The sequence below is a fragment of the Lissotriton helveticus genome, chromosome 7, assembly GCF_964261635.1.
Source record: "Lissotriton helveticus chromosome 7, aLisHel1.1, whole genome shotgun sequence".
NCBI lineage: Eukaryota > Metazoa > Chordata > Amphibia > Caudata > Salamandridae > Lissotriton > Lissotriton helveticus.
Genome location: NC_136068.1, coordinates 22,878,201 through 23,166,558, shown reverse-complemented (window position 1 = coordinate 23,166,558; position 288,358 = coordinate 22,878,201). Strand labels below are relative to the sequence as shown.

Sequence of the window (288,358 nt, the reverse complement as noted above, 5' to 3'; positions counted from 1 at the left end):
ATTCTGCTTAAAGTATCTATTCGAATAGAAGTAATTTTCAAGTTAGGCCATGCCCTTGCCTCCCTGTCTGGAAAGGAGCTGGGGAACAATGAGTGTCCACAGCACATGACCTTCGCAGTCGTAGTTACGAGATAAGGAGTCCCGGGCATAAGACTACAACATCTGCGATCCACAATTAGAATGTAACTCCCGTTATAGAGTCTTTTAAGGAATGGTTCTATCTCTGTTGCAGGTGCGCCTAGCTGGTGACATGAAAGGTTATTTGAGTTCCCTTCACAGGCTCCATGCAAACTAATTCCATTACACAGAAGTGTACCGCTTAGTGACATCGCACAATTATTGCCACTAAGAAACACTTTCTGTCCTTTATTACTGACACATGCATGTGAATAGGGCAAGTTCCATGTTGTCTTAATGTACCCTTTTCCCAATTTTTCGTACATGCCAGCCTGTATATATTTTTGGCAGTATTGAAACCTGAAGGTTGATATTGAAATATTAATTATCCCATGTATTATCCATTCACTGACAGGTCGTTCTGACATTTTCACTGGTAATCTCTCGAGTTTCTCAATGCTCAGGATTGTATAATCAGCACCCTTTTGTGCCATACTGATTTGTTTATCAGTAAGGTTAAAGATATTGAATAGTGACGTTGTGTTGATTAAACGCCAAGGCACATAGCCTGAACGCAGATTTTGTAACGTCCAGCCAAGCTGTACAATAGAACGCAATTGAGACTGACCGTGTTGTAACAACAGTAAGTCTTGCGATATTATGTCGATTGCTGAAGACACAATGCTGTCCAAAGAAAAAATTCTGGCGGACAGAGTCATTAACCCATTGTCCACTACAGAAAGTGATTTTTCCAAATTGATACGGTCAATTTCCCGTATACTTTCTGCTGTCTCAATTTGAGTTACCTTCCAGGCCTCATTGTAAGCTGCATATACAGAGGCTGCTATGAAGCGTTTTTGACGCTGTTTGCGCGGTCCCATAATGAAATCACGCAAGTCAGCACCATCAGTAAGTAAAGTTAGGTGTTGCTTAATTTCTGTCAGTGTGGAAGTTTGTAGCCATTGAAGGCATAATTTGCCCACACTGTAGGTGGTTATTATCCCTGGGTGTTGTCTTTGGGAATATCTAGGGTCTGGCCTGGTCAATTTGAACCCCTGTTTTTTGTTCAGGAATCTGTCTTGACAGTTATTAGTATCTGTGGGCCAGATCAACCACTGTTTCCAATCAGGATGTGTTCTGTTTTGGTTTAATATATAGTTTACGTCTATCTCTTCATCTGTAGAGCTATTGCTGTCCATTGTTGGCTTTGGAATAGACGGTTTATTTAAGTCTTTGATTTTGGCTAAGCCAAGACAGGTGGTTTGTTGAACAGTGTCATTTAAAAATATAATTTGTTCTGGGATCATGCAGGCTCTAAACAATGATTCTATACCCTGTACTTGCCATTCTTTTGTACCCCAAACACTTTTAACTTCAACATTTTTGTCCCAATAATCAAAACCAAAAGTATTCATTTGTTCAAAAAATGAGTCTGAATATATCAATTTCGTGTTTGTTAGCATGGTCTTTGTCCCTGTCTTATTTGACAATTTGAAATAAAATGTTTCAGCATTACTTGTGTTGAACCCTGAAAAGTACGAATATTTGTCGTAAAAGGTTCTTGAGCTTCCTTTTGGAGGGGTTGCACAATGTTCCCATTGATTATAATTTAAAACATTTCTAGGTTGTGCAGATTTATGTAGAAAATGGTTACCATAGTGGTTGTAACAGTACATACTATCATAATTAGTCGAACCCTGCAAATAATCATGTTTGGTAAATTTAGCAGACATCACTAAGTCAGACATCATATTATTTATACTTTCAAAGTCCCAATCATCAGCAAATGAGCTTGTTTTTACAAAGTCACTCAACGAGATCTTAATTTGGTGTGGATATTTCAGGATCTCAACCGGACCATAAATTTCGTAGTCAGTATTGTCCCATGCTACCCCACCCGGTATAGGATTGGCTGTGAAGTTGACCGAAGAAAGTTCTCTTTTCTCGACGTGTGAAGATGTGTGTGGCTTGAGGATCAAGTTGATTTTCTGACTTGCTGTGTCCATTTTAGCATATTTTCCCTCAATGAAGCGTCCCAAAGTTAGTACCATGATGAGCCAAAGTATGAGGATAAATGCACCAAAGCCCACCCAAAATTCAATCCATGGAGAAATCAGATATGTTTCTTTCAGCTGTTTCAAAAGTTCTTTAGCTTTATCTTTAAAGGTTTTTGTTGATGGCTGTGTTTTTGATTTACTTAGGTCTTCAGAGGAATCATCGAAGTTTATGAAGTAGCCGGATGCAGTTCTGTCAATTGTTCCAATTGCTTCAGGATTACTGTTTCTTGCATATTCGTTTGTTACTTCATTGTAGGTTGGTGTGTCTCTACTAAATCTTTTTATTTGGGTTTTCAGAGGTTTAAGTTCCAATGCAGTGTTGCATAGTCCTTGTTGTTCTTCTGTAGGCGTTTCGAATGTGATTAGCCTCTTAGTTTGGACCTCTGTATTGGTAGCAAATCTTGGTGTTCTACTACTTATCGGGAGTCCACTTGGCCTACTGTTTGTTATCGGCCACATGATTGTGGTTTTACCAGGTCGATGAATACAACTCGGTTCTCCTTTTTACCAGCAAGCGGCGGTAGTACAACTGATCTTGTCCCGTTGATAGACAAGACAGGAACTGCTTTTCTGTAAGAAGGCCCAAATTCCTTCTTTACCGCGATCTTTTCTCTGACTAGATCCCCGACTTTTGGAATCCAGACAGGTCTTGCTGGGACAGGTGGTGGTTCTTCAGTGGTTGTTGGCTGCTGTTTCAACTTTATGTTGCTCAGGTCTTTTCTTGTTTTGTTTAAGTCCTGCAAAATAGCCAAACGATCTTTGATATCAAAGCTTTTTTCCTTTACCACTGAAGTCTGACTGTCAAGATCTAAGACTAACATCCTAGTTCCAAACAATAATTCGTACGGACTGAATCCCCTCAGAGAATTTCTTGGCAGGTTATTTAGACTACGTTGGACACTTATTAGATGTTTGACCCACCCAGCTCCCGAACCTAAGATCATTTCTGTTATAGATAGCTTTATGCCTTGGTTTTTTCTTTACATCATCCCGTATCTGTGGAAAAGTAAATTTTGCCATGTTATATGTGCCTACGTGTTCCCCATGTTACGTTATATGTGCATGATCGATATACATGTATTCCCTTTCTGATCGATTAAAGACGCAATTATAGTTGTGTCCATCTCTAGTATGCCAGTTTCCAGTTTTCGTGAATACAACGAATATCAGGCCTATGTAAAGCTACGTTGCCACGTTTTACAGTGTGCACGTTAATTCATTGAAAAGTCCCCGTTTCTAGGCCTCAAAAGGGCCCAGACTCAGATTCAGCTCCTGTTTCCTGAAACCTCTCCGAGGAGCGATACAGCCCCCCACCTGTATCCCTGACCCTTAGCTTACTTTCATGCCTCGCAGTGCCCGGCTCGGCCTGGCTCTGCCTCTCAGTCTGCCAAGAGTATGTTATGATTCTAGTTATCAGTCCAGCCCTCCTTCTCTGCATTCCTAAGCTACTGAATCGTATCAATAGTTTCCGTCATGGTCTAGCCTTTATGTCTCCATGTAAGAGAAATACTGTATTAATATTCATAGAATATTCCTCGCACACACACTACATGTAGAATAATGCATGCCCCAGTCTTAGTGTCTGTTAGCCTTTGCCCTGATAACTTTTAGTTTCTATCAACATGTTCTCTAAACACTAGATACTAGATATGCTTAGGTACATGTCGCTCTGACACTCCAGACTTTAGTCTCCTCTTCTAGCGCAGAAGTCATAGCCCCCCAGTTCTCCCTAGTAACACGTCATTGTCAGTTTACGCGCACCACTAGGTTAGAGGTCCCAGCTGCTCAGGTAGCCCCCTCCATGTTTCCGCCCCGTTTATGACATATTCTGTTATGTTTGCATCACATGTCTATGTATACGCCCTGTACACGCCTTCTTGTTACCTCATTCTGCTCTTATCTTTCGCGACTGCTACAAACTCCGCCTACTGCTACGCCTACTGTATTGACTGTAATGTAAATGTTTTAACTATACATACTTGTGCACTGTTATTAAAAGTTAGAGAGCGCTCCTTTGTCCCTGCCCCAGGCAGCTGCCATCCCATCCCCGTACAGGCTGTCCTGTTCCAGTCCTTTATGCTTAATTAAAGCCTGTCAACTCTAGCTACCTCGTATCTTGACTCTTATTTATTGAGCTATCTATTTGTATGAGTATCCTGAAAAATAGTACCGGTAATTAATTATTTATTTACCACATAATGGCGCCCGAATAGGGACTTGCCCTTTCCCCACGCGCCGGAGAAGCCACGCAGGCCCCCTGATCCTCTGCAGCCGTGACGGAACCATCCTGCGCAGCGGCAGATATTTCTGCCTCAAGTATCCCTCAGGTCCACGGAGGAGACGGAGGTTGCGGTCCAGCATCCAGACGAGGCGGTGGAGGAACGCGGCGAGTCCCGACCAGAGCCCAAGCCGAGAGTCCAAGGTCCGAGGTATCCGGAGGCCCACCTGTAACTGAAGTCCGAAGTTCGTCCGTCCGTCGTCGTAGCAGTCCAGTCCAGTCCGAGGCCTTCCGTTCTTGCTGCCCGGTGAGTACCGTTGCTGGGGTAGTATCTAGACAGGGTCAATTAATTTGTCTCTGGTCCGTGGGTTTGGGTACGCAGATCCAACACGAAGTGTCCACTTAGGTGGATGCGGGTCCTGACGTGTCTCTTTATGGGACCAGTAAGTTTCGTACTGTTTTAGCAGTGCATCTAGTCTGTTCTAGTAAGTTTTGTTCTCGAGAAATTCATGTGTTCTGTTTTCAGTATTTCAGGTAGTATTTTGTCCGAACTGTTATTCTAAATGTTATTTCCATGTGTTTTCAATGTCGTGGTATGAATGATTCGTATTACAGTTATTATTGTGTTTATTGTGTATTGTATTGTATCTAGACTCCAGTTCAGTCATGCCTCTGTTCTCCAAGTTACGTCAGTTAAAAACTAGAAAAGGTCTGCTCGAAGAAGCAGTTCCTGTCCCGCCTAGGGACAGTCCAGGTCATTTTATGTATCATAAGCATGGCATAAGTGCCATATTATATCTAGACTTATGGGTGGAGTACACCAAACAATTAGAGGAAAAGTATAGATGGCCCGTATCGGGTACGTGGGATGCCGAGTGCATCATGCGAGTAGAAGAAGCATTATGGAAAAAGAAAGCCAGACAGTCCCAGAAAGACGCCATCGAGTTATGGCGCAAAGAATCTCACAGGAGAACAGAAAAAGAAATCAGAAAGTCAGAATTAAGTAGAGAATCCTCTGAAAGAGTCCAAGAAAGGGAATTAATCGAAGTAGGTGAACGAGTTAAAGCCGAACAGTCAGACAGACAGAGAAATGCCCTGATTAAGGGTATGTATCCTCTTCTTGCCGAGGGCTTGCCAAAAGCAACCCCGGAAGCACCATGTAATTTTCCGCCGCCATTAGTTCCGATTAAGCTACGTCACAAACCGACCGCAGCTGATATTTTTCTCTCGTCCTATTTGGACGACACAGTCCCAGAATATGCGAATCCTGCTCCGCCAGCTCCTGTAAATAATGTAGTTCCTGTTCTTCCAGCCACCGGGGCACCTGTTACAGCACCTGTTACGGTACCCCCGGTCCAGCCCATAATACAAGTTCCCGCTACATCGGTCACTCTGCCAGCACGAAGAGTATCAGTCGACGATTCCAGTTTAGGGGCCGCGGGAGGAGGTCCTCCTGGTACCCCGCCGCCACACAAACGTGTAACATTAGTCGAGTTACATGAACGTGCGTTACAGCGTACGCCCAAATATCAGTCCGTTGCAGATATCAGGCGAGCTCTTACCGAATGCCGTTATGATCCAGTCCCAGGCGATGATAATATGGTTATATATTCATTGCGCGTAAGACGGGTGACCGAGTATTTGGACACCCTACCGAATATGAAAGAAGATCTAGACAGAATATATCGTTTCATCCGTACAGGAGACGATTCAGAAAGTATTGGCGAAATCATGTCTCTAAGGAAAGCTGAGACCCAGCTCATGCTATTAAAGTTTCTAATTAATTGTTTAGTAAGGGAACAAGATTCTCCGACTAAAGATCCGACCGAAATGAAAGTTCTGACAAGGTGGAGTGATAATATAGCCGAGGGTAGACACAGGACCCTCAGTAGTATAGAGAGTATGTACAAGAAAATACGTAAAGAAATAATAAGGTTACACGAACAACGCAAAGAAGCACTAGTAAGCGAGAAAGAAAATGAATCTGATACTGAAGAAGTAGAAGACGAGAATACCGCCAGAATAGCGTATGTAGGTAAATCTAGATTTCCAGACCGACATTTACGCCTAGAACACAAGAAAGTCTTTCATCTTCCAGCACCAGAACAAGGTTCTCTAGAACAAGTATTTCAAGCTACCGATCACATTTTGAAATCACGAATCGGTTATAGTGAACTTAGTACCATGCATGAACAAGAACTAGCCCGATCAGCAGTCCGATGGATTACTGATTCTACCACTTTTCCAGACGAAATAGTGGCACAAATGTTTCTGAAACTGCCCCCAGCCGAGCAGCGACTGGTGGGTATGTATATGATCCAGCACCTCATTACACTGTATGAGGGTCAACATTCTGATCCAGGTCCGTTACATGATGTCCTGAACGAGTTACTCCAGTATAGATGGAAAGGTTTAGGTACCGAGTTAATTAGTGTCATTTTAGAACAGCGCCACAAATATAGAACGTTTCTGAACCCGCATTTTGTTCACGTCTCACCCCCAGAAAGTAAACCATTTTACATAGATAGACAGCATCCGTTACGAGAAGTAGATCCAGTTAGGACAACGGATGGTGAAATGCAACGAGTATTTGTTTACACCCCTATTACAAAGATGGAGCTCTTAGAGATGAAGAAATTAATTCCCTGTCATGACAAAGATCCAGCACGGTTCCATCGAGAATTAAAAGACATGCTCCGTATGGGAGAATACACATATCCAGATATTATTAAAATGTTAAAGGTCCTGTTGCCCGCAGGGGTATATGAGAAACTCAAGGAAAAAGAATGGGAGGTGGGAGAGAAAAAGATTGATTGGACAGCTCTAGAAGCTGAAGATAAAATACGAGTACCAGGTACCGGTCTTGGGGACAAATGTAAAGAATTGCCAGAGTTATTGATTCAGGTTTTGCCAAGATTATTAGCCACGAAAAAGGAAGATTGGGATGCAATCTCAGCATGCAAACAGAAACAGGATGAAGATACTAGTGATTTTTATTCTAGATTTGAGAAATGCTTTATCATCAACAGTGGTTTGAAGACGAGTAGCGAGTCATACCCTCATCTTTTTGTTACTAAATTAGTCGAGAATTCAAGTCCACAAGTTAAAAATCGAGTTTTGAAAGTCGAAAGTACTTGGCAAGCTAGTACCCCGTCCCAGATGTTACAGATGCTCCAGTATCACCAGAATAGAATCAGGGAAGAGCAAGAACACGAAAGGAGACGTATGAAAGACACGAAAATGAAAGTACTAGTTGCACAATCTGTTCCACAAGACAGTCAGAAGAGGGGTCCGAATCAAGCCAGTCATCCTGCAGCTCCCGTTAAAGGGACATGCAATTATTGTAAACAGCCAGGTCATTTTATAAACGAGTGTGCAGTTCTGAAACACAATATAGCCACTGGTAAGACTAAAGAAAGACCACGTCCGCCTAGACAAGAGCAAGTTTCACAGATTTCTCAGCCACAGAATGCACAACAGACAGCTCCAGCACCGCAGCCTATTGCCGCAACACAGCATGTTACACAGCAGATGTACCAGTATGCTCAGACAGAGTATCCAGAGTATCAACCGTATTCATGAAACAGCCTAGAGAGGGAGGTAGGCTTGCCTCTCATCGAGATACCTGTAGATCAAGAGGGTCCCTATGTTCATAGTCAAGTATTAGGGAAAGACAAAAAGTTTTTGATTGATACAGGGGTAAGTAGGACTACTATCAGTCATGACGAGGTTCCAGGGGCTCCGCTCTCAGGCTCTAGAAATGTTTCCCTTGGATTTTCAGGAAAGCCTATTGTAAACGAGATATCAAAGCCAGTTACTCTAGAAGTTGGTCCATTGTCCCGAACTACTGATTTATTACTTACGAAATCATGTCCAGAAAATTTGTTAGGCATCAAAACATTGAAAGAATTAGGTGCAGTTATTTGCTGTTCCCCAGAGGGAATACGTATGTTTTTAAGGGATTTTAAAGGTCACTATGTATTACGCGATTTTGATCCAAGATTGTCAAATGTACCGCAGCATTTATGGGCGCAAGGTCCAACTGATGTAGGTTTTATGCAAATCACACCCCATCGTGTGACTCTCAAGCAAGGAATAGTCCTGCCACGAATCAGACAGTACAGATTGCCACCTGAGGCTGTAGCAGCCTTATCCAAAATTATTGACGAGCTCATTGCTCAAGGAGTGGTTGTAGAAACTGACTCCAATGTATGTAATTCTCCTATCATTCCAGTCATGAAACGTACTGATCCAAATGCACCTCCAGTATATCGATTAGTGATTGACCTTCGAGAACTTAATAAATGTATCATACCTCAGTATCCAGTAGTCCCAGATATTTCATCCCTATTGACAGCTATTGATTCTGAAGCTGTATTTTTTACTGTAATCGACCTCAAGAATGCATTTTTCAGTGTTCCAATTCATCCAGACAGCCAGTACCTTTTCGGTTTTTGTTTAAATGGAAGGAGCTATAAATTCACACGAGCTCCTCAAGGTTTCACAGAGAGTCCTAGTATTTACAGTCAAGCACTTAAGCGACAACTTGACAATATTCACATGCCAACTGACACTGCCCTGCTCCAGTATGTCGATGATCTACTGATCACAGCCCGTTCTGAACGTGACTGCGAGCGAGCGTCACTTACAGTTCTGTATTTCCTAGCCGAGATGGGGCACAAGGTGTCCCCTTCGAAGCTTCAATTCTGTGTCCAGCAAGTGATCTACTTAGGCCACTTACTGTCCAAGTGGGGTAGGCAGTTGACACCAGACCGTATCCAGTTAATAGCGAGTCTTCCACAGCCCAAGACACAGAAGGAGGTACGTGCTTTTATCGGCCTCACTTCCTATTGCAGACAATGGATTCCTCAGTATGCATTTCTAGCTAAGCCACTGATACAGTTAACGACACAGGAGGCAGCCGTATCGACTGTCCTCTCTTGGACATCTGAACATACACTTAGTTTTAATGAATTAAAGAAAGCCTTATGCCAAGCACCTGTTCTAGCTACACCGAACTACAGTAAGCCTTTTACACTTTTTGCCACAGAACGTAATGGTACTGCATTATCTGTTCTCACACAAGATCAAGCAGGACAATACAAGCCTTGTGCTTATTTTTCGAGCACACTAGATCCAGTAGCCCAGGCTCTGCCTGCGTGCCTCAAGTCACTTGCAGCCACAGCTCTAGCTATCAGACAAAGTGATTCCATAGTATTAGGACACTCCCTGACAGTACAAGTTCCACATTCCGTGGAAGTTCTTTTAAACCGAACACAACCTCAGCATTTGACCATTGCACGTTTAACAGGTTATGAACTGACCCTGTTCCAGCCACACATAGAAATCAGACGCTGCAACGTTTTAAATCCTGCTACACTGTTACCGTCAGTTACTTCAAATCCCGCCACACATGACTGTGTGGAAGTCATTAACACTATGACTAAGCCAAGACAAGACCTGACAGACATTCCATTACCTAATCCCGACCTGACACTTTATGTGGATGGTTCATGTATGAGAACTAGTACAGGAGAACTAGTAGCCGCGTATGCAGTGACTACTGAAACAGAAGTTATTGAGACACACCATATGGACACCCTGTCTGCTCAAGCAGCAGAGCTAGTTGCTCTGACCCAAGCCTGCATACGTGCCAAGAACTTGAAAGTAAACATATATACAGATTCACGCTACGCATTCGGAGTTGTACACAACTTCGGAGTGCTCTGGCAGGAGAGAGGTTTCATGACTTCTCATGGAACCAAGATTCAGCATGGTCTCCTCATTCAAGCTCTGTTAGATGCAATACATTTACCGACAGCTATCGCTATCATGAAGTGCAAGGCACACACGAAAGTTACTGATATTATTTCCCAAGGTAATGATCTAGCAGATCGAACAGCCAAGCTTACAGCTCAGACACCAGACATTCCAGTTAACAAGACACCGACATTCACTCCAGAGCAGACTACTTGCATGACAGTTAAGGACCCTACACAAGATGTCATAGACATACAGTTACATGCTACTCCTGAAGAAATCAAGAAATGGTCCGAACAAGGAGGGGTCCAGACAGATCAGGGATGGGTGACGAAGGGAAAAGCCACATGGTTTCTCCCCGACTCTATGGTTCAAGTCATTATCAATACCGCACATAGTCCAGCACATTTAGGAGAAAAAGCTATGTTAGACAGTATCCAGAACCTTTGGTTCAACAAGCATTTACGAGCTGCAGCCAAGCAGAAAGTCCGCACTAGTATGATATGTTGCCAGTTCAATCCAGGTAAAAGTGTCCCGGTGGAACAAGGTGGATTCCAGCCCCCTGACCACCCTTTTGAAGTCCTTCAGATGGATTATATTCAGATGGAGCGATGTCGAGGTTTCAAGTATGTCCTTGTAGTTGTATGCGCTTTGTCCAGGTGGACAGAAGCATATCCAGTTCCAGATTACACAGCCGCGACCACTGCCAAGCAGCTGGTTCGTGAATTCTTCCCCCGCTATGGACTCCCTAGGGTCGTGTATTCAGATAACGGCCAGCCATTCTCATCTGAGTTAATGAAGCATGTTTCCCTTTTGTTAGGGTACCAGTGGAAGTTCCATTGTGTGCGCCATCCTGAAGCAGCCGGTCTCGTAGAGAGACATAATCAAACCCTGAAAATCCGTATTGCTAAGACATGTAAAGAGAAAGGTGTAGACTGGCTAGTTGCCCTGCCAGTTGCTCTATTCTTCATGCGAATGGTTGCACACTCCAGATCAGGTCTGTCTCCTTATGAGGTCGTATTCGGCCGCCCCCCAAACATGTGGGGAACACCTAGACCCCGCAGTATTACAGATGTTTCAAGTAATATGCTGACAGATTACCTAGCTTCCTTGATGTCTGCCCTACACTCTTGTCGTTCACAGGTTGCCGCCGCATTTCCAGACAACACTGAAGTGAAACCGCATGAGGTCATCCCCGGGGATCTCGTTTTGGTCCGGAATTTTGATCGTTCAAGTCCGCTGGAGCCCCGCTGGAAGCAACCTCAACTAGTCCTCTTGACCACCCGTACGGCCGTGAAGTTGGAAGGCCGTAAGGGTTGGGTCCACCTGTCTCATGTCAAGAAATTAAATGGACTCCGTAATAAAACTTTTGCCAAGAACATTTCCAAGGATTGTTCCTTTTCTAAAGACTGCCTGAAACCAGACTCTAAACCAGACACTGATTCAAATCCAGAATTGACAGTTCCTCTGTTAGAGAAAACTCCGCAGCAGGAGTATAAATCCAAGCTCCGGTCTAGTAAAATAAGTCAGCCAGTTTAATTGTCTAAGTCCCCCTCGGGTGAAACAGTTAGACAGGTATCTGACATGTATGAGATAGACCCCCATAGTGAGAGAGTTAGTCAAAACTCTATCCGATGTATCGTTTTTCTAAGTTTTCTATTGTTTCTAAGTTTGATGGTTACCTGCACAAGTTATGCATTGCATTTATGTTTTCCAATTTCTCATGTAAATAAGTTTCCTAATGCTACAGTAGAGCACACGTTTAGTGATCTGCCTCCTCACGAGTTATCCTATCGTCTTGCTATTAGAAATAATACATTCATCAGAATGTTACACTATTCACACCAGACCAGCAATGCCACTAATTGTTGGGTGTGTGGTTGACTCCCCCCTTTCCAGACACCGAAGGGAGTTCTGCCACTCTTTCCTTATCCGTTTTCACATAATGGTTCGTGTGGAGCATGGTCCATGTTAACGTCATCCTCAAATGATATGTCCCTTCTGAATAGAACATGTTTTCCAGACAAGCAAGGTCTCCCCCATAGAACAGGGTTAGATCTAGAAAATGAAGTTTATAATTTAGGTAATTATTCTTCGAATTTTATGGTCCTGAATGTTCAGTCTGATACTACTCCAGACTTACCTGCTATTTCAGTACTACCAGTCAAAGGCGAATTATGTGTCAGAAATAATGGTTCCGCACATGTAGGACATAGTGATTGTACTACTACTGTCGAGTATAGTGACAGTGGGAAATCTATTTTCAAAGCTTCACGTCATTCTTATTTTGTTTGTGGTCAGACCGCATATGTTCGTCTGCCCCTCGATTGGGATGGAACATGTTACATTGCCTTCCTACTGCCACCAGTTTTTCTAGCCCCATCTGATTATCACAGAAACACACATCTAGTACACGTCAGACATAGAAGGGAGATCGAGTCCCCAATTGTCGATCAAACTGAAACTGCTCTAGAACAGTATACAGATTTCAATAAAGGTTTCTTCTTCTTTATAGGCCCCGTCCAGAATAGTAAGTTAATACGTAGATTAACCAGAACCCTTGAAGCAGTAGTGAATGAGACTACTTCTGCTCTAGGTAACTTAACCGAAGAGCAATCTGCTATGAGATTTGTCGTGCTCCAAAATCGTCTCATTCTTGACGTCATACTGGCCGATAGAGGAGGAGCATGTAGAGTCATCGGATCTAGTTGCTGCATTTTCATTCCTAATAACGCGCCGTCTGTTTATTTAGCTATAACCAGACTTCATAAAATTGCCCATCAGTTACACCAGAATCCAGGCACCTGGACATGGTCCGGTTGGCTATGGAGTATCATATCTGCCTGGGGATGGAAAGTATTGTCATTCCTAGGTATTGCAGTAATGATCATATTCAGTTGCTGCCTCTGTATACAATGTGGCCCTGCGATTTGCGGCATGTGCGCTACCTCTTGTGTTCCTAGTCCTAAGTCCCGTTCCAAGACAATTCGAGACGAGCAAATGATGCTGTATGAAATAATAGATGGTATCATGAATATAGATGTTTCCTGATGGAAACGTAGGGCACAAGGAAGGAATGTGGAAAAGTAAATTTTGCCATGTTATATGTGCCTACGTGTTCCCCATGTTACGTTATATGTGCATGATCGATATACATGTATTCCCTTTCTGATCGATTAAAGACGCAATTATAGTTGTGTCCATCTCTAGTATGCCAGTTTCCAGTTTTCGTGAATACAACGAATATCAGGCCTATGTAAAGCTACGTTGCCACGTTTTACAGTGTGCACGTTAATTCATTGAAAAGTCCCCGTTTCTAGGCCTCAAAAGGGCCCGGACTCAGATTCAGCTCCTGTTTCCTGAAACCTCTCCGAGGAGCGATACAGCCCCCCACCTGTATCCCTGACCCTTAGCTTACTTTCATGCCTCGCAGTGCCCGGCTCGGCCTGGCTCTGCCTCTCAGTCTGCCAAGAGTATGTTATGATTCTAGTTATCAGTCCAGCCCTCCTTCTCTGCATTCCTAAGCTACTGAATCGTATCAATAGTTTCCGTCATGGTCTAGCCTTTATGTCTCTATGTAAGAGAAATACTGTATTAATATTCATAGAATATTCCTCGCACACACACTACATGTAGAATAATGCATGCCCCAGTCTTAGTGTCTGTTAGCCTTTGCCCTGATAACTTTTAGTTTCTATCAACATGTTCTCTAAACACTAGATACTAGATATGCTTAGGTACATGTCGCTCTGACACTCCAGACTTTAGTCTCCTCTTCTAGCGCAGAAGTCATAGCCCCCCAGTTCTCCCTAGTAACACGTCATTGTCAGTTTACGCGCACCACTAGGTTAGAGGTCCCAGCTGCTCAGGTAGCCCCCTCCATGTTTCCGCCCCGTTTATGACATATTCTGTTATGTTTGCATCACATGTCTATGTATACGCCCTGTACACGCCTTCTTGTTACCTCATTCTGCTCTTATCTTTCGCGACTGCTACAAACTCCGCCTACTGCTACGCCTACTGTATTGACTGTAATGTAAATGTTTTAACTATATATACTTGTGCACTGTTATTAAAAGTTAGAGAGCGCTCCTTTGTCCCTGCCCCAGGCAGCTGCCATCCCATCCCCGTACAGGCTGTCCTGTTCCAGTCCTTTATGCTTAATTAAAGCCTGTCAACTCTAGCTACCTCGTATCTTGACTCTTATTTATTGAGCTATCTATTTGTATGAGTATCCTGAAAAATAGTACCGGTAATTAATTATTAATTTACCACATATCCCTCAGGAAGGAAGTGAGAAGAATCCCGCATTGCTATGCTCATTTGGCCGTGCTTCCCCACAAGCTTGAGGGCTAAAGTGAAAACATTGGTCAAACGTAGCATGCTCCTAGCGTATATGCCATTTAGACTCGCAAATCTTTGTATAACAGTCCAGACGTCAGCCGAGTGCTGGGGATCTACATTATAAGTGGAAACTAGCCTGTATATGTTAATCGGACGCTTTGCTTTTTACTGCTGATCCTTTCTGGAGTGAAACGCCACGGTAGTATACCGTTTCTCTCGCCACTGCGATCTCTGTTGCAGTCCGGGCATTTTTTTACAAAAATGTGATGCTGCAGGCTCATGCCTGGCCACCAGTACACTGATTGTACAAATGGGGGTGGGGTCGCACACTACTCACACACCGGCGGTGTCGCCCCTAAGGACTCTGGTCAATGTAGTAAAGTGTTCGCGATGCATCATCTTTCGATCTTCTGCTATCTTCGCTGTCTTCGCCATCCCTGGACACGTGTTTCGGGGTATTACCCCTCATCAGCAGGGATAGGCCGTGTACTGGGGTTGCCGATGGCTGCCAATATCTGCCAGGTATAGTATCACTCAGGCGCGTAGGTGCGGGATCCCAGGCTCGTCAGCCCGCTGCTCAAGGGAGCTTTAAAGTTACAAATGGGGGTGGGGTCGCACACTACTCACACACCGGCGGTGTCGCCCCTAAGGACTCTGGTCAATGTAGTAAAGTGTTTGCGATGCATCATCTTTCGATCTTCTGCTATCTTCGCTGTCTTCGCCATCCCTGGACACGTGTTTCGGGGTATTACCCCTCATCAGCAGGGATAGGCCGTGTACTGGGGTTGCCGATGGCTGCCAATATCTGCCAGGTATAGTACCACTCAGGCGCGTAGGTGCGGGATCCCAGGCTCGTCAGCCCGCTGCTCAAGGGAGCTTTAAAGTTACAAATGGGGGTGGGGTCGCACACTACTCACACACCGGCGGTGTCGCCCCTAAGGACTCTGGTCAATGTAGTAAAGTGTTCGCGATGCATCATCTTTCGATCTTCTGCTATCTTCGCTGTCTTCGCCATCCCTGGACACGTGTTTCGGGGTATTACCCCTCATCAGCAGGGATAGGCCGTGTACTGGGGTTGCCGATGGCTGCCAATATCGTCCAGGTATAGTACCACTCAGGCGCGTAGGTGCGGGATCCCAGGCGCGTCAGCCCGCTGCTCAAGGGAGCTTTAAAGTTACAAATGGGGGTGGGGTCGCACACTACTCACACACCGGCGGTGTCGCCCCTAAGGACTCTGGTCAATGTAGTAAAGTGTTCGCGATGCATCATCTTTCGATCTTCTGCTATCTTCGCTGTCTTCGCCATCCCTGGACACATGTTTCGGGGTATTACCCCTCATCAGCAGGGATAGGCCGTGTACTGGGGTTGCCGATGGCTGCCAATAACTGTCAGGTATAGTACCACTCAGGCGCGTAGGTGCGGGATCCCAGGCTTGTCAGCCAGCTGCTCAAGGGAGCTTTAAAGTTACAAATGAGGGTGGGGTCGCACACTACTCACACACCAGCGGTGTCGCCCCTAAGGACTCTGGTCAATGTAGTAAAGTGTTCGCGATGCATCATCTTTCGATCTTCTGCTATCTTCGCTGTCTTCGCCATCCCTGGACACGTGTTTCGGGGTATTACCCCTCATCAGCAGGGATAGGCCGTGTACTGGGGTTGCCGATGGCTGCCAATATCTGCCAGGTATAGTACCACTCAGGCGCGTAGGTGCGGGATCCCAGGCTCGTCAGCCCGCTGCTCAAGGGAGCTTTAAAGTTACAAATGGGGGTGGGGTCGCACACTACTCACACACCGGCGGTGTCGCCCCTAAGGACTCTGGTCAATGTAGTAAAGTGTTCGCGATGCATCATCTTTCGATCTTCTGCTATCTTCGCTGTCTTCGCCATCACTGGACACGTGTTTCGGGGTATTACCCCTCATCAGCAGGGATAGGCCGTGTACTGGGGTTGCCGATGGCTGCCAATATCTGCCAGGTATACCGCCGGTGTGAGAGTAGTGTGCGACCCCACCCCCATTTGTAACTTTAAAGCTCCCTTGAGCAGCGGGCTGACGAGCCTGGGATCCCGCACCTACGCGCCTGAGTGGTACTATACCTGGCAGATATTGGCAGCCATCAGCAACCCCAGTACACGGCCTATCCCTGCTGATGAGGGGTAATACCCCAAAACACGTGTCCAGGGATGGCGAAGACAGCGAAGATAGCAGAAGATCGAAAGATGATGCATCGCGAACACTTTACTACATTGACCAGAGTCCTTAGGGGCGACACCGCCGGTGTGAGAGTAGTGTGCGACCCCACCACCATTTGTAACTTTAAAGCTCCCTTGAGCAGCGGGCTGACGAGCCTGGGATCCCGCACCTACGCGCCTGAGTGGTACTATACCTGGCAGATATTGGCAGCCATCAGCAACCCCAGTACACGGCCTATCCCTGCTGATGAGGGGTAATACCCCGAAACACGTGTCCAGGGATGGCGAAGACAGCGAAGATAGCAGAAGATCGAAAGATGATGCATCGCGAACACTTTACTACATTGACCAGAGTCCTTAGGGGCGACACCGCCGGTGTGAGAGTAGTGTGCGACCCCACCCCCATTTGTAACTTTAAAGCTCCCTTGAGCAGCGGGCTGACGAGCCTGGGATCCCGCACCTATGCGCCTGAGTGGTACTATACCTGGCAGATATTGGCAGCCATCAGCAACCCCAGTACACGGCCTATCCCTGCTGATGAGGGGTAATACCCCGAAACACGTGTCCAGGGATGGCGAAGACAGCGAAGATAGCAGAAGATCGAAAGATGATGCATCGCGAACACTTTACTACATTGACCAGAGTCCTTAGGGGCGACAACGCCGGTGTGAGAGTAGTGTGCGACCCCACCCCCATTTGTAACTTTAAAGCTCCCTTGAGCAGCGGGCTGACGAGCCTGGGATCCCGCACCTACGCGCCTGAGTGGTACTATACCTGGCAGATATTGGCAGCCATCAGCAACCCCAGTACACGGCCTATCCCTGCTGATGAGGGGTAATACCCCGAAACACGTGTCCAGGGATGGCGAAGACAGCGAAGATAGCAGAAGATCGAAAGATGATGCATCGCGAACACTTTACTACATTGACCAGAGTCCTTAGGGGCGACACCGCCGGTGTGAGAGTAGTATGCGACCACACCCCCATTTGTAACTTTAAAGCTCCCTTGAGCAGCGGGCTGACGAGCCTGGGATCCCGCACCTACGCGCCTGAGTGGTACTATACCTGGCAGATATTGGCAGCCATCAGCAACCCCAGTACACGGCCTATCCCTGCTGATGAGGGGTAATACCCCGAAACACGTGTCCAGGGATGGCGAAGACAGCGAAGATAGCAGAAGATCGAAAGATGATGCATCGCGAACACTTTACTACATTGACCAGAGTCCTTAGGGGCGACACCGCCGGTGTGAGAGTAGTGTGCAACCCCACCCCCATTTGTAACTTTAAAGCTCCCTTGAGCAGCGGGCTGACGAGCCTGGGATCCCGCACCTACGCGCCTGAGTGGTACTATACCTGGCAGATATTGGCAGCCATCAGCAACCCCAGTACACGGCCTATCCCTGCTGATGAGGGGTATTACCCCGAAACACGTGTCCAGGGATGGCGAAGACAGCGAAGATAGCAGAAGATCGAAAGATGATGCATCGCGAACACTTTACTACATTGACCAGAGTCCTTAGGGGCGACACCGCCGGTGTGAGAGTAGAGTGCAACCCCACCCCCATTTGTAACTTCAAAGCTCCCTTGAGCAGCGGGCTGACGAGCCTGGGATCCCGCACCTACGCGCCTGAGTGGTACTATACCTGGCAGATATTGGCAGCCATCAGCAACCCCAGTACACGGCCTATCCCTGCTGATGAGGGGTAATACCCCGAAACACGTGTCCAGGGATGGCGAAGACAGCGAAGATAGCAGAAGATCGAAAGATGATGCATCGCGAACACTTTACTACATTGACCAGAGTCCTTAGGGGCGACACCGCCGGTGTGAGAGTAGTGTGCGACCCCACCCCCATTTGTAACTTTAAAGCTCCCTTGAGCAGCGGGCTGACGAGCCTGGGATCCCGCACCTACGCGCCTGAGTGGTACTATACCTGGCAGATATTGGCAGCCATCAGCAACCCCAGTACACGGCCTATCCCTGCTGATGAGGGGTAATACCCCGAAACACGTGTCCAGGGATGGCGAAGACAGCGAAGATAGCAGAAGATCGAAAGATGATGCATCGCAAACACTTAACTACATTGACCAGAGTCCTTAGGGGCGACAACGCCGGTGTGAGAGTAGTGTGCGACCCCACCCCCATTTGTAACTTTAAAGCTCCCTTGAGCAGCGGGCTGACGAGCCTGGGATCTCGCACCTACGCGCCTGAGTGGTACTATACCTGGCAGATATTGGCAGCCATCAGCAACCCCAGTACACGGCCTATCCCTGCTGATGAGGGGTAATACCCCGAAACACGTGTCCAGGGATGGCGAAGACAGCGAAGATAGCAGAAGATCGAAAGATGATGCATCGCGAACACTTTACTACATTGACCAGAGTCCTTAGGGGCGACACCGCCGGTGTGAGAGTAGTGTGCGACCCCACCCCCATTTGTAACTTTAAAGCTCCCTTGAGCAGCGGGCTGACGAGCCTGGGATCCCGCACCTACGCGCCTGAGTGGTACTATACCTGGCAGATATTGGCAGCCATCAGCAACCCCAGTACACGGCCTATCCCTGCTGATGAGGGGTAATACCCCGAAACACGTGTCCAGGGATGGCGAAGACAGCGAAGATAGCAGAAGATCGAAAGATGATGCATCGCGAACACTTTACTACATTGACCAGAGTCCTTAGGGGCGACACCGCCGGTGTGAGAGTAGTGTGCAACCCCACCCCCATTTGTAACTTTAAAGCTCCCTTGAGCAGCGGGCTGACGAGCCTGGGATCCCGCACCTACGTGCCTGAGTGGTACTATACCTGGCAGATATTGGCAGCCATCAGCAACCCCAGTACACGGCCTATCCCTGCTGATGAGGGGTAATACCCCGAAACACGTGTCCAGGGATGGCGAAGACAGCGAAGATAGCAGAAGATCGAAAGATGATGCATCGCGAACACTTTACTGCATTGACCAGAGTCCTTAGGGGCGACACCGCCGGTGTGAGAGTAGTGTGCGACCCCACCACCATTTGTAACTTTAAAGCTCCCTTGAGCAGCGGGCTGACGAGCCTGGGATCCCGCACCTACGCGCCTGAGTGGTACTATACCTGGCAGATATTGGCAGCCATCAGCAACCCCAGTACACGGCCTATCCCTGCTGATGAGGGGTAATACCCCGAAACACGTGTCCAGGGATGGCGAAGACAGCGAAGATAGCAGAAGATCGAAAGATGATGCATCGCGAACACTTTACTACATTGACCAGAGTCCTTAGGGGCGACACCGCCGGTGTGAGAGTAGTGTGCGAACCCACCCCCATTTGTAACTTTAAAGCTCCCTTGAGCAGCGGGCTGACGAGCCTGGGATCCCGCACCTACGCGCCTGAGTGGTACTATACCTGGCAGATATTGGCAGCCATCAGCAACCCCAGTACACGGCCTATCCCTGCTGATGAGGGGTAATACCCCGAAACACGTGTCCAGGGATGGCGAAGACAGCGAAGATAGCAGAAGATCGAAAGATGATGCATCGCGAACACTTTACTACATTGACCAGAGTCCTTAGGGGCGACACCGCCGGTGTGAGAGTAGTGTGCGACCCCACCCCCATTTGTAACTTTAAAGCTCCCTTGAGCAGCGGGCTGACGAGCCTGGGATCCCGCACCTACGCGCCTGAGTGGTACTATACCTGGCAGATATTGGCAGCCATCAGCAACCCCAGTACACGGCCTATCCCTGCTGATGAGGGGTAATACCCCGAAACACGTGTCCAGGGATGGCGAAGACAGCGAAGATAGCAGAAGATCGAAAGATGATGCATCGCGAACACTTTACTACATTGACCAGAGTCCTTAGGGGCGACACCGCCGGTGTGAGAGTAGTGTGCAACCCCACCCCCATTTGTAACTTTAAAGCTCCCTTGAGCAGCGGGCTGACGAGCCTGGGATCCCGCACCTACGCGCCTGAGTGGTACTATACCTGGCAGATATTGGCAGCCATCAGCAACCCCAGTACACGGCCTATCCCTGCTGATGAGGGGTAATACCCCGAAACACGTGTCCAGGGATGGCGAAGACAGCGAAGATAGCAGAAGATCGAAAGATGATGCATCGCAAACACTTTACTACATTAACCAGAGTCCTTAGGGGCGACAATGCCGGTGTGAGAGTAGTGTGCGACCCCACCCCCATTTGTAACTTTAAAGCTCCCTTGAGCAGCGGGCTGACGAGCCTGGGATCCCGCACCTACGCGCCTGAGTGGTACTATACCTGGCAGATATTGGCAGCCATCAGCAACCCCAGTACACGGCCTATCCCTGCTGATGAGGGGTAATACCCCGAAACACGTGTCCAGGGATGGCGAAGACAGCGAAGATAGCAGAAGATCGAAAGATGATGCATCGCGAACACTTTACTACATTGACCAGAGTCCTTAGGGGCGACACCGCCGGTGTGAGAGTAGTGTGCGACCCCACCCCCATTTGTAACTTTAAAGCTCCCTTGAGCAGCGGGCTGACGAGCCTGGGATCCCGCACCTACGCGACTGAGTGGTACTATACCTGGCAGATATTGGCAGCCATCAGCAACCCCAGTACACGGCCTATCCCTGCTGATGAGGGGTAATACCCCGAAACACGTGTCCAGGGATGGCGAAGACAGCGAAGATAGCAGAAGATCGAAAGATGATGCATCGCGAACACTTTACTACATTGACCAGAGTCCTTAGGGGCGACACTGCCGGTGTGAGAGTAGTGTGCGACCCCACCCCCATTTGTAACTTTAAAGCTCCCTTGAGCAGCGGGCTGACGAGCCTGGGATCCCGCACCTACGCGCCTGAGTGGTACTATACCTGGCAGATATTGGCAGCCATCAGCAACCCCAGTACACGGCCTATCTCTGCTGATGAGGGGTAATACCCCGAAACACGTGTCCAGGGATGGCGAAGACAGCGAAGATAGCAGAAGATCGAAAGATGATGCATCGCGAACACTTTACTACATTGACCAGAGTCCTTAGGGGCGACACCGCCGGTGTGAGAGTAGTGTGCAACCCCACCCCCATTTGTAACTTTAAAGCTCCCATGAGCAGCGGGCTGACGAGCCTGGGATCCCGCACCTACGCGCCTAAGTGGTACTATACCTGGCAGATATTGGCAGCCATCAGCAACCCCAGTACACGGCCTATCCCTGCTGATGAGGGGTAATACCCCGAAACACGTGTCCAGGGATGGCGAAGACAGCGAAGATAGCAGAAGATCGAAAGATGATGCATCGCGAACACTTTACTGCATTGACCAGAGTCCTTAGGGGTGACACCGCCGGTGTGAGAGTAGTGTGCGACCCCACCCCCATTTGTAACTTTAAAGCTCCCTTGAGCAGCGGGCTGACGAGCCTGGGATCCCGCACCTACGCGCCTGAGTGGTACTATACCTGGCAGATATTGGCAGCCATCAGCAACCCCAGTACACGGCCTATCCCTGCTGATGATGGGTAATATCCCGAAACACGTGTCCAGGGATGGCGAAGACAGCGAAGATAGCAGAAGATCAAAAGATGATGCATCGCGAACACTTTACTACATTGACCAGAGTCCTTAGGGGCGACACCGCCGGTGTGAGAGTAGTGTGCGACCCCACCCCCATTTTTAACTTTAAAGCTCCCTTGAGCAGCGGGCTGACCAGCCTGGGATCCCGCACCTACGCGCCTGAGTGGTACTATACCTGGCAGATATTGGCAGCCATCAGCAACCCCAGTACACGGCCTATCCCTGCTGATGAGGGGTAATACCCCGAAACACGTGTCCAGGGATGGCGAAGACAGCGAAGATAGCAGAAGATCGAAAGATGATGCATCGCGAACACTTTACTACATTGACCAGAGTCCTTAGGGGCGACAACGCCGGTGTGAGAGTAGTGTGCGACCCCACCCCCATTTGTAACTTTAAAGCTCCCTTGAGCAGCGGGCTGACGAGCCTGGGATCCCGCACCTACGCGCCTGAGTGGTACTATACCTGGCAAATATTGGCAGCCATCAGCAACCCCAGTACACGGCCTATCCCTGCTGATGAGGGGTAATACCCCGAAACACGTGTCCAGGGATGGCGAAGACAGCGAAGATAGCAGAAGATCGAAAGATGATGCATCGCAAACACTTTACTACATTGACCAGAGTCCTTAGGGGCGACACCGCCGGTGTGAGAGTAGTGTGCGACCCCACCCCCATTTGTAACTTTAAAGCTCCCTTGAGCAGCGGGCTGACGAGCCTGGGATCCCGCACCTACACGCCTGAGTGGTACTAGACCTGGCAGATATTGGCAGCCATCAGCAACCCCAGTACACGGCCTATCCCTGCTGATGAGGGGTAATACCCCGAAACACGTGTCCAGGGATAGCGAAGACAGCGAAGATAGCAGAAGATCGAAAGATGATGCATCGAGAACACTTTACTACATTGACCAGAGTCCTTAGGGGCGACACCGCCGGTGTGAGAGTAGTGTGCGACCCCACCCCCATTAGTACACTGATTGTAGTTCTTCCAGAGAATCTTTTAGTTTGAGGTGTCTGAGACCCTCGCCCATATGCGCGTCTGCAATTAACAAAGTTCTCCTGTCCATGTTTGGAATTACTCTATCCCCCACTCCAGGGATTCGAGCAAAAGGGACGGAGTTTGCATCGATTATGTATGTATAATTGAGTGGATAGTTGATCGGTAGCGCTGAGCAGTCGCCAGCACTGTTTCACCGTCAATGTATTTCATTGTACGCTTTTTTCTAGCTACGGAAGCCGATTTAGTTGCTACCGCTGTGGCTGTCTTAGCCAATGAATTCCCTGCAACGTGAACGCCATCACGCTGATGACTCAGTGAGTGTGTCACGTGAGTCTTTGGTAGTTCTTTCTGTAAAAGAACTATTTGTTCCCAAAGCAGTTTTTGCTTTATTGTTTGTAACCGTTTTGAATCCATTTCTGCAAATCGCTGTTATATGATTTGACGCAGTAATACGAATCGGACACTATAAGTGTCGGGAATTCGCGATCTGCATTATCTAGCGCCATTTTCAATGCTATTATTTCAGTCTGTTGTTCTGAATTGGTTTCTACTGAGTGTGTTTTTGTTAATAGAGGTCTTAGTTTATCTCCGCGCCACACTTCTTTTGTAATCTCACATGTGGGGTTGCATGCTTGTTCTCCCCAAACGGTGGGTTGAGCATGTCCGTCTGTATAGATTACACAAGCGTACTGTCGTAAGGGCAGAATGTCGATTGGCAGAGGGAATGTTCTTTCATATTCTAGATTTTTCAATTTTTTAAATTCTGGATCAAAGTAGTATTTTACTTTGTCCGTTGTAATTGAATTCACCCATTGTATCCATTCCGGATTCAATGCTGTTGTTGGTAAATTACACGGTGTTGTTAATGCCTCAAAGGCTGATTCTGCTGTTCTGACTGTGATGTGTCTACCGTCAGCTTTATCTTTTTCTCTAGCTATTGCGGTTTGAACTGCATGAACAATGTTTTCTTTAATGCTGAATTTCTTTTCAGCTTCTGTGTACAAGTGTGATTTGAATGCAATTGGTACCTTTTCTCCCTCGTTAGAGGTCAGGTATGTGAATCCGCATCTTCCTGGGATGACTCGAATCTCAAGATTGCGTGTGTTATCACGTGTTTCTAATTTTGTTTTTATTAACATGTCACTTTGTAAGGATCTCAGAATTTCTGTGTGTTTTTGAGTCCAATTTGTTCTTTTAAAATCTGGTTTTATTAGATCATAAAGGGGCTTGACCCTTTCTGCGTAATTTGCAATGTATGTTCTTCCGAAATTTAGGAAGCCTAGAATTGACTGTAGGTTTTTTAGTGTTCTAGGTGCTTGGAGTACGGCACATTTCTCTAGGAAATTGTCAGCCAGGCTTTTGCCTTCACTTGATAATTCATATCCTAAGAACAGGACTGTTAGATGGGCAATTCTAGATTTTTTAAAGTTGAATTTGTAACCCTCTGCTGCGAACCCAAGTATTATGGTGTTCACTCTCTTCAAGTGAGTATCCAAGTCATCATCTGTTAGGTATATGTCGTCGACATACGATAATGCTTCGTCATCATATGTTTGTAGTAACTCTGTTTCTCTCGCTGAGAATAATCCTGGGCTGTTCTTGAACCCTTGGGGTAACCGACAGAATTGTTTTTGAGCGCCATTTATTGAGAACGCGGACAAATATCTGCTCTCTGGTGCTATATTTTGACAAAAGAATCCATTAGAGATGTCTAATGTTGTTTTGTATTTTTTGCGCACTATGTTATTCATTAGCGCTGCACTATGCGAGTTTTGCACTGCAAAAGTTTTGCAACATGAGTTAAGGTGTCTGTAATCCAAAACTAGACGATATGAATTGTCTGGTTTGGAGACAGGAAACAAAGGGTTGTTCATTTGTGAGGTGCAAGTTTCAAGCACCCCCTGGTATTCTAATTGATCTAGGATTTCTTTTACCTGTTTTTTAGCTTCTTGCTTAATTGGGTACTGTCTTTGTGCAGTAGGTTGTGATTTTAACTGGATTTTGTGAGGAGGAGAGTCCTCATCCCATCCTACGTGATTTTTATATAAAGCAGGAGCTTGAGCTACTGCCCACTTTCTAGCAAGTGTGTATTTTTTATGAATTGGGATATGATTTGAGAAGGCAGGCATAATTATTTCTTCGCCATGAGGGCAGTCGCTGACAAACTCTGGTGGCCAGTCTTTTTCAGCTAGAAGGATGTCATAGCCCTTGGAGAGATTATCCCAAAATAGTCCCCTTATTTTTCTAGTCTTATCCCCTTCTATACGTAAAGTTATTTCATATATTTTGTGAGGTTTGCTAACTCTGGTGTCTGCAGTTTCCACTTGAAGATATTCATTCGTGTCCACTGTCTCCAGATGATTCATAAGGACTTTGCGAGCTATGCTCACTTCTGCTGCGCTGTCTAGCATTGTCTGAGCCCATTCTCCGTTTTTCAGTTGTGTCCTCAGTATTCTCTGCATTGTTAACTACTTTAATACTGGCTACCTTCTTTTTTGGAAATTGTAATTTCTTATTTGGATGAGCAGGTTCCTTGTCTTTGGACTTGACGTGCCCTTCCCTGGGTTCCGATCATCCTCTTCTTTCCGATTTCTGCGAGGAAGTCTGAAAAGATTGAGAGGGACGTGTATCAAAATCTTGATATCTATCCGGTTTCTTTATATTATCCCTATTTCTAAGGTTGTATTTTTTCACAGAGGGCTCACTTTGGGGAGACTTGGGTCCTTGGTCCGGAGATCTTTCTCTCCGCCGAGGAGACCTTCCTCTGGACTGGAATCTCTTTTCTTTTGGATTGGATTGTTTGTTTCCATCCCAGTTCTTCTTTTGACTGTTTAGATGATTTTTAATAAATATTTTTTCAGGACTTTCAATCAGTTGGGGTTTTACTGGTATTCCACCTAAACTATCTCTACCTAGTTCCTCATAGGATTTTTCTATAATTCTGGCAATTTCAGCTGGTTGGTCTGCTATATCTGTTTCTTTTAACCTTTGGCGGATCGCCACGTTTGCTGCTTCTCCCTTTATATTGGCTAGTAATATAGCCGAGACCTGCTTGAAGTCTTTCAGTAATTTCATACCAAGAGTTAAAGCGGGTTCTGGACCGTATTCGTCTTGAATTTGTTTTAGCACATCTGGTATTACCGAGATGGATGGAACACCATGCGTTTTTGTGTAGATGGAAGCAAAGACTGTACCCCAAGTGTCACAGTCCTCCACGTGTGGTGCGATTCCCATTGGAAGACAGATAGTCAGAATCCTGTGTTTATCCACAGAGGTGGTGTCTGGAAACACCGCCTCTATTTGGGTGATTTTTTGTGCTAACCAGAATGGTATTTGTTCCCTTTTAGCTGGTACTTTACCTAGGCAGGACTGTATGTTCTGTGGTGTAATTTTATTTGTGTTCCCCTGATGAGGGGTCAGCTGTGGAATTTTAATTGCTGGTTGGATTGTTGAAGTCCGCATTACATATTGGACTAATTGTCTATGTACTTTTATTAATTGTTTTAGTTGTATTAGAATATCTGCTGCAGACATTCTTTCGATGTCTGGATGTGGTGTGTATCCGGCTAGGACCGGCCACGTTGCTCCTGGTCTACCTAATGGACCGAGCCTGGTGATGTGATTGTTGTGTTTTAGGGCGCCATTAAACAAGAGCAGGTGCTCTTGAAATTTAAGAGGTTCCTCTGTTTTGTAATGGTGGAAGTGCTTTGTTACAGCGTTTGCTGCTGGAAAGTTTATCCATGAATAGAATACCTCTGTCTGCCGATATTCGTGTGCCTCTATTACGAATATGACTGTGCCACCTCTAGGTGTCAGTCCATTTTCTATAAGTTTTAAAGTTATAGATTTTCTTATGTTGACGGGATGAGTATTAAATCCGGGTCTGCTTCTTGCATAGTATTATCAGCTGCTACGAGTTCAGCTGCTACTCTAGCTATCTCTCTTTCTTCTTCAGTGTCTGACATTCTACTGTCAGGAAGGTTATTTTGTTTGTTTGCAGATCAGGTTTCTTATGGAAACAAATATTAGATGCACAATATTTTGGAACAGTGTATCCTTCAACGTTGACTAAACCAAGAACCATACATAGGAGTTTCCTCCTGCAAGGTTTGGCGGATATGACCTTTCACCCACTCCAGACGTCTTTGGAGTATTATGGGAAAAAAGGGGTCTGAGTGAAAAAGCACGACTGAGTTACTCTAATGTCTTGCGTTAGTTTTATCGCCTTTCCAAACGTTTTGAGGAAAATTTAATTTTGCCTTGTCATATGTGCCTACGTGTTCCCCATCCTATGATATATGTGCATGATCGATATGCATATATCCCCCTATGATCGATTAAAGACGCAATTATAGTTGTGTCCAACGTTAGTATGCCAGTTTCCAGTTCTCGTGAAAGCAACGAGTATTAGGCCTATGTTGCCCACGTTTTACATTATGCACGTTAATTTATTGAATTGTCCCCGTTTCTAGGCCTCAAAAGGGCCCGGACACCAGATTCAAGCTCCAGTCTCCTGAATCCACTCCGAGGAGCGATGCAGCCCCCACCTGCATCCCTGACCCTTCACTTACTTCCTGCCGTGCAGCGCGGTGCCCGGCCTGGTTCTGCCTGCCTGTCTGCCAAGAATATGTTATGCCTCTAGTTATCAGTTCAGCTCTCCGTCTTCACATTCCTAAGCTAACGAACCGCATAAACAGCTTCAGCTATAGTCTAGTCTTTCTGTCTCCATGTAAGAGAATTAATTAATATCCATAGAAGATTCATAGCACACACAATACATGTAGAATATATGCATGCACCAGCCTTAGTGTCAAGTAGCCTTTGCCCTGATAACTTTTAGATTCTATCAACATGTACTCCAAACACCAGATACCAGATATGCTATAGGTACATGTCGTCCTGACATCGCAGACTTTCGTCTCCTCTTCTAGTGCAGAAGTCATAGCCCCCAGTTCTCCCCGGTAACACGTCATGGCCCGTTTGCGCGCACCATTAGGTTAAAGGTTCCAGCTGCTCAGGTAGCCCCCTCCATGTTTCCACCCACTTTCATGACACTTCTGTGACGTTCTCATCACATGTCCACGTGCACGCCCTGTGCACGCCTTCTTTTCACGCCCATGTGTTCTTATCTTACGCTTGTCACTTGTTACGCCTACTGTATGTAATGCAATTGTAACGTTTTACTATATATACCTTGTACTGTTAATGAAACATTGCAGCTGCCTTCCTTGCCATTCTATTTCAGGCTGTTCCGATCCTGTCCCTTCCCTTATGCCTGATTAAAGCCTGTTAGACTCAGATACATCGGATCTTGCCTCTTATTTATTGAGCTATCTGTTTTATTAATGTATTCAAAAATAGTACCGGTAATTAATTATTTATTTACCACATAAATGGTGCCCGAACAGGGACGAGCCCCTTCCCCACGCGCCGGCGATGTAACGCAGGCCCCCTGACCCTTCTACAGCCGTGACGGAACTCTACCGTGCACGTGCAGATATTTCTGCTTCATCAAGTCTCCCTCAGGCTCACGGAGGAGACGGAGACTGCGGTCCGGCATCCAGACGAGGCGGTGAGGAATGCGGTTCGTCCCGACCAGAGCCCAAGCCGAGAGAGCAAGGTCCGAGGTATCCGGAGGCCCACCTGTAACCGACGCCCGAGGTCCGAAGCGCATGCGTAGTAACCAGACGTCGTAGCAGTCCAGTCCAGTCCGAGGCCTTCAGTTTCTGCTTCCCGGTGAGTACCGTTGCGGGGGAAGTATCTAGACAGGTTCATTAGTTTGTTCCTGGTCCGATGGGTTTGGGTACACAGATCCAGTCCGACGTGTCCATCTAGGTGGATACGGTATGACGTGTCTCTTCATGAGACCGGTATGTTCTGTACTGTTTTAGCAGTGCATCCAGTAATTCTAGTAAGTCCGTTCACGAGAAATTCAAGTGTTATGTTTTCAGTGTATCAGGTAGTATTCTGTTCGAACTGTTATTAATGTATTTCTATGTCGTGGTATGAGTGATTTGTTTGCCATTTCATTACTGTGATTATTGTGTATTGTGTTTAGTTTAAGTACGACCCGATTATGCCTCTGTTCTCGAAATTACGTCAGATCAAAACCAGAAAAGGGTTACTCGAAGAATCAGTTCCTGTCCCTCCTAGGGACAGTCCTGGACATTTTATGTATCACAAGCATGGCTTAGATGCCATATTGTATCTAGACTTATGGGTGGATTACACCAAGGATCTTGAAGAGAAATATAGATGGCCTGTATCAGGTACATGGGATGCCGAGTGCATCATGCGAGTAGAAGAAGCATTATGGAAAAAGAAAGCTAGACAGTCTCAGAAAGATGCCATCGAGTTATGGCGCAAAGAATCTCATAAAAGAACCGAAAAAGAATTCAGAAAAGCAGAGTTAAGTAGGGAATCCACAGAGAAAGCCCAAGAAAGGGAATTAATCGAAGAAGGTGAACGAGTTAGAGCAGAACAGTCGGACAGACAGAGAAATGCCCTTATTAAAGGTATGTATCTTCTTCTTGCCGAGGGCTTGCCGAAAGCAACCCCGGAAGCACCCTGTAATTTACCGCCACCATTGGTCCCGATTAAGCTACGTCATAAACCGACTGCAGCTGAAATTTTTCTTTCGTCCTACTTGGACGATACAGTCCCAGCATATGCAAATCCTATTCCGCCTGCTCACCCGCAGCACCCTGTCAATAATGTAATTCCTGCTCATCCAGCCACTGGTCCCGGGGACCAAGTTAATGTGCCAGTGACCCCGGACCAGCCCACATTAGGTGTGCCCGTTTTGCTAGCCACTCTACCAGCACGTACAGTATTAACTGACGATTCCAGTTCAGGAGGTGCGGGGGGAGGTGCTCCTATCACCCCGCCTCAAGTAAGACGACTGACGCCGCGAGACGCAGCGTTACAGCGTACGCCAAAAGTGGCTACATACGCAGACCTCAAGCGACTTCTTACTGACTGTATATATGATCCAGTTCCAGGCGAAGATCACATGGTATTATATTCAGTACGTTTAAGACGGGTTGCCAACTTTTTGGTCACCCTGCCTGACATGAAGGAACATCTAGACAGAATATATTGTTTTGTCCGTACAGGAGAGAATCCAGGAAGTATTCACGAAGCTATGGCACACAGGAAAGCCGAGATTCAACATATGATTTTACAGTTCTTGATTAACTGTTTAATAAGAGAGCAAGATTATCCTGATAAAGACCAAGACGAGATGAAAGGCCTGACTAGGTGGAGTGACAATATAGCCGAGGGAAAACACAAGACACTAGGTAGGATAGAAAGTATGTACAAGAAAATTCGTAAGGAAATTATAAGTATACACCAGAAGGAAGAAGCAAAACGAGCAAAGGAGAAAGAGAATGACTCTTCCAGTGAAGAGGTAGACAGCGAGAATCCCTCCAGAATAGCGTATGTAGGTAGAACTAGACTTTCCGACCGACATTCACGTCTAGATTACAAGAAAGTTTTTCCTCCTCCCGTACCAGAACAGTGTTCTCTTGAACAAGTATTCCAGGCCACCGATAAAATTCTGAAATCACGAATAGGTTATAGCGAGCTTAGTACCATGCATGAACAAGAACTAGTCCGATCAGCAGTCAGATGGACTAGTGATTCTACCACGTTTCCAGATGAAATAGTGGCCCAAACGTTTCTGAAACTGCCCCCAGCCGAGCAACGTCTGGTGGGTACGTATATGATCCAGCACCTCATTACACTGTATGAGGATCAGCATTCTGATCCAGGTCCTCTACATGATGTGCTGAACGAGTTACTCTTAAACAGATGGAAAGGTCTAGGTACCGATTTAATTAGTGTCATACTAGAACAGCGCCATAAATACAGAACGTTCCTGAATCCGCATTTTGTTCCTGTTCCACCCCCAGAAAGAAAATCATTCTACATAGACAGACAGAATCCGTTACGAGAAGTACATCCAGTTAAGGGAGAGGGGGGTGATCTAGAACGAGTATTTGTTTACACCCCTATCACGAAAATAGAACTTCTGGAAATGAAAAATGTAATACCCTGTCACGATAAAGATCCAGCAGGGTTCCACCGTGAATTAAAGGACATGCTCCGTATGGGAGAATACACGTATCCTGATATCATTAAAATGTTAAAGGTCCTGTTGCCTGCGGGCATATATGAAAAACTCAAAGAAAAAGAATGGGAGGTGGGAGAGAAAAAGATAGATTGGGCCGCATTAGAGACTGAAGATAATACACGAGTTCCAGGTACCGGTCTTGGGGATAAAGCTAAAGCATTGCCCGAATTATTAATACAAGTCTTGCCAACATTACTAGCCACGAAAAAGGAAGACTGGGATGCCATCTCAGCCTGTAAGCAGAAACAAGATGAAGACACTAGTGATTTCTATTCTAGATTTGAGAAATGTTTCATTATTAATAGTGGTCTGAAAACAAGTAGTGAATCGTATCCACATCTTTTTGTTACCAAACTAGTCGAGAATTCTTTACCACAAGTTAAAAATCGAGTACTGAAAGTCGAAAGTACCTGGCAAGCAAATACTCCGTCACAAATGCTCCAGATGCTCCAGTATCACCAGAACAGAATTACGGAGGATCAGGAACATGAAAGGAGACGTATGAAAGACACGAAAATGAAAGTACTAGTTGCCCAGTCTGTTCCACAAGACAGTCAGAAGAGGGGTCCGAATCAAACTAGTCATCCTGCAACTCCCGTTAAAGGGACCTGCAATTACTGTAAACAGCCAGGTCATTATATAAACGAATGTGCAGTTCTGAAACACAACATAGCTACTGGTAAAACGAAAGAGAGACCACGTCCGTCTAGACAAGAACAAGTTTCACAGACTTCCCAGCTACCGCAGAACGCACAGCAGACAGTTACAGTACCGCAGCCTATAGCTGCCACACAGCACGTTACACAGCAGATGTACCAGTATGCACAGTCAGAGTATCCAGATTATCAGCCGTATTCATGAAACGCCCTAGAGAGGGAGGTTGGCTTGCCTCTCATCGAGATTCCTGTAGATCAAGAGGGTCCCTATGTGCATAGTCAAGTATTAGGGAAAGACAGAAAGTTTCTGATTGATACAGGGGCAAGTAGGACTACCATCAGTCATGACGAGGTTCCAGGGGCTCCGCTCTCAGGCTCTAGAAATGTTTCCCTTGGATTTTCAGGAAAGCCTATTGTTAATGAAATATCGAAACCAGTTACTCTAGAAGTTGGTCCATAGTCCCGAATTACAGACTTGTTACTTACGAAATCATGTCCAGAAAATTTACTAGGCATCAAGACCCTGAAAGAATTAGGAGCAGTTATATGCTGTTCCCCAGAAGGAGTACGATTGTTTTTGCGCGATTTTAAAGGTCATTATGTATTACGTGATTTTGATCCAAGATTATTGAATGTACCACAGCATTTATGGGCGCAAGGTCCAACTGATGTAGGTTGTATGCACATCACACCCCATCGTGTCACTCTGAAGAAAGGTGTTGTATTACCACGAATCCGACAGTACAAATTGCCACCTGAGGCTGTAGCAGCCTTATCCAAAATTATTGACGAGCTTATTGCTCAAGGAGTAGTTGTAGAAACTGACTCCAATGTATGTAATTCTCCTATCATTCCGATCCTGAAACGTACTGATCCCAATGCACCTCCAGTTTATCGATTAGTGATTGACCTTCGAGAACTTAATAAATGTATCATACCCCAGTACCCAGTTGTTCCAGATATTTCTTCCCTATTAACTGCCATTGATTCCGAAGCTACGTTCTTCACTGTTATTGATCTCAAGAACGCATTCTTTAGTGTCCCCATTCATCCAGAAAGCCAGTTTCTTTTCGGATTCTGTTTAAATGGTAGGAGCTATAAATTCACACGAGCTCCTCAAGGTTTCACAGAAAGTCCTAGCATTTACAGTCAAGCACTTAAAAGACAACTAGACAATATTCACATGCCAACTGACACTGCCCTGCTCCAGTATGTCGATGATCTATTGATCACAGCCCGTTCTGAACGTGACTGCGAACGTGCGTCACTTACAGTCTTGTATTTCCTGGCCGAGATGGGGCACAAGGTGTCCCCTTCCAAATTGCAATTCTGTGTCCAGCAAGTGGTCTACCTAGGACACTTACTGTCCAAGAGGGGTAGGCAGTTGACACCTGACCGTATCCAGTTAATAGCACATCTTCCACAGCCCAAGACACAAAAGGAGGTACGAGCTTTTATCGGCCTCACTTCTTACTGCAGACAATGGATTCCTCAGTACGCATATCTAGCCAAGCCACTGATACAGTTAACGACACAGGAGGCAGCCGTATCGACTGTCCTCCCTTGGACCCAGGAACATACACTTGTTTTCAATGAGTTAAAGAAAGCTTTATGCCAAGCACCTGTTCTAGCAACACCAAACTATAGTAAGCCTTTTACACTTTTTGTCACTGAACGTGATGGTACTGCATTATCTGTTCTCACACAAGATCAAGCAGGACAATACAAGCCCTGTGCTTATTTTTCTAGCACATTAGATCCGGTAGCCCAGGCTCTGCCTGCGTGCCTCAAGTCAGTTGCAGCCACAGCTCTAGCTATCAGACAAAGTGATTCCATAGTGTTAGGACACTCCCTGACAGTACAAGTTCCACACTCTGTGGAAGTTCTTTTAAATCGAACACAGACTCAGCACTTGACAATTGCACGTTTAACAGGTTATGAACTGACATTGTTTCAGCCACACATAGAAATCAGACGCTGCAACATTTTAAATCCAGCTACACTGTTACCTTCAGTTACTCCAAATCCTGCCACACATGACTGTGTGGAAGTTGTTAACACCATGACAAAGCCAAGACAAGACTTGACAGACATTACATTACCTGATCCCGACCTGACACTTTATGTGGATGGTTCATGTATGAGAACAAGTACAGGAGAACTAGTAGCCGCGTATGCAGTGACTACTGAAACTGAAGTTATAGAAACACATCGTATTGACACCCTGTCTGCTCAAGCAGCAGAGCTCGTCGCTCTGACCCAAGCCTGCATACGAGCGAAGAACCTGAAAGTAAACATATACACAGATTCACGTTATGCATTCGGAGTCGTACACGACTTTGGAGTGCTCTGGCAAGAAAGAGGTTTTATGACTTCTCATGGAACCAAGATTCAGCATGGCCCCCTCATTCAAGCTCTGTTAGATGCAATACATTTACCGACAGCTATCGCTATCATGAAGTGCAAGGCACATACGAAAGTCACTGACATCATTTCCCAGGGTAACGACCTGGCAGATCGAACAGCCAAGCTTACAGCTCAGACTCCAGATATTCCAGTTAACACGACACAGACAGACATTCCAGATCAGACTACTTGTATGACAGTTAAGGACCCTACACAAGATGTACTAGACATACAGTTACATGCTACCCCAGAGGAAATCAAGAAATGGTCTGAACAAGGAGGGGTCCAGACAGATCAAGGATGGTTGACGAAGGGAAAAGCCACATGGTTTCTCCCCGACTCTATGGTTCAAGTCATTATTAACACCGCACATAGTCCAGCACACTTAGGAGAAAAAGCCATGATAGACAGTATTCAGAATCTCTGGTTTAACAAGCATTTACGAGCAGCAGCCAAGCAGAAAGTGCGTACCTGCATGATCTGTTGTCAGTTCAATCCAGGTAAAGGTGTCCCGGTGGAACAAGGTGGATTCCATCCTCCTGACCACCCTTTTGAAGTCCTCCAGATGGATTACATTCAGATGGAGCGATGTCGAGGTTTCAAGTATGTCCTCGTAGTTGTATGCGCTTTGTCCAGGTGGACAGAAGCCTATCCAGTCCCAGATTACACTGCTGCGACCACTGCCAGGCAGTTGGTTCGTGAGTTTTTCCCACGCTATGGATTACCGAGGGTCGTGTATTCAGATAACGGCCAGCCATTCTCATCCGAGCTTATGAAACAAGTATCCCTTCTGTTGGGGTACCAGTGGAAGTTCCACTGTGTACGACATCCTGAAGCAGCCGGTCTCGTAGAGAGACATAATCAGACTCTGAAAATCCGCATTGCCAAAGTATGCGCAGAAAAAGGCGTAGATTGGATGGTAGCCCTGCCAGTCGCCCTTTTCTATATGAGAATGGTCGCTCACTCCCGTTCAGGTCTGTCCCCTTATGAGGTAGTGTTCGGTCGTCACCCAAACATGTGGGGTACACCTAGATCACGTACAATTACAGATGTTGACAGTAATATGCTGACAGATTACCTGGCTTCCTTGATGTCTGCACTACTCTCTTGTCGTTCACAGGTTGCCGCAGCTTTTCCAGACAACACTCAAGTGAAACCGCATGAGGTCATACCAGGCGACCTCGTCCTCGTGAGAAATTTTGATCGTTCAAGTCCGCTGGAGCCCCGCTGGAAGGAGCCAAGACTTGTATTGCTAACAACCAGGACTGCCGTCAAGGTGGAAGGCAGGAAGGGGTGGTTGCACTCCAGTCACGTGAAGAGATTCCATGGACTTCGACCAAAAACTGTTTTCAAAGACTGCCCCGTTCTCAAGGACTGCCCAGACACTGAATCTAAACTTCCCCTGTTAGAGAAAACTCCGCAGCAGGAGTATAAAGAAAAGTTAAGGTCTAGTAAGTCAGCCAGTTTAATTGTCTAAGTCCCTCTCGGGTGAAACGGTTAGACAGGTTCCTGACATGTATGAGATAGACCCACACAGTGAGAGAGTTAGTCAAAACTCTAAGAGAATACGATACTGTAAGAATCTTCGAAGTCGATGTGTTGTTACTCTGTTTTTCATGTTATTTCTGAGTCTTATGGTTACCTGTATAAGTTATGCCTTACATTTATGTTTTCCAATTAATTCGCATGTACATTTTTCCCGTTTTCACACAATGGTTCGTGTGGAGCATTGTCCACGTTAACGTCATCCTCAAATGATATGTCCCTTCTGAATAGAACATGTTTCCCAGACAAGGAAGGTCCTTCCCATAGAACAGGGTTAGATCTAGAAAATGAAGTATATGATCTAGGTAATTATTCCTCGAATTTCATGGTTTTGAATGTTCAGTCCGAAACTACTCCAGATTTGCCTGCTATTTCAGTCCTACCCGTAAAAGGTGAATTCTGTGTCAGAAAGAATGGTTCCGCATATGTAGGTCATAGTGATTGTACTACTGTGGTCGAGTATAGTGACAGTGGGAAATCTACTTTCAAAGCCTCACGTCATTCTTATTTTGTATGTGGTCAGACCGCATATGTACGCCTGCCCCTAGATTGGGATGGAACATGTTACATTGCCTTCCTACTGCCACCAGTTTTTCTAGCCCCATCCGATTATCACAGAAATACACATCTAGTACACGTTAGACATAGAAGGGAGATCGAGTCCCCAATTGTCGATCAAACTGAAACTGCCTTAGATCAGTATCAAGACTTCAATAAAGGTTTCTTTTTCTTCATAGGTCCTGTCCAGAATAGTAAACTAATACGTAGGCTAACCTGAACCCTTGAAGCAGTAGTGAATGAGACTACTTCCGCTCTAGGTAACTTAACTGAAGAACAATCTGCTATGAGATTTGTTGTGCTCCAAAATCGTCTCGTCCTTGACGTCATACTGGCCGATAGGGGAGGAGCTTGTAGAGTCATCGGATCTAGTTGCTGCATTTTCATTCCGCACCGTCTGTTTATTCAGCTATAACCAGACTTCATAAAATAGCCCATCAGCTACACCAGAATCCAGGCACCTGGACATGGTCCGGTTGGCTCTGGAATATAATATCTGCCTGGGGGTGGAAAGTATTGTCATTCCTAGGTATAGCAGTAATGATCATATTCAGTTGCTGCCTCTGTTTACAATGTGGCCCTGCGATTTGCGGCTTGTGTGCTACATCTTGTATTCCTAGTCCTAAGTCCCGTTCCAAGACAATTCGAGACGAGCAAATGATGCTATATGAACAGATAGATGGTATCATGAATATTGATGTTTCCTGATGGAAACGTAGGGCACAAGGAGGGAATGAGGAAAATTGAATTTTGCCTTGTCATATGTGCCTACGTGTTCCCCATCCTATGATATATGTGCATGATCGATATGCATATATCCCCCTATGATCGATTAAAGACGCAATTATAGTTGTGTCCAACGTTAGTATGCCAGTTTCCAGTTCTCGTGAAAGCAACGAGTATTAGGCCTATGTTGCCCACGTTTTACATTATGCACGTTAATTTATTGAATTGTCCCCGTTTCTAGGCCTCAAAAGGGCCCGGACACCAGATTCAAGCTCCAGTCTCCTGAATCCACTCCGAGGAGCGATGCAGCCCCCACCTGCATCCCTGACCCTTCACTTACTTCCTGCCGCGCAGCGCGGTGCCCGGCCTGGTTCTGCCTGCCTGTCTGCAAAGAATATGTTATGCCTCTAGTTATCAGTTCAGCTCTCCGTCTTCACATTCCTAAGCTAACGAACCGCATAAACAGCTTCAGCTATAGTCTAGTCTTTCTGTCTCCATGTAAGAGAATTAATTAATATCCATAGAAGATTCATAGCACACACAATACATGTAGAATATATGCATGCACCAGCCTTAGTGTCAAGTAGCCTTTGCCCTGATAACTTTTAGATTCTATCAACATGTACTCCAAACACCAGATACCAGATATGCTATAGGTACATGTCGTCCTGACATCGCAGACTTTCGTCTCCTCTTCTAGTGCAGAAGTCATAGCCCCCAGTTCTCCCCGGTAACACGTCATGGCCCGTTTGCGCGCACCATTAGGTTAAAGGTTCCAGCTGCTCAGGTAGCCCCCTCCATGTTTCCACCCACTTTCATGACACTTCTGTGACGTTCTCATCACATGTCCACGTGCACGCCCTGTGCACGCCTTCTTTTCACGCCCATGTGTTCTTATCTTACGCTTGTCACTTGTTACGCCTACTGTATGTAATGCAATTGTAACGTTTTACTATATATACCTTGTACTGTTAATGAAACGTTGCAGCTGCCTTCCTTGCCATTCTATTTCAGGCTGTTCCGATCCTGTCCCTTCCCTTATGCCTGATTAAAGCCTGTTAGACTCAGATACATCGGATCTTGCCTCTTATTTATTGAGCTATCTGTTTTATTAATGTATTCAAAAATAGTACCGGTAATTAATTATTTATTTACCACATAAATGGTGCCCGAACAGGGACGAGCCCCTTCCCCACGCGCCGGCGATGTAACGCAGGCCCCCTGACCCTTCTACAGCCGTGACGGAACTCTACCGTGCACGTGCAGATATTTCTGCTTCATCAAGTCTCCCTCAGGCTCACGGAGGAGACGGAGACTGCGGTCCGGCATCCAGACGAGGCGGTGAGGAATGCGGTTCGTCCCGACCAGAGCCCAAGCCGAGAGAGCAAGGTCCGAGGTATCCGGAGGCCCACCTGTAACCGACGCCCGAGGTCCGAAGCGCATGCGTAGTAACCAGACGTCGTAGCAGTCCAGTCCAGTCCGAGGCCTTCAGTTTCTGCTTCCCGGTGAGTACCGTTGCGGGGGAAGTATCTAGACAGGTTCATTAGTTTGTTCCTGGTCCGATGGGTTTGGGTACACAGATCCAGTCCGACGTGTCCATCTAGGTGGATACGGTATGACGTGTCTCTTCATGAGACCGGTATGTTCTGTACTGTTTTAGCAGTGCATCCAGTAATTCTAGTAAGTCCGTTCACGAGAAATTCAAGTGTTATGTTTTCAGTGTATCAGGTAGTATTCTGTTCGAACTGTTATTAATGTATTTCTATGTCGTGGTATGAGTGATTTGTTTGCCATTTCATTACTGTGATTATTGTGTATTGTGTTTAGTTTAAGTACGACCCGATTATGCCTCTGTTCTCGAAATTACGTCAGATCAAAACCAGAAAAGGGTTACTCGAACAATCAGTTCCTGTCCCTCCTAGGGACAGTCCTGGACATTTTATGTATCACAAGCATGGCTTAGATGCCATATTATATCTAGACTTATGGGTGGATTACACCAAGGATCTTGAAGAGAAATATAGATGGCCTGTATCAGGTACATGGGATGCCGAGTGCATCATGCGAGTAGAAGAAGCATTATGGAAAAAGAAAGCTAGACAGTCTCAGAAAGATGCCATCGAGTTATGGCGCAAAGAATCTCATAAAAGAACCGAAAAAGAATTCAGAAAAGCAGAGTTAAGTAGGGAATCCGCAGAGAAAGCCCAAGAAAGGGAATTAATCGAAGAAGGTGAACGAGTTAGAGCAGAACAGTCGGACAGACAGAGAAATGCCCTTATTAAAGGTATGTATCCTCTTCTTGCCGAGGGCTTGCCGAAAGCAACCCCGGAAGCACCCTGTAATTTACCGCCACCATTGGTCCCGATTAAGCTACGTCATAAACCGACTGCAGCTGAAATTTTTCTTTCGTCCTACTTGGACGATACAGTCCCAGCATATGCAAATCCTATTCCGCCTGCTCACCCGCAGCACCCTGTCAATAATGTAATTCCTGCTCCTCCAGCCACTGGTCCCGGGGACCAAGTTAATGTGCCAGTGCCCCCGGACCAGCCCACATTAGGTGTGCCCGTTTTGCTAGCCACTCTACCAGCACGTACAGTATTAACTGACGATTCCAGTTCAGGAGGTGCGGGGGGAGGTGCTCCTATCACCCCGCCTCAAGTAAGACGACTGACGCCGCGAGACGCAGCGTTACAGCGTACGCCAAAAGTGGCTACATACGCAGACCTCAAGCGAATTCTTACTGACTGTATATATGATCCAGTTCCAGGCGAAGATCACATGGTATTATATTCAGTACGTTTAAGACGGGTTGCCAACTTTTTGGTCACCCTGCCTGACATGAAGGAACATCTAGACAGAATATATCGTTTTGTCCGTACAGGAGAGAATCCAGGAAGTATTCACGAAGCTATGGCACACAGGAAAGCCGAGATTCAACATATGATTTTACAGTTCTTGATTAACTGTTTAATAAGAGAGCAAGATTATCCTGATAAAGACCAAGACGAGATGAAAGGCCTGACTAGGTGGAGTGACAATATAGCCGAGGGAAAACACAAGACACTAGGTAGTATAGAAAGTATGTACAAGAAAATTCGTAAGGAAATTATAAGTATACACCAGAAGGAAGAAGCAAAACGAGCAACCGAGAAAGAGAATGACTCTTCCAGTGAAGAGGTAGACAGCGAGAATCCCTCCAGAATAGCGTATGTAGGTAGAACTAGACTTTCCGACCGACATTCACGTCTAGATTACAAGAAAGTTTTTCCTCCTCCCGTACCAGAACAGTGTTCTCTTGAACAAGTATTCCAGGCCACCGATAAAATTCTGAAATCACGAATAGGTTATAGCGAGCTTAGTACCATGCATGAACAAGAACTAGTCCGATCAGCAGTCAGATGGACTAGTGATTCTACCACGTTTCCAGATGAAATAGTGGCCCAAACGTTTCTGAAACTGCCCCCAGCCGAGCAACGTCTGGTGGGTACGTATATGATCCAGCACCTCATTACACTGTATGAGGATCAGCATTCTGATCCAGGTCCTCTACATGATGTGCTGAACGAGTTACTCTTAAACAGATGGAAAGGTCTAGGTACCGATTTAATTAGTGTCATACTAGAACAGCGCCATAAATACAGAACGTTCCTGAATCCGCATTTTGTTCCTGTTCCACCCCCAGAAAGAAAATCATTCTACATAGACAGACAGAATCCGTTACGAGAAGTACATCCAGTTAAGGGAGAGGGGGGTGATCTAGAACGAGTATTTGTTTACACCCCTATCACGAAAATAGAACTTCTGGAAATGAAAAAGTTAATACCCTGTCACGATAAAGATCCAGCAGGGTTCCACCGTGAATTAAAGGACATGCTCCGTATGGGAGAATACACGTATCCTGATATCATTAAAATGTTAAAGGTCCTGTTGCCTGCGGGCATATATGAAAAACTCAAAGAAAAAGAATGGGAGGTGGGAGAGAAAAAGATAGATTGGGCCGCATTAGAGACTGAAGTTAATACACGAGTTCCAGGTACCGGTCTTGGGGATAAAGCTAAAGCATTGCCCGAATTATTAATACAAGTCTTGCCAAGATTACTAGCCACGAAAAAGGAAGACTGGGATGCCATCTCAGCCTGTAAGCAGAAACAAGATGAAGACACTAGTGATTTCTATTCTAGATTTGTTGTAAATTATCATTATTAATAGTGGTCTGAAAACAAGTAGTGAATCGTATCCACATCTTTTTGTTACCAAACTAGTCGAGAATTCTTTACCACAAGTTAAAAATCGAGTACTGAAAGTCGAAAGTACCTGGCAAGCAAATACTCCGTCACAAATGCTCCAGATGCTCCAGTATCACCAGAACAGAATTAGGGAGGATCAGGAACATGAAAGGAGACGTATGAAAGACACGAAAAGGAAAGTACTAGTTGCCCAGTCTGTTCCACAAGACAGTCAGAAGAGGGGTCCGAATCAAACTAGTCATCCTGCAACTCCCGTTAAAGGGACCTGCAATTACTGTAAACAGCCAGGTCATTATATAAACGAATGTGCAGTTCTGAAACACAACATAGCTACTGGTAAAACGAAAGAGAGACCGCGTCCGTCTAGACAAGAACAAGTTTCACAGACTTCCCAGCTACCGCAGAACGCACAGCAGACAGTTACAGTACCGCAGCCTATAGCTGCCACACAGCACGTTACACAGCAGATGTACCAGTATGCACAGTCAGAGTATCCAGATTATCAGCCGTATTCATGAAACGCCCTAGAGAGGAAGGTTGGCTTGCCTCTCATCGAGATTCCTGTAGATCAAGAGGGTCCCTATGTGCATAGTCAAGTATTAGGGAAAGACAGAAAGTTTCTGATTGATACAGGGGCAAGTAGGACTACCATCAGTCATGAAGAGGTTCCAGGGGCTCCGCTCTCAGGCTCTAGAAATGTTTCCCTTGGATTTTCAGGAAAGCCTATTGTTAATGAAATATCGAAACCAGTTACTCTAGAAGTTGGTCCATAGTCCCGAATTACAGACTTGTTACTTACGAAATCATGTCCAGAAAATGTACTAGGCATCAAGACCCTGAAAGAATTAGGAGCAGTTATATGCTGTTCCCCAGAAGGAGTACGATTGTTTTTGCGCGATTTTAAAGGTCATTATGTATTACGTGATTTTGATCCAAGATTATTGAATGTACCACAGCATTTATGGGCGCAAGGTCCAACTGATGTAGGTTGTATGCACATCACACCCCATCGTGTCACTCTGAAGAAAGGTGTTGTATTACCACGAATCCGACAGTACAAATTGCCACCTGAGGCTGTAGCAGCCTTATCCAAAATTATTGACGAGCTTATTGCTCAAGGAGTAGTTGTAGAAACTGACTCCAATGTATGTAATTCTCCTATCATTCCGATCCTGAAACGTACTGATCCCAATGCACCTCCAGTTTATCGATTAGTGATTGACCTTCGAGAACTTAATAAATGTATCATACCCCAGTACCCAGTGGTTCCAGATATTTCTTCCCTATTAACTGCCATTGATTCCGAAGCTACGTTCTTCACTGTTGTTGATCTCAAGAACGCATTCTTTAGTGTCCCCATTCATCCAGACAGCCAGTTTCTTTTCGGATTCTGTTTAAATGGTAGGAGCTATAAATTCACACGAGCTCCTCAAGGTTTCACAGAAAGTCCTAGCATTTACAGTCAAGCACTTAAAAGACAACTAGACAATATTCACATGCCAACTGACACTGCCCTGCTCCAGTATGTCGATGATCTATTGATCACAGCCCGTTCTGAACGTGACTGCGAACGTGCGTCACTTACAGTCTTGTATTTCCTGGCCGAGATGGGGCACAAGGTGTCCCCTTCCAAATTGCAATTCTGTGTCCAGCAAGTGGTCTACCTAGGACACTTACTGTCCAAGAGGGGTAGGCAGTTGACACCTGACCGTATCCAGTTAATAGCACATCTTCTACAGCCCAAGACACAAAAGGAGGTACGAGCTTTTATCGGCCTCACTTCTTACTGCAGACAATGGATTCCTCAGTACGCATATCTAGCCAAGCCACTGATACAGTTAACGACACAGGAGGCAGCCGTATCGACTGTCCTCCCTTGGACCCAGGAACATACACTTGTTTTCAATGAGTTAAAGAAAGCTTTATGCCAAGCACCTGTTCTAGCAACACCAAACTATAGTAAGCCTTTTACACTTTTTGTCACTGAACGTGATGGTACTGCATTATCTGTTCTCACACAAGATCAAGCAGGACAATACAAGCCCTGTGCTTATTTTTCTAGCACATTAGATCCGGTAGCCCAGGCTCTGCCTGCGTGCCTCAAGTCAGTTGCAGCCACAGCTCTAGCTATCAGACAAAGTGATTCCATAGTGTTAGGACACTCCCTGACAGTACAAGTTCCACACTCTGTGGAAGTTCTTTTAAACCGAACACAGACTCAGCACTTGACAATTGCACGTTTAACAGGTTATGAACTGACATTGTTTCAGCCACACATAGAAATCAGACGCTGCAACATTTTAAATCCAGCTACACTGTTACCTTCAGTTACTCCAAATCCTGCCACACATGACTGTGTGGAAGTTGTTAACACCATGACAAAGCCAAGACAAGACTTGACAGACATTACATTACCTGATCCCGACCTGACACTTTATGTGGATGGTTCATGTATGAGAACAAGTACAGGAGAACTAGTAGCCGCGTATGCAGTGACTACTGAAACTGAAGTTATAGAAACACATCGTATTGACACCCTGTCTGCTCAAGCAGCAGAGCTCGTCGCTCTGACCCAACCCTGCATACGAGCGAAGAACCTGAAAGTAAACATATACACAGATTCACGTTATGCATTCGGAGTCGTACACGACTTTGGAGTGCTCTGGCAAGAAAGAGGTTTTATGACTTCTCATGGAACCAAGATTCAGCATGGCCCCCTCATTCAAGCTCTGTTAGATGCAATACATTTACCGACAGCTATCGCTATCATGAAGTGCAAGGCACATACGAAAGTCACTGACATCATTTCCCAGGGTAACGACCTGGCAGATCGAACAGCCAAGCTTACAGCTCAGACTCCAGATATTCCAGTTAACACGACACAGACAGACATTCCAGATCAGACTACTTGTATGACAGTTAAGGACCCTACACAAGATGTACTAGACATACAGTTACATGCTACCCCAGAGGAAATCAAGAAATGGTCTGAACAAGGAGGGGTCCAGACAGATCAAGGATGGTTGACGAAGGGAAAAGCCACATGGTTTCTCCCCGACTCTATGGTTCAAGTCATTATTAACACCGCACATAGTCCAGCACACTTAGGAGAAAAAGCCATGATAGACAGTATTCAGAATCTCTGGTTTAACAAGCATTTACGAGCAGCAGCCAAGCAGAAAGTGCGTACCTGCATGATCTGTTGTCAGTTCAATCCAGGTAAAGGTGTCCCGGTGGAACAAGGTGGATTCCATCCTCCTGACCACCCTTTTGAAGTCCTCCAGATGGATTACATTCAGATGGAGCGATGTCGAGGTTTCAAGTATGTCCTCGTAGTTGTATGCGCTTTGTCCAGGTGGACAGAAGCCTATCCAGTCCCAGATTACACTGCTGCGACCACTGCCAGGCAGTTGGTTCGGGAGTTTTTCCCACGCTATGGATTACCGAGGGTCGTGTATTCAGATAACGGCCAGCCATTCTCATCCGAGCTTATGAAACAAGTATCCCTTCTGTTGGGGTACCAGTGGAAGTTCCACTGTGTACGACATCCTGAAGCAGCCGGTCTCGTAGAGAGACATAATCAGACTCTGAAAATCCGCATTGCCAAAGTATGCGCAGAAAAAGCCGTAGATTGGATGGTAGCCCTGCCAGTCGCCCTTTTCTATATGAGAATGGTCGCTCACTCCCGTTCAGGTCTGTCCCCTTATGAGGTAGTGTTCGGTCGTCCCCCAAACATGTGGGGTACACCTAGATCACGTACAATTACAGATGTTGACAGTAATATGCTGACAGATTACCTGGCTTCCTTGATGTCTGCACTACTCTCTTGTCGTTCACAGGTTGCCACAGCTTTTCCAGACAACACTCAAGTGAAACCGCATGAGGTCATACCAGGCGACCTCGTCCTCGTGAGAAATTTTGATCGTTCAAGTCCGCTGGAGCCCCGCTGGAAGGAGCCAAGACCTGTATTGCTAACAACCAGGACTGCCGTCAAGGTGGAAGGCAGGAAGGGGTGGTTGCACTCCAGTCACGTGAAGAGATTCCATGGACTTCGACCAAAAACTGTTTTCAAAGACTGCCCCGTTCTCAAGGACTGCCCAGACACTGAATCTAAACTTCCCCTGTTAGAGAAAACTCCGCAGCAGGAGTATAAAGAAAAGTTAAGGTCTAGTAAGTCAGCCAGTTTAATTGTCTAAGTCCCTCTCGGGTGAAACGGTTAGACAGGTTCCTGACATGTATGAGATAGACCCACACAGTGAGAGAGTTAGTCAAAACTCTAAGAGAATACGATACTGTAAGAATCTTCGAAGTCGATGTGTTGTTACTCTGTTTTTCATGTTATTTCTGAGTCTTATGGTTACCTGTATAAGTTATGCCTTACATTTATGTTTTCCAATTAATTCGCATGTACATTTTTCCCGTTTTCACACAATGGTTCGTGTGGAGCATGGTCCACGTTAACGTCATCCTCAAATGATATGTCCCTTCTGAATAGAACATGTTTCCCAGACAAGGAAGGTCCTTCCCATAGAACAGGGTTAGATCTAGAAAATGAAGTATATGATCTAGGTAATTATTCCTCGAATTTCATGGTTTTGAATGTTCAGTCCGAAACTACTCCAGATTTGCCTGCTATTTCAGTCCTACCCGTAAAAGGTGAATTCTGTGTCAGAAAGAATGGTTCCGCACATGTAGGTCATAGTGATTGTACTACTGTGGTCGAGTATAGTGACAGTGGGAAATCTACTTTCAAAGCCTCACGTCATTCTTATTTTGTATGTGGTCAGACCGCATATGTACGCCTGCCCCTAGATTGGGATGGAACATGTTACATTGCCTTCCTACTGCCACCACTTTTTCTAGCCCCATCCGATTATCACAGAAATACACATCTAGTACACTTTAGACATAGAAGGGAGATCGAGTCCCCAATTGTCGATCAAACTGAAACTGCCTTAGAACAGTATCAAGACTTCAATAAAGGTTTCTTTTTCTTCATAGGTCCTGTCCAGAATAGTAAACTAATAAGTAGGCTAACCAGAACCCTTGAAGCAGTAGTGAATGAGACTACTTCCGCTCTAGGTAACTTAACTGAAGAACAATCTGCTATGAGATTTGTTGTGCTCCAAAATCGTCTCGTCCTTGACGTCATACTGGCCGATAGGGGAGGAGCTTGTAGAGTCATCGGATCTAGTTGCTGCATTTTCATTCCTAATAACGCACCGTCTGTTTATTCAGCTATAACCAGACTTCATAAAATAGCCCATCAGCTACACCAGAATCCAGGCACCTGGACAAGGTCCGGTTGGCTCTGGAATATAATATCTGCCTGGGGGTGGAAAGTATTGTCATTCCTAGGTATAGCAGTAATGATCATATTCAGTTGCTGCCTCTGTTTACAATGTGGCCCTGCGATTTGCGGCTTGTGTGCTACATCTTGTATTCCTAGTCCTAAGTCCCGTTCCAAGACAATTCGAGACGAGCAAATGATGCTATATGAACAGATAGATGGTATCATGAATATTGATGTTTCCTGATGGAAACGTAGGGCACAAGGAGGGAATGAGGAAAATTGAATTTTGCCTTGTCATATGTGCCTACGTGTTCCCCATCCTATGATATATGTGCATGATCGATATGCATATATCCCCCTATGATCGATTAAAGACGCAATTATAGTTGTGTCCAACGTTAGTATGCCAGTTTCCAGTTCTCGTGAAAGCAACGAGTATTAGGCCTATGTTGCCCACGTTTTACATTATGCACGTTAATTTATTGAATTGTCCCCGTTTCTAGGCCTCAAAAGGGCCCGGACACCAGATTCAAGCTCCAGTCTCCTGAATCCACTCCGAGGAGCGATGCAGCCCCCACCTGCATCCCTGACCCTTCACTTACTTCCTGCCGCGCAGCGCGGTGCCCGGCCTGGTTCTGCCTGCCTGTCTGCCAAGAATATGTTATGCCTCTAGTTATCAGTTCAGCTCTCCGTCTTCACATTCCTAAGCTAACGAACCGCATAAACAGCTTCAGCTATAGTCTAGTCTTTCTGTCTCCATGTAAGAGAATTAATTAATATCCATAGAAGATTCATAGCACGCACAATACATGTAGAATATATGCATGCACCAGCCTTAGTGTCAAGTAGCCTTTGCCCTGATAACTTTTAGATTCTATCAACATGTACTCCAAACACCAGATACCAGATATGCTATAGGTACATGTCGTCCTGACATCGCAGACTTTCGTCTCCTCTTCTAGTGCAGAAGTCATAGCCCCCAGTTCTCCCCGGTAACACGTCATGGCCCGTTTGCGCGCACCATTAGGTTAAAGGTTCCAGCTGCTCAGGTAGCCCCCTCCATGTTTCCACCCACTTTCATGACACTTCTGTGACGTTCTCATCACATGTCCACGTGCACGCCCTGTGCACGCCTTCTTTTCACGCCCATGTGTTCTTATCTTACGCTTGTCACTTGTTACGCCTACTGTATGTAATGCAATTGTAACGTTTTACTATATATACCTTGTACTGTTAATGAAACGTTGCAGCTGCCTTCCTTGCCATTCTATTTCAGGCTGTTCCGATCCTGTCCCTTCCCTTATGCCTGATTAAAGCCTGTTAGACTCAGATACATCGGATCTTGCCTCTTATTTATTGAGCTATCTGTTTTATTAATGTATTCAAAAATAGTACCGGTAATTAATTAATTATTTACCACAGTTTGGGCGCCATGTAGTGTAGTTCCTATTATCCCAATAGGCTCTGCGCATTGGAATAATACCTTCAATAGTATAGGCCCAGACCAGACGTTAACTAGGTCTTCTATTGTCGATATTAGACTTAAAGTTTTGGGTTTGCCAGCTAGCTCAGAGTTCACTAGAAACTTTCTCGAATAGGCAAGGAGGAGTTGAACCTCCCTGTATAGACAAGAAGGGATTTCGTTTCTGACAACCATAGAACATGACAACTTTGCTCTCCCCTAATCAAGAGTGTATCTCTAGAGTCGTGTGAAAACAAAAGACAACGTATTTTACTCAGTCAGTACGTGCATTCTTAGTCTCACCAGATTGTAGAGAAAAGGAAGAGACGGGAGTGTTCAATAAAAGATGTTATTTATTGATCAGTCTCTTTTCTCATACAAGAGAAATGGATCGATATTATCGCAATACTTATGGTTAAGTAAAGTGCATACAATAAAAGCAGAAGTATAAAATAATACTGTAAAAACATTTATATGGTTTCTAAGCCATAAGGTGGTTTAAAATGGATAAAATAGATACATACACATGTACATTTTACTAATCGTACTCAACTGGTGTTTCTAACTACTCCTACCCCGGTGTACCTGACCTAAGCCTAATACGTGGGCGGGAATAGAAAGTAGCAGTTTAAGTTAAGTTTGTTTTGCCAAGTGACTGACTCAAGAATTCTCTGCAAGGGGTTATTCAGTTCCGTACCTTGAATCTAGGATGAATGAGGGATGGTATCTCTCGTCTCTGGTCTCGATATTCCAGGCTGCCTGCGAGGGCTACCCGCGAGGGCTACCCGGAAGCGCCGGAGCTGGATTTCTCGGCAGGAGAAAGCAGCGTCTCGTTCTCAGCGCGTCAGGAAGGCGGGGCTGCGCCAGCGGGGTCTGCTCTGCTCTGGGCTTCGGCAAGTCTGGCTGCTCCGATCTCGTCACCACCGCGTGTGTTTGCTTAAGGCAATACCGGTAATATTTATACCTTTAAGGTGCCGAGATTGACGTAAGGATGGACATAGATACGTCAATAAGGATGTCATACGACTTGGTCGTTAGCACATTCTTTTGCTGAAGTTCTCGATGAAATCAAAACAATGGCCGCAGGGTTTTTCCCAGGTTGTCATAGGTTTGATTTGTTTTGAGAACTCCGTATGCCTTATCAGGGGCTGGAGGAATATCGCTTGTCTAATTAGATGGCAAGCGTTATGACCTAATCAGATAACACGTTCCTGTGCCGTAGTGTGGCTTAATCAGATAACGGTTTCTGCATCATGGGATGGCTGCTAGTTAACTTGTTAACCAGAACAGGGTCAGGAATAGGGGGATCGATACAGAACCTATAAGAATACATCACAGTATATGATGGAAGTATGCACACTTGGTTACTGGGTTCTGCATATTGACAGCAGAGCTTGATAGAATTACAAAAACTTGTCAATCACCCTATTGCTCTGGCCTGCACCACATTCAGAGACTGGCTACAGTCTCTGTAGCCAGTCTGGTAGGGTAACTGGTGAGAACCAGGCCAAAAGACACAACAGGACACATTCAGTTCTTCTCTCTATGACTTATTTTGTGCTCCTGGCAGGCTGATTTGTATAATTAAAGTGCACACGAACATAGTGCATTTGTGCCGGTCAGTAATATTTTCAGGAGAGACCAGTTGTTTCTATCCAGGTTACGATAGAGCTGTTGAAGCAGCTTACCCAAAATAACTCAGTAGATAGCGGGCAAGGGGCTTTGAGCCCTGTGAACGTTTAGCCAGCAACATTGCATGCTGACATTTTTTAGCCTATGCCAGCAACTTTAATAGTGAAACTGCACCAGCTAGCTAGAGTGCATTGTGATATTGCTTAAAATGCAAAGAATGCCTGGCGATATTACAAATACTGTGGGTCTCTTCGCAGTGGCGTAACGAAACTTGAGGGGGCCCCCCTGCAAAATACATGGAGGGGGCCCCCCTCCCATCCTCCGTGCCAGTCTAGAGATCTCAGGCCAGCGACCCGCCATACTGCAGGGGATGCTGGGGCTATTGTTACGCCTCTGTCACCAATACAGCTGTTATAAGTAGCACTGGATGGTGGAGTCAAAGGTTGGGCTTAGTCTGCCAGCAGGCTATCATAGGTGGTGGTCCATTCATTACAGGGTCCCTGTCATCGGTAGACCGGGGAAGTTTGCCCAATTTTAGGTGGGTTTCCTGATGCAGACTCCTGTCATGATATACAACATCGGGCCCACTCATCGTTCAGTTTTGACAAAAGTGCATTCACTGCTCCTTCTCGTTTCCATTTTAAAACATTAGACAATGCAGTATTTCAAAAGCAGATGTAACTACGAAGAGCAAATTTTGATAAAACATTTTTATTAGTAGACAATAGCAATCTTAAGAGGCATTGCATAGCTTCATACACATTGTGACCCCAATTTCAACAGTCTCTCTCTCTCTCTCTCTCTCTCTCTCTCTCTCTCTCTCTCTCTCTCTCTCTCTCTCTCTCTCTGTGAGTCAGTCTCTCTCTCAGTCAGTCAGTCAGTCTCTCTCTCAGTCAGTCAGTCAGTCTCTCTCTCTGTCATTCAGTCTCTCTCAGTCAGTCAGTCTCTCTCTTTCTGTCATTCAGTCTCTCTCTCTCTCTGTCAGTCTGTCAGTCTGTCAGTCAGTCGGTCTCTCTCTCTCTGTCAGTCTCTCTATCTCTCTCTTTCTGTCAGTCTGTCAATCAGTCAGTCTCTCTCTTTCAGTCAGTCAGTCTCTCTCTCAGTCAGTTTCTCAGCCAGTCAGTCTCTCGGTCAGTCAGTATTCAGTCTCTGAGTCAGTCAATCTCTACTCTCTCTCCACTCTCTCTCTAGCTCTCTCCGTTCTCTTTCTCAACTCTGTCAACTCTATCTCCACAGTCTCTCTCTCTACTGTCCCTCCACTGTCTCTCTCTCCACTGTCTCTCCACTGTCTCTCTCTCCGCTTGCTCTCTCTCTACTCTATCCTCTCTCTCTACTCTCTCCACTCTCTTTACTCTCTCACTCTTCACTCTCTCACTCTCCACTCTCTCACTCTCCACTCTCTCACTCTCCACTCTCTCACACTTTCACTCTCCACTCTCCACTCTCTCACTCCACTCTCTCTCTCCACACTCTCTCTCCACTCTCCCTCCACTCTCTCCCTACTGTTTCTCCCTCCGCTCTCTCTCTACTCTCTCCACTGTTTCTCTCTCCTCTCTCTCTCCACTCTCTCCACTCTCTCTCCACTGTCTCCCTCCACTCTCTCTCTCCACTCTCTCTCCACTGTCTCTCTCTCAACTCTCTCTCTCCACCCTCTCTCTCCACCCTCTCTCTCCACCCTCTCTCTCTACTCTGAGCTTCTTTGATTGGATGTGAAACAACAATTGGGTGACTATGCAGACTGTAATGGCCTTGTCTAGTAGCTGTTAAGGGCATCATGCTCAAGTGATTGTTTTTAGGATTGAAGTGATTTGCCAAATTTGTATATGATCTAGGACCCGTGCCATACTCAAGGTTCCCTTAGATCTGACAGATCTCTGATTGGACATGCTGTTCGAAGATTTAGGGGCTTGAACCAAGAATGATCTACCTCCAACGCTGACATTCTGGCACTCTGGCACTGGTCCAATGGGATTGGAAATAGGGTGGCCTTAGCAGATAAGATTCTGAATCACCTTGGGAACAATGCACTCAGATACTGATGAGTAGAGAGGCTATCTATTCACAGCGGTGACACACTCACAGAAAGGTTCTTAACACGGAGCTGCAATTTGCGGGTTCTACAAAATTGGTGCATAAGCATGCGAGGAAAATGCCCCTCCAACTGGAAAAATACAGCCATAATGGGGGTGCAGAGAGACTCCTCCCAGTGCCATCGCTGAATTATTCATCGATGTGCTGCTGCTTTGTATCCTTTCATAAGGTGTTTAGGAATATCTAGGTATGAACCGTCCGCACAGTGCACTCTAGCTAATACCAGTGTCATGGCCTGTGAACTCCATGGGGAAAGGTAATATATCAAAAGAGTTGGACAACCACCACTACATGAAATAAACCAGTCTCGACCACAGCCATACCATGTGACACGAGTGACAGAAAAGAGTTGATGTACACCCCGGATTGTCTTTTACTTCAATTGGGGAGGGGCAGGTGAGCCATATATTTTGCTTAAATGCCTGAACGCATGTATTCAGACTATGATTTTGTTTGTTTGAAACAATGTATTAACATATAAAAATATTCACATTTTTCATTTTACATCACTTTCTAATACAGCGGACTCTTGACCCTACTCTGTCCCCAACCTTCTGCCAAAAGCATCTGATTCGGCCATCTCCAGATAACATGGTATTGTATATATAGCCGATTCCAATAGGCAGAAAGACATAGTGGTGTAATTTCATGCTACTGATACACCCTCTCCTTTGCATCAGACCTTCCAAATATCTGAAGTGCATGCACTGTATACCAGACCTCAGTTACCCGTAGCCATATATTACATAAAAAGCCCCCAACAACAGATAGATGATGAGCTCCAAAGGCAGCATACTCTATTTTACAACTATCCGCATGAAAATGCTCTCAAGTGGCTTGCCTCTTAGCTCAGAGACAGACAAAGTGTAGCCTATCTACCATATTTCACAACAGTTCCTCATACCCAAAACTGTGGTGTCCTTCAGCTTCCATCCTAACATCTCTGTTAATCAACATCTATATAACCATCTAACTGGTCCTGATTAGATTCAACCTTACCCATTGCAACTATGCAGATGTTACTCAAATTATTCTAACATGGATGGCCTAGACAATCTCTACAGCACCATACATGCATGAATGATGAGTAACTACCTAAAGCTCAACACTGAAAAGATATTGATCATGACTGATGTACAATGGCAAAAATATCATCCTACCACTATGTGACCTAAGGAACTTGGGGCCCCTCCAATGACATCAAGAGAAGAAAGAAACTTAGGAATAACCATTGAGTCTGAACTATTCTTGAGAGCACATGTCAACAATGTCAGGAAGAGCACCTTCAACACATTGAAAACACTGCAGCACATTATTGTATATCTTGAATACCAACACAACCTACAAGCTATCCTTTCACTTTTAATTTCCAAACTTGCCTACAACCTATACTGTGGCACTCCTACTTCCATTATGTGCAAAATGCAACTAATCCAAAACACAGCCGAAGAAGTCCTTATCTGCCTCCACCAACATAATGCACGACTCCAGTCATACAAGCACTCCACTGGCTATAGCAATAACAGCAATTTTCAAGGCACTCTGCATTGTCCACTCACTGACCATAGTACCTAAAATGAAATTCAAATAATGTAAACATAATAGGACACTGCACACCAGGAATCACCACTTTCTTTGTACATGTCACCAAGTTCTGGTACTCGTTACCAGCCAAGATTTGAATCATTGAGCAACATATGCACTTCAGATGAAAGGTGAAAAGATGGCTGCTTTCTAAGATAACTATACCATCCCACAAACTTGGGATTAAACCCAGATTAATAAGCACGCCTTCAAGTACAATCTACAGTACACAGATATGGAACAGTCCAACCAGCTCACAGCTGTACATGTCCAGGTAATTTTGAAAGACTGACCGTCTACTGTGGGTATTATATAGTAATGTCAATTCATATATAGCCTTCCTATCCGGCACTAATATTAATACCATAACATTCAGCGGCCAAGCAGTATTTTGTAGTTCAGACAGACTAATATACTGCTCATTACACTAACATAAGTCAGATCTTCTTTACGTCATGTCTGTTGCCCAGAACTGTACCGGTCAACAGCAACAAACCACCCATCACCAACTGAGCAGTCATTGAATACATGAAGAGATCTGCACATATTGCTGGCTAGTGGAGGACTTGGTCCATCACTGCAGGTCTAAACTAGCTACATACTAGACCATTTAAAAAAAAAATAATCTCGCAATGATAATCATTATCGGATCATAGTAACAAAGTCTATCACAGCAAATCTTCCCGCCAACTCTTCTTGCAATCTCTACGTGCTTTGGAACATATTTGTTACCTAAATATCTCAGAATGGACACCTAAGCGGACAGAAGGAAATACCATAATAAGTACTTGTAGAAATGTTCACCCGGCAGGAAGTAGCATGCTACAGATGAAGCCAAGTGCTTTACTGCCCCACATAAAGGTTGTGAGTACTATATAAGTGTTTCATTACAATTCACAAAAGCAGGACTTGAACAATAGCTATCCTGCAGGGACATGCATGTGTCGACCAAGCACTAGCGTATGTAATTAGGAGGGCAAAAAAGGCACAAGTGTAAAGCATGTCCAAATCCCCACAACATGCATGCAGAGTGAAAGACCATGTTTACACTCACATACCATGTACACACAAATAAATCCTTGATACCTGAGCGCCCTTCAGAGACACAAGCATGCACGGATCCAACAGTTCGAGGAGTTGCTTATCTGAAATGGTCACGAGATGAAACACTGACTTTAACAGGATGTCCCTATCATTACTGTTTTTCTACTAATTTCACCCACAAACCACTTATTATTGCTTATAATGTGCTTGCAGTTCACCTCACTTCTAGTCGCCAACCACAGCAAGGTTGGGATTGCCACAGTTGACCGAACATCCAGTGGAAGTGTCTTCTTTCTTCCTGCAGGTTGTCCCTGTGGCCTTTGGAGGCTTCAGCTGCTGGCATTCCCCTCAGTCTGCTGCTCGATGAAGCAGCAGCTCTTTTCTTGTAATGATCTGCCCTGACCCACGTCTTCGGCATACTCACTTAGGTGATAGGTGTCATATGTTGGATCTCGCTGTGGTGATTGTCACCTCTTTACTAGTTACATTTGATACGTCAGGTGTATTGAAATCACACCTCTTCTCTATCCCTGGTAGAAATCCCACCCTACCTCGTTGTGCAGGATTCTTCTGGTCCACACTGCTTTCCGGCACTTTTGGATAGCTGTTTGTCTTTGGTGGGTGCTCTTTTTCACTGTGGGGTGGAAATATAGGCACAGGTCACCATTATTCCTGACAGCTGCACACACATGCCTCCCCAGTGATGGCATCCTCCAGTGCCAGCTAGAACAGGGCCAGGCATGGGCTAGTAGTAGTAGTACTCTTTTAGTACCACGGCGGCCGCACCCTTCTTTTGGCTTCTTTTAAAGTCACGCGCACTTTTTACAATGCGCCTGACAAAATTGGCACGCATTAGTCACGAGCCCCGCCCACACCCTAAAGACCGCGGCACCGCGGCGCGCAGATGCATAGACAACAACTGCACACTGCCACGGCCACGCGCAGGACCATTTTAAATTATGTGAAGAAGACTATAGAGCTGTCCTACGCAGTGCGCTGTGCGCGCCAACTATTTAATTAATTTAAAGGCTTCCCCATTGGTTTGGTCCCCTCCTACGTCAGAGGGGAGCTTACAAATACAGATTGAAGCGCATGCACTGCACCATAATTAGTGTTTAAAAAAATACAGGCCTGGCTTGCCGTGCTTCTGCGTCTTCCTTTGCTGAGAGTGAGGGGGCCCTGGCTGGAGCGTGGGGGCCCCCTGCAGGGGCCTGTGTTAATATGCCCCCCCCCCTGTAATTTAATGTTTATAGAGGCCGGCACCATCCTGGTATGCAGTCTTCTGCCTAGAGACGTGAGGGGGCCCTTGGAGCGTGGGGGCCCTCTCCTGGGGGGGGAGGGGGGAAGGAGGCTGTGTTAATATGTCCCCCCTGTAATTGAATGTTTATAGAGGCCAGCATCTGTGGGGTGCTGCGTCTTCTGCCGAGAGACATGAGGGGGCCCTTGAATTTAATGTTTATAGAGGCGTCTGTGGCGTGCGCACTGTTTAATTTAGGCTTGCTGCCTTGCTTGAAGCCATCTTCCTCTGCTGAGAGTGAGGGGGCTGGGGGCCCCTGGTCCCTGGAACGTGGGGCCGGGCCCCCCCCACACTGCGGGGGCTGCGGGGGCCTGTGTTACGCCCCTGTCTCTTCGTGGCTGTGTATTATAGTTAGTGAATAAACTAACAGTGTGCCACAGCGACGCATGGGAAATTAGTTTTCATCTTCAAAGTAAACTTTGAGTTTATTCTTTTTTCTAAATAAATGAAGATGAGTGATACCAAAGGGATGCTCGGACCATGTCTGGGATTGATTTAAAACTGGCAACACTGCTCCAATTTAATATACTACATCCTGAACTACCTATGTATAAATAGGCATTTCTCTTAGTCTCGTTTTGCCTCTTGTTACAACATTCACACAGTGCAACGTAGCAACCACCCTTTCAAAACTCCTATTGTGCTAGTGTAGGAAGCTGGCTTTCTATATACTATGCCAAACTGGGGTATAGTGTGCAGAGTCCAGTAGATCCTCAAAGCCTTTACAGAGGCTAAAGTAGATAATACTAATGTTCTTTTTTAGGTCGAGGACCTAAAGGCTGCGCTTGCACAGTCTGGGGTCGGAGATTTAACGTTTCTTAGTAGTGTGGTTTAACCCGCCTCCTTGCCCCGTCTCTCTCCTCCATTGGCTGGCTTCCTAAATGGAGGCCAGCCATTGGAGGAGAGATGCGTCACTCTAATTTAGCCCCGTCTCTTTCGGATTCGGGGGCGTGAGTTTTGCTAGATAGTTGGAGATTAAGTGATTTGTCCAGAATCACATATGTTGTGCAGACGCCGAGCTGGTTCCACAGCTCCAAAGTCGCGAGCTCTGGCCGTTGCGCCACACCCTCCTCTCTTCTGCCTTTCGCCTCGCCCTTGCCCTTACTTCCCTCATCATTTCTCTCCTCTTTTCCCCCTCACGTATCTCTCCCTCTCCACGCGCTCTCCTTTCTCCGTGCACAGCCCTCCCTCCCACTGTTTATTCTCCCTGCTCCTAGGCCCGCTCCCCCTGGTTCCACCCTGCTCGGCCACATCTGCCTCCAGGGTTGTGCGAGGGGGTCATCAATCTTAGGGCGGACATTTGTGGGGGGCGCTTTCTGGATCTTGAGCCTGAAATACTCGCTATAAGGTACGGATCATCCAGGATGGAACAGTAATGCGAATCCTAAAATGTGCCCGATATTTGATGAGCCCCACAAAGTGGAACTCTCTCACTACCTCACTCTCTATCTCACTACTTCACAACTTCACTCTCTCTGTCTAACTCACTACCTCACTCTCGCTCTATCTCACTACCTCAATCTCTCTCTTTCTCTTCCTCCTTGACTCCGTGCGAAGAGGTCGCTCCCCCACGCTCTCTGCCTGTTCTTTGCAGCGCGTGGGTGCCACTGCCTGCCTGTACTCATTTTGCTGCCTGGGTATCGTAGCTCCGACTATTTAGACATTTAATTATTAATAGCGCTTGGTTACATTTTTACGCTAACTTCCTGTGCCTGCTGTTGTGCGCTTTAGATCTGTCTGTGCTCGCATTTAAGGCCAGGCGCTCGCACTAGTAGAGTGTAAAATTACTTTCAGTGAGGGATTGTGCTGGTACCTCCGCCCATAGCGCCAGCCTTCTGCGTGCCCCAATCTCGTCCTGCCTGAGCTCCGTTTGTTTTCGTAGCCATTTTGTTAGTTGTTCCTCCTCGTGGACAGCCTCCCCGCCCCGCTAACGCCTCCCAGCTGCCCCTCCCTCGACCCCGCCCCCTCCACCATCCATATATGACAGATGCCTCCGCGCGCAGCATTCACGCGCAGCGGTCGCGCCCCATGCTCGCCGAAGGCGCGCCAAAGGTAAGCCCGTCTATGCCCGTCCACGCCTGGACCGCGCCCAGCGCTAGACCCCCTGGCCCCTGCAAAGCGCTCCCCCACAGCATAAAGTATGACGCCGCCACCCTCCTAGCCCTTAACCCTGGACGCACACCTCTATGCTGCGTAGCTGCCCCAGGACTCACCCATGGACCCTTCGCCTGACACTCCTGCAAATTTACCAGCATCAAGACCCATACCACTTCCACTAACACCAAACTTAGCTCCGACTCTAACCACCTGAAGTGCATCCTACTGAACACCTGCTCGGTCCACAGACACGCCACCGAACTCTGGGATCTACTCGACACTACATCAACGTCGCCTTCCTCACTGAAACATGGATGAACGCATCATCAACACCAGACATCGCCATAGCCATCCCGGACAACTACAAGATCATCCGAAAAGACCGCTCCATTCAAACTAGAGGAGGCATCGCCATCGTCCATAAGAACACCATCAAAATCACGACCAGCTCCGACGACAACATTACAACCGCCGAACACCTCCACTTCCAGATCCACACCGACCCTAGAACCACACTCAGAGGCACCCTCATCTACAGGCCTCCAGGAACCCGTAAACTATTCAGCGAAGACATCACTGACTTCATCAGTCCACATGCCCTCGCCTCCGAGAACTACATTCTACTGGGAGACCTCAACTTCCACCTGGAAAAGAAAAACGACAGCAACACCACCACCCTTCTGGACAACCTGGCCAATCTCGGCCTCAAACAACTTGTTGACACCCCCACCCATGTAGCCGGACATACGCTCGACCCAATTTTCTCCTCCAGCAAACACATCTTCTTCGATCGCACCACAGCTCTCCATTGGACGGACCACAGTTGTGTTCACTTCAGCTACAAAACCACCTCGACCCACTACCCCCCGCAACCTATTCCCTGAAGAAAATGGAACAAAATCACCACAGACCAACTCCTCACATCGCTCAACCAAAACCCACCCGCCCTCTCATCGGACCCAAACCAAGCCGCCATCAAATTCAAACAATGGATCACTCACAGCGCTGACGAATTAGCACCCTTAAAAAACCATCACACCAAACAAGATAGCAAAAAGGCCCCCTGGTTCAACGATGACCTTAAGCAATCCAAGAAGCTATGCCGTACTCTTGAGAAAACATGGAGAAAAAACCCAACCACCGACAACATGACCACCTTCAAAGCAGCCACCCGCAAACACCACCAGCTGATTCGATCCACCAAGAAATCAGCATTCAAGGACCGACTCGACAACAACGCCCACAACAGCAAGGAACTATTCAACATCGTCAAAGAATTCACCAACCCCACCGCAGCCTCAAACGACATCACTCCCTCCCAAAACCTCTGCGATTCGTTATCCTCCTTCTTCTACAACAAAATTGTCGACATACAAAACAGCTTTGAAAACAGTTCCAACGAACAATCCTCTCCACCCCCCTCAGATCCCAATCCGACCTCCAACAACCTCAGCGCCTGGAACCCAATCACCACTGAAGACACCATCCGCTTAATGAATTCCATCCACTCCGGCGCGCCAACCGACCCATGTCCCCACCACATCGTCAACTAAGCAGACTCCATCATCGCACCCCATCTCCGTGATGTCATCAACTGCTCCTTCAACTCTGCTACCTTCCCCAAAAGCTGGAAACATGCCGAAGTCAGCGCCCTCCTGAAGAAACCCACAGCAGACCCCTCTGAACTTAAAAACTACCGCCCCATATCCCTCCTCCCATTCCCGGCCAAAGTCATCGAGAAAGCCGTCAATAGCCAACTCGCCGCCTTCCTCGAATCCAACAACTCCCTCGACCCCTCAGAATCCGGCTTTCGAGCCAAACACAGCACCGAAACCGCCCTCATCGCAGCAACAGACGACATCCGAACACTACTGGACAACGGAGAAACAGTGGCCCTCATCCTTCTCGACCTTTCCGCCGCCTTCGACACTGTCTGTCACAGCACCCTCATACAACGCCTCAGCAACATAGGCATAAAAGGAAAAGCCTTGGACTGAATCACCTCGTTCCTAGCTGGGAGAACTCAGAGAGTCCGACTTCCCCCATTCAAATCAGAGGACACCGAAGTCATCTGCGGTGTACCTCAAGGATCATCACTCAGTCCCACCCTCTTCAACGTTTACATGAGTCCACTCGCTTCCATCGCGCGTCAACACAACCTTAACATCATCTCCTACGCTGACGACACCCAGCTGATCCTTTCCCTCACCAACACCGCCAAAACCAATCTTCACGAAGGCATGAAAGAAGTAGCAGTATGGATGAAAAACAGCCGCCTAAAACTTAACTCAGACAAAACGGAAGTGCTCATCCTAGGATCATCCCCCTCTGCCTGGGACGACTCATGGTGGCCTTCGGACTTGGGATCAGCACCCATATCCACAGACCACGCACGTAACCTTGGCTTCATCCTAGACTCCTCACTCTCGATGATCAAACAAGTTAACGCCGTCTCATCCTCCTGCTTCAACGTACTTCGTATGTTCAAAAAAATCTTCCACTGGATCCCCGCCGAGACAAGAAAGACTGTCACCCACGCACTGGTTACGAGTCGACTTGACTACGGAAACACCCTATACGCCGGAATTGCAGCCAAATTACAGAAAAAACTCCAACGCATCCAAAACGCATCAGCGAGACTCATTTTGGACATCCCTCGCCAAGACCACATTTCCAGCCACCTGAAAGACCTCCACTGGCTTCCCGTCAACAAGAGAATAACATTCCGTCTCCTCACCCACGCACACAAGGCCCTCTACAAACTAGGGCCCGAATGCCTCAACACTCGTCTATCCTTCTACACTCCCACCCGCCAACTAAGATCCTCCAATCAAGGCCTTGCCGCAGTTCCACGTATCCAAAGATCCACCATGGGAGGTAGATCCTTCTCCTACCTGGCGGCCAAGACCTGGAACTCCCTCCCCACTCACCTCCGCCTTACACAGAACCACATCTCCTTCAGAAAAGAACTTAAAACCTGGTTATTCGATAAATAACGAACCCCCTCCGCAAGCGCCTTGAGACCCTCTGGGTGAGTAGTGCGCTATATAAATTCCTGAACTTGAACTTGAACTTGAACTTCTATCTCACTAACTCACTTTCACTCTCTTTCACTACCTCACTCTCTCTCTATCTCACTACATCACAACCTCACTCTCTGTTTCTATCTCACTACCTCAGAACATCCCTCTCCCTCACTACCTCAATCTTTCACTACCTCACTCTCTCGGTCTCTCACTACATCACTCTCTATCTACCTCACTCTCTCTCTATCTCACTACCTCACTCTCTCTCCGCTAATGCAGTAGGTCTCACATAGCAAGCAATTAAGCTATTGCCAATATAAATGACAATGCCATTTATTTAGGGATATACAAAAAAAAAAAATAATGAGCAATGCCAATAGCTCTACCTATAATATTGCAGAGACCATTGCATTGTAAATGCCTGTTGCATCTGTTACCGACAAATTCCACACATCTTGTTAAAAAGACATTCATGACCGGCCAGAGGCAATGAGAAGTTAACAGCCATATATGATCTTATTATGACACTAAAGTAGATTACTGACATCACCCTCTGGGTCACCTGTTTCTTTACCTTTCAAATTCGCAACTGGGCTAACTGCTTTGCCCTTGGTTTACCTGTGCTGCTGACTGGTGCCTGGGATCTTGGCTGCCGCTGTTGGGGGTCACGCTGCTCTACCCCGCCTGATTGTCTTCTTCACGGTCTCGGACCAGGCGCTGTCTGGACTTCGACATCCAGGGGGCAGTGCGCGCGGTCCCGCGAGATTTGAAGCTACCTCTCGCTTGGGCATACAGAAACGAACGGGGGCTCCCACGGCGCAGGACGCGCGCGGGCTCGCCCGGGCCAAACCCAGGCCAAGGGTGGGCCCGTCCTTGCGCGCCAGAGCCCGGAAGAGCCTGGGCTAGGCCCCAACTCTTGATTTCCCTCGATTTTATTTGGGACAAAAAGCGGAACTGTAAGTGTGACTTTTGGTACAAAATTATTGATGAAACTCTGGGCCCCTGGACAGAATTAATTTTGGTATACGCGCTTGGCTATGTAATTTACGGAGATGGGAAAAAGAAAGTTGAATAAATCGGTTTTGGGACAACCGAGTTTAAAGTTGAGATCAGACAACATGCCGCTCATGAAATATTTGACCGGGGCCGTGGGAGCATTCAAAAACCAAATATCTAGTGTTGAAGATGCCCTGATAAAGGATAAGGAGGCTTTACAATTGGTAGAGTGCAGCAGGGTGTCAGGCCTCTCAGGGAGATTGTTGCCTGAGCTGCTTGGCTCTCCCAAAATACCTACGGATTCAAATAATGGCTGCATTCTTATAGGTGGAGACGAGATTTCATCAGATGATCCTGATGTGTTGTCCTTCCCAACATCTAAAAGAGTCTGTACTAAGACAAAGAAAATTCCCCCCATAAATCTCCCACCCCTGGTGCATGTAACTACGGTATCGCCAAAAAATGATGCTCCTGTACAAATTGTAGACTCGAGGAAGACAGTAACAGGGGCTACTAAAGTAAGGAAAAGGTCAAACCAGGTAAAAAATAACAACTCTTGTAAAAGTAATCATAAAGGGCAAGGAAATAATATTGTCTCTGAAACAGAGTGCCTCTTAACCAATTTGACCTCTACCATAAAGGCCCTCATTAGAGAATAGGTTAAGCCAGATAGAGTCAAGTCAAATTAATATTATGAACAAAATAAGTGGCCTAGCTTCTGGATTTCCTAGGTTGGATGAAACAGAGGGTGGTGAAAGAATTATCAAGAGGACAACGCGTACCTCGATTAAGGGAGGAAACAACAATAGCAGTGTACTACAAGTTGCAAGGGAGGGCAGTCCAATAAGGTGTAGAGGGCCTATTAACCAAGAAGGTCTGAGGGGAGTATGAAGTCTTGATAAAGAAGATATGGAGATACTGTCCATTAGCAAACCCTATTCAGACCAGAGGTGTGCAGGATCGACTGTCCAAAGGGTTCCCCTAGAACTCATTAATTTAAATCTCCCGCCCACTGCGTCCCCTTATACCATTGTCCTAGCAAACGTCCCGTCGATAAACGAGCACGATAAACAATCATGGGACACTCTGCGGAATAAGACCATCTACCATTTGGGCACAAAGAGTAGACTAGCGAAAGAGATGTTCGCGGCACTTAAGATGGTGAGACGGGTCTCATGGGTGGGCACGGATAGAAAGGCCTTATCAGGGGATTGTGTAGTCTTAACCCTGGGTTCACCAGCATTGGTTTGTGAAATCTTTAACCGCCGTGGGTCAAATGTGTTGCGTAAGGATGGAATAAATGTCCTCCCCCTTGGCTTTTTTTACCGACCATGTATGACTGGTAGGCGAAATCAGTATTTGGGCAATCCCCATTATGCAAACAATCGGAGGTATAATGTAGCAGTAAAGAATAGGTTTGAAGTGCTGCAGCATCTAGAGGATGTGGATTGACATCATGGCAACAACTGTGATATGGTTGGTCTTGAGTAAAAAAGGAACATGTTCAATAAACAGCGTAAGGATAGTGCCCAACTAGAACGTCCGAGTGGGGTTGCTGTTTCCTTTTTACAGAAGACAGTATCCTCCAAGTATAGGGCACATAAAAATTACCAAGAAACACTTAGGAACAATGAACCTTTGTTAATTGCAAACTCAGTTTTGATCCCGGTTGAACCAATCCTTAATGGAATGACGGTTTCTGTTGTCCAGACCACCACAGATATAGTCTCTGCTGATAGCCCCTTGCAGGAGGAGATAATGAGGGTACATGTAAGGTAAATAATGTGACATGGTCACTCGCTCTGTACTTACTCCGGGGTCTTTCAAGATTCTATCTTGGAATATTTGTGGCCTTGAGTCTAAAATTACTAATGGTGTGTGGGGTGACTTCATTCGGAACTATGATATAATATGCCTGCAAGAGATGTGGTTACTATCCGAGCAACATCTGGACGGATATAAAACATTCCATGTCCCTGCAATACGGTCAACTCATGGGAGACATAAAGGGGGCATTGGAGTTTATATATCAAACATGCTGATAGTCCAGAATATTAAAATGTCAAAAAGTACCCCTTACTATCAAATGGTTACTATCTATATGTCTCTGAACACAAAGTTGTTAATTGTACATTTTTATAACAATATTGATAAAGACAAGTATGCAGATGTGTTAAAAAGAATTAACGAGGATCTAACTGACCAAACTATCGCTAAAGGAAGAGAGGTAATTTTGATATGGGGAGGGGATTTTAATATAAGCATCTGTAACTTAAACGTGTGGTGGGGGCAAAAATGATATAGATGAAAATGGTCATCCTAAGCATTTTATTCATACGGATAGAGGGGAAAGATTCAATGACATTATGGCAATGTTTGTTCTTGGGTTTGTCAACATGATGTGTTCTCCAAGTGTCAATTTTGGTCCAACATATATTGGACGGGGTTTTAGAACTGCGGGTGACTTTATTATCATGCCAATCCGATATGCCAACTTGGTGGAAAAATGTATGATTTACCCAATCGGATTTAGTGATCATTTGCCAATTAGTGTGACCATATTAGTACCTGGCAATAATGCTGCTTCTACCGTAGAGCATTTGGCATGGTCTCAAGATCTAGTGTTGTCCCGTCAAAATGGATATTCGTTAAGGTAGGGGACAAAAGATCCTATGCTGACGACTACGAATATAGTAACAAAGGGGCAAATACCAATTTTAACATGCCTAAAAGAGGCTATTCCTAATGCTGACATATTAAATGCCTTTATGCAGATTACTAAAATTATTCAGAAGATCATGAAAATCTCGAATAATAAGAAACAAATGAAGGGCAATGGGTGGTTTGATAGCCAGTGCACCAAAACCTATTCCCTACTTAAAGCCGTACTTAGCACTCCAACTAGGGACGGTGAGGAAATTAGAGCCTGTAGGAAGGCTTATAACGTAGCAAGAAAAACTCGTAAAAGAGAAATAAAAGAGCAGGCTTGGGTTAATTTGTATGAGGCCTCTCAGAGTAGAGATTCTTGCTTATTCTGGCAGGCAGTGAACGCACCTTTTTTTGCAAATAAAGAAAGTACGAGGTTGGAAATTGCGATTGATGAAAATAACTGGATCAAATTTTTCTCTAAGGTTTATAGCAGGGAGTCTAATGATGCTGTAAGACATTTTGGAAATAGGGAGACGGGTGTATGTAAACTGGCTAATTCACCAATTGTAATTGAGTTCGCACTCGAGGAAGTATTATTGGCGATTAATCAAAGTAAAGGAAATAAGGCCCCGGTCCCGATGGAATTCCAATTGATTTATTCAAGATGACTACTGATCTTTGGGCCCCACTTCTGACACGAGTCCTTGAGGCCTGCTGTACAGAAGGTTTTATAAAATCTTGGTCCGAATCAGTTATGGTACCCATCTATAAAAAAGTGGACCGTGAGAATCCATCTAGTTATAGGCCAATATCGCTTTTGGACTCTTTAATGAAAGTTGCAGGAAGGGTGGTGCTAAACAAACTACAACCCTGGGCAGAAGATAACAACATCCTAATTCCGGTTCAATATGGGTTTGGGCACGGTGGAGCAGGTTTTAAATTTTATACTATTACAAGGGAAGTACACCCAAGCAAAGACCGGGCGTCTGTATGTAATATTTGCAGACCTCACGGCCGCCTTTGATGGTGTAGAACATAATAAGCTATGGAGCATTTTAGAGGATATAAGGGTTGAGACAGCTATTGTGCAATTCTTAAGGCAACTATACTCAGGAGCCTCAGCAAAGGTTAGATATAGCCTCAAGTGAGAGTGTACCAAGCCATTACGCGTAGAGAGGGGAGTTAGACAAGGCTACGTCTTGGCCCCATTCCTCTTTTCCATATATGTTATGTTATGTTATGTTATGTTACACTTTATTTGTATAGCGCACAGCGACTCAAAAAGAGTATCCTGGCGCTTTCACAGCGAGACCTACAGAAAGTAACACAACACGACAACAAAGCAGAAAGAAAATGTGATGAACAGAAAAAGAAACCTATAAAGTAAACAGCCAGGTCTTAAGACCTTTCCTGAAAGCCAGCAAGCTAGTGGCACCACGAAGTGTCAGCGGCAGAGCATTCCACAGCTGGGGGGCACGCAGACCAAAGGAGCGACCCCCAATGCGGGCTTTTTGAACGCGCGGCACAACCGCCAAAAACTGTGACTCAGATCTAAGTGCCCGAGCCGGTTGGTAAAAGGACACTCTCCTTTGGAGGTACTTTGCACCTCCAGAGTGTAGGGCCTTATAGGTCAGAGTCAGCGTCTTAAAGATAATACGCTTGCGAATAGGCAGCCAGTGCTGGGCCTGCAAGAGACATGACGCCCTAGCTCGCCTATTAAGACCGTAGATGGCTCTCGCCGCCGCGTTTTGTGTCACCTGAAGGCGCTGTAGCAGATACTCCGGCAGGCCCAGGTATAGGACGTTGGCATAGTCCAATCTGGACCCAATCAGAGCCTGCACAGTCAGTTTCCGGTGTTCTTCCGACAACAGGGGTAGAAACTTTCTTAATACCTTCAGGAGACCGAAGCAGGTGCCCGTCACTCCCAGAATCTGGGCTCTCATTGACAGACCCTTGTCCATCTTGACACCCAGATTCTTGGCAACTGCAGATGGAACGGCAGGGGGAGACATGTCTATAGGCCACCAGTCATGCCAGTCAGGATCAGACGTACACCCAAAGAAGAGCACCTCAGATTTCTCGGGATTGCACTTGAGGCCACTCAGATTAAACCATCTGAAAACAGCCCCAAGGCAATCCCGGATGCTCTCCCCATTAAAATCTCCTCCCCTCTCACAGGAGAAGAGGAGCTGAGTGTCGTCTGCGTAGGACACGATCCGGGCCCCGCAAGACTCCGCCAGAGCCGCCAAAGGGGTCATGAAGATGTTAAAGAGGGTCGGGCTCAAAATAGAGCCCTGAGGAACCCCAACACCCAGTGGCGGCATCACAGCAGACTCCGGCGTGGTCCAGACCGTTTGTCGGCGGTCGGCTAGAAATGAAGAGAACCAGCTGAGCACCGTCCCCCTGAGGCCTATCTCGAAAAGTCTCGAGAGCAGGCGTTCATGGGGGACGGTGTCAAATGCCGCCGACAGGTCCAACATGACCAGCATGGCCCTGCCTCCGGAGTCCAAAACTCCTTTGATGTCTTCTGACACCTCCAGAAGTGCGGTCTCAGTACTGAGATTAGGGCGGAAGCCTGATTGGGACGGATGCAAAAGCTCATGCCCTTCCAAAAAATTGGAGAGCACCATTTGAATGTGCTTCTCCAGGATTTTCATCAAGGCAGGCAAGAGTGAAATTGGTCTATAATTGACCAATGCCTCCGGGTCGAGGCCAGGCTTTTTCAATAAATATATACCAACGCTTTGGAGGAGGAATTGAGGGCCAATGTAATAGATTCCCCAAGATATAACAACAAGCAGGTCGTCTCCCTTCTCTACGCGGATGACGCGGTACTAATGGCTAGAACCAAGATAGGAATCCAGAGAGCACTTTCCACATACATTGAGTTTATGGCCAGTAGGGGCCTAAAACTCAATGCAAACAAAACTTTTGTGATGTTGTGCGGGAAAGGACAAAATAGGGGTAAAAATCTAGTAGTGGATGATGTTACAATTGAATATACTAGAATTTTTTCTTATCTAGGTGTACTTCTTGAGGGTTCAGGCTCCTGGGGCCCAGCGGTTAGGAATAGGACTCTTTTATTTAAAAGATCAACCGCGGCATTAATGAATTTTGCACAAAAACTAGGAAAAAGGCCACCGGAGATCCAAATAAAAATGTATATAGCAAAATGCAGGAGCAAAGCAATGTATGGGGCGGGCATTTGTTTTTTTTGCAATGTTGCGTCGATTCAAATAGTAGAAAATAGTTTTTTAAGATACATTTAGCGGTTCAACAGAGTACATCTGTTTTCAATTGCAATGCTGAATTGGGTCTTGAATTTATTTCAGATCTTATCAAATTGCAACCAATTTTATTATGGCATAGAGTTTTGGTCCACATCGACTCTGGGATTAAATAGAGAAATTATTAAGGATGTAATGGGTTTGGACCAGGCAAGAAATATTCCATGGCTAAACTATATAAGAAAAGTGCTGAACGATTTAAACAGACCTGAATATTATGATAACCCAGAGTCGGTCTGTGACATATCTAGAAAGGCACTGAAACAACTATGTATGTGTCACTTCGAAACGCTTAGACTAACTGGGGAAATTAATAAAAAATCTGTCATTCAACACAAGATGACTCTGGTCTGTTACACGATTCAACCCTATTTATGTTATTGCTCGAGGGGTTTTGACAGATACGTCTTGACCAGGTTTAGATTCGATTCATTCCATCGCTTGGTTGCTTTCCCAATGAAAAATGACTGGTCGAGGGACTTGGTGCTCTGTCCATGCGATAATGTCTCCCAGCACTCCACCATTCACGTGGTATTATTTTGTAAGTACTATGATAAGATCGTGTAAGGTGGATTAAACAGTATTTAAAGCTGGGTGCATGGCTGCAATATCGACCAGCTTATCTCTTTTTGCAACAATTGGACAACGAATATTGCACTGCACTTATGACTTAATAACTTGTTAGCCACAGCTCAGATAGTGATAAGTGTTATCTTTGTATGGAATATTTATTAACATTGCAGATGTATAGTCTTAATTTTGTATAGAATGATGTTTTTAATATTTGATCTTGTATGAATTTGATTATTTTTATTGTGCTTTTATGATTTTATATTCTTGCTAAAATCGAATAAAGCATTCTTTGATTGATTGACCTATCAAATACTGTTGAAATAGGACCCAGTAAGATTTTGGTCTATATTGGGAGGGAAGACGTTCGCCATATGGGTCCGATTGCGTATTGCAGTAGATCATATTACTTGCCATTCCTTAATTGTAGGAATCGGGCCCCTCCCCCACCTCGAGCCAATGCAACCAATCGTCTGGAATCTTTGTCAATAGTTTTGGTACAACCTAGGAAAGCCAAGTACGGATCTGGGGTTAATGTAAGGCAAGTGATATCATTTAGTTTCTGAAATATTTTCCCACAATACTCCAATATGCTAGCGCAGAACCAGGTTAAATGCATAAAAGGTGCCATCGCTTCCGGGTACCGAGAACAGGTGGCTGTCTCACGCAAACCATATCTATGCAAACTTTCTGGGGTGCAGTATGTACTAATAATACATTTGAAGTGTATTAGGCGATGCCCACCATTCATCGATATCTTTCTCATCCTCTTACAACAATATTGCCATTCCTTGTCCTCAATTACCCAGGCCAGGTCCCTCGGCCAGTCATGTGTGGGTTTAGAAAGCCCTACCGATCTACTTGGCTGTGTGATGTTATATATTCTCAAAACTAATTTAGGGAGTGAAGGAGTCTTGATGACGTAAGATAGGGCGTGAACTTCTGGGAGCTCCTGCAAGGAGTTTCCTAAGAGTGTTTTTAGGGCATGCTGAAGTCTAAAATACTGAAAACGCTCCAACAATGTAGGGTTTGAGCCTTCTGCTGTCAGCTTCTTCCAACTTCGGAATTACCCCCACTGAAGATGTCTCTTATAACAGTAACATTGACTGTGCTTATGGGTTGGGCTACCCCCACTATGTATACTGGAAGGAAGCCAGGTGCACCACTCTAAAGGGGTCAAGGGAGAGTCTTAGATGGAAGACAACCTTTACAACGCAACTTTTACTACGCAGTGCCATTACGACGCAACTTTCACAACGCAAACCATTACAACGCATTGCGCTGGGGGGCGCTCTAGAATAAGGAATAGGTTAAATTTACTATCCAACACCTTCCCTACTATCCACGGGGACTGGAGTTGGAATAGTAAATTAAACTATTCACTATCAAAGCACTATGCGTTGTAATGGTATGCGTTGTAAAAGTTGCGTCGTAATGGCATGCATTGTGAAAGCATGCACTGTGATGTCATACATCCGTCTTAGATAGAGCCAGCTTGCCTGTCCAACAGGCTATGCCAAGCATGCGAGGTGGTATTATTAGTCTAGAATTATGTGCCTTCGTGTTGGATTCCTGAATAGCGCCCGTGTGAGAGTGTCAGTACCAGCAGCGGTTTTCTCTCTATACAGATGCTGGGGAGTAGTGGGGCAATGCAGCCAAGTGGAGGAATGGGAACACTGTGCTTCTCTGTAATATAGGTCTAGATCCGGGGCTTGAGGCCACCGAAGAATCTGGAAAAAGTGAGATTTTCCCATTTTACACACAGTTGTTTGCCAGCCCAGGCTAACTTTATCATGAGGGACCTTAATTGAGAGAATCTGTGTTGTGGGAGCACCATGGGTATATTCTGAAATGGGAATAACAATCTAGGTAGGATGACCATGCTCATCAATCAAACACAGCCGCTTAGTGAAAGTGGTAGTCGTGTCCATCTAGTCATGTCTTCTTCTAGTTTGTCCAGTACTTTCCCATAATTATCAACCAATACTATTTCTGGTTCAGTATGTATGTAAATCCCTAGATAGCGTACATACTCTGTTGTCCAGTTCAAAGGAAACTGCATGATTGGAGGGAGGGTAGATGTGGTCAATGGAAAAATCAAGGACTTATTCCAATTAATGTTTAGCCCTGACAGCTGTCCAAAACGGACCACTTCATTCAAGACAAGGGTGAGGTTGATGGAAGGGTCCCTGACATATATTAGCAGATCATCTGCATATGCAGAGACTAATAACTGATAACCAGGGAAGTGCACCCCCCCGATGGCTGGGATATTACCTAAGAGCGCATAACAATGGCTCGGATACCAAAGCATACAAAAGAGGGGATAAGGGGCATCCCTGCTGAGTGCCCCAGGATATGGGTATCAGAGCCGTCACCAAATTTCCCAGCCCAACTCTAGTGCACTGCACTTCATAGAGGACTTGTTTGATTTGGGGTCTCTAGTTTGCAGAGGTAGGTACCTTTGTCCAAATAGGGACCCGTGCGTCTAGTCAGGGTAAGGGGGTACACTCCTAAAATAACCCCTGCTCACCCCCTTGGTAGCTTGACACAAGCAAACAAGCTTAACTCCAAGGTAGTGTGTAAAGCATTTGTGAACACATACAGTAACCCAGTGACAACACTACAGATGGACACCACACAAGTTGTAGTATAAAAATAAGTATTTTCATATAGACTTAACACAAGACCACAAATGACAAAATCCACAATACTATACTTTAAAAATGGTAGAATTAGCTTAGTTCTCTTTAGATGTAAAATGTGACACTTTGAGTTCCATGTACCTTAGGATGCGTAACGCTATACAACGAAAGTGTTGCAGGGAAAGTGATGCGTCGGTTCCTTACACGCAAGAACGATGATGCGTCGGGTCCCTCCTGATGCTTAGGGGATGCGTTGGTTCTTCTCTGCGAGGGGTGGTGATGCGTCAGTTTCTTACTGCTCTTCGGTGGTGATGTGTCCCGCAACCCCGTGATGCGATGACGATCCAGTACAATGAAACAATGATGGCGTCTTCTCTTCGATGCTACATGATGCGTGCACGCCCGATGGCGGTGTGGTGACTCAACAATTCTTCTGAGCCGCAACAGGCCCTGCGTCACGCTACCCGGTGATGCGGTGGAGTCTGATGCGACGTCAATCCTCTTCTCCGGTGATGCGAGGCGCTTCAGCAACAATGCAACAGCTTGCAGCGGCAACACGCTTTCCCAGAGATGCGACAACAGCAGCTGCAGCTGCGATACGCTTCTCCGATGATGCGGCGGTGTCTGGTGTGATGTCGATCCTCTTCTCCGGCGATGCAAGGCGCTTTCGCATTGTGATGCGACTGCAGCAGTTCGGCAACACTCTTCTACTTGGTGAGTTGCGCTTCCAGCTCCTTATGACCCGCAGTCGCTGAGAAAGCCCTACACAACTGTAGGCACTTCCAACACACACTTGGGGAGCTGGTGGGTGAAGTATGTTGTCCCTGAGACTTCAGTAGGAGGCAAGCTCTTTCTCAAGCCCTTGGAGATCCTTCACAAGTTGATGAAAGTACACACAAAGTTCCTCTCTCCTTTCTTTGGCAATCAGGAAACCCCTGCAGGCCAATCCCCCAAGCAGCACTTCAGCTTAGGGCTAGTCTCTCCTCAGTCTCTCTGGTTCCTCTCCTCAGCAAATGTTTCTTCTTGTTTCCCAAAAGTGATCTAAAGTTCTGGGGTCTGGGTCCCCCTTTTTATACACCGTTTCTCTTTGTTCTCTAAAGGCAGAGAGGCCTTTGCCTAGTCCAAACCATTTCTGGTCAGTCCTGGAGCACTTTGTTGACAAGACTCTTTCTTTCCTTTCACAGTTCAGGGTAGGGACATCAGACGCACCACAGGAGGTGGAGCCAGCATTGTGGAGGGAAGGCACAGCCCTATTCAGGTCCCAGGTGCAACTCCTCCCTCCCATCTGCATGCAGATCTCTCTATTCAGCCCTGTGCTGACTCACTCTGTCTCCTGGAATCCCCCATCCCCTGTCACTCAAACTCCAGACAAGGAATACACAACCTAGCAGAGGCAGGCTTGGATGGTTAGACAAGAAAATACCTACTTTCTAAAAGGGGTATTTTCAAACACAGAATGTTAAAACCACCTTCACTAAAAGATGCATTTTATCATTCTGAGTTCAGGCATACTAACATCGAATTTCTACCAAGTTCCCTGAGTCAGTTAGGATTATAAGATGTAATGATCAAACTGCCCATTCTGGCCTATGGGAAACAGTTAGCCTTGCAATAGTGAAAAACGAAAATGACTGTAGTTCACTATTACAACATGCCACACACATCAGGAATTTTCCTACCTTTTACCTACAATGCACCCTGTCCTTAAACCTACCATAGGGGTGACTAATATGCAGAAAAGGGAAGGTTTAGGGACTGGCATGTGGGTGCACTTGCCCTGTCAACATGGCAGTACCAGACTGCACACAGGCTCTGCAATGGCAGACACACTTTGTCCGTGGGTGGCACAACCAGTGCTGCAAGGCCACCAGCAGCATTTGGTTTACAAGCTCTGGGCACACTTAGTGGACTGCACTAGGCTCTGACAAGTAAACCAAACCAACTGATCATGGAATCACTAATCCATACATCAATTTACCATAGGGAGCACTTGCATTGTGGCACTGAACAGCAGTGGCACCGTGCCCAAAGCATCTATAACCAGCAAAAACACATGAGGCAACAGCAAAAAATGGAAGGGAGATCCACGCCAAGGTGCCAGGTCTAACACCTTTCCCCTCCAGCTGAAATGTGGGGAGAACTACCCTACCTCCTGGGAGTTCTCATCACTAAGGCAGAAAAAACTGGACAGACCATCATCATTGGCGTGCTCTGTACCAGGGCATATTCCACCGTGGAAATCCATCCCCTGTAGGGAAATGGACCATCTCAACAGCTTTGGATTCCCACCCGTCATCTGCATCATCCATCTGAGGGGCCTGTGGTCTGTCTAAACTTGGAAGCGAGTCCCAAACAGGTATGGTCTTAGCTTCTTCAGTGTCCAGACCACAGCAAATGCCTCATGCTCAATCACACTCCACTTCTTTTCCCATGGAAGTAACTTCCTATTGATGAAGGCTACGGGTTGATCTAGGCCATCCTCATTTATCTGTGACAAAACAGCCCCCACACCATGCTCTGAAGCGTCTGTCTGAACAATAAACTCTCAGGAGAAGTTGGGTGCCAGGTGCACGGGCGCCGTGCACCTGGCAGTTTTCAGGGCCTCAAAAGCTTTCTGACAGGTATCAGTCCAAATCACTCACTTGGGCTGCTTCCTGGAAGTCAGCTCTGTTAAGGGTGCAACAATGCTGCCATACCCCTTGACAAACCTCCTGTAATACCCAGTGAGTCCTAAAAAGGCTCTCACCTCTGTCTGGGTCTTGGGGGGCTCTCAAGCCAGGATGGTTGCAATCTTGGGCTGTAGGGGCACCACCTGGCAACTCCCAACCTGGTGTCCCAATTACACCACAGAACCCGGCCCGATCTGGCACCTACTTGCCTTGATCGTGAGGCCATAAACTCCTACCGCATCCACAAACACAGGGTCATAAACTCCTCCCACACCCACAAACACAGGGTTATTAACTCCTACCACACCCACAAACATAGGGTCATAAAGACCTGCCACACCAACAAACACGGAGTTATAAACTCCAACCACACCTGCAAACTCAGGGTCATAAACTCCTACCACACCCACAAACACAGTCACAAACTCTTCCCACATCCACAAACACGGGGTCATAAACACCTGCCACACCAATAAACATGGGGTTATTAACTCCAACCACACCCACAAACATGGGGTCATAAACTCCAACCACACCAACAAACACGGGGTTATAAACTCCAACCACAGCCACAAACACAGGGTCATAAACTTCTCCCACACCCATAAACACAGGGTCATAAACTCCTCCCACAACCACAAACACTGGGTCATAAACTCCTCCCACATCCACAAACACAGGGTCATAAACTCCTACCACACCCACAAACACAGGGTCATAAACTCCTCCCACATCCACAAACACGGGGTCATAAACTCCTCCTACACCCACAAACACAGGGTCATAATCACCTGCCACACTAACAAACACGTGGTTATAAACTCCAACCACACCCACAAACACGGGGTCATAAACTCCAACCACACCCACGAACACGGGGTCATAAAATCCTCCCACATCCACAAACATGGGGTCATAAACTCCTCCCACATACACTGGGTCATAAACTCCTACCTCACCCACAAACACGGGGTCATAAACTCCTCCCACATCCCCAAACACGGGGTCATAAACTCCTCTCACACCCACAAACATAGGGTCATAAACTCCTACCACACCCACAATCACAAGGTCATAATCTCCTACCATACCCACAAACACGGGGTCGTAAACTCCTCCCATACCCACAAACACGGGGTCATAAATTCCTCCCACACACACAAACACAGGGTCATCAACTCCTACCACACCCACAAACACAGGGTCATAATCACCTGCCACACTAACAAACACGTGGTTATAAACTCCAACCACACCCACAAACACGGGGTCATAAACTCCAACCACACCCACGAACACGGGGTCATAAAATCCTCCCACATCCACAAACATGGGGTCATAAACTCCTCCCACATACACTGGGTCATAAACTCCTACCTCACCCACAATCACAAGGTCATAATCTCCTACCATACCCACAAACACGGGGTCGTAAACTCCTCCCATACCCACAAACACGGGGTCATAAATTCCTCCCACACACACAAACACAGGGTCATCAACTCCTACCACACCCACAAACACAGGGTCATAAACTCCTACCACACCCACAAACACAGAGTCATAAACGTCTACCACACCCACAAACACAGGATCTTTAACTCCTACCACACCCACAAACACCGGGTCATAAACTCCTCCCATACCCACAAACACAGGGTCATAATCTCCTACCACACCCACAAACACCGGGTCATAAACTCCTCCCACATCTACAAACACAGGGTTATAAACTCCTCCAACACCACAAACACGGGGTTATAAACTCCTCCCACACCCACAAACACGGGGTCATAAACTCCTCCCACATCCACAAACACAGTGTCATAAACTCCTCCCACACTGACATATATAGGGTCATAAACCTCTACCACACCCACAAACATGGGGTCATAAACTCCTCCCACATCTACAAACACAGGGTTATAAACTCCTCCCACACCTACAAACATGGGGTCATAAACAACTCCCACATCCGCAAACACAGGGTTATAACCTCCTCCCACATCCACAAACACAGGGTCATAAACTCCTCCCACACCCACGCCCTCCGCAGCACCATCAGCACTTCGCAGAGGTGGCGCAGATGTTCTTCCCAACTGGTGCCGAACTCTTCCAGTCCAGCCAATACCTGGTTGACCAACCTCTGAAAAGGTGGCAGGGGCAATCTTCATCCCAAAAGGCATAACCCAGAACTTGTAGTGCCCATCTGGTATGGAGAATGCTGACCTCTCTCTTGCCCCATAAGTTAAGGCTATCTGCCAGTACCCAGACGTTAATTCAAAAGTGCTGAGGTACCGTGCAGACCCTAACCGATTGATGAGCTCATCAGCTCTGGGGATGGGGTGCGCGTCAGTCCTCATGACTGAATTGAGCCCTCGGTAGTCCACACAGAACCGGAGTTCTGGTGTGGCACCCGGTGCTGTAGCCTTTGGGACCAAGACCATTGGGCTGGCCCAAGGACTGTTAGAGGACTCAATTACCCCTAACACAAGCATCTTTGAGACCTCCTCCTTGATGCAAGCTCTCACCCTGTCAGTCACCCTGTAAGTTTTGTGCTTCACAGGAGGACTATCTCCAGTGTCCACATCATGGATGCACCAATCTGTGACACTGGGTATCCGGGAGAACAGATCAGAAAACTGTCCCAGCAACTGGCGGAGGTCATTCTGTTGCTCAGGGATCAGGATGGAAGAGAGGTTCACATGATCCACTGACTCATTTGCTCTGTCGCTGACAGGAGGTCAGGAAGAGGCTCAGTCTCCTCTTCCATTCCATCATCTGTCGTTAAGAGCATGCCCACTTCGGACCTCTCCAACTGGGGCTTCAGGCGGTTGACATGCAGTACCCGCAAGGGGTTCCTGGGAAACCACAAGTCCACCAAGTAGGTAACAGGACTTTTGCGCTCCACCACCTCAAATGGTCCGGTCCACTTATCCTGGAGCGCACAAGACTCCACTGGAGCCATGACCCACACTTTCTGACCAGGCTGAAGCTCTATCAGAGTGGCATTCTGGTTTTACCACTGCTTCATCTCCTCCTGGCTGGCTTCCAGATTCACCTCAGCGAGTTGCCTGAAATACCTAGTCTGGTTCCTGAAGGCCAGCATGTAACTATATACATCCTGGGAGGTTTCCTGGGAGATTGCTCCCAGCCTTCCTTGACCAGACTCAGAGGTCCTCTTACGGGGTGACCATAGAGAATCTCAAAGGTGCTGAACTGTAGAGATTTCTGTGGCACCTCACGGTATGCAAACAGCAGGCATGGTAAGAGGACGCCCAACTTACACCTCATGGGTTCCTGAAGATCCATAATCATGCCATTTAGCATTTGGTTGAATCTCTCAACCAACCCGTTTCCTTGGAGGTGGTAAGGAGTGGTTAACTTGTAGGTTACCCCACACTCCTGCCACAGGGACTTCATATACTTGGAAATGAAGAAGTTTGTATCTCGGTCAGACAATACCTATCTAGGGAACCCCACTTGTGAGAAAATTCTCATTCGGCCCGTCCCACCATAGGGCCGTCACTGTCCTCAGAGGTATGGCTTCCGGGTACCGGGTGGGAAGGTTCACCAAGACCACGATGAACCTGTTGCCCATGGCTGTCTTGGGGCCCAGTGGCCCCACAATGTGAATACCAACCCATTTAAAGGGGGTGCTGACCACAGGAAATGGCTGGAGATGAGCCTTCTGCTTCTTCCCACTCTTTCCACTTGCCTGGCAAGTCTGACAGGTCCTGCAATGAGTGTCTGAACTCTTGCGCATTTGGGGCCAATGAAAGTGGGTGACAAGCCTCTCAAAGGTCTTGTCCTGCCCAAAAGGTCCTGCCCTACAGCACATCATGAGCCAGCCCCAGTAGGAAGGCTCTGAATGCTGGGGTACCACCAGCACACAGGCTGACCCAGGCTCAGCAACCTTAGGCTCAGTATACAGGAGATCATTCTCCCAGTAGATCCAATGTGATCCAGACTGATCACCTGCTGCCTGGTCTGCAGCCTGCTGCCGCAGACCCACAAAAGCCTTATTGTAAAAGATGTCAATGTTATGGTGATAGGCACTGGTAGGTACGAATTTCCACTTTGGTCGAAGTCCACTGTCTATATTTGGGTCTTGGTAGAAGTTAAAATCCTTCAATAAGGATGGGATGTCATACATCCCATCCTCACTTAGTGATAATAAGCACTGTATATTATGAACATCAGCAATAGTATGTGATCCAGTCTTCTTATCAATGGGGGTTCCCCCAGTCTACAGAACCCTATTTGAAAAATAGTCCTTGAGTTTAAGTGCTCTTATGAACTTGTACAGATCAACACGTATGTTAGTGAGATCCCCAGAAAAATTCAAACCCATACTTAACAGTTTGATTTCATCATCATCAAGAACTTTATTCGACAAGTTCACAATTGTCAAATCATTATTACCGTTTAACAAACCATTAGGGTTATTGCCATCACATATCATGTCATTTAGACCCTCTTGGACCTTGTCCCTACATTGGCCTTGTCCGTTGTCCCTCCTTTTGTACCTCCCCTTTGACCTCCTCCCTCCCGCCTGGTCATGACTGGTCTTTTTTCAGTTGTAATCGGCTGCTTATGTGCATCTTGGGAACTTCCTTCTGGAAATAGGAGGCACCCTCCCCTTAAGGGGTCTCTGGCATAAAAGTATTAGATGATGTGCTACTCTGTGATGAGAGAGAGATATTACTGCTAGAGCGGGTGTCATAGCTCTCGTCTCTTTGCTCTCTAACTCTTTTCTTTTCCTCCACTACCTAGACACTATCAGATTTTTTCGCGAAGGTATATATTCTCCCCTGGCGGCAGTCCTTATCATCTATCTTGATCTTTCTCAACTTTTTTTCTTTGAGAGAGATCTGGTGATTGTCCATAACCTGTTTCAGGATTCCATAGTTTTTCTCTATTAGAACTATTTGTTCCATTTCATTAATTTCCTTTTCTATTGCTTCTATCTCTCCCTGAAGCTTCTCAACTTTTTCAAAAGCATGTCTCACTAAAATCTGCATCATAGTCTGATATGCTCCTTCCAAATTACTTTCCCACATCTTCAGCAGGTCTCCACTTAAATCCTCAAAAGCGGGGAAGATAAGAATTCATAACCCTCTCAGTATTTTACGACCATCTATATATTGCTGGAGGGTTACCACATCCCACCATCTACTTAATTCTTGTTTTTTAAGCCGTTCCAACCTTACAAATAGTGTTTTTATGCTGGCATTAGTGGTTACTTCTTGTGTCACAGTCTGTTTTACAGTATTCATCCCAAACAAATTTTGTGGCATTTCCTCATGACCATCGTTAAATCTAAGCATGATTTTACAAATATAAGTACGGGATGAGTGCAAAACGGCTACAATTTAGAAATAGACACAAACCCAACAACGGCTGACCTAAGGTTAAGCACCTCAATCCCTGTCTTTAGAAAATTAGTGTCCTGTGCATTGACTTCCAGAGCCTGCCGCAGTTCGGCTCTACTGGAGTCAAGATAAACTGATTTTCTTTAAGAAGGAAGGTGCACCAGGAAAGGAGTCAGTCATTCAAATGAGTCCAGCAGTTTTCTTTATTGGTTTTAAAGTGCAAGGTCTTTCTCACTCCTTAGAATACTTTCTAACTGAATTTGAGATGTATAGTTATTTATGTGACATTTTGTATAATACAGTAATTGATACTTTTTTTATATGTTTAGACTCCATATCAGTGTTTATATGTACATATATGTATAGTATATGTACATTTTGTTTCCTTAGGTGGGACGTCCTATAATGATATTGTATGTATTGGTCAGTATTTTTTGTATGTCATTGTTGTATTTTTGTGTGATTTTGTTAGTGTTGGAACAGTATTTATGTTATAATTATATATGTTTTATGTATCGACTTATGTTATGCCTTGTGTGATTGTTTCAGCCCCGAAGAAGTTCCTTCATAGGAACGAAACGTGCTAGCTGAAGGCCATTTAAAAATGTTGTAACAAATAAAGAAAACCTGCTGGACTCATTTGGATGACTTTGACTCCTTTCCTGGTGCACCTTCCTTTTTCATGAAGATCTAATATCTACATGACACCACGCAGGAATTCACATCCGCAAAGCGGTGAAAAGAAGCATCTAAGGTTTTAATCTCCTGTGCGGACAAATCATTATTCTTTAAATCTAGTCGAATTGCAGAAAGGAAGAGGGAAGGGTTGCACTCTGTCCCCACGCTTGAAGCTCCAACAATTCTGGTATTAAGGGAGACTTATATGATTAGAAGGCATTACCTATCAATGTGCTATTTATAGCCAGCTATTTAGTTAATAAGTCAGTTCTTTAGTGCTTTGTAGACAAAGGCTGTTTTAAATGACACCCTCACTCTCCCTGGGAGCTAGTGGAGAGATCCAAGTGCAGGAATAATATAAAGGAGTTTTAGTCTGAACAACATAGCTTTTTATTTATTGGAGCATAGAAATGGTACTTAGGGGGAGGCCTGTATAGACGCCGTTGCAGTATTCCAGGTATGACCTGATCTCATAAATGATTAGGGAGAGGTGTTCCTGAAGCTTGCAGACAATGAGCCACCCTGCCTTCTCTTTATCACATTTTTTAATATGATTGCTCACTCTCTCCTACCCAGATCCTTCTAACATGCTTTTGGAACAGGGTATCCTTATGCTGCACCTCTTAACCAACCAATCCTGTCTGAAGCATCACGCAGACTAATACTGTTAACTTAACTGTGCTGTTTCCTAAAAAAACATACCACTAATCACCTCCTTGACGGCATCCCAGGACGTCCTAATGTTAAGGCTCTGTATTTCATTCATTAGGAAAATAAAACTTTATTTTTTTATCCACCTCTGCTGACATCACTGCCTAGTAAATTTGGTTTAAGTCCTAATGCTCAATGTTAATAGACTGGGTCCACAAATCAAGTTTCTGGTGACAGGTAATTTATCCAAATGTGTCAACTATCCATTAAAATCCTCTTCCACCACACCCCGTACAGCGACACCTATAAGAAAGTGATTCAGGTAGAGCAAAAACCTGCATGCTACTTAATGACTCTTAACAAATCTCATCACCGTATGCGTCTCTCCAGGCATTAGGGAACCTGCATAAACTTAACGGGTCCCTTCCAGCCAGTGATGGTTCCACAGAACAAATTTGGCAAACTTCCCAGTTTTCACATGATGCAAAATTCACATTACACATTTTTAGATAACGTTTGCTTACAGGACGCTCATTCACAAGCAAAATATCTTGGTGAGAATATTTTATCATTGAAAAACATCTATTCGTATCTCACAATTCTGAAATGAAAATCACATTTCATTCTAAAAGACAATTCTTTTATGGAATTTCCCACAATTTATCAGAAAAAAATCAATTTTTCACACCCTTTTCCAGTAGTATTTGCTCTTGCATAAGTCCTATATTAGGGTCTGTCTCTCTAATACACTTGTCCTCTGCCATTCTGACAATTTCTATGGTGGTATCCTCAAGGAATTACTCCTGTCCAAATTTGGCAGATAAATTGATATCACAGAAAATTGTTCATCCTACCTCTAGATTCAGCAGAACCAATCACCCATATTGCTCAACTTCAATGTTCATTGCCCTATCTGGCATCCAAAGGCCTTACTAGTACCAAAAGATCTGTAGCAAAATAGTGTGTGACATATATTCATTTAGCCGCCCCCATGTTTTCACCATTCATGCTGTCAGAAACTCTTGTGGGAACAATTTGAAGTTCAGCAGACCTAAATCCATTCTGATCAACTGACTCTCCTGCAGAAAACAAATGTATCCTCAGATGTCCCTTAATGCCATCAGAACTGCCCTTCTCTTGACTGGCACATTAAGCTAACAATGTAGGTTTACTCGTGATGAAAATCTAGGTGTCCACCTATTTATGACCTGTCCTCAAAACCTCCTCATTGAGTGCCAATCAATGTCTAATGGCAACATTACAGTGTGTACCAGCTTAAAACAACCTCTCTTCTGTCTTCGTGACCTCCCCAACTTGTTCTCCATCAGCATACCTGTAACTCATGCAGCCAGGCACCCCTGCAGGCTTTCTCCAACTGTCTCCATCCAAAGTTGCAGCAATCCTCCATGCATCAAGCTCTGGACACTTATCTCAACTACCCCCTCCCTTCCTGGTCAGGTGGCACCTGTGATAAGCATCTCTGTAGCAGGTTCACCAGTAACTCACCCCTACAAGTTATCTAAAACTACCTCCACCAATGTCACCAGTGTTCCAAAAATTGTGTAGATAAGAAACCAATTTAAAGGATGAAAGGCAACCTAGGAACTTTTCCAGAAACAATTCATTGAGTATCACTGCAAGCAAATGCAACCCTCCAATTCTTGAGGTAGAGACAGTCTGTGACTCTGGGTAATATCAGAAAAGTAAACATCTGGTAGAAAGAGAGAGGAGGATTCTCTGCAGTAGGCGCTGCATTGTAAAACATTCACTGCCAACACCCAAAGTCTGCAACGAACAACTTCATTTCAGAAAATATGTTCATGTAACATGACATTAGCGCTACAGTGATATATCTAAACTCTTAGTGTAAAACTGTTAGTTTTCCTTTACAATGGTATTGGAAACACAAAAATTAATAAAAATAACGGTAGAAGAAGAAATGCCCCTGTCCAGTGTGGCACACTCACCGTGGACTTGCAGCTGCCTGTAGGCTGTACTTGTTTTTGCATTATTTAGTGCCACATTCACGGTGTAGTTCCAGGTGTCGTCCATCCGCAGGTCTCGGAGATGCAGGGTCCCGTTGGGGCTCACGCTCTCCCGGCCCGTGGACTGGGGTCCAGTGGTCTGTGAGGAGCCAGGCACCACGTGACTGATGATCAGTTGTTGGTTAGACACTGCTGTCCCTCTGTACCAGGCGAAGGTCAGTATATCCGTAGTGAGCGGGGCATTGAGGATGGCTGTCTTTCCAAACGCAGCATGGACCACCACCTGCCCCGCCGTCCCCGGGGTCCAGACGCAGAGCCAGGCTGGAGGGGAGGAGGGAAGAGAAGAGGAAAACCTGAACCTGCTGGAGCGTGAGGACTAGTTTGAAACTTCTAAATTTACTCACATGTCAGTAAACGTTTCCTCTCAACCACTGGTAATTTGTGACACTTATTCAGGAATGTGGAACTGAAACAAACACTAGCAAAGCCAATATTTCCAGTTCTTTTATAAGTTGTTGACAAACAAATATAAAAGTCAACATACCCATTATGGCAGAATACCCTTTTGCTACATAGAGGTACCCGTACTCTGACACTAAAAGTACTGCAGCAGTACTGAGAAGGGCTTGAACACTTGATTTTAAATTTGAAATATAAAGGTACTCTTTGACAATGTTTTTTTTAAACCAGATAGTGGTCCCACATACCACTGACTCTTAAAGAATTAAACTTCAAGGTTGCATTTTTTTCTTAAATACATCCTGCTTTCCTTTAAGGAAAACAGGCAGCATTAAAAAACACAAGCATTTGGAATGCAATCAGTCTTGCATTTCTGAAAGTTTGTGTTTTGACATTGACAATGATTTTATTTATTTATTTTTAGATGTTAGTAGTTTATTGGATATATGCTGTTTGTAGTGGGTTTTTATGGGTTTGCATTTTAATTTTCAGTTGTGGATTTGTATGTGGTTGAATTGTGTGGTATGTAGAGTATTTGTGTGGTGTAAATCTGTGGTATGGTGAATAGATAGTAGTGAGAACTGTATAAAATAGATGCAAAGTAAGAATGAGAGGGATAGGTAACTTGTGGATGAAGTGGTGAATGAACTGTAGACAACATACTCAATCATCAATCAATCATAGCATTTGTATAGCGCGCTACTCACCCGGAGGGGTCTCAAGGCGCTTTGGGGGGGTCTGCTACTGCTCGAAGAGCCAGGTCTTGAGTTGCTTCCTGAAGGAAAGGTGGTCCTGGGTCAGTCGGAGGTGGATGGTGAGGTAATTCCATGTCTTGGCTGCCAGGTAGGAGAAGGATCTTCCTCCGGTGGTGGCTCTGCGGATGCGTGGAACGGCGGCGAGGGCGAGGCTGGTGGAACGTAGCTGGCTGGTGGGAGTGTAGAAGGTCAGGCGGTTGTTGAGGTACCTGGGGCCCAGGTTGTGGAGAGCCTTGTGTGCGTGGGTGAGGAGTCTGAACGTGATCCTCTTGCTGACGGGGAGCCAGTGCAGGTATCTCAGGTGTCCGGGGATGTGGCTGTGTCGGGGGTGTCCAGGATGAGTCGTGCGGAGGCTTTCTGGATGCGTTGGAGTCTTTTCTGAAGTTTGGCTGTGGTTCCGGCGTAGAGGGTGTTCCCGTAGTCCAGTCGGCTGGTGACGAGTGCCTGGGTGACCGTCTTCTTGGTTTCGGTGGGGATCCACCGAAAGATCTTTCGGAGCATACGCAGGGTGTTGAAGCATGACGACGAGACGGCGTTGACTTGTCTGGTCATCAAGAGGGAGGAGTCCAGGATGAAGCCCAGGTTACGTGCGAGGTCCTTTGGCTTGGGAGCTGTGCCCAGGGCAGGGGGCCACCAGGAGTCATCCCAGGCGGAGGGCGATGATCCCAGGATGAGGACTTCCCTCTTGTCTGAGTTCAGTTTCATGCGGCTGTTCTTCATCCATTCGGCGACATCTTTCATCCCTTCGTGTAGGTTGGTTCTGGCGGTGGCGGGGTCGTTTGTGAGGGAGAGGATCAGCTGTGTGTCGTCGGTGTAGGAGATGATGTTGAGGTTGTGTTGGCGTGCGATGGCTGCGAGGGGGCTCATGTAGACAATGAAGAGGGTGGGGCTGAGTAATGATCCTTGTGGTACGCCGCAGATGACTTCGGTGGCCTCGGATCTGAACGGCGGAAGGCGGACCCTCTGGGTTCTTCCGGTGAGGAACGAGATGATCCATTCTAGTGCCTTCTCTTGGATCCGATGCTGTTGAGGCGCTGCACTAGGGTGCGGTGGCAGACCGCGTCGAATGCTGCGGAGAGGTCCAGGAGGATGAGGGCCGCTGTTTCCCCGTTGTCGAGCAGGGATCTGATGTCGTCTGTGGCTGCGATGAGGGCGGTCTCGGTGCTGTGGTTGACACGGAAGCAGGACTGCGAGTAGTCGAGGGATCAGTTTGTCTTGAGGAAGGCGGCCAGCTGACTGTTGACGGTCTTCTCGATGACCTTGGCAGGAAAAGGGAGGAGCGAGATGGGACGGTAGTTCTTGAGGTCGGTGGGGTCCGCTGTTGGTTTCTTCAGGAGGGCGCTGAGCTCGGCGTGCTTCCAGATCTCCGGGAAGGTGGCGGTGTTGAAGGAGGTGTTGATGATGTCCCGGAGTGGGGTGCGATGATGGAGTCGGCTTTGTTGAAGACGTGGTGGGGGCAGGGGTCGGTTGGTGATCCGGAGTGGATGGTGTTCATCACGCTGGTGGTGTCTTCGGTGCTGACCGGAGTCCAGGCGCAGAGGGTGGTGGTGGGGGGCGTTGGCTCGGTGGTAGGGTGCGTGGTCTGTGCGTTGAAGCTGTTGTGTATGTCGGTGATCTTGCTGTGAAAGAACGAGGCGAGGGAGTCGCAGAGGTCTTGCGAAGGAGTGATGTCGTTGTTTCCAGCGCTGGGGTTGGAGTGCTCTTTGACGATGTTGAAGAGCTCCTTGCTGTTGTGGGCGTTGTTGTCCAGTCGTTCCTTGAATGCTGTCTTTTTGGTGGTGCGTATCAGCTGGTGGTGTTTGCGGGTGGCGTGCTTGAGGGCGGTCATGTTGTCTGTGGTCTGGTTGTTGCTCCAGGCCTTCTCGAGGTTCTTCTTGGAGTCCTTGAGTTCGTCGGTGAACCAGGGGGCTTTCTTGCTGCCGGGTCTCCTGGGAGGATTCTTCAGTGGTGCGAGGTCGTCGGCGCAGTTGGTGAACCACTGTGTGAAGGTGCGGGCTGCTTCGTTGGGGTCCGTTGCACTGGCGGGAGGGTTCTGGCTGAGGGAGGTGGTGAGCTGGTTGGCGGTGATCTGGCTCCAGCTCCTGCGAGGAACCTGTTGCGGGTGGTGGTGGGTCGTGGTTCTTCTGAAGCTGAAGTGGACGCAGCTGTGGTCCGTCCAATGAAGTCCGGTGGAGTGGCTGAAGGAGATGAGCTTGCTGGAGGGGAAGACGGGGTCAAGCGTGTGGCCGGCGTAGTGGGTGGGTGTGTTTACCAGTTGCTTGAGTCCGAGGTTGGCGAGGTTGTCCAGCAGGGTGGTGGTGTTGATGTCGTGTTGTTCTCCAGGTGGAAGTTGAAGTCCCCTAGGGGGATGTAGTCGGCGGAGGGGAGGGCGTGCGGGCTGATGAAGTCTGTGATGTCTTCGCTGAATTGTGTGCGTGGTCCTGGGGGTCTGTAGATGAGGGTGCCTCTGAGGGTCGTCCTGGGGTCGGTGTGTATCTGGAAGTGGAGGTGTTCAGCGGTGGTGAGGGAGTCGTCAGAGTTGGTTGTGACGCTGATGGTGTTCTTGTGTACGATGGCGATACCTCCTCCGGTTTGGTTGACGCGGTCCCTCCTGGTGATCTTTTACCCATCTGGGATGGCGATGGCGATGTCGGGGGCTGAGGAGGCGTTCATCCAGGTTTCCGTGAGGAAGGCGAAGTCTGGTGATGTTGTGTCGAGGAGGTTCCAGAGTTCCACGGCGTGTCTGTGGACATAGCGGGTGTTGAGCAAGATGCACTTGAGGTGGTTCTTGCTGGTGCTCGGCTTGGCGGGTGTGGTGCAGGTTCGGAGGCAGGTGAAGCGGCAGGCTTTGCAGGTGAAGGGTCCGTGGGTGCGTTTTGGGGTGGCTGGGTAGCAGGCAGGGTTTCGGCCGGCATTGAGTGCGTTGAGGGTGGCGGTGTCGTAGGTCCGTCGGGTGGTCTTGCATCGGCGGGGGCCAGGGGTCCTGGTGCTGGGCGCTGGCCAGGCTCGGACGGGCGCAGACGGGCTTGCCTTTGGCGCACAATCGGCGCGTTTGCTGCGCATTCGCCCTCCATATGAGGGGCTGAGGGAGGGAGGAGCAGCTGGGAGGCGGGAGCAGGGTGGCGAATGGGAACGGCGGGGGGCGGGCCGCAGGGAGCAGCGGCGGGAAGTAGCGTGCAAAGCGGGCAGCAGGGGCACAGAAGGCAAAGGGGGAGCGGGGGCAGACAATCAGAATACAGAAGGCAAAACAGTATCAATGAAATACAGAGGCAAAAACAATTCACAAATTACAGAGGCACAGAGGGGAACGAGGGGTAACGCAGAAACACCGGCACAAGATTACCAGGAGCGGCGGAACGATAGTAAGCAGCAGCTGGTGCAGGGAGGACCACGCGGTGGCTTGGGGGGCGACCTGCCTGGTGACAGGGTCATGGGTCGCTCCCTTTTACCACCGTGCGGCCTCCATATGAGGGGCTGAGGGAGGGAGGAGCAGCTCGGAGGCGGGAGCGGGGTGGCGAATGGGAACGCAGGGAGCAGCGGCGGGAAGTAGCGTGCGAAGCGGGCAGCGGGGGCACAGAAGGCAAAGGGGAGCAGGGGCAGACAATCAGAATACAGAAGGCAAAACAGTATCAATGAAATACAGAGGAAAAAACAATTCACAAATTACAGAGGCAAGAAGCGTGCGAGGCGGGCAGCGGGGGCCCAGTAGGCAAAGGGGGAGCGGGGGCAGACAATCAGAATGCAGAAGGCAAAACAGTATCAATGAAATACAGAGGCAAAAACAATTCACAAATTACAGAGGCACAGAGGGGAACGAGGGGTAACGCAGAAATACCGGCACAAGATTATCAGGAGCGGTGGAACGATAATAAGCAGCAGCTGGCGCAGGGAGGACCACGCGGTGGCTAGGGGGGCGACCTGCCTGGTGACTATAAATAAAGTGTGAAGAAGAGATAGAAGGGGAGAGAATCTTATGGATGTATGAAGAGGCTGTGGTTGTGTATGTAGAAGATAGTGAAAGAAGAGGAAGAGAGTGAATTTAAAAAGAAAATGCTCACAGATGCAAATATTATGGTTTTGTGTACTTTATGTACACAAAAGGACAGTGGAACACACATACATACACATATACAGGGCAAAAGTTGTCATGCTTACACAAACAGTCATATGCACACACAGGAACCCAATCATGCAGCTAGCAAAAATACATCCAAGGTTATTTGCAGTTGTTTGGTTGTACGGGTCCACAACCAATGATCAGCGCTTCAGTGCTTCCTGGCGGGGTTCATGCACAACAAATATGTCAATATAGATTAAGAGCATGTACAGGCATTCATTGACCCAAGCAAAATGCATAAAGGTGGCTATACACATTCTCCACTTCATACATACCCCCTAGTACAGGCAGGCAGGGGCATACGTAGCACATATAAGGACACATGCATACCTGTATCCTGATACCTGCTGGGCTTCCTAATATTGTCACAGTTTCTCAAATTGTATTTTCTCTTGGTGTGTTGCTGTTGAGGAGACCCACCCAGTGACTATGTTTTACTTTTTTATTTGTTTGTTTATTGTCCCTTTTCTTCTTGAAAGATTCTGGTGCTTTCTTAGAGTTATCCTTTTCAGAATTGCTCTTAACTATTGGTTTCCCAGATCTGGCTCCCAGATTATCTCTACCAGGCAATGTTCACTCCTGGGAGTGAATTCCCCTAGGCATTGGCGTATGGTCACTGCTGCTGACTCCCCTTTTATGTTCCTTAACATAATTGCAGAATCTTGGGCAACATTGCCCATTACTTTCATTCCCAGGTCCAGGGCAGGTTCTGCCCGCACTCATTCTGTAGTTGTTTTAGTTCATCTGCTATAAATGCTATTGGATGGGTACCATGAACTCTGATATGAACGGAAGCGAAGATTGTATCCCATGTGACACAATCTTCTATCGGGGGAGCCATCCCCATTGGCAAGTAAATTGTTAGTATTCTGTGTTTTTCCCACGGGTGAAAAACTGCTTCAAGCTGAGCTGTTTTTTGTTCTATCCAGAATGAGATTTGCTCCCAGCTGGTGGGAATCGTCCCTATTACGGCGTTCAGAATCTGGGGGCTAATACCTGTAGTAGCCATTTGAGGTTGTTCACCCTGAGCATGTTGGACTGTTAATGCTCTCATTGTGTATTGTGTAAAATTTCTATGAACATTTACTAAATCCCTATAAAGTGTATGCATTCCTGCTGCTGGTTAAGTAGAAAGGTCCGAATGCGGTGTATATGAAGCTTGGTCTGGGGAGAGCTCTCCTTCTTTGCTGAGCGGACAGAGTCTCACGTTTTCTGTGGCATGGGGTAGGGCACCTTTGAACAAATTATTGTGCTCTTGCTAGGATTAATGGAACCTCTATGACCACGTATGGGAAATACTTATCAGGTGGTTTGACTTCAATATAAGTGTATAAAAAACCGTGTGCATGTTTTACTGGGAGGCCATGTTGTAGTAATTTCATAGTAACTGCCTGTTTGCAATTTTCTGAAATTTTAGGGCAACTACCTGTGCTTCAAAGTCCTCACTCACTTTTCCATTCACGGACATTGAATACAGAGAAAACTTATTTTATTTAAATGAATTTTGTGGAGATTTGGTATGAACAATGCAGTAAACTCTGCAAGCCTGTATAGACTACAGTCAATACATATTGCAAACCTACTCAGCTGAGGTGAATTTCCCTTCCCCCTATGGACTTCTTCAGTTTAAATGTGAGTAGGGGTCTCAGAGAAAGCACGACTGAACAACACAGATTGAGTGTTAAATGAGAACTCAGCCTACGTTGGCTGCACCATGTTGTGTAGTTCCAACTAATCAATAGGACCTGACAATTTATTGGGTCACATAAACTAGGGGTTTGGTGTCTAGACTGATTCCAGACACCCCCACGTGATATGTCAGCCAATAGACCAGCTAGCTGACAGTGCCACCGTAAGCCCCCCTAACCTTACCCGGGAGCGAATAGGTTTCTGCAAGCACTGAACTTTACAACCCTGTCCACTCAGGGATTGTGGAAAGAGTACTGAACCTTTTGCTCAGTCACTTGTGCTTACTTACTCTCAGAGAAGTATACAGAGAATACACAGTGGGACGTTTCCAATAAGTTTTTTGAACCATCGTTATTTTTGATAAAAATACGTGTTCTGCAATGATTAATAGACAGAAATAGATAAACATGATTACAAGCACCAAATCGTAAATATTCGGTATAGTTGTACCATGGTAATAAAACAATTCATATATGCAGCATATAACACAAGGCAGTAATCACGAGTACTCATACTATGCGGACCTTACTGTAAGTGTGCCTAGAGTGTGTAGAGGTCTAGAGCCAAGAATCCCACCAAGGGACAATCCAACCGCATTACCTGATGGGAGAGAATGAAGGACCCCGTCTTGGTCACGAACTGGATACCACTCACGAGATACCAGACCACTGCGTGGTGAAACTTCAGCACGCAGGGGCCCTCGGTGTCAGCTGAAGTGCCTCCTCTCCCAATCTATTGCAATGCTCATCTTTTATAATGGAAAGGAGCCTTGCGATGTGCGTATAGATTAGTGATGTTATGGATATATAGATAGTCCTGTCGCCCCATGGATGAAGATACAAATGACATTTGTACATAGTGCAAAAAGAAACCTTATGCATGATATTCAGGGCATTGTGATTTGTTGAACAAAGCTAGATGTGTAAACAAGTTTAGTTTCGGGTAAACTAAACCAACATTGTTGTGCACGCAAATTTGTGCAAAAGTTCACAGCTGAAATGTTATTGGAAGGACAACATAAGAAATTAGTTGCTTCACTAGATGGGCCTAACACATGGATATACCAGTATGTGAGAGGACATGGCTATCAGGGAAGAGGTCCTGTAATGTATACAAATCATGACAATTCAATGTGCATTGTACTACTTCCTCAAGGGTCAATGGGAGCCATGGTTTGTTTGCTAATGGGAGAGCAGGTGAGTACAGAGGGTCTCCCCAGTAGACGGCGGAACTTCCTCAACGCCCAACTCATGATGGACAAAGTCTGTACATCAGAAGGGTCTAATTTAAGGCCCTGCTGCTGTAGAGACACCAAGGAAATATTCTCCACCTGGCCACATTCAGGTATGGCCAATGGCAAACAAGCATCTGCATGAAATCAATGGGATGTAAACTGGCACAGCACCACTAGATAGTAGATTTGAAAGTCTGGGACACCAAACCCACCCGTCATAGTGAGGCACAAGTGTATCCCGCTGATTCCGAGGCCCACGACCATCCCAAATAAGGCACGACAACAGACCCAGGAGGGTGAGGAAAAAGGTGTTAGTCAAGAGTATAGGTATGTTCAAAAGTAGATAGAAAAAACGTGGGAGGACCAACATTTTTAAAACCGCTATATTACCTTGGAAAGGAGGAGATGCAACCACCATTCAGTTTAGGCTGTGAGCCTTTCAATGGGGGCCATAGTTCAAACAAATTACTTGCTCCTTGTCACGGCGCAAACTGATGCCCAAGTATCTGGTGGAGTCATCACACCGTGTGAGCGGATACTTACAGGGGGGAGGTGAAGTGACATCTCACGCCCAATTGATATTACGGCCCGAGATATTACAGCTTGAGAAGCCACCATACCTGATGATTTCACCGACAATAGGAGCAACATTGTCCAAAGGTCTGTGGATAAACAATAAAATGTCATCTACATTCATTAATATGATCAGGGAACCTGGGCGAAAATGAAGGCCACAATGTATATTTTTTTCTTGAAGATGAGGAACCTGCGGGTCCATAGCAATTATAAAAAGACGAGGCAGCCATGGCGCATACAACTGGCCACAGGAAACGGCTTGGTGGTCGATCTTTTCACCCGTAATCGCACCATCCGATTGGTGTAAAGAAGCATAATCAAAGCAGTGAAGCCACGGGGTAGCCCCAGCTTCTGTAGCATTGCCTGAAGGAAGGGTCACTGTAAGGAACCAAAGGCCTTCTCCGCATCAAGCAGGGCGATGGCTGCTGGTACTTCTGGGGAAACCCTGCAGAGCACCGCAAACACAGTGCAAAGGTTAAAGGATGTGGATCTATGAGGGAAGAACCCTGTTTGGATCACCGAGATAATCTGATCCAACAGCAAGAATAACCGGTTGCCAATGACCTTTGTCAGGATTTTGTTGTGAAAGTTTAGTAACAAGACAGGTCTTCAGAGATGAGCGTCCTTACCCGGCTTCAGCAGTATTGTGTTAACTGCCTCTCAAAGCGAGGCTGGCAAAGCTTCTTCTGCGAGGGCTTCAGCATACATGTCCAATAGATGTGGCTCAAGGAAATATTTGTACGCCTTAGAGGAGGCACTTTTAATGCCATCCAGGCCAGAGGCCTTGAAACCGTCTAACAAATCTACTACTGGATGATTTCCTCTGCTGAGAAAGGCTTGCTCAGGAATTGTCATTGTGCATCAGTGATCCATACCATTGCAATTTCTGCCTGATACTCTGCCTGTGCGTCTGCCTCCCCGGCAAGCATGGAGGAATGCAGCTATTTTCATATCGAAGAAGCACACATATAATGTCATAGTCAGGTGGATCTCGGAAATGTATTATGGGCCAAGGGTCAGGCACAGTAGGTGGGCCAATGTGCATCCTGGGCGTTCATCCTTCACATATTAGTGGTCCCTAGCATATTTCCTCAAAAAGGCAGTCTTCCTTTCACCCAGGTAGCTAAAGACCTCCAACAGTTCAGAGTGGTGGTGTAACTGGGCCACACAGTGCTGTTGTGTGTCAGCCCTGTCAATATCTCACATTTCGGTGTCTGCGTTAGTAATACTATTGAGTAATGTCTCGGATGACACCTGTGTGTCTGGAGATATGCCTCAAAGGCGTCCCACAAGGTTGCCCGATGCGTAACGGAGCATTATTTTACTCAAAGGAGAATGGTCCGATAATGTACATGGGAGATGCTGAATATCATCTAGTCACAGGGTAACATTTCCTGATATGAACTAGTAGTCTATGTGTGTCCACACCACATGGGGTGAAGAGTAGAATGTGTACTCAAGCATGTTCGAGTTGAGTGGCTCCAAGCATCTTTTAGGGAGTAAGTGTCACCTATATCATAAAGAACATGAAAGGCTTGTGGTTTGCCAACTGTATTTACACCAGTGGAGTCTATTGTTGGATTCTGTACTATATTGAGGTCCCCACCCAATATGACTGTCAGTTTCAATGCATCCCATGATGGATGAAAGTTCCTGCAAAAAGTTGGTAGCATCTATGTCGGAGCGTACACATTAATGAGCAGAAGGCGCTGTCTAGCCAGCGTGCCCAGGATGACCACATAGCGTCCCTCCTTTACAATAAAGCTGGCAGCAAGGCTAAAATGGATACTTTTATGAATGAGTGAGCATACTCCCCATCAATGTGTGCTTTAACTAGAGAATAATTATGGTAGGCCCATGTAGTCTTAGAGGTGGATGTGTTCTTGGGGGATGTGTGTCTCCTGTAAAGAAGCGATTTTCATTCCATGTCTATTGAGATATGGCAGTACTTGTTTGCCCTTATGGGGGTTGTTAATGCCCTCGATGCTACATGTCAAAAATGTGAGCTTAGCCGGGTGATCCGTCCCTCTGGTGTTGTAGTCATGGTGGAAAAGGTGTGTCAAGTATAGTGTGCAAGGTGATGGCATTGAACCCTTCTAAACAAGTGTCATAGTAAAAGAAATATAACAATACCTACATAAACAGTCCTAATGTTAAAGATTGCAGGAATCGCTGTTAGCATGAGCTGAAAACCATTTTGTACTTGGCAGCCATCTTAGTTAGCCATGTGCTTGCCATGTGCTTTCTCCCTCTTCCAGAGCCTTGCAAATGCCCAGAAAGGCCTAGCTATTAGAATGCACCTGCTCCTAGTATAGAACTGTCAGGCTATACTTGCTGATGTTAGGAGAAATATCTCTCCTCCCACTTTGTTGAGCAAGTACATTTTGTATAACCATATTAGTCAGTAAGCATGCTTGTATGTGCCAGGACCGCCCCTTGGTTTTATGCTGTCTATGTAACCTATGCATATATAAGGCCCCTGTTCTCTGTACTCCTTAGACTAGCTGCTACAGTGGCAGTCTCCCTCATGCAGGGTTAATAAATGCATTGTTTTTATATCCCAGCTTCCATGCCAATTTCTTCTTTGTTGGTTTAAAGGACCAGGTGTATCAGTGAACCCCTTAGAAGGTTTTTATTTCTTCAAATGGTGCCCGAAACGTGGACCTCATCAGAGAAGCGGCTATCCAAGGGAGTGGTCTTGGTATGAGACAGGTATCTACTGAGGAGGACAGGTCCGGAATCTACATAGGAGGTACCCTGCGCACGGAGATTCTCTGCCTCTGCAGCCCAGTATATTTCTGATCTCCCTGATCTGATCCTCCAGCTCTTTGCGCTCCCGACTGAGAACCTTTTTGGCGTGAGTATTCTAAAAGGACCGTTAGGTCACTCAGAACTTGGCAGTGAGAGGCTGGAGATTTGTGCTTGGCTAGGTCATCAACATTTTCTTGACTTGTATTTGGCCAAAAATCTTGGAACTTGCTTGGATATATATGAATTGCAATTAATATAAGACAGGTAATGAGGAGATTTTTCTCTAACTTTTTTAAAACTTGAATGGCACACATTGAGTTAGGTGCTACTTTGCGAATAATATTGTATATGCTTCAATATTCTTGGCATGCCTGTTCTTAGCACACATCTTAGAATGTGTTGCTTTCTTGGAGGTACCAATATGGAATTATAATGGAAACAGCCGGCTCACCTAGAGAGGATACCTTAATAGGTTTAGGTATAAAAAAATGTATTTCTTCCTTGGTGACTAAGTACCCCATGGAATTAAATATGTACATAAAAAAGGATCCTGATCTGTGAACTTTAACTTTTATAAACGGTGATATGCAGAGTGCTTTTTGAGTGTTCTGCCAGCCAAAACTAGCGAATTTGTTGTATATTGTCTTCTTGAACATGAAACAGTGTTTGGGCTGTTTTGGTGCAGTTTTTTTTGTACTACTTTTGAGAAGCTCTTCTTATAAATATGACTTACAATTAATATTTACAAATGGTTTGGTTTCAGTACAGTCAGTGGGCTGTCTTTTGTTTCTGTCCTAAGTGTTGATTTGTGGGTTAATTATGAGTTTAAATGTCTATGTGGTTTTTGGTTTGACACCGGCGGTACTTGTGTGAGTAAGTAGCGATTGCGCTCTTTGTGTAAGAATGGCTAGCCTTAAGCGCGCTGTATTGTGTGTTCTGAGTGTATAACCCCCTTCTGAAAATGTCTAGAAGGAGCCCAATGTGTTTTTTTCCCCATCATTCTGTTAGGCAACATATCATTTAATTAAATACATGTTAAATTTAAAAAATCCAGAAATGAATTATATAACATATGCTAAATAGCTGTATGCTACCATTAAAATTGACAAAGTAAGAAACTATAGATATGTGCAAATTGCCACAATGCTACAGATAAAATTCAAATTTACATTCAATAGGAATAAAATAGGCCTCATAGGAAGGGAAAAGCAAAATTATGTGCTTTGCAATAACTAGGACTAAAATGCAAAATGTTACATCATTTTCCTTAGATACATTGTATTAGACATTAAAAGGCATTCACATCATCTGAGTGAATTGGTTGTTGCTGAAATAAACACGACATTACAGAACGATAGATTTGTGCTGGCTTGAAAGGCGTGAGATGTTGATGCCTGCTGGTCAGAGCAACAGCTGCGTAAATAGCACAAGGCTATTCCTGACCGCAGGCCACAGAGGGAAAATGCTGAGTTAACTAGATTTTAAGTCAGTGTAAACCTGGTATAACGGCCTGCATTACAGACTGTTGATTTTAAAAGTTACAAAAGACAGTTTCATTATATTCGATAATGGAGAAAAGAATGAAATTAGGGATTTCCTTTCTTAATGCCTTTTTACATAAGTATATCCGTGGTTCTGATGTTAAATAATAACTGCCCTTTAAAAAAGTGGCGCAGACTTTTCATGTTTCAGTAAGGCTTCTGTGCTTAGGGTTATAAATGAATATATTTTAAAGGCAAAAAGGAATGAGGCTTGATTTTCATATGTGGAACCATCAAAAGGGTTGGTGTTATTAAAAGAAAAAAGGGGGGGGGAATTTTGATTATATGAAAAAAATATTCTTTAAAAATAAGTGCACTAAAAATGTTTTTGATCTCTATACTGCCTAATTATCATACTGTGCACTCCTAGAATCAAAGTTGAATTTAAGCAGTGCTGTACTGCAATGGGGGGGACTAAAATGTAAAGTGTCACTTTACCCAGGCTTACAAAAGTCATTTTTATAAGGGTATACCTTATACATTTCTGACCCCCCATTCCTGGGATGTCGATGGGACACTCTGGGGATGACTAATATGCCAAAACATTGTAGGTTATTCAGTTTTTAATTGCCCCTAACACCAACGTCGAATTTGGAAAAAATTTACTGTTTAAAAGCAGTTCTGCCACTCAGAACAGTTTTCAAATGATCTCAGGCTTTAGTAATGTACACATATAAGTATAGAATAAACAGCTGACCTCTATATTGCTAGAAATGCATACCGCATACTGCACACAAATGAAACTAAGTATAAAAAACCAGCAGAAGTTATTATCCTACCTCTAAATTACTGGCAGACAGAAACGGAATAGGACTGCTTTTCAGCTGTGAGTCTCCATAAGTTGCTTTGAATTAGGAAAGCCGCATGGAAAGCCTTGCACAAAAATAGAACAGCTGGTAACGGTTAAAGGTCGAGTTCTGTATTTAGCAGCCTAGCAGGGCTAAAGGCAAGGTTTGCTTTGACACTTTGACCTCTGAAAAGACGATGTAACAGTGCATGGATAGAAAGAGAAGTTTTGCTTACTATTCTTGTCAAAAGCAAGTTTTATGCACTCATATGATCATAAGGAACGATAGTGGTGTATGTGGGCACTGTGTATAGCATACCTCTGCCATGTATATAAACATAATAGTTTTAGCTTAAAGATTACTGAGCGAGGGCTTTCAAATGGGAGTTTACGCTGCTTGGGGTCCCCTCTCCCAGTGATGTCCTCCCCATAATGTTCAATTCAGGTGGAATATGTAGTGCCAAGGTAGATGTGTATTATTTAAGCCTGGAGCAAGAGGTGGTAGTCGGAGGCAATATTTGATGGACCTCCGGGTGTCTAGTGGAGTTACACACAGTGTAGTGCACTCAGTGCGGGGAGCTGGAGCGATTCACAGTGTAGTATCAGACCGATCGTCAGGATCCCCTGGATGAAAGGAGCTTTGACAACTTGTCAGTTAGCAGGCATGTCCCACCATACACCTGATGCTCAGAGTGTGCAGCAGAGTGGTAGGAAATGCATGTGCGATTAGACAAGGACTGTTTCTATGAGTAGCATGTAACAGAGCATTGCAGAGACTGGACTCCGGTCTTTCTAGCATGGAATGTTGGCCGTCTGGGATAGGTATCTTCTGCCCCATGCCCATTTCATGCTGATTAGTTGAGATAGCTCGTGATTGGAAAGGAGAGGAGCAGCCAGGGTGACTGTGCTGCAGGGGCGCAGCGGGCACCTATAAGCAGGCACATGGTTGAAATGTTCCTCTCAGCATCGTCCATCAGGGCTCAGCAGGGCCGGTATTAGGACAAGTAAGATGAGTGAGTGCAGCAGGGGCATCCAAAGCTACCCTCTTCTAAGATATGCAGTCACAAGAGCTGTTAACCGCGCCCAAACTCTGTAGCTTAGCCGACCAAGCCAGGGAGGACACCATAACACCAAGAGGCCCCGTGCAGCCTACAGCCACAACACCACACCTCACCTCACGCTCCTTACCAGTAGGCAGACATGCTGCCTGGAGGGAAAGTTCTCCGTAGCCTCAGAGACTGCCAACAGTATCGGCGCAGCATCACCACACCCCACGCTTCCCACCACAATCAGGCCATTCTACCATCCTCCAAATTCTGCCACATGCCCCAGGGCTCTGGGTCCGACACATATAACAGGGTGACCCAGCTTGCAACCTGTGGTGGCTAGGAGGCACCCGCTATCATCAATAGCAAGTGGGGGCTCAGTGCAGCTTGATAGCTGAGTTCTCAGGCTCACCTGTGGCTCCAGACGCCACAGGGCCTTGGAGAGAGCACAGTGCCTGACCTGCTGGATCACAATTTCTCAGCTTCCCGGTATGGCATCACTGTGAGGATGGCAATATTGTTCACCTCTTGAAAAGACACTGCATGGTCTCGCGTGCCCGATGCAGGATGATTACATTTGGGGCCTGTAACCCAGCTCGCAAGGGCTGACAGAGCTGGGACTTCATTGCAATGCAGCCATCTTGGTGATATGTGTGGCCACTTCTCATCCATGTATCTTAACAGGTGGTCAGTCAATTGACCCTCAAAGTCTCCTTGTTTGCTTTTGGGTACAAGTGTGAGCAGGTACAGTCTTTCAGGTCTCCTCACTAGTCTGAACAGCAGGTGCAGTCCAGATTCTGTCTTCCAAAGTTCCAGCAGTGTTCTGAAGAGGGCGCTCAATGGTGCCCCGTTTATGCCTGACACCAGCCTATGAGTAGAGGTGAATCCTGGCCCCTCCATAACCAATAGTAAAATACTTTTCAGGCCTAACCCTATCCACTTTTGAAATATTTCCTATGTGCCCTACTGCCAACAATCCCACAGGGCCTCTACCTAAATCCAAATTGGCAGAGCCTTCATTTCCCAATGCAGAGCTCCTGTGCCGACCCAGAGGTGTGTCCAGGAAAATGAACAATCCCTCCTCTGTATTCCCTTTTTTTTTTAAATCTTTATTTATAAAGCTTTCTTGACAACCATCAAGTTAGAACGACTTTCAGGTAGGTTACACAGTTCCACATTGCATTCCTAAGCATATACATAAATATAATACGGTAGCCGGTGAGTCCGAACAGGTCGAGTTCGCGCACACATCAGTTCTTAAGCTGTTCTTCATCACATGACCCACAACTTATATAATAGTAAAACATTACAGCAGTGTAAGTCATCTTTGGAGGGTATCAAACAACACACCAATAACTTAAGGATAGTCAGGAAGATTTTGCATAATGACATTCCTACAGCCCAACGAGACTGGACATTTCGCACTCTAGGCCTCACAGCCCACCTCGTATGATTCCCCAATCATCATACAAACCAATCATCATTTAGGATGAGGTGAACTCACGCTCAGGAATAGACGGATAAAGTATCCCATACAGGAGTCTAAGGGGTACCCTCAGTAGTAGCGGCGGAGCACCCATTGCAGCCGTTACTCTCGACTGCCAGCATCTGAGTCTGCTGATGCCGCCGCATCCTTCAATAAATAGTTCTGCAATGGCCCCCAAATATCGCCTGGCCTGCTTCGTACTGGTATCAACTCAGCATACACAGTGTTTTGATCCTGGCAATAAACCATATCAGCAATCCACTCCTTGAACTTCGGAGCCCTCCCTCTGCCCCATCTGCACGCTACACGTCTTTTGGCTAGCAGCAGCGCAACCTCTACAAACCTGCGAACAGTTTTAGGTACATCCCGTGTGTATCCCAACAGCATTATTAACGGATCTATGTCGATCACCCCTCCAGTCATAGTCTGCCGAGCATCCTGTACCCGCAACCAATATTCATACACACCAGGGCATTCCCATGCCAAGTGGACAAATCCTGCCCTCCTCTGTAATCACTTAAACCAGTTCTAGGGGGAGCCCCTCTCTTATTGGGATTGGTACCTGTCTGATTAGGTGGACAAAAGAGGGCCCTGCCCAGGAATCAGCTAACATTTGCCTGCAGTAGGATAGGCTTGGTTGAAGGTAATCAAGTTCCTGGGCACAGTCCAGATGATCCTCCTGTCTGAGGAACAGAACACACCTACATTCACAAGATCTGACTAATCCCTACTTCCACTCCATGAATAGAATACTAGACAAACTAGCTACCTTACAACTAAAAAGAGTAACCTCAAAAGACTCAAACCCCTGGTTTGATGTTAGACTAAATGAAGACAGACAATCTCTAAGACTAATTGAACGAAGATGGAGATCGTCACCATCATCTGACCAGCTCAAGCTATTAAAAAGAGCGAGAAATGCCTTCCACAGAAAGGTCAGACGATCAAAAGCAGACTTCTTCAGCAAGCAATTAGACCATGCTAAGAACAGCCCCAAAAAGCTATTTGAATTAATCAAATCTCAATCTAAGGCTGCACCCCACCGCCCACAAGCTAAACCAGACTCACTTCGCAAAATTGCAAGGAATTTGCTGCCTTCTTACGATGAAGACAGAAAACATAAAGATGGACCTGCTCAACTACTTAAAATCTAATACTCACATGGGCACTTCACGACTCCCGCAAACAGCCCCATCCACATGCTCCACAAAGTACGACCTCAAAAACCACGTATCCTGGTCCTCCTTCCACACCTACAATGAAGAAGCTATATTAAAAACGCTCACAGCTCTGAACCCTTCCACCACTTCACTGACCCTCTGTCCACAAACTGCATAAAAGACTTCACCCCACTGCTATTGCCTCTATGGCCCAAGATAATCAACACCTCTCTCCATCAAGGAACCATCGCAGAAATCCTTAGAGCAGGGCAGGTAACCTCTATCTTAAAGAAACCATTAGCAGACCCCTGGGACTTAAATAACTATTGCCCAATATCCAACATCCACACTCTGGCCCAACCTTTGGAAAAATGTGTCCACACACAGCTTAGCAAATACATAGACCTATTCACCCTACTCGACCAATACCAATCCGACTTCCGTGCAGGGCACAGCACTGAATCAACCATGACCCACATAATAGATGAGGCATTAAAAATCCTTGACAAAAACAAAGCCTATCTACCAATCTTGCTTGACCTAGCCTCGGCCTTTGACACCGTTAAACACGACAACTTGATTGATCTTCTGGATCCGTGCTAAATTGGTTCATTTCCTTCCTACAGAATAGATCACAAAGTTTCAAGGTTAATCACTCCTTATCCAAGCCCATCCCAGTTAGTTTAGGAGTAACGCATGGATCTTCCCTTTCAACCACACTTTTCAACCTGTTCATGGAACCTCACACTGATCTGCTCAGTTCCCTGAAGGTTCATTACCACATGTATGCAGATGGCACGCAACTCTACATAAGGATCCACTCACTTGAAGACATCAAATGACTTAATTCAACACTTCAAAAAACACAGAGATGGCTAGCCGAAAACCATCTGAAACTGAACACCCTCAAAATGGAATTCCTCTTAATCGCACACCCTAACCAATCGTCCACCATCCTCAAGTGGATGAACCACCTAACAGCACTCAAAGGCCAACCCCTCAATATAGACTCAACCAAATCGTTGGGAGTGACCCTGGACAGAAATCTAAATATGCAGAAACACATTAGCACCTCTACAAAATGAGTTCACTTTCAAATGAAAACCTTGAGAAGACTGAAACCCTTCCTGCTAGCAAATGACTTCAAACAGGCTGTTCAAACGCTAGTTATCCATAGATTGGAATATGGGAATGTCACTCTATGTGGCCTCCCCAGATCGTCGACGGCACCTCTGAGAGCTTCACTCAACGCAGCAGCTAGACTCATCACAGGCTCCAAAAGAAACAGTCACATCTCCCCTGACCTGCGAGCCCTAAACTGGTTACCTTTCGAGGTGAGAATTAATCTAAAAATCAGTTGTATGACACACAAGACATTACTTCACAAAACTCCGAGTTATCTAGCTCAGAAGTTGGTGCTCTCATGTGGTAACAGATCCAATAGGAGCTCCAATAATCTCCTATTGAAACCACAATGATTCATAAAGAAGAAAACATACAACTGCACCTTCTCAGGAATGGCGCCCAGGATTTGGAATGCATTGCCCCGAGAAACGAGACAGAACACGTCTACTGCATTCTTCAAAAAAGAAGTGAAAGCTATTCTCATGGCTAAATTTACTTGAACTTACCATATACATCTGTAATTTATCTATTTATATAGTATTTGTAAACTTTCTGTATTAGACTCACTTATATCTCTCTAAGCTTGTTTTCAATTACTTACATTTGCATTGTAAATTGCTCTGTTACCCATAAGGGTCTTGTTTGCGCTATACACAACCTTGAAAATAAATAAATTTGTTTCAGCTCTCGGAACACAATCACACCACATGAAGGGGTTATTCAGCTCCTGGGTGACAGTGGAAAGATAATGCAAATTGGCTTCTAGAGGCTTTAGGCAAGATAAAGGTGACTTTCTAAAAGTCACTTGTCTAAAATATCTATTACAAATCCGGCTTTATCATTGAAATGGATTTGCAATAAATATTTTAAAATGTCCAAGAATGATGCTTCTAGATATTTCTTACGTGTAAATAGCATTTTTAAATGTAATATTGTACCTCAGTGCTTTCCTATGGAACAGCTGGCCCTGTTACATTGAAAGGAAAGTTAAACATTGAACTTCTCTATGTCCTACTTTTAAATACCATGCACCCTGCCTTATAGGCATTTCAGATTCATTGGGGCTCACTTATTAATATTTAAAAGAAGGGTTTATGCTTTTCAAAGGGAGTTATTTTGGCAGGTCAAAATGCAGTTTTAAAGTTGCCCAGACAGTCTGTAGTGGCAGGCCTGTAGTCTTCTTTGTCCTGCCAGTGTAGTGGGTGACTTCACTCTATAAGTGATATTTATCTTACAGGAACAGGGTACTCTTTGTACCATATACTTGGGACTTATAAGTAAGCTAAATATGCAATTTGGAGAATTTCCAGCGGCATCGGCATCAGTCCACGACAATGCGGCAATTATGCAAAAAGTGTCATTTTCCTACTGAGAGCAAAGGTGTGCAGCAGTAGGCTTGTGTTGCGTTATTTTGACATGCCAGAGATAAAGGCCATAGGTTAATTTGGTTCACTGGGAAACATTATGTCAGATATCATATGTGTGATGTGTTTATGATGAAATGTTATGAAAAATACAGTAGGTCTGGCTTATTCATGGTGCAAAGAATTTTATAAATCAAAAATCCAATAGGCATTTAAAGGTGGATTGCATTTACAGTTGGTTAATGCCTAAAGAGTGGTATTTCTTCGATAGAATACCACAGATTACCGTGGACAATGGTTTGGCATCGGCTATCCCTACAACACGCCCTGGGATAGAAGTATTTCACTGTTGGATTCGTTGTTGGGCTTTCTTGCAGGGAGGAGAGGTATCTGTGTATTGCTTTGCCAACTGTAATTCTATACATATTTGTACATTTTTGATTGTATACTTGAGGATTGCCTTTTGGGAAAGCGTGTGATCGAAACAGTGAGCCTGAGTTGGTTTTGGTGACAAACCAGAGATAAAGGATGCAGGCCATATTGGTTCATCAAAAAATATATGTTTATTGACACAGGTCAATTTATGGTAACAAGCAAATGATTATCCCTATAGACCAGAATGGTCCATTGCTAATAGTTAGGTTAGAGGCCATAGCTCTGACCTGTTTATCTGTTTACTGTTTACTATGAAAAGTTATGATAAAGGTGCAAGGCTAGACATATCTGTAATTAAAACCATACATAAAATACAATAGGACTTTAAAGGTGGATTGGTGTTACTGCTCTATGGTTAAGCCTCTGGGCAGGTATTTGTGTTTTTTAATGAAAACTCACAGATTACCATAGTTGTTTTTATGAACTAGCTTGGCTTATGAGAATCAAGAGGAAGTAGCTTTGGCTCCGCTCACATGTTGGGAGCTAGGAGTACATGTTTGATTAGGCAGACATTGTGTGCTTCCACAAAAAAGTGCTTGCCTTCCACAAAGATGTCATATTTTTTTTTGTTTAAATCTTCTTTATTAACATTTTTGCACATTGTTATTAGAGTATATAATCAGAGCAGCGTTCATGCATCAAGTGGAAGAAAACAGAAAATTGCTGGCCAACAGCGCGATGCACAATACCCAGTAGCAACAGAGAAAAACAAAGATGTGGATTATGGTGAGTACATCAAGCCATGAGTCAATATTCCAGGGAGGGCAGAGCAGTGCTGGTGAGTTACGGCACTGAGTAGTATGTAAACAAATTAGGTATAGTGCAGTTCGAACCCAACTGGGGAGATAGGTCACAACAAAATGAGGACAACATAAGTCAAGGAGGGGAAGAGGGGGAGTCGCTTAAGACCTGCAGCCACATCTAGCATAGCTGGGGGGGGGCGAAAAACTACCAGGACCTGGTGACAATGAGGCTCTGAAACAGAAGGGCCAAGGCATCTCGGGTGTCAGCACTACCCTACACTCCCGCCGGCAGGGGATGTATCCTGAGTAATGACCCCATGTAACGTATTTGGGTCCCCCGTGCCAGTGATCATCTCCTGGAGCTTGGAAACCATGGTGTCCCACTGAGGCACTAGGGGGAATGTACGAATGCCAGGGCCAGGCAGGTCCTCTCTATGCAGGGCCACACCCTCCACCTTAGCCCAGTTAAGCAGGGATCGGTGGCAGGCAAGTGGGTGGGGCGACCGAGGGGATTTCCATCGCCTAGTGATCAAACGTTTGGCTGTTATTAAACCCAGGTCTAGAAATCGTATGACAGCTTTATATTTTTTGTTTCTGCTGAAGAGGTGCAGCACATGGGACTCCCAGTTAGGGGGGAATGGTGCGGGAGGTGCAAGTTGTGAGGGTAACCGTCATATTATTCCAATAGTCAGACATGACCAGGCAAGACCAAAGCATATGCAGAATGTCGGCATCTAATTGCCGGCAGCGGGGACAAGCCGCATCAGTGCGAAGGAAGTACCTGTTGATTTGAGCTGAAGTAAGGTAGGCCTGGTGTAGTTATAATAATAAAATGTGTTTGAATCATTTGTTACGGGGACGTAGCTCGGGCTGCCTCAGATCACTGCCCATTCTCTATCTGTAAACTCCATCCCCAGGGCCCCCTCCCAGTGAAGTCGAAGTCGAGTGAGGTCCACCTCCATGTGTTGTCGAAGAGAAGATGCGAACCAGCGTGTGAGGTGTCCTCCTGTCCCCATCACTAAAAGGTATTGCAAAGTGTGACGTGTGGAAGGTTCCTGAGTGAGTGTACCCCATTTAGACGTTAACGATGCTATGATTGTTCTATGTAATAGAAACCACACAGATGTAATCATTTTATTTATCCAGCTGCCTAAGCATGAACATTCAAGGGCACACACATGACATTGTAAAGCTATTATAGTGTCTTCCATAACTAGATAATGTATGATTTATTTCTCTGCAGCAGCCCAGGTGACAGGAGGGCAGTCATCAACCTACATGGGTGTTTAGGCCTTTGGCCTGTAGCCAAGGTATTTGGCTTGCCACAATAACCAGCTGTGTCCTGCTGTATCCAGTATAAACATTACCACAAGCTAAGAAGTGCAATACATGCAGTATTTTTAGTGGAAGCACACACTTGTGGGCTAATCAAATCCTGTTCTCAGGAAAACCTAAATGTGCATGGGGCATAAGCCCCTCTCTCAGTAGGATTCTGAAAGCTCTTTTTATTGATCACTTAAGGTCAGGTGGCAGATCTAAAAAGACATTTAGGCTAATGGTTGTCCTCCTCCCATCTTTACTGCTCCCAGAGAAAAACAACATCAATTATCAAATTGTCTAAGACATTTTAAATGAATTACAATTCCATTTGTATGCCCTGAAAATTCAAGCACAGAAAGCTAGATAAATAAACAAAATGAACACACCTGCTGTAGGAAGCTGGCTGTGTATATACTACACCAAAGTAAGGTATAGTGTGCACAGAGTCCACGGAGTCCCCGGAGGTATAGCAGAGGCTAAATTAGGTAAGTAATAACATCTCACTTTGTAGTAGTGTGGGAGAGCAGGTAGGCTTACCTAGAGGGTGTGTTAAGCATTTATTGTATTCACTCAATAAAGGATTGATTACACACACTCAAAGGCAGAATCCAGACCAATTAGGTAAGCATAAAAAGGTATACTTCTGTTTTATTTTAGAACCAAGCCAGACTTGGCACAGGTAAGTAAAATATCCTCTCAAATGCAAGACTGTTCAAAGAAATGCAGTTGTGGTTGAAGCTGCAATTGTTACAGGTTTGTATATGCTTTGGAAACAGTTTAAATAGCACAGTAATTACTTTCAGAATACTTTTTAGTTACTTTTGGATTACTTTGAGTATTGGGGTGGTATGCCTGAATATCACATCTTAGGATCTCACAATATGAGGTAAGACCTTTTACACATTTGCAGAGTAGTTCTCTGATCTCCATACAAACATTAGTTCAACACAAAACATTTTAGGCCCAAAGTCTCTTAACATGGGTTTGTACACGTGGTATGAGTGGGAGCTTTGGGAGTTAGGCCCAAGGTTCCCCAAGGTCTAGGGGAGCACACAAGTTGGACCACCAGCAGCACTGGGGCGGCCGGGTGCAGAGTGCAGAAACCCAATGTTAGTCAAAGGGGCTAAGGGGATCTTCGGTTAGGGACTTCTGATGAGCAGGATACTTAGTTGTTGGAGCAAGGTTCCGGGGGTTAGGATCAGCTCTCGCGTGGTCAATGACTAACACAGGGTCTGCACCACCAGCGACACTGTGGCAGCCAAGTGCAGTGCCAAAAGGACGCCGGGGACCCTGTGTTTTTCAAAGGAGACCTTCGGTTTTGCAAAGTTGCTGCATTCTCGGGCAAGGAAACTTCCTGAAGGCAGTGAGGCATCAGGTGCAGGGGTGTCTTCTGGCATTGGGTTTTCTTACCAGCTCTGATCTCGGTCGGTGGTACCCTTCAGGTTGAGACTGCAGGGGTCCTCTTGTGGTTTGAGGGAAGTCGAGGATCACTAGATCCTGACCTGGGATCACTGGGGAGACCTGCTATTGGTGTTGGGCCACTCGAGCATGGGCTGTCGGAGTCGGGTGCAGAGTGGTGCAGACTAGCGGAGTCACCGGAATCTGGATTTTGTGAGTGAGTGTAGGAAGCTGGCTCTGTATATACTATACCAAAGTGAGGTATAGTGTGCACAGAGTCCAGGCAGAGGTAAAGTTAGATAGCACCTCATTCTCTATTTGTTGTAGTGTGGTCGAGCAGTAAGGCAGTATCAGAGGACAGTGTTAAGCATTTGCTGTACCCACTCAGTCAGCAAATGAATTCACATACTCAAAGACTGAACTTCAGACCAATTGTTTTTGTATAAAAATATTCTTTGTTATTTTATTTTCTAGATCCAAGTAAGCCTGGCACAGATAAGCAACACATACTTTACAGTAATAATGCAGTTTGTAAACAGTTTGAATTGTAATTGTATCTACACTTTGTTTTGACTTACAGTATGGTTTCAGAGAAATTCAAAACTTTTTAAATACAGTACATAGACATGAATGGGCTTTTCAGTAAAATTACAGGTAAGTTACTTTTGAGATTACTTTTCTTACTCAGAGTACTATACCTGGATATACTACTCTGGGCCATTTCCTGTAAACAGGTAAGCAAAATCGTTTTTGTTAGTGCAATTTTAAAGAGTTTCTTTACGATTTCAAACTCCACACTTAGAAACTTTTCCAAGAACAACAGTCAATGTTATCCTATGGAGGAAAATAGTGTTATCGGTTTTGAGGTAAGTATTTGGTCGTGGGAGTTGAGGTTCCGGGGGTAAACTCAGGGGTCTCCCAGGGTCGATGATGCACTCTAGTTACACCCTCAGCAGCACTGGGGCGGCCGGGTACAGAATGTTGAGGCCCAATGTTATACAATGCGGGAAAGGGGGCGTCAGGTAGGTGGCTGCTGACAAGCAAGCGACTTGGTTGTGGGAGCAAAGCTACTGGGCTTTATCTCGGGGCAAATGGGGAAACAAAGTAGTACCAAAGGTGCACCCTCAGCGGCACTAGGGTGGCCAGGTGCAGGGTGCTGTTTCAACATCGGGTGCCCTGTTGTTTGCAAAGGGGAACCTCCGGTTTGCAAAGGCACTGCAGGCTTGGGGACGAAGATCTTCTGGGTGCGACCACCACTTGGAGTGGTAAGTTGGGAAGTTAGGGGTTGGTTAGGCATCGTCAGATTGGCCACCCAAGGCTGTGGGGCTTCGGGTGCAGGGTCGCCTTTTGGGGTTAGATCTTCTTACCAGCTTGTGGTCGCTGTTGGGGGGACCTTCTGGAATTAGGCTGCAGGCATTGGCTGGAGGCTTGAGGCAGGTGAGGGGTCACCGGATCTCCGGCCAGGATCACCGGGGTGACCTCCTCATGATGTTTGCCCACTCGAGCTTGCTATGTGGATGGCGGGTGCAGAGTGGGGCGGATTTGCAATGTCCGGCCGGAGCCAGAGGTTGCAGATAAACAAATCTGGTGTTCACGGGAGACAAAGTCTTTGGAGTTGAAGGCAGCCAGGTCCTTCGGGGTTTCCGATATTGCTTGCAGGACACAACAGGATTTCGCATGAGCAAGTTCGAGGTGGAGACAGGCCGATAGGGCTGGGTCCAAGTCAGTGGGTGTCTTCCTCTTGTTAGCTGCTGCACTACTGTTTGGTCCATCTTCTCCTTGTAGTTTCTTCTTGTCTGAGGAAGCAAGGCTCAGGGGTGCCACTAAATACTAGATTTAGGGGTGTTGCAGGTAGGTAAAAGGCAGGGACCAATGGGTCCCTTCCATCGGGTGGGTCCACACCCTATTATGCCACCCTCCAGTGGGAGGGGGTATGAGCCTGTCCGTAGTTGGCTAAGTCCCCCCTGTCTGCATGATGGCGGGACTGCAAGTTGTAATTTACCTCGCCTCCCCCACCTGAGAGGGTGGAGTTGGCAGAGGTGGGCATACCTCTTTTCCTCACTTGTTTTCCCTGCTGGTTCTCCTGCCCAAAGTGGGGGTCAAAACCAGTGGGGACCAGTTGCTGAAAGCAGCAAGTGGCCTGAGGAAGCTCACAAAAGTAGCAAGCCTTTGAAGCTTCCCTTTCGTGAACCCTGCCCATCCTGGGGGAGAAGGCTTGCCACCTCGTTCCAGGATGTGCATTGTTTCAGACCCCAGAGTGCAGCAGGCTCTCGACCCAGAGGTCCAGAAACATGTCTGGTGGTGGAAGCTGAAAGCAGCCACTCACCCTGGACACTAGTGGTAGGTTAGTTTTCTGTGTCCATTTTTCATTAAATCCCACACTGGCATCAGTGTGGGTTTAATGTGCTGATAAGTTTGATACTAAACGTCTCAGTTTTCAGTGTAGCCATTATGGTGCTGTGGAGTTCGTCATGACAAACTCCCAGCACCATATACTCTTAATGGCAGCACTGCACTAACAATGTCTAAAAATGGCCTTAGACACTGTAGGGGTACAGGGCTCATGCACCTGTACGCTCACCGCTGGCATAGAGCACCTAGTTAGTGGGTTGACTGATCTATGCCAGGGCAGTACGTTGTAGGTATGGCACACAGAGATGTGTGCCTTGTCGAATCTTCACTTTGTTCTGCACCAAAATACGCAGTCTGCAAAGGCAGTGTATGAGTGTAAGGGTACGGGACCTCTAAGGGTGGCACAATAAATGCTGCTGCCCTTACAGGCCTTCTCTGGTCACAGTGACCTGGGTACCTGTGGTACCATTTACCAGGGGCTGATCTGTGGCCAGAGATGCCAATTGGGTTTAGGCTTCGATGCAGTTTTAGGGAAAGAACATACGCCCTGGGTAGTTGATTAGCAGGGCACACTCAGTCAAATCACATCAGCCATTCAACAAAAAGTCGGGGCCACCATGCAGAAAGAGGGCACTTTCTCACAATCAATGTTTGCTTGAGCAAATCCGATGCTCATGGGAGACATAGTCTGTAAGAGGGTTGCAGGGCAGCTCCTCTTGGCTCTGGGTATTGCTAGCTGCTGAACTTGCTGAGGTCTTGCTGTAAGCAGGTCAGAGAGAGGACAGGTCAGAAGGGCTGGGGCCAAAGCAGTTGGTGTCTATCTTCGTCTTCCTGGGTCAGGACAGCTCTTTGGTCCTTTTTCTTTCGCGAATCTTAGGGGGCACAGTTCACGGTTGCCCTTAAATTCTAAATTTAGGGACATGTAAAGGAGTGAGCAGGTCAGGAGCAATGGATCCCCTTCTTGGCTGGGTACATCCCTTAGTATGCCACCCTCCAGTGGGAGGGGAATGCGCCTGTCCCTAATTGGCTGAGTGCACCCATCTTCAAGATGTTGGGTCCTGACATGTGTGCTTCACCTCACCTCCCCCACAAGAGGGATGGGTTAGCAAAGGTGGGCACACCTCTCTTCCTAGATTGTTTTCCCCACTCATTCTCCCACCCAAATCTGGGGCCAGGACAGGTGGGAGCCAGTTGCTGGTGGTGGCAAATGGTGGACAGCCTTTCAGGAACCACACCAGGGCTGGTCCATTTTCAGGGTATCTCTAAGAAGCCCTCTGAGTGCATTTTGCATTAAATCCAACACTGGCAACAATGTGGGTTTAATGTGCTGAGAAGTTTGCTACCAAACATCCCAGTTTTTAGTAAAGCCATTACGGAGATGTCGAGTATGTAATGACCAACTCCCACACCATATACTCTTTATGGCTTTACTACACCTACAATGTCTAATAATTGGCATAGGCACTGAAGGGGACAGAGCTCATGCCACTCTACCCTCAACTTAGGGCTAGAGCACCCTGCTAGAGGGGTGACTTATCTAGGCCTCAGGTTAAGGGTGGCAGCCATGGCACACAGGGATGGGTGCTGTGTCGACTCTTCACTTTTCACTGTACCAAAACAGGCAGCCTGCCATGGCATTGTGTGGGTGTTAAGGTATAGGCCTCTAGGGGTGGCACATTTGGTACTGCAGCCCTTAGAGGCCTTCCCTGGTCACAGTGCCCTTTGTACCCATGGAACCATTTACAAGTGGCTTGCCTGTGGCCAAAGGTGTGCCAATTGTTGGTACAAAGGTACAGTCTTGAGATAGAACATAGACCCTGGGATCCTGCTTGGCAGAGACCCAGGGCCCATTAAGTTATGTTGGATCAGATGTCAAGCAGAAAGAGTGTGGGGGGGTAACCATGCGAAAAGGGTTACTTTCCTACACTTGCGTGGAGGACAAACACTATTTTGTGGAAGAACACAACTTCTACCCAATCGAACTATGTACACCTAGCTCCCAACAGTTCTTAATTTGTAAAATATTAAGTTCCAGGGCTCTGACCAGGAGGCCAGTGCTGCTTGCACTACCCATCACCATTTTCATCGCCGCCAAAACAATTACTAAAAATGGGCCTGATTCACAGAACTAACTTAAGACAAAATCCTAAACTTACTACTTTTGGTATTCACAGAAGGCATTTAGTAGTAGTAATGTTAGGATATTGTCTTAAGTTTGACTTAAGACAAACTTAAGACAGACTTAAGACAGACTTAAGTTAGGGTTTTGTCTTAAGTTTGTCTTAAGCTTGTCTTAAGTCAAACTTATGTCAAAATCCTAACTTTACTACTACTAAATGCCTTCTGCGAATACCAAAAGTAGTAAGTTTAGGATGTTGTCTTAAGTTATTTCTGTGAATCGGCCCCATCCTCTCTTGCATGTAAATGTGGCAGATCTGATTATTCCAGGTCCCCAAAGCTAAAGGAATGGCTGGGGAGGTAGGTGTTAGCAATATTTTAATGTATATTGTATTCCTAACCAACCTTTGTTCTGCTCATCTCTAAATTAGATAAGCAGCGCCACCATGTGGTAGATTGCTCGAAGTATGGTGTTGAGAATTAGGTGCCGGTGCCGGGCATCGTAAACCAATTAAGTGCCGGTGCTGAGCACCGGAAGGCACCAGCCCAAATTAAGCACTGGGGAGGAACCTGATTTTCATATAATTGTCTGGCACAATTGCCCTGTCAATGCAGACCATAAAAACTGCCACTGATTTAACAATTTTACTGCCAAGTTTAAATAAGTCTTGGTCATTCCTTGTGCATGAGAATAATGTTTTCACAAAACTCACACATAAACCCAAGTCTCCTTTCATAATGGGTTGTTGGGCTCCATCTGGTGGCCCAAAGTATGTTGAGTTCTCTGGTGAGATAATTGGAAGATTTTGGAATTGAATAGAATTTGACAGCTTTGACACACAATGTATTATTTATCTATTCAATATAGTATTCAACACAGTGCAGTGCAAACCAACACAGGGCCTTGCACTGCAGCACGTGCAGCTCATTGGAAGCAACAGAGGTCGACACAACATCCTGCATTAAGGACATAAGATGCAATCCTCGGTAGGACTAACATGGTCCCTGTACCCACCCCATGCTTCATCGCAGTTGGTCTCGAACGACCAGATAACTGCAAGCGGCGCTTTGTACTTTTAGGTACTATACTTACCCGAAATCTTTCAAATTTCATATCTCCATTTCAACTGAAACAGATTTTTTTGTATTTCTTGTGTTGTCACTTTATTATTGTTTGTGTGCTACATCAATACTTTTCACATTGCCTCTATGTTAAGCCTAACTGCTTTTGTGTGAAGCTATTTGAGGGTTAAACACAGGTTAAGTGACTTTTAAGCCATATGTCCAAAGAAGTGAATGAGTGAAGCCTGTACCATATTTACCAGAATATGGTGCAGCCTTGCGTTTCCTCTAGGCGGGCGCTAAGTTTAGCAGCTTAGCGCCAACAAAGGCACCCTTGCACGAAAGTGCAGAAAAAGATGAGCATGTACCCCTCCTTAGTTGAGATATGGTTTTCCTATGGTCAAGAAATAGTCCCAGATTGGTTTTGTTTGTTTAGAAATATGTATTCCTTTGTAGAAAACCCTTTCCGGTTACATCTTAATTTATCCAGTGTGGTATGGAATTACATTGTAGGTATTGCGGCAGCCGACACGTGTTTCGCCCTTGGTGGTCAATAGGACCAGGGCTTTCTCTAGGCTGCAATAGATATTATTCAACACCGTTAGTCAATATAATTTGAGGAACCCGATGAAGGCACCACTGAGTGCTAAGTGAGGAAGGGTTGATGATATAATCAATAAAAAAAATATATATATTTAAGAGTGCCGATTCTGGGTAGCCCAGAAAGAGTGACCTAGGTTAATGTGAGCGAGTTGAAAATCTATGTGAAGAAGTGGAAAACATGTGTTTTCGGTGCTGGCAATGACAGTTGTGAAGCAGAGAGAAATTATGCAATGCCTATAGGTTTCTGCATGCAATCAGCACAGTTAATAGTACAAATGACATGTAAATTGGTGTCTAATCTTAATAGGTTTATTAAGGTGCTGGTGTGTTTCTTTTCAGCAATCAGATCTAAGGTTATGATCGAGATCTGTGAAGTATTTGTCGAAAACCAATTTATGGGTAAATGGAGGATTGTTTACAATATGGTGATTCATCCCTTTGGTAAAATATACCTATTGATGATTTGGCTAACACAGAAAGTTTCATTTAGCCAGCATTGGGCAATAGGTAATTCATCAAAAAGTCATTGAAGATATCTAAAACAAGCATTTACAATGCAATGGTCTCGGCAATAGCAAAGGTAGAGCTATTGGCATAGCTTTTTATTTTTTTTGTTTTCATTAAGAAATGGCCTTGTTATTTACATAGGCAATAGCTTAATTCTTAAATCAATGGCATTGTCATTTACAATGTTAATAGAATTTTAGTTTGCAAATGCAGGACCTATTGCATTTACACCTACACAGAGCCACCCACACAAAGTTAGTCACACAAAGTTATTTACACAGTCATTGTAAAAGAGCTACCTGCACAGACTCGCTCTTACAGAGATAGAGCGCCGCCAAACACAGGCCTGCTAACGCGTTCAGCATACGCTGCACAACCTGAAAATGAGCACCAGTGCCGAGCCTGCTAAATATAGCAGTTTCGAGAACCTTTTGCGCTATCACCTATGGGCAGAGTGACTATAGCTAAAATGTTAGTATTGCCTAGATTGCTTAATCACTTCTCAGCACTACCCATCCTATTACCCAGAAGTTTCTTCAAAGACCTGAACACTAATACTCTCTGACCTCCTCTGAGGGTCGGAAAGGAAAAGCATAGTGCCCCATCAATTGTACGCCTTTGAACAGGGAGGAGGGGAGTGCGGAGGGAGCCCCTGATTAGGAGCCCTCTAATATGCAGCAGCACAACTGCAATGGGCGTCAGAGTGGCGGACACATTGATGTCCTCTTTCTATGATTAAGGCTACCAAGCGGACAGATGGACCCACTCCACTGTCAGACTCAAGCACTTTGACTTTCTTGGTGACTGCAACAGATAGAGACTTGACAAGGTGCTGTTGCTGCATGTAGTAATGTGCCCCCCTCTATCCTTTCAGTAATGAATCATCTTTTTCGACCTGAAACTTTGGACAATGAACAGAAGCTCTCATTGTGGTCCCTAAGCAGACAGTGGTTACAGACACAATTCTGTTCCAAACATATAAATACACAGCTGCATGAAGGCAAAGTTTAATTGGTGTTTTCACCATACCCTCCACCACATACGAGTCATTCATGTATATATCCTGGCCACAGGATCATCAGGGAGTTAGGCTGTGAAAGTATGATATTATAGGGATCTCATTTCACAAGTTTGATATTTTGTATCTGTCGGTGGCAAGAGCTTTTTTCCGTAGCGCAGCGGTCACACAGCTGAAGATGCACATCCCAACATGAAACAAAAATTCTTTCTTCGAAGAAAAACAACTTCCAGCATCCAATCCCAATGCTGAGTGTGCACAGAATGTGATAAACAGCGGCACATGCTCCGAACATAAGATTCAAATCAAACAGAAATTCCCGTTTCCTGTATTATGAAAAAATGGGGAATTCAGTGACAGATAAAAGGGCTTTCGATTTCTGAATAAAACAATAGGGTTGGGCAAGACAGCAATGAAAGCAATGTACCCAAGCCAGAATGACTAGTAAAGCCAAACAATGGCGTAGGACTACACATACAATCATGTCCTGCGCACAGAACAACAAGCTCAGTTATGCACTGTGGCAGGGCTACAAGTAAAGCCATGCAAGGGATGCAACAAATAAAACCATACACAGGGACTACAGGAGTAGTCACACATTGGGCAGACATTAAAGTAATGCCACGTCAAGAAGCAGTACTACCAGTAAAGTGGTAGACTTGGGCAGGAGTATAATTCAAGCAATGCACCTGGACTGACTGACTGACATAAGAAAAAACAAGCATTGTCAAAGCCACTAAGGTCTGGCTTAAGAGAGCTACTGGCTTTGGAAATGTTTGTTAACCATGCTGTATAGCAGCGAAGCTACAATGCAGCATGTCTAAAAGTAATACAAATAAAAGCGCTATGATGCAGCCAATACCAATGCTTTTTCCCCCAAAAGTGCTTTAGCACTGGCCATGCCATAGCACTTTTTATTTTTAGGTGTGTGCTCCTGAAGCAACATGGGGGACGGAGGACGTCAGAGAAGGATGCAGAGAGCAAGGAGAATAGGTGAGAGGGGATGGGTGAGCACACGGACAACGTATGGTGGGCAAGAAGGGCTGGGGCAAGCACATGGACAACGGAGGGTGAGCTGGTGGGGCTACGGCCAAGCACATGGACAAATTCAATTTTTTGGCATGGGCAAAGCACACAGACAACGGAGTGTGGGCAGGAGGGCCGGGGGGGGGGGGGGGCAAACACAAAGACAATACGATACCATTTTGCGAGGGAGGGGCAGGTTTAGCCACGAGAACAAACGAGAGTGGGCGGAGGGGCTGGAGGCAATTGAGGGGAGAGACGGGACAACAAGAGGAGGGGAGGAGGTGGGTTCAGCTGGGACGAGAGCATGGTGGGTCGCAGCGGGGTGGGCGTCGCGCTTCTGGTTGAGTCGTCAGGCTGACCCTTTGTGCAGGGGCAGCTCCAACCAGAGTGAGTTGATCGGCAGGGCCAAGCTATTTTTCCGATCCTTTGGAAAAGCGTCCATGTCTTTTCATATCTGACTGAGTTCCCAAAAAAATTACATTTAATATATCACTCTGAAGGACTGGAAAATCCGAATTATAACGCCTTACCCGGAACCGCGTGAACCTATTGTTTTATCTCTCACACTAACACACTGGAAAACCTGACTCTTAGCAGGGTCTGACTCTTAACACCTCAATTTGAACAAGTAAAGTATCCCTTGTTTTACATCGGACACCAAACACCCGATAAAGCTGCCATTGACGCATTAAAACTCTGAAAATCTGTACTTTAATATCTCACCGTGACCACTGGCGAAGCTGACAATCTATTTTAATTGTGAAACGCTGGGAAGGAGAGCTGCGGGCGGAGAGAAGGGGGGTGCGAGATGAAGGAGAGCTGCGGGCGGAGGGTAGGGGGGGCGAGAGCTGGACGGAGGAGGGCTGCGAGCAGGATAGGGTACAGAGGCTGCAAAGACAGAGCTATGTGGAACACTGCTCCTATCCTGTGCCAAGATAAGACACAGGGCTGCACATGCTGCGCTATGTGGAACATGGCTCATCGGGCAAGAGCGGGACTTCACAGACAGGGGAGAGGTGCACGTCACACAGGGCAGAGGTGCACTTCACACATTCAGAGATGAGGCACACTTAACAGACAGGGCAGAGGTGCACTTCACAGAGGCAGGGCAGAGGTGCACTTCATACAGACAGACCAGGTGTGCACTTGACACAGGTAGGGCAGAGGTGCATTTCACACAGATACATTTCATATAGACAGGGCAGGGGTGCACTTCACACATGCAGCGATGAGATGCACTTCACAAACAGGGCAGAGGTGCACTTCACAGACAGGACAGAGGCGCACTTCACAGACAGGACAGAGGTGCACTTCACAGACAGGACAGAGGCGCACTTCACAGAGGCGCACTTCACAGACAGGGCAGATGTTCAGTTCACACAAGCATGGCCGGTGTGTGCGTGCCAAACAAGCCGAACAGGTGTGTAATTCACATGGGTAGGTTATAAATGCATTTTACCCTGACGACAAGTGCACAGACGTGTCCCTAGTGGGGCAGGTGCCCCTGTTACACATGCACAGCAGTCACATTTCAAGCAGGCGTGTTGTGTTTTATGCCGCCATCATATGGACACATTCCATACAGGCAGGCAGAAAAACCCTTCACTCTCGTCGGGCAGAGATACCCTTCACTCTCGTCAGGCAGATATACATATGGGGGAGGGGGAGTTTGAGGCAGCGGTCCCGGAGATGTGCCCTGGCATGGAGCGCTCAGGCAGGACAGGACAGGGGGCTGCGGATGAGAAACTGGAGTGAGAGTGAGAGAACGGGGGTAAAGTGCGCGGGTAGTGATCAGGTTTATGGATAGTAACAGAGTGTAGGCAGGGACCGTGGTCGAGTGTAGGGACAGTGGTAGGTATGCGAACAGTTGTACATCTCTTTATCCGTGGTAGTCTGTAGGGACAGGGTATGGTATGGAATAGGGACCAGTGTCACGTGTAGAGCGTTGATAGAGTGCGGGGGTGTGAGGAGGGGTAGAGGATCGTTAAAGTGGGGCAATGCAAGGAAAGCAGAGTGTGTGAGTGTGTTTCATGTGTGTGGGTGTGTAACGGGCACCAAGGACAGGCTGAACAGTGTCAAGAGACCAGACCGGGCGGTAGGGTGAACACACCCTGCCTAGCTCGCCTGTACCTAGAGCGTGCCTATGCCAGAGTTCTGCCAGCCTGCGGGGTCCACGGTGCCTCCGGGCATGCCCCAGAGCAGCCAGCGAGCTCGCCGTGGAGCTGGGATCTTCTAGCAGCGCCACACCGGCCACGGCTTCAGAGCGACAGGTTACATTAACAGTACAGTAACTTGATAAAAAGAAATATCTGGAGCGGTTCTCACCACCAGGAGGCGGGCAGCAGAGCAGGGCGGCGGCCAACAACAGGCGGATCACGGGCATAGTGGCCCGCAGCCGTGGGTGGAGTCCTTGCGCTGGATACGTATCGGGAGGGGAGTCTACCTCCGACTACCACGCCAAAATCAAATGTGGAGCATCACACTTGCCAAGTTGCCCCTCTATTTACCTTTGGCAGAGGGAGAAGGAAGCAGGAAGAAATGATGTGCTTCACTCCCCATGATCCGTACGGCAATACATATACACCCCCCTGCCTTTCGATTTAAAGCGCCCTCCGTCACCCCCGCCCCTTATACCCCCAGGGAGGGGCCGCACCTCTACCCCCCTGACTGGCGCCCGGCTTCCGAGAGCCACGAGGAGAAAACTTTTAACAAGTCAGTCCCGGGCCGGCAGCCAATCACAGCGCGGCCCGGGGAATGACGGCACGGGGGTGTCCGGGCCGGCAGATTCGGGGGCGTGTTTTTCGCGCTCTCCCTTTCCCATTGGCTGGAAGGTAACATTCCAGCCAATGGGAAGAGGAGAGGGCGGAACTTAAAAAAACACACAGAAACGCCCCCGAATCGCGTTTTCTGGGGAAAGCATGAGTGACAGCCAATCTCTTCCAATGGCTAGCCTCCATTTATGGAGCTAGCCAATGGAAGACAAGGCGGGACCAAAGCCCATATGTAGAGACATAAGATTTCGGCTCCGCCCACCCACTGCTCACGCAGTGGGACGGTAGCCGAAACCTAAAAATGGGGAGACAAGGGAAGTGAAAAAAAAAGTAAGCAAAATAAAAAGAACATTCAGTTTATATGTGACCTTCAAAGAGTCTAAGGGCCAGATGTAGGTAGCCAAATACCGGTCGGTAACGGCCGATTTCGGCCGTTACCGACCGGCATTTGGCTATTGAGATGTAGGGGGACGGAAACAGGGCAAATCGGTAATTTTACCGATTCGGTAAATATACCGGTCGGTAAATTTACCGACCGGTATTTTTACAGAATCGGTCAAATTGATATGTAGGTGGGACTCTTCTGAGTCCCACAAGGCCTACAAAATCGGTATTTTACCATCAAATTCAATTTGATGGTAAAATACCGATTCAGGTGTGCATGCACATGTGTGCATGCACACCTGTGCCATATGACAGGCAGACCTGCCCTTAGGGCAGGTATGCCTGCCACATGGCCCCCGAACCTTTTTTGGGGGTGCTAGAGGGTGTCAAAGTGCCACCCCCTGCACCCTTGTCAAAATCGGTATTTACCGATTCGGTAAATACCGACCGGTAATGCCCCATTCATTCCTATGGGCTTCAAAGCCCATAGGAATGAATGGAGCATTACCGGTCGGTATTTACCGAATCGGTAAATACAGATATTTACCGATTCGGTAAATGGAACATCTGGATGTTCCTACATACCCCCCCCTTCCTATTTAACGATTCTTAATTACCGAATCGGTAAAATTCAGTAATTAAGAATCGGTAAATACGTTTTACCTACATCGGGGCCTAAGTTCCGTAATAAATTCAAATCTAAGGGCCAGATGTAGGTAAATACTATATACCTATGCTTAAATACCGAATTTTACCGATTCGGTATTTAAGAATAGGTAAATAGTATGTAGGTAATTTTTCGGCAAATTTTACCGAATCAGTAACATTTGGTATTTACCGAATCGGTATTTACCGATTCGGTAATTGCCATTCATTGGCCCATAGAAATGAATGTCAATTACCGAATCGGTAAATACGGATTCAGTAAATGGGGGAAAACATTGAAGGGTGGCAGGGTGTCACTTTGACACCCTGTTGCACCCCTCAAATGTGTATGGGTGCAAGTTGCTTTTTACCATCCGAATATGCCCAACGCTGCAGAGGCGAAGATAACCCCAATCTCCTACCCGTACCCTTATGATGCACACTGAATATTATAAAGCAGAGCACCATCACTTTGGCACAGGGAGAGGGTGGGAGGCAAACAAAAATCAGGAGGGCTTCTACTGATGGATGACTCGACTCGATGCAATACCCCACAATGGACAGGCACCTGGAGTAGGAGACAGAAATACACAATCCTCACTAAAGGGGTAAGGACATGTATAATTCAAACTTTCTATGCTTATAAACAAAAAAATTCCCCCTGTCAGTAAGCTTACCAGTAGTGGTATTGGTGATATGCAGACGAAAACACTGTGTAGGTGCTGCAGTAGTCCAAAACAAGAGCAGGTTGGAGTCTTCTTCCATCCAATTCACATAAGAGAAAAACGCTCAGCCTCCAAAGAAACAAATAGAATACAAGAGGGGGAAAAAGTCCTTAGACATAAAAAAAAAAACCTTCTTCATGCCAAACGGTGAAGGTAATAAAGAAAATCCCCCAACACCTAAATTCACTAACAAAACATGAAGGTACACTCTAAGCTCCGATGAGCAGTTCCTGAAAGCGTCCAAAAACACAACAAAAAGATGTGGAGTGGTTGCAGCAATACAGAAAAAGATGTGCCTTTCAATTAACCCTGGGCGTAGTGGGCGTAGTGGGGCTTCGTGGAGCTACGTGAAGTGGGCGAGAAACTACGCCCACCTCCGCACTCCGCGTAGCCCCACTACGCACCGCAGGCCTCCCTCCCGCCCTCCCTGAATACTTTAAATTAAAAGTGGAAAAGAATTAAAAGGCACTTACCTTGCCCGCCGCTGCCCGCCGCTGCCCGCCGCGTCCCCGGGGCTCGCTATCTTCATGGCTTCCGTCTTGTGTATCTAATGCGCATGCGCGGGCGACCGCGCATGCGCATTTCTCGTGAGAAATGCGCATGCGCGGCCGCTCGCGCATGCACATTAGATACACAAGACGGAAGCCATGAAGATAGCGAGCCCCGGGGACGCGGCGGGCAGCGGCGGGCAAGGTAAGTGCCTTTTAATTCTTTTCCGCTTTTAATTTAAAGTATTTAGGGAGGGCGGGAGGGAGGCGGGTGGCGGCCAGCTACGCTCCGTCTGCGGAGCGTGCATAGTGCCGGATTCTACGCCTGCTACGCAAAATGCGTAGAAGCCGGCACTACGCACACTCCGTGCACGGAACGTAGCCGCCCGCCCAGGGTTACTTTCAATACGCAGACGCGTATTAGTTCAACAAACTCTCCGTGGTTCGTGGAAACAATTATCGAGGCACGGATTTAGTTAAACAAAAAAAAGGCACCCGAGAGCCTATATGGGCAATTAGACCGGCTCCCCTACCCGTAATGGCTCTAAACTGGGGATCCGACAGCCGCCGAATCCCGAGCGCGGCAGGAAAGTCCGGCAGAGCCGACACCAGCAGGACAAAGCTCAACGAAGGACCAAAACTCCAGGAAACAACACCAGCTCGAGGGGAATGGCTTCCAAACTATTTCCAGGTAACTGGCAACAAGGAACAAAACCAAGTGAGGAAGGAAAGGTAAGTCCATCCTTTTATGTCACTACATAGACGCCTACTCCTGATCAGGTGCTCATTTGAACATACACATAGAAACAAGGTCAGAAACTCAGCTAAACCCTAACAGTGCACATGTTGCAGACATACATGCCCTAAGGGCATGTATGTCTGCAACATGTGCACTGAAGCAATTTGCATAAAATTGCTTTTTAGGGGGTTGTCGTTATTTACAAGTTGGTGGTAAATAACGAATCCTAACATGGGATAAGCACTCATTTAAGTGCTCCCTACATTAGGAATTCGGTAATTTACCGAATCGGCATTTAAGAAATCGGTAATTTACTGATTCCTTAAATTACCGATTCGGTAAATTACCGAATCCTTATTTTTGGTCCCTACATCAGAAAAGCCCATTACCGGTCGGTAACGGCCGAAATCCGTTAATTTCGCCCAATTCCGACCGGTAATAGCCTTCCAACATCTGGCCCAATATATTCTTCACTTTTATAGTGAAGCTGGACATTAGCAGAGTATATTTAGGCTATTATTGGCAGGTAGGGTGAAGAACGACATGCAGCTACGTTAGGACCGCCCAAGAGAATGTGTGGCCCCATGGTCGTTAAAACATAGTGGCAGAGACTTGGGGCCTCATTTATGAGGTTCTGCCGTAGGGCAGTGCCTTCCTGCTGCGCTTCCCTACGGCAAAAGAAAAGGGCAGGAATGCGCCGTATCTATAAGATACGGCGCATTCCTGTCCTTTTCCCCTGCGCCAGCGCACAGTGGGCCAACGCAGGCACCTTTGCACAATGGTGCAAGGGTGCCTGCGTTGCGGGGATGAATATTTTTGTACAGGAAGGGAAACATCTCTGTACAAAAATAATCACAAGAGGATTTTCCTCTTTCTACGTGTGCTGCGCAGAACACATAGAAAAGGAAAAACGAGGAGAAATAAAGATATTTCTCCCCGTTGCGCCTCCCTTACGCCTCCCCTGGGAAGGCGTAAGCTTTTGGTGCTGCCTCAGATTTACTCTGGGGCAGTGTCAAAAGCCATGGATGCTGCTGGGAACGCCCCCGGCAACACCCATTGCACGCCCCTTTAACACAGAACACTGCGTTAGAGGGACTGATATTTATCTGGCAGAATTAGGACAAAAAAGTGGCTTAGTGCTGCCTGATAAATATCACGCAGGCGTCTGCGCCACGGAACGTCACTAAAAGTGAGGTTCCAATGGCATGCTATGTTAAGGATAATCCTGGTGAGGTAACAGTCCGGGGTCCACTGTCCCGCCAACTCTCTGGGACCGTATGGTCCACGGGAACATGTAAATATTTAGCCTATACTGTTTGGCATAAGGTACAGTTAGAAGAAAAAATGTAAAGCCTTGTTTGTTGTGAGTTACCACTAGGTGTTGGTCATGGCATTTTGCCAGAGAAGAAGGCGTACAATTTCAGTTTTTGTGTAAATTTAAATAGATTGACTTTTGTCTGTACTAGGTCCCACCATAGTGCAAGGGTGTCTGCGCGCAGGGGAAGATTGTTTATTTGTAGGAAGGTGTCCCTTCCTGCACAGAAACAATCTTTAAATGCTGTGCTGTCACTTCTGTGTGTGCTGCTAAATGCAGCACACACAGAAGTTACAAAATGTCCCTTCTTTTTAAAGATTCTGCAGAAAGGGACATCTTCCCACACACAAACAATCCCAGGCGTTTTGCTTTTTCCATGTGTGCTGCACAAGGCCACACACATGGAAAAAGCAAAAACGAGGAAAAATAAAGCATTTCTACTTGTTTCGCCACGTTAAGACCAGGTTTTCACTTGTCTTGATTTTGGTGCTGCCTCCTATTTATGCCATCCTTGTAAATGTGGGGCGACGATAAAATCAATGGGCGTTGCGCTGGAACGCTCACCAGAACACCCACTGCCCACCGCTTTCACGCTAAGCATAGCGTGAAAGGAGGCCTCATTAATGAGGCAGCATTAAGTCACATTAAGTGGTTATGCTGCCTTGTAAATAAGGCAAGGCCCTTATCCTCATCCTAATGCTACTGAAAGTGATATCGTGATGGCGGTAGGGGCTTGTACATATGCCCCTTAGTAGCTTACACTGCCAGGGTTAAGTATAGGTTAATTTACTTGCTGTATTTTGCACACTCTTCCTTTGAGTTATATTATATTTTATTTCCTGGAGGAATATTACCACCCCATAAGAAAAGTCTTACATTAATCTTGCAAGTGTAATTTCAAAGGGTATCGTGATGATGATGTATTCTTGTGGCACAGGTCCCCTTTCGAAAATGAGTTTTATGTAATATTCTAATTGTATATTGATTGTTGGTGCTGTGATTTTATTTGTTTTGTGTATACTTTGATGGTTATTTTAACTGAATAAAGTTATTACTACTACTATAGGGTAATTTGGTGATTTTTATGGTTTATCCTGACAAGGAATGTGGCTGTTGCTTGAGAAGGGCTCACAACCCTCCGCAACCAACAACACAAGTACTCACAAGTGAAATCTACCTGCCTGCTTTCAGTGTCATAGCGCGGACCTGTTACCAATGTTTCAGTCTCTTGACATATATGACCAGGCCGCGTTTTATAGCCTTTAGCATACTCTTGGATAGTTGAAGGTTTATCCAAGACTCATCGCTACATATGCCTCATCCTTTTTAGTCCTATTCTGATATATTCTCATTAGACCCTACACCAAATGGATGGACGGCACCTTCAATAAACATGATGCTGTGCAGTCTAACTACCTCTCTCCCTTTGCTAAACCAGAAATCTCTGAAGTTTCAGGCCAACCATACTTAGTGCATAGGGCACCACAGTTACACCCTAACCAATCTTGCTGAATACAGAAGTGAATATTTGGCCTCATTCCTCTTGAATAAAGTTATCATTGTGGAAATAAACTTGAGGTGTACTTTTTAGATAAGATCTTTAATTTTTCCCAAACTGTAAGTATAATATACTTACTTAGAGGAGTTTCAGCCCTCCCTCTTCATTAGTCAGGTATTGTTTAATTCAAACTTTCTTCCGCCCACTACATCGTGGGACAGCGGGTGGGCTCACTTCAGCCACTGGGTAACGGCATGCTTCCCTATCACAAGGAGCACATCCACACACAAGATAGTTCCTTTTGTCGCCAGGGTAATGTGTGCATTTTCAAGGCAAACCAATGGCTTTACTGTTGTTTTTCTTTTGGGGGGGATTGATGAGGACTATGAAGATTCCTGAACAATCTGGTTTTGTGACACCCATGACAAACGAGCCCTGTCAAAGGATCTGTAAATTTAAGGCAGCATCAAAAACTAGCACCATGCAAGAGCAGGCGTTAGAATGGCAAAACAAGGACAAATAAAAGGTGTGCTGCATTTTGAAGCACACATAGAAAGAGCAAAATACCATTAATTAATGTTTATGTGCAGGAAGAATGTCTCTTCCTACACTTAACTCCTTCGCTGCGGGGGCAATTCCCCAGCTGTGCTGGGGGCGGGGGTGCGCACAGCGCCCCCATGCTCATGACGAGCTCAGCTCGTCATGAGGCACAGCGCTCCGGTGCTCATGACGAGCCGAGCTCGTCACAGCTACACCCGTTCCTGTGGAACGCTCAGCACAGCAGGGGAATTATCCCCGCGAGTGAGCGTTTGAGCACCGGAGCACCGTGCCTCATGACGAGTGACGAGCTCAGCTCGTCATGAGCATGGAAGGTGTCATTAAAATGTGCTACTTCTATGTGTGCTGCTGAATCTAGCCCAACTAGAAGTAACAAACAGCCATTATGGATTGTTTATTTGCAGGAAGAAACACCATGCACATAAACAATCATTACCTGCATTGCAGGCACCTGTGCACCTCTTTATTCCATAATTCTTAACGGAGGTTTAAGCACACAGTTTACTTTTTCTATAGTGTTTATTTCTGTTTCACTTCCTGCTGTTTATCCCCATCCTATAAGAAGGGCTGTTTTTCCAGGGTTTCTTACCTATGAGGGTGAGGGTCTTCAGGGAGTGAGTCCAAAGGTTGGTCGTCCGCCGGGCTCTGCTGTCATTCATCCTTCTAAAGTCTCACCCATGGTCCTTGGAGTTGGACACAATCCTCTGTATCTGAAGGTGCCGGTCCTTAATCTGTCCATGTCTGTCCGGCTGCTGTGACCCCTGCACTCCCAGACCCTCTGCTGGACTGCGATCTCTGCTGCCCCCTGTGCCACCGTGAGCTTCGGAGCGCTTTGCTGGTCCTGAGAGGGCCCTGTCCTGGTTGCAGGGGTCCGGCTCCTCACTGCCTCCCTGGGCCACTCTCAGCCCCCACTGCTCTGCTGCTATGGGAGAGGGCTACATTATCCTTTGTTTACATCACCAATGATGTCATTTACATTGTCATGCCTGGTGTTTGTGAGTTCATAAGCAGTCAGGGTCGGTTTAAGGGCAGTGCGAATGGTGCGGCCACGATGGGCGCTCACTTGGGGAAGGGGTAGGAGAGGCAGAGGGGGCAGAAGGGGAAGGGCGGGGGGCCGAAGGGGAGGGGCAGGGGGAAGGGGAGCGCAGTGCTTAGATATAACTTATGATTTAAAAACACCTGCAGCAGAGGTCCTTGTGCATTCAGTTTTCAGGCAGCATTAAAAATGTCAAGATAATTCTTGTGATTAATGTTCCTGCTAGAGAGAGATGTCACAAGTTTGTTTAGGGGCATGTTTGAGTAATGCAGAGGGTTAATATGCTTGCTGCAAAGAATGCGTACCGTGCAGATCACAGATCTGTATTTTATGTGGTTAGCTGAGTGGATTACTGCTTTTGTCACAGAGATATTTTCTTTTACCACAGTTCATAAGAGATACCCGTGATATAGAGCAATGACTGTTACGAACTGTGATCAAAGAGCTGCATGCAAATTGCATAAAACAGGTTAGGACATTCTCTGTTTTTTTTCCCCCAGTCTTTCATTATCTATTCCTAAAGTTGCTGAAAAGCGTTTGTTTGGTTAGATATATCTTCTTGTTAGTAAAGTAAGCCTTTACTAGTGATTTAAAATAAATGAAATGTATGTGAGAGATGGGTTATGGAGAGATGATGGTCACTTTTGCCCAGTGGTAGTCTCCGGGGAGGTGGTCATAGTGAGGGTCCCCAAAAATGATTGTCACCCCGGCACCACAAGCTCTAACACCGGCCCTGAGAGCAGTGTATGTGGGGGAGCAAGTTATAGTTAGCTCCATGAGTTATAACTGGAGAGTTTCAGTGCTTTTGTTTATTAAACATTTGTTTCCATGCTCTTTCAACACCTAACTATAACATCACTTTAACTTTTAGTTTTTTTCAATGAATTTCTATTTTTCTTTTAAACATAAGATAAGATCTTATCACCATATTTACCTATATTCTCACTTTAACTTTTTTTCTGTGAGTTTCTTGGGCTGTTGATCATATTCAGTCAACTCCCCGATGGGAATGGTTTTGGGTGTGCATAGCAGAGGGCTGGTTGCAGGACTTCTGGATAGTCCCTGCATCTAAGCCTGGGCAGAAGGCTAACCCATTGCTCTGCATATCTTTTGGTAGCCATCCATTTCCCTGCTGCAAACGGCATTTGTCTGTGTGCAGTAGGAGGTTACTCGAAGGGGAATGGCTGTGGTCAACCGCCCCAGGGGGCCAACTACTCATGGGGGACTAAACCTTATCGTACACAGCAGGCCCCGTGGGGAACCAAACCTCCACCTACTCCCTGCTAAGTACATCCTTCGGCTTGTCCATTGTGTAATACGCAATATTTTTGTGGTTGCAGTTTTATATAGCGCAAACTTGACCCGAAGGTATTGGAACGCTTTACATGAGCACCAGTTATGTTACACCAGGACACATGTTTTTTTTGTAGGCAAGGGGGTTGAGTATTTTGCCCAAACCCACAAGATGTCGAGCTGACCCTGGGACTCGAAACTGGCTCCCCAGCTCTGCAAGTTCCTCACATTACAATGTAGTCAGTATGTTTTATTGATTTACTAAACTACCGGAATTTCTACTGTCCGTTCTTTCTTTGTTTCATGACTTTGAAATGTAAATTTTGAAATACATATCTGAACACCTATAACTTAATGCTAAGTGATTGACACCCTTGCTGGTATCAGTCACTTAGCATTATCTGCCCGAACCCGCAAGGGTATATTGGGTCACCCACCTTCCTTCAACCTATAACTTAAGGCACACTCCTTCGGTGGGTGGGCCATTTTCAAAAAGGTGGAACCAACACCGGTAATTGAATCATCAACAAAAACTTCAAAAGGAACAAATGATGGACGGAATGCTGAATAATGCAAACATTCACCCCCAGTCACAAAGTTCTAAGTTTAATCCATTGTTCTTTTGCTCACCACACCACCCCAGTTTGAACCCATTCATATGCAAATCCGTCTTGACCCTGTTTCTCATGGGAACAGTCCAGCCCAAACTGCCAAGCCAGGTCCTCCCTGCACCAGACACAAGCATCCTAGGACCGGCTTCAGGGTAACACCCCTCATCAGCTAGGCTAGCTTAAATCTAGTCATTCACGTGCTGAAAGAGCAATGACCAAAACAACTGCCCTAAAGAAACCAGTTGTTCTGTTTCGTTTAAAAATCCAACATTTTTTATTTTTGTATATTTTGTATTTTTTTAAATAATGAGCTTTCATTTTATTTAAATGATCTAAAGAGCAAAACAATTTTTTCTTAGAAAAGGTTTTTTTAAATTTTGAAGGGAGCTCCTTCTATTGAAAATCACACTCTCTCTCTAACATCTCTAAAGTGCACACTTGTTCAAACATACAGTGACAGACCCATTGTTTTATAATCCCTAACTTCACATCCAACCATACACTCAATCTCACACCACTCAGACAGTGCCAACCCTGGGTGTTCAACTTAGAAACCACTTTATATTTGAGGGAAAGCAACAGTGTTTAAATACAAAAATTTCAGAATCCTATGTACATCTTAAATCAAAAACTGCCATCTGGCAAAATTATTGCATTTATACATTTTTTAAGAATTAAACTAAACAGATTGGCCTCGACAGAACTATGGTCTACGCGTTTCGAATCGCCCCTAATGTGGGGATTCTCCTCAGGACCAAGGGTGTCTCTGCAAGGCAAGAAAAGATGGAAACATGTCTTACTACAAACAAGTTCTAGTGACCTCCCATTGTCTAACGACTCAGCAACAGCATTCGTCTTACCTTGATTTGTAGCCAAGATCACACTGTCAACAAGTCTGAAAATAACAAATTTGTGTGTGTAATTATTATATGCTGAATTCTGTAAGTACAAGATCAGGAACTGGGGCGTTTTTTGTTGTTCTTACTTGTACTGTGTTCAGTGGCTGTAAACGACTGTGATGATGAAGGGTGTTTTCTTTCTGGAATACAATAAGGTGGAATGATATATTATAATCTGGTGCCTTGCAACCGTGCAGGTCTGTATACAGGTCCACTGTTCCCTTGAATCTACCTTATCTCCAAGCTGTCTGTCCTTTCTGTTTTGCCATTTTTTCTTTGTATCGTAACTTGTTCTCTGGTGTTTTGGCTCCTTATAAAAAAGGTGTATGAAAAAAGTATCGCATGAGTGACCTTTAATGTGAATCGTTTGTAATCTAAAAACAGCCGCAAGTTTAAACTCAGATGGTGGCATCCTGAATGAAATTGTGAAGCGCGCGTAATGCGGACCGGTTGATACAGGGATGGACTGGTAACCCGCGTGTTAACTACCTCCTGGTAACTTTCCGTCCTACCTGTTTGAATGTATCTATCCTCTTCAGTGCTGATGGGCGGGTGCTAACTAATAATAATATAATAAACTTTATTGTTTAGTTAATTAAAACCATAACAAACGAACAGGTGAAATTTGTCTTGTACAATAAAAGGAACAAGTAAAATTCTTCAAAATACATTATAAACTCGAGATTTAAAAGGGGGGTTACTTTTATCAAATTACGCATCAGTTAAAATTAATAATATAGGAACCTTGGGACATATTACCAAGCAATAGCGATAATTATCGCTATTGCTTGGTTAGAGACAAAAATGTACCGCTAAGCTGCTGCGATTTTTATCGCAAATAAACCTTGGTATTACCAAGGTTTATCGCAAATGCGATAAAAATCGGCCGCAATGTATGAATATCGCTGAAAAGTCAGCAATATTCATGCATTACCGAGCTAATGCTCTTAGCCATGTTATCCACCTCCCATTGGATAACATGGCTAAGAACTGCTCAGGGCAGGTGTTAGCTTTTGGAGATATTCGCGTTTAGCGCGAATATCTCCAAAAGTTGGTAATAGGAGATAGCGATGTTAGCGACTGTTTCCAGTCGCTAACATCTTGGCACGCCCACTTTGCATGTCATTAGTGATAAATATCACTGACATGCAAAGTGGGGCCCAAGATGGTCGCTATCTCCTATTAGCTGACGCTAACTGGTGTTAGCGACAGCTAGGTAATAGGGAGATAATTTTATCTCCGCTTTCTTGGCTTTTAAAGCCAAAAAAGCAGAGATAAACCCCCTTGATAATATACCCCCTTATTGTTTTAAAATTTCATATAGCTTTCAAGCGCTTTTCAAAGGCTGTCAAAAACTTTATCAGCTTACAGTTGATTATAGGGGCTGTTGGGTCCAAAGCGCCAATAATAGCAGATCTGCAGGTACGTAGCCTTTTAATCCTAAAAAAGTTATTTAAAAGGTATGTGCGCTCTTTGTTCATAAACTTACAGTGTCATACGATGTGGATCAAATTCTCTTTTGATGAGCCACATAACCTACAGGCACGTGAGTCTGAATGTTTCCAGCTCGGTTCGTCTGCCAAAGTTGGTAATTTACCGAACCTCAGGGCCATCAGCTTTTTTTTTTTTTTGTTTGTCCTCATATTTGCCCTTGGAAACCAAACAGTAACAAATAGATAGAGGGGATGACTAAGACACTGACCCAGGTTAACTGGGGGGGACTTTCATGGATCCTACCGGGGTATCCCGCAGTGCCAAGCATCGACACCTCAATGATCGTCGAATGGTACCAACTGGACTAGCATACTGCTCAATACAACCCAAATTGTAACCGACGTCGCCCTTGTTGGGTGTGTATAAAAGACGAGGATCGAATAAACGATCCAACGAGCAGCAAAATCATAGGACATGGGGAAAAAAAAAACGAAAAAAAAAAAAACCCTTGGTCCCCTGTTCTAAGATTACCAATTCAAAAGTAGCCAAAATCTTCTCTTGTGTTGGTTACCTTCTCTAGCCATGTCTAGTTTAGACATCTGTAGCATTGCTGCACGCCAATCGGTAAAGAGAGATGGTGTCATATCTTTCCACCGTCTGCATATTTCTCTTCTAGCTAGCAAACAGCTATAGAAGACCAGTTTTTTACACATACCGTCAAGCTCTGGTATAATACCAAAGAAGATTAACATAGGACTAGGGCTAACTTGCGAACCTATTGCTAACGAAAGAGAAGCGCAGATTTCATTCCAAAATATTGATATAAACGGACACTCAAAAAACATATGAATATCTGATGCAGCTACCAAGCCACATCTAGGGCATGCCACCTGATCATTATTGGGGAACTTGGATAGACGCAATGGAGAGTAATACACTCTATGCAGTGTATACAAGTGGTTGCGGCGGAGCCAAGATGGTTCAACAATCTCACCCAAAATCCTAAATGATTTTAGCCACAGGCCTTCCACATCGGTGTCGGTGATATAGGTTTCCCAAAGCGAGAGGGGTAATAGAAACTCACCATCAGTCTCATCGAGAATAAGATTGTACCAAAATGTAATCTCTTTTTTGAAGGGTGGTTTATCCATCGGGTGAGTTACTAAATTACTATCGATACCTATTTTAAACCTACCCCTTCCTTGGCTATAGGCCTGTGACCAACTCTGAATTTGGAGATATTTAAATCGTGAAAAACGAGTTCCTATAATTAAGCTCAGAGTCTCCCATGAAAGTGAAGTTCCTTCAACAAATAGTTCCCCCCATGATGTGAGTCCGGCTTCTCTGACTGGGAGAGCTAAGCTATCTAAAAGCCAAGACGGCGCTCCTGGGGAATCCCAAAGTGGGGCCCTACCAGAATAGTAATCCACTTTGAGTGTTCGTCTTAGACTAGCCCATGTTCTAGCCAGGTCTCTTAAAACCTTTAGTTTAACCTTCTTGAAATACTTAGGGTCGCCAAATTTTAATAAAAACTTCGTCTGCCCAATTTTTGCCCCCCTTAGAAGTGCAGAAAATAGTTTCCCGCAGCCAGCATTATTAGGGGCCTTTAAGAGCATCCTGATATGTGAGAGTTGGAAGGCCCATCCATAAAATTGCAAGTCTGGTGCTGCAAGGCCCCCTTTTTCTCGACGTCGTCTAATCTTCTTCCAAGATAGTCTAGGCGTATGACTATTCCATATGAATCTATTTATTTCGGTTTGAAGTTTGGCAATCAAAGATGGGTCAAAAAAAAGAGGGATTGTATTGAATAGATATGTAATCTTAGGCAAAATGGTCATTTTAACCAGGTTAGACCTGCCTATTAGGGAAATAGGGAGAGCAGACCATAATCTCATCGATCTTCGAGCCTCCTTAGCTACTTCAGCAAAATTTAAGGGGACAATCTTATTGATGTCAGTATAGATGTTTAACCCAAGATATCTGAGGGTAGAGCTGGGCTGTACCCCTACAATCGGTACGGGATGATTCCAAACCATGATATCAGTTTTGGATGCATTCACTTCATATCCGGATATTGCCCCGAATTCTTCCACAATAGATATAACGGTAGGAAAGGACGAGCTCAGCTCGGATGAAAAAATAAGAACATCATCCGCATACAATGGAACCTTCTTCTCCCATCCTTCAAAAATAAAAGGTTTTATATTAAAGTTATCCCAAATTAACTGAGCAAAAGGTTCAATATATAAATCAAACAAAAGTGGTGAGAGAGGACACCCCTGACGGGTTCCTCGCGTGATGTTAAATGGCTCAGTAAGTTCACCGTTAACCAGTAGTGAAGCAGAAGGACTTTTATATAGTAATTTAATAGCTCGCCTAAAGTTATCACCTAAATTAAACTTTCTCAACACTTCCTCTAGATATACCCAGTTTACCCTATCGAAAGCTTTTGTAGCATCAAGGGTAAAAACTGCTAAGGGGAGAGATGCTACTGTGGCCATATCTATTGCTCCGATAAGGTCGTAAGTCAATTCGTAGAGTTGTCTTCCCTTTACAAATCCCTTCTGGTCCACATGCAGAATGTTGTTTGCAACTCCCCCCAATCTATTTGCAAGGACCGATGTAAAGAGTTTATAATCTGTGCTAAGAATTGAGATCGGCCTGTATGACCCACAGCTAGTTGTAGGTTTACCCGGTTTTAAAATCAAAGTTATGGAGGCCCTATCCCAAGATGCAGGAGGTAAGGCACCATCGACTAGGATACTGTTAAACAGGTCTGTTAGATGGGAAAGAATTATGGGGCACAATATTTTATATAATTCGGAGGGTAGCCCATCGGGACCTGCAGCTTTATTTTTTTTACTTTTAGAGATGGCAAAGTTTACTTCCTCCTGTGTAAAAGGGCGATTTAAGGCATTCCTTTGTTCTAAATTTAAGGTCGGAAGAGATATACCAGTTAGCCAGTCCCTTGCTTGACTAGGTTGTACCCTCTTATCCTCTTGATATATTTCCGTGAAGAACCTTTTAAAAGCTCCACTGATTTCCTCATCTGTAGAGTATAGTACTCCATCCTTACAAATGGAACTAACATTGTTTCGGACCCTATCTGTCTTAGCCTTCCAGGCCAGGAGCTTCCCGGCACAACTTACTAGCCTCCCATCTCTCTAGGACCCGAGCATTTAGAACTGAGGAGAGGTCTCCTTTCAAGACCTTTAATCTGTCTTGCAACTCCTCTAAGGGGGACCCTAGGTTTAGATCAATCTCTTCTTGAAGGCCTGCGATCTCTAATTCAAGCGAGGCTACTGCATCCCTGTAGGTCTTATTTTTATATGAGGATAAGGTGGGTAAATAACACCTTAGTGTGGCTTTAAAAGCATCCCAGGTGATCCCAGGTGAAGCAGACCCCTGATTAATCTCCCAAAAGGACTTGGTTTCCTGTATTAATGCTTCTATGATATTGGATGAAGCTAGAATTGATCTATCAAAAGACCAATTTTTTAGAGAGGGCCTAGGAGCAGCGTCAAGCTCAAGAAGGATGGCTGTGTGGTCAGAAAGATGAAAAGGTAAATGAGAGATTAATTTTACCTGTTTAACCAAGATATGGCTAATCAAAATAAAGTCTATCCGAGACTGGTGATGAAATTTATAGTTCTTAAATGTCACCCCCCTTTGAGAGCCATGGAGTTTCCTCCAAATATCTATGTAATTCAATGCTTTCATGTTATTTAGTAAATACATCCTAGTTTTGGATAAAGTTTTAGCCCTATTAGAGGGTGACTTATCCAATACTGGGTCCAATACTATGTTATAATCGCCTGCCAAGATAACAGGCTCTGGGAATAGGTACAATTGCGAAAGAAGTGTGGTTAAAACAGATGGATTGTCCTGGTTTGGGCCATAGTACCCTACTATCGTGAACGCTGAACCCGAGACAATAACAGAAGCTATTGCCCATCGACCATAAGGATCTACCTGTTTAGAAATTAGCCTTGCCTTGTTAGATTTTTTTAAAAGAATGGCCACCCCCCTAATGTGCGAAGTTTGTGATGTAATGACCCCAAAGTCTATCCATTTGTTCTTACACAACAAATTTTGCATTTCATCCTCTGCCAATGTGTCTCCTGGAGCACTAGTACTTGTGCAACGGAATCTCGTAAGTATTGCATGATAATGTTTCTTCTTGGGGTAGTGCGAAGACCATTAGTGTTCCAGGATAAAATGCGTATATTATGCATTATACTGAAAATGAATTACCAGGACCGAGGGCCAATACTGCCAATCTATGGATAATGAATTGTATATATTCATAACTTTCCCCTCCAAGGACTGTTTTAAAGGACATTTAAGAGGACAAATTTTACTTCCCCCCCCCCCACCCCCCCTCCCCCCCCAGACCCCCCACCCATGGGAAACCCCTACTCTATCTATCTGGATTACCAGAGAGATAGCACTCCACTATGGACCCCCGCCGCCACCGACAAAGTGCCAAAATTTAGAGGAAAGACCTAAAGTGAATTAGAGTGAAAAAGTGGATCATGAGTGAATATAATATTATTACGCAGTTTAGCAGAAATATATTAACAGGTGATAAGGTGTACTTTTATTTTTTATGTCTCCTTTTCTTTCCCTTCCTCCTTCTTCCCCCCCTTCCACCCTTTTTTTTTTATTTTTATTTTTTCTTTGCACATAAGCATTCACGGTGTACTATAAAACTCACATTTATTGTATTATTGTATTTAAAATATATAATCTCTTTATCTCAATACAAGGTGTAGATTCTTAAACCCTTTAAGAGATATTTTAACCAAGCCTCAAAAAACTCTTCCGAGATCAGAGAAGGGAAATAGAGAAATAGAGAAATAACTAGTATAAACACAGAAGCAGATAGTATAGGAAGTAGACCGAAACTACTTAGGAGACTCCGACCTTCTACCCATACTTAAGAGGAATTCATCTGCGGCCTGCACTGTTCTTATGTTGTGCATAGTGTTCTTATACATTACTCTTAGTGCCGCAGGGAAGACCAACTGGGCTACGGCCCCCTGACTCCTGAAAGCTTCCAACCTCTTACCAAGCTCCCACTGTCTATCAAGCGTTATCCTAGACAGGTCTGATCTGATCTGGAAGTTAAACCCCTTAGCATTTACCACCTTCTGTTTCAATGCAATATTCAGAATGGTTTCTTTAAGGGAGTAGGTAAGAAAGTTGACCAAAACTTTTCTGGGTTTTGTTCTCTGAGGGTTCTTTCGAAAAGGCTCTCTGTGAATGCGCTGGATGTCCAAAGCTATTTCTTGCTCAGACATGTCCAATCTTAACGCTTCCTTTAACAGGGAGACCACAAATTGTTTAATGTCTGAGCCCTCTTTCTCCTCCGGAATATTCAAAATTCGCAAATTGTTCCTCCGTGCATGATTTTCCAAAGTCTCCATCCTATCGGACAAGCTCTGATTTTCTTGTCTGAGGTTTGTTAGTTCAGTTTTTGTGGCACTCAGGTTAATATTCACTTCCGCGACAGAATCTTCAAGCGTTTCTGTTCTAGTGGTAAGAGCACCTAGCTTACTGTCAAGCGATTGACAGTAACACCGAATATCAGCTTGATTGGATGCGGAAGTCTCAAACCCCTTTTTAATATCTGCCGCCAAAGTTGTAAACATTGTCTGGAAAGAGGCCTGCAGTGTGGACACCAGATCAATATTCAAGGCTTGGGTGGTATCATGGATAGAGCTAGGATCTTCCTGATCCCTAGTAGGAGCTATTGAGCCTACTTCTTGAAGGACTGACTGCAGGCCTAGCCCTGCTGCTATGCTCGGAGGAGGGGGCCGCCGCCATGTTTCCCCGTACTACCCCAATGTAACTCAGCTTTTTTTTAATAAAGACCGAATATGTTGTTTCAAGATAGGCAGCTGGGGAGAGTTTTTTATAACTGTTAATAACAGACCAGGAGTGGGAGCGGTCTGAGAAGATTGCTTTATCAGTAATCAGCGAGTGAGGTTTTGCCGCCTTTTTTAATAACTGTTTAAAGGAAGTAAATGGCAGGTTTTTTCCCACAGGTTGGCAGTACATGTTTGCTCCAAAGCTCAAGTCAAATATTTTTTAGCAGCTCAGTTTTGTTTGCCTTCTAATTCCTGCCATAAGAATCTGTTTATAGTAAGCATGGGCGGATTTTGCGGATTCGCAATCCGCGAATTTGCGGATTTGCGAATTTGCGGATTGCGAACATCTGCAAAATCCGCGAATTCTCGCGGATTTTCCGTATTTTTTTGGGGGGGTGTGTTCGCACGGGTTTCTGCAAGTTAGCGAGGGTTTTGTACAATTTCGCAAATTGCGAACTTACTTGTCGGGTCGCCAGTTTTGCAAACTTGTTGTTTCTACGTGCCCAGCCTGTTTGCAAGGCTTTCTTCATCACTGCCACCCTCTGTCACTACTGGCACTCTCTTTGTTCACCCATGCCACCCTCTGGCTCACCCAAGTCACCCTCTGTGTTATCACAGCACCCTCTGGTTCACCAGTGTACATTATTGTGGCAAAGCAAAGCACTGCCATCCTCTGTCAACACTGGCACTCTGGTTCACCCATGCCACCCTCTGGCTGGCACACCCATGCCACCCTCGGTGTCATCACAGCACCCTCTGATTGACAAGTGAGTGTACATTATTGTGGCAAAGCAAAGCACACCTGCTAAGTGCTTTAAGTTTTGCAAACAACAACACCTGCCCTGCCCCAGGATGCAATGGCATACTTGTAACTATTCTGTGACTGTCAGAGCAGGGTCACACAATAGTTGCAAGTAGGCAACCGGATTCTGGAGGGCCCCTTCAGGAAGCACTACAGGGAAATGGTTACAAATGATGAGCTCGAACTTTTGCACCTGCTCGTTGGTTTTGCTTTTGCAAAACTCGTTTTTCGGTAATTTCGCCCTATTCGCGAGGCGCGGCATCGTGCGAACTCGACCGTAGAAGACGCGAACTCGTGTGAATTACCCTAAGGTTGAGTACGGGCGCCGCCATTTTGTTTTCGTGACGTATTTCCGTTTCCGCCCGCTATGTGTAATCTCGCGGCATGAGCGCCTTGCGAATGCAAGTTCGCACGAGTTCGCGAGAGAAATCGCGTGCGAACTTACTTACGCGCACGTGATCGGGCCGCCATCTTGTTTTTCATTCATTCCTTCCTATGTGTCTGGGCATGGTGTTTCTATCCTCTATATCTCTGCCATCTTTTGCTTGTTTTTATATTTTTTTGGATCTATTTAACTTTTTTTCTATCCCTCTACTTTTCTAGGTCTAAAATTTTGTGTTTTAGGCTACTTTTGTTTACTTTTCAACTACTTTTTTAAACTTTTATTTTCTTCTTCCCTAGTTTTATTTTATTCTTTTTCATTTTGTCTCCTTGTTCCTAACACCTGCCCAGACCATGGTGAAGACAGCTGTGAAGCTGCCCAAGACGGGCCCCGCAGCCCGTGCCCGTCTCCCGTGTGGCCGGTTGAGGGCGGAAACGGTGGTGCCCAGGGAGATCTTCAGCCCTGAGGAGGTGGGGGCACTCGTTTTTTATGTACAGCGCCGCCTCCCCAATACCATCGCGGCAGGATCGCTGGTGGCTACACCAACCACCGGAAGCGGTGGGAGCAGGTGTGCCGGGCCCTGTTTCACATCTCGGGGGTCCAGCGCACCTATAATCAGGTGACCCACCGCTGGACCGATATCCTGGACCGAGAGCGCGACCTGCTCGACGTGCTGGGAGTGGAGGTCCCCGGGCTTGGTGAGTAGTAGTAACAATTTTTTAATCACTCAGTACTCTGTTTTTTCTCCTGCTCTGTGTGTTATATTGCAAATGTTTGCTTTAACTTTTTTACAAAGAGCAATAATGCTGCCGATTACATTGATAGGAGAGGTAAATTAATATTTCAAAATCTTCTGTGCATTTCAGGTGCACTGCTCTCCTTCTCTGTGGCGGTGTCACTGCTTATTTGTTTTCTATTTTGTGTTCATTTTTTTGGGCTGAGTAATGTATGAGTGTACTTTACAGAACTGCGTAATGCTAGACACAAAGGGGCAGATTTACAAGCCCCTTGTGCCACGTTTACGCTGCCTTACCTGACGCACAGCGACGTAAACGTGGCGCATCCCTGCGAGTCATGTACAACGTGATGCATCTAGGGAGATGCGCCACGTTAAGGCCTGGGCCTGCGCCACAATGGGTGCGTACCCACGCAGGGGGGGTGGGAGGTGGCGGTCAGGCAGCTGTGCGACTCGCAAAAGTGCCTGCGTGAAATCTACAAGATTTAACGCAGGCACTTCCGATGCTACGTCAATTCTTTATGCCTGCTTGCTTGAAGCAGGCGTAAGGACTGATGCGGTATGTTGAGTATTGGGCAGCCCTGAGCATTGCTAGAGTTGCATCGCGCCTGTGACGCGACTCTAGAGATGCGCCCCTCTTTCGTCACGAGATGCGTCACGCATCTGCCTACCCTTGCGCCAGGGTTTGCCGCATTGTAATTGCAGCGCATCTGCCGTGACGCAAGGTTAGTTTTGCATTAAGCATTTCTTCTGGTGCAACTCTGGAGGTGTGCAGCCCAGAACTCGTAAGTATGCCGCTAAGTGTCAGATTAGCAATTACCTGCGCATCCCTGCAAAGTGTGCGGCACGCCAGCATCACCCATGGTGCGCCGTATTTACAATTGAATTTGAATTTGAATTTGAAGGGATTTATATAGCGCTCGTACACCTGGCGGTTTCTTGGCGCTCACTGGCAACAGCTACTCGGCAGGTCGGAAAGGGGGAGAAGTGAAGATTTAGGATGGGAAGGCTTGGGTGAAAAGAAAGGTCTTAAGATCTCTGCGGAAGAGGGGGTATTGGGTGCAGGTTCTGAGGGACAATGGGAGAGAGTTCCAAAAAGCTGGGCCCGTGGTTGCGAATTTGGAGCCACCCCACTTCTTCTGTTTAAAGCGGGGAACCACGAGAAGGTGGTGGGCGGAGGATCGGAGGTCTCGTGAGGGAGTATAGGTTTGAATTGCCGAATTAATGAAAGAAGGGGCAGAGCCTGTCCTGGCTTTAAAGATGGTGCAGCCGAGCTTGAATGAGACGCGCTGCCGGACAGGGAGCCAGTGGAGGGAAAAGAGGAGAGGAGTTACATGGTGTGATCTAGAGAGGTTGAAAACCAGCCGAGCGGCCTGATTTTGAACCAGCTGGAGGCGCCTCATAAGGTAGTCGGGCATGCCATGGTAAAGGACATTGCCATAGTCTAGGCGAGATGTCACCATGGCCAGAAGGATTAGTTTGAGCGCGTCTGGGGCGAAAAATCGTGAGACTCTGCGGATAGTCCTGAGTGAGAGAAAGGCCGAGGAAACCACAGCTGAGACTTGGGAGTGTAGAGAGAGTTGGTTATTGATTTTGAAACCAAGGGTTTTGACAGAGGTGGCAGGAGTGGGTGGGGGACCTAATGAGGGGGGCCAAAAGGAGGAGGACCAAGGACTGGAGCAACCACCTGTCAACACCAACTCCGTTTTATCGGGGTTGAGTTTCAGGTGGTTGAAATTCATCCAGTCCTGGATGAAGGTCATGATGGACTTAACCTTTGACATAGACTCGGGGGCAGAGGAAAGGTGAAAAATGAGCTGGAGGTCATCTGCATAGTTGTACACAGAGACCTCCAGTTGCTGTAAAGCAAAAATAAGGGGGGTGATGTAAAGATTAAATAAAAGGGGGGATAAAGAGGAACCCTGGGGGACACCGCACTGAATGGGTAGAGATTCCGCAGAGAACTCTCCCAGACGGCCTGTCTTGAGGCCAGAACACCGTGGCTTTCCACGAACTCGCTCAGTGTTTTAACCACATGTCGTTCCAATACCTTTGCCAGGAAAGGCAAGAGGGAGATTGGGCGGAAGTTGGCAGGGTCGGAGGGATCTGCTCCAGGTTTTTTTAGGATCGGTACGATCACTGCCGATTTCAGTGCAGGGGTAACGATGCCTTGAGCCAGTGAGCTATTGAGGAGCACTAAAGGTGGTATGGGGCAGAAGGTGTAAATCTGCTTTAGGGTGTAGGCAGGACAGGGGTCCAGCGGGGATCCGGACTTGACTAGTGGAAGAATAGAGAGAAATGAATCGGTCGATAGGGGGGGGAATTGAGTCCAGATGTGCCGTAGCTGGAGGACGTCGGAAGTCGGTGAAGGTCGGGGATGGAAGAGGGATTTTGATTTTGATTTTAGTGATTTTGTCTAGGAAAAAGTGATTGAGGGAGTCACAAAGTGCTTGAGAAGGTGATGGTTTGAGTGAAGCTCTATCGGAAAAGGCAAGGTCTTGGACGATAGAGAAGATTTCTCTTGGCCGGTTCTCCGCGAGTTGGATTTTAGAAGAGAAATAGTTTTTCTTAGTGTCTAATATGGCTTTCTTATACTGAGTAAGAAGTTCAGTATACCAGGTTTTGGCAGTGGGGCAATATTTTCGTCTCCATTGTCGCTCAGCTTGGCGGAGAGCGAGTTTTTGGACCTTTAGATCATCTGAGAACCAGCGGTTTGCATCTTTAGGTTGTTTGGTTGCGATGCGTTTTAGAGGGGCGACGGTATCGCACCCGGCTCGCAGCCAGTTGGTAACAGCGTCTACCTGACCATGGGAGGGTAGCGCGGTCAAATCGGGGCTGGAAGAGGATAGAAGGGTCGATAGGGCTTCGATGTCGACACGATTCCATGAGCGCACCCAGACATTCCTCGCAGGAGTAGGCTTGGATGGTGGAACGGGGGACAGGGATAGGGTGATCAATGAGTGATCCGACCATGGACATGGCGAGATGGGGAGAGAACTGACCGGGCAATCGCGTTGCCAGATTTGGTCCAAGATATGTCCCAACCTATGTGTGGGAACATTGACAACTGATGTAAAGTTGAGCGAATGAAGAGAGTCTGAGAATTCCTTAGACGTGGCACATTCCGCCGGGTCGGAGGGCCAGAAGTTAAAATCTCCCAGAACAATGATGGAGGAGTGGTTAACAGCCAAAGTCGCCATTAGGTCCTGAAAGCAGGGGAGGAACGTTTGATGGGAAGACGGGGGTCGATACACGAGGACACAGGTCAGAGGGGGAGTGAAGGAGAGGGATCGAACCACTAAGCAGTCTGAGATTCCCATGGAGGGGGAAACTAGAGGGTGAAAGGTGAGCTCCTTACGGGCGATCAGGGCTACCCCCCCGCCAGGCCTGCCCGAAGGGCGGTCGGCTCGAATGGCATAATAGGTCGGGGGGAGTATCGCCAGCAGGGAGGGAAGAGAACTGTCCGAGAACCAAGTCTCGGTGAGAAATAATAAGTCGGGTTTATGGGATTCCATGGTCCCAAAACGTCACCGAAGCGTTACGCATTGGTGCCGTAAAGGCGGCTCATTGATGGAGTTGCGTTGCAACGATGGCGCAGCTCCAGCAATGCTGCGTCAAGCCGTACGTCTGCTTCATGCAGGCGCAGGGTTTCAGTGACGCATCATTGTCCTAAATGACTGATTGAAATTTCATATATTCCCCATAGCCACTTTTAGCATGTGTTCCTACGCAGGAACGCCCTCTCTTGCGCTGGAACACTCCCTTATGGCGCAGGGCTTTAGAATGGGATGCATCTCCCATATGCGTCACGTTGTTAATATACGCCACACCATGGCGCCTCTCTTGTTGTGGCGCTGCGTCACAAAAGTGACGCAAGAACGGAGTAAAAGAGCTGCAAGGGGCTTGTAAATCTGCCCCTAGAGTAGAGGCTCAGGTGCCGTCCTTCTTTTGTAGCCCTCTTTTTGGCTGAAATAGTTGTTTTTTGTTCTTTCTAAATGTTTGATTTGTTTGACAAGGACATCGACAAGCAGCAATCATCAATGTTTTCTGTTCTTTCTTTTATGTTGTACGTCAGGTCCGCCCAGGGGCAAGCGGACGGAAAAGGAGGATGCTGTGGCTCCAAAGGAGGAGGATGCAGGCCAGGGCGGCGAGTGCTCCTTTGCTGGCCCCAGTAAGTTTTCATTTAAATATAGAGGACCTATTGTTGTCCAAGCGTTCCTAATTTAATTTTTTCGAAATAGTGTTTAGATAGGAGCAAAATCCATAATACTACTGTTGCAGGGACAATTCTCCACAAACCGAATAAAATTGCCCCCACCCACATAGCAAGCCCCCAACACCACCCCAAAAAGTCGTAAAACATACAAATATCACCACAATCCAATGCCATCCATGCCCTGGCCAGAATCATGTTAAAATTCAACAAAACAGTTGTATCATGCATGCACCCATAACTAAGCCTGGTAGTTTCCAACTCATGTGCAGAATTGTAATTTTTACAATTTCGCGAGTGCGAGATTGTTGCTGCGCGGGACGCGAGCAGTGCGAACACAGGCAAATATTTTTTCAAAAAATCCAATTTTCGCCTGGGCATAATGAAAAAAATCAGAGCAGACTGGGTAGCCCTAGGGCACAAAGCACACTGCCTGACTTCAAAATGGCCGCTTGACCCCATCCACATGGCCAGGACCTGCAGGACCATGCCTCAAAATGGCCTCCCACCAACATAGCCAGCCCCCAACCCCACCCCAGAAAGTCGGAAAAACACACACAAAAATCACCACAAACAAACAACATCAACTTATCAACTTACTTGTGAAATCAAATTTTGAATCCAAAAGTAATCCAAAAGGCCTCAAAGCCAAATCTCCAGCAGCATCCACAAAAAGTAATCCTTCCCAGTCAAGATCGAATTCAAAGTGGCCAGGAAATGGACTAAGCATTGGGAGGAGCTTGCTGGACAGGAATAGGAAGTTGGAGACTGGGCCACTTCCTTCACCCCTCCCCAATTGTAATTTTTGTAATTTCGCGAGTGCGAGATTGTTGCTGCCCGCGCCGCGGACCGCGAGCAGTGCGAACACAATCAAAAAATCCGCCGCGCGCGGATTTGCGGATTTTCGCTACATCCGCGAGAGTTCGCGAATTGCGGATTTACCGAAAATCCGAAAAATCCGCGAGCGGAACGGATTTTACGCCCATGCTTAGTTTATAGTATTGTGTGTGGAGGTCATTTTATTTTGGTACCCTACTCGGATGCTTGTGTAGAGTCGTCCCAGTAACTCGTTCGTTAGACTAAATTCTAGTCGCATCTGGGCTGGTGAAGATGAGCTTGAAAGTTGTAAAACTTTCTTATAGATTTTTGTAATGAGATTGTTTAACATGATTGCATCCTTGCCATGCATTGCAACACTAGCATACATTAAGGTAGGTAGCACTTTGGCGGCCATCACTGTCAGTAAAGGTTTAAGTGAGGGGCCTTCCAGTTTTTTTGACAGTGAACTTAATGCAAATGTTAATGCTCCAGCTCTTTGCTTCAGATGGTTTTTTTGGGCATTTAAAGTGAGTTTGTCGTCGATGTAGTATCCTGGATATTTGTAATTTGATACTCTTTCCAGTTGTTTTCCTTCAAGCGTGATTTTGAGATGTGACAAACGACGATTGGTTATTAGCATTATTTTTGTCTTGGACAGATTGAGGGCAAGATTGTTTGTCTCCAGGAATTCTGTCAATACTGCTAATAGTCTGGACAAGCCCACTTTAGTTAAACTCAGAAGCACAATGTCGTCGGCGTAAGCCATATGAGTAAGTAAGAGGTTCTCGAGTTTCGGTGCATGAGCATTACATTCATTTAATTTGCCTGAAAGATCAGAAATGAATAGGTTAAATAATTGTGGAGCTAAAACGCAACCCTGTTTTAGTCCAATCGATGTCTATATTTTTCTTGATAAATGTGAGCCGTCCCCTATCTTAATTTGTGTCCAGGTGTCAGAGTAGAATAAGACTAGGCCCCTAAGTATGTTCTCTGGTATGGCCCATGCTGTCAGCTTTGCCCATAATAGATTACGATCAACACTGTCAAATGCGGCCTGCAGATCAATGAAACACAGGTTCAACTCCTGTTTAATGCGCTGGCATTTCTCTGCTATCATGGTTATCGACAGTATGTTTGATGTAGTTCCAATGCCGGGTCTAAATCCAGTGTGGTTGATTGGAATCAATTCTTTGTCTTCTACCCAATTTACCAGATCTTTTAGGAGGAGAGAGGCAAAATATTTAGCTTCTATGTCCTGGAGTGTTATTAGACGGTAATTTAGAGGGTTAGCTCTGTCTCCTCCTTTATATATAGGCGTGATGATAGAGCCTTTCCAGCTTTCGGGAATGTGATTACAGTTTCGAATATTTGCAAAAAGTTTTTCGAGAGGTGGGCCCCAAAATTCTGGTGCGTATTTGAAGGCAATTTGCGGAATTCCATTCAGCTCCGGTGCTCCATTACTTTTGCCCTTTCTAATGATGGCAATTATCTCTTCAGCCGAGTATCCGCCATCTGTGGTTTTAATGTATGCAGTATTCCTTGGGACTATTGTTGTTTGTTGGCTACAATGATGTTCTTTGCTCGTGTTTTTTTGGGGATCTGCTGGAAGAAATTGCTGCCCAAGAGCCTTCTTTGGATTTTCTTTAAATTTTGCCAATAGAAAAGTTGCCCATTTGGTTTCTCGGATGTTTGATGTTAATAAGTTTCGGGGTCTTATTAACTGGTTTGTTATTTTCCAAAATTTGCTTGAGTCCTAGAGTTTAGCGGTTGCCAACAGATTGATCCAAAATTCATCATTCGTCTCCTTCTTATGTTCCCAAATCCTTTGTTTATATAACTTTCTTTGAGCATGGAAAGTATCCAAGTAGCGCCGGTCATTAGGTTTTTGTTGCAGGATTTTTTTACTTCTGCGTAAAACTCTTCTTAGATCTTGTAGCACCCGTGGCAATTTCTTTGTTGGGTGCTTTCTTTTAGCCACTGTTTTGGATGGTTTCATTTTTTACTTTAATTTCTCTAAAAAAAGGGACCAGGCTTCTGTCTCGTCCAGTGTTGTGCTACCTAATTCTAGCAGTGTGGCCTCTATTATTGAGAACAAATTCCCTTTATTGGAGCTATTCCAATTTATTCGTTTTAGGTTGGTCGTGCCTAGTTGGCCCTCCAAGGAGAACGCTGGTTGCAGTGTTTCTGCAAAAAAATTCAGATTAAGATGTTGTATGCTATTGTCACTCATTGGTGTATATTCAATGTAGAAGGAGAGTAATGATGGGAACAATGGTAGGCTTACAATGGTAAAGTCCAATAATGATTGATTGTAAGGTCCATGGTAAGTATGTTTTGGTGGTCTGTCTTCCTCTGTCCTGCCATTCAGTACTCTCATACCTAGGTACTCTAGCTCAGTCACTAAGTGTATGGCTAAGATGTCCTTTCGACTCCTTGTCACTCCATGTGACTGCTCGGGGACATTCCAATGCGTGTTATCTGTGGATAGTATCTCGTCTTCCTCTGGTGTGTATATCAGGTTGGAGTTGAAATCTCCAGTTAATATAATGTTCCATGTTGGCTCTGTACTTCGTAGATATAATAGTTCCTTGGATAACAGATGGTTTTTCCTCTTTTTTACTTGAAGATTTGGTTGATTATAGTAAATAATCAGAATTGTCGTTTTGTGGTCATATGAGTTTTGTCCTGATAGTTTAATTAACTGGATGCTTGGACCTGGAGATTTGAGTTGTTCTGTGTCGATTATTAGGGCAGTAGACACATAGACTGAAAGACCTCCTATAGCTCGACCGTAGGTTTTGCATTTTATGGCGGGTACTGTGAAATGAATAAATCCAGCCAGTGCGATGTCTTCCTGCAGCCATATCTCCTGCAGGGCAATTATGTCGGCGTTATCCCATTCATCCAAGGCGAGGCCATCCTCCAGCAATCTTTTTGCACCGGCTATATTCCACGAAATTAAATGTATATTGTTATTAACCGCTTTGGATCTATCTGGAACATTCGGTCAATTCATCAGTTTATTATTTAACATGCTGGGGAGCCATTTCCAGGGTCAGGTGGCGTTAGCAGATCTACCGCTCTCTCTGTGTCAGATTCTTTGCGTATAATGTCTGCCTCGCTTCTACCTTTGGCGTTGTGTAAGATAGAATATACAGTTTTTTTCGGAGCAAGGTCCACCAAACTCCTTGTGAGTTGCGGCCGGCTGTTTTTCTTTAAAGGAAACGGGTATCTTTGGGCGGTAGGCTGCGATAGTTGTATACCCCACGTTTGAAATTTGTCCGATTTCCCTAGTATTAATTTCACTAATGTGGCAGTTTTTCAGGTTGTCATTGTTTGTTCAATTTCTGTGTCCTTAATGCTACTTAGGAATTGAACCTGAACTAAGTCAGACAATTTAATGGCACTCAGATCCTTGATATCCGCCATCAATTTTAAGATGTTACTCCTGTTTAAAATGTTATGTCGGCCTTGAGTCAGGTACTCCGGAGTGAAAATAATTTGGTGGCTGACGTCTTCTGGCTTAGTATCGTCTAAAATTGACGTTGTTACTGCCTCGTTGTTTGATTGCGTGTTTTCGTTATTAACAACGCAGAAGCTCAGTTTTGTCTGGACCAAGTTGTGCCGTAAGGGTGTTGTTGAATTATGAGGGATTGTCCTGGAGTTATCAGGGGTGACTTGTATTCCCGAGTGGGGAGCTATTTTTAAATTATTATCTTTTAGTCCCGGATTCCCACTTCGCTCTGTGTTTGCTTTTGCAGTTGTCTGCTTGCGCATTCATGTGCCTCTTGATTTTCATTGTGATGAGCTTCCACTTGAGCATTATGGGGAATTGATTTTGGTGATATGTTGAGCGAATAACTTTGCCATGCCACAGTTTTTGATACCAGGACTAGCTCCAGGTCTTGAGGTTTCAGCCCGTTTATGGTGTTCTTAGACTGATCAGTGGCCTCTTGATCGATGGTATTGTTGATGACCCTTGTAGCGGGTATTTTGTATTCTGTCCCTTTTGGCGACAGGCTGATCAGTTTTACGGCAGCATTTTGCTTGGTTATTGACAACTGTGGGCTGTTTGTCGGACTACTTGGTAAACATGGGGCTTTGGGGAACTTTATTGGTGCCGTGTTATTATTAGGGTGCCTGCTGGCTCCTTCTGGTGGGACTTGACTTATTCTCCTTAGGTCAGGCTCCACAATTTGTTGTGAAAGTTGGTTTGAGAATATAGGATACGTACTGGGACGTGGGTGGTTATCGTTTTCAGTTTTTTTGTTTCTCGCTTTCCGTTCTTTTTTCCTTTGTCTTTTCGTTAATATTTGTTTTGCGGGCAATGCAGTGATTGGCTCCGACATTGAATCTTCCAAGGTGTCATCGCTACTTATATTGTTTGCATACTTAGATGGTAAATCTTTGGTCTTTTTTTTCACGCGAGACATGTTACTGCCTGTATGGGGTCGTCAAGTATTGCGATGTTTGGGCAATCTATGGCTCTTTCGCGGCTGATAACTTGTTTGTTCAGATTAATGATTTGTTCTAAAACCTTTGGTAGGGTACTTATTTTGTCAAGAATTGGGCCACAGGGGCAAGATGGTTTTGTTTCAGTGGTGTTACCTTGGGCTCCTTTAATTAGAGAGTTAAGATTATCTAATTTAGTATTTATCCCAGCTATATAGGAGGCAATTATATTCGTTAAATCAATTTGGATATCCAGCTTGTCAGATTGCATTATAAGCGTTGATGTAGCTGTTTGTAAAGCATGCAGGAGGGGAGCTACAGGGATCGGCGAACCTTCTTCTTTACATGATGTAATGTCTACCTCACTTGTTGAAGGTTTATTATGCCACGTTGTATTTTCTGCTAGGGCATTTGTTCCGGCAGAGGCCGTTAATCCATGTGAGAGTGTGTTATTGCACTGAGCTGGTGAATGTAATGCCTCATCCGCCTTGAGCTCTACAGGCTCTGTGGTACATGCTACCTGGTTCAGCCGTTGGTCAGGGCCCGTTTCAGCCTGTTGATCTCTCTCTTTAGATTTTCCGCGCAATTTGTTGGTGTCAGACCCTTGTTGTGATGGCTCGTAGCCGCTTGGGTGGAATAAGTATGTATAATTTTGTTGTGTTGTATCCCTTATATCCGTAATTAGGCTGGGAAATTTTCTTTTTTGATTGCCTTGAGGGTTTTTTAGTTTGCAGCCATCTAAGTCAAAGTCATCCGAGCGGGAAGTGTGTATTAATGCTGTTGTGGTTGTAGTTAGACTCGTTGTTCTGTTAACCAGATTTTTATTAATTTGATCGCTGTTTAGATGGTGATCTTGAACTATTATTGCAGGGGCGTCTTCGCTTATTTGAGCGTGTAGATTTGTAGGTAGTGGTGAGGTCTTTTCATCTACCGTCTGATTGTTTACTTCTAGTTCCTTAGCTGGGTCCAGTGGAGGTAATAATACCTCAACATCAGCTGTTGAGGAAAACAGTGCTGAGCCCGGGTCTTTCAAGAAGTGGAAACGTAAGTCCTGTAGAGAACTTTTATTCGCTATTGATTTTTCAAAGAGGGAAGTGATTGGTGAAAATAAGGTTTTTTTAAGGTATTATTGGCCTTATTGGCAGTTGTTCTTTCAAGTTTCCTCCGTTTCGCTGTACCCTTCAATGTTGTTGATTTCTCGCTGGGGGCTTTTCTAATTTTTTCAGACGTCATGTTTAGGCTGGGTCAGCGGCTAGCGGTTCAGCGGATCAAGGCTCACGGCTAGCGGCTCTTCAACTCCACCGTACCTCGGCTAGTCCTTGCGACTTTCACCCTGTTTCACCCTGTTTCCTCCTTTTTTATTTTTTTCTCTCTGAAGTTCTCTAAAGCTGTGGGCTAGGGTCCTGTGGGCTGCGGCGGTGTTGTTCTCACAGCGCTGAACTCAGCGCTCACACCTGCGCGCAGGCTGCCTCCTCCTCTGGACTCCACTCCACTCCTCTCCTCTGAACTCTTTTTTTCCAATCAAGCGGACCGATCTCATGCCATAATTTCCTCAGAGAGTACATAGAAAGTACTGAGCCCCTGGACCCCTGGACCCCTGATCTGGCCAAGGATTTGTACAACCACTTCACTTTCATCCTTTAGACACTGTTACTCCACGTATCTATCCCTTGACGACTTTGCACACTGCTCACCCTCCCAATCCTGTCTGCCCCACAAGGCAGGGCAGCTGCCGTCAGGGAAGGAGCTGAGCTAGGTGTCGAGGTGACGTGGTGATGTGTGGATCTGTGTAGCAACTCTCTTTGAGAGGTAAGCAGTCTTGGGGCAACGTGTAATGCAACGTGTAATGTCAGGCAGGCGGGCGTAGACTGTGGATACCGTCCTTCCTCTCCCTACGCAGCGCCAACAGACCACACGGTGAGCCTCTGCGAGTCTCCGCGCTCCCCCGCAGACCCCCCCGCGGCTTTCACCGGCTCTTGGCGACGGAGGCAGGAGGCAGGCTCGTGCAGGGCTCTTGTGACTGTAAACAGCGGCGGCTTGCTGTAACCCGCTGTTCTGGTATCGCGGTCCTTGCCCGGGGCCGTCACGCAAGGGCTACCTCTGTAGCCCCAGCTGTGTCCCTTCTGGTGACGGCAGGGACAGTAGAAGCAAATGTATTTAAATGGAGGCGGTCTTCAGCGGTGCGAGGGCTCTCTGCGGTCGTGGCTGCAGCCGCCGCCCACCCTCGGTGCAAATTTAAAATTTCAAACGGCCGTAGCTGCAGCCTCGCTTCGCTCCATGCTGCTCTGCAGCGGTCTGCCGTCTGTGCTCACTGCTCGGGTGCTAACTATTCTCATTTTTGTACGCGTGCGCTAAATTAATACTACTTCCATTGTTGAAGCGGTTGTGTCGTTGTTAAACGAAAGGTAACCGCAGTTAAAACGAACTACAGGCTGCAATTTCATTCGGAGTTTGCATTTTTGTATTCCTAAAAGTGCTCGATCTTTTCTCTCAACCCTTGCTCTCAGCACCCCTACTCTTCATATAGTTGCTACTTCACAACACGCATTTAAGTCTGTGGCCTCCTTCTTGGATGGCGCCTTACCGTTTTCTCGAGTGTAAGGCTCCTGGTTCGATCCTTCAGTTACTTTGTTTTTAGGACTCGCATTGCTCTAGTCGCGTCTGTTTGATGTTAGCCGGCACCCTGATGAGAGCGTCAGGATACTCAAAGCACCATGGGACATGTAGTCTGATGGTGCAGGCTGTAGTCACGTCCTCCTTTCCTCGCGGTTTGTGAAGTGATTATCTCTAAAAATACCCCTACCTTCTCAAATTTAAACAAATAGAGCCTTATGCACAGTGTAACTATAAAATCTGATTTAACCTGGCTCGTGGTTGCTCATAGAATATCCATAGGTGATACAGAGCGAAGTATCTCCTCCAGCTGACCCTTAGTACCTTCGTTAGCAACCCTAAGTGGATTGAACGTTTTACAAGTTATAAATCTCAGATAGTTCATTCAATCCTTCCACCGCCGAGTTAAATTTGATGATCAATGTGGCTTCTCTCTTTGTTAATTTGGCCTTAAGGTCACCAACTCTCACATCATGTTCAACTTTAGAAATTATGGTCCATTTTAGGTCCTTTTCTGTATGGGCAAGTGTGTTCCAATGGTTCACCAGAGGAGCAGTCTGGACATTTTTTCGTAGACAAACGTGAGAGATGTTCTTTCAGAGAAGATAAAAAAGACTGTGCCCACCATTGTTGACATAATTTACCGACAGAATATGTAGTAAAGCGCAACTGGCGAGCATTCATATTAATGGGCGATGGCAATCAGCCCAATACGTTTAAGGTTGATGCATCAGATGACCCATTATGGATCATCTTGTTCAATTCATCTATAGCATAATTTGTATATTGCTGCCAGGTATCATAGCCTGCTATCGAATGGAATGAGGGAGAATTGACCTTTTTAATAGTAGCCAACACAAAACAAGTTCTCTGTTGTACAGTCTGATTCAGGAATATCAGCTGATTTAGTATCAAAGATGCACAATGTATGTATTCCGTACCCTGCAGCTGCCATTCTTTGGTACCCCAAATAGATTTTATATCAATTGAGTCCTTCTAAACATCATAAACCTTCAATGCCAAATTGGTTATGAAAGTTGAAGAATTTATCAACTTTGTATGGGTTAGCATGAATTTAGTGGGAAGCATTGTATTTAATCTATAATAGTAAGAGGTTGGGTCTGAAAGATTATAACCTGAGAAATATACAAACTTAATTTTCTGTACCTGTGAACTCCCCTGAAAGGGTGCAGGACAATGTTCCCATTCAGTGAAATTAACAGGAGATGGAACTGTGTTTGATTTATGCAAAACGTAATGACCATAATGTTGGAAACAAAATAAATCGGCATAATTAGCAGAATTTAAATACAAATCCTCTGTCTTAAAAGCAGTATAATATTTCAAATCTGAAAACAGTGAATTTACGGCCTTAATATCCCAATCATCGGAATGTAATCTGGGTGTAATGACAGCCAAAATACGGATGGCATTCGAATTGTCTCAGTTGGGCCGTAAATTTCGTATGTCACTTTATCCCAAATTATGCCATCACTGGCAGGAACTGCAGACATATTAACCTTGGGCTAGTCCAGTTTCATAATATGTGACAAAGTATGTGGGGCCAATACTCCAACAACAGAATGTACCGCAGAGCATTCAGGCAAGTAATGGCCATTGATTAAAGGGACAAAAACTGTCACAACTCCAATCGTCATGAAGAGGAATACCATCGTTAGCATCATTCAAGTGTATGTAGAAGGTGGTATCAAATAGGTCTTTCAAAACCATGAAAAGAGAATACAAGTTTTCATTGGTGGAGGGGCCACAGAGGAAGATGAAGAGGAAGATGAAGAACTCAAACGAAAGTTGTCTCTGCCCATATAATAACCACTTGTACCCCGGCAAAACAACTAAGGCTTAGCAACATAAAAAGATGATAGTGCTGCAGTTATTGGTATATCAATAATTTCCGCAAGTGGCGGAGAAGCATACTTAGGGTTTGCAACAACTGTGGACGTCGACAAAACAGGCAAAACATCAACAGAGGCTCTCGATTTTAGCACTTGCCGGTGACGATCTCAGCTATAGAGAAAAATCCCCCCAGGTAATGCTTTGCGACATACTATTCAGTATTGGCCAACTGGTGTAATTTAACGATTCTCCTTCCGACCAGGTAGCAGAGGCAAAATCACTGTACAAGCACCCTTTAAGCCAAGAACCAGTACTGGTGCATGGTAGGATGGATCAATTTCCTTTTTGTTCTCCTCCTTTTGTAGATCCTGTAACATAGCACAATGGTTATCTATGTTAAACATTGCAGCAGCCACCACACCATCTAGACCATCAAGGTCTGGCACAATAATTTGAATGCCAAAGAGCATTTTGTATGGCTCCGCCCACCCAGAGATCTTTTACGAAGATTATTAAGTGCACATTGGGCACCATACAAATGAGTTAGCCAACTACTCTGACCAGTACCTAAAACTCTAGCTGTCAAAGACTACTTTAAGTCACGGTTCATTCATTCCACTACGGAATTGCCCTCAGGCCTATATGGAGATGAATGTTGCAGCTACACCCCCAATTACCTCATTGCTTCCTTGTAAGCCTTAGAGGCAAACGCTGGACCCTTTCGGAATGGAAGGTGCCGCATGCAAATGTCCCAACAAAGACACGCAAGTCTCTAAATACATTTTGAGCGTCAGCACAACGTTGCGCCCAAACCCGAAGGAATCTCATGCACAAATCCACTGCAACTCAAATATATTTATAAGCAGTGTCTAAAGATAAATGACCGCAATGATCAAGGTATATATAACCAAACTGAAGATTTGAAATGTAAAGCTGCGTGTGTGGTGGACGTGCAACTGTGGACGTCTTAATCTGTTGACAAATGTCATAAAATAGAACATAATTATGTGTTTGTCTATGCAGGCCACACCACCATTAATGCTGCTGCACGAGGGACACAGAAACTCCAGCATGCACAGATGCCATGCCCTTATGAGCTGCTATGATCAAGGAAAGTCCGCTGTTCTCCTTGGGAATCAGCCGATCCCCAACAGTCAGTATTGTGGCAAACGGGATTTGCTCAGGTGACAAATTATAACAATATTTGGTAGGAAAACCTTCTGGGAACGATGTCCCATCCTTCGTTGCTGTTACAGCAGTGATAATATCATTGTCAATTTTAGTCATGTGCCTTGTCACTGCTGCTACTGAACATGTCGCAAATGCAGATTTGGCTGCCTCATCAGCCATGGAATTATCAACAGCATGTGCTTCCACACACTGATGGGCAAGTGAATGTATAACATGTGTGAGTGGCAGACTCTCCTTAAGAGCCGCCACTCTAACCCAAAGCGCTTTATGCTTAATTGCGCTGCCTTTAGAATCTCGATAATCATTTTGTGACCAAAAGTACAAATTATCATTAAGGGATTGCACACAATAAAATGGCTCACACACTATAAGAGTGGGAACTGCGGGATCAGCGAATTTTAAAGCCAACACTAAAGCACGCATCTCAGCCAAAAAAGCCGTACAGTCTCACAGAGTCAGTGTGTGCACCAAAGAAGATTTGAACTCACTGTCAACCGTAGAGCCCGCCACTATTGGACAGGCCACCAAGTAAGCATGTTTAAAACCCAGATCCGTTGGTATCAATGATATATTTATACCGATCAAGCAAAACTAATGACGACGGAGAAGGATGAATTTGCTCATATTGTAGGATCTCCTGCATCTGTAAGGATGGGTCAAATATAAAAGTGACAACAGCTGATGTCAAGGAAATGGCCCATTGAATCCATTGATGATGTAAAGCTTTAGAAGTCGGCACACTCGCCTTTGTGAGAGCCTCAAGAGCCGGCTCAGGCGAGACCATTAGTATGCGCTTACCTTGAGCAAGAGAATAGCCATCTGGACTGCAATAATGTGTTTTGTTCAGTGGAAGAGAAATGCCTCTCTGCCACAGTGTACAAGTGTGATTTGTATGCAATGGGGAATGTATCCCCTTCATTGAATGTCAAGTATGTGAAACTCACTGTACCTGGTACTATTCGTATGACTAAATTTGTAGAACTTTCACGCGTTAAAGCAAAGTTGGTCACAGGCAGATCAGACTACAACAACCGAAGTATTACGGTATGTTCCGGAAGCCTGCTAGAAGCACCAAAAGAGGGTTGTATCAATGCGTAAAGCGGTTTGATACACTGGGCATATTCAGGAATATATGTTCGACCAAAATTTTAAAATCCCAGCAAAGATAGTAATGTCTTTAACGTGAATGAAGGTTGTGCACATTTTCCCAAGAAATGAGGGGCTAAACCCATCCCTTCATTGTTAAGTTTGTATCCCAAAATGATCACCACCAAACAGGCGATGGGAGATTTAGTAAAATGTAATTTATACACCAGGTCGGCAAAAAACATAATTAGACGATCAAAGCGAACAAGATGCAGTGTCAACTCATCATCTGTAAGGTAAATGTCATCAACATAAGGGAAAGCATCTGGGTCAATGTTATGTAAAAGAGAGACCACCCGCATCGCAAAAGCCCCTGGACTGATCTTATAGCCCATAGGCAAACGCGGATATCTTTTTTGATTGCAGACCGCGGTAAATGCAGTCAAGTCAAGGCTTTCAGGAGCCAGATTGTGACTGTAAAACTCATTGGAAACATCCAGTGTCGTCTTACATTTCTTACGTACAATGTTATTGATCAATGCAGAGCTATGTGTGTTTTGTACCGCAAATGTGCGAACATGACTATTTAAATTCCTATAATCCAAAACAATACAATAGGAACCATGCGCCTTTGCAATCTGAAAAAGAGGATGATTCATTGTTGAGACACAGGGCTCTATCACGCCCTGATATTCTAACTGTGTCAAAAATTCCAATCACGGATGCCTTGCCGTCTCATTTGATGGGGTATTGGGCTTATGGCTGTGACATAGAACTTAAAGGTATCACATGTGCTGGTAAAAATCTGACCCAGCCCACATGATTACAATACACAGCTGGCACTAGCGCCAAAGCCCATTCCGACATGTAATTTTGTTTAGCCTCCTCAAGGGCATAACAAGAAAAACTTGGAAGAATTACGTCTTCACCATGCAAAGCAGCCAAGACGAATGGGGGAGGCCAATCGGCCTCCGCCAACAAAATGTCATATGAGAAACTAAGGTTTTCCCAAAAGATCGCCTTAATCGTCCTTCTGATGTCACCCTCAATTAGGAGGATTATCTCATAAAGTCTATTCGGGGTGCAACTCCAGTATCAGCTGTTTCCACAGGTATAAATATATGAGTTGCTCTCGCCTCCAGACAAGGACACAGTGCCTCCTGCACTATGGTAACTTCTGCCTCGTTGTCGAGGAGTGTCACCGCCCATCTCCAATCAAGGAGCAGGGTTCTCACTGTCTGAGGCATACTTTGCTATAAAAGCTGCAACTTTTTTCTTCTGAAACGGGGCACGGTACAGAGGTTGACCCTGCATCTTCGGTTTACCGTCAAACTGTTTCGGTTGATCCAGTCTTTTTTGACTGGACTCGCCATGTCTGTGATCCTGCCGCTCCCCACTACCGAACTGTGGGTCCTATGATACCTGAAAGCAACGATGAGAGTATTGATAAGGAACCTAAAACCTTTCAGGTGTTTTACGTGAAGCGCGGTCACGCAAATCATATCAGCACCTGGGCTGCTGTTGTGGCAGTTTTTTTGTACTACTGGAGTCCAGTTGAGAAGGGTTATTCTTAATTTGTCTGTGGAACCAGGGGGTCTCAATATACTTAAGGATGCTACAAGCATGGGGTAAAAGAAAGGGTCTTCAACCTAAATGCCACCCCACCAGCTGCCCTCGTGTTTACACTACAAAGGGATTCCTAAATCAGGCGGTGGGGTTAGTATCTAAAGAAATAGAGCCGGCTGAGTGAAGGCTATCTTTGTCCAGGGAAAGCCTCTCCGTAACAATTCCTTGTTCGCCTGCCTCTAATAAGGCTCTTGGGTCACCCCAGGGTTTGTGTGATCAGAACGATCAGGGAGAAGGACAGAGGGTGTTTGGGCAGGGTTACACTCAGGCCCCCACCACTTCATCCCTGGTGGCTAGCCCTAGACACAAGCGAAAGAAGAGTTGTGGCACAACTCGGAATCATATTTGTAAAGAAAAGAGGTACCCCGACTAATATTCCTAAACCGGGGCAAGTAGATCATGTGTGAAACAAATACATTTAGGAAGGTGAAGATAATACTTCTGGACCTAAACAACCAGCACAATACAACCAAATCAAATGCAATATCAATGCAACCTATGTAATGTACAGTGGACAGCAACTGATTCTATATGTTTTTTTGGGATACATTTTCTTTTTATTATAATTAAAGAATCAAAAATTTGTCTGACAATTACACGTATCAAATGTGGTTGCCTAATACAATTATTTATACTGTATTTAAATTGTATTACTTATTTTCACAGTTTTTAAAGTTCTGAATTATTGATTTAAATAGCACATTTCCAATATAAAAACAGTGATGACATCAGCCTTCATCAGGAAGCCATGAATAAACTTGAATCAGAACCTTTTAATGGGTGTGAATCCCTCTAACATCCGGATCGAATAGTATCAACGACCATTGCCTTACTGCCAGTCTATAAATGCCCAAAACTTAGCAGTGCAGATAGAACTATACACATGGTCGGGGAAAAGTAACAGCCAACCAGTGCCCAATATGTTGGTATAAATAAACTGGATAAAACCCCCTTAGCTCATAAATATCTCAAAAGGGAAATTAGAGTAAACTGGTAAGATAAGATAGCTTCAAAATTACAGCAAAGGTACACGGGGTCCGTCTGACTCCAAACGATGTGCGCATATGCTATGGGGGTCTGCTTTACCCTGTGCGCGGCGTCGCCGGAGACAAGTGGTCACTCCTTGCAAAACTTTGGTGTGCTCAACTCAGAATCATTCCAGGTTTAATGAGTCAGCTCAAACTGACCCTTACCCCATCTGTGTAGAGGGAGGCACATCCACAGTAAGTAGTTACTAACTTACCTTAAGACATTTCTGATTAAGAATCGTGTCCCCATTCTGGCTAGGCTCTCCCACTTCATGGATGGGTGTGGGAGATTCTGACTCATATAAGTTTGGGGAGGGGGTCGCAACAGGAGCAGAGCCTACCTATGGTAGAGCAAAGGTCCACCAACCTTATCCATCCTGTCACAGACCCCAACATCAGAGGTGAGCCGGTGTGATGGTTCCTCTCTGAATGTTCCTGGGTTGGAGAGCTTTACAGAGGCTTCCGTAGTAGTCTGTCGACCGGTGTGGTCTCAAGTAAACCGGACAGTTTACGTACCCTGCCCCCGCCCCATTAATTCTGGTGCTATACTCAATCTACTGCCAGAGGCGACACCCTATGTTGCCATGCTAGGCAATGTTACTCTCCGCCCCACCTTCTTTGGTGAAACCGTCACTGTGCTCAAAGATGCATACTCATCGAGGCTGGGGGCTGAGTAATCTGTCATTGTGGCCCTAGAGTGAGCTGGGTGGACTCAGGCAGCAAACTATGGGCAGAGGATTGTGTGGAGGTTAATTTAACAATCCCCTGATTGTGGCAGATCTACTGTCAGCACTACCCCACTGAAGATATGTGTCCCGTCCCGTATAGCTGCCCTCCCCTTGGGATATTTCTATAGGCCTGAAAGGGTTGGTCACCTCCGGTTCCGGTGGGCGGGGCTCCCTCACTGCGCGCCCGGCTGGCTTCTAGGCAATCCCCTCTCTGGTGTGCTACAAATAGATTTGCTCCTCTGAGTGGTCTGGAGTCATGCGATTGACTGGGCTCTCATGACTCCCCTTCCTTGCCCACGGCCCTGCCTACTTCGGCAGCAGCCACTCTACAATCTTCAATAGGTTGGACTCTCCTGGCATGGAATATTGTTGGACTTTTCTGCTACTTTTACTAACCCTCAATGACTACAGTTGGTAAATAGATATCGAATGATCTGCCTCCAAGCAACTTGGGAGGTCTAGAATATTCATTCCTAGAAGGTTACTCTTCCTACTTTATACCAGCAGAGCCCTTGGAGCAGGGAGGGCTCTGGAGACTGATCACATCTGTTGCAGTTGAGCTGAGTGAATATATCTCTGACCTCTGCTGGGAGGCCCAGATGATGTCTTTCCCAAATTCCCCTCTTTTAGTTTTAATTCATTTCTATGGTGCTTGGGGGGGAGAGACGTGTTATGGGCACTTGTGTCCACCGGCTTGATTTGGCTCTTAAGACACTGTGGGAGAGGGTAACAGGGAAGGAACTAATCTTGCTCGCAGTGGACTATATTTGTCTTCTCTGCGACTTTGTCCTTTCTAAGGAGGGTCTCAAGCTTGGCGCTTTCCTGGACTCAGATAATCTGGTATTTACTTTGGACAAGGATGTAAATTTCCCCAAATCCACAATTGTTCTGACGATCAAGGGGAGGAGTTGTATGTTGATCATTGATTTTATTTTTGTTTCAGCTCCTTTATTTTTGCTTACTTTTAGTTTTAATATTATTCACAGCCCCTTTAGTAGTCACAATCCCTTGCCCTTATAGTTGGATTTTCCCACGTCCCGATGGACACTGTAAAATGGGGTTTCTATTGAGACCGTTTTGCCAGGGTAAAGGCTTAATTGGTCCCAAGTGGACCCTCTGTGCCTTAGAGACTCTCTCTTTGCTAAGTGTGCGCACGAGTTTCCCACTTGCCTGGATATAGATGCTGGAGGAAGGGAGATCCTGCAAGGTTTTGAAGGTATTGCTCTGGGCGTTCTTAGTCTAGTGACAATAACTACCCCCCCCCCCCGCAGAGTGGACTACCAAAATACAAAGTGGTTTAGGATGTAGGAGGGCTTATAAGCAAGTTCTTGATGCCTGCCAGTCCATCCTGTGGGAGACAGCCTGGGGGAGCTATTTCAGGGGAGTGACAAAGGGGGCAGTTCAATTATTTGGACTGTGGTCAAGAGGACTTTTTTTTAGATGGATTGGTACATATTATATGTCATCATAGCTCTGAACAGAAATGGCTTTACCACCTTGAAGGTGTCTACGATCGGGGGGCACATGGGGAATGACAATATGGCAGCAGAGATTTCAGCCAGTGCTTCTGTGGTTTTTACCCTGGAGGAAGTCACCCAGGGCATCCTGGCACTGTCCCGCAATAAGGCACCAGGACCTGGCAGAATTCCTCTGGACTTGTTGGACTTGTTCAGAGCTGATGTGGAGGTTTGGGTTCCTCTGTTGATTCAGGTAAAGAATGCAACCACCCCGTTGCCCTCATGGTCTATAGCCATGATCGTGCCAGTCTTTAGTAAGGGGGACAAGGAAAACCCTGAATGCAACTCCCAATCTCATTAATAGACACAGTGGTAAAGGATATGGGGAATGGTATTCTAAATAGGCTGCAGGAATGAGCAGAGGCGAGTAACATTATGAGTGATGCCCAATATGGTTCCAGGTCGGGTAGGTCCACTTCTGATCACTGCCTGAATTTTCACCTTTTTATCAATAAATACACAACTACCTGGTCCGAATCACTGAATTTAGCTTTCATGGACTTAACGTCCGCATTTGAAAGGGTTACTGTGCTAAACTCTGGGCCTTGCTCTTTAGGATGGGGATGACCCTAAGCCTGTGGCCTTTTATCGAACCTTCACTCAGAAACCTCTGCCTTAGTGCATTGTTCACAGGGCGCTGCTTGCACCCAATCATTTTCCACTAGTAGTGGTGTCCTTCAAGGATGTGTACTCGCCTCACTCCTCTTTACTTTATACGTGAATGAGCTGGAGGCTACTCTCAGTATTGGCGGACTGTCCTAGGGTTGGAGTTAGATCCTTTCCAGTCTTACTATACGTTGATGATGCGGTTCTTATGACCTGCACGGCTCGGTCTTTGGCTCTACTACTGACCGGATTTGCCTCATTTATGGTGGACTTGGATTTGTATACACAGTTTTTGAAGTCCTATGTTATGGTAGTTAGTCAAACGTCTGCTAGCAGCAAGACTTTTAAGGTGGCTAATCACAAGCCGGGTAACGTCTCGGCTTTCCCCTACTTTGGGCATTCTATTTGATGCTAGAAATAACAGGAAGCCATTAATTGAGTCAAAAAGATCTAAGCTCATTAAAACCATTGGGGCAGTTTCTAGTTTTGCATGTAGGCTAGTTTCCTGATCACTGGAGGTCCTTTTAAAAATCTATCGGTTTGAGATCAGTACAAGAGAGTGTCAATCTAGCAGGATGGCAGCCTCCTAATGACCGAGGCAGGTTTGTCCGCCATATTTGAAAGTCCTCATTTATATCGAATGAGTAATCTTGGGGTATGGTCTCTATAGTAAGATTGTGTCATTTATCTAGTTATAGCACTTGGGGCCAGATGTAGGTAGGGTTTTACCGATCGGTAATGGCCGAATTCGGCCGTTACCGACCGGTAAAAGGATTTTGAGATGTAGGGGGCAAATCGGTAAAGTTACCGTTCGGTAAATTTACCGATCGGTAATTTTACCGAATCTGTAAATATACCGGTCGGTAAATTTACCGACCGGTATTTTTACAGATTCGGTAAAAATGATATGTAGGTGGGACTCTTATGAGTCCCACAAGGCCTAAGAAATCGGTATTTTACCATCAAATTCAATTTGATGGGGAAATACCGATTCAGGTGTGCATGCACATGTGTGCATGCACACCTGTGCCATATGGCAGGCAGACCTGCCCTTAGGGCAGGTATGCCTGCCATATGGCCCCCGACCCTTTTTTGGGGGTGCTAGAGGGTGTCAAAGTGACACCCCCTGCACCCTTGTGAAAATTGGTATTTACCGATTCGGTAAATACCGACCGGTAATGCCCCATTCATTCTATGGGCTTCAAAGCCCATAGGAATGAATGGGGCTTTACCGGTCGGTATTTACCGAATCGGTAAATACCGACTTTTAAGGATTCGGTAAATCCACATCTGGATTTACCTACATCTCGGAACTTCATATTTACCGACTCTTAAATACCGAATCGGTAAAATTCGGTATTTAAGAGTCGGTAAATATGATTTACCTACATCTGGCCCCTGGTGAGGTCATACAGAAGGTGACATATCCAAATGATTATACCGATCCAGTGCTCGATAAGGAAGTTATGGGTCCCGATTATAGGTATCCAATTTGAGTAATCATCCGCCTAGGCTGGTTTGTGTATCAATTGTTATTATGTGATAGAGTCAGAGTTCTTGCAGTAAGTGAGGACAGGGCCCTAGAAAGGATAAACTGAATAGGAAAAGGAAAAGACAAAGAGAGGGAAAGGAAGAGCATTGACCTACAGAGGTGTTATACATTGGATTGTTTGTGTCCAGAAGGTAAATATACAGACCTAATACCATAGAGCAGTAGTATGTCAGCATGTGGTCATGGTGAAAATTATGACTTATATAGGAGATACAATTATCTGATAATCCGTTTTTACAATAGCAGTTTTTGTATCTCTACTATATGACAACATTTTCCTCATGGACACAAACAATCCAATGTATAACACCTCCATGGTAGATACTGTGGTTCAGGAAAGACTTCCTTCAGTCTCAGCAGGGCCTTGTAGAACATGAAACTAACACCCAGGGCTGCTAGCTGAGCATCTCAGTAGAATCACTTACATGTGTGTTACTGAACAGCAAAGTACACATGTGCGATTGAAACGCAAAGCCTTTCTTCAGCCCCAGGTCCAGATTAGAACTTCTGAAGCCATGGATATGGATCAAGTCAAGGCATGTTCCTCACATCTAAGATTTAACCCCTTCCATGCGGCCGCGATTCTGCGCCTGTGCGGCAGAATCACGAGTGGGCGGGTTTATGACGGCCCCCAGCCGTCATCAGCACACGAGCACCGTAGTGCATGACGGCTGGGGGCCGTCATCAGCATGGAAGGGGTTAAGATGCAGGAAGGAAGGAAAGAAGTTGTTGAGCATACAACAGTATTGCTGTCCTGAGACTCTTACTCTCTCCACACAGCAAAGAGAACCAGACATGGTGGACCTTCTCATTCAATGTGTCACTCGGCGTCAGGACTGGCCACGGACCGAGCTTGAATGTCTCATCATTCTGCTGTAACTCTTGCAGCTCTGAAATTTACATATGCGGCACTCATCCCTGATAGGGTTCTGGTTACTTATGATGTTGGCACAGAGCTGAAAGAACTTCTGGGTCTATCAGTCCTTTGATAGTTGTTTCTTCCATTGCCCGTGCCATTATTTCTAAACTATCCAGAGAACTGTGATTAGTTATCACCAGAGAATTGAATTAGCATAAGATTGAAACTTTACCAGTAGGAAGAATTGGCAGATGTAGGGAGAGATTTGACTAGGTGAATCAAGTTCAACATTGAAAATCCTATGTGATACGAAAAAAAGCTTCAAACTATTAGTCATGCTGAGATAAAACCAGTATATTACAAGCTCAATCTATTCAACTTATCAGATAGGTTTGTTGCAGAGGTTCTGCTTAGAAACAGAATTATGCCTGGGGCCACAGAACATCAGAATGTCGGAAGTGAGGTGTCATACCACATCATAACATATAGAAATAATTAATTTCGAAAACACACTCTAGACCCTCTCAGGGATCCCGGTAGCAGGCCATCACCTTGCGTTAGCTCACTCATACTTTTCGACAATGCACAGAAAAGAGACACTAATAACGCTTACAATATTTATTGAAACTAACGTGCTCTATTTTCCAATGACTGTGGTGCAATTAAAATACATATGCAAGTCAAAAATGTGATTTACATAATTAACAAACTGTAGTCAATGAAAAGGCCTGTACTATTGGAAGACAGTTGTGCCTAAACCTACCCTCACTATAGAAGCAAAGTGATGTATTAGAGATTGCTAGGACTTGTGGGGGCCCCAGACCTGGCATACATAAGTAGTTGTTTTACATCCCAGGCAGCAGAGGTCTTTCTCACCTCAGGACCATTGCTTTTTGTGACTGTGTCCTCTCTGTTTTCAGAATGACAAATTTTGGTTAATACGATAAGATTTATCAGACCACAGAGCAAATACTACACCCTTTTTTTTTACCTTGTAGGAAATGTTCTGTCTAGATCCTAGCAGAAGAACTGAATAATAAAACATGTACAGACTATTTCTAAAATAAATGTATAGCACAAAAACAAGCCTGTTCAAGCAAAGGCAGCATACTACCTTTAAGAAATACACAGCAGGGTATTCAGTGTATCGGACAGGGTCATACATACTGTCAGCGGTAGGATATATTCTGTGAATCAGAGAGGGTTGTGCATAGCATCAGTGGTAAGAGGTATTGAACGTATCAGAGACGGTCATACATAGTATCAACAGGAAATCTATTCAATATATCAGAGAGGGTGACACATAGTATCAGCCGTAGGATCTATTCAACATCTCAGAGAGGGTGACACATAGTATCAGCCGTAGGATCTATTCAACGTATCAGAGAGGGTCGTACACAGTATCAGCCGTAGGATCTATTCAACGTATTAGAGAGGGTCGTACACAGTATCAGCCGTAGGATCTATTCAACGTATCAGAGAGGGTTGTACATAGCATCAGCCGTTGGATCTATTCAGAGTATCAGAGAGGGTTGTACATAGTATAAGCCGTAGGATCTACTCAACGTATCAGAGAAGGTTGTGCATGGTATCAGCTGTAGGAGATAATCAACGTATCAGAGAGGGTTGTGCATATTATCAGCTGTAGGAGGTATTTAATGTATCAGAGAGGCTGACACCTAGGGAAACGGCATGAACAACGATTTTTCAACAACGAGTGGCCTGAACAACGACTCATCAAAAACTACCTGGAATTGAACCACGACCTCCTCAACAACTACTTCATTAAACAACGAGGGGCATTCACAACGACTCTGACTTTTAAACAAGAACACAAATTTAATTAATTTAAAAATCACTTAGAATGAAAACTATTTTTAATGAACAATCTTGAACAGAGAGACAGTTTTAATCTACCTTGTCAGGACAGTAGATGACACTGTAGTATTGTTTTCAACTGGTGTTTTTATGCTGACTTGTATTTTATTTAAATCGATCTCTTTACTCAGATTCTATAACTCTGTGCTCTGAAATAAACTAAGTTGATGTGGCCTGCTGCATCAAACAGCTACTGGAATATATATTAACATTTTAAGAACAGACCACCCGGCACTTCCGTTTTCTTTATCTGAATCTAGCAGGCTCTTTTTTTATACTAAGATCGCCCTTTTTGTGGGTTTCCTTGCTTTCTTTCTCTCAATTCTTCTCTCTTTTCTACCATTATTTCTGCAGCTCTAGGAACGCCTACTGTACAAGTATTTTCATGTCTGATGACAACATCCTAAGCCGTAGGATCTATTCAACGTATCAGAGAGGGCCGTACACAGTATCAGCCGTAGGATCTATTTAACGTATCAGAAAGGGTCGTACATTGTATCAGCCGTAGGATCTATTCAACATATCAGAGAGGGTCGTATATAGTGTCAGCCGTAGGATCTATTCAATGTATCAGAGAGGGCCGAACACAGTATCAGCCGTAGGATCTATTCAACGTATCAGAGAGGGTTGTACATAGTATCAGCCATAGGATCTATTCAACATATCAGAGAGGGTCGTACATAGTATCAGCCGTAGGATCTATTCAATGTATCAGAGAGGGTCGTACATAGTATCAGCCGTAGGATCTATTCAACGTATCAGAGAGGGTCGTACATACTGTTAGCCGTAGGATCTATTAAACGTATCAGAGAGGGTCATCCATAGTATCAGCCGTAGGATCTATTCAACATATCAGAGAGGGTCACGCATAGTATCAGCCATAGAAGGAATGCAGTGTATCAGGGGGCGATGCATAGTACAAAGTATTCCGTTCATCAGAGAGGATAAGGTGGGCACATGAAGAATTCAGTTCTGGGGCCTGTGAGGAAGAAACAAAAGACCGCATGAAGACACTTCTCAGCCTAATTTTGGGGTATGTCAGGAGCTTATTACAACATTATACGGCTTGTTCGTTGATAATTAATTTAACCACTTTGTGATAGGAGGGCCCGACTACTCTTTAAACACCATACCCCTGTAAGGATTTAAATGTATGTAATTGAATTCTTAACTTTGTGTTCTTGTAGGCTGAGTGGAAGTTAGGAGAAGTAGGACAATAGAGACACCGTTCCTTGTCTTCAGACTCTACTGTTCCATAGTGTGTGTAACTGAACCTGTGTAATTAGACTACTCGTTCTCCAGGCGAAATTCCCCCTTCCCTGGAGTTTGAAAGGACTCTGGGGCATATTAGCTGCAAAGTCGGGTATAGTAGGCAAATGCATATATTTTCTATAGTATATATACTCCACACATGCATAGGATCTTATCCTAAATATTGCTGAAAAAATATTTTCCTCATTGTAGTCAGTGGTGTAGCAAAGGTGGGTGGTGACCCTGCAAGGCACCCTGAGGGCCCCCATGCCCAGCCCCCTCTGCCCCATGTTCAAGTTCCTAACCACTGCAAGCAAAGCCTGTGAATCAATAGTCATTTCTGTGGTGACAAAGTCATCTTCAAGGAGCCCAACATGCAGAGGGTGTACTAGAAGCGTTTTCCTGTGTTATTAATATACACAATGGGAGTTGTTGGTTTGACTGTCAGTGTCCCTGGCATCATATGACTTTAATCAATGCAGCCTTTGAGAAGAGAGTCTTTATGGGGTTGCAAGGGATGCACTGATGACCATGCAATCCATTCACCAAGACGGGAAGAGTAAACTCACCGACTGACTATTGTTTTACAGCATCCGACAACTTGGTGTTGTCATCATCACTGTCTTCATCACTAAATTAAAATTGGATTTCCCTTCTTTTCTTCCTCTTTTCAATTTCCTTGTATTGTAATTTTACTTGGTATAATGCTACCCTCATGGAACTGGAGCAGAAACTCTGTTTGATGGCATGACCTAGAAGCTAGGTGGCCTGGGTTCAAATCCCAGCTACCAGTTCACCAATGTTTGTGATCCTGGGAAAATGAATGGACCTCACTGTACATTTGTTTCATGCTCTCTGAAAACTGGTGATGCCAAAGGTGATTCGGGTTGAGGCACTTAGCGCATCAATACCAGTCTCCTTCCAGGAAAAGGGGCAGAATGTGGGCCTCTTTTAGAAATATTTGGAAAACATGGGGCCAGATCATGAGTTTTACAACATAGGGCTTGATTTAGATCTTGGCCGACTCCATTAAAACGGCGATGACTATCCGGTCCACGAAATAAAAATCCTGCTATATCCTATGGGATTTATATTTCGACGGATGGGATATCTGCCACCGTTGTGACAGAGTAACCCGTCTGCCTGGATCTAAATCAGACCCATAGTTTTTCAATACAATTAACTAGTAATGCATAGGCTTTCCAGATTATTCTGAGAGGGAAAACATTAAACATTTAGATACTGAGTGTCTGCCATGATACACTAAAGCATTACTTTTCAGCATCAGCAAATCATTTATGTGCACATGAAGCACTTGGATTTATAATTTTTTCACGCAACGCAACAATACAACTTGCTGTGCCGCGTGAAAGTTGAGAGGGAAGGAATGCCCCATAGATATCAAATTATGACACATTCCTGTCCTCTGCTTGGACTGGTGCACTCAGTGCATTCTCTGTTGCAGGCAGGATTGTTGTTTTTGTGTAGAAACCACAAAGGCTTTTTTACCACTTTCTAAGTGTATCGCAGACTGCAGCATGCTTAGAAAGAGGAAACAAGGAGGAGAAACAAAGATATTTCTCCTCGTTGCACCTCCCCTGTGAACGAGTAGTATTTTGATTCATTCCTAAATTTACCAGTTTTCCTAATTCTGAGAATGAGGAAAAATCCATAGGTGGATGCGTGAGAACCATCCATGTAACGGTGTTATATTCCTGAGTTAGGCTCATGTGGTGAAGCAGCTTATTTCTCTCATTGTCCCCACAAATAACATTTCTAGCTGTGACCTTTTCTATATATTTGTATGTGCGACAATGTTGGATTACATTCCCTGAAACTAAACTTGTTTACACATCTAGCTTCGCACGACATTATCACAATACCCTGAACATCATGTACAAGGTCTCTTTTTGCACTATGTACAAATGTCATCTCCATCTTGATCCATGGGGTGACAGGGCTATCCACATATCCATAACATCACTAATCTATACAGACATTGCAAGGCGGCTTTCTTTTAGCAAAGATGAGCATCCCAATAGATTAGCAGAGGAGACACTTCCACTGACACTGAGGGTCCTTGCGAGCTGAGAAATCACTAAGCAGTGGTCTGACAATTTGTGACCAAGACGAGGTCCTTAATCCTATCCCATCAGGTAATGGGATTGGATTGTCACTTGGGGGGATTCTTGACTCTGCACCTAAGCACACTCTAGGTACACTTAGAGTAGGGTTTGCATCATAGGAGTACACTTGATTACTGCCTGGTTTATAGGCCTGCATATATGCTTTGTTTTAGCGCCATAATAAAACTATATTTACTATTCGCACTTTTGGTGCTTGTAATCACTTTTATCTGCTCCTGTCTATTAATGAGCTACCTGGTGTAATTTTATATAACTTAATTTACTATTTCTAAACAAAATATACTTGAAATACACAAACATAAGGAATTCAAAAGTTATGGTTGTAACTTAAAGTTAATTTGCACCCCGCCCAAACTGTACTATAACTCACAGACCTCTGTATACAGTGTTGTGAACTCGCCAGCCCGACTATAGTCTACTAGTGAAAGCCACAAGTGCCCACATTTTATTTTTCTCATACGCACACTGCCCACCGGGGTACCCATGAGGGAGATCTGTCCTCAGTGTGAGGCTGGAGCTGAGTGTTACTCTGTGCTGATTCACTGAGGTTGAACCATTAACTTATAGTCTTCATACAACCTTACTCTGCCCCCCAGTGGATACATTTGGAGTCAGGTCACAGTGTCCTTATTGTTAGAGGCTGATGCTGCTCTGCCTCATGCTTCCCCCTCAGTTACAGCCACAGATGTAAAGACAAACATTACAGTCAGAGGTTTGCCCTAAAAGAATTCCTCAGGACATATGTACAGAACATAGTCAGAGGATGGGGATAGCCATTAACTCAGTCTGTAAACTTTTATCCCCAAATCCAGTATCCCAATGCCCACACATGATAGAACAGAGAATGTTGTATATCAGGTCTCAGTAGTTATAGGGCCTTTTCTGGTGCAGTTCAGCTCTCTCCTGTTCACATAACAGAGCTCAGCAACTTACCGTGCTGCACTGCCTGATCTATCAGTAAATCTAGGCCAGAATGTTTTACTGGAAGGGTAGGCTTCCAGTAGACATCTTACGCAAAAGAGCATGCACACATCTGTGCACCATAGTGCAAAGGTTGTGCAGGGCACGAGGCAGACTTGAGCATCAATGCAGAAGTGGACAGCAGGAGTAGGCCATTTTAAATTAATACTTTGGCTGCTCTGTTACGCTTTGCTAAAGATAATGTATCCCCCCCCCCCCCAGAGTGGTCTATCGCCTCAGTCATTCTTTCCATTCGTGTGATGCTGGGCTTTTTTGGGAGTTTTGTATGCGGCTGAAGGTAGTACAGATATTTCAGTGAGGTGACAAGCGTGATGTTTACAATTGCTTACCTTTACAGGTGGTCGTATGTTGCCTGATCTCCATGCATTAATGCCTGCAAACAAAAGAGACAGTATTAAGACACCTTCAAAAGATACATACCTTTATTGTATTGAGATGAGCAGTCTTACTCTGACTTTTGTTCTGTGGCATTTATTTTGTTTGTTTCCTACATTCATTTTGCAATATTGTTTCTCTTATATATTATGGTATTGTATTCTTGCAGAAAATGAAAGAAGGCTTGTATATCACATGTCACTGAATAGGTGTGAATTCAATAAGTGGATGAACTGTGGACTGGATTCTCCTAGGGCCTTTGATCATGGGCTTCTATTACAATCAGGACCAAGTGATCCAACTACCCTAAAGAAGTGATCCAACTTTGGGGTGGGATACTTCTCAGTGAAGGTGCAGCCTTGCGGAACACCTCACCTCTAAATGTACAGCTGGTGCAGTTTGCACTCTGCTCCCATACAGCAGAGCTCCAGCTGTAAGGCAGAAGTGCTCTAAGACTAAGTGAAGGCAGCCAACTTGTGAAACATCTGGCCTCTGAGTATACATATTGTGGAGTTCACGCTGCACTTCTCAACAAAAGAGATCTAAATGTGATCCAACTTTGAGGTAGGATATTTCTTAGTGAAGACAGCCATCTTGTGGAGCACCTCTCCTCTAAGTGTACACCTGGTGCAGTCAACACTCGACCCCCCACAGCAGAGACCCAACTGTAAGGCCCTATGCTTCTCAGGGAAGGTTGTCATATTGTGGAACATCTCACCTTTGAGCGCACACTTGGTGCCATTTATTTATTAGTTTCCAAAGATCTTAATTCAGGCCTGGTAATATTTAGCTCTTCCTATAAACAGTCTCTCTTTTTATTCCTACAGCACCAAAACGCCTTTGGAGAGTTAATTAAAATATATTGTTGCTAGAAGCACAACTTTGACAACCAGGACACGACATTTGCTAAAACTATTCTACAATCTATAAGGGGGAGTATCTTATGTCAGTTCATAAGATTCTGTTTTGACAGCTTAGATATCCATGACAGAGTAATCCAGAACCCAGGCCTTACTAACGGTCCACTGGATTGTGTTGTACTTACAGAGGTATATTTTCAAACAACAAGGGACCCCAATATCGTCAGCACAGGACCTCGGGGAGCAATGATTATGAGAACAACAGTGGTCCCATGCAACATTAATTAAGTATCTAGATAAATACAGACACAATGGAACCTGTATTCGAATGACTTGTCCAGCCGGACAGTGGTCACAATCCTTTAATAGATTCAACTGGATAAATAGAGAATATCCTTCAACACTCTCGCGTCGTGGGGTACAAGCCTGTACCACATTCAAACACACAAAACACTTTAGTACAATCAAAGTGCACAGAAAGGGCTTTTAGGCAAAAAAGCAAAAAATGTTCTTTGAATCATAATATGAACAAATATTTTCAAGATGCGCCATTACAACGACAAGGTACATATTATATACACACAGTATATGGCACACAATTAAGTTGACGGCGTTTCGATCCCACTTTTTAAATCAAAGGGATCATCATCAGGACATTTTAATAAGTGCCTAATAATTTCAAGCCTCTAGAACCTAAAAGGAATTGGAGAAGGAAAGCTTTAGAACTAACTTTCTGGATCTTCAATCAGAACTGCTTGGTTTTTTCAGAAAGATTAGACTTCGTGCTTTCTTTGACCTAAAACCACCCCAACCCAGGGTAGCTGTAACTCCTTTCAGACCTCCATCGACCTTTTTGCCATCTGCTTATATGATACCTAAGGAAATACTCACCTTTGAAAAAGTCATCCTCAAAGAGATTACAGAACTGGCCAAATCACATGTATTCATCCCATATAACATCTCATTAAATGAAAAAGCAGCCATTTCGTCCCTCCGTGACAACAACCAACTTGTCATAAAACCAGCAGACAAGGGTGGAGGTATTGTCCTGCAGGATACGAATGATTATAAAACTGAAATCAAACGTCAGATTTCCAACACAGATCACTATTGTCTATTACCAACCAACCCCACCAGAGAATTACAAAAAATAATTAGACAAATCACTCAGGAGTAAGCATGGGCGTAAAATCCGTTCCGCTCGCGGATTTTTCGGATTTTTGGCAAATTCGCAATCCGCGAACTCTCGCGAATTTGACGAAAATCCGTGAATTCGCTCGCGGCGGATTTTTTGCTTGGTGATACAATATTGCGGCGCGCGGCGTGGTGCACGGCGTTCACTTTCCGTCATTAAGCGTTTGCCGAGTTGTTTTTCTCGATCATATTTTGCGAGTGCTGCGCCATTTTGGATCTTGCTGCGGGATCCCGTGGGAGTATGGCGCCCGCGAATACGTAATTGCGGCTTGCCACCTTGCACAGCACGCCTCGCGAGAGTTCGCAATTGCGAACACGTAGTTGCGGCGGACAGGAACAATCTCGCACTCGCGAAATAGAGATTTTGCAATTCTGCACAAGAAATCCACCAGCAAACAGGATAAACCTTCAGAAAATGATGATTTTTATCAGAATCACTCCTCAGGTTGACATTTGCATGGCCTTTTTTTTTGCAAGGAGTCCATTTTTGGGGGGGGGAAGGAAGTGCCCCACAGTCTCCAACTTCCTGTTCCTGTCCAGCAGGCTCCTCCCAGTGCTTTCTTCATGTGCTGGTCACTTTCATTTGGACCTTGACCTGGAAGGATTACTTTTTGTGGGTGCTGCTGGATATTTGGATTTGAGACCTTTTGACTTTCTTTGGATCACTTTTGGATTAGAAATCAACTTTCACAAGTAAGTTTGTTTGGGGCATTACAGTTGCTGCAACTACAATTTTGGAACTTTTTCAGAACATAGTTATCACGTTGTTCGATCTGGCTGCGGTGAACAAACGGAAATTAGCGCTTTTTCTACTAGACGCGGAAAAAGCGTTTGATCGAGTGTCATGGGAGTATTTATGGACCTTAACCACATCGATGCTATGCATTTTCCCCTCCTGTGCTGAGTTTTTCTCATTCCCATGTTTCATGACGAGCTGGGCTCGTCATGAGCGTGCGAGGAGGCTACCTCATGACGAGCCCAGCTCGTCATGAGCGTGGAAGGGGTTAATGGATAAAATGGGTTTTGGACAAAAATACATTAAAGCCATAAAAACACTTTATCTTAATCCTACTGCAAAAATTTCTGCGTCGGGAGGGCTCTCTGATTCACTGTGTATCACCAGAGGGACACGTCAAGGGTGCCCCTGTTCCCCGTTATTGTTTTCATTATACATTAACCCTTTTATTGAACTATTAAGTCGAAACCCTTTAATTCCTCCCTTTCGTATTTCTGATTTTTCTTTTTCAGTATTCGCATACGCGGATGACATTGCTGTAGTAACAGATACACCTGAAACCGCCAGCCCAGAGATTGAGAGGCTGGCTAAAGACTTCGGGATGACAACTGGGTATAAACTTAATGCTGCCAAAACTCAGATTCTTTGTTCAGATGCCATAACCTGGGAAGATGAGAGGGTGGTAGGAGAGGTTACCTATTTAGGGATCCGGATTAAATCAGACATGGATGAATTGGTCAACGTAAATTGGAGTAATGTTTTTCAGAAAATCAAGAGCTCTCTCGAGAAATGGGATCGGCTATACCTTACCATCATAGGTAGGACTAATATCATAAAAATGAATGCCCTCCCCAAAATTCTTTATTTGTTTCGGTCCATTCCCTTAGAGTTTCCAAAATCTAAATTGCAGGCTCTACAGTCACTCTGTGGGAAATTTATTTGGAGTCCTGGTAAACCCAGGCGGGCGATGCAGCATCTCACTTTGCCCGTGGAAAGGGGCGGATTAGGGGTACCCAATTTTTTCTTATATTACATAGTATGCTTTTTGTTAAAAATGAAAATTTTGTTAATAAGAGACTCTGTAGAGTATGTACATAATCATCCTCCTATATTCGAGATCCTGATAGGAACACATGCTAGACAAATTTGTTTTAATGAAATTGATGGTAATTATTACAAGAGGACCCGATTCAAGGTGCTTATGAGTGCTTATAAAATTTGGAAATGGGTGGCCCGTACCGGTGATATAGGGAAACTATCATACTATACCCCTTATTTTTCTGCTAGATTCTTACCTCTTATATTTTCGGATGGATCTGCCAGGAACTGGCAAAAAAAAGGGGTGACATGTTTGGGGGATTTTTTTTCAAATGAAGGCAAATGCAAATCATTTACTGAAATGTCTGAAGAGTTTGATCTATCTAGAAGTTATTTTTTTAAATTCTTACAAATACGGGATTACTTTATAAGACATAAATTATGCTTAAAAAAGATTAATTTTGTTGAGGGAGTTGCACGACAAGTTAAAATTGGTACTCTTTATCAAATGTTTATTCTCGTGAAGCCTGATGATCTGGAGAAAATTCAGGCAAAGTGGGCATTATTATTGGGAGATAATGAGATTGTTGTTGAGGATTTGATTTTGCTCTCTAAAGAGGTCTTGATGTCTGCAAATCTGAAAGCTCAATTTTTTAAAAGTTTATTTGATTTGTATTATACACCCGCTCGAATGGTAAAATGGAGAAGGGGTTTTGATGGTAAATGCTTTCGTTGCCAAGCTGATAATGCAGACAGTGTACATATTTTTTTTTCTTGCCCCTCACTAGAAAGATTCATTCAGGATATTGAAAATGTTTTGTCTTTAATTTTTAGGGTTAATTTAAAGATCACCCCCTCTATGCTGATGTTAGGGAAGATCCCTAAGGACTGTAGAACCAATGAATTGCATCGCTTTCGATATTTTATTTTTTTCACAATGACTGTGGCTCGGCTTTGTATTGCCACAGACTGGCTCCAAAAAAAGCCGCCCATATTCCAACAGTGCCAAGCACGATTGTATAAACTTTATAAGTTAGAGTCGAGTCTTTTTTCGATCTCCACGTCCAGGCGGAGAAAGAAATTAGGACTGAAAATTTGGGGGACCTTCTCAGAATTCTATGAGGTTTGAAGGGTGGTAAAGATAAAAAAGAACATGTCATATTTTTTTTTCAAGTGTATATGTATGTGTTCCTTCGCTTAATGGCATACTATTCAGCTTTTCGATTTCTGCTATATGCCCTTATATTTTATTAAGTGTATCTTGTGATATATGTATATCTCAATATGAATTATTTGATCTGTTTTTGTCGTGTATCAATAAAAAAATATAAAAAAAAAAAAAAAAGTGCACAGAAAGGGCTTTTAGGCAAAAAAGCAAAAAATGTTCTTTGAATCATAATATGAACAAATATTTTCAAGATGCGCCATTACAACGACAAGGTACATATTATATACACACAGTATATGGCACACAATTAAGTCAACGGCGTTTCGATCCCACTTTTTAAATCACAGGGATCATCATCAGGACATTTTAATAAGTGCCTAATAATTTCAAGCCTCTAGAACCTAAAAGGAATTGGAGAAGGAAAGCTTTAGAACTTTAAAACAATGTATTTTTGTCAGCGTGACATTGAGTGCAAGGCTGTGATTAAAAAATCGTCAAGGTCATATTCAGGTGATGAGCTGATGGCGTGTACACGGCTGGAGAATGACGTGGCAACCTATAATTGTGGCTATATGTGAGTCAATAGGGTGAGATTAGAAGGTTAATTCCCAGTGAGCGGGGAACAACCGTGAGTATAACCTATCAGGTAAAAGGAACCGGGAGACAGGGTTTCCTAGTTACCGAAATCCGGAACGGTGAGGGTCCGTGATATAATAAAAAGAGGGGTTTGTAGTGCCCCGTGACCGGCGATTTCCAGGTGGGAATTGGAGTGAAGTTTCTTATAAGGATGGCGCAGTGAAAAGATGAAGCGGCGCAGTGGAAAATAAAAGGCTCACCATAAGATAACGTGGCATAGGGTCAAGATAAAGGGTCGCCGCGATGGGGACCAATCAAGCTAGAATGGAACGGTACCTAAAAATAGGTACAGGACAAGCCGTCAAGGTTGAATTAAGTCCCCAAGTGTCAGGCTGAGGGAGGACTGAGTCGGCGTTGTAAGACTTACCGGTTTAGTCGGTATCACAGGGATCTCGGCATTGCAAGCTGTATTATGCTTGCGGGAGGCGGTAGCCACGCGCCCTGTTTTGTTGGTCTAGGGAGACGTAATGGAAAGTGACAAGGGGCTACGGGACCCAGTAATGCTCGGGAGTGCGGCGGCCATATTGAAGAGAGAAGGTTAATCCAGAGGGGTGGGTGAAAGTGACAGTAGTACTCGTGGGTGAAAAAATAACAAGACATGATCATCAATTTACAATTATAATTAATATCCACTATGGTACATTACAATAAAGCTGCAGATTGACTGAGAGAACAGAGTGAGAAAACAAGATAGATGAGCAGACAGTGATAGATTAGACCAAATTGGTCCAATCTTCCTGGAGGTTAAGTCCGGTGTTAAGACTGTCCGTTCTCAGTATCCACTTTAATTCCTCTTTGTTGAGTAGTCTTGTAAGGTCACCTCCTCTAGGCGGAAGTATGACCTGATTTATCACTGTCCAACATACATCATTCTTATTATGACCTTTCTCAGTGAAATGTTCGACAAGTGGGGCATTTGCTGTCTTGCACCGAATCCGGCTGCGGTGCTCTGAAATCCGTAGTTTTATTTTCTGCGTTGTCTGCCCCACATAGATCTTATTACAGGGACAGAAAATAGCGTAGATCACATTGCAGCTATTACAATTTGTGAATGTGCCATGCTCATTCTTTACATTCTCAAAGACGAAATCCTTACCCTCAATACAAAATGAACATACAACACAAGAGCCACATTTGTGATGACCCTTCACAGGGGGCAAATCCCAATGGTCAAAAAGAGTTACATTTGAAGATGTTATTGTAGGCATGGCGGCCCTAACGAGTTGGTCCCTCAAACTCTTATTTTTCTTGAAAGCAAACATTGGTGTTTCAAACTCCAACGTGCCTGCATTGATGATATGCCAGTTCTTTTTAATGGATTTCCGAACTTTGTTGGAAATGGGAGAGAAGGTGGTTACACATACAAGTTTTTCAGTGGATTTCTTCGGTTTGGATTCTAACAATGTCTCGCGGGGGCAGTACCATGCCCTCTTCATTGCATTTTTCACCAGGCGGCGCGGATAGCCCCTGTGTTGTAACTTCTCAGACAAAGTGTTTGCCTCCATAAAGTAATCGACTTTCTGGAAGCAATTCCTCCTCGGTCTGAGAAATTGGGAATAAGGCAGGCTGTCCTTGAGTGCCCTAGGGTGGCAGCTATGATAGCTAAGTAAGGTATTTCTTTCCGTGGGTTTACAGAAAAGGGTGGTGAACAACAGGCCATCCTTATGTTTGATGCTTAGGTCCAAGAAAGATATATCACTTTTACTGTGGGATAGAGTGAAGGTGAGGCCACTGCAATTGTTATTTAACCAGTGGAGAAAGGAATTGAGGTTCTCGACAGGCCCATCCCAAATCAGAAAAATATCGTCTATATAACGTTTCCATTTTGAGATACCTAGATGAAAAGGGTTACTGGGGAGAAGTATGGTATTACACTCCAACCAGTCCATGTAAAGGATTGCCAGGGTAGGAGCAAAAATGGCTCCCATGGCGGTCCCTCTCACCTGCTGGTAGTGCTGGGAGTCAAAGGCAAAAAAGTTGCGAGTCAGGCAGATTTCGAGTAGTTGGATTATGAACAATGTAGGCACTGTATGGGGACGTGTTCTCTTATTCAGTATGTTTTCCATGACCAGTAGCGACTCTCGCTGTGGGATATTGGTATAGAGAGACTCTATGTCCATAGTACATAGAGTCTCTCTAGACGGGTCAAAGGGGTGGTTCTCAATTAAGTTAATCATGAACATACTGTCCCGAATGAAACAGCATGTTTCAGGCACAAAATCTTTAAGAAAGAAATTTACATAGTGGCCAAGTGGCTCCAATATGGAGCCACACCCAGATACAATAGGTCGACCCGGTGGACACTGAAGGCTCTTATGGATTTTGGGTAGAGTATAAATCACAGGTATCTTAGGATTCGTCACATTAAGGTAGTCCAGTTCGTGTTTACTTAAATACCCCGTGTCAAAGGCCTCCTGAGTAAGTATGGGCGGATCTAGCAGATCTCGCGTACGCGAATTTGCGTATTTACGGATTCGCAATCCGCAAAATCCGCGAACTCTCGCGGATTTGCGGATTTTTGAGTTTTTTGTGTTCGCGAGCGTTCGCGAGGATTTGTGGACCATTTCGCAATTGCGAACTTACTTTTCGGCTCGCAACGGCCGCGACTATGTTGTTTCTACGTCTGGTTTATTATCACAGGTTCACAGCACCCTCTGTTTCACCACTGCCACCCTCTGTACACCCATGCCACCCTCTGGTACATCCTCACTGCCACCCATTAGGTTTGTTTATCACTGTATATTATGGGGGTGAAAAAAAGCAAGCACACCTGCCCTGCTTCAACTGCCATGAATTAATTTGGGGTTGATTAATGTGTCAGTGATTTTGAAACTTCCAGTCTGACTGGCACCTGCTTCCTTCCTTATCTGTAATTTGCTTTCTGTTGCAGTGAAAGCAAGCACACCTGCCCTTCTTCAACTGCCATGAATTAATTTTGGGGTCATTAATGTGTCAGTAATTTTGAAACTTCCAGTCTGGCTGGCACCTGCTTCCTTCCTTATCTGTAATTTCCTTTCTGTTGCAGTGAATTTTTTTTTCACAGGACCTTTATGGTCTACTTGTAGCTATTCTATGAGCCTGCTGTTTGGGTCATAGCAGGGTCATAGAATAGTTGCAAATAGGCAACTGAACTCTGGAGGGGCCCCTCAGGAAGCACTAGAGTGAATGGTTACTAATGTCAAGTTTGAACTTTTGCACCTGCTGATTGCTTTCAGTTTAGCAAAAATCGTTTTTCTGCAATTTCGCGCCATTTGCGGGGCGCGAATCCGTGCGAGATCGATTTCGGAAGCCGCGAATACGTGCGAATGCACTATTTTTTTTTTGCGGCGTGTATGTTCGCGTGATTTTTTGCATGTTCGCAAGGCGCTTGTAGGGATACGTTTGCGAAGTTACCCTAGCGGTCGTACACGGGCGCGGCTATCTTGTTTGCGTGACGTAATTCCGTTTCCGGCCGCTATGTGTAATCTCGCAAAGTGTGCTGCTCGCTAGTACACTTACCCACGCGGTCGTGAACGGGCGCGGCCATCTTGTTTCTCATTCATTGCTATGGTTCTGGGCATGCTTTCTGTATCCTCTCTGAATATCTGCCATCCTTTGCTTGTTTGAAGTTTTTTGATCTATTTTACTTATTATCTATCCCTCTATTTTTCTAGCTCTATATTTTTGTGTTTTCTGCTACATTTTGTTAATTTTAAACTACTTTTTTAAACTCTTTCCTTTTCTTCTTCCCTATTCTATTTCTTCTTTATTATTTAACTTCATTTCTGCCCAGACCATGGTAAAGGGAGCCGGGAAGCACCCTGAGAAGGGGAAGGGTCCCGCACCCCGTGCCCGGCTCCCGTGCGGGCGTTTGAGGGGGGAGCTAGTGATGCCACGGGAGATCTTTAGCGCGGAGGAGGTGGCCGCACTCATATTCCACGTCCAGCGCCGCCTCCCCAAGACCATCCTGGGAGGCGGCAAGATCGCAACCGGCTATGGCATCCGGGAGCGCCGGAAGCGGTGGGAGAAGGTGTGCCGGGCCATGTTTAAGCTCTCTGGGGTCCGGCGCACCTATAACCAGGCCACCCACCGCTGGACGGATGTCATGGACCGGGAACGCGACTTGCTGGACGCGCTCGGCGTAGAGGTCCCCGGGCTTGGTGAGTAGTAGTAGCTATTTCTAGCTATTTCATCACTACTCTGTTTTATCCGGCTCTGTTATTTGCAAATCTTTGTTCTTTACCAAGAGCAATAATGCTGCCGATTACATGGTAGGTAAATTATATTTCAAAATCTTCTATGCATTTCAGGTGCACTGCTCTCCTTCTCAGTAGCCTTGCTTGCTACTATGCTTATTTGTTTTGTATTTTGTGTTCATTTCATTGGCCTGAGAAATTATGTATGAGTGTAGTGTAAAGAACTGCGTAATGCTAGACACTAAGGGTCATATTTTCAATTACCGGCGCATCCCTGCAAAGTAGCAGGGATGCGGCAGTAATTGTGCGCCATGCCACCACCACCACCCATGGGCCCAAAACGTCACAGAAGCCTTACGCATCTGTGCCGTAAAGGTGGCGCATTGCTGGAGTTGCGTGCCAACGATGGCTCAGCTCCAACAATGCTCTGGGGTGCCCTATCTCCCCAATGCTGCATCAAGCCGTACGTCGGCTTCAAGCAGGCGCAGTGTTTCAGTCACGCATCATTGTCCTAAAAGTGACTGATTGACATCTTGTAGATTTCCCTCAGCCACTTTTATGATTCGTTCCTGCGCAGGAACGCCCTCCCTTGCACCGGAACGCCCCCTGATGGCGCAGGGCTTTACAACGTGATGCATCTCCCATATGCGTCATTTTTTTTTATATACGCCGCTCCATGGCGCCTCTTTTGTTCTGCCGCTGCGTCACAAAAGTCACGCAACAATGGAGGAAAATGAGCAGCAATGGACTTCTAAATCAGCCCCAACAGACTGAAGTCCAGTACTTCCTTTAGACACATGGCTATAAGAAGAAATAGTGGTGGTGGTCGGTGGATTGATAGTTTGAGTATTCACTGATCTGCAAGCACGATGGACTTTGTCTGTCACTTCGCGCGCTGCGGACTGCTGCCTGCCAGGCCTAGGCAAACCTTTTTAGTAGTCTGTTTAGTGAGTTACATAGGAACTTTCAAAGTCAACGGTCCGCAAATCAGGCAATACGAATAACGTAGTATACCATATGAGATTGGTCAATATATCCTGTGGAATAGTTGTCTATCTATTTGCTATTTCTCCAAAATATTTTGTTATTGTTCTTTTGAAATGTTTGATTTGGTTGACAAATCTCATCCATGTTTTGTGGTCTATCTTTCTTTCATGTTGTACATCAGATCCCCCCAAGGGCAAGAGGACACAGGAGGAGGAGGAGGGTGCTGTTCAGGAGGATGCAGGCCAGGATCGGGCAGGCGAGGGCTCCTTTGCTGGCCCCAGTAAGTTTTAATTTTAATATAGAGTACCTATTTTTTCCTAGCGTTCCTCATTCGATTTTTTCTAAATCGTCTTTGATCTTCTTGTAGACTGGATCTAAATTCTTATCCTGCCTCGACTATGACTCCCTGTGGTATTACTAGATTATTCCTATTAGTCTGTCTGTGTAGCTAACTAAGATTGCACATTTGGCAATTCCATTGGACTCCCATTCTAGTCAGCAATAGCTCTATGCACTGAGTGCAGTCCTCTGGGATTGTCCATAATATCTTTTCAAGTCTTCTAAATGTTTATGCTTTGACAATTGCCAACAATAAAAAGGTGAATGACCACCAAGAAAGAATAAGATACTACTTTACTTTTGGTTTGGATAGGAGGACAATCCATTCTACTACTGTTGCAGGGACAAATCTGCACAAACCGAACTATGAACACTAAATAGTGCATTGTTTATCAATTATAATAGGCGCAGGTAGACTTTCTTTCCACATACCTCAGTGATATCAGACTTTGAAGAACCCCCAATCTTCTTACTGACTAGATAGTGTGGCAGAGTCATTTAGCTCCCAAAGTCACCGATGATTGATCCCCAATGATGATTAGAGTATCCAACGCAGGACAAGAGTACGGAGTCAGTCAAGAAGTGTCAGAGGCACTCATGCTTGCAAAAATTCCAAAACCTTTAGCTCATCCACTCTAGTCTGGAGGACCAAAAACCACAGAGTCTATTTAAGTTTAAAAGCTTTATTAAAACTAAACACATTTATTAAAATACACTTTGTCATAAAAGTAAAAGTTTAACTGAAAATGGAAAAGTGCTTAGTGCTAACGATTAATTGGACACATTTCTTGTGGTCGAGCTGAGCTCTCACCTGGTTTGAACTTGAGCTTGACCCTGATCGTGTTCTTAGAAGTCAAGCTTCTGTTAGGAGAAAAAGTGGCGTGTGTTAAAAATAAAAAGCAAGCATTCATCAGTTGTGCCAAAAAGTGCAGCAAGACAACAGCCTTCCCTGGAAAAAGGGACATTTTTACTTTAGAGTATACAGTTACAAATTATTACATTGTATTTCGTTTTTTTAACATTTCTTTATTCCTCCTAGACCAAATATTATATAGTAGTGAGTGGTGTATTTCTAACATTCTTAAATGTACTTTGTAGGTGTAACATCTGGTGGCGGGGCCAGCGCGGAGGTGGTGGTGTTGGACGAGGACTCTGGGGAGGATGCGGTGCAAGTGCCGGACGTTCCTGTGAGGGGTCACACGGTGGTGGCGGGAAGAGGTAAGCTATATATTCCTTACTTATTGAGATTGAAGACTGCATAGTGTGCTTTCTGCACGGGTGTATAATAAATCAACCAGGTAGTAGCCTCCTCTAAATGTACTTCGACTTAGCTGTGAAGTTTTTGGTGAGAAGAATCCCAATAAGATCTTAGATGAACTTGATGGATGGGATGAACGAAAAGCGAAAGAAGGGTGTAAGTAAGTGTGGAAGGACGAGAAATTTTATGATGGCTGGCAAAGAAGAATGATGAATAGTAGCAGTAGTTTGTATTGCAACTGCAAGCACAGCTTATATCCGGTTATTACGGTGGACACTCCGTACCTCTCTTAATAACTTTAGTTTAGTAGTAGTACGTCATTCATGTGCGGGTGTATCACTGTTCACTCAATAATAAGCAAAGCACCTAAAGTCATCCCATATGTCATCAAATACATCCCATGTGAAGTGATAGATAATCAAATTATTTAGCTTCTTCATTTTCCTTTTCTAGTACTCATTTGCACTGTAGGGTGAAAGGTAAATTAATTAAGCAGTAGCCCTTGTAACAGAGTATTCTCAGTGCCACCCGTAATAGAAAAGTAATAGCTTCACCAATCACCACCTGCATGTACTGGACCGGTACAGTAACGCAAGTCTGTCTCACTCATCATGGTGTGCTTCTGTTTTTCGAGAACCATACCCAAGCAAAGTTAGCCAATCCTCTTCAGCAGCCAATGTTACTCTTGTGTGTGGTGCAGATGATCCGGTTGCCGGTGTCTTTAACGGCTGAGAGGTCACTTGTGCCACAGCCACAGGTGCAGAAGTGTATTCTTTTGACTGGGGATGGCCTGCTGATGCTGATGTACTGCCTTCTCCTTCAATATCCTGCCGTTCTTTTTCAAACCTCTTGGCTGACCAGGCTAGCCAACGTTTGTACTTTTTAACATCTTCATCAGCAAAAGGAAAGAATGCTTGGCCTGCCAGCGCCTTTTTGTAGCGTGGATTCAGAATAGTAGCACAAATTTAATGCTTTTCTGAGTTGATCATTTTAAGACGTTTATCACCACGTAGGCGCTCTAATAATTTCTCCGACAAAACAAAGGGGTCTTTGTTTTTTTCATCTTTTTCTAACTCAGAAGACACCGCCTTCAGTTGGTGCTCCAGCATGCACAACAATGGGATAGCTTTTCCCAAATTACAGTCCTCCTTGCTGACTGCACGCGTGAAGACCTCAAAAGGACGAAGCATTTCTGTCAGGCTTTTAACTATTTCCCAGTGCGCCGCATCCATCCTCAGGTCCTTCTGAGCTGTACACAGTGTTAAGAAATAGTGATCGAGTAACGTATACTGCTCATACAGACGCTCAAGCATGTAGAAGGTTGAGTTCCAACGTGTTGCCACCTCCTGGATGAGTGCTTGCACTGGCATTCGACGTTCATGTAGCAGGCTCCTCAGATGCTTCCGGGCCTTAAAAGAATGGCTGAAATGGTTGCACATTTTTCGGCAGGTGGCCATTACATCGCACGCTGGACTGTCTTTATCACTCAAGAATTTTTGAACTACCAGGTTGAAACAGTGCGCCAAACACGGCACTCTGAAATAGTCACCCAGCACCATGGCCTTAACTACATTGGTGCCATTATCCGTGGAAACATAACCAATCTGGCGTTTTTTTGGGGACAGCCAGTGAAAGACCTTTTTGTTAAACTCGTCCAAAATGTTTCGTGCTGTGTGACTTTTCTCCAAGCCAAACATGGCTAGTGTTGCATGTTTCCGAGCAGCTTTAAAAACGTGGTCCGGGTCAACACCTGCGTTTAGCTTTGCTTTAACCCCTGAAAAAGAGACCCAGTGTGCAGTGATGCACATGTAATCAGCGCCTGCGCCACTGGTCCACATGTCTGTTGTCAGATGTATAGTGTGAACAGCACTCTTCTGCAAAGCTGCCCCAATCACCTCCAGCACATCTTCATGTAGTGCTGGAACCGCAACTCTGGCAAAATAGAACCGGCTAGGAACCTTCCATTTAGGGCAGAGCGCTGCCACTAATTCTAGAAAACCTACCGCTTCTACAAAAGAAAAAGGGAGAAGGTCCACAGCTAGCATTTTAGCCAGCTTAGTGTTATACAGACGCGTCAGTGGGTGGTTGCGTTCATATGGCGCGTCTGAACAAAACATGGTTCTAATGTTGCCCTGGACCAAGCATTTACGGGATGATAATGACTTCTTTGACCCAATTATGCTCGCTGGTGAACTTTTTCGCGTTGGTGTCTCACTCGCTCCAACACTCTTAGTGTGCCTCACATGGGGTGTGCTGCTGACAGGGGTACTGGGTGTAAGTGAAGTGTTTGACACGTCTTCTTCCTCCTCGTCATCATCAGATGAAACATCAACGTTTTCTTGATTTCCAATTCGGGCTTCCTTGATCGCCTTTAGGTGCGCAAACCATTGGACAGTGTGCTCTCTCCTAAGATGACCTCTCTGGCCTCCGGTACCATAGTTGGTACCAAATTTACCACGACTAACTGCAACCTTACAAATGGTACAAATGGCGAACTTTTCCCTTTTTGGGCAAACAGTAAAGAAGTCCCAAACTGGGGACTTGAAGTGTCTGTGGGGGCCGGAGGAGGCGGCGATACTGGTGGTGGTGGTCATGCTGCTAATGCCAGATGAAGTGGAGGATCTGGATTGCCCAACTTTTGTACGTTGTGCACTTTCACCGCCACTAATTAAGGTCGAGGTGGATGGAGGTCCCTTCTTGTGAGAAAGAAATATGGAAGCGGTACGAGTTGGTGTACTACTTAACTCCAATGATTGTGGTGTTTCCACTGCCTCCTCGTCGACAACATCATCATCATCACACTCAGCAGATTTTCGGGCTAGGGTCAAAATGTCTGTTTGCTGCATGCCCGCTGGGGCTGCAGTGACCTTTATGATGACTGGGTCGTCGTTGTCAGAGTCTTCATCAGCAGCAGTATCCGCCACTTCTTGTTGAGCCTCATCATCACACTCCATAACTCTGAGACTTTGGACGAGCTTCCTTTTACGCTTAACTACCTTTGTCAGATCATGTGCCTCACTCTCAGACGGCAGTGGTGCTGGTTCCCAATTTTGATCCGTATCATCAGAACGAGGTGTGCTTGAAGAAGATGTAGACACCACCCTTGATCTCTTCCTTGCTAGGGGTGTGGAAGACAATGAATGATCATCAGGAGGAGTGTCTTCCTCAAATGATACCTCGCCTTGATTGTCGATTTCCTGATGTGCCCCTACTTCGGGAGGAACAACTATAGTGGGCACTTGTGACCCTCCATGCACCTCTGCTTGCGCATCTCCTTGCGCTGTCTCTCCTTCCACATGTACTTGGGCTTGTACTTGCACATGTGGTTTTAGTTGCGGCTGTGGTTGTTCAACACTCGTCAGATGAGTTACAACAACCTGTGTTGATTGAGGGACATTGCTGCTACATTCTTGCGATGAGCCAACATCACTGGTCGATGGTGATTGAACAACTAGACTAAGTGCCTCTGCAGCAGTAAAGGGCTTAGACTTAAGTTGGCGTGGTGGTGGTGGTGGCACTGAGTCCAATGGAGCGGGGGTGCTGCTCCCAGCTTGGTCCCCAGCAGATCCCGCTGCTGCTGCAGGCATACTTTTTTTTTTACTCCCAAAAAAAGGGGCGGCCGGCACACCAGTCTCCTTGGTAACTTGCTTCTTCTGCTACTTACTGGCAACTTTCTTGCTAGAGGAGCTACGGGTAACTTTTTTTGGGGCCATCTTCTTCAGAGCAGGTCAGAACAGCAGGCAGCAGTTGCACGAGTTGCAGAGTTGTCTGTGTCCAGACGTGACGTCGTGTGACGTTATGCTGCACACACACACCGCTGCAGGACTTCTTCCTGGCACTGGTGGTTCTCTTGAGTCTTGTGCACCTAAAAGCAATGGAAGACAGAGGAACATCAGTTCAGTTATATACCCCAAAAATCGAAAAACACAGAAAAATCAGCACCCCTGGGCAAAGGGCCCCACCAGCAGCCCCAAAAAACGACAAAAACCACAAATTTCAGCACAATCCCAGCCCATCCATGGCCTCAATGGTGTTTAAATTCAAGAAGAAACCCCACAGAAAGACTAGGCCCATGCAACACTCACTACCCCTGGGGATAATAGATGAAAAGTAGGCAAAATAAGTGCAGGCCTCAGACACTGCCTCTCTTCAAAATGGCCCCTTGCACCCCAAGCACATGTTGCCTGTACCAGCCAGCACTCAAGATGGCCACCACCACCCACATGGCCAGTCCACATCAACAGTACACCCCAAAAAAAAAAAACACCCAAAAATCACCACAATCCAATGCCATCCAGGATGTTTACATTAAAGAGAGTGAGACCACACCACAGGCACACTCAGTCCATGCACCACTACCCCTGGGCAAAAGGCCACACCAGCAGCCCCAAAAAAACGACAAAAAACACAAAAAACAGCACAATCCCACCCATCCATGGCCTCAATGGTGTTTAAATTCAACAAGACACCCCACAGAAAGACTAGGCCCATGCAACACTCACCACGCCTGGGCAAAGGGCCCCACCAGCATCCCCAAAAAACAACAAAAACACAAAATTCAGCACAATCCCAGCCCATCCATGGCCTCAATGGTGTTTAAATTCAAGAAGACACCCCACAGAAAGACTAGGCCCATGCAACACTCACTACCCCTGGGCATAATGGATGAAAAGTAGGCAAAATAAGTGCAGGCCTCAGACACTGCCTCTCTTCAAAATGGCCCCTTGCACCCCAAGCACATGTTGCCTGTACCAGCCAGCACTCAAGATGGCCACCACCACCACCACCACATGGCCAGTCCACATCAACAGTACACCCCAAAAAAACAGAAAAACACCCAAAAATCACCACAATCCAATGCCATCCAGGATGTTTACATTAAAGAGAGTGAGACCACACCACAGGCACACTCAGTCCATGCACCACTACCCCTGGGCAAAAGGCCACACCAGCAGCCCCAAAAAAACGACAAAAAAACACAAAAATCAGCACAATCCCAGCCCATCCATGGCCTCAATGATGTTTAAATTCAAGAAGACACCCCACAGAAAGACTAGGCCCATGCAACACTCACCACCCCTGGACAAAGGGCCCCACCAGCAGCCCCAAAAAAACAACAAAAATCAACACAATCCCAGCCCATCCATGGCCTCAATGGTGTTTAAATTCAACAAAACAGTTGTATCATGCACCCATAACCAACCCTGGTCCTACTGGATACTGTGGCTACCCACAATATATGTTATTTAATGTTCTGAAAAAGTTCCAAAATTGTAGTTGCAGCAACTGTAATGCCCCAAACAAACTTACTTGTGAAAGTTGATTTCTAATCCAAAAGTGATCCAAAGAAAGTCAAAAAGGCCTCAAATCCAAATATCCAGCAGCACCCACAAAAAGTAATCCTTCCAGGTCAAGGTCCAAATGAAAGTGACCAGCACATGAAGAAAGCACTGGGAGGAGCCTGCTGGACAGGAACAGGAAGTTGGAGACTGTGGGGCACTTCCTCCCCCCCCCCCAAAAATGGACTCCTTGCAAAAAAAAAGGCCATGCAAATGTCAACCTGAGGAGTGATTCTGATAAAAATCATCATTTTCTGAAGGTTTATCCTGTTTGCTGGTGGATTTCTTGTGCAGAATTGCAAAATCTCTATTTCGCGAGTGCGAGATTGTTCCTGTCCGCCGCAACTACGTGTTCGCAATTGCGAACTCTCGCGAGGCGTGCTGTGCAAGGTGGCAAGCCGCAATTACGTATTCGCGGGCGCCATACTCCCACGGGATCCCGCAGCAAGATCCAAAATGGCGCAGCACTCGCAAAATATGATCGAGAAAAACAACTCGGCAAACGCTTAATGACGGAAAGTGAACGCCGTGCACCACGCCGCGCGCCGCAATATTGTATCACCAAGCAAAAAATCCGCCGCGAGCGAATTCACGGATTTTCGACAAATTCGCGAGAGTTCGCGGATTGCGAATTTGCCAAAAATCCGAAAAATCCGCGAGCGGAACGGATTTTACGCCCATGCTTACTCCTGAGTGGTTTGTCTAATTATTTTTTGTAATTCTCTGGTGGGGTTGGTTGGTAATAGACAATAGTGATCTGTGTTGGAAATCTGACGTTTGATTTCAGTTTTATAATCATTCGTATCCTGCAGGACAATACCTCCACCCTTGTCTGCTGGTTTTATGACAAGTTGGTTGTTGTCACGGAGGGATGAAATGGCTGCTTTTTCATTTAATGAGATGTTATATGGGATGAATACATGTGATTTGGCCAGTTCTGTAATCTCTTTGAGGATGACTTTTTCAAAGGTGAGTATTTCCTTAGGTATCATATAAGCAGATGGCAAAAAGGTCGATGGAGGTCTGAAAGGAGTTACAGCTACCCTGGGTTGGGGTGGTTTTAGGTCAAAGAAAGCACGAAGTCTAATCTTTCTGAAAAAACCAAGCAGTTCTGATTGAAGATCCAGAAAGTTAGTTCTAAAGCTTTCCTTCTCCAATTCCTTTTAGGTTCTAGAGGCTTGAAATTATTAGGCACTTATTAAAATGTCCTGATGATGATCCCTTTGATTTAAAAAGTGGGATCGAAACGCCGTCAACTTAATTGTGTGCCATATACTGTGTGTATATAATATGTACCTTGTCGTTGTAATGGCGCATCTTGAAAATATTTGTTCATATTATGATTCAAAGAACATTTTTTGCTTTTTTGCCTAAAAGCCCTTTCTGTGCACTTTGATTGTACTAAAGTGTTTTGTGTGTTTGAATGTGGTACAGGCTTGTACCCCACGATGTGAGAGTGTTGAAGGATATTCTCTATTTATCCAGTTGAATCTATTAAAGGATTGTGACCACTGTCCGGCTGGACAAGTCATTCGAATACAGGTTCCATTGTGCCTGTATTTATCTAGATACTTAATTAATGTTGCATGGGACCACTGTTGTTCTCATAATCATTGCTCCCCGAGGTCCTGTGCTGACGATATTGGGGTCCCTTGTTGTTTGAAAATATACATTGCACAATCGCAGGATTGCAAGGACAATAATTAGCCTTCCACTTCCCCGAGTGGTCTACTTTCTGGTTCCCCATTTTCTCCACTTCTCACTTTGTGTACTATCCCCCACTCCGACGTTTCCCTGATCATTTAACTGATATGTCTGACCAAGCTCCACTATATTCCATCGAATACATTAAAAAGATTTGTGAGGGTCCCTCACTATTTACGGACTCGGACGCCACCACCCCTGCAACTGGTCCCGATCCTGCAGAGGATCTAGAAAAACTTAAAAAGAAATATGTTCGGTTAGAACTGATGATATTAATGTTAACCGATTATCTTAGGTCTAATACCATACCTTTAGGGCTTCAAGTAAGGAATGTTTCAGGGTTATTCACAGATAACCCCAAATATATCACTGGGTTTAGCTAGATTGGCACCACCTGCTCCCGCCACTGGTTAGTCCTTGGGATTGAAACAGCGACCGAGGAACTTAAGAAATTGGATGAACTCATCAAAGACATTGAGAAACAAATTAATGATAACAATACTGTTCTTGATGCAAAGAAATTACTGGACAAAGTAGAAAAAACTGTACTAGAATTTCACCGGATTGAGCAGAACAAAAAATCGAACAAAGTAAAAAAAGATATTAAATCCTTTACAGCTGAACGGGCATACCCGTATCTCCACAAGGATTTTTACACAAATCGTAACTTTAACCAGACCCCGCAAAATCCTAGACCTTGGGGCCGCTTCAACAGAAGAAACACTGTCGTCGGCTTCACAGATTCCTCCGCCGAGTCTTCTGAAAGCTCAGACCCTGGGGAGGGTGCCAGCTCCTCAACACATAATCCAAACCCCCACAATCAGAACCCTCATTTTTTAGGAAGAGGAACTTCCGAACAAGGGCGGAGGGGCAGGGTAAAACGCCAACCAAGATGGTACAATCCCTCGGGCGAGAGACAGACCCGCCAGAAATTCTACTAGTGGTAACAAATACTTCCAATATGACTATTCCCTTGTTAAATCTCTCTGATCATGTCCTTTCCAGTGCAGAAATCTCTATCCTCAGTAAAGGATTATCCTTTGTCCCGTCCACCTACCCTAACTTTCTGGATCTTCAATCAGAACTGCTTGGTTTTTTCAGAAAGATTAGACTTCGTGCTTTCTTTGACCTAAAACCACCCCAACCCAGGGTAGCTGTTACTCCTTTCAGACCTCCATCGACCTTTTCGCAATCTGCTTATATGATACCTAAGGAAATACTCACCTTTGAAAAAGTCATCCTCAAAGAGATTACAGAACTGGCCAAATCACATGTATTCATCCCATATAACATCTCATTAAATGAAAAAGGCAGCCATTTTGTCCCTCCGTGACAACAACCAACTTGTCATAAAACCAGCAGACAAGGGTGGAGGTATTGTCATGCAGGATACGAATGATTATAAAACTGAAATCAAACGTCAGATTTCCAACAGAGATCACTATTATCTATTACCAACCAACCCCACCAGAGAATTATAAAAATTAATTAGACAAATCACTCAGGAGGCCTTTGACACGGGGTATTTAAGTAAACACGAACTGGACTACCTTAATGTGACGATTCCCAGGATGCCTGTGATTTATACTCTACCCAAAATCCATAAGAGCCTTCAGTGTCCACCGGGTCGACCTATTGTATCTGGGTGTGGCTCCATATTGGAGCCACTTGGCCACTATGTAAATTTCTTTCTTAAAAATTTTGTGCCTGAAACATGCTGTTTCATTCGGGACAGTATGTTCATGATTAACTTAATTGAGAACCACCCCTTTGACCCGTCTAGAGAGACTCTATGTACTATGGACATAGAGTCTCTCTATACCAATATCCCACAGCGAGAGTCGCTACTGGTCATGGAAAACATACTGAATAAGAGAACACGTCCCCATAGAGTGCCTACATTGTTCATAATCCAACTACTCGAAATCTGCCTGACTCGCAACTTTTTTGCCTTTGACTCCCAGTACTACCAGCAGGTGAGAGGGACCGCCATGGGAGCCATTTTTGCTCCTACCCTGGCAATCCTTTACATGGACTGGTTGGAGTGTAATACCATACTTCTCCCCAGTAACCCTTTTCATCTAGGTATCTCAAAATGGAAACGTTATATAGACGATATTTTTCTGATTTGGGATGGGCCTGTCGAGAACCTCAATTCCTTTCTCCACTGGTTAAATAACAATTGCAGTGGCCTCACCTTCACTCTATCCCACAGTAAAAGTGATATATCTTTCTTGGACCTAAGCATCAAACATAAGGATGGCCTGTTGTTCACCACCCTTTTCCGTAAACCCACGGAAAGAAATACCTTACTTAGCTATCATAGCTGCCACCCTAGGGCACTCAAGGACAGCCAGCCTTATTCCCAATTTCTCAGACTGAGGAGGAATTGCTTCCAGAAAGTCGATTACTTTATGGAGGCAAACACTTTGTCTGAGAAGTTACAACACAGGGGCTATCCGCGCCGCCTGGTGAAAAATGCAATGAAGAGGGCATGGTACTGCCCCCGCGAGACAATGTTAGAATCCAAACCGAAGAAATCCACTGAAAAACTTGTATGTGTAACCACCTTCTCTCCCATTTCCAACAAAGTTCGGAAATCCATTAAAAAGAACTGGCATATCATCAATGCAGGCACGTTGGAGTTTGAAACACCAATGTTTGCTTTCAAGAAAAATAAGAGTTTGAGGGACCAACTCGTTAGGGCCACCATGCCTACAATAACATCTTCAAATGTAACTCTTTTTGACCATTGGGATTTGGCCCCTGTGAAGGGTCATCACAAATGTGGCTCTTATGTTCATTTTGTATTGAGGGTAAGGATTTCGTCTTTGAGAATGTAAAGAATGAGCATGGCACATTCACAAATTGTAATAGCTGCAATGTGATCTACGCTATTTTCTGTCCCTGTAATAGGATCTATGTGGGGCAGACAACGCAGAAAATAAAACTACGGATTTCACAGCACCGCAGCCGGATTCGGTGCAAGACAGCAAATGCCCCACTTGTCGAACATTTCACTGAGAAAGGGCATAATGAGAATGATGTATGTTGGACAGTGATAAATCAGGTCATACTTCCGCCTAGAGGAGGTGACCTTACAAGACTACTCAACAAAGAGGAATTAAAGTGGATACTGAGAACGGACAGTCTTAACAGCGGACTTAACCTCCAGGAAGATTGGACCAATTTGGTCTAATCTATCACTGTCTGCTCATCTATCTTGTTTTCTCACTCTGTTCTCTCAGTCAATCTGCAGCTTTATTGTAATTTACCATAGTGGATATTAATTATAATTGTAAATTGATGATCATGTCTTGTTATTTTTTCACCCACGAGCACTACTGTCACTTTCACCCACCCCTCTGGGTTAACCTTCTCTCTTCAATATGGCCGCCGCACTCCCGAGCATTACTGGGTCCCGTAGCCCCTTGTCACTTTCCATTACGTCTCCCTATACCAACAAAACAGGGCGCGTGGCTACCGCCTCCCGCAAGCATAATCCAGCTCGCAATGCCGAGATCCCTGTGATACAGACTAAACCGGTAAGTCTTACAACGCCGACTCAGTCCTCCCTCAGCCTGACACTCGGGGACTTAATACAACCTTGACGGCTTGTCCTATTCCTATTTTTAGGTACCGTTCCATTCTAGCTTGATTGGTCCCCATCGCGGCAACCCTTTATCTTGACCCTATGCCACGTTATCGTATGGTGAGCCTTTTATTTTCCACTGCGCCGCTTCATCTTTTCACTGCGCCGTCCTTATAAGAAACTTCACTCCAATTCCCACCTGGAAATCGCCGGTCACGGGGCACTACAAACCCCTCTTTTTAATATATCACGGACCCTCACCGTTCCGGATCTCGGTAACTAGGAAACCCTGTCTCCCGGTTCCTTTTACCTGATAGGTTATACTCACGGTTGTTCCCCGCTCACTGGGAATTAACCTTCTAATCTCACCCTATCGACTCACATATAGCCACAATTATAGGTCGCCACGTCATTCTCCAGCCGTGTACACGCCATCAGCTCGTCACCTGAATATGACCTTGACGATTTTTTAATCACAGCCTTGCACTCAATGTCACGCTGACAAAAATACATTGTTTTAAAGTTCTAAAGCTTTCCTTCTCCAATTCCTTTTAGGTTCTAGAGGCTTGAAATTATTAGGCACTTATTAAAATGTCCTGATGATGATCCCTTTGATTTAAAAAGTGGGATCGAAACGCCGTCGACTTAATTGTGTGCCATATACTGTGTGTATATAATATGTACCTTGTCGTTGTAATGGCGCATCTTGAAAATATTTGTTCATATTATGATTCAAAGAAAATATTTTGCTTTTTTGCCTAAAAGCCCTTTCTGTGCACTTTGATTGTACTTAAGTGTTTTGTGTGTTTGAATGTGGTACAGGCTTGTACCCCACGACGTGAGAGTGTTGAAGGATATTCTCTATTTATCCAGTTGAATCTATTAAAGGATTGTGACCACTGTCCGGCTGGACAAGTCATTCGAATACAGGTTCCATTGTGTCTGTATTTATCTAGATACTTAATTAATGTTGCATGGGACCACTGTTGTTCTCATAATAAGTACTTACAGAGGTGACCTAATTCAGGAGGTATCAAGAAATAACATGTATCTAAGCAATCAGAAACACCATTCTGTTTTGAGAGACACTGTACATTTGTCTTACCATGTAAGTGTGGTCTGCATCAGGGGACAGCGCCTGTGGAAAAAAAAGATGAGAAGTGGTCACCAGATAACTAGATGAAGGGAGAGTAGCCATACCACACCTCTGGTCACCAGGTGACTAGATGAAGAGAGAGTAGCCATACCCCACCCCTGGTCACCAGGTGACTAGATGAAGGGAGAGCAGCCATACCCCACCCCTGGTCACCAGGTGACTAGATGAAGGGAGAGCAGCCATACCCCACCTCTGGTCACCTGGCTGGCACGAGAGGTGAGCACAGAGTAGAAACTCATCTTGATCTTAGTTAAAGACCCACAAACATTTCATTTTTGTTCCGTCACTGAGTCCAGACTCACGCTGCATGTGTGAGATGATTCCTACACAACGAGGGATGCTGTTGACTCAACAATAACCAAGTTGCATTTTTATCAGCAGGTGAAAATAATGTGTTAACAGATTAAAGACACAATTACTGAAGCCCATACTTCCCAATTCATAAAGGAAACAGTGTACTAGTAAATGTAAATGCTAAAATTGAATTAACATTAGAAGGTGAGAGAAATACTGGAAATGTGAGGAAGATATTTTGCGTCCTATTCTTTGAGGATAGTATCACAATACTAGAATATCTTCCAATTTTAATTCCCAGACAACTCCATATTCCTTTATCACACGCACATCCTCAGTCATATGACGCACACTTCCTCGTTCATGTGAACACTCTCCTTTCTTGGTCTAATCACTATGTACTCCTCATCCTCCCTTCCTCTACAGCCGCCAAGGTGTCTAAGGTCTGCCATGTAGTGCCGCTAATCATGTTCTACAACACAAATACCAGACACCACAAAACCACCAATGAAGAATGAACTAGACATACACACATCAGCTAACTCTGGACACCGAAAAGCATCTTCCACTGAACAATATTCATTATGAAACATCTTTCCTACAATGATTATAGTTCCCTTTCTGAATCTGAACACGGTTGACAGACCACAACAAAGCTTTATTCTTTCAAGATGCTTCAACTCAACAGCAACGCCCTCGGACCAGGTCAACATACATCTTAGAACCATCCAAATACAATGCATTGAAACATGTCACACGATCAAATGCACAACATTGTATCACAGAAATGTACCTTCCTGTTAAAGTGCTCCTGCAGACGAGCACTGGACCTCTGACCATCCAACTCATGGAACTCAACTAACTCAACAAAATGGTAGAGGCATCGGAACACCTGTCTATAGAGAAAGCACTGTACAAATCTGTGATGTGGCTCCTTTTGCCTCGGCCTGTGTCAATAACACATGTGGTGTCCATCAAGGTTCATCTCTTTCCCCCACCTGTTTAACATTTACATCAGCCCCTTGAGTCATGCTCTGCAATCCAGGGGAGTGAAGGTGTACAATTACGCTGACGACATGCAGCTGATCTTTCCAATTGACGAGACGGAGGAGTCTAAGGATATCTTCCAACGTACAATGCTCTTCATTAAAGACTGGATAAGTCATCTTCATCATCATCATCATTTTAATTTGATCGTGTTAAAAATGACCATAAAAGCACATCAATAAAAAGATGTTATTACAAAATATTTTCTTTTAAAATTACAAATATTTCTTAACAGTCCTGGAATAAGATGAGAATGCAAAAATATATATAATAAGTAAAACATTTCATCTTGCGGGTCTTGATACATTATGATTATTGATCAAACTCAGTGGGCTACATGTCAACCCCTTCCTATTCCTCATGCAAGCCCATAAGAATGTTGCTACAGAGTAGCAAACCAAAGGGTCGGGCAATGTTTTTTGATAGTGCTACCGGACACTGCTTTAAGCCCATTTTCTTTAAAATTGGTTTCAGATAGGCGTTCCTTTTGCTCTCATAGAGCCCGCAGAACAAAACCAAGCGCAGTTCAGTTTGGGAAGATAGATTATCACACGGGCACATGCTTATATTGGAGTGGTTATAGGTTTTTTCAGGATAACCAAGCATTAGAGCAATCAAATTAGTGCAGAATCTTAACAGCATAAATCTCTGTTGCGCACGGTTTACGTTGGCTAGCTAGGAGAAATCTCCCTCCATTAGTGGTGGATTAAGGTAATAAACCTGAACTGCATTGTTCTCTTTATAATGTTCCCTACGCTTATATTCAGCCATCAACATAAACATGGCAATAGCTTTCTGCTTGGACACCTGCTTACAAACTGGAGGATCTTTAAAGAGTTCGTGGAGGTCTATCTCTTTTAAAACTGTCTCCATGTGACTTAGCCACTTAGATCTTTTCCAATTATCCATCTCTAGGAAACTCTTAATTACCATTTGTGTCAGAGGTACTGTGTCGCTCCTCCAAACAGTGCCATAGGAGGAGTGGGGCTAGTTGTATATAATCTGCTTTGTAAGGAAAGGCCAATACCCTTTCGTGAGGGACAAAGGGAGGCCCACTACAGATTTAAAAATATTTTTGCGATATTTTGTAGTGGTGTTGATGCGACCGTGCCCTTGACCCCGGCTCCATACGCCATGGCTGCCTTTACTCTAGCCTGGTATATGTTTTTTATTGGCAATAGGGGTTTGGCGCCTAATGTCCTTGCGAAAGATTTTACGCCAGTAATACCCCTCTCCTTCACCAGCCTCCTTCCTTCCATCAGTTTTGCCCATGACAGATCTTTGTCAAAAAGAATACCTAAATAGGGGAAAGAGTCTCCGACCTCAATTTTTCGTGCGTCCATGCTAAAGTGTGGGACTTTGTCTCTTTTTGTACCCCCAGCTATAAGTATAAAAGACTTCGATTGATTTACTTTTAGTTGTAATGAGTCTCAAATTAAAGTCGGATAAAACTGAGATAGTTATTTCTAATAATAGACTCGATCAGTGGATGCCAGAACACTGGCCAGCTGCACTGGGCGTACCACCTACCCCTAAAAATTCAGTTAAAAGTTTAGGAATTAAAAATGATGCCAAACTATCTATACATGAACATATCAACCTGGTTACCTCCTCTTGCATTTACTACCTGAGGACTTTTAAGAAAATTAGGAAATTCTTTACCAGGGAAGCAAGTACGGTGCTCATGCTTTCATTGATCATGTCCAGGCTACATTACGCTAACCCCATCCACTTAGAGCTCCCCACATATCAGACCAATAGGCTGCAGTTAATTCAAAACCAAGCCGCCAGGCTGGACCTTCAGCAACCAAGACACTGCCACATTAAACCACTTCTGAAGCAATTACATTTTCTTCCGGTGACTTAGCGGTCCATTTTTAAGACAGATTGCATGATCTTCAACGCCCTCTGTGAGAAAGGCCCTAAATTCATATCTGCTAAGACCTCTTGGTATCTACCCAAACGGAATCTCAGATCGCACTCGATGTCTATGACCTCGATTCCAAGATTCAAGCGTACGAGAACGGTTGGCTCCCCGTTTCTCGGTCCTGGGCCCCACTCTATGGAATTTGCTGCCAATGGACATCAGATTTACTCCTGAATACACCAACTTCAGGCAAAAACTGAAACCATGGCTGTTCACTCTAGCATACTGCTAGTAGCTCTCAGGAAGTTTCTCCCTCTCTTCCAGCGCCAAGAGACCTTTCGGTATACGTACGCTTACCAAATTTCCCAAACATAAACATTTGCTTGACAGGGAGAAGCTTATTATACTTTCAAATTAGCAAATACAATCCATAAAGTAGATGTTTAACAAATACTAACTAAACATGCAACCACATACATAACATACAACTGATAGAAATTCAAAAACTCTAAAAACACTTTCCAAAGTTATGAAAGCACAATAGTGCTAACCTACTACTAATTATAACTAGGGCTGGGCGTAGTTCGCGAAGTAGTGCTACGCGAAGCTACGCGAAGTGCACTTCGCACTACACGAGCTACTCGTAGCACTACGCGAACTACATAGAAGCATGTTCGCACTGTGCAAGGTGCCGTTTTCAATTATTGCAAAGTGCAGACAGGCATCCGGCACTGTGCAATCATTGAAAACGGCATCTTGCACAGTGCGAGCTGTAGTTTTCTGCCGCTCGAGGAGATTTTTACTCGACGCGGACTGGTAGTTTCTCATCGCGAGCAGTCGCGAGCATACTCGACCACTCGCAATGAGAAACCTGACCTCCCCACGTTGAGTATCTCGCGAACGAGGAACAACTCATACCAGGATGTCATTTTGCTTGCTCCAGTCGTCAACTTGGCATTGAGGAACACCAGCAAGCAAAAAATGACCGCTACACTAAGCTACACTACGCGTGTTCGCACTGTGCTACGTGCAGTTCGCGTAGTGCGAAGTTGCGCAAACTTCGCAAACTATGCGAGCGTAGCGTAGTGCTTTGCCCAGGCCTAATAATAACTTGTTTATGTGTAGCCTTTCACACCACATTTCTGCTGCTTCATTTCACTGTAAATATCTAGTATTACCATTGATGCTGCCATGGGACATGGGTCAGAAATATGCATATTCAAGCCCAACTCTCTACCATAGTAAGTTGGAAAGGTGCTTTAGTCTACCGTCCACCTGGACCAAAAAAAGAGTTTAGTCAAAGTCTACTGGAATATATTTTGCCCCTTGTGCTTGCAGCACAACGGTTCCTCTTGTTGGGAGACTTCAATTACCATGGGACGATTCCTTTGATTCAGAGGCTAGTCAACTAGTTTCCAATCTAGCAACACTTGGTCTGTTCCAACAAGTTTACAGTGCAACTAATGTCACAGCTCAAACTCTGTACATCATTTTTACTAACTTCTCACTATTCATTTTTAAACCACCCAAATCTTTACTCTGGAGAGACAACTCACTCTTCTGTTCTCAGATTCCTAAGTATAATGAGACATGAAAAACAAATATGTGTTATAAAAATATGTCTAGACAGTGGTGGAAAATCACCCCTGATTTTGTGGCTAAGGTGCTGAAGTTTAATTTCCTGTCAGATGACTTAGAAGTAGATCAAGCACTTTCTGACTACAACAGAGCTCTGAGGTCAGAAGTTGATAAAACAGCCCCCGTCAAACCTTACAACAATCGGATACATAGACCCCATGCACCTTGGTACTCGACAGAATAAAAAACAGAGAACGCCTCTTGTAAGAGGTTAGAAAGACAATGGCGTCAGACTAATAATGTATCCAATAAGGGTGCTTATAAAGTATCCTTAAACCTTTACCATCTCAACTTCAAGATAGCCCGTAAATTGCTTATGTCAAACCAAATTGCAGAGGCACAAACTCTTCCAAAGCCCTTTTTAATGTGCTTAATACTTTTATAAATTTTGAAGCATGCTCCCAAGAAATACATTCTTCACAAACACTTTGTGACTCCTTTACTCAACCATTTTGAAGACCAAATCTAAATGATTTTTCAGAATTCCTCTTTGCCACTTGATCAGGCTTGTGAGGAACTCGGCTTTGGTGCACCTCCCCCTAATTGTGCTACCAGTGCAAGCACATTTTAATGCTCTACACCAGAGACAATTCAGAAACTCCTTGTCTCGATTAAGTCAGGCTCTCCCTTAGATGTCTGCCCCCTCCCAAAATTGTGGCTGACCTTGCCTATCTGCTTGCACCTTCAATTTGTTCCCTGTTCAATCTATCTATCAATACATGACTATTCCATCTGACTGGAAGGTAGCTCAGGGAGAGGCAAAACAAATGCCTCCGCAGCCACCGCAGAGTGCCGGGGCGAGGCTTACTCATACTGGAGGGGGTCCTCAGCCCCTGCTGATGTGAGTGTGAGGGCCCATTCAGCATATCTTGCATGGGAGCCCACTCACGTTTTATTATGCCACTAAGCTCAAGTCAGGAAAAAAAGCTAATTTGTCATTGACCAATCTTGACAGTTACTGCTCCTTTTAAATGGGAAGATATTGGTGATGCATATAAATAAACTACTTATAAAATACCTGGAGAAAAACAGTATCCTAGACTCATCAAAGTCCGGCTTCAGGGCATCACATAGCACAGAGACAGTTCAGGTAGTGGTCAATGACCACATCATACACTCTCTCGATGCTAATATACCATCTACGCTGGTGCTGTGGACTTGTCTCCAGCGTTTCAATCAATCAATCAATCAAATAATTTATATAGCGCGCTACTCACCCGGTAGGGTCTCAAGGCGCTGGGGGGGAGGGGTCCGTTACTGCTCGAAAAGCCAGGTCTTGAGTTGCTTCCTGAAGGAGAGATGGTCCTGGGTCAGTTCTAGGTGGATGGGGAGGGAGTTCCATGTCTTGGCTGCCAGGTAGGAGAAGGATCTTCCTCCGGTGGTGGCTCTGCGAATGCGTGGTACGGTGGTGAGGGCGAGGCTAGTCGATCGCAGCTGGCGGGTGGGCGTGTAGAAAGAGAGGCGGTTGTTGAGGTACTTGGGGCCCAGGTCGTGGAGAGCCTTGTGTGCGTGGGTGAGGAGTCTGAGCATGATCCTCTTGCTGACGGGGAGCCAGTGCAGGTCTCTCAGGTGGGCGGAGACGTGGTTGTGGCGGGGGATGTCCAGGACTAGTCGTGCGGAGGCGTTCTGTATGCGCTGGAGTCTTTTCTGTAGTTTGGCTGTGGTTCCAGCGTAGAGGACGTTTCCGTAGTCCAGTCGGCTGGTGACGAGTGCCTGGGTGACAGTCTTTCTGATTTCGGTGAGGATCCATCGGATGATCTTTCGGAGCATGCGCAGGGTGTTGAAACAGGATGACGAGACGGCGTTGACTTGTTTGGTCATCGAGAGGGAGGAGTCCAGGATGAAGCCCAGGTTTTGTGCGTGGTCCGTTGGCTTGGGGGTGGTGCCCAGGGCAGGGGGCCACCAGGAGTCGTCCCAGGCGGGGGGGGATGATCCCAGGATGAGGACTTCTGTCTTGTCTGAGTTCAGTTTCAGGCGGCTGTTCTTCATCCACTCGGCGACGTCTGTCATTCCTTCCTGGAGGCTGGCTCTGGCGGTGGTAGGGTCGTTGGTGAGGGAGAGGATCAGCTGGGTGTCGTCGGCGTAGGAGATGATGTTAAGGTTGCGTTGGCGTGCGATGGCTGCTCATGTAGATGTTGAAGAGGGTGGGGCTGAGCGAGGATCCTTGTGGTACGCCGCAGATGACTTCGGTGGCCGCGGATCTGAACGGGGGGAGGCGGACTCTCTGGGTTCTTCCGGTGAGAAACGAGATGATCCACTCCAGTGCCTTCTCTTGGATTCCGATGTTGCTGAGGCGCTGTATTAGAGCGCGGTGGCAGACTGTGTCGAATGCTGCAGAGAGGTCCAGGAGGATGAGGGCAGCTGTTTCCCCGCTGTCAAGCAGGGATCTGATGTTGTCGGTGGCTGCGATGAGGGCGATCTCGGTGCTGTGGTTGGCTCGGAAACCGGACTGTGAGGGGCCAAGAGATCAGTTTGTCTCGAGGAGTCGGTTATGGATCCGGAGTGGATGGTGTTCAACGTGCGGGTGGTGTCTTCGGTGCTGACCGGGGTCCAATTGCTGAGGGTGGTGGTGGAGGGCGTTGGTTCGGTAGTTGGGTGCGTGGTCGGTGCGCCGAAGCTGTTGTGTATGTCGGCAATCTTGTGGTGAAAGAAGGAGGCGAGCGAGTCGCAGAGGTCTTGCGATGGTGTGATGTTGTTGATTCCGGCGCTGGGGTTGGAGAGCTCTTTGACGATGCTGAAGAGTTCCTTGCTGTTGTGGGAGTTGTTGTCCAGTCGTTCTTTGAATGTTGTTCTTTTGGTGGTGCGGATCAGCTGGTGGTGTGTGCGGGTGGCGTTCTTGAGGGCAGTCATGTTTTGTGTAGTCTGGTCGTGGCGCCAGGCTTTCTCGAGGGTGCAGCAGTTTTTCTTGGAGGTTTTGAGTTTGTTGGTGAACCACGAGGCTCTCTTTCTACCGGGTCTGCAGGGAGGGTACTTCAGAGGTGCGAGGTTGTCGGCGCAGTTGGTGAGCCATTGTGTGAAGTTGCGGGCTGCTTCGCTGAGGTCCGTTGTGCTGGCTGGAGGGTTCTGGCTGAGGGAGGTGGTGAGCTGTTCGGCGGTGATCTTGCTCCAGCTCCTGTGGGGAACCTGTTGCGGGTGGTGGTGGGTCGTGGTTCTCCTGAAGCTGACGTGGACCGTTTGAAATGGTATGTCATCCCAAGTAACTTTGGAGGCTTCATGAGATAGGTATCCATGGAGGAGCCGTACAGTGGCTTTCAGATTTCCTTTCTAACAGGACCCAAACGGGCATTCTAGGCTCCTATAAATCTTGTCCTATGACATTGGATGGGGGGTTCCCCAGGGCTCAAGTTTTAGCCCTACACTTTTTAACATCTATGTTGCCAAAATTGTCAGAGCCTTTGGCTTTGAGATTATATCATATGTGGATGATACACAGCTTCTAATCTCCCTAGATAAAAATCTAGCCAAAACTAAATAATCTTTCTCTGCCGGATGAAGGCTATTGCCACCTAGATGACCAAAACTGTCTCTAGCTGAACCTGCAAAAACATAGGTCATGCTGTTTGGGAAGGCCCAACAGCTCTAGAATTCTAATTGGTGGCCTCCATAACTTGGTATGTCCCCTTTATCTAAACTAGTAGTTAAATACTTGAGAGACTGGATAAATCAATATCTCACCATGAAAGATCAGACGGTTTCCACTGTAGGCTTATGCTTACGCATGATGCGTTTGCTGAGAAGGGCCTTTCCTTTATTACCACTTAGAGCATGAAAAAATGTAGTCCAGAAATTGGTCATCAGCTGTCTGGATTATGGTACTACACCCTTGGCCTCAGTAGCTGAGTTGTTGCTATCTAAACTTCAGGTGGTGCAGAACACTGGCGCCCGTCCCATCTGCAATTCTCCCTCTAGAGCAGTTCCCCCCCCACTTGCTTTACATTGGCTACCAGTAAAAAACAGAGTTATCTTTAAGTTTTGCTGCTTAACTCACAAAGTTCTATTTGGTAAAGGGCCTACCTGTCTATCTTCAAAGCTTACTCGCTACTTCCCCTCAAGACTTAAGATTTTGCAACAAAGCTTTGCTCACGGTTACTAAGGTCAGAAAGTCCTGGTCAGGGGGAAGGTCGTATTTTTTCCCTAGCACCTTGTAAATGGAATAAGCTGCCTCTTCAAATGAGAAGTGGCAAGGATCATCTCCAATTCAGTAAATTATGTAAGACCAACCTATTCCAACTGTGTTAGTTTCTGCTTAGTTCCTAGCATTCCTGCCAAGAGACCCCTCCAGGGGTGATTTGGGCAAATAATAAATTATAATAATGTAACATTGTGAGAAAGTGCCCTCTTTCTTGCATGGTATGCCCCCACTGTTTACAGAATTGCTGATGTTCTTTGACCGAGTGTGTCCTGGGCTCCTGCCAATCAGGTACCCAGAGCCTATGTTCCTTCCATAAAACTGCATTGAAGCCTAAAACCCAATTGGCATCTCTGGCCACATGTCAGCCCCTGGGAAATGGTACCACAGGTACAAAGGGCACTGTGACCAGAGAAGGCTTCTAAGTGCTGCAGCACTTATAGTGCCACCCTTAGAGGTCCTGTACCCTGACACTCACGCACTGTCTTTGCAGGCTGCTGTGTCTTGGTGCAGAACAAAATGAAGAGTCGACATAGCACACATCCCTGTGTGCCATGCCCACAAACCACTGCCCTGGCATACATCAGTCACCCCTCTAGTTGGGTGCCCTGTGCCAGTGGTGAGGGTACACGTGCATGAGTCATGTACCCCTACAATGCCCAAGTCCATTTCTGGGCACTGTAAATGCCGTGCTGCCATTAAGAGTATATGGTCCGGGGAGTTTGTCATTCCGAACTCCACAGAAACATAATGGCTACACTGAAGACTGGTAAGTTTGGTATCAAACTTCTCAGCACATTAAACCTACACTGATGCCAGTATGGGATTTAATGTAAAATGCACAACAGAGGGCATCTTAAAGATGCCCCCTGAAACTCGACTAACTGCTAGTGACCTGACTGAGTGGCTGCCTAGGCTGCCACCAATAGACATGGTTCTGGACCCCTGGGTCGAGAGCTGCTGCTCTCGGGGGCCTGACACAATGTACATCCTGAGACGAGGTGCCAAGCTTCCTCCCTCAGGATGAGCATGGTTTACGAAGGAGAGGCTTCAAAGGAATGCCGCCTTTGTGAGCCTCTCCAGACCATTTTCTGATTTCAGCAACTGGTCCCTACTGGTTCTACCCCCCACTTTGGGTGGGAGAACCGGCGGGAAAAACAAGTGAGGAAGAGGTGTGTGCCTACCTCTACTAACTCCACCCCTCAGGTGGGGGAGGCGAGGTGAAGCACAACCTCGAGTCCCCACCATCTTGAGGATGGGAAGAACCAGCCAACCAGGGACAGGCTTCTGCCCCCTTTACCCCTCTGGAGAGGGGCTGAATAGGGGGTGTTCCCACCCCAGGGAAAGGACCCATTGGTCTCTGCCCTTTACCTACCCGTTAACCCCTAAATCTAGTATTTAGTGGTCACTCTGAACCTTGCTTCCTCAGATCCAGAAACTACAAGAAAAGAAGATAGAAAGAAGAACCGAAGAGCCATTCAGAGCTAACAGGAGGATGACGCCTACTGACTTGGCCCAGCCCTACAGGCCTGTCTCCCCTCGAACCTGCTCCTGTGAAATCTCTGTGTGTCCTGCAGCCAGCAACCTCAAAAAGCCCAAAGGACCTGCCTGCATTCACTTCAAAGACTGAATCTCCAGTGAACACCGGACTTGTTCAAACTGCAGCTTCTGGCTCTGAACGGACACAGCAAATCCATCCCACTCTGCACCAGCGAAATCCGGCCCGAGCTCGAGTTGAAAAACACCACAAGGAGGTCACCCCGGAGATCCTGGCCAGAGATCTGGTGACCCCTGACCTGCCTCAAGCCTCTAGACGTTGTCTGCTGTCTCAATCCGGAGTATCCCCTCTACCGCGACCAGAGCGGGTAAGATGTTCCGACCTCCCAAGGCACCACTGCACCAGACACCCCACATGCTTGTGTGTCCAAACCGATGGTGCCTAACCAACGCACAACATCCCAACTTACCCCTTGAAGTGGTGGGCGCACCCAGAAGATACTCGTCCCCGAGCCTGCAGTGTTTCTTTGTACCGGCGGTTCTCGATTGGAACAACAGGGCACCCAACCTCAAACCAGCACCCTGACCCAGGCTGTCTTAGTGCCGCTGAGTGTGCACCTTTGGTGCTAATTTGGTCCCCTATTTGCCCTGAGCTAAACCCTAGGAGCTTTGCTCCCACAACCCCGTGGCCTGCTAGCCAGTAGCCACCAACTGGAGACCCCTTATCCTCCATAGGATAACATTTGGCCTCAACACTCTGCATCCGGCCGCCCTGGTGCCACTGAAGGTGCAACAACAGTGCATCACTGACTCTGAACCTTAACTCCCACAGTCGATTACTTACCTACAAAAACTAAACTTTGAAAACTAAAAATATTCTTTAAAAACCACACTGTTAGACCTGGCACCTTGGCGTGAGTTTCCCTTCCACTTTTTGCTGATGTGCCTCAGATGTTTTTGCTGGTGTCCGCTGCTCAGGGCACTGCGCCACGGCCAACCCGTGCCGCGGTGCAAGTGCTCCCTATGTAAAATGTAACTGTGATTGATTTCCATGATTGGTTTATTGGATTTACTGTCAGTCCCCAGTAAAGTGCACCAGGAGTGCCAGGGCTTGTAAATGCCAATACTGCTAGTGGGCCTGCAGCGCTGGTTGCGCCACCCACAGAAGCAGCCTTTTAAAATGTGTCTAGGCTCTGCCATTGCAGAACCTACGTGCAGTCTGGTACTGTCATGCTGGCTGGGCAAGTGCACACACTTGCCAGCCTCTAAACCTTCCTTTAACTTCATATTAGTCACCCCTATGGTAAGCCCAAGGGCAGGGTGCATTGTAAGTGTAAGGTAGGACATGCTCTGATGTGTGTGGCATGTCCTAATAATGAATTACAGCCAAATTCGTTTTTCACTATTGTAAGGCTACCTGTTCTCTTAGGCTAAGATGGCTTGCTGGAATTATTACACTCTATAATCCCATCAGGCTCAGGGAACATGGTAGAAAATAAAGTTTAGTATGGCTGAACTCAGAATAATAAAATACTTCTTTTCGTAAAGTTTATTTTAATATCCTGTGTTTGCAAATGCTACTTTTAGAAAGTTAGCATTTGTTTGCCTACCATTTCAGCCCCCCTCTGCTAGGATGTGTATCTGGCTGTCTGGGATGTGTGAGTGACAGGGCTGGGGGATGACAGGTGGTGAATGCAAGGATTACACCTTAGTGGGAGGTAGGAGTGCACCTGGACTCTGAATAGGGCTGTGCTCTGCCACCACAATGCTGGCTCCGCCCCCTGGGGAGCGACTGATGACTCAGCCGGCACCTGGCCCAGGAAGGGCGAAGCACTGTCATCAAGGTACTCCTGGCTGCCCCTGTCCACACAATGCTGGCTCCACCTCCTGTGGAGCGTCTGATGTGCCTGCCCCTCACACTGAAAGCAGAACCCAGAGTACACCCAACAAGTGCTCAGAGACTGAATGAAGTTATGCAAAGGCCCCCCTGGCCTGAAAAGACAAAAGAAATGCTGTATAAAAGTAGGAGCCCTGCTCCTTGTAAATCAGAATCCTGGTTCCCACAAAGAACCTCTGCCCAACTAGAAGGAGAAGAAGACGCTGGAAGGACTGGCCTGCTGCTTGCCTTGCTGAGGAAGGAGAGGAAAAGACTTTGAAAAGACTTTGCAGATTTGTGCTTTGAAACATTCTCCAAGGGCTTGACTGAGCTTGCCCCCTGAACTGAACCCCAGGACCAGTGGGTTCAAGGTGACTTCGCCCGTTTATCTTCCAGCCGTGTGTGCCTCCCGCCGGGGCTGAGTCTGCGCCCCTATCGCCCCCTCCTAGGGCTTTGGCACTCGGGAGCTCGACTGCCCTTTCACCCGTGAGAGCCTCGCTCCTTGGAGTCGCTCTCTGCCCCCGGGTCAGGCTGCCTACTCCTCTGCCATAGCCTGCCACTGGAGCACGCTGAAGCGCTCACTCGCCCCTCCCGCCGGAATTTCCTCCAGGCCGGTGATTGACGCCGAGACTGCAGCCCGCCCTTCAAGACGGGCCCTGCTGTCCCCGCTTGCTGAACCTGAGAAGTGCAAGCCGCGGCGCCCCTCTGTAGAGAGACCCCAGTACAGCCGGTACTGAGGTCGCGGGCCGCGCCTGCTTGCGTGCACACCCCCCGCTGGAAGTGAGATCCGAAGTCCCCCAGCCCGAACCGAGTCGCACTGCCGTGCAGGACTCGGCCAAAGAAGAGAATCAATCCTCCCAGGTACGTCGCAGCTCCACGGGCTAGGGGCCCGCAACGTTTGTTTTCCCCTTGTGCTCGCACCTACAGAGACTGGGCGCACCGTGAACTGTGCACCTCGTCTCTCCTTTCGGGGCCGTAGGCGGGATCGGTACGCCTCGCATTGCCTGCCTGGACGCTTCACTTCCTAGTCAGAGCGGTACGCTGCGTACCAGGCCCACGCCCGTTGCGTGAGCATTGATAGGGCTAGTGGCGTTCGCCTGTGCAGAGTGCGCAGAAGCGCTACGAAGCGCTCAGGTGGCCTGAGACGGGCCTAGAGTACCTGGAACTTTTAAGAGAACTATCCTAAAGAGAATTGGAACAAGAAGACCCATTATTTTGAACTGTAAACTAAGAAAAGCTTGCCTATTTAAAATCTGTTGGCATATAAAAACGTTATTGGTCTTGTGATGAGTCTGATCTGCTCATAAATATATATATTTTTACATAAAGGAACGTTTTTTTATATATTCACAGCCTGGTGTCCATTTGTGGGGGGATTGGTACATTTTACTGTGTGTGTTATTACAAATGCTTAACTGAATAACGCCTGAAGAATAGCCTTGGCTGCTCACGCCACGCACCTAGAGGGTGAGCAAGGGTAATTCTAAGGGGTCATCCTTCGCCCTGACTTAGAGGAGAGGGTCCCTGCTTGTCACAAGTGAATACTTGCGCCAACCAGAAACCCCCAATTCTAACACGCACAAATAACCAAAACTTATTTTCTTACCTGTTTGCAGGAAATGTCCCAGTGCTGAATCTAGGTATCCAGCACTGAGTTAGAAAAGTAACGTAAAAAGTAACTTACCTGTAATTTACTAACAAAAGCCTACTAATTTCAATGCACTGCATTTGCTAAGTGTTTAAACCTACTGCATTCCCTGTAAATCAAAACAAGTACACTTTCTATTGCATTTTTAAACTGTTCTACAATCAGCAACCTATTGCTACAAAGTATTTATGCTGACCTATGCCAGGCTTGCTTGGTTCTTAAATAAAACAACAGTATATTGTTTAAACAAAAATTATTGGCCTAGAGTTCAGTTCTTTAGTGTGTGAATTCATTTGCTGACTGAGTGTGTATATCAAATGCTTCACACGGTGCTCCGATATTGCCTTACTGCTCGACCACTCTACCACAAACAGAGAGTAAGATTCTATCTAACTTTAACCTCTGTCTACCAATGGGGACACTTGGACTTTATGCACACTATACATTACTTTGGTGTAGTATATATAGAGCCAGTTTATTACAAACATAACATTACTTAATTTATTGATACTCAATTTTCCTACCTCAAACGGATGGAAGGAAGGCTTTCTCAGTGTCAAATGGCAGAAGGTTAACACAACGGGCCCAATTCACAGAACTAATCTGAGACAAAATCCTGAACTTAGTACTTTTGGTATTCACAGAAGGCATTTAGGAGTATTAAAGTTATGATTTTGTCTTAAGTTTGTCTTAAGTCTGCCTTAAGTCTGTCTTAAGTTTGTCTTAAGTCAAACTTAAGACAAAATACTAACTTTACTACTACTAAATGCATTCTGTGAATACCAAAAGTAGTAAGTTTAGGATTTTGTCTCAGATTAGTTCTGTGAATCGTGCGCAACACTAGTAGCATTAGATAGGGTCTGCCTTGAAGACTTTATCGGAGTTCGCTCACCATTTTTTATGACCTCTAGTCACAACCATGTAAAATATATGAAGGACATACTTAACTTCTTGCAGGGTACATCTTTTAACCCTCACACACATCGTCTTATGACTTTGGAAGTTAATGCGCCTTATTCAAGTATTCCTCAAGAGGAATCCCTTAAGGTCCTCGGTGAGCTCCTATCCCAATATGAATGGGCTTCAAAAACCTAGTTAAGTTTGTTTTAAATTGTGCACACAGGACCCTTACTAGGAATTACCTTAAGTTTGGAAATTACTTTTATTTACAGATGCAGGGTGCATCGATGGGCAGCTTTGAGAAAGCACTCATCTTCAAACTTTCCAACTCTTTATCTTGGAATAGACGTTACATTGATGATATTTTCATTATCTGACCTGTTAATGAAGAAGAACCTCTTGCCTGTTCTGATTGGCTCAAAAATGGGATAGGTTATTTAGGTTCACTCTGAGTAGAAATAAAACGAATATCTCTTTCTCAGATCTGAAGATAAGAACTACTAAAGACTCTTAAGTGTGAAGTATTTTAAAAACCTACTGATCGTAAAAAACTCTTACGGTAAGATAGCTTCACTTCCATCCTAAACCCCATCATGATTATTTCCCAGTTGGACAATTCTTGAGGGCTATAGGGTAACTGTACTGAAAAACAAGACTACACATGCTGTGTGGGTATGTTAACCAAAGACCTGCAGGAGAAATGGTACCCCACTGGAATAATGAGAAGGGCACAGCACTAGACACTTTTTGTCACACACATTTCATAAACCAGTGACTGATCACCTCATCTGTTTGGCAACATATGGTATTTGTTATAATTCAATACAAACAATTGTTAATAAACATTGAAGAATTCTAACCTATGGGACACTGAACTTTGAGAAACCAATGTTTTCATGACATATGGTGAATCTTTGAAAGATGAATTGGTTCACACATGAGCTATACGATTAATCACTACAAATATGCTCATCACAACATGGAATCTTCAACCGTTGGTCGAAAATTTCCATGCAGATATTTCAACATTTGTAGGTATACAAAAGACCTACGCAAATTGACTAAGGGATGCACTCTCCATGGGTACTGCAAGGAAAAGGGAGAGCATTGTGGGAAGCTGCCAGAGTAGAGCAAAGAGCAGACCAGGTGTTGTGAAAGGGTGTTGCTTGAGCTTTGGGTTGGCGGTTGATGCTGTAGCATGAATGGTCAGAGGATGGAGCTTTGTGCTTAATCGCAGCATGACTGGTGAGGTCTCGGTGTGAGCGGACCCCTTCACAGTCGCAAGGAGCCCTAAACTTGACTAGAGCCCTGGGTCCAGGTGCGGGTTAAAATATCAGGAGTAAACGGGTGACAGAGTGCACTCCTTTTCTTAATTTTTTCTTTTCTTTAAACCTGTTTGCGTGCAAGCCCGGTGCCGTGTACTGCCCAATCATGTGCGTGAAAAATCACTTCAAACATAGGGGCGTAATCAACGCTGTACGTCCGGACAGGGGCATCAATACGCCCCAATGTTTGAAGTAAAATATCAGGAGGCCAGCAGATTAGCCCCTGGAGTCACTCTGGTAGCCCTGGGTTCAAGATGAGGTTGCAGGTCCAGTTCTTCCGTCCCAGACAAAAGGGCAGCAGGGTGGAAAGGCAGAAATTCAGCAAGGCTGATGCAGGTCAGCAGAGTGGCATTCCCTTCAGCTCCCCAGCAGTCTTAATTCCTGGCAGAGCATCCATAGGTCCAGAAGTGTACTGAAGAGTTGGTGTCTGAGGACCTACTTTTATACAATGGTGCCCTTACTCTGGAAGGTGGGAGATGCTTCTAGAAAGTTAAATCAAAGTGCATGAAATGTTCTTACTCCCCTACCCTGGCTCCAAGATGACTGCAGTGACAATGTGAAGGGGATAGGTTTTTTGTGTGAGGGCAGAGTGGGGCTGTGACCAACTCCACCCTCTCATCCTGCCAGCAGATTGCCTATTAAGGCACACCAAATCCCTCTATTGTCTGACTGTCTGGGAGGAATTCCTAAAGTCTAACTGTTATTTACACTAAGTCATGTGACCCAAGACAGACTTGCAGTCACAAAGGACTAAGGAAAGAAAAGTGGCATTCTCAAAACTGTAATAAAAAACAGTCTTTATCATTAAATAGGGATTTCCATTGCAATTCAAAAGACACCAAACCTGACGTAGCCACCTGCTCACAATTGGAAATTATAGCATATTAAATGTAATAAGTAATCCTCAATGTTATCCTATGGAAGGGGTAGGCCTCACAGTAGTGCGATAATGAATGTAGGAGTGTGTCACTACTAGGACATCTAAAACTTAAAAGTACATGCCCAACCATTTAATTACATCATCACAGTTCTATATTAGTTTGACTCATTTTTTATTAGTGAATTAGATTTTTGCAAACAGCAGTTAGTTTCCCACATGTAGTGTTCTAAAAAATGTGCATTTTGTTGATTAGTTTACATGCTTCACACAATTAATAGTATTAAAGTTATGAGGGAACAATATTATAGAGAGAACACAAATTTTCGTTTCTCCCCTGCTCCATCACATGTCATTAGCGACATGCAAAGCGGCAAAAAACAGCTGCTATCTCAAGAACTTGGCGCTGAAGCATGTTAGTGAGTGTTAGAAATGGGGTAGCGTGGTGCAGAGCGGGCAGGCCAAACTCCAGAGGACATGTGCAAAGCATCCACGCAGCACACACAGACGACACACAAGGCACACTTCAAAAAGAGACCACACCAGGTTGGGTGAAAACAGTAAGTGTATTACCAAATCAACAAAGTAGAACGTAATCACAGTGGCATGTAAACGGTGCCAGCCGGCACTGGGTAATGGTTTGCTCGGGGACTATTTACAGGGCAGCGCCCAACGGGCCACTGCCAGAACCATTGCTGGTACAGTTCAGGTGAAGTGAAGGGTGAAGGACAAAGGTACAGTCTCTCACTAAATATGTAATATTGCAATAACCACGGCAGGCCAGTCTAGAACCACACTATGTCCCAGCCTGGAAGGAACACATTAGGCATAACTGTATTGGCATAAATCATGTGGTCCAATGCTGTAGTCTTAGGGAGAAAGTACATTACCAGCATAACTGCAACATCAGTAACATAAGAGCAGTAGGCCCCAGGAGCATCAACATAAGTCATGGCCGTGCATCCTACCCTGCATAGCATCAGCGAACATCCCATTACCAATGGCTCCAACCGTATTAGCACTGAGCATAAACATGCAAGCATGAAGGCATCGTCGGTAGCATGAATCACCGGTGCATGAAGCCTGAGCAACACCTTGGGCATGACATGGGGCATCAACCTCCTTCTGGGCGCAGTAAAAGGTGCTCCTTGGCAATCAGATAAAGCGCTTTTCTTTTCCAGGAGCTAGGGAGCAGTCAGGGCCCAGGCGTAGCGCTCACGAGGCGCTAGGGCAGGAGAGCAGGCAGGCAGTGCTAGGCCAGGTCAGCGGTCAGTGGGTACTCATCAGTACAGGACAGCAGCTCCTCGGATCCATCATCCCCTGTAATGTGGCACTCCTCCTGGTACAGCAGCCTGAACTCCAGCAGCGGGCTCTCATTGGCCCTGAGGACAGTGGAGGGGTACAGATGGGCTCAGGGGCCAGCATACAGGCCCATGCGGCGGCACCCCCTGGCAGCAGGTCCCCTCATGCTCAAGTCCACGCTCTGACTGAGCACATGGCATCTCTACTGCTCTACAAATACCAGAAAGGCTGGAAGCTTCTAGAAGGTCCCTGGCAGTTCCAGCCTCAACTGTCACTGTGGGGGGTATAGAGCACCTTGTCACTTCAAACACTAGACCGCTAACCCACCTCAGTCAGGCGGCACAAGCAGACAGAAATGGCGTCCATTTTAAAAGTGACATTTTACAAAGGCGCATTTCTACTATGCGGAAAATGACTCTGCGCACACCATTGCGCAGCATGTACCACTGCATCTTGCACCACACGTGGCCTATACATTCCTCTACCATGGGGGAGATATAGGTGCCTACACCATTGCACAGCATTTAACATTTGCATTTGAAATACATCCACATGACATGTTGATTCCCACAAAAGTGAAAAAAATCTGGGAAAAAGTGCCAAGTCCAACAAAATTGCTGCTTCCTCGCAGAAAAGCGCAGCTAGACTGGCAAACATTCACTTGATAATATGCCCCGAAGTCAGGTGCTCCTACCCTGCCCTGTTATGTACTATTTACTCAAATTCAGGGCACCAGGAAGTGTACTTGTGTCTGTAATGGCGGCTGCAACATTAATATTGCTCTGTAGAGTAGGCTCAGCATAGGAGGACAGGCAAATAAGGTCTTGAGCCCATTAGAGCATTCTTTGTTTTTTATTGCAATACCCCAGAAGTACTGCATTCGGCATTCGCTGTGGGGCATAAAAGGCACTGAAGGAGCCGGCTCGCGTGGTGGTGAGTAGGCAGTGGCAGTGTCTACAGCCACTGTGCTCGGCGCTGAGGCAGCTTTTAATGCGCTTTTAAATCACTGGTAAAATTGCAATTTGCACAAGCCTTGACGGGATAGCGATTTAGGCTTCCCAGTCTTAGTTTTAATTCTGTGCCACGTTAGTTTGCTGGCTTACCTGCTGTACCCGACACCTGGGCTGATCTCTTCCCTCCTTCCCGCCCTGGTCCGACGCGGTGACTAGCACCGTTGCGCGGAGGGCGAGGAAGGTCGAGACTGCAACTTCCGGTGAGCGGGGGGACCGGTTAGCGGTCTAGTGCTCCTGAGGCATTCGCTGTGGGGCATAAAAGGCGGATGCACTTTCGGCAGCGCAGCGGACGAGCGCAGCGGGCGCGACGAAGGCGCGCCGAAGTCGCGCTCAAGTCAAGCCCGTCCACGGCCGGACACGGCCCAGGGCCATGCCCCCTGCCCTTTTGACAGGACACATTCACTGGAGTAGAGCGGAACTGCTATCTCTCCGCAAAATGTGTGCTAGTAACTTGTGTCTGCACGGCATGAGTGCGGAAAAGAACGCTGATTGTAGTCACTGCCAGTTCAAGTGTGACTTGTCAAAAAATATTATTAGAGAACATCATAGGCTGATCTGTGGCTTGCTGAATGTCCGGTCGCTACACAAGCACAGACTAGATATTTTTGATCTCCTCAGGGAAAAATAATGGGAGACATGGCTGGACTGCGACTCCTCCCCAGAGGTCCTGGAAGCCATCCCGGAGGGTTATTCCCTTGTACGGCTAGATAGACCTAAGGGCAGAGGTGGAGGAATAGCCATTGTTGTAAGGCAGGGCTTATGCTGCCTCCTGGAGCAGACTGAGGTCACAGATAGTGAGGCTGGCGCGTTCTCCATTCAAGTTAATGGGGGGTACACTGTAAAGGGCCTCTTGATATACAGGCCACCTGGCCCATCAGCCAGATTCATAGATAGTCTGGTTGAGAGTGCTACAGAGGCAGCCTTACGCACGGATAAGTTTCTGGTGTTGGGTGACCTCAACCTACACCTGGACGACCCAGCTGATAAGGGGGCAGGGGACCTTCGCAAAGAGCTGAGGGCTCTTCAGCTCGAGCTGGTAGGTGAATCCCCCACCCATCAACGGGGCCACTTGCTGGACCCTATTTTTGCCAACTGGGGGCAAGTGGAAACCCTGTCTGCCGTACCTATCCCCTGGTCGGACCACCATTTGACGCCCTTCTCGATTTCTATTCCGGGAGCCAAAGTATCGGAGAAGGTGGCATTACATCGCCCTGGACGGAGATGGGCCAACTTTTCTCTTGCCAGGTTTAATGAGGCTCTCATGGTGGGGGACGAACCAGGGGGAAAGGACGTGGAAACAGTCAATAACAGCCTGGACCAGCGCATTTTAGTCGCCCTGGACCAAGTAGCCCCGCTTGCCCAGATTAAAACAGAGGGACGTGTATCGAAAACGGCACCTTGGTTTAATGAAGATGTCCGTATGGCCAAATCAGCGTGCAAGCGGGCAGAAAGGCGCTGGAGAGTAGATTTCGCCACTCAAGCTAGAATGGATTACGTTTCAAGCAGGCGAAACTATCATGGACTAATCAAAAAGGCTAAAAAGGTGTATTATGACACCAGGATTGGGGAAGCTGATAACTCCTCGAAGGAACTGTTTTTAATATACAAATCCCTCTCGGTGGGAAAGCCTGCAGCAGTCCCAGAGGAATTCTGCACGGTTGACAATTGCAACCGAGTAGCGGAGTTTTTTGCCAATAAGGTAGCTACCATATATTCGACCTTCCCCAGTAGGGATGTCATAGATCCCGAGGAGGTAGATGTAATTAAGGAAAGGGGTGAACGACGGGTGCTAACGACACTCGCAACCCCACCCACTGAAAAACTTATTCAGATCTGTGGGTCAATTAAATCAGGCTCCCCTCGAGATCCCACTACACCCAGACGCCTGATGGGCAGTCTGCATGTTTTAGAGCCTTATATCCGCCATATTATGGATCTCTAATTTGAGACCCATACTGTCCCAGATGCCTGGAAATGAGCGGCTGTTCTTCCTCTTCAAAAGAAGCCCAATATTAGCTATGATAGGTTAGACAATCTACGCCCTATTTCCCTCTTGCCATACATGGCAAAGATTGCTGAAAAAATTGTAAACCTTCAGCTGATGGGCTTTGTAGAGGAAGCTTCTCTACTCCATGACTCTCAATTTGGCTTCCGTCCTCGGCATTCGACGGAGTCAGCATTGCTCATGGCAGTAGAGGCTCTACGGCAGGGAGAGGATGAGGGCCAAACCATGGCCCTGATCCTCTTGGACCTAAGCGCAGCATTCGACACTGTAGCGCATTCCACCTTGCTACAGTGTCTGAATGACGGAGGGGTGTCAGGAGCTGCGCTTAGATGGATCCGGTCCTTCCAAGCCCTGTGGCAGAGGGCGGAGGGCTTCGCGCTGAGCGCAAGAATCATACTTGGGCTATATTTTTAATTGTGTTTACTCTGCTGACTGCTGACTGCTAGCAGCTTATTTTGCTATTCCTCTACCGTCCCGCTGATTAAGAGCGGCGAACGGTAACCTTGTTCTTAACCTGACCCCACCCCGCCCTCCCGACTCCTCCCCCCCGCGTCACTGCCCACTTAGGCTTCTCCCTTTCCCCTCGCGCGCTGTCCAAGCCCTGTGGCAGAGGGCGGAGGGCTTCGCGCTGAGCGCAGGAATCATACTTGGGCTATATTTTTAATTGTGTTTACTCTGCTGACTGCTGACTGCTAGCAGCTTATTTTGCTATTCCTCTACCGTCCCGCTGATTAAGAGCGGCGAACGGTAACCTTGTTCTTAACCTGACCCCACCCCGCCCTCCCGACTCCTCCCCCCCGCGTCACTGCCTACTTAGACGTTCTCCATGCGTCAGCGCAGCGGGCGCGACGTAGGCGCGCCGGAGTTGCGCCAGAGTTAAGCCCGTCTGCGCCCGTCCGCGGCAGACCGGGGCAAGGGGCCTCTACCCCTGGCTCTTGCATTCAATACTCTTTTGCGGCCTTGATCCAACTGCAGGGCCATTGGCCCCTCGATCCCCGTTCCATCCATCGGATCACACAGCTAGGCTTCAACTCCCCCTGTCATGCCTGCCCATCTGGCTGCCCCCCCCTCACGCGTCACCGCCCCCCCCTGCCCCACTCACCAGCTCTGATTTGCACTCTTCCCCACTATCTATCATTTTATTAAATACCAGATCGGCTGTTAAACATCACCATGAACTTTTTACTCTTTTAGATACTGATAAACCCGATCTTTTACTGCTGACAGAAACGTGGTTCACTGAAGCCTCCCTCCCTTCCCTCCTGGCTGCCCTTCCCTCGACTTATTATGCCATCCGCGCAGACCGCCCTGGCGGGAAAGCAGGTGGAGGCGTTGCTCTTATTGCCCGCTCTGATCTCCAGTTCCAAGCCCTCCCTTCTCCCTCTTTGGGCGGAATCGACTATCTGGTGGTCCGCTCTTCCTCTCTCTCCCCCCATCTAGCTATAGTGCTCGTTTATCGCCCTCCTCAACCAACTCCCTCCTTTCTCCCGGCCTTTCAAGACCTACTTGGCACCCTGGCGGTTAACTATGCCTCGGCTCTGGTCCTTGGGGATTTTAATTATTGGCCTTTGGACCCTAAGGAGTGTGTGTCATCTAAGGAATTTTCAGAAACCCTTCTTTCCCTGAATTTTATTTCTCTTGTTCACACCCCTACTCATTCTCATGGGCACATTCTTGACCAGGTCTGGTCTCTTAACTGTACTCTCTCCACGCTGGCTGTTGTCCCTTGCACTTGGTCTGATCACTTTATAATTTCGTTTTCCCTTAGTCTCTCATTGGTCAAGACCCCCACTCACATTAAGAACTCTTGGGCCCGCAACTGGGGCAAGGTCAACTCATCGGATCTCTCGACCGCACTCCGGGCCTCTCTTCCCCTCCTATCGGGACTGGATTCCGCAGCCCAAGCCAAAGCCATTGATTCATGGCTCATGGAAGGAAGCGACCGCCTAGCTCCTCTCCGACGTACCTCGATTAGGCGCCCTAAAGACGCCAATCGGTGGTTTAACATCGAGCTGAAGGAGTTGAAGCTCACGGTTCGAAGGGCTGAACGTAAGTGGAGATTGGATTACTCCCCGAATACCAGGACCCGCTATGTTCTCCTTCTGGGGACTTATAAGCAAAAAATTACTGAGGCCAAGAAAGCATATTTCTCGGCGAAAATTTTAGCTGCCGAGAATTTACCTAAGGAGATCTTTGCCATCACCCATGAGTTGGCGTTCTCTGACCGGACCACACTCAAGCCCCCTCCCTCCCAGAAACTTTGCGACTCACTAAACCTTTACTTTGTCGACAAAATCGCAACAATTAAATCTAACATCCCCCCCCCCTTCCCCTTCTTTTGTGGACTCTCTCCCTCACATTGTCCCAGCTTCTTTTAATTCCTTTCCTCCTCTTTCTGAAGAACTTTTTGTGTCCCTTCTCCCTAAAATTAAGTCCGGCTCCCCATCTGACATATGCCCGGCTCATATCTTACGACAGATTTATACTGTCTGCTCGCGGCCCCCTCTGGACTTCCTTAACGATTCCTTAGCCCGAGGGGTTGTTACCCCATCGTTAAAAGCCGCTTCCATCGTCCCCATCCTGAAGAAGCCAGGAGCCGACCCCTCTGTGATGGCTAACTATCGCCCCATCTCCCTTCTCCCTTTTTTGGCGAAGGTGCTGGAGCGGCATGTTACATCTGCGCTCAGCTCCTTTGCCGAGGAGAATGGGAGGTTGGCTCCATGTCAGGCGGGTTTTCGTCCCAGGCATTCGACAGAGTCAGTGGTGGTGTCAGTCTCAGACACCCTCAGAGAGGGTTTGGACTCCGGCAGACCTCAGGCGCTGGTCCTTCTTGACTTGTCCGCCGCTTTTGACACGGTGGATCATTCCATCTTGCTTTCCCGTGTCAAGGCGGCGGGCATAGGAGGATCAGCCCTCATCTGGCTTTCGTCCTTCTTGAGGGACCGGACCCAGGCGGTCCATCTTGGGGAGTTTTCAGCTACCCCCTGCCAGGTCCAGTGCGGTGTTCCCCAGGGCTCCTCTCTCTCTCCTCTACTCTTTAACTTTTATATCGCTCCCCTCCCCCAACTTTTATATCGCTCCCCACCTACAGCAACTGGAGGTCTCGGTATATAACTATGCCGATGACCTCCAGCTTATCTTCAATCTTTCTTCCTCTTCTGATTCCATCTCTAATTTCCAATCTACTCTATCTTTCATCAGGGACTGGATGAATTTCAACCACCTGAAACTCAATCCCGATAAAACGGAACTTGTGGTGACGGGTGGTTGCTCCAGTCCCTGGAACTCTCTCTTTTGGCCCCCCTCTTTTGGTTCTCCCCCTACTCCTGTCTCCTCTGTTAAGACTCTTGGTATCAAGCTAAATAATCAACTCACTATGCACTCCCAGATTGGTTCTGTGGTCTCTTCTTGCTTTCTCACTCTCCGTACTATCCGTTCTATTTCCCGCTTCTTTTCTTTCCCTGCACTTAAGCTAATTATGTCCGCATTGGTCCTGTCCCGCCTGGACTACGGGAACATTCTGTACAATGGTATCCCTCAGTATTGCCTCCGTAAATTGCAATTAGTGCAAAATCAGGCTGCCCGCCTCGTCTTTGGTCTGCCTAAATTCCACCACACCTCTCCCCTCCTGAAAACTCTTCACTGGCTCCCGGTGCGGGAACGCGCCCTGTTTAAACTAGGCTGCATGGCGTTCCAGGCCAGGACGGGCTTGGCCCCTTCATTCATATCTTCAGCCATCAAGGCTTATGTCCCGGGCAGAGACCTTCACTCTTCGGCACAACTCCTCCTGGCTGTGCCCCGCTACCGGAAGAAAAAACAGGGGGGCTCAAAATTTTCCCTCCTTGCCCCTTTGTTCTGGAATTCCCTCCCCTTTCACCTTAGGTCCCTCACTGATTATTCCGTCTTCCGCAAAGCTTTGAAGACCTTTCTATTTCCTTAGCCTCTTCCCTAGCAATTTGCCTATTTTTCTGCTGCTGTTTTTAGTGGCTGTCCTCGCTCAGCTGGTTGCCTTCTACTTTAGCGCCAAGAAACCGCTCAGGTGTATGTCGCGCTTAACAAATACTTTAAAACTTAAACTTAAACTTAAACTTCCTGACAGGCAGGTGCTTCCAAGTTCGCCAGGGAGAGTGCTACTCTAGGGAGATTGGGTTGGGCCAGGGCGTGCCGCAGGGCTCGTCCCTGAGTCCTACCCTGTTCAATCTTTATGTCTCCCCGCTGGCGACCATTGTTGAAGGCTACGGACTACGTCTTGTGTCCTATGCCGACGACACACAGCTGGTGGTATCTCTCTCGCGCGCACCTGGTCTAGGGGCGGACAAGTTCAGAGCCTGCATGCAAGAACTGGCAGCCTGGATGTCCGCCAACTGCCTAAAACTTAATGGCAGTAAGACCGAGGTGCTCGTGGTGGGGGGGGGTCCACCTGTCTGGTCGTCGGCATGGTGGCCATCCTGCCTAGGAGAGGTACCTGTCCCCTGCCACGAGGCAAGGAACCTGGGGGTGTGGCTAGATACCGATCTCGCCTTTGGCTCCCAGGTCAGCCGAGTGGTGGGGACATGCTTCGGTATCTTAAAAACCTTAAGGAAGATCTTGGATTTCCTACCCATCACTGCTGCCGGACGCTGGTGCATGCGTTAGTTACCTCACGCCTGGATTACAGCAATTTGCTGTATCTGGGGGCCACGGAAAAGGTTTTTAACCGCCTCCAGGTGCTGCAAAATGCTGCCGCTCGCCTTGTTCTGAGGCTTCCTAGAAGATCTTCCTCCAGGGCAGCGCTCCAGACTTTGCACTGGCTTCCGGTCAGAAGCAGGGTGGAATTCAAAGCTCTTGCCACATGCCACCGCATTCTGAGAGGCAAAGCCCCTGCCCAGTTACAAAGCCTGGTTACCTGGTACGAGCCTACCAGGAGTTTGCGCTCGTCTTGTACAGGACTTCTGAAATTCCCCAAAATAAAGAAAACACGTATGGGGGGCAGATCATTCAGATATCTGGCCGCTAAGCGGTGGAATGACCTGCTGGTAGAATTACGCATGGAGTTTTTGGAATCCTTGTTTAGGCGGAAGCTTAAGACTCATCTCTTCAGACGCTAGACTACTGTTAAAGCTGTTATACTGCTACCCTACTTACCATAGCGCGGGGACACGCCTCTGGGCGTAAACCAGGCGCTTTACAAAACTCCCTAATAATAATAATAATAACTGCAGGACTCCAGTGGGACCAATCATCTAGATTTTCTGATTTTTCTGATTTTTTTAACCTTAATTTCTCATAAACTGCTAAATGGATTTACACTAAATCACAAAAAGCAAGCTTTGTGAGTAAAGATCTAGCTTACTGCCAAATTTAGTGCAATTCTGTTCGTCCATTTTTCATGTATCGCTGTCTAAAATTCCTTCGGAAATTCAAGTGCAAGATGAGTTTTGGTGAAACACATTGACAGTAGGTCCCACAGGGACTGTCATTTTTTAAAGTGAGACCTCTGATTGGCCAGAACCCTTTTTCTATCTTGTGCCTTTATGGTACAGTCAGACCAAGACTTGTCAAAATATTCCCAGGGATTTGATTTACTGGTCAAGAAACAAACTGTTGTGGCAGACATTACAAACCTGACGGACTCATCACTGAGTCCTGAAAAATAATTTAGCATAGCCTCTTAGGGTGTAGTGTAGGCACACTCTGAACCCCTTGGCCAAGTGAGGAATGGTTACAAAGACAAACCCTATCCAGTTAAATAAAAAAATAAAAAATATCGGGATGCAGGTCCTGCGGTACCCGCTGCCTGTACCATGGTAACCACTGAACACTGAAATTAATAACACAAAGCAGACGTGTCTGGCAAGATGTGAGGGAGCACACAGAAAAAGCAGGCAGGGGCGGAGGGGCTGTGGGAGTACATGGCCCCTAGAGAGCAGGCTGGAGTCTGAGGGGCATCACATGGACCAAAGACGGGGTCGTAAGCCGACCTCGGAGGGTAGCAAGGTGTGGTAGAGGCAGCAAAACAAACCAAAGAGTGAAGGTGGATGGGGACAAGAGCAGCACACTGACCATGGAGGGCAGGTCCCAGGGGTAGGTTCAACAGCTGAACTCAGAGGGCAAGAGGGAGGGTCAGGAGCAGCTCATACAATACCACAGAGGGCAGTGGAGCAGAGGCAGCAAGCTGAAATCAAAGGGTGGGTAGGAGGGCCGGGGAAAGAAAAATGAACCACAGAGGCCAGGCAGGAGGGGCAGTAGCAGAGGCAAAACATGGGCCATGGTGGATGTTAGAAATTGGGTTTCTGGATGGCAGAGGTTTGCACTCTGTCCAAGCAGGAACTAAAATCACTGACGTGACCGGGTAAGTCAGTGACACACTCTAAATTAACCTGTGCTCACCCTCTGGTAGCTTTACACAGAGCGGTCAGGCTTAACTAAGAGGCAATGTGTACTGTACTTGTGCACACCACAAACAGTAAATTGGTGAAATCACCACAAAAGGACTCCACACCAGTTTAGAAAAACAGCGAATATTTTGATAAGTGAACCAAGACCAAAAAGACAAAAATCCAATAATCAGATGTCAATTTATGAATTTTTAAAGAATATAAATGTTTGTAGTGCTTAGAAGCAGATAGTGGCTACCCGGGTTATCGGTTTGCACTTCAATGCCTCAAATCCAAACGCAAAGGTCAAAAACAATGGAGCTTGGGTCGGACACATGGACCTGTGCAGTTTGCGAGTGGTGTCTTGGTTACAGGCTGTACATACGTATTAATAGATGTATTATCATGCACTCACTGCAGTCTTTGCTCGGATACATGTCTGTTCTCTTTACATACCTGTCTATAGTAATAATGTGTTACTCTTTGCGGTTTGTGAGTGGTCTGTTGGTTACAGGCCGTACATATGTATGTAAATATGGATTCTAATGCAGTCACTGCAGTCTGTGCTTGCTTACTTGTCTGCTGTCTGTACACACCTGTCTATGGTAATATTATGTGTTACTCATTTCAGCTTGTGAGGGGGGCTCTCATTTCAATCTGTACTTGGTTACATGCCTGTTATCTCTACATATCTGTCTATGGTAATAATACCTATTACTCTTTGCATGTCCAGGCTGTATATATTTATAGCTTTACTATAACGCACACTCTTCAGTCTGTGCTCAGCTACAAGTCTGTTATCTGTACACACCTGTCTATGGTAATATTATGTGTTACTCTTTTCAGTTTGTGAGGGGTCTCTTGGTTACAGGCTGTACACATGTATTTATGGATTTATTATAATGCACTCACTGCAGGCTGTGCTTGGTTTGCGTTCTCCACGTTCACATAATTCACTGCAGGTTCATTGATGGCTCTACGGCTGCCACCAGGGGTCGCACCTGAAATAAGAGACCACATTATATCACACCTGCTTTTTGACTGCTTTTAAACTTAGAAATGGGACTCTGAATAGACTCTTACCATTTGCTTTCTTTGCGTGTCTCTCATAGAAGAGAACCACACCAAGGACAGCGACAACAGCACCGAGGAGCATCCCTGAAGCCACCGCCAGGGTGACCCACCAGGTAGAACAGGAGGCATCTGAAGCAGGAGGAGCCCCTGAAGAAGAGAGACAACCTGTGAGTGTCAGGCTCCTCCGGCTCTTGGCAGGTGCAGGCAGAACGTAGAAAAAAAGAATAACAAAAGGAGTAGAGAGAAAAAGTTCTACGAGATTCAACGAACACACCAGTACTTTGGATGAAAGGTTCTGAGCTGGTTATCGTCACTTCTCAACAGCAGAATATAATTTGTCAAAATGTGGCTGTTGAAATGGTTTTAGGAGTTGCATTATGATGGAAAATATTTCTGAATAATGAATTTAATAATGGGTCCAATCTGGTAATAATAATCTAACATGAACGCACATGAAATTAGTTTAACATAATGTATAGCAGTGCGTTTATTAATGTAATTTTGTTGCCATATTTTATCCATTTTAATTAATATGGATGTCGTTTTCTGCTCACTCATATTACTTGCCACCTCCCAACCCGTTCTATATGTGTATCTTTCCCTATGCAGCTTTGCACATGAAGACTAGGGGCCCGATGTAGGTAATTCTTATTTACCACTTCTTAAATACCGAATTTTACCGATTCGGTATTTAAGAAGTGGTAAATATGAAGGGGGGAGATGTAGGTATTTCCAGATGTGTAAATACCGAATCTTTAAGATTCGGTATTTACCGAATCTGGAAATACCGAATCGGTATTTCCTATTGATTCCTATGGGCTGTGAAGCCCATAGGAATCAATGGGCAATACCGATTCTGTAATTACAGAATCGGTAAATACCGATTTGCACAAGGGTGCAGGGGGTGTCACTTTGACACCCTCTGGCACCCCCAAAACAGGCTCGGGTGCCATGTGGCAGACATACATGCCCTAAGGGCAGGTCTGCCTGTCACATGGCATAGGTGTGCATGCACACATGTGCATGCACACCGGAATCGGTATTTTACCATCAAATTGGATTTGATGGTAAAATACCGATTCTGTAAGGCCTCTGGGACTCTGAAGAGTCCCACCTACATCTCGGTGCCTCAGAATCGGTATATTTACCGATTTTTTATTTTACCGAATCGGTAAAATTACCGAATCGGTAATTTTACCGATTCGTTAAAATATTGCCACCTACATACCTGTCACCCATATACTGGTCGGTAACGGCCGAAAATACCGATTTTCGGCCGTTACCGACCGACCTACATCTGGCCCTAGATTATGTCTTTGTAAATTTCCTAAATATGCATGAATTGTGAATAAACTTCCTAGTGTTTCTAACATTGCAAGTGCCCAAGGTCCTTCCGCTAAAGTTCCATTACTGGACTCTTCCCCTGGTACATAGTTCATTGTCCATTACTGGGCTTAGTGCTCTTCCGCTGGTGCATAGTCAATTGTCCATTACTGGGCTTAGCGCACTTCCACTGATGTATAGTCTATAGTCCACTACTTGGCTTAGCGCTCTTCCAGTGGTGCATAGTCCATTGTCCATTACTGGTCTAAGCGCTCTTCCAATGGTGAATAGTCCATTGTTCATTACTTGGCTTAGCGCTCTTCCACTGGTGCAGACAATTATCCATTACTGTGCTTAGCTCTCTTCAACTGGTGCATAATCCATTGTCCGTTACTGGACTCAGCACTCTTCCGCTTGTGCATAGTCCATTGTCCATTACTGGGCTTTGCTCTCTTCCACTGGTGCATAGTCCATTGTGGAATACTGGGCTTAGCACTCTTCCAATAGTGCATATTGCATTGTCCATTACTGTGCTTAGCGCTTTTCCACTGGTGCACAGTCAATAGTCAATTACTGTGTTTAGCGCTCTTCCACTAGTGTATAGTCCATTGTCCATTACTGGGCTTAGGGCTCTTCCACTTGGTGCATAGTCCATTGTCCATTACTGGGCTTAGCGCTCTTCTAATGGTGCATAGTCCATTGTTAATTACTTGGCTTAGCGCTCTTCCACTGGTGCAAAGTGCATTGTCCATTACTGGGCTTAGGGCTCTTCCACTAGTGCATAGTCCATTGTCCATTACTGGGCTTAGAACTCTTCTTCTGGTGCATAGTCCAATGTCAATTATTGGCTTAGCGCTCTTCGACTGGTGCATAGTCCATTGTGAATTACTGGGCTTAGCTCTCATCCACTGGTACATAGTCCATTGTCCGTTATTGGGCTTAGCTTTCTTCCGCTGGTGCATAGTTCATTGTCCATTACTGGGCTGATCACTCTTCCACTGGTGCATAGTCCATTGTCCATTACTGGGCTTAGCGCTCTTCCATTGGTGCATAGTCCATTGTCCATTACTGGGCTTAGGGCTCTTCCACTGGTGCATAGTCCATTGTCCATTCCTGGGCTTAGCACTCTTCCCCTGGTACATAGTTCATTGTCCATTACTGGGCTTAGGGCTCTTCTACTGGTGCATAGTCCATTGTCCATTACTGGGCTTAGCGCTCTTCTACTGGTTCATAGTCCAATGTCAATTACTGGGCTTAGCACTCTTCCACTGGTGCATAGTCCATTGTCCGTTATTGGGCTTAGCTTTCCTCCGCTGGTGCATAGTCCAATGTCAATTACTGGGCTTATCGCTCTTCCGCTGGTGCATAGTCCATTGTCCATTACTGGGCTTAGCTTTCTTCCGCTGGTGCATAGTTCATTTTCCATTACTGGGCTGAGCACTCTTCCAATGGTGCATAGTTCATTGTCCATTACTGTGCTCAGCGCTCTTCCACTGGTGCATAGTCCATTGTCCATTACTGGGTTCAGTGCTCTTCCACTGGTGCATAGTCCATTGTCCTTTACTGGTTTTAGCACTCTTCCACTGGTGCATAGTTCATTGTTCATTAAATGGCTTAGCGCTCTTCCACTGGTGCAAAGTCCATTGTCCATTACTGGGCTTAGCTCTCTTCCACTGGTGCATAGTCCATTGTCCGTTACTGGACTCAGCACTCGTCCACTGGTGCATAGTCCATTGTCCATTACTGTGCTTAGCACTCTTCCGCTTGGGCATAGTCCATTGTCCATTACTGGGCTTTGCTCTCTTCCACTGGTGCATAGTCCATTGTCCAATACTGCGCTTAGCAATCTTCCACTGGTGCATATTCCATTGCCTTTACTGGGCTTAGCGCTCTTCCACTAGTGTATAGTTCATTACTGGGCTTAGGGCTCTTCCACTGGTGCATAGTACATTGTCCATTACTGGGATTAGCGCTCTTCTACTAGTGCATTGGCCATTGTTAATTACTTGGCTTAGCGCTCTTCCACTGGTGCAAAGTGCATTGTCCATTACTGGGCTTAGGGCTCTTCCACTAGTGCATAGTCCATTGTCCATTACTGGGCTTAGCACTCTTGTACTGGTGCATAGTCCAATGTCAATTACTGGCTTAGCACTCTTCTACTGGTGCATAGTCCATTGTGAATTACTTGGCTTAGCTCTCTTCCACTGGTGCATAGTCCATTGTCCTTTTTCTGGGCTCAGCACTCTTCCACTGGGGCATTATCCATTGTCAATTACTGGGCTCAGTGCACTTCCACTTGTGCATAGTCCATTGTCCATTACCGGTCTTACCGCTCTTCCACTGGTGCATAGTCCATTATTTATTACTGGCTTAGCGCTCTTCCGCTGGTGCAAAGTCTATTGTCCATTACTGGGCTTAGCGCTCTTCTACTGGTTCATAGTCCAATGTCAATTACTGGGCTTAGCACTCTTCCACTGGTGCATAGTCCATTGTCCGTATTGGGCTTAGCTTTCTTCCGCTGGTGCATAGTCCAATGTCAATTACTGGGCTTATCGCTCTTCCGCTGGTGCATAGTCCATTGTCCATTACTGGGCTAAGCTTTCTTCTGCTGGTGCATAGTTCATTTTCCATTACTGGGCTGAGTACTCTTCCAATGGTGCATAGTTCATTGTCCATTACTGGGCTCAGCGCTCTTCCACTGGTGCATAGTCCATTGTCCATTACTGGGTTCAGTGCTGTTCCACTGGTGCATAGTCCATTGTCCATTACTGGTTTTAGCACTCTTCCACTGGTGCATAGTTCATTGTTCATTAAATGGCTTAGCGCTCTTCCACTGGTGCAAAGTCCATTATCCATTACTGGGCTTAGCTCTCTTCCACTGGTGCATAGTCCATTGTCCATTACTGTGCTTAGCACTCTTCCGCTTGGGCATAGTCCATTGTCCGTTACTGGGCTTTGCTCTCTTCCACTGGTGCATAGTCCATTGTCCAATACTGCGCTTAGCAATCTTCCACTGGTGCATATTCCATTGCCATTACTGGGCTTAGCGCTCTTCCACTAGTATATAGTCCATTACTGGGCTTAGGGCTCTTCCACTGGTGCATAGTACATTGTCCACTACTGGGATTAGCGCTCTTCTACTAGTGCATAGGCCATTGTTAATTACTTGGCTTAGCGCTCTTCCACTGGTGCAAAGTGCATTGTCCATTACTGGGCTTAGCACTCTTCTACTGGTGCATAGTCCAATGTCAATTACTGGCTTAGCACTCTTCTACTGGTGCATAGTCAATTGTGAATTACTTGGCTTAGCTCTCTTCCACTGGTGCATAGTCCATTGTCCTTTTTCTGGGCTCAGCACTCTTCCACTGGGGCATTATCCATTGTCAATTACTGGGCTTAGTGCACTTCCACTTGTGCATAGTCCATTGTCCATTACCGGTCTTACCGCTCTTCCACTGGTGCATAGTCCAGTATTTATTACTGGCTTAGCGATCTTCCGCTGGTGCAAAGTGCATTGTCCATCACGGGTCTTAGCGCTCTTCCACTGGTACAAAGTCCATTGTCCAGCACTGGGCTCATCACTATTCTGCTGGTGCATAGTTCATTGTCCATTACGGGGCTCAGCTCTCTTCCGCTGGTGTATGGTCCATTGTCCATTACTGGGCTTAGCTCTCTTCTGCTGGTGCCTAGTCCATTTTCCATTACTGGGCTTAGCTCTCGTCCGCTGGTGCGTAGTCCATTGTCCATTACTTGGCTTAGTGGTCTTCCACTGCTGCATAGTTCTTTGCTCATTAGCGGGCTCAGTGCTCCTCTACTGGTGCATAGTCCATTGCCCATTACTGGGCTAATCGCTGTTCTGCTGGTGCATAGTCCATTGTCCATTACTGGGCTTAGCCTCTCCCTCTGGTGCATTGTTCATTATCTAATTACTGGGCTTAGTGCTTTTCAACTCTTGCATAGTCCATTGTCCACTACGCGGCCTAGTGCTCTTCCACTAGTTTATAGTCCATTGTTCTTTACTGAGCTTAGCTCTCCTCTGCTGGTGCACAGTCCATTGTCCAATTACTGGCCTTAGCACTCTTCCAATGTGCATAGTCCATTGTGCAATTACTGGGTGAAGTGCTCTTCCGCTGGTGTATAGTCGATTGTCCATTACTGGGCTCAGAACTCTTCCACTGGTACATAGTTCATTGTTCTTTACTGAGCTTAGGTCTCTTCTGCTGGTGCACAGTCCATTGTTAAATTACTGGTTTTGCACTCTTCCAAAGTGCATAGTCCATTGTCCAATTACTGGGCTCAGAGCTCTTCCACTGGTGCATTGTCCATTGTCCATTACTGGGCTTAGCTCTCTTCCACTGGCTCCATTGTTCATTACTGTGCTTAGCGATCTTCCATTGGTACATAGTCCACGCCCATTACTGGGCTTAGCGCTTTCCGCTGGTGCATAGTGATTGTCCTTTACTGAGTGTAGTGCTCACCCACTGGTCAATAGTCCATTATCCATTATTGGGCTCAGCCCTCGTTTACTGGTGGATAGTCCTCTCTTTAATACTGGGCTTAGAGCTCTCCCAGTGGTGAATAATGCATTACTGGTCTTAGCACTCTTCCGCTGGTACCCAGTCCTTTGTCCATGACTGCGCTCAGCGCTCTTCCCCGGGTGCCCAGTCCATTGTCCATTATTGGGCTTAGCGCTCTTCCGCTGGTGCATGGTCTATTGTGAATTACTGAGCTTAGAGGTCTTCCACTGGTGTATAGTCCATTTTCTATTTCTGGGCTCAGTGCTCTTCTACTGGTGCAAAGTTTGACAGTACCATTATTGGACGATGTAATATAGCTAAAATGAATAATCTTCTGAAATTGTTTTAACTTTTTACTGCAATTTTTTTTTTGTGTCCCGGATTCATTTTTTAGGCCCCTCGAAGTCGTCATTGGAAGTTTTATTTGGGGTTACAGGCAGGTAAGACAAGCAAACCGATTTATAAAGCTCCCATATAAGCGAGGGGTCTTTCACCTCCCAGATTTTAAGTTATTGGGCTTAGCTTTCTTCCGCTGGTGGACAGTTCATTGTCCATTACTGGGCTGAGCACTCTTCCACGGGTGCATAGTCCATTGTCCATTACTGGGCTTAGGGCTCTTCCACTGGTGCATAGTCCATTGTCCATTACTGGGCTTAGCGCTCTTCCACTGGTGCAAAGTGCATTGTCCATTACTGGGCTTTGGGCTCTTCCACTAGTGCATAGTCCATTGTCCATTACTGGGCTTAGCACTCTTCTACTGGTGCATAGTCCAGTGTCAATTACTTGGCTTAGCTCTCTTCCACTGGTGCATAGTCCATTGTCCTTTTTCTGGGCTCAGCACTCTTCCACTGGGGCATTATCCATTGTCAATTACTGGGCTTAGTGCACTTCCACTTGTGCATAGTCCATTGTCCATTACCAGTCTTACTGCTCTTCCACTGGTGCATAGTCCATTGTTTATTACTGGCTTAGCGCTCTTCCGCTGGTGCAAAGTCCATTGTCCATTACTGGTCTTAGCACTCTTCCACTGGTACAACGTCCATTGTCCAGTACTGGGCTCATCACTATTCTGCTGGTGCATAGTTCATTGTCCATTACGGGGCTCAGCTCTCTTCCGCTGGTGTATGGTCCATTGTCCATTACTGGGCTTAGCTCTCTTCTGCTGGTGCATAGTCCATTTTCCATTACTGGGCTTAGCTCTCGTCCGCTGGTGCGTAGTCCATTGTCCATTACTTGGCTTAGTGGTCTTCCACTGCTGCATAGTTCTTTGCTCATTAGCGGGCTCAGTGCTCCTCCACTGGTGCATAGTCCATTGCCCATTAATGGGCTAATCGCTGTTCTGCTGGTGCATAGTCCATTGTCCATTACTGGGCTTAGCCTCTCCCTCTGGTGCATTGTTCATTATCTAATTACTGGGCTTAGTGCTCTTCAACTCTTGCATAGTCCATTGTCCACTACGCGGTCTAGTGCTCTTCCACTAGTACATAGTCCATTGTTCTTTACTGGGCTTAGCTCTCCTCTGCTGGTGCACAGTCCATTGTCCAATTACTGGCCTTAGCACTCTTCCAATGTGCATAGTCCATTGTGCAATTACTGGGTGAAGTGCTCTTCCGCTGGTGTATAGTCGAATGTCCATTACTGGGCTCAGAACTCTTCCACTGGTACATAGTTCATTGTTCTTTACAGAGCTTAGGTCTCTTCTGCTGGTGCACAGTCCATTGTTAAATTACTGGCCTTAGCACTCTTCCAAAGTGCATAGTCCATTGTCCAATTACTGGGCTCAGAGCTCTTCCACTGGTGCATTGTCCATTGTCCATTTCTGGGCTTAGCTCTCTTCCACTGGCTCCATTGTTCATTACTGTGCTTAGCGATCTTCCATTGGTACATAGTCCACGCCCATTAATGGGCTTAGCGCTTTCCGCTGGTGCATAGTGATTGTCCTTTACTGAGTGTAGCGCTCACCCACTGGTGAATAGTCCATTATCCATTATTGGGCTCAGCCCTCGTTTACTGGTGGATAGTCCTCTCTTTAATACTGGGCTTAGAGCTCTCCCAGTAATGAATAGTCCATTACTGGTCTTAGCACTCTTCTGCTGGTACCCAGTCCATTGTCCATTATTGGGCTCAGCGCTCTTCCGCTGGTGCATAGTCCATTGTCCATTATTGGGCTTAGCTCTCTTCCGCTGGTGCATGGTCTATTGTGAATTACTGAGCTTAGAGGTCTTCCACTGGTGCATTGTCCATTTTCCATGACTGGGCTTAGCGCTCTTCCCTGGGTGCCCAGTCCATTGTCCATTATTGGGCTTAGCGCTCTTCTGCTGGTGCATGGTCTATTATGAATTACTGAGCTTAGAGGTCTTCCAATGGTGTATAGTCCATTTTCTATTTCTGGGCTCAGTGCTCTTCTACTGGTGCATAGTTTGACAGTACCATTATTGGACGATGTAATATAGCTAAAATGAATAATCTTCTGAAATTGTTTTAACTTTTTACTGCAATTTTTTTTTTGTGTCCCGGATTCATTTTTTAGGCCCCTCGAAGTCGTCATTGGAAGTTTTATTTGGGGTTACAGGCAGGTAAGACAAGCAAACCGATTTATAAAGCTCCCATATAAGCGAGGGGCCTTTCACCTCCCAGATTTTAAGTTATTGGGCTTAGCTTTCTTCCGCTGGTGGACAGTTCATTGTCCATTACTGGGCTGAGCAGTCTTCCACGGGTGCATAGTCCATTGTCCATTACTGGGCTTAGCACTCTTCTACTGGTGCATAGTCCAATGTCAATTACTGGGCTTAGTGCACTTCCACTGGTGCATAGTCCATTGTCCATTACTGGTATTACCGCTCTTCCACTTGTGCATAGTCCATTGTCCATTACTGTTCTTAGCGCTCTTCCACTGGTACAAAGTCCATTCTCCAGTACTGGGCTCATCACTATTCTGCTGGTTCATAGTTCATTGTCCATTACGGGGCTCAGCTCTCTTCCGCTGGTGTATGGTCCATTGTCCATTACTGGGCTTAGCTCTCTTCTGCTGGTGCATAGTCCATTTTCCATTACTGGGCTTAGCTCTCATCCGCTGGTGCGTAGTCCATTGTCCATTACTTGGCTTAGTGGTCTTCCACTGCTGCATAGTTCTTTGCTCATTAGCAGGCTCAGTGCTCCTCCACTGGTGCATAGTCCATTGCCCATTACTGGGCTAATCTCTGTTCTGCTGGTGCATAGTCCATTGCCCATTACTGGGCTAATCGCTGTTCTGCTGGTGCATAGTCCATTGTCCATTACTGGGCTTAGCCTCTCCCTCTGGTGCATTGTTCATTATCCAATTACTGGACTTAGTGCTCTTCAACTCTTGCATAGTCCATTCTCCACTACGCGGTCTAGTGCTCTTCCACTAGTACATAGTCCATTGTTCTTTACTGAGCTTAGCTCTCCTCTGCTGGGGCACAGTCCATTGTCCAATTACTTGCCTTAGCACTCTTCCAATGTGCATAGTCCATTGTCCAATTACTGGGTGACGGCTCTTCCGTTGGTGTATAGTCGATTGTCCATTACTGGGCTCAGAACTCTTCCACTGGTACATAGTTCATTGTTCTTTACTGAACTTAGGTCTCTTCTGCTGGTGCACAGTCCATTGTTCAATTACTGGCCTTAGCACTCTTCCAAAGTGCATAGTCCGTTGTCCAATTACTGGGCTTAGCGCTCTTCCAATGTGCATAGTCGATTGTCCAATACTGGGCTCAGAGCTCTTCCACTGGTGCATAGTCCATTGTCGATTACTGGGCTTAGCTCTCTTCCACTGGCTCCATTGTTCATTACTGTGCTTAGCGATCTTCCATTGGTACATAGTCCATGCCCATTACTGGGCATAGCGCTCTCCGCTGGTGCATAGTGTTTGTCCTTTGCTGAGTGTTGCGCTCACCCGCTGGTGAATAGTCCATTATCCATTATTGGGCTCAGCCCTCGTTTACTGGTGGATAGTCCTCTCTTAAATACTGGGCTTATAGCTCTCCCAGTGATGAATAGTCCATTACTGGGCTTAGCACTCTTCCGCTGGTGCATAGTCCATTGTCCATTATTGGGCTTAGCGCTCTTCCGCTGGTGCATAGTCCATTGTCCATTATTGGGCTTAGCGCTCTTCCGCTGGTGCATGGTCTATTATGAATTACTGAGCTTAGAGGTCTTCCACTGGTGTATAGTCCATTTTCTATTTCTGGGATCAGTGCTCTTCTACTGGTGCATATTTTGACAGTACCATTATTGGACGATGTAATATAGCTAAAATGAATAATCTTCTGATATTGTTTTAACTTTTTTTACAGCAATTTTTTTTTTGTGTCCCGGATTCATTTTTTAGGCCCCTCGAAGTCGTCATTGGAAGTTTTATTTGCGGTAACAGGCAGGAAAGACAAGCAAACCGATTTATAAAGCTCCCATATAAGCGAGGGGTCTTTCACCTCCCAGATTTTAAGTTGTATTTTTGGGCTGCATTTTCAGGGCGCTTGTGCAGTTTATTAATCCTGGAAGACCCTGATAAAGAGGCTTTCTGCTATTACTAGCACTGGGGGGAAGAATATAAGCGTTTTTTTATACCGACTCGGAGACCCAAATTACTACAAGAGGGTTTGCTTTGAGGTTGTGAAGGATGCTATTCGTATCTGGCAGGAAATCTGTAATAAATATTCAATTGCCTTTTTAAATATTGAAAAGCTGCTGTTGTATAATCCTGCTTTCCCAAGAGTGTTTCACGATCCAATCGGAAAGGCCTGGGTGGGATATGGGGTTCAGAATATCGGGCAGGTGTGCGGCTTAAATAGCTTCTGCTCATTTACCGGATTACAGGCTAATTATGGGCTCCATAATCACTTAAAAAATATATACTTTTTGACAGCATGTAAATACCCAATGGATCTGGAAGGTACAGAGTTGTAGCGGCATCTTTATAAAGCAAGTAGATTGATAAGTTTGGTATATCAGGTCCTTTGTCATTATTTAACTGAGGACAATGTGCTGTTGGATTCAAAATGGAGCCGGCTACTGGGGTCTGACGTTTACATCTTGGAGCTACAGAGGGCACTGGAGATTTTGGACAGATCAGTTCACTCTATCAATCAGAGCCTGACACAATTCAAGACTATTTGTCTCCAATGTTACACGCCAGAACGAATGTGTAAATGGGGAGCCCAAGTTTCTGGGGTAAAACTAGTTGCACAAAATGCAGGCAGATTTCTGCAGATATGGTACATATGTTCGCTGTATGTCCTGCCCGACAGGACTTTAGGACTCATGTAACCAAATTAATGTTGCGCTGTCTAGGCCTCCAAGGTTTCATTATCCCTTAAAGAGATTCTGGTCAATGTTAAGTTTGAGGATGATGGTGGTATCAAATGCCTATCAGCGGTAATGATAGTCTGGTCCGGTTATGTCTTGCTTGTGTTTGGATCTCTGGTGCCCCCACTAAGGAAACTGAATGTTGGGCTCTTTTGAGAGAAATCTATGAGTCAGAGTTGGCTCTTGATAAAGCTAGAGGTCCTTCCTCCCTGAGGAAACTCAATAAAATGTGGGCGGGTCTCAGCTGGGATTGATCAAATGAAAATTTGATTGATGTTCTTTTCTTCAGATGACGTTCAGGGTCAGGACTAAGCATTATTTACCTATTTTTTTCTTTCTTTCTACTTCTTTTTTCTTCTGTATGCATATTTCGCTCACAGAGCATTATGTACTGAACATTTCTGACTTGAAAAATAATAAAAAATTAATTTAAAAAAAAGGTTTTGACAAGACCTCTTCTGGAGTATATACCCGTTCCCCCACCTGTGATGATCCGCCATGGTACCACCCTCAGTCTCGGAGCCATATGACTTGGGTGATGCTATCTCTTATCAGCCCTCCCAATCTAAGATCGTTTCCTGGAACGTAGCTTGCTCAATGGCCAAACATTTGTGCCCCAACTGGGGCTTGTTTATAGAAAAAACAAACAAAGGGAGTGCCTCAAGAATCCAACAATTGCATTGTAGACTTTCTTCTCTTTGTTTCTTCGCGCCTTCTTTCATCAATACACATAGTTTAATGGTGTCAATATCAACGTACTCTTCTCCAATATCAAAATAACATGGGAGCCGTGATATGAAGTCTAAAAAATGCTCTTTATTATTCTTCAAAACATCAAAGAAACAGCCCAGTCTACGCTTTTCATCCACTCAGAGGATGTCATCAGGGTTAATGTATTTCTTTACAGCAATGTCACATAGAAGTCTACGTGGAAAATGGATCAGTTCTCCGGGAAATTCTAGTACAGCTCCTTTATTGTTGAATGGAAATACCAGGGGCCTTTATATAAATATCGGAGCTTAATATCCACACTCCATTGGATTATGTAAACTCAGACTGGATAATATGACACGCCACCACCGTCACTGACCTTGTTCCACCTGCTGCTACCTCGGGAAAGGGCAGACCCTTGGGTGGGCTTTCACTTTGGATCAAAACCACCCGATGATGCAGATTCTAGGAGATTGATATGGAAAGTGCAGAAATACAGTGTCTTTTTATTCTGGCAGGCATAAAACCTACACAATGAATATTGTAGGCATGGGTGTGGAGGATCTGAACTACAGGTAATCATTTGATTGGTACTCATATGGCAGACCTGTCCGCAGATTCCATTAAAATAGTGGCAGGTGATTTTAACTGTAAATTCAGCCAGTATCCATCCTCCCTGAGGATCCTATTGGTGATGAGGAGCAAGCCTGGGGGGTCCCTCATCTCACACTCCCTCCTGTCAAGTGGTTGACTGCTGTCAGGTTACCGCTAAATGTGTGTACACTTAGTAATGGTCTTCAGGCATGTAATGGGAAAGCCAAATCTGACAGGGAGGGAGCCATACGTACCGTCATCCACAGTGTTCCAGCCTCATTGATTATATCATGGTGGATATCAGACTATGGCCTATCTTGGTAGATTTGGTTGTAATCCCCAGGCAAGATTGTGATCATAACATTGGGAGTCCTGGGCAACACCCTCCTGCACACCTTACATGAGCCGTTGGCCAGAAGGTTGGTCCCAACCAACAATTGGCGTAGGCTTAACTGGGGTACTTTTGTGGAATTCGAAGTAGGCCTGGGAAAGTGTTTAAGGTTGTGTCCACTGGTCTGTCTGGAAGCTGTAGTTGCTGAGAATGTGCCCCTTGATCATGTAGATTCCATGATGAGACTAAATGCAATTCATAACTCCAGCTTTTCCTCTCTAAGGAATGTATTTGTGGTAGAATCCAAGAATATCCCAAAGAGAAAGAAAGAGGCCCCTGGTCTGTCAAATATTGTCAAGAGGCAAGGCATGCCTCTCTGGGTCTATCAGAGGTGGGCCTAGAGATGCCAGGGGGCAGCCAGGTTACTCTACAAAGATTCAATTGTTAGTGCTAAAAAACTTGTAACATACCAAATGGGACTCAATGCTGAGTGCCATCAAAGGCAAGGATTACTGTTCTTTCTAGCGCATCAAGGTCAATGGTAGTTCTGGCAGCTTTGCCGCACTAGACAGTAATATTTCTGCTGCTGCCTGGGTTGAGCATTTCTCCCAGTGATATTAGTGTGATGTCAACCAGGATCTGTCCCAGGGTGCACCCATTGGCCAGGTAACACCGGTGGCAAGTAATAAACTCCCCAGCGATGTTGCAGTTCAGCTTCCCATTGAGTCAGTGATACATTGGGTTCACCATTTATTTAGAATGGAAATCTCCAATGTATTCAATTGGAACATACCAAATAAATCCCTGGTTTGGAAAAGATGCCTGGAGATCCTCTAAAGTCATATGGAGATGATATTCCTTTTAAAAGTTATATTTAGATTGCTAACAAATACGCTTAACGGAGATGCGTGCCCTATGGGTGAATTACCAGGCACAATCCCAGTAAATCTGGGAGTGAGGTATGGGTGCGTACTTGCCCCAACCCTCTTTCTCCTATACATTAGTGACTTGGATCTCAGCTCATGAAATGTGAGGGTGATGCCCCATGTCTTGCTGGGGTTATCCTACCCAACTGTTTGCAGATGATACCCTTTTCCTATCTAAATCCGCCATGGGTCTCCAGAAACTTCTAGATTGCTTTGGGTCATTCTGCAGGCAGCTGGGGCTGGAGATTGACCTTACCATGACTAAATGCATGGTCTTTAATCCCTTTCCAACATCTTGTTCCAACCCGACTTTAAGTGGCAGAGCACAGGAGAGAGTCCTGAGTGCTTTCATTGGTCTCCCCATGTTCAGACATCCAGGCTCAACGGAGAGTAATATTATGAGAGCATTCTGAGGGGCCAACATGCCTCTTTTTTTTGTCCGATAAGTCCAGCCCTCAAAATCTATAAATGTCAGGCACTAAGGGGCTACTTTGTATGGTGGGGAACTTTGGGGATTTTAAGATACCAGACCCTTCACGCAAACAGAAAACTGATTTATGAGGAACTTAAGCAATCTACCTGTCAGCACCCCTCTGTCCCCTTATGTTTAGACAATGGTCTTAGACGTGTCAATGACATAGCTGATGCTGAAACTGCTGTGGTACTGCTTAAGTCTTTGGGTAGTCCCTAAGCTCATGCCAATCTGTAGGGTCTTATGTTTAGTTAATTATTTGCATTTATTATGCGCACGGCTACTCAAGAGTGTTCCGGCGCGATACCTTAAATGGCAGCAGAGGGTCAGCGGAGAAATTACACAAAAAGCAGAGTTTTCAGACGTTTCCTGAAAAGCTTTGGATCCTGGATGCTGCGAAGGTCATGGGGAAGTGAGTTCCAGGCCATTGCTGCCTTGCAAGCCAGGGAGCTGCTACCCATTCTCACAAGGCGAAAGCGAGGAATAACTGCCAAGAGCTGCGACGCTGAGCTCAGCTGTCTCGGGGGCACATAGAACTTGAACCGTTTCCTAAGATATGACGGGCCAGATTGGTACAGAGCTGCATGCACCAGAGTGAGAGCTTTAAACGTAACCATTTCCACCACGGGAAGCCAGTGAAGATCATTCAGATGTTTCTTTATGCTAGATCTTCCTGGAATTTTAAATACCTTGCTCCTGTGTTCTGTTCTACTTGCAGTTTCCTCAGCTGGTACCCGGGTAGGCCAATGCACAGATCATTCGCGTAGTCGATGCGCGAGAGGAAAAGGGCGCGGGTAACCATTTCTTTGACAGCTGTAGGCAGGAGAGGGAGGAATTTCCTAAGTGATCTTAGGGTGGCAAAGCAATGCCCCGCTAGTTTCTTGAACTGAGTGGTGAACCGGAGATCTTCATCGAACCAGATCCCTAGGTTTTTAACAGACTGACCTTGGGAATAAGGGAGTGGATATTCAGCCGGCCAGAGTGATTCCTTAAACTGTGAGGGAAAAGTCCCATACAAGAGGATTTCTGATTTGTTTTCATTGCACTTGAGCTGTGCAGAAAGGAGCCCTTGAAAAACAGCTGTAAGGCAGGCTCTAGCCTTAGCACGGGATGAATCATTTTTACTCCATATGCGATGATCTTAGCACCCAGCTCCTCCGCCAAATAGATCAGAAGATGTTCTGGGGCAGGCTGGGGCCTGTAAGATTGCTTGGTTCAGTCTTTGAAAGATAGGCTGGGTCAAATTGGGTTAGAGAACCTCTGGGATTCCCCTGCAGATGCGACTTTAGTCTCAACATCAGAGTTAAAAGGTGCCGATTGGCGCCACATTGGCAACCTAATTCTATATTCTCCTAGGGCTGGATCTCTTACTGTATCCTTTCCGGAATTCAAAGATGACTATCAGCAGGAGGTGTTCTTAGACGAGATTGAGCCCCCCTTGCATAGTCTTTATTCATCAATTTTCACATGAAGACTTTGAGTACTTGTTCCTTCATAGCCAAATAGAAACGTTACCCTTGTGATAGAGACGGATTCTGTCCACTCTGCCACAGTCAGCTCTTTGGTGGTAGTTCCACCGTCATCAGACCGTGAAGGTCCATCCCCCATTACAATGGCGGGCACATTGCTGGTGGTCGGAGAGGCCAACCGAGACACATCCGATGTGAGAGAGACTTGTAACCCTACAACAGTGGCGGTGCCTGCTCCGGGACCGCCATTGGGATTATAATGTCCCGTTCTGCCAGCCATTTCATGGCGGTTGACCTGGGGGCACCTATGGTGCTCTCCTACATATATGCCTACACCATGCGGCAGACACCGAATGATGCCTTCCACATAGGGCAAGGATATACAAAATGTGTATTTTTTGTACTGCGGAGTGTACTTGCAACCTGCAGCACACACCACAATACAAACATTTACATTGCGACCGCCTTCACAGATAGTCGGGTGATCCCATTCCTGAGAGGATGTCGGTTGGACGAAAGCCTGACTGTTTTCATAATCAGGCCCTCAGTTACTGAATCTTTCAACCTAATTATTTATACTCTGCAAAACTAATGTTGGGTCTGATAATGAGGATGGGGTTCTTCATTGATAGATCGAGGATTGAAGCGGAACCGCTAAAGGTAAAATTTGGGGTGATCTGAATTTCAGAGAGCCTAAACTTTGGGGTTTGGGGTTCTGCTCCCCACACTAACAGGTCCAGCTCAGTGCTTGCCAGTCACCAAAGGAGACATGAAATTCATGCTTCACCCATGACAATCACCTATAATCTGCAACACACAACCCTTGTTACACAAGAAATTTACACCAAACTTCACTCTGACCTACCTCTCTCTGGAATGGAGGTGATCATTGGGGTGGAGGTCCGGATGTTATTTCCACCAGCTTCAGTAGCTACAAAGCAATCAGAAATTCAATCTATGAGTCCTTTGAGCACTTAATTGTGCATCACCAGGTCATCTAATTTCTTATCCTTGGAAATAATTTCCCTGCTCCACAAAAACCATCCCTCGTGAGTCATTTTTGGCCCAACTAAATGTTCTAGCCTCTATCCAATCTTACAGTTCTGATTAACATCTGCAACAGTTGTATCAATGACATACTGAAAACCTTTCTTGACAAGTAATCATATATAAGGAGGAGCAAATTTACAAACCCCTTGCGACACTTTTGCGCCACCGCGTCATTTCTGTGACACAGCGGCGGCATAAACAATGCAGCCAATTTACAACATGACACATCTCGGGAGACGTGTCATGTTGTAAAGGCCTGCATCACGTTACACCTGCATCAGGTATAATGTATGCAGGGTTGGCGTTCCCACACAGGAAAACCTTGCATAAAATATATAGATTTTATAGGTTTCCCTAGGTGCTGCCTGACCGCGGGGGTAAAAAATCTACAGCTAGGCACATTGTGATAAAAGGGGCAGTTTTCAGTGTAAAAATGTGATGTGTCCATGTTGCGTTTTGACTCATTTCCTGTTGTGGACACAAGGCCTACCCACACAATTGAGGTACTGTTTGTATCAGGATACTTAGGAGAATACAGAATAGTAAAACTGGTGTTATTACCAGTTGTCTTTCTATGTATTTCTGCCCTCTAAATGTAAGACAGTGTGTAAAACAAAAGACATTTTGAAAAATGCCCCTTAATTCAGATGCTAGTATGGCTACCCACAAATTCAGAGATTTGCAATTAACCACTGCTTCTAAACTCCATATCTTGTTCTCATTTCAGAAATACATAGGTTTCATTGATACCTATTTTTCACTCTTTACATTTTACCAAATGAATTGTTGTATTCCCGGTACAAAATGAAAAACCATTTCAGCGTGCATCACAGTTAATGGCTCTGCGTACCTTGGGTTCTTGGTGAACCTACAAGTCTGATATATCCCCACAACCAGAAGTGTACTGCACACAAAACAGTAGGGTTTTTTAAAACATCTAGCAAAGTTAGAAGTAGATACAGGTGAAAATGTAGGGACAAAAGGCTATCGTTTTCAGCTCATTTTCAATATTTGTTTATTTTAACTGTTCTTTCCATTGAAAAACCTTGAATGCTCTACACAAATAACCCCTTGCTAAATTCAGAATTGTGTCTTCTTTTCAGAAATGTATATCTTTCCGGGATCCATTATTAGTTTTACACTAATTTCTACCACTAACTGGAAGGAGGTTGAAAGTAAAAAAAAAATAGGAAAATTAGGGTATTTCCCTGTAAAATGCCTAAACTGTCTAGAAATGTTTGGTTTTCTACAAAAGTCTGCCTATACCTGAAAGTTGGAAAGGTGGTAATGTCAACATCACAAACCCTTTGCTGATACCATTTGCAGGAAAAAAACAGATTCTGTTTTCTGCAGCACCTATTTCACATTTGTTCGCCCATAATCCAAAATGTATTTGTATTTTGCTTAATTTCTTGGTCCCTTCTGGGGAAATCCACAAACAATGGGAATCATTAGAATCCTCGCGATGCAGGAAGAAGAGGATGCAAATTTGGCATGGATACCTTATGTGGACAAAAAGGTACAGGGGTCTAAGTGCAAAATACCCCAAATAGTCATAAAAGGGCGTGGCACTGAGGGGAGAGGTTAATTACTCTGACATTATGTATAAAACCCGGGTTTTGGAGGTGAACCAGAAGACGTTCCTGTCTAGTAGGGGCTATGTCTATTCATTGGGAGGCCTTTACTCTTCTCCCGGAAATGTTGTTGTATTCCTTTGTGATTATATCAATTATAATGAGATCCATTTCATTTTCTACCAAGGACTCTGTTCTTTCCACTTAAAATGTAACTGTTCGTTTGGACTTAGAATATTAGGATTTCTGACTATGTATTATACATTTGAGACTTCCCAGCATATTTTGCATTACTCTGTACACCTTGATTTTGAGATTTTGTAATGAAACTCTTTAACTCTTACTGATCTCGCACTCAGGGCTTGATTATGATGGCAGTGGGACCGCCACTGTCAGCCCGTTGGTGGCGGTCCCACCGCCATTGGACCATGGAAGTACTCCCCCACATTACAATGGCGGCCAGATTGCTGGCGGTTGGAGTGACTGACCGCCACACATCTGACGTGAGACGGACCTGTATTCCTACAACAGTGGCGGTGCATGATCAGGTACCGACATAGGGATTACTATGTCCCTTTCCGCCAGCCATTTCAACCTGGGGGCACCTATTGTGCCCCCCTACATATATGCCTACACCATGTGGCAGATTCATAAAGGGGGGTGGTGATGGACAGAGTATCTGAATTAAGCAGAACACTCCTACCCATGTCATAAGATCAGGGCTTGATCAATCACCGTTTTTTAGCTCACTGCACCATCCCAGCTCAAAACCTGGCTACATGCAAATTAGTCTGACCCTGGCCCAGTGCATCATGGGAACAGGACAGACCAAACTACCAAGCCAATTCTTTACTGGAAAGGAAACAAGCTTCCGGGGACCGGTTTCTGGCATTACAGCCGTCTTCGGCCCGGCTTTCTTGAATCCTGATGGTGCAGTGAGCAAGGGACTCACATCTGAGTATACCCTACCACACTTATGGTGGCCAAAAAGATTCATAAAGGGGGGTGGTGATGGACAGAGTATCTGAATTAAGCAGAACACTCCTACCCATGTCAAAAGATCAGGGCTTGATCCATCACCATTTTTTAGCTCACTGCACCATCCCAGTTCAGAACCTGGCTTTATGCAAATTAGTCTGACCCTGGCCCAGTGCATCATGGGAACAGGGCAGACCAAACTACCAAGCCAATTCTTTACTGGAAAGGAAACAAGCTTCCGGGGACCGGTTTCTGGCATTACAGCCGTCTTCGGCCCGGCTTGCTTGAATCCTGATGGTGCAGTGAGCAAGGGACTCACATCTGAGTATTCCCTACCACACTTATGGTGGCCAAAAAGATTCATAAAGGGGGGTGGTGATGGACAGAGCGTCTGAATTAAGCAGAACACTCCTACCCATGTCAAAAGATCAGGGCTTGATCCATCACCGTTTTTTAGCTCACTGCACCATCCCAGCTCAGAAGCTGGGTACATGCAAATTAGTCTGACCCTGGCCCAGTGCATCATGGGAACAGGGCAGACCAAACTACCAAGCCAATTCTTTACTGGAAAGGAAACAAGCTTCCGGGGACCGGTTTCTGGCATTACAGCCGTCTTCGGCCCGGCTTGCTTGAATCCTGATGGTGCAGTGAGCAAGGGACCTTCCACATAGTGCAGGGATATACAAAATGTGTATTTTTATGTACTGCAGAGTGTACTTGCAACCAACAGCACACACCGCAACACAGAACATACACATTGCAACAGCCTTCACAGGTAGTTGATAGTCCCATTCCCGAGAGGATGCCGGTTGGACGAAAGTCCGTCTGCATTCATAATCAGGCCCTCAGTTACTGAATGTTACCACTTAATTATTTATACTCTGCTAAACTAATTTTGGGTCTGATAATGAGGATGAGTTTTTTTATTGATAGATCGAGGGGTTGAAGTGGAATCGCTAAAGGTAAAATTTGGGGTGATCTGAATTTCAGAGTGCCTAAACGTTGGGGTTTGGGGTTCTGCTTCCCATACTAACAGGGCCAGCTTAGTGCTTGTCAGTCACGAAAGGAGACATGAAATTAATGCTTCACCCCTGACAATCACCTATAATCTGCAACACACACCTCTTGTTACACAAGAAATTCACATCAAACTTCATTCTGACCTACCTCTCTCTGGAATAGAGACGATCCTCGGAGTGGAGGTCTGGATGTTATTTCCACCAGCTTCAGGAGCTACAAAGCAACCCGAAAATCAATCTATGAATCCTTTGAGCACTTAATTGTGAAGTGCATCACCAGATCCTCTAATTTCTTTTCCTTTATTTTATTTATTTATTTATAAAGTTTTATATAGTGCGAACAGAATTCCAAAGGATATCAGAGCCTTTTACAAAGGAAGGAGGGAAAGGGGATAGATCCAATAATGACAACAGTAAGAGTACACAACAGAAATTCTCGCCTAAATCGAAGACAAATAAACACCTTAATCCCTGAACAAAAGAATCAAGGAGAATAGTGCAATAAACGAGTGAGTAGCGTACTAAGAAAGGAGGTAAACAATGCGGAAAAAGGAGAATAGATCCAATATCGACTTCAAGTAGGAATATACAACAGGAATACTCACCTGTGTCCTTGAACAAGTGATTCACAGGGAGTAATAAGAAAAACAAGAATATAAAGGGTTGCAAAGGGGGACGTAGAATGCGGTAAAGAGGAGTAGGATCACATGAGGGTACAATGGTTGCCGGAACGAGATTTGGAGCAAGTGATCCAAGCACAAATTAAGGTAAAAATGTGTTCATTAGGAATCTTTTGGCTTCCAATTTGAAAGCAGTCGTGGAAGAGATTCTGCGTACTTCCAGTGGGAGAGAGTTCCAAAACCTTGGGGGCACGCCGGAGAAGGCTCAGAGCCCGGCTCTCTTTTTCCTAAGGATGGGTGGTTCTAGGAGGAAAGTGATAGCGTATCTTGATGCTCTTCCACAGTAGGATAATTCCAGCTTTTGCAATAGGTACCTGGGAGTTTTGAAATGCAGGGCTTTGTGCACTAGAACGGCAATCTTTAACTGAATTTGAGCTTTATAAGGCTACCATTTAAGAGATTTTGGAAACAATTTCCCTGCTCGACAAAACCATTCCTCCTTTCCATCAGTAATTTTTGGCCCAACTAAATGTTCTTGCCTCTACCCAACCTAACAGTTCTGAGTAACATCTGCAACAGTTGTGTCAATGACATACTGAAAACCTTTCTCGACAAGTAATCATATATAAGGAGGAGCAGATTTACAAGCTCCTTGCAATACTTTTGCGCCCCCGTTGATCACATCTGTGCTGCAGCGGCGGCGTAAACAATGCAGCCAATTTACAACTTGACGCATCTAGAGAGAGGCATCATGTTGTAAAGCCCTGAGTCAAATTATACCTACATCAGGTATAATGAATGCAGGGTGGGCGTTCCCACAAAGAAAAGCCTCGCAAAAGTGACGCAGTGAAATGTACAAGATTCCACTGCACCACTTCTAGGATGCCACTGTGTCAAAACCTTACTCTTGCTTGAAGCAGACATAAGGAGTGACGCAGTACAATGAGTATAGCCCTCCCCATGCGTTGCTGGAGTTGTGTCGTGCTTGCGACACAACTCCAGCAATGCATGACTTTTGGGCCAACAGATGCGTCAGAATTTATGACACATCTGCCAATCCTTGCGCCATGGTGCGCCGTATTGTAAATACGGTGCATCGTTGGTGGCAAAAGTGTATCACAGACTGGTGCAGGGAAACTGACACAGCTCTACAGGTGCGCCAATTTCTTGTAAATCTGCCCCAGAGTCTTTAAAGTTCAGGTTTATGGTTTGCAACGCAAGTCAGAATGAGTCCCAACACCAATTACCTACTGTGCCAGCACCAGCTTCCGCAAGAAGATGTCATTGTCTGCTGACCTGGAATTTTTTTTTTTTTTTAAAACATACTACTTCATCCACTTGTTCAAATTGTCCCCACAGCAAACTTTCATCATAAGAGAACTTGTCCTGGATTGTTGCTGAGTGACTTTAGGTATGAATTTACCGCCCGTCTCCCTAAAATAATCTCAATGATAGGCTAGAGTTTGGCCTAATAAGCCAAACTCTGGTGAGACAATCCACTTTTCTGAAATGTCTATTTTTGTTTTATCTATCAGATTCTGACTCTTTTGTCAACTTGTGTTGGCAAGAAATAATAAATAAAGACTATGCTAGTGCTTGGAGATCCTATTTAACGGAGAGCCTAAACACTTTAAAGTTCACGTCTTTGGCACACTTGGATATAAACAAAATAGTTTTAAAGCTGATGTTAAATCAATCAACTAATTTGTTATCGCTTTTATTGGATAAGGAGGCGATTAGAAAAAAAAATATTCTTGGCCAGTTATTAACTCGTACAATAAAACCGAGCCCCAACCTTATTTAACCTCCCATTTAAAACCGGTTTTAAGGGATAGATATCTTATGTTAAGATTTGGCTGCAATCCAACAAAGGATGGGACTACGAGATGGGTACAACATTGGCAAACACAAAATTGCAGATTATGTGGTTGTGTCAATGAAATGCTATTGCATATTGTATGTATTTGCTCTGGATTGCGACACGTGAGGAAAACACTGTTAAAACCCCATTTTAAGGAAATAGGAGTAAGAATGTGCTGCAAAGCAATTCTATTGTGCCTCTTAGGGAATACCACCGTTTTAACAACCAACTTTTTAAAGTTAATCCTTACAGCTGAGAAGAAACTGACCCAGGCTGATGTTTTGCCTGTGTTACAGGAATAATACATGGTCATATTAATAGCCTTGTTGTTGTATTAGTATTGCTATTGCACCGGTGTAAGATGGGTTCCAGTTAAAGTAAAACCTTACTGTTTGTAATCATTAAAGTTCATTATGACCAGATATTAAAGTTGGCCGATATACCCAAAATGAGTGAAATAATTCTAATCTTAACTCACTCCTTTAAAAAAATGGTAAGAACGAAGGCACGTAGACATTTTAAACTTTTGTTTGATATTTATTTGAACTTATCAGCGAGTCCTCCTAAGGATAGTTTCAGAAATTTGTTCTGAAACATGGATTTCCTTGCATATGATCCTAATAAAAGGCTGTTAAGCTTGGCGTAGAGACACGGAGGCACTTCATAGATTAAGTTAGTATTTATTATTATTAAATATGACGTGTCTGTATCAAGTATAGCTTGTTCGAAGGGATTGCTCAAAGGCACTTTAATTACTTGGCTGGGCAAGGCGGCTAAGATTGAATATATGGAAGGTTTTACTGTTACTCTATAGAGTGGCCACATAATGAAATTAAATGAATGAAATAGTACTTTTATGATGTTTAATGTGATTTCGTGGCCCAGTACGGCATGTCATAGCTGAATTGTATTATTATTAAATTTGTAATGCATCAGTTCCAAAGTTCTTTTTGACGACTCTGTTTTAAGAAACTTGTTGCTTTTATTCTCCATGATAGTAATGATTTTTATTAATTTGTCAGTAAAGACTTACATACTCGACTGATACACAGAATGCTTACCATATTCACTGTTGTGGTTTCACTCATATTTTTCTCTGATTTTAAAATTGAATTCTACCATGCAATGCCCACTTCAGATTCTGAAATCCTCCAGTGAATTCTCCTCTTGTCAGTCAGCCCAGGTCTCCCTCCTCCATGGCAGACTACCCCCAGGCATCAGACAATGCACTTGAATATCTAACAATCAAGTACTGAAGAGAACCAAGCTGACAAATGTGACCTTATCTCTGATCATTGCCTGAATCACAAAATCCTTGCCACCCCTCATCAATGACCTGAGAGTAACACATGTGGTGGAGAGACAGTTCCTCTCCGCCTTAATCTATTGTATTTAATATCAATATTCAGAAAGAAATCCATCAGTAGTTACAAACTTCTTAATTTAGAAAGATTGAGGTGATGTTTTAAACTTTGAGACATTACATGCAGTGGGTAATTAAACTTTGTCAAGTTGTCACTTATTTCAAACAGTCAAAGCACATTTGCTACATTAGATTTGCCCTTTAATTGCCCAATCTAAGCATTACCACTCCAAATTTTCAATCCAATTCTAAATTATCCTAGTAAATATATGGTGAAGGAATATGTGGTGTATGTATTTATGCAACAAATTTCTACCCAAGAGCAATGGAGAGTTGTTCACTGAGGTGTTAATACCATGGAGGACAACATTATGTAAGATTATGTACACAGTTCTGCTGTTTCTACAATTTAATTTAACAAACCAATAGAGTCACTTTTTTGTTTGTTCTGGAAGGTCACTGAAATACTGCTATGGCATCAAACCCCTATATGAGCTAAGAGGGAAGTTATATTTTAAAATGTACTAGAGGTGATAATAAAGGACTGTCAGGCTCTAAACCCTGTGTTAACTGAATAATTTAACCAAATCAGAATAAGCTTTATTCGGGACCAAGTAGGGTCAAGTACCTTTCTAATGAAGATAATTCATTATCTTCATGCTGCAGTTTATTCATAGAGAGATGATGTAATATGTGACCGGTGGCCGTATAAATAGTGTGAAGGAAGGCTTTATTTAGCCGGACATGAAGGAAAAGGGGCCTCCAAGCAACAGTAGGGTGGGGGCCATTATGTAACCAAATACGATTGCGCTACTGGAGGAGACTGGAACTTAGTCCAGAATCCTTCCACGAAGTAGCCTGACCATCCTTGTTCTCAGAATGACTTAGAAAGGGGGTTAATTGGGGATATGCTTTCAGATTTCTCCATGGTGGACCCATGGAGATTAATTCTGCTCACAACTTGGGACTACACTTACATTTCCTGTTATCCCCACCCTTCTGGCTTAATTACTTGACACTGCCCTACCAACAGGGGTTTCAGATCACAATCCCAATCATATCTGACTCAATCTGGGTGTGTTGAGACCACCTCCGAGTCAATGGATAGTGAACCTGTCTCAGTGCAAATTGGCTGACGATAAACACTCAACTACGCTCTCAAATCAAATGCGCATATCACCAAGGGCAGGCGATATTTATCGCTAAGTGCACTCAGCGCTAGGATAATTATCGCTGCCTAACGCTGGTTCCTATCGCCGCCTAACGCTGGTTCCTATTGTGGAGATAGCGTGCTATCAGCAACGCATATCTCCAATGCAATAGGAATCCAAGCGTTAGCTGGAAAACAGTATGATTATCACTGAAAAAACCGACGATAGTCGCACTGCGACCAGCGATACCTTGCTGATAGGGTAGGGTGGTCTTAGCCATGTAATCCACCTCCCATTGGATTACAAGGCTAAGTCACCATCTGCCATTTCATTGGAGCAAATTTTCACTGACATGAGTCAAGATGGTGAGATGTTTAAACTGAATGACATTACCACTCATCAGTCGTGGAACCAGCACTTTTGAAATTCTCATATTTCATAGTGAATACCTGGGGCCATATTATAGAAAGTGCCCCGGGAGCGCAACGTGCATGTGCACCTGTTTTGCGCTTTGATATCACAGAAAGAGCCGCATGCGCTTGTACGACCTTTTCTGTAATACAGATCGCGCTATGTAATATGTATATGCTATATATGTAATACATATAGCACTATCACCAGAGGGTGTCCCCGCGCAAATGAGGGAATCCCCTTGTCTCTGCACCTGCGCCGAATTATAGACGCGGGAACAGAGGCAAATACGCTGTCAGGAGGAACAGTGACAGTTTGCCACCTAAAAGGTCTTGACTTGTCACATTGACTTTTGGCACACATTTGCATTCGTGATACTTTGGGTTCATTTCCTGGAAACATCATCCGTGCCTAAATGAGTCATCTTCGCATGAACACTATCTTTTTGCCTTGGAACTATGTACAAGGCTCACATTGGGAAAATGTGTTTGTTATTTTCGTCCATATGGTAACCGACCTACCTGTAGCACATAAACAATGGCAGCCTGATTACATCTCAGCCCAAGGAACGGATGTTTTTTAAAAATAAATAAACATGTTTCTGGGTATAATCAGAGGAGACACTTCTGATGATATCTAGAGGTCTCTACAGGCTGATAATTCTGCATAGGAGCTGGCTACCATCTCCATGCGGGGTGATCAGCTTGTAACCAAGATGGGGTCCTACATTCTTAACCACCAGGTAATTCGGTTGGACTATCCATTAAAGGGATTCTTGGCACATACCCTAGACACGTAGCTTAGGTTTCCCATAGTAGGAGAATGCCGGATGGTTATAATGTTACATATGCCTGCATATATACATTGTTTCTGCACAATGGTGGAACCTTTTATATTGTTCCATATCCTGATACTTCTTATAAGTTTCACCTGCTTCTGTCTATTGATCATTGCGGCACTCCGTGCCTCAATGACTCGCTGCCACCAATAGCATCCGCTCCCTACTCGACAGGGGAGAAACCGCAGCCCTTCTGCTCCTGGACCTCGCAGCTGCCTTCAACACAGACTCCCACCGCACCCTAAGCTCAAGAGTTTACGATGCCCGCATCTGCAACAAAGCCTTGGACTGTATCCGCTCCTTACTCACCGGTAGAACACAGCAGCTCAGAACACCGCCGTTCTTCTCAGAACCCACAGAGATTGGCTGCAGGGTCCCCTAGGATGCCTCCCTGAGCCACACCCATTTCAACATTCATATGGCCCTGCTCGCAGCCATAGCCAGGAACAACGGACTCAACTACTTCTCCTATGCCAACGGCACCCAGCTGATCCTCTCCCTCACCAACGAGCCCAAAATCACCAGAAAAAACATCCACAACAGGATGAAGGCCGCCACTACATGGATGAGAGACAGCTGCCTCATGCTCAACTTGAACAAGAAAAAAGTCCTCATCCTGGGCCCAACACCTCAGCTTGGGAAGACTCCAGGTGGCCCACCACATTAGGAACCCCCCAAACACCAACGGATCCCGCACAAAACCTGGGCATCATACTGGACTCCTTGCTCATGATAAACCACCAGATCAACTCCATCTCCTCATCATGCTTCCACACTCTTTGCATGCTTCGAAAGACATTCAGATGGATCCCCACCAAAGCCATAAAGATGGTCACCCATGCACTCATCAGCAGTAGACTAGACTGAGGCAATGCACTCTATTCAGGCATCCCCCGGAAACTCCTCAAGAAACTACAGAACATTCAGAACACCGCAGCCTGCCTTGTCCTCAACATCACCCACCACAGCCACATTCGAACACCTGAGAGAACTCCAATGGCTCCCAGTTAACAGAAGAATCAGGTTCAAGCTCCTCACACATGCCTACAAAGCACTCCACGACACTGGACCAGCATACCTTAACCAACGCCTCTCATTCCACATACCCACCAGACACCTCCACTCTGCCGAACTGGCCTTGGCCACCATCCCTCATATTTGCAAAGCCAGTACCCCAGAAAGATCCTTCTTCTTCCTCGCTGCCACGGCCTAGGACACCCTGCCTCCCTAATTCAGGCTATCCCCATCGCTGACCAAGTTCAGGAAAGCCCTCAAGAACTGGCTGTTTGAGGGAACATCCCCCCCAGTGCCTTGAGACCCTAGAGGGTGCGTAGTCACGCGTACCAAATACTGATTGATTGATTGAATAATTTATTGATTCATTCACATATATTCTATACACAAATCCTGTTGGTTCAATAAACATCTGTCACCATGGTTCCTGAGGGAACAGAGTTGTCATGTTCAGTCGTTGCCAGAACTGTTCACTCTCTGTCAACGTTAGGAAGGCTTATGGTGGCTCTGAGAGCTTGCTGATATATGGGACAGCTTATCCTTCGGGCGGCACAGATTCAGTCTGGCACTGTCCCAAAGTTTATGTCGTCCACAAACGTGCAGTTCCTACTGATTAGTGGCAACTAATTGACATGGTGCTGCCAACCTTGGTTGGGTTTTTATTTTGTGTGTTTCATCTGAGTAGTTCAAGTGTGCCTTCTCAGAGGCCTCTACACTCCTTCTAACCGAAGACGCCTGTGTGGTAGGAAATATCCTCCTCAGCTGAGTAGGTATACCCTATGTATTGGCTGCTGGTAATTCGAGCTCGAAATGATCTAGTTTCCACTGTGATAGCCTTATCTGTGCTTCATTTTTGCATACGTAGAGTTATGTATCAATGGGGTGACCCAAAAGCCACTGGGCCTGGGTATATAGTGGTACAATGAGGTAATGTCCAAGTGGAGGGCAATTGAAACAGATAAATCAGTACAGGAATTAATCAATAGTATCTAATCAGAGTCAGACACCACCATACAGTCTTTCCAACAATGGATGTGTTTTAATTGCATCGTAGTATTTGAATAAATCAATTTATAAAGCACAAAACAAATCCTAAATGGATATATTTTTTGAAAAACAGGTGCACAGAGGGGTGAGGTGATAGGTGTATGGGAAGGATTGTGAAAAAGGACAGAAGTGCATACATACATACATCAGTTAAATAAATGAAAACTATCCAGACAGTTTTACTGTCAAATCATTGAATGTCAAGTCATAACACAATTACAGATAAACATTCTCTGTCGTATATGTCTGACAAAAATATATATGGAAGGGTTGACGTTTCGACCCCTAAACGGAACATCAAAATTCACGCATTTTGGGCGGAGTCTTCATCAGGACCAAGGTGAGGGTAGGCGAGTGGGCACAAATAGGTCTGTTTCAATTGCTCTCCACTGGGACACACATTACCTCATTTTTGCATACATGGCACAAAACATCACTGAGAACTGCAGATATAGAGATATACAGTCACTCAAAAGCTACTACAAAATGGTCTCACACTAGATGGTGGGGACGTTACCTTTGTGGTAGAGGCACACGAAGTATATAGAAAAGAGGTATTTTATTCTTTGGTTAAATTCCCACCTGAGATAAATCAAAACAGGTATTTCACAAATACACCAAGGACAAAATACCAGATGAATACACTCCAAATGAAGAAATAGAACCTCCTTCCACTTACCAAGAACATATTAATTGGCTTAAAGGAACCCTAACACACACTAAAGAAAATGTGAGACTGGGCCCACTCAGCAATGAGGGAGCGACATGGCTAGTCCTAGCCGGATACACACTGCATCCCAGTGTCAATAATGTGTCCACAGCTCAGATGCGGGGATTATACAATAATCTAGTATCAATATGCAGAAGCCTTACACAGTTCATGATGCAAATATTAAAACTTAATCCTGCGCAGGCAGTTCAAGCTGCACCACCACAATTGGCCCCACCAGGCATTAGCCCACAAATGCTGAATGCAGTTATGGGTAAGATTCCCACCAAGAGGGAAGAAATTCTGTTTTGGATTGAATAAAAAACAAATCAGCTTGAAGCAGTATGTCTCCATACAGGAACGCAGCAAAACCATAGAATATTGACAATTTGCCTGCCAATTGGGATGGCTCCCACTGTGGAGGACTGTGCAACTTGGGGTATGATAATTGCTGCTGTATTTTCTAGAACACATGGTACCCCTTCTCTGGCAACTTTGAACCAGTACCTGCCTTAATTATGAGCACCATTAAAGGGGAAGCAGGAGCGTTAGATATACGCCAACGCCTGAGGGTTTCGACTCCCTCACAGCAGGATTGTGAATTACCAATTAAACCTACGCTACACTTAGTGGAGTTAATTTGGGGGTCAGATCTGGGAAAACCACAGTTGAAGAGTAATTCTGAAAAGGATAACTCTAAGCAGGCACCTGACCCTTCGACAAAGAAGAAGTGGGATAATAAGAAAAACAAAGAAAAAACAAAATCACCGGGCGGGTCTCCACCACAGAAATCCACTTGTTATATATTGCGGAACCGTGATAATGTTAAACCACCTGACAGGTATAAGGATACTGATACACGTTTCTCTCATTCCATCCAGGTTTCATCCTATAAACATTTGGAGAGAGGAGGCTGGTCAGCATGCAGATCAGAAGAGCCATCCAAGGAAGAACTCACAGCACTTATTTGACTACATTATTAAGCCAGAAAGAAAGCCAAAAACATTGAAACCTATTCAAAAGAAGAAGGTAGACAGACTTAAGATAAGGCATGCCCTGGATTTTGAGAGCTGTGCTTCCGAAGGGGGAATGGGCATTAACAATGCTGTACAGTGCGGCAGATGACACAATAATTCATCAGAACCTGATGGATTGTCTGGTGGAACCCGGGGGCATATTATCAAGCAGGGCGTTAAAATTATCGCCGTTTTAGCGGCAGAAAACGGCCGCTAAAGCGGTGATAATGGGCTTGATAATATGCCCTGGAGAATTCCAATAGAAGCCCAGGTTCACACCAGAACATGGGTTTCTATTAGAATTCACAAGGCCATATTATCAAGCCCATTATCGCTGCTTTAGCGGCAGTTTTCTGACGCTAAAACGGCAATAAGTTTTAACGACCTGCTTGATAATATGCCCCTAGGAGTAGAGCTGATTGAGGACATTATGGTGGAAACACCAGATACCAGTTTAAGCATTCCACAGTGTTTATACAAATTCCAGCTACGGTTGGAGGGGGACATGTCCAGATTTATTAAGGACCTTTTTTGGGAGGACCTCACTTAAGGGTACGATATTCTTCTGGCCAAAAAGTATTGGCCACCTGATTTCATAATGGATTGCTTAAACGGGGAAATAGTAATCAATTAAACATTCATACGCCGAGGAGTGGGCTCATGTGCTAGCTCCTGTGTTATACTGCAACCATGTGGGGTGGAATAACGGTTCACCTTATCATGACATTCCATTGAGGACAACCCCACAACCTCAAAAACAATATCCAATAAAAAAAAATGAAGCTAAAGAACAAGTTTGGGAAATCCTAGAACAACTTGAATAATACCAAGGTGTAATAAAGAGTTGCACCTCTGCCATAAATAATCCATTGTTTTCAGTCTTGAAACCAGATCAGTCATATCGTTTAGTATTCGATTACAGACATTTAAACTCCGCTACTGGCACATTTGCAGTACAAAATGCACATAGTGCAGCACTAATGAATAAGATTGTGCAGAAGAAATACAAAACAACACTAGACATCTCAAATTGATTTTCCTGCCACAATTTTGCACCTGGAAGCAAATACTTGACAGCATTCAGTGCACTCGGTACTCAGAAACAATTCTGCCATTTGCCCCAAGGGTATAAGAATAGCCTGGGATGTTCTCAGCCAGAGTTACAGAGCTCCTTGAAAATGTTGATGATGAGGCATTGCCTTATGTCGATGACATATATTTGACAGATAATGACCTCATAGAACAGTTGATGGGAGTAGATTGTATAAGAAATTAAAAACCGCCCACCTGAGTGTTCTATTTCTGAGATATGAGTCCTGAAGTGCAAGTGGGTATTTTTACCTATGGTCCTTTTGATCCTTTGGGCTTTTATACACCTGCTCCATGTCCTTCTGGCCCTCCTGATCCTTCTCACTCTAGTCCTGTACCCCAGTCCCCTTTTTCTTAGTCCTGTTCCGCTTGTCCTTGTATTCCTGGTCTCTACTGGCATTGGTAACCTTGGCCCTAGTGGAATAGGTCTTCGCAAGTCTGGTTCTTTCTGTCCTGGTCCTTGTAGCTCCGGTATCCTAGTCTTCCAGATTGTCCACACCCTGGCCCATATATTCCTATCACTCTGATTGTGTCTTTGTTTTGGCTTCCAGATTTCTTTTACTGGGTTTAAGGTAATGCCTTTTATTGCGTGGTCATCCCCAAGTTGTTGGCCTGATGATATTTGACTCACCGCGCACCACGAGCTGCTAATCAGACATCAATGCCAGTGCCCTGATCCCAAAGTGCATGTGGAATTGTCAGTACCCAATTGGAAATGGCAAACTTACCGGTAAGTCTCTAGTTGATGGTACCCAGGTTCCCAGAGAAAGTAAGGGAGAGGGGTAACTTATTGATTGCAGCACTGCCTGTGCCACCCTGGAGGTCACCCAAGTAATACGAGTCTACCAATCTCCAAATGCAGAATGGTAGAGCAGTCACGCACTGCAGGCCCGGCTTTGCCATTGAATGCCGGTTAATGCAGATATGGAGTGAGAATCTCAAACTGTTGGGGTGGTCCATCTTGGTGCAGGGAATGGAATTCACAATGGAACACTATTCTGAGAATGAGCACTCCAATGCTGATGGCTTTTCGGGGTTCTAGTAACTTAGGGCCCTATTATGATGGCGGACGGACTTGCGTCCGTCCGCCACCCCTGCGTAAGAGGAACCGTCCGCATGGGCAGCGGCGGTCCCTCAACGGCAATTAGGATGTGACTGCCATCCTGGCGGTCACATCCTGTATTTTTTACATTGCGGCGGGTGCTGCTTGAAGCAGCACCCGCCGCAATGTAAAAAATGAAAGTAGTGCATTTGCATGCACAAAGCGGCAGGCACCGCGCGGTGCCTGCCGCTTCGTGCACGCAAAGGCAGGGGGGGTACCATAGGTACCCCCCATGTGCACCCCCCACCCCCCTTCACCTCGGGGGCCCGCTACGGGCCCCCGATGTGAAGATCCACATGCTTTTCCTCGGCGGAGAATCCGCCGCGGAAAAGCATGTTTGCACCTTAGAATATCCCCAGGCGTCAGACTGGATCCGGAAATTTTTGCATAGCAGTACCCTTGCGCGTCGGTAGGCGTCGTCTGCGGCTCCGCGTCCGTCGTCGGCGTCGTGGGCGCCGTGATGACGTCGTCGGAGTACTTAGACGCCGCCTCCGCATGCTGACGTCAGTTCTTCTTTTTTCCGCGCCAGCAAGCGCAGATCTGGAGAAAGCAGTAACCCTAGTCAATTTTTGACTAACTTTTTTTATCACTTTTTGATTGTTCTCGAAGTCTCTTGACTCCGAACGGTGCCGTAGGGATGCCCGGGTTCAAGCCCTGTGATGATTGCGACCGCCTGATGTCGGTCACGGATCCTCACCGCGTCTGTTTATCCTGTCTGGGCGTTGACCACGACGACAAGGCCTGCTCCGACTTCCTTCGAAAGCCAGATGGGAGCGGTCCCGCAGGCGACTTGAACTCCGGCAGTCGGTCCCGTGCCGTGAGAGGTCCCAATCCCATGGGAGGTCGAGGGACAGGTCGCGGGCTCGGAGCCACCACAGTCCGAGAGTAGGCCGCACTCCTCCGGTTCAAAGTCGTCGTCAGGTAAGAGGCACAAGAAGTCCAAGCGGCGTCATTGCTCTTCGGACTCCCCCCGACGCTCGCGCGATGCGGCCGGGGGTTTGGGTGACACCACCCACGCGGCTCCGTCGGAGTCACGGGCGCCGCGTGCAGCTCCACACCCTCCGGTCCCTGGGCTGAACGCGTCGCAGGAGGAGATCGAGCGCTTCCTCATGGCCATGAGGAAACTCTCTCCTCCAGCGGACCCGTCTGGGGCCCCTAGCGGGTCGGCGGGTCCGGCCCCGACGCCGCCGGGTGCTTCGGCCCCGGCGGCGTCGACGCCTTCGGGCCCGGCGCCTCAGGTCCCCACTATCCCGACGCCGCCGGCGCCTTCGGGCCTGGCGCCGAGGGGTTCAGTTGTCCCGGCGCCGCCGGCGCCTTCGGGCCCGGCGCCGCAGGATGCCGCTGGACCTCCTTCGGGATCTGGTTCGTCGCCGGTGGATCTTACGACCTCGCCGGCATCGGACCCGCAGGTGTCACCTCCGGCGCCGTCCTCGGGAGGCGCCGTCCCCGGTTCCACCTTCGTTCCTGTTCTGCCGTCGGGACGGCCCCGATGGGCGCCGCTCCAGACGTCGTTTGGTGAATTTCACTTTTATGAACAGGCCCCATTAGTTGAGAACCCTGAGTTTCAGGAGAAGGGTGATGAAGGGGACTGGGAGGGGTCTGAGGACCCTCTGACCAGGGAGTGTCAGTCTCATGAGGACTGGACAGGAGACCTTGGGGAGGCCAGTGGCCTGGACACCTCTCCAGACACTGGTTTTGTCTCCCCTCCTACCGTGGCTTCGGAGGAGGGGTGCAACCTATAGTGTGGTGCTGATGAGGGCTGCCAAGGCCTTGGGCCTTGAGCTCCCCATCATGGTCGTGTGGACTAACCTCCTCACTGAGGTCCTTAAACCGCAGTCAAGCTCGGCCGAGCCTCTGCTGCCCTTTAATGAGGCCTTGACCAACGTTCTTCAGGGCACTTGGTCCAAGCCCACTACGGGTTAGCCCGTAGATAGGAACGTGACCAGACGCCACCGCCCAGCCCCGGGCGACCCATGTTTCCTGTCCACCCACCCCACCCTCGAGAGTCTGGTCATCCAGGCCTCTAATTCCCAGACCGCATTCCCGTCCGCCCCGCCGGACAGGGAATCCAAGAGGTATGAGCAGTATGGAAAGAAGATATTCTCATCCCTTAGTTTGGGTCTGCGGTCTTCCAACACCGCATGCCTCTTGGGCCGTTACACCCACTCCCTGTGGGATACGGTCATGGATGTGCTGCCAGAGTGTCCGTTGGAGGTACGGGCCAAACTCGGCCAGCCCTTGTGGAGGGCCGGGACGCAGCCAAGTATTCCATTAGGTGTGTGCTGGATACCACCGACTCGCTAGGCAGAGCTATGGCAACGACGGTGGCGGTCAGACGCCACGCCTGGCTGAGGTCCGCCAACTTTTCGGCAGATGTCCAGAACACACTCATGGACATGCCGTTCGATGGTCGTCGCCTCTTTGGCGACAAAGCAGACCATGCGCTCGAGCGCTTTAAGGACTCCAGGGCTACGGCCAAGTCCTTGGGCCTCTCGACCCCGCACCAGCAATCGGCTGCTTATAACTCCTTTCGTGGCCACGGAAGGGGTGCGCCCACACGTGCTGCTAGCCACGCTCCGCAGGGCAATACCCAACGCGGTGGCGGCCGTGGTAACCGCCGTCCAGGCGGTAGGGGTCAACGGCGAGGTCAGTCCACACCTCCCCCCACAGCATCCGCCTCTAAACCCTCCTAGTCCGTGCTTTCAGGCCCATGTGACGCCAGTGGGGGGCAGGGTTCGCCATCACCACCTCCACTGGCGCACTGTCACTTCAGACAGGTGGGTGCTGCAAATCGTCCGAAGGGGCTACTCCCTCCCCTTCGAGGCGACTCCACCAGCCATGCCACGGCAGAACCACCGTGTATCGGGGGATCATTGGCGACTCCTGCAGGAGGAAGTTACGGCCCTCTTGGCCAAGGGGGCCATCGAGCGCGTTCCTGGGCCAGAAGTAGGGTGTGGTTGCTACTCCCACTACTTTCTGGTACCCAAGAAGGGCAAGGGGGGCCTACGCCCTATCTTCGATCTACAGAACGTCAACGGCTTCCTCCGGAAGGAGAAGTTCAAGATGCTGACACTGGCTCAGGTCCTAGCTGCCCTGGACCCAGGAGACTGGATGGTAGCGTTGGACTTGCAGGACGCTTATTTCCACATCCCCGTCCTGCCGGCCCACCGGCGCTACCTGCGGTTCACGGTTGGCCACGAGCACTTTCAGTTTACCGTGCTCCCCTTCGGCCTTACCAGCGCCCCACGGGTGTTCACAAAGGTGATGGCGGTGGTCGCAGCTCATCTGCGCAGGTTAGGGGTTTCAGTCTTCCCCTACCTCGACGACTGGTTGTTGAAGGCGTACTCGCCCCAGACAGTCGTCAGCCACCTCCAGACTACGGCAGAACTCCTGCACTAGCTGGGGTTCTCCATCAATGTGCCAAAGTCACACCTGTGTCCCTCTCAGAAGCTCCTCTTCATCGGAGCGGTTCTGGACTCGGCGCAGTTTCGGGTTTATCCACCCGAACAGCGGGTCCGGGATATTCAGGCTCTGATTCCCATCTTTCAGCCGTTATCCCGGGTCTCGGTCAGGTTGACGCTGCGGCTCCTGGGGCTGATGGCCTCCTGCATCCTTCTGGTGCATCACGCCAGGTGGCGGATGCGGGCTCTGCAGTGGGACCTGAAGTTTCAGTGGGCCCAGCATCAGGGCAATCTGTCCGACCACGTCCTGATCTCGGAGGGCACTGCGAGACAGCTGCAGTGGTGGCTCGCGGACCGCGATTGGGTCAGCGGCAGATCCCTCTCCCTTCCCCAACCAGAGCACGTAGTTGTGATGGACGCGTCCCTCCAGGGCTGGGGAAGCCACATGGGAGAGGCGGAGATCAGAGGCCTCTGGTCTCCGGCGGAGGCCCGGCTCCACATCAACCTGTTGGAGTTATGGGCGATTTGTCTAGCACTGAAGGCATTCCTCCCCTCTGTCCGGGGGAGTGTAGTGCAGGTGTTCACGGACAACACCACCGCCATGTGGTACTGCAACAAACAGGGCGGGGTGGGGTCGTGGACCCTTTGCCAGGAGGCTCTGCGCCTCTGGCAGTGGCTGGAACGCCAGGGCGTGACCCTGGTGGTTCAACACCTGGCGGGTTCTCTGAACGCCAGGGCGGACGAGCTCAGCCGTCGGTGCATGATGGATCACGAATGGCGTCTAAACTCGGACGTGGCGCAAGGCCTTTTTCAACGATGGGGAGAGCCTTGGTTAGGTCTATTCGCCACCGAAGAGAACGCGCAATGTCATCTGTTCTGCGCATTGGAATTTCCAAGGCGGCACTCGCTCGGAGACGCTTTTCGTCGCGAGTGGAGTTGCGGTCTGTTGTACGCCTTTCCGCCTATACCACTTCTGCCCAGAGTGCTGAAGAAGATCAAGCACGACCGGGCCCAAGTTATCCTTATGGCTCCGGACTGGGCGAGAAGGTACTGGTATCCAGAGCTACTCAATATGTCAGTCGATCCCCCGGTTGGTCTGCCTCTTCAGGAGGACCTTCTGTCGCAGCAGCAGGGTACGGTCCTCCACCTGAGCCTGTCCAGTCTCCACCTCCATGCTTGGAGATTGAGCGGCGACAGTTGAGCCCATTTGACTTGCCTCCTGAAGTCTGTAACGTCATTCTGGCAGCCAGGCGTCCCTCCACGAAGTCGGTATACGCCTGCAGGTGGAACAGATTTGTGGCATGGTGCACAGCAAAGGCTGTGGATCCTCTTGCTGCCCCTCTTTCTGAGGTTCTTCTCTTCCTTCTTTCTCTTGCCCAGCAGGGCTCTGCTCTGGGCACTATCAAGGGCTATCTTTCTGCCCTTTCAGCCTTTCTCAGGCTACCTGATCAGCCTTCTTTGTTCAAGTCCCCTATTGTGAATAGATTTCTTACGGGCATCACACACACGTTTCCTCCTGTTCCGTTTGTGATGCCTCAGTGGGACTTGAACTTGGTTCTTACATTTCTGATGTGTGCTCCCTTTGAGCCGCTTCACAACTGTCCTCTTCGCCTTCTGACTTTGAAGACTGCTTTCCTGGTTGCCATCACCTCTGCCAGGAGAGTGAGTGAGCTCCAGGCCCTTTCTTGTACTCCACCTTTCCTTTCTGTCCATCCGGACAAAGTGGTGTTACGTACCAAACCTTCTTTCCTGCCCAAGGTTGTCACGGCCTTCCACATCGGGCAGTCTATCACCTTGCCAACCTTCTTTCCGCGACCGCATCCCTCTAAAGAGGAAGAGCGGCTCCACCGTCTGGACCCAAAACGTGCGCTCTCATTTTATTTGGATCGCACACGCCAGTTCCGGGTGGATGACCAACTCTTTGTTGGTTACGTGGGCGCTGAGAAGGGGAAAGCGGTACACAAGAGGACCATCTCCCAGTGGATCATCTTATGTATCCAGGCATGCTACTCCTTGGCTAAGAAGGAGCCCCCTGCTGGATTACGGGCTCATTCCACCCGAGCCATGGCTACTACCACTGCCCTGGGCAGGGAAGTGCCCTTACAAGACATCTGTCAGGCAGCTACGTGGGCATCGCTGCACACGTTTGCAAGACACTACTGCCTGGACAGCCAAGTCCGGAGGGATGGCTTCTTTGGCCGTTCCGTCCTCCAGGACTTTCTGGTGTGATTATTGGTTCGCAGACCCACCACCGGGGTTGGAATTGCTGGGGTATCTATTCTAAGGTAAGGAATCTAATACTAACGTGTCTCTTTCAGATGCACAAGTTACTACTTGTGTAACGATATATCTGTAAGAGACATTAGTTAGTATTAGATTCCTTACCGACCCACCCATCCTCCCCGTTCTCCGAACCAATATCTAGGGTTAGGGTTGTCCCATTTCAGGGCCCTAGTTTCAATGGCACCAGTGTTGGTTTTTAACATGGCTCTGCGTTTCTGGCGTGGAAAAGCTGTGTCTAAGAACTGCCGTCAGCACGCGGAGGCGGCATCTAAGTACTCCGACGACGTCATCACGGCGCCCACGACGCCGACGACGGACGCGGAGCCGCAGAAGACGCCTACCGACGCGCAAGGGTACTGCTACGCAAAAATTTCCAGATCCAGTCTGACGCCTGGGGATATTCTAAGGTAAGGAATCTAATACTAACTAATGTCTCTTACAGATATATCGTTACACAAGTAGTAACTTGTGCGTCTTTCTGCTTGAGGAAGAACTGACCCATTTCCTTGAACTGAGGATGACTAGAAGTGCCTTCATGGGCTGGTTGGCTGACCTCTTGTGTGAGCTACAGGACCGCAAGCTCCAAAGACCTTGAACCCTGCTGCTGACATCTGTTGGCATGAGTCCTATCCCCCAAGTGATGCCCCAGGTGCTGGACCATTGGTAGCTTCTCCATCATAACCCTAAAACTTGGGACTTAGAAGAACTTTTACAAAAAAGTGCCAGAAGAACTGACAGATGTCTGGGTCACCTGCCAGCCGATCCACCCAAGTTGTGTCACTGGTCCGCCTCCCTTTGTGGAAGCTTCCTCTATGTTCTTCTCCGTAGCAGTAAAAGGTGTTCAGCTGGACCTCCAAGCAATGGTATCCAGCCTTGTACAGCCACATTTGACTAAAGCTGCAGCTTCATCTCGCTGGAGGTTTTTGACTCCAAAACGTTGTCCAAGTCCGATGGTAAAAATCTTCACTGAGCTCGTCAGGGATTGGCACACCATCGATGACTATGATGACCAGCCTGCTGAACTCTATCTTCTAAGTCCGAAGGAAAGCCAGACTGGGCCCGATCCACTGTGTGAATCCAACCAACTCTCCATCGTAGTCAGACTTAACTTTGATTTTGCCCTGATCATGCTCAACCAGATGCCCGTGATTGGCGCTTTGTTCTCTGAAGCACTGTTTTAAACTAAAAGCTTTAAAATGTCATAACCCCGGTTTTACTGATTGGATTTAATTAGTTTGGGTATAATTTTATTTAATAAAAATATATCCTATTTTTCTAAATTGCTTAGTTGGTTTGGGATTTTTCTGGTGTTGTATCTTCACTATATTAAACTTTGTGTTTTGGAAAAACACTTACCTCAGTGCATCTAACTTAAGCTTGACTATTTTTGTGGCAAGCTACTGGAGGGCTAAACACTCTTTAATTTAGTGACTTTTGTGTTTTACCCTGAGAGGTATTATGGTTGTTTCTTAAGATGGGTTTTCACCCCTCTCAACCAATAAAGGCATGCCTTACACAGCTCCTCAGTCAAGTGCTGCCTGGTTCCAGTGGGACAGGGAGCATTGGATCCACGTCTGGACATACCCATTGAACTTAGAGAATCACACTGAGATATACATAAATGTGATGGAGAGAATGTCTGGATTAAGCTCAGCCTCTTGTAATTACTAATTTTTGGCCACCATGCCACCTCAGATTAGACCCAGATATGCAAATTAGCCTTGATCCTGCTCCCATGGCTACAGTCCAGTCCAAACTGCCAAGCCAGGTTCTCTCTGAAACTGAAAACAAGCAACCCCAGACTTACTTCACCCGAGGTGGGGCTATTCCATCGGGTGCGACTTGGTTCTAGAGACACAGTGATCTTTGGACCCACTTCTGGTCATACCCATAGCACATAGGATGTTGCACTAAAGTTAACAAAAACTTTTTCATATTTGATATTATAAAAAAGGAAGAAGTTAATCCATTGTTAAAAAAAATTCTGAATATTGCCATTACCTGAACTTCTATCTGTGTCTGTATTGGAGTTTTCCCTAATTCAAGTAAATGGCAGTACCCAAGGTAGTTCACAGGTGTGATTTATCCAAGAAGAGGCAAGTCAATCTCTCCGGGACCCCAGGAATATTTACTCTTAGTTTTCATACAAGGGAGGAGCAACCAGGTCCCTTCTTTCTGGTTCCCGGGGCCACGGCTCTATCATGTGTCACCAGAAGGAGCTCTCATTCCACCTCAAGCAGAGCTGGGATGTTGCCCTCCTAGCCTGAGAGCAGAGGGTCCATTACTCTATGATCCCAAGGAACTGCAGTGTTGCATGAATAAAGCATTTATAATAACACTGAACTTAACTTGCCTGTGAAAAGCATGAGGCAGAAGTGTGAAGTGGAATGCACAAAAGACCATATCATACCATAAGTTGTGTATTTGTAAGGTTGAGTCCCTCCTGTGGGGCATTTTGCCATTGAGTAAGAGATGTTTTATGTTACCCCGCTCAGCGATGCTCATTTTACCGAACACAGAAGGATAAAAGGCTCAATGAACCTGCCACGGTTTTAACACAGTTCCCTGACATTATGGTATATTAAGTTATGTTGATTTGTAGAGTGCACTCTCACAGGGAAAGGTATCCTTGTGCTGAGCAGGGGTGAGTCTAGCCAAACCTGGGGCCTAGTGTGACTACTCAAAGTCAGGTCTTTAGCTTGTTGCTGAATTCAAGTGAAGAGGAGGCTCCAGCACCCCTCAAACTTTTACTGAAAGGGGGGGATGCTATCTTCCCTGTACTTACTGATATATGCAATCTTTCACTGGACAGTGGCAGGGGTCCAGATGTGTGGAAACATGCTATTATCAGAGCCCTGTTAAAGAAACTGACTTTCAATCCTGCGCTAGCTGAAAGATATAGGTTCATCGCCCTCCTCCCGTGTGTGGGCAAAATTCTGGAAAAATACATCAGCAATCACCTCTCTGGATTCTTGGAATCCCACAATATCCTGCATTCTGCCCAATCTGGTTTCCGGCCTGGGTGCGGTACGGAAACGGCGTCCTTACTGCCACTGAAGAGCTGAGAAGGTTCCTCGACCGAGGTGGGTCAGCTGCAGTCATTTTGCTGGACTTGAGTGCAGAATGCAGCACACATAGAAAGAGGTCCTCGACCAAGGTGACCTCTCCGGAGGCTCAGCTGGGAGTACATGTTTATTGCTGCTTCGAATGCGATATTTGCACATTGATTTTAACTTTTTTTTTAAACGCTTCTAAACTGCTATTATATTTCCTTTGTTACTTTCACCTCACTTAATTTCTCCTAGTCCCGATCTCCGGCACTGGTTGGCCGGCAGTGGGAACGCGGGTCCGCCATTTTGAGTTGGTCAGGGGGTTAGCAGGCTATGCTATGTCGTCCCTGATTTGATTTAAACGCAGTATGCGCGGGCGCGCCAAAAGCGCGCCAAAGGCAGACCCGTCTGCATCCGTCCGCTATCGTAACGCGCTCAGCATCAGCCCCTCTGCCCAGGGAAGTCAAGATGAACGTTTTAACCCCTTCCCTGCTGCCGTCGGCCGTTGGACGTCGCGCGAGCTCCTCCCTGGTGCTGCGCACGTCCAACGGCCGATGCGGCCGCACCCGTTTCTTCGAACGTTCAGCACTGGCGCTCAACGTTCGAAGCAGCAAGCGGGTTAAATTGCATTATGATGGTTTCATATTACAAAGCCTCAATGCCAATACCAAAACTCATTCATGCCCTTGTATTAGTCCCAATGCGCAGCCCCAGGAGCCTCTTAATGTTTGTCCAGGGTGTGGGACTACAATTCCAAAGTTACTGTTTGATACCATAGAGAGGTCTAGAACTCACGCAGTAAAGACTGAGAGAGACATTGGGAATTCAACTTGGAAATTGGCCTTGATGAATGTTAGGTCATTGATTAAACCCAGTACAGAGTGTGCTTTATTCATGGAAGCTGAAAACATTAAGATAGCTTTTATTACAGAATCCTGGACGTATAATGCTTCCGGCCTGGACCTGGTAAAGACGACGCCTCCTAATTTTGTTTGTCATACTCTGAACATGCCTAGGGGAAGAGGAGGTGGTTTAGGGGTCATTTATCACTCCTCCCTTATCTCATCTTTTAGCCCGGGAGAGGTGGAAGGCTGTGAGGCGTCAGACTTCTCCTTCCGCTTATTTCCCTATTACACTTTTCAAGGCTCACCTATTTATAGACCACCAGGCCCTGGAGGCCGTTTTATTGAGAAGGTGGGCAAACTCATTGAAATAGGTATTCTGGCTAGTTCCTACACTATTTTAGGCGATTTGAATTTCCATCTGGAAACTTTTTTAGATCCAGACACAGCCAAATTGCTAGATTTAATGAAGTGCAGTAATTTAGATCAATTGGTGACGGATGCGACTCAGCAGGCAGGACATAAACTTGATGGCATTTTTTCTAATAATCCACAGTTATTAGCCACCAATATTACTCCGCTCCCATGGTCAGAACACAAAGCGCTTCTATTTAACCTCACTATTCCTGAACTTCTTTCTCAGAAGCCAGTTATAGAAATAAAACTGGTGAAAAGAGTGTGGAATAAAGTAGTGGCTGAGGATTTGTGCGACATCCTCAATAAGACTGTAGGTCCCCCTCCTCAAATTTAGAAGAGGCAACACGCTCCTACACCAGCTGGCTAGAAACAGCTAGGAACATGCTTGCTCCTATAAAAATGTTCTACCCCACCAGACGGCTGCCTTCCGCTCCGTGGTATTCACAGGCACTAAGAGAACAAAAATTGATTTGTAAACATCTGGAGAGAAGGTGGAGAGCAGAGTACAAGGATACTGATAGGGAGGAGTATAAACGCGGCCTTGCCGTATACAAACAGCAGATTCATCAGGCAAAGCTTCTATTTTTTCCCATGAAGATTAATAGAGCAAACAACTCAGCTAGGGAACTGTTTAATACAGTTACCAGCCTGGCCAATCCAGTGGCGATTACATCTACGCCTAGTCAGGATTTTTGTAAAAAAATTGGCCAGTTTTTTCTATGGGAAAGTGGATGCCATTTTCTCCACTTTCTCTGATGCAACCTCTCAGAACATGGCGGGCCACACTGTTGACCGACAGATAGAAAAGAAAGTGCTACTGGACAAATTTGCCCAGCTTTCAGTTACTGGAACTGGTAATCTTCTTATCCAGGTGAAATCCGGGTCCCCTTCGGACCCTTGTCCGATAGCGATATTAAAGTGAGCGGCAGAGCCAGTCTCTCGAGTTTTGACACCCATTTTTAATTTAATGTATTCAGAGGGATATTTTCTGTTAGACTGGAAAAAATTCTATTCTGCCCCTTCTTTAGAAACCGAATCTCGATACAAAAGACCCTAACAATTTTAGACCAATATCTAGATTTCCGGTACCTGCTAAAATCATTGAGAGAAATTTAAATATGCAACTTAGCCAATTTCTGGAGTCCAATCAAGCCTTGGACTAAACACAGTATAGCTTTCGAGGGGGCCACAGTACCGAAGCTGCTCTTTTGAAATCTACAGAAGAGATACGGACTAACTATCCTAGATCAAGGTGGCAAGGCTGCTCTGATCTTGTTAGATCTCTCTGCAGCATTCGATACCGTCCTCCACGATTTGTTAATGGTCCGGCTGCCGGAGATTGGTGTACAGGGTTCGGCTTCAAGACTCCTAAGATCATTTTTGGCAAACCGGAGTCTGCTGGTGGCGCTGGGGGAATTTGTATCCAAACCTTTTTCACTACCATGTGGGGTCCCGAGGGGTCCTCACTGAGGCTGACACTATTTAATATATATGTGTCCTCTCTGGCGCCCCTTATTCAGTCATTTGGGTTCAGTCTGACTACTTATGCGGATGATACCCAAATTGTGGTGTCTCTTCTACCAGTTGAGTCAAAGAACACGGCAGACCGTTTTAAAGATTGTATGAATGCAGTAGGGATCTGGATGGCCCAAAACTGCCTTAAGTTAAACTCCAGTAAGACGGAGGTGGTATGCTTTGGGAATGATCCTAATTTTTGGACTCCAGAATGGTGGCCAGATACCCTGGGCCCTCTTCCCGCACCCAATAGGAAGGTTAAAAACCTTTGTGTGTGGGTGGATCAGAAGCTCAATTTCAAAGCCCAAGTTAACGCGGTGGCCTCTGCTACATCTTTCGCTTTTAGGTCCTGTAAGAAAATGTTGCCTCTGTTACCTATATAATGTCATAAAACAGTGATCACAGCCCTCACTAGGTCAAGGCTGGACTACTGTAATAGTCTGTACTTCAATATTCAGGAAGGTTTAATGCAGAAATGGCAACTTTTGCAGAATGCGGAAGCTAGACTGGAGTCTGGCATCTCAAAATACGCTCCAATAGCGAAAGAGATTCGGAAACTGCATTGGCGGCCTGTTAGGAAGCGTACCATGTTCAAGGCGATGTGTCTGGTTCGCAAGGCACTTTATGGAGCAGGGTTGGCCTATTTAAAAGAACGACTGTACTGGTACACGCCAAACAGATTACTACGCTCATCTGGTGCCAAATTGGTTTGTGTGCCATTTGTTAAAAAGGCCACCTGGGGTGGAAAAAGCTTTGTAGCCAAAGCTTGGAATAAGCTTCCCCTAAATCTTAGAGGTATATCAAGCCTTATGGCCTTTCGAAAAGCTTTAAAAACCTGGCTGTTTACTGATTAGCATGTCACCGGTTTGATCCTCAGACAAGATTTCACATAGCACCAGGACACCTACGGGTAACAGTAGCGCTCAACAAATGTTACAATAATAATAATAAAAATATTAAAGAGGAAAAAGGAGGAGGAATACAAGTATTTCTCCTCAATGCACCACTTCTTCGGAGGCGTAGTATTCTGGCGCTTCCTGGGATTACAACACTTTGTAGATCTGGGGATTTGTCAGGTGTATAGATGCCAACGCCATGCTGTGGAGTATTTACAACGTGATGCATCTAGGGAGATGCATCACGTTGTAAAGCCCTGCGCCACATGAGGGTGTTCCGGCACAGGGGGGAGGGGTGTTCCGGTGCAGGAACGCCTCGGAAAAGTGGCTGAGTGAAATCTACATGATTTCACTCAGTCACTTTTACGGCCATGCTGCGTCAAAACCCTGTGCCTGCTTGAAGCAGGCGTAAGGATTGACCCAGCATGTTAGGCATAGGGGCACCCCGAGCCTTCCTGGTGTTGCATCACGCTTGCGACTCCAGCAATGTGCCGCCTTTCCGCCGGGGGATGGACCCACGTCTGCACATCCGTGCGCCACTGGGCGCCGCATTGTAAATGTGGTGCATCAGTGGTGGGGCACGGGTGGTTTGGCATGTCACAACTGTACTGGAGCATCCCTGCTGATTAGCAGAGATACGCCAGAAGTTGTAAATCTGCCCCATTGTATTTTCCTCACCACATCACCTCAGTTTGGACCCAGCCATATGTAAATCAGTCTTGACCCTGCTCCCCATGAGACCAGTCTAGCCCGAACTGCTAAGTCAGTACGTCCGTCGCACTGAAACAATCATACTTGCACCGGATTCGGGGTTTCCTTTCTCATCAACCAGGCTACCTTGAATCCAGTGGTGCCATGAGCCACGTCCGGACACAGGGAGGACCTTGCCTGGCAGTTCGGGCTGGACTGCTCCTATGGGCATAAGGATTAAGAATGATTTGCATATGGTTGGGTACAAACAGGAACAGTGTGTCAAGCAAAAAACCAATGGATTTAACCCATATATGTGTCTCACTGTGAATATTTGATTTATTCAGCATTCCGTACATCATCTGTTCTTTTTGCATTTGTTCCCCTAAGTGGGAAGAGGATGTCCAGATGTGGGCCCTGTGATCGCTATGCCACCAGATTCAAGCTATCTGGGCTGATGAGGGTTGATACTCTTAACCCGTTCCAAGGATGCTTGTTTCCGGTCCACGGAGGACCTGGCTTGGCTGTTTGACTAGAGTGTTTACATGGGGAGCAGGGTCAAAACTGGAATGAAGTGGTGAGTTTTTACTTAAGGAAACAAAAAAAATGCTGGATATAGGTCCAGATCGCTGTACTAGGAGAATGTGTCAGGAATCACGGGAGGTTTCCTCCTCATACCTCCTCGGTGGCTTCTACCCTCTCATTCCAAACTCAAAGAGTAAATAAACCTTTAAGCTGGAGCGCTGGTTGGCATCGCAGAAACTCCAACATGGCTGCCAACATTCTGACACTGCAACATCTAATGCTGTTTAGCAGTCTAGTCTTTTAGGTAATTACGGTCTGGTGAGGTGTGCTCCAACATTCTACTGCGCACTTCATTGAGCAGTCTACTTGAAGAGCGCCTGGAAATCGAGCGTCGCGGAAGATAGTCAGGGTAGTCGCGAAAATTCCGGGTTTAGTTCCGTCGGTAATTCAAAGTTCCTTAAAACAAGGTTAGTGTTGAAAACTAATGTATTTCTGAAGTTCAACAGGAAACTGGAAATGCATTCCTAACACAGGTGTTTGTTTTGTTACTTTAATTAGTCATGAAAGACCGTTTTCAAGCAGTGTAATTGGATATATTTAAAACCTTGACAGAATTACCAAGTCTTGGATTCATATCTTGTTTAAACCTTGCGAGTTAAGTAGACGCCGCGTCTGACTAAACCTTTCAAAGCGCTCTCGAAAGAATAATAATCAGAAGCTTAACACGAGCTGCATAGAGCTTGAGCCTCTGAAAAATGAAATCATTTATGTGCGCACATTCGCCTTCGTGCCACATGTTAAGATTAAAGCTGGATGATGTATGGCCAGTAGACTGACGCGGGCTCTCCTGCGCCACTTTCAAATGAGAAGAGTCGACGCTTGCATCTTCATTGGGCATACAGTTTAAGGGGCAGATTTATGAAGGCCTTGCGCCGCCGGCGCATCACTTTATTTGACGCAACGGCGGCGCAAACAATGCGCCCTATTTACAACGGGAGGCATCTAGGAGATGCGTCACGTTGTAAAGCCCTGCGCCATAGGAGGAGTTCCTGCGCAGGGGGGGGGCGTTCCTGCGCAGGAACGCCTCCTAAAAGTGGCTGAGTGAAATCTATAAGATTTCACTCAGTCACTTTCAGGCCAATGCTGCGTCAAAACCCTGCGCCTGCTTGAAGCAGGCGTAGGTCTTGACGCAGCATTGTGGAGATGGGGCACCCCCGAGCCTTGCTGGAGCTGCGTCGCGCTTGCGACGCAGCTCCTGCAATGAGCCACCTTTACGGCACAGATGCGTCACGCATCTGTGCCGGTTTTGCACCATGGTTCACTGCATTGTAAATGGGGCGCACCATGGGTGGCGGAGCAGCGGCGCAGGATGACTGGCGCATCCCTGGGGATGCGCCAGTCATCATAAATCTGCCCCAGACTCTTTAGAAACAGGCAGTAATTCGCGAGTGCACTGGCAATCTATCTGAAATCTTTAAAGGCACGATTGCAAACCCCGTTCACTCCTAAATAGGTCAACATTACATCTCAATGTTTAGAGACCTCATTTCTAATTAAAAATCAATATAGAGGCCGGTGATATTCTGGTTATAAGGAGAGAAACGGAAGACTTGGCACAGAATTACAGACCCCCAAATTAGAGTCTTCTCAACCACTTGTTCTTGTAAGTATATTACAAGGAAGAAAATACAGAATGGTAGCAGTTAATAAAGAAAAGAAAGATAACACGCAGTTACCTTGTTTTCTCTTATGACTGAACAGAACAGAGAAGCAGAACAGGTGGAGTTTTGGAGCAGTCTCTTCTTATCCCAACCCCTTTCCCCCCTTAGTACTTACCTGCGAAGGAGTATTAAAACATTCCTAGCAGAGGGGTTCTGAGAAGGGCATTGGGACTTAGCGTGTGGTTAACCTGTAGAAAGAACAGCCATTGACAGAATGTTTGGCATTGTTCAGCTTTACGTCCATCAGTTGTTCTTTTTACTGTTAGAAAGTGGCCATTTATTTGTGCTTATAAGTTTTTGTGCTTTGCAGCCCGACCTTTGCAGCCTTACTCTTATCCACATCTAGGGCTGGGTGACCGCTACACTTGATGCATACCTTCCAGACAGCCACAACAAAGGAGGGGCTGGGTGTGACAGGGTGTTAAATCTTGATTCATCTGCATACTGATGGTCTTCCTAGGATAGGAGAGGGAGGGGCATTCACACTTTGCATTTGTGTCCTGGCTGATTTACCCCCTACTGATGTCTGGAGCCAGGGCTGGGTTGGAAGGGAGTGTTGTGCACTTGAAAGAGTTCATTTGAAGTCACCACCTGAACAAATACATTTTTTGAAAACAAGTACAGATGTTGTGCCGCTGTTTTGGCCTTTCAAGAGCCCTCGGGAGGATGCCCAGTTTGCTACCAGCATCTGTTCTGAGAGTGGTTGTTCAAGGCCTGGCATTTCCCCTTTACCTGGGAAATCCACTTTCAGTTATTCAAACATTTCAGGTAATCTAAAATGTAGCAGGTTCGATCCTGTTGAGTATCCCTAAATATCAGGCTGCCTCTTCTGCACTAGCCATATTACTGCAGCTACTGATGCAAAAGAGGATTCATTTCAAACCTCTTTGCACGGTCCACTGTGCGAGGTACATGCAGGTGCCATGTATTCTTCACCATCTAGTCTGCCCATACCACCTCAAAAGAGAGCAAAAATCTTGTAACTTGAGTCTGCCCTCCATTCCTAAGGTAAAGAAAGGCAGGAGTGGTGGGCGTTTGTTTGCATACCTAGCCTCAAGCTGTGGAATAGCTAACCCTAACCCTTAGGCTGAACAACAACCTACTCCATTTCAGGAAACTACTCAAGATGCATCTATTTGCTTAAAAATACGATACGGAGCCTGGAAGACCTACCATTTCTGGAAAGCTTTTTGGTTCGCCATGCACTTAAGAAGCTCCTTGAATTGAATGGAATTGAATTGAGGCCGTGTTATTTAGGGCCCGATGTAGGTAAATCCCATTTACCGATTTTGAAATACCGAATCCTACCGATTCGGTATTCAAAAATCGGTAAAGGGGATGTAGGTCCCAACATCTGGATTAGTTACCGAATCCGTAACAATTCTTTAATTACCGATTCGGTAAATACCGAATCGGTAATGCCCATTCATTCCTATGGGCTTTGAAGCCCATAGGAATGATTAGGCATTACCGATTCGGTATTTACCGAATCGGTAATTAAAGAATTCACAAGGGTGCAGGGGGTGTCACTTTAACACCCTCTAGCACCCCCAAAACGGGCATGTGTGCAATGTGGCACACAGACATGCCCTAAGGGCACGTCTGTCTGTCACATGGCACATGTGTACATGCACAGATGTGCATGTACACAGGAATCGGTTTTTTACCATGGATTTGTATTCCATGGTAAAATACCGATTCTGTAGGCCATGTGCTGATGGAACATTGGCTACCTACATTGCATTTTCGGTAGTTCTACCGAATCATCATCATTACCGAATCGGTAAATATTACCGATTGGGTAACTTTACCGATTCGGAAATGATAACGATTCGGTAAAATTACCGAAAATGTGCCCCTTCATCTCGATAGCCCTTTACCGATCGGAAACGGCCGAAAATCGGTATTTTCGGCCGATTCCGATCGGTAAAGGGCTACCTACATCGGGCCCTTAGTGTCTTGAAAGTATGAGTGGGGAGTTTGAATTGTGCTTGTTCATATATATGGGGAGCCAGTGGTGCTCTTTCAGGTGTGGAGTGATATGAATATGGCGCAGGAGGTTGAAAGTGATTCTGGCCACCGAGTTCTGAATAGTCCGCAGCCTTCTGGTGAGGTGTTTGGTGATAGAGGATGTTCCCGTAGTCCGGTTTTCTTGTGACAAAGACATACATGATGGTTTTCAGGGTGTTGATTGGGAGCCACTTGAAATCTTCCTCAGCATCTTCTAGGTATGGAAGTGTGAGGTGGTGACGGTTTTTACGTGGGTGGTCATGTTAAGTTTGCTGTTGATGACAATCTTTAGGTTCTTGACTTGAGTGATAGGGGTGGGTGTTAGTCCTAGCTCTGTTGGCCACCGAGTGAGCTCCCACTGTCAGGGCCGGACTGGCTACCGGCTTCTTACCCGGACCGGGGCTCCTTAACTTAGCTCAACATTAAATATCCAATTATAGTTAATTAAGATATTTATTTTTGGAATGCAGTACAGTGTCAGTGTAGGTTTGATATGGACAATGCAGGGCGGTTCTGTTACAGTCTTTATCCACTATGGATATCAAAAGTCACTTTTTAGGCCATTTCTCTAACACTCTTACAAATGTGCAGCACCTACGGTGTGATTGGTGAGACTGACAGCATTCACTGTAGTGGAGATACTCTCTGCCAGCATACTGCCCCAAGAAAAACGACTAAAATTCCCATGTCTGCCTTTAGCTGCTTGGATCCCTGGATGACGTAAGTGACACATTGATTTTATTTATCTTTGTGGATTTATATATCAGTGGCATAACTCTACAGGCAGGTACAGCACTTTACAAAGCACTGAGTTACGTGTCAGACATTAAAAACAATACAACAATAAACACCATGGTTTTTGGTTACAGAACAACAACAAACAACACAGTTTAGAAGGACATTATGAAGCATAGGGAGCCATTAGAGAGTGATCAGAAGGGAATATGGTCAAATCATTAGGAGCCATTAGAGAGTGATCAGAAGGGAATATGGTTGAAGCAGAGGGATCAATTAGCGAGTGATCAGAAGGGGATATTGTTGAAGATATTTCTCCCGATGCAAATTGTGGTGCACAGTTTAGGGCTTTTCTATGGGAACATCTGTGAAATGAAAGTCTCTGTAATGTAATCTCACTGGGATCAATGATTGAGTACTGTGTGTCCAATAATGTTTGACATTTGATTCTTTTTTTTAATCTGGTGTGGGATTTTTCTTGTGTGGTGTTCTCACTTTATTACTGTTTGTGTGCAGCATACATACTTTTCACATTGTTTCTGAGGTAGGTTGGCCTCTTTTGTACCAACCTACCCATGGTTAAGCACAGGTTAATTTAGTGACTTTTTGTGGTTCACCCTGCAAGGGACTGCGGCTGTAGGCTTCTACCCTAGTCAACCAACAACACAATTTTTCAAAGGCGGCCAACCAGGTTTGTTTGCCCCCCAAGGTATTAGCAAGGTGAGGTAGATCTTCCTGGTGGAGACCTTGATGTGCGTCTGAGAGTCCTCGGCACATGGGTGGTACGCTGTGCCGGAAATCTGTAAGGGCTAAACAGGGCTAGGGGAAGAGTGGGGCCTTAAGGGACCCCCTGTGAGAGAGAGACTGAGTAAGGGTAATTTGTCGACGTAAAGAATTTAGGAATGATCGCTCTTTAGGGCTTCAAGAAGAATTCAGTCTTTTATGCTTTTCAAGGCCACTGCCAGGCGGAGGGGAATAGCGAGTATATAGGTATAACTAACTAATACATACATCGTCAACATCGTGATACGGGTAAAGCCCACACTCTTCAACATCTAAATGGCCATCGTAAGAAACCACGGACTCAACATCACACAAAGATGCGGATGCAGCTGGAAGGGAGACTGTGACCTGTCAATCACTGTCTCAGACTCAATGACATGTCAAGGCTGCTTGTCACACAATAGACTTTGCTCCATTCTCATTGGCTGTTCAAAGCCACTGGACTGAAGCAAACCAATCCTTTTGCCAATGTTTACATGTATCACACCTCCACTCTTCTCACACAACACGGAGCCTCGGAGAGTCCTACATGGGCACAGGCAGGGACAGTGAAGCTGGCCCCTGTGGCCTCTGCCTGCCATCTTCAAGTCCTGGCAGGACTCAGCAGAACCTGTGATGGTCCCTGACGGGAACCAGCTCTGAGCAGGAGGTCTCTGGGGTGGAGCTTCGAGGCCACTTACAAATATAAAACAGATATTATGATCAGTCGGAATATAAAGACGAGCCTGAAACTGGTCCTGCAGGGAGACAGCCTGGCACGAACACCAGAGTGGGCGACCTTGGAAGTGGAGAAGCAGGTTCAAGCCCCAGCCTTACCTCCACAGCCTGTGACTCCTCTGGGACCTCTGTTAAACTTCCATCCTTAAATAAATGTGCAATGTATTCTGGTGCTGATGGGAAACGCAGCAATGCCCTTGGGCCAGGAGTGCCCTAAATTAAACTGAAAAAATAATCTAAAAATCCAAATTTACCATTAATTCTCTCTCATTTACTTAGATGAAATGACCCAAAACTCCTCCATTAAGTATGTTTTGAATGTTGTCAAAGTTTGTGGAACTCTCTTAGAAATGCACAATATTCTACTTACTTCATTATATATTTCTGGTTAACCGGAGCCAAGCACAACTGTCTTTAATGCCTATGATCTTTAAGGAATGTTATTGACAAGCGTGTAATAAAAAACCCATGGTGCGGCCCTCCTCATGGAAGGGGTGATAAGCCCTCTGTAAGATTATCTTTACATCCATCTGGGTCTCCCTCTCGTCCCAGACTGGAAGAATGGGGCATATTAGCAAGGTCCTGCGATAATTATCGCTCAGCGCTTTTAGCGGGAGGATAATTATTGCGGGCTAACGCTGGATTCCATCGCAGAGCTAGCATGCTATCAGCAACGCTTATCTCCCAAGCGAGAGGAATCCATGCGTTAGCTGGTAAACAGTGTGATTATCATCACACTGCAACCAGCGAAACCTTGCTGATAGGGCAGGGTGATCTTAGCCATGTATCCCACCTCCCATTTGATTACTTGGCTAAGTCTGAAAATTAGCAGATGTAAACAAGCAGCGTTAACCGTGGTTAGCACTGCTTTTTTGTCTCTAACAGACTTAGTGTGAAGCTTGATAATAGGAGAAATGTCGCTTAGCGACATTTCTCCTATTATTTTGCTCTGGAACGCCCACTTTGCATCTCATTAGAGATGCAAAGGGAAGCGTAGCGTAGTGGAAAAGGGTGCTAACATGCGATTTTGCATGTTAGCACCCTCTTGTAGATAGGGCGATATTTTTATCTCCGCTTCTTTGGCTTTTAAAGCCAAAAAAAGCAGAGAAAAAGCCCTTGATAATATGCCCCAATGTGTTTTAAAAGTAAGCTCCTTCAGGGCCGGCTCTAGGGTGGTGCAATAGGTGCAACCGCACCGGGCGTTAACTTGGGGTGGGGGCGTCATTCTTCAAAGTGTCTATTATCATTTTAAAAAGTACCTTCTGCCTAGTTCCTGGCCTCCAGCAACTTTCAGACATTAAGTAAATTGTCATGAGAAGTCCAGTGATTAATCGTCTTTTTGGAAAAAGATGGAGGTTTGTCTAGTGGAACCCTCCAGTTATTAGCTCACTGTTCTTTGTTCGGATTTAAACTTATAAACGACAAGTAACAATAGGGGCCTCCGACAGAAGCAGAAACACACTGATCTGTTTCCATTATATGCTCTTTTTGATCTGTAGGGTACACGTGCTTTGCAGCAGGCACATTAACCCTCTGCGCTACCTTATGAGAACTCAAAACTTGCGTTAAACAAAACACCGATCTCTGCAGCAGGCCCATCAATCACCAGAGTTTCTGGACACTTTTATGGTTCCCATAAAGTTGCTGGAGGCCAGCGGCACCGCAGCAGGTGCTTTATAAAACCATAATGTACTTGAAAACACTGCACTCCCACCGCCCCCACCCCAAAGGTCAGTGCCTGGTGCAGAGGCACCAACCACACCTCCCTAGGGCCTGCCCTGCTCACAATCACCACTGACTGAGGAGTGCAAGTGCCTGAGCGTCACTCAAGACCCTGAGCTCCTGGAGTAAGACAAGTGTCCGAGGGTCACACAAGACCCCGAGCTCCTGGAGTAAGACAAGTGTCCGAGGGTCACACAAGACCCCGAGCTCCTGGAGTAAGACAAGTGTCCGAGGGTCACACACAAGACCCCGAGCTCCTGGAGTAAGACAAGTGTGTGCAGGTGGCACTGACTGGGCAGCTTTGACCGACCTTACCTTGCACTCTGAGCTGTGCTGTGACCTTCTGTCGCCCCCCATGGCCCACGTTCATTGTCACGGTGTAGTTTCCGCTGTGATACGTCTGCACATCTGTGATCTGCAGAGACCCGTCCGGGAGTAGTGTCTCTCGGCCGGTGGATTGATGACCATAGAAAGGATGAGGACTGTCAACGAGAGCGATGATGACGTCATCTCTGCTTGGCCTTCCACCCCTGAACCAGACAACATATTCTAAACGCCCCTTGTACCGCACAGACAGGGTGACGGTGTCTCCCACTACCGCGGTCACCACATCTGGAGTGATTGACAGCTGCGCCGCTGTGCACTGGAACAATGACGTCACCCAGACTGACGTCACCCAGAGTGACGTCACCTAGGCTGAAAGAAAACACAGAAGAGAAACAACATTAGAGGTGCACGGCTGAACCCCAAAAACAACAGACACCAGTGGGTGCCAAGAGACAAAGTCAACTTTAGCTAGATGAATGGATTACACAAAAGCATCACAATATCAGTGCAGAGCTACAACTTCTACACTTGAAGTCCTACACAACTTAGTTTAAATAAATACGCAATTATCCCAACTCATTCGAGAAAAACTTCCTGATAAAATATACATAGTTATTCCCCCAGTTAACTCCATAATCCTATGCCAGGGTTACCGAATAATACAAAATCTAATCAAGCTCCCGTAAACTCAGCCTCACAGAGAGTGTGGTGTAAGCAAGGGTCTTGTCTCTTCACCCTACTCGTTCTTAACTCAGTAACCTTGACTAGTCTCCCATCAGCCCACACGCGGCTCTTTCTCCCCAAACCTGGGCAGCATCACTGACCCGAGACCCCTAATGTCCATCACAAAGGCTTCAGCAGTTTAACTCATCAACCTTTACTTCTGGACAGACACAAGGGGGGCCATGGAGTCAGCTGTAGGGTCACAGAGGTGGCCACACCTACTATGAAAGACGCGTCACTTCCCCCACCAGCCCTGATGGCAGATATTGGCAAAACCAGGGGTCTATCATCAATTCTCGCCTCGAAGCCGCCACACTGGCCTGGATCAATAAATCGGTGGGTTTTGAGATCTGAGGGTCTCTGAAACAGAGTGACCTGCCTGTAGGTTCTCACCACATGTAGGGCACATTTACTAAACTTTCACGCACTGCAGCGCATCAAGCTACACTTCTGCGCTGCGTGAAAGGGAGGGAGCAGAAATACACACTATTTACAAAGATATGGATCATTCCTGCTCTCCCCTTGCACTGGTGCACGGTGTGCTGCCTAGCACCAACACAGGCCCCGTGGCGCACAATAGTGCAAGGGGGGCCTGTATTACAGACAGGATTGTTATTGTGCAACAGGGATACCTTCCTGCTCATGAATAATCCTTTAAGACGTTTTCCTCTTTCTATGTGCGCTGCTGAGTGCCGCTCATGTGGAAAGAGAATATGATGAGGAGAAATAAACATATTTTTCCTCGTTACCCCTTACTTGGGAAAGCATCATAAGTTCACGCATTCCCAGGTTCAGATGTCTTTGTAAATCTGGGAAAGCGCCAACATCCATGGGTGGCCTCATCGCAACGCCCATGCTCCACCCTTGGAATGCGCCAACATCCATGGGTGGCCTCATCGCAAGGCCCACGCTCCACCCTTGAAAATGCGTCAACATCCATGGGTGGCCACATCGCAATGCCCACGCTCCACCCTTGGAATGCGTCAACATCCATGGGTGGCCACATCGCAACGTCCACACTCCACCCTTGGAATGCGTCAACATCCATGGGTGGCCACATCGCAACGCCCACGCTCCACCCTTGGAATGTGCCAACATCCATGAGTGGCCTCATCGCAACGCCCACGCTCCACCATTGGAATGCGTCAACATCCATGGGTGGCCACATCGCAACGCCCACGCTCCACCCTTGGAATGCCTTCCAAATAGAAATGTAGGGTGATGCCGCTCATACAACTGCACGGAGTTACATTTCTTCCCAAAATCACGCGAGATGGCGCATATCGCCCCTGATGTGGCTTTGTACATCTTATTGTTAACTTTGCGTTGTCCGTGTGTCACTTGTCATGATGCAAGGGCATCACTAAGACGGCTTCATAAACATAGAGCCATATTTATCTTTTTTTCACACAACTCAATGCTGCAATTCACCTGGCTGAACTGAGTAAAAAGGGAGAGGGCGGGAATGTGCCATATTTACAAAGATATGAGGCATTACCCTCTCATGGGTCCTCCCCGTCCCAGTCCTTACCACGTAAAGGAGGCAGTCCTGCCTCCACCCAGGCAATCAAAACGCCAGAAATCCAAAGGTCGAAGGTGACATAAGCCCCTCCCACCCACTGCCATGCCTGTTTTTTTCTGCTTCGACGGCTGTCGGATCGCTGGTGCTCCCGGTTCCTGCCTCTGTTCCTGTTTCCTTCTGGATGGTTTGGCGGTGCCGTGAGTGTTTCTTTTGCATTTTGAAATGCTTCTGTTTCTGGTCTTTTCATATTTTTACCGGCCCGGCCGCTCCGATCCTCCGGCCTGCCACGCTCCTGTTCTGGGGTCAGGATGCTCCCCGTTCATGTGCTGGGCTGGGGCGGGGAGCCCTCCTGGTGTTCTGGCCCCAGGTCGTTCCGGCGGAGGTGCTTTAGTGCAGCGTCCGGCCCCTGCAGCCATGTTCTTCATATGTGGCTGTGGGTGGAGACTGCAGGGCTGCCCTTTTTTGTTTATTTTCTGATCTCACATACGAGATTGCTGTTTGGGGCAGTGTTTCCTGGAGGTTGCTGGGCACTTCCTTTATTGGTGTGTTGGGTGTTTTCCTGTGGGGTTTACTCCGTTGCTCGCCATGTTTGAGGGGACTTCCTCTCCGGTGCATCCACGGAGCTGTTGCTCATTGGTATGTCATATGCCTCTGGTGTCACAGGCTATCATGTGCTGAGGGTTCAAGTCCTGCCTATGCTGTCAATGTGACTTGGGATGTTCATTTTCATGCTGTGCTTTGGAAGTTTGCATTCTCTTTGTCCACGTAGCATCTTTTGCAGTTTTTCTTGGACTGTTTTGCGCTGTCTGCGCTGCTGGTGCAGGCGGCTATGCCATCATCTCTTGTTGGTGGGATCGTGGACGTTTTTCCCTGTTGGGGTGTACATTCGGGGATGATCCATGAGGTTTCTGGTGTTTTGATGCTGGGTCTTTCTCCCTGATTCATTTGCTCCGGCGGGGTTTATTCCCGTTTTTTACTGGCCATTTTGTGCTGTCCTGTTGGCTGTACTGGCTGCGGTGTGGCTTGGCATTGCCATGCGGGGTGTTCCTCTCTTTCTGGGGACACGATTTTGCCTGGCGGTCTTTGTCACCTGGTATCCTCCATTTTTCTTCTTTTTTGCACCTTCTCCCTCTGTCTAAGGAGGCTTCTTCCCTGGAGGTCCGGGTTGGGCCGTTGGTGGATTCTGCTCTCAAGAGTTCGTATGCTGCTTCTCCTTTTTGGGCTGTGTGCTTGCTCTTTTTCGGTCTGTGCTTCGCAGGTTCTTTTCTTAGGGGTCCCTCCTTCCAGTCCCGGATGGTTGGGCCTTGTCCTCGGCTACCGGGGCGGCGGGGGCTTGTGAGATTTCTCTCTGGCCTGCGTTTTGGTGCTTTGCCATTCCCCTGGTGCCTTGGTCCTATGCCTGCATTTTTTGCACTCCGTTTGGTTCCCTGCCTCTGCGGCGCCTGCTGCTGCCCCTGAGTGTCAGTCGGATATGTTGTGCCCAGGAGGAGTCTCCGTGACCTGGTGGTTGCATCTCTTCCTCTTCATGGTATGTTTTCCGCTCCTGTTGTTGAACTGCTTGTGGGTCACCTGTCTCCTTTGGTGTCATTGTTGCGATTTGGGGGCTCGGCTCCGTTGTTCCTGGCTCGTTGGTCCGGTCTGCTTTGAGAATGGCGATTCCTGTTGGTCATCATTCTTGGTTGCCGGTTTCCATTCCGGGCCGTCCCCCTTTTAGGCTGTTTTCACGGTCGCTTCGTTGTCCGTTGGCACTGTGATGCGTTCTGCCGTCTTCTTTGGCGTCGGCCTATTTTTTGTCGCTACGCTCTGTGGTGCTGGTTTCGGTGACGGAGTGGGGCTGGGGTTCCTCTTTCTCTCTGTTCCAGGTCCTGGCTCCCGTTGGTCTTTCTGTTCGGTTCTGCCTCCCGGGGCTTTGGTCGGGTTGGTGCGGCTGTGTCTCTTTCGGTTGTGCCCCTTGCAGCCCGGTTTTCCCCTCTTCTTGGTGGGTGATTTTGGCTTCCCTAGGTGTGGGAGTCGCCTGTTTTTCTCGTTCCCCTCCATCCGGCTGCTCAGAGGTTTGCGGGGGTTGAGTTCCGTTTCCTGTTTTCAGGTGTTTCCTTTCGGTCTCTCTCATGCTCCTCTGTTTTTTTCCACAGCGCTGGCTCCTGCTGTGGGGGTTTGCTGGCCTGGTTCCAGTTTCTGGGGTTGTAGTGGGTCTGGCCGTTCCTCGTCTGGTTCCTGTTCGGGAGCTTCAGTTCCTCTGGACCGGTTTGACGCTTTGCTGGGGGCTGTTTCTCAGTGCTCGCTTCAGCGGCTCGTATGCTTTCTGTTGAGCGTTACTGGAGGGGGTTGACATGGCCCCAGCGCTAAGTTGACACGCATTTCGTGAGGCGTTCCATATATCCGGATCTGTTCTCTGTCCTGTTGGATCTTCTGCGGGTCCTACTGGGTCTCCTTCCTGCCCCGGCTCGGGGTTGGTTTTGTGTCCGGCGGATGGTGGTTGCCTCCTCGGCTGTGGTTCCTTGGGCTCTTGTGCACCTCGTGTCCTTGGTGTTTCTTCTGATGACTCATTGGGTCCTTTTTCTTGCTGGTTACGGGGCTCTGGTTCCTCTCTCCCCTGGGCTGGTGGCTTTGCTCTCCCGACCTGGTGTGGGGGGTGCATTTCTGCTTCCCTCTCTCCTCTTGTTGTCCTTGGATGCCTGTCCTTGGGTTGGGGGCCCCGTTGGGGTCCTTGGTGGCCGGCTTGTCTGTTGTTCGGGCTGGCGCTCCGGGGGTTCGTTGTTGTTTGGGCCTTCTTGGGGGGTCCCGGTAAGTGTCTCTGTTCCTGCGGGCTTCCCTGTCTTGTGTCTGGGCCGCATCCTCTCTGTTGTCTTTCAGGGGGTCTTGAGAGGCATCCCTGTTACGGCGGTTGGTTTCTTTATTGGAATGGTACTCTAGTTGTGCCTTCTTTTGGTGGCTTGGGCCGCTTCCTGCCGTCTTCTGTTTGTTGCTGTCTGGTGTTCGTTTCGCCGGGACATGTCCTTTTGTTGGGACATTGAGTGGGTGCTTGGGACTGTGCGCTGGTGCTTGGAATGGCCCTGCGCTGGGATGTCTTGCTGCTTCGTGTAGCATTCCCTCTGTCTGTTCCTCTGTTCCAGGTCCTTTTGTCTTTGGTTTGGGACTCTTGGTTTGGTCATTTTTGCTTCCCCTTCTGTTGCTCTTCTCCCCCGGTTTTTGTTCCGGGGTGGTCTGTCCTCGGGGGTTGCTCTCTCGTTTCCTTGGCCTTCGGGTTTTCTGTATACCTTCCCTCCCGTTTTTCTCCTCCCGTGCGTTCTGCGGAGGTTTGGGGGGTGTCGGTGTTGTTGGGTTGGCCTAGCTGTTTTTGGTTTCCGCTCCTGCTGTTGCTGGTGGGAGTCGGTTTTGGCCAGCCTCCCTTGCCTCTGGCTCTGCTTCTGGGTCCGCAGCTGTCTTTGCCCTATCTTTGGCGCTTGCTTCTGACTGCCTGTCTCTTGAGCGGCTGTCTTTCGCGTCTTTGGGCTGTTCTTCTGTGGTGGCCTGTGGCATGTGTTGGTCGCGTTGGCCTTCCGCTCTTTGGAGCTGTGATGCACTTTGGGGCTCTTTTGTTTCCTGGTGCTCTTCTCTTGGTCGGAATCCATGCTGGGGTTCCTGTTTCTGTGCTGGTTTCTCCAGCTTGGGTATGTTGTTGGGATTTTTCCCCTTCTGCTTTTTCTGCTCGTTGACGGCGGTTTGTGCTTATCGGGGCCTTGGGGCTTCCTCGGTGGTTGTTGCCCTTTGGTGAGTCGGCTTCTTCGGAGCTTTTGCTTCGTTGTCCGGGCTCTCCTGTGCTCGTTTCTTCTTTGGACCTTGCCTGCTGTTTTGCATGGTCTGCGGTTGCCCCTTTCATGTCCTTGTTAGTGGCGGACTTGTTGTGGTTGTCCACTGCAGTGGCTTTTTGCTGGCCTTCTCTTCCACTTGTCGGTTGGGTGAGTTGGGTGCCTTGCTCGTTTTGTTTCCTTCTTTGCAGTTTCTGCTGGTTTGAGTTGTTTTGCGGCTTAGTTCGGGCTTTTCTGCCTGTTTCTTCGTGTTTCCTTTTGCGGCTGGAGTTGTTGCTTCCTGTTTTGCCTGCTGTGGGGGTTTCTCCTGTTCCCCTTCTTTGGGTGTTCGCGGGGCTCTTCTGTTTTGCCTCCAATGTTCGCTACAGTCTCGGGTTTCTCCTGCCCTGTTTGTCTCCTGTGGGTTCTGTGTCTGCTTCCTGTGCTGATGCGGCGGGGTCTCTGTCCTGGTGCTTTGTGGGGTGGCCTTTTGGCGGTCCCGTCACACTTTTGTGCGACATTCTCGGCTTGATGTTTTTCTTGCCTCTTCTGACGATTTCTGTTGGCGTCTAGTCCGCTGATGTTCGTTGATGCTTTATTGTTTAAAGTTTTGTGCTTTTGCATGGATCCCTGGTGTCCTGCATTTTTTCTTCTTGGTTCTCTGCTTGTGAGTTCCTCATGTGGTAAGGACTGGGACGGGGAGGACCCATGAGGGGGTAATGTCTTATTACTTACCGGTAATTTTCATTACCCCGATTAGGGTCCTCCCCGTCCCAGTCCTCTTCCCTCCCTCCTTCCCGCTGTGTTTGTGTCTGAGCCTTGTTGATAACAGGCATGACGGTGGGTGAGAGGGGCTTATGTCACCTTCGACCTTTGGATTTCTGGTGTTTTGATTGGCTGGGTGGAGGCAGGACTGCCTCCTTTACGTGGTAAGGACTGGGACGGGGAGGACCCTAATCGGGGTAATGAAGATTACCGGTAAGTAATAAGACATTCTGCTCTCTCCTTGCACTGGTGGACGGTGTGCTGCTAGCACCAACACATGCACCCTTGCACAATAGTGCCTGCAGTACAGACGGGATTGTTTTTGTGCGGGAAGGGATACCTTCTGTGAGAAGTTAGCCTGGCATATGATGTCCACCTTGCACCAGTCTAATCGACCCTTATTGATGGTGGTTGTAAAGTCAACCTTACAGAATGCTATCCTAGGGGTAGCAATGGCCAGCAGTCATCAGGCTAAGACTTCAGGTAGGTCACCCCCCCAGCCGCCACACAGTCCTCCGGTGTAGCTGCCCCCGCTGGATCCTTGCTCCTGCTGACTGGTGTGACGTGGCGTGAGCCCTCCTAGGCTCTCCTAGCCCGTGTTCTTTCCTACTGCTTTGGTGCCCTTCTTGTGCCCCCTTCCCCCGTTTTTGCTTCTGTACCCCCTCTCCCTCGTTCTGAATTGTGCTCCCCTTCACTCCTGCCTGGTTTCTTTTTTCCCCCTTGCTTCCGCCATTTTTCCTCTGTGCCCCCTTTCCCCCCTTCTTGCCTTTTGTGTCCCATTTTCCCGCCGCTGCGTCCCTGCGGCCCTGCCCCCCCCACTGTCCCATTTGCCACACGGCTCCCACCTCCCAGCTGCTCCTCCCTCCCTCTGCCGCTCATATGGAGGCCGCGCAGCGGCCGCGCCGCTGGCGCACCTAAGGCAAGCCCGTCTGCGCCCGTCCGCACCTGGACTGCGCCCAGCGCCAGAACCTCTGGCCCTCACCGGATGCAGGGAACGCGACTGAGATATGACTCCACCACCCTCAACGTACTCAACACCGGCCGATCACCCGCCTGCTACCGAGCCACCCCGAAGCGAACCCACGGACCCTTCGCCTGCCAAGCCTGCAAATTCACGTGCCTTCGATCCTGCACCCCGCCCACCGTACACAGCAACAACAACAACCACCTAAAGTGCATCATTCTCAACACCTGCTCTGTCCACAAGCACGCCGTTGAAATCTGGGACCTCATCGATACAACAGCACCAGAGGTCGCTTTCCTCATGGAAACCTGGATGAACGCCTCCTCAGCCCCCGACATCGCAATAGCCATCCCGGGCGGCTACAAAATTACCCGGAAAGACCGCGCCAACAAAACTGGAGGAGGAATCGCCATCATCTACAAGGACACCATCAACGTCATGACCAGCGGCGAAGACACCCTCTCAACTACACTTCCTGATCCACACCGAGCCCCAAACCACCCTCAGAGGAACGCTCATCTACAGACCCCCGGGCCCACGCACACAATTCAGCGAAACCATCGCCGACCTCATCAGCCCACACGCCCTAGCCTCACCAGAATATATCCTCCTAGGGGACTTGAACTTCCACCTGGAGAAAAACAACGACAACAACACCACCACCCTGCTCGACAACCTCGCCAACCTCGTAATCAAGCAACTGGTAGACACGCCCACCCACCTCGCTTGCCACACGCTCGTCCCCATCTTCTCCGCAAGCAACCACGTCTCCTTCAGCCACTCCACCGGACTACACTGGACCGACCACAGCTGCATCCACTTCACCTACAAGAAGACCACATCCCACCACCACGCGCAACAGATCCCTCGCAGATGCTGGAGCAAAGTCACCACAGACCAGCTAACCACGTCACTGAGCCAGAACCCACCAATCGACACCCCTGACACCAACGACGCAGCCCACAACCTCGCACAGTGGATCCCCAACTGCGCCCTGAAGAACACCCCAGGCAAGACCAACAACAGGAAAACCTCATGGTTGACAGACGCCCTCAAAACCGCAAAGAAATCATGCCGATCCCTCGAAAAAACTTGACGCCATGAACGGTCATCTGTGAACATGACAGCCCTCAAGAGCGCCATCCGTGAATACCACCAGATGATCCGCACCACCAAAAGGACATCGTTCAAAGAGCGACTGGACAACAACACCCACAATAGCGAGGAACTCTTCAGCATCGTCAAAGAGCTCTCCAACCCCAGTGCCAGCAAAAATGACATCACACCATCACAAGACCTCTGCAACTCCCTCGCCACGTTCTTCCACCACAAGATCGCAGATATACACAACAGTTTTGGACCCGAGACCCCGCCTCCAGTCACCAAACCTACAACCCCCACCATCACCCTCAGCGCTTGGACCTCCATTACCACGGAAGAAACGACCCACATCATGAACTCCATCCACTCTGGCTCCCCCTCCGACCCATGCCCTCATCATATCTTCAACAAAGCCGACACCATCATCGCACCCCACCTCCGGAACATCATAAACAACTCCTTCACGTCAGCCACCTTCCCTGAGAGCTGGAAACACGCGGAGATCAACGCCCTTCTGAAGAAATCCACAGCGGACCCCAAAGACCTCAAGAACTTCCGCCCCATCTCTCTTCTCCCCTTCCCGGCTAAAGTCATCGAGAAGAACGTCAATAAACAGCTGACCACATTTCTTGAGGCAAACAACTCCCTCGACCCATCCCAGTCTGGATTTCGAGCCAACCACAGCACCGAGACCGCCCTCATCACTGTCACCGACGACATCAGGACCCTGATGGACAACGGGGAAACAGCCACTCTCATCCTCCTGGACCTCTCTGCAGCCTTCGATACCGTCTGCCACCGCACCCTAATAACCCGCCTCTACCACACTGGGATACAAGGAAAGGCCTTGGACTGGATCAGCTCCTTCCTCTCCAACAGAACCCAGAGAGTCCGCCTCCTGCCCTACCGCTCCGCGGCCACTGAAATCATCTGCGGCGTACCCCAAGGCTCCTCGCTCAGCCCAATCCTCTTCAATATCTACATGAGCCCCCTCGCCAACATCACACGCAAACACAACATCAACATCATCTCCTACACCGACGACACCCAACTGATACTCTCCCTCACCAAAGACCCAGCCACCTCCAAAACTAACCTTCAGGAAGGAATGAAAGACGTTGCGGAATGGATGAAGCACATCCGTCTAAAGCTCAACTCCGACAAGATGGAGGACCTCATCCTCGGACAATCCCCATCCACCTGGGACAACTCCTGGTGGCCCACGGCGCTGGACACCACACCGACACCCACGGACTACGCACGCAACCTGGGATTCATCCTGGACTTCTCCCTCATGATGACCAAACACGTCAACGGCGTCTCATCCTCATGTTTCAACACCCTGCGCATACTCTGAAAGATCTTCCGGTGGATCCCCACCGAAACCAGAAAGATGGTCACCCAGGCCCTTGTCACCAGCCGACTGGACTACGGGAACACCCTATACGCAGGAACCACAGCCAAACTTCAGAATCACCTTCAGCGCATACAGAATGCCTCCGCACGACTAATCCACGACATCCCTCGCCACAAACAAATATCCGCACACCTGAGAAACCTGCACTTGCTCCCCGTCAACAAAAGGATCGCGTTCAGGCTGCTCACCCACACACACAAAGCGCTCCACAACATGGGCCCCGAATACCTCAACAACCGCCTCTCGTTCTACACCCCCACCCGCCAGCTCCTCTCCACCAGCCTCGCCCTCGCCACCGTCCCACGGATTCGCAGAACCACCACTGGTGGAAGATCATTCTCCTACCTGGCCGCCAAAACATGGAACTCCCTTCCACACACCTACGATTGACCCAGGACATCTCACCTTCAGGAAACACCTCAAAACCTGGCTATTCGAGCAGTAACAGCACCTCCCCCCTCAGCGTCTTGAGACCCTCAGGGGTGAGTAGTGTGCTCTATAAATGTCATTGATTGATTGATTGATTGATTATAATCCCTAGAGTACCAAATGAAAGGACACGACACAAGGTATATATCAAATATACATGTATTTAATCTAAACACAACCCCTCTGCACTCTTTATGAGGTAAGAGGTAAAAATACAATACAAGTCACACAATTAATATACGATAAGTTGCCCAGTATACGTTATGCCCTGGGGGCCTCACAAACCATATACTAAGAAAGTGGTATAAGAACCACGAGAGAATTAAAAAGCAGCCCTGGGGCCTGTGGAATCAGTGGGGCTACTCTAATCAACCAAAAGTTAGGAAGTAGGAGGCCCACGGGAGACGCGCGCAGTGTCTAAACACAGGTGCGGGTTACCATTGACTTTCCATGGAGATCGTAAAAGTTACAAATATATAATTTAAGGACACTTCCGGATGGACTAGGATGGAACCCTTTTAAACTACGACACTTCGAGAGTCAAGACCCACGGGAGCACCAAAGTACTCATGTTACCTCACCCAGGGAAGCCGGGTGCATAGGTGTCTTTTTGTGTCGGGTTTCGTCGTCGTTTTCTATGGAGAGCTGCAAAGAAGAGCTGCAGGCGACCAGATGAAAAGTGTCCGGGAGGATCCAAGGGTGGATCGAAGATCTGTAGAACCTAAAAGCAGAAGGGACAGAGTCTGGGTCACTAGCCAGTGACCAGGAAGAAAAAAGGAAGGGACCAAGCGATGTCAGGTGATTTCAGGTGAAGTAGTCAAACTTGTCTCTTCAGCCACGAGGTCCAGGAGGAATCGACGATGACCAGGCGCTGGATTCGAGTTGTCCCACAATAGATCTAGTTGACTGCGGTGTCGGTATCCGGATTGGACCCAACAAGCCTTGGCAACCGTGACCCATGCAGGATGTCAAGATTGGATCTGTTTCAGACCAGCAAGGTTTGTGGCACTTTTCCTTTGCAGGGAAGTTGGAGCAAGCCTCGAGCAACCAGGAAAATTAGTTACTTTCAAAATGGAGTCTTCAGGGGGCTCACTAGCCAATGGACTAGGAATCTGGAAGATGCGTCAAGGTCAAATGCAAAAGCGGGACCCACGGAACACTTGTGGAGTGTGGGGGCATGGGCCTCGGTGCAAAATGTGCTCGGAGCTGGGGTTTTAAGCACCCCAAAGCACAACTTCGAGATACCTCGTTGAAGGAGTGCAGCTTGCAAAATGCAGGATGTCCAGGAGTTCCAGTCCCACGTCTCTCTTGTCCGCCAAGGGTCTCAGCTTTGCTGTGGATGTGTGTCGGGATCAGAAAAGTCTGGAAGTCCAGGTCCTGTGTCGCAGATTCTTTGGGATCCGGCGGGAGCCTCAAAAATGCAGACCGGCAAAGTTGCTGTTGGTGCCTGTTTGAATAGGGTGGTCACTCCTTGATCACAAGGGAGATATCTTCCATATTCCAGTCAGAATGGAACGTTCAAGGTCCAGGATATGTCTTTCAAAGATTCATCCAGGGTAATCTAAAATCCTAGGGACACAGCTCCTATACTTATACTAAGGATGGGGGCTGGACTGCCTGGCTAGGTCCCTCCTATGGGTGGACCTGAGAAGGGGGTGGTTACACCCCTTTCTCTTGGTCCAGTTTCACGCCAGAGCTGGGGCTGTGGGCCCCAGAAACCGGTTTGAACTGGGCTATGCATGGAGCACCTTGTGTACCCCAAGCAGTGTCTGTAAAGCATTCACTGAATGGAGCCCTCCCTGCCCCAATATACAAAACCCTGTATGGGGAGGTGCCAGCACCTACCTGGACAGAAAACCTATTGTCCAGGCCTCCCCTGCCGGAGTTTCGTCCAGCAACAGGAGGTCAGACTCGTGTCTGTGGCAGCAGCATCCATTTTGTGATGCTGAGGCTCTGTTTAACTTTAACCGGGTAAAGCAGTAACTACATGTCTTCTCACTCTAGAAGGGTGGAATGCTACCCCCGCCGCCAGGACAGGTGGGGGAGGGTACTATTCCAAAGTGTTTGACACCTTACACGACATGTTTTGATTAAGCCAAACCAAAGTTAGCATTAACCCGCGAGGATTATAATGCACTTAAGAGTATATGGTATAGCTATATCATGGAACAGCTATAAGGAGATGGTTCCGAAAGCTGCAGAGGGGCTCAGCCCATGCTAGGGCACCCTCTCACATAAAACTAAGCACTCTGCTTCCAGGATTGTCATGGCCTAACATAGGAGTGACTTATAGGTGTATATGTGTCTATATGTAAAGGTAGATATAGGGATAAGATATCTAAGTAAGGGGTTATTAC

General features: G+C 46.1%; 1 protein-coding gene across 1 annotated transcript; it reads right to left on the bottom strand.

The window, feature by feature from the left end:
* Positions 1-152,349: 152,349 nt before the first annotated feature.
* Positions 152,350-276,879, bottom strand: LOC144768895 (uncharacterized). Its single transcript, XM_078652909.1, has 6 exons — positions 276,793-276,879; positions 275,302-275,677; positions 221,179-221,316; positions 221,008-221,096; positions 192,271-192,303; positions 152,350-152,694 (listed from the first exon to the last, which is right to left on the bottom strand). The coding sequence occupies exons 1-6, from the start codon at positions 276,877-276,879 to the stop codon at positions 152,350-152,352; spliced, it is 1,068 nt and encodes a 355-aa protein (XP_078509035.1).
* Between the last annotated feature and the right edge of the window lie 11,479 nt (positions 276,880-288,358).

What these genes read in the sequence shown, in the direction of transcription:
- LOC144768895 (XM_078652909.1), bottom strand. Translation starts at nt 276,879, where the DNA reads ATGAGGCCACCCATGGATGTTGGCGCTTTCCCAGATTTACAAAGACAT. An exon ending in AACTTATGATGCTTTCCCAA is followed by an intron (nt 275,678 to 276,792) that starts GTAAGGGGTAAC and finishes CTTTCAGCCTAG; the next exon opens with GTGACGTCACTCTGGGTGAC. An exon ending in ACACGCAAAGAAAGCAAATG is followed by an intron (nt 221,097 to 221,178) that starts GTAAGAGTCTAT and finishes CTCTTATTTCAG; the next exon opens with GTGCGACCCCTGGTGGCAGC.